At 45.4% G+C, this 264,452-nt stretch overlaps 6 protein-coding genes and 3 long non-coding RNA genes across 27 annotated transcripts in view; 6 read left to right on the forward strand and 3 right to left on the reverse strand.

The window, feature by feature from the left end:
- Positions 1 to 8,728: 8,728 nt before the first annotated feature.
- LOC134981331 (uncharacterized) lies at positions 8,729 to 9,419 on the reverse strand. The gene is made up of 3 exons (XR_010190538.1): positions 9,346 to 9,419; positions 9,007 to 9,084; positions 8,729 to 8,918 (listed from the first exon to the last, which is right to left on the reverse strand). It is a non-coding gene; the product is annotated as an uncharacterized LOC134981331 (long non-coding RNA).
- Positions 9,420 to 15,683: 6,264 nt separating this feature from the next.
- On the forward strand, positions 15,684 to 16,374 carry LOC134981327 (uncharacterized). The gene is made up of 3 exons (XR_010190537.1): positions 15,684 to 15,757; positions 16,019 to 16,096; positions 16,185 to 16,374. It is a non-coding gene; the product is annotated as an uncharacterized LOC134981327 (long non-coding RNA).
- A 3,602-nt stretch (positions 16,375 to 19,976) lies between these two features.
- LOC134980787 (angiopoietin-related protein 5-like) lies at positions 19,977 to 62,156 on the forward strand. Its single transcript, XM_063947754.1, has 7 exons — positions 19,977 to 20,039; positions 55,080 to 55,157; positions 55,550 to 55,574; positions 55,714 to 55,805; positions 60,670 to 60,790; positions 61,513 to 61,698; positions 61,844 to 62,156. Exons 1-7 carry the CDS (start codon positions 19,977 to 19,979, stop codon positions 62,143 to 62,145), a joined length of 867 nt encoding a protein of 288 aa, XP_063803824.1. The 3' UTR covers positions 62,146 to 62,156.
- Positions 62,157 to 65,185: 3,029 nt separating this feature from the next.
- On the forward strand, positions 65,186 to 76,924 carry LOC134980789 (angiopoietin-related protein 5-like). The gene is made up of 6 exons (XM_063947756.1): positions 65,186 to 65,285; positions 70,826 to 70,936; positions 72,955 to 73,052; positions 75,686 to 75,806; positions 76,292 to 76,477; positions 76,623 to 76,924. Exons 1-6 carry the CDS (start codon positions 65,186 to 65,188, stop codon positions 76,922 to 76,924), a joined length of 918 nt encoding a protein of 305 aa, XP_063803826.1.
- A 4,958-nt stretch (positions 76,925 to 81,882) lies between these two features.
- On the forward strand, positions 81,883 to 98,734 carry LOC134980211 (fibrinogen-like protein 1). 7 transcript variants are annotated; one of them, XR_010190352.1, is made up of 9 exons: positions 81,883 to 81,969; positions 89,727 to 89,842; positions 90,571 to 90,595; positions 92,015 to 92,106; positions 92,448 to 92,568; positions 92,803 to 92,988; positions 93,869 to 94,181; positions 98,040 to 98,122; positions 98,354 to 98,734. XR_010190352.1 is itself a non-coding variant. In XM_063946916.1 (8 exons), the coding sequence occupies exons 2-7, from the start codon at positions 89,774 to 89,776 to the stop codon at positions 94,168 to 94,170; spliced, it is 795 nt and encodes a 264-aa protein (XP_063802986.1). In that variant the 5' UTR covers positions 81,883 to 81,969; positions 89,727 to 89,773; the 3' UTR covers positions 94,171 to 94,181; positions 98,354 to 98,733. The 7 variants fall into 7 exon arrangements, 6 of the variants coding, with proteins under 6 accessions (XP_063802986.1, XP_063802985.1, XP_063802988.1 ...); XM_063946916.1 differs by lacking the exon at positions 98,040 to 98,122 and having other exon boundaries at positions 98,354 to 98,733; XM_063946915.1 differs by lacking the exons at positions 98,040 to 98,122; positions 98,354 to 98,734 and having other exon boundaries at positions 93,869 to 94,331.
- Positions 98,735 to 99,120: 386 nt separating this feature from the next.
- On the reverse strand, positions 99,121 to 147,303 carry LOC134980213 (uncharacterized). Of its 3 annotated transcripts, none has more exons than XM_063946922.1 (6): positions 146,607 to 147,298; positions 138,256 to 138,368; positions 131,518 to 131,844; positions 113,335 to 113,442; positions 102,394 to 102,483; positions 99,121 to 99,726 (listed from the first exon to the last, which is right to left on the reverse strand). In XM_063946922.1, exons 1-6 carry the CDS (start codon positions 146,666 to 146,668, stop codon positions 99,707 to 99,709), a joined length of 720 nt encoding a protein of 239 aa, XP_063802992.1. In that variant the 5' UTR covers positions 146,669 to 147,298; the 3' UTR covers positions 99,121 to 99,706. The 3 variants fall into 3 exon arrangements, with proteins under 3 accessions (XP_063802992.1, XP_063802991.1, XP_063802993.1); XM_063946921.1 differs by having other exon boundaries at positions 146,498 to 147,298; XM_063946923.1 differs by lacking the exon at positions 113,335 to 113,442 and having other exon boundaries at positions 146,498 to 147,303.
- Positions 146,572 to 195,103, forward strand: LOC134980214 (uncharacterized). 2 transcript variants are annotated; one of them, XR_010190353.1, is made up of 5 exons: positions 146,572 to 147,521; positions 169,832 to 169,875; positions 177,962 to 178,005; positions 191,514 to 191,579; positions 192,461 to 195,103. It is a non-coding gene; the product is annotated as an uncharacterized LOC134980214 (long non-coding RNA). The 2 variants fall into 2 exon arrangements; XR_010190354.1 differs by lacking the exon at positions 146,572 to 147,521 and adding an exon at positions 151,623 to 152,055.
- Positions 195,104 to 229,352: 34,249 nt separating this feature from the next.
- Positions 229,353 to 264,452, reverse strand: part of LOC134980219 (uncharacterized) — a 48,617-nt gene continuing 13,517 nt past the window's right edge. For 2 of the 7 annotated variants that reach the window (XM_063946932.1, XM_063946936.1), the window contains exons 2-5: positions 242,059 to 242,361; positions 234,314 to 234,376; positions 234,128 to 234,190; positions 229,353 to 229,550 (exon numbers count right to left, since the gene is read on the reverse strand). In XM_063946932.1, coding sequence (XP_063803002.1) covers positions 229,411 to 229,550; positions 234,128 to 234,190; positions 234,314 to 234,376; positions 242,059 to 242,361 — 569 coding nt within the window. In that variant the 3' untranslated portion in view covers positions 229,353 to 229,410. Of the gene's footprint in view, positions 229,551 to 234,126; positions 234,191 to 234,313; positions 234,394 to 242,058; positions 242,362 to 246,232; positions 246,302 to 251,916; positions 252,041 to 264,452 lie in introns of those variants that run through there. The other 5 variants (XM_063946934.1, XR_010190356.1, XM_063946937.1 and 2 more) reach the window with 5 other exon arrangements.
- Positions 251,801 to 264,452, forward strand: part of LOC134980217 (uncharacterized) — a 132,701-nt gene continuing 120,049 nt past the window's right edge. For 2 of the 4 annotated variants that reach the window (XM_063946926.1, XM_063946930.1), the window contains exon 1: positions 252,046 to 252,163. The gene's annotated coding sequence lies outside the window, so the exon portion shown is untranslated. Of the gene's footprint in view, positions 251,855 to 252,045; positions 252,164 to 264,452 lie in introns of those variants that run through there. The other 2 variants (XM_063946927.1, XM_063946931.1) reach the window with 2 other exon arrangements.

A 264,452-nucleotide genomic window follows, 5' to 3' on the forward strand; every position in this document is an offset into this window, starting at 1 on the left:
TAAATTTCTCCATCCAAACCGGAAAATCTTCAGTGATGTTGGCAATACCAAGGAATACAAAATTAAGGAATTTCTAAACTGCAACACCTCATCAGTCATATATCTATTGGAATGCAAATGTGGAAAGAAATATGTCCGCAAGACCAAAAGAACATTGGAACTAAGGATCCACAAGCATATATATGAAATAATCAAGAATAAAGTGGATAGTCATACCATTTCAAGGCACTCCACTGTGGAACACAACTCTAACCCAGAGGAACTGACCTACAAAGCTATAGAACTGGACACACTGGGGGGGGGAAAGAGGAGGAGACCTGGCAAATAAACTGTCACAATGTGAAATGTTTTGGATATTTCACATAAGAACAATGCAACCATTGAGCCTCAACGAGAATTACGAAATCGCCCCTTTTTTGTGAAGGTTTTGTTCCAACTCATTTTCACCACTTCTTTGTAATCTCACTTATAAAGGACTTCCTTCTGGTATAATTGCACTTATAATGAATAAATATAATATTGAAATTATTGCATCATATGTCGCGTGATAAGTAATTTCAGTCAAACCACACTAGAAATGCCCAATCTTGGCCGATCTTGGAAGCTAAGCAGTGTTGGGCCTGACCAGTACCAGGAAGGGTGACCACCTGGGTACTGAAAAATAAGTGACTGTGAGCATTTACCTTTAATTATAATAATATTGACTATAAAAATATTTATAGTAACATGATGTCTCTTTTATTCATCACACTTCATCACATTCACACCAGCACTGATATCTGTATATGTTCTCATATGTAAACACAGACATACTCAAATTATGTGATCATTTTAAGTGAACTTTAACACGGTTAAACACTTTGAATGCAAATATAGTTATCTAAGCACTTCGCACTTTAGATATGGTTTGTTTAGACTAGAAATTATCTATAGCCTTGCATGACAATTGACCTCTAAAAGATGTTAAAAACAACGCTGTTTGAAACCTTTAAAATCAGTTAAAAGCACCAAAACTGCATTTATTATATAAGTTATATAAAAGTATGAAATTTAAGAGTGATTTCTTAAACTTAATCCATTTATCTCAATTATGCACTGAGTTGCCGTCCAATGTGTCTGGGATGGATTGTTTACCGCTGCTTTCATGACAACCTGAAAACGAATGAGAGAGGAGACGCACCACAGATCACATGATGCGCTCCAATATGCGTTCCACACTTCAGAGTCTGGACGAACGTACCACGCCACTAAGGACTCTTGGAGGAAGGTCGGATTGCCTGCACAAGCGCAGAAGGAACCGTAGATACTGGAAGTGTGGTGGAAATACGCACAAAATCATTCTTGGACAATTATTTATGTAAAAAACACTTGGTTTTAATATAAATCATCTATAACAGAGATCGGCTTTCATTTTAATCATATTTTATTGTGTAATTGTGAATTCATGGAGAACCACATGCCCACAACAGGAAGCGATGTCACAATTAGTTACTAAAGTCTAAAGGACGAAACACGTTGGATTTTCCCCTGTGACCTCCTGCTAATTAAGATAAGATTCTCCTGTGCTTTAATATTGATTATTATTTTATATCTTGCTTTTTTTGTATTTATTGTGCTTTTTAAAAAAAAAAATTTAATCTGATGTAGACTCAGTTAAAACAAAAAAATCTCTCGATAAATTTTATTCTGACTACTCATATTCCTTAAAGTAGAATTTGTAAGGTATTCACCATCATCCCTCTGTTTTCAAATTCCGACGCCATTGGTTGCTTGAACCCTTATCCTCCAATCACTTTAATATATATATATATATATATATATATATATATACATACATACATATACACTCAGGGACTTATATGAAATTATATATATTCAGCAAAATTGTAACGCATAATGCGTTACCAAGGTTACAGTGGGGACATGCCCACTTTCCTTAGGGTGCTTATATATAGACAAAGCATGGAGAACTTACACAATAAATGCATCTGCCTTATAAAGGATAACAGTACTCACCATCACCAGGTATGTGCAATCCGGGAAGTCAAGGGCGCCATCTGTGGACATCACATTGGTGAGGTCACCCACTTGCCATCCCCCCAGGCTGGGACAATGCCTCCACGCATCACACTGGCAACCCTGCAAAGCCTCTCCAACACCTTCTGGCTACAATTACTGGAAACATGAACACAATGAGACACATGATAATAAATCACCAATATCATCAAGCTAATAAAAACATTACAAGTAATGCTGGTCATACACTTGTGCGATGCCCCACGACGCGACATCGCGGGGCATCGCACTGGCAGTACTGCCAAAGTGATTACCATGCGATCATGCAATAGATCGCACGGTAATCACGTGATAGGCACGTCACCGCCGAGTGGGAGCGGCCTCTGGCCGCTCCCGGCGGGTGCCCATCGCACATCGCTGTGCAATATATCTCATGTGGGCTTAAAACCACATGTGATCGCACTGCGATCCGAGAAATATTAAGTGCAGCACATAATATATTGAGACGCGATATTCGAACGGCGTGCCCGCACATCGCGTCTCAAGGTACTAAAATGTGCATACAATGCTTCCATTTCTCTCACAGATGTGATCGAAATCGAAGGATAGCACCGATAATCTCACAATTTTTTTTTTGAAACATGATAAAAAATATATAAAAAATTATGAACTTTTTCTTGTGCTAATTTAATCCAGAGTTCATGTAAAGCAAAGCCACGTGATGGCCTCATTTAGACCTCTGGGTGGGACGGGGACCACATCTAGCTTTATTATTCACAAAGTTTAATTTTAGAGAAATAATTTAGATTTGTCTCCTCCCCACGGTAATACTGATATATGATCAATTATTTTGTGCTGCAGTGAAACTAAATTGTGTAGGACTTGCTTAAAGTGCTTTGCTACACGTTAGAAACATAGAATTTGACGGCAGATAAGAACCACTTGGCCCATCTAGTCTGACCCTTTTTTTTATCCTTTAGGTAATCTCAACCCTTTTTGAGCCTTAATTCTTTGTAAGGATATTCCTATGCCTATCTCAAGCATGTGTAAATTGCTCTACAGTCTTAGCCTCTACCACCTCTGATGGGAGGCTATTCCACTTATCCACTACCCTTTAAGTGGAATAGCCTCCCATCAGAGGTGGTAGAGACGTTGGTCAAAAGATTTTCCTTCTATTGCAGCTCTTTGAATGGTCTAGTGGTTTTTACAAAATGGTACAGTCCGCAAGGGCATATACTATAAATAACAAATTTATATATATATATATATATATATCAAAACAGTTTGACCCGGCACTCACAGTTCCGTAGTAAAGTTTCCTTAGCTCATGGTGCCCTCCCACGGGCAAATACTCGATAGCACACGGGAACAAACGGGCGGCACTCAGAGCATGTCTTAAAAGTTAAAGTGCAGTGACTTTATTGTCAGTGGAGACATCTACGTTTCGGGGACGCAGCCCCGTCGTCAGCTGCATCGAGCCTGTCTGGGATTACACGAAGAGACAGAACGAATTGAGCAGCCTACATCCACAGAAGATCTGTGGTTAGTTCTCCAAGATGTTTGGAACAACCTCCCTGCTGAGTTCCTTCAAATACTGTGTGCAAGTGTACCTGTGTGGAAGAATTGACGCTGTTTTGAAGGCAAAGGGTGGTCACACCAAATATTGATTTGATTTAGATTTCTCTTGTGCTCATTCACTTTGCATCTTGTTAATTGATAAAAAAAACTATTAACACTTCTGTTTTTGAAAGCATTCTTACTTTGCAAAATTTTTTCCACACCTGCCTAAAACTTTTGCACAGTACTGTATATCTAGCTATCTATATATATATATATATAGCTATCTATATATATATATATATAGCTATATATATATATATATATATATATAGAGAGAGAGAGAGAGAGAGATAGAGGATACTAGAACCGGCACTCACCCTACAGGCATTATGCTCCGGTGCCCTCTGGAATCATAAGTATAGAACCAGGAGGAAACAAACAGCGGCACTCAGGAGACTCATTCAAAGTAGATAAAGTGCAGAAAATATTTAATCCATGATGGAATCAGGTGACCAACGTTTCGGGGCTGTGGTGCCCCTTTGTCAAGGTGATACCTTGACAAAGCGCCATGGCCCCGAAACATTGGTCACCTGATTCCATCATGGATTAAACATTTTCTGCACTTTATCTACTTTGAATGAGTCTCCTGAGTGCCGCTGTTTGTTTCCTCCTGGTTCTATATATATATATATATATATATGCACTAAAAGAGAGTGAAGGCGCACTCAATGAGCAAGTATAACAGGTAATTTATTACAATGATAAAAGCTCACATACATCTCGGATTAAAATAGCCGGCTCACGAACACATCCAAAGTGCCTCCGGATAGCAGCGTGTGAATTGTTCTCTGCCGCTCAATCATCAGATGGTCTCATCAGCGTGTATGCTTGTGGACTCCGCAACAAACTCCGATCATTCAGAGCCGTCCTTCCCGGCCACGCCCAACGCGAAGTCCGGCAGTGACGAAACGCGTTGGGCGTGGCCGGGAAGGACGGCTCTGAATGATCGGAGTTTGTTGCGGAGTCCACAAGCATACACGCTGATGAGACCATCTGATGATTGAGCGGCAGAGAACAATTCACACGCTGCTATCCGGAGGCACTTTGGATGTGTTCGTGAGCCGGCTATTTTAATCCGAGATGTATGTGAGCTTTTATCATTGTAATAAATTACCTGTTATACTTGCTCATTGAGTGCGCCTTCACTCTCTTTTAGTGCACATTGGAAAATTACAGCTGTGGTTACGCTGTCTTTTGGAGTGCCAGCACTTGCATCGTTTGAACTGTGGACGATCTAATCAGTGAATTTAAGGACATTGATAGCACAACCATCCCTGCATTCATATATATATATATATATATATATATATATATATAAGCAGAATGGACCGGCACTCCCACAGCTTAAGTTATGTGCCCCGGTGCCCTCTGATGCAAATGAGGTAGACTGGAAGCGATGAAGCATTCAGCGGCACTCAGGGTCTTTTTCAAAGAACAACTGTATTTAGAAAATCACGGCATAAAACCGTTTCGGGACTGGCACGTCCCTTTGTCAAGTGCCGCTGAATGCTTCATCGCTTCCAGTATATATATATATATATATATATATATATATATATAAAATCACGTCCGGAGATTATCTATAGGAAGTCCAAAAGTCTTAAGGATTTATTAGAACCCAGTATGCTAACAAACACAAGGTATAAAATTCATCCAATGCCAAAATGTGTAGGATCGTATAAATGCGGACGTAAATTTCTCCATCCAAACCGGAAAATCTTCAGTGATGTTGGCAATACCAAGGAATACAAAATTAAGGAATTTCTAAACTGCAACACCTCATCAGTCATATATCTATTGGAATGCAAATGTGGACAGAAATATGTCCGCAAGACCAAAAGAACATTGAAACTAAGGATCCACAAGCATATATATGAAATAATCAAGAATAAAGTGGATAGTCATACCATTTCAAGGCACTCCACTGTGGAACACAACTCTAACCCAGATGAACTGACCTACAAAGCTATAGAACTGGACACACTGGGGGGGAAAGAGGAGGAGACCTGGCAAATAAACTGTCACAATGTTAAATGTTTTGGATATTTCACATAAGAACAATGCAACCATTGAGCCTCAACGAGAATTACGAAATTGCCCCTTTTTTGTGAAGGTTTTGTTCCAACTCATTTTCACCACTTCTTTGTAATCTCACTTATAAAGGACTTTCTTCTGGTATAATTGCACTTATAATTAATAAATATAATATTGAAATTATTGCGTCATATGTCGCGTGATAAGTAATTTCAGTCAAACCACACTAGAAATGCCCAATCTTGGACAATCTTGGAAGCTAAGCAGTGTTGGGCCTGACCAGTACCAGGAAGGGTGACCACCTGGGTACTGAAAAATAAGTGACTGTGAGCTTTTACCTTTAATTATAATAATATTGACTATAAAAATATTTATAGTAACATGATGTCTCTTTTATTCATCACATTCACACCAGCACTGATATCTGTATATGTTCTCATATGCAAACACAGACATACTCAAATTATGTGATCATTTTAAGTGAACTTTAACACGGTTACTTTAAATTTGGGTTCACTTTTTTATCTGCATAGACACTTTGAATGCAAATATAGTTATCTAAGCACTTCGCACTTTAGATATGGTTTGTTTAGACTAGAAATTATCTATAGCCTTGCATGACAATTGACCTCTAAAAGATGTTAAAAACAACGCTGTTTGAAACCTTTAAAATCAGTAAAAAGCACCAAAACTGCATTTATTATATAAGTTATATAAAAGTATGAAATTTAAGAGTGATTTCTTAAACTTAATCCATTTATCTCAATTATGCACTGAGTTGCCGTCCAATGTGTCTGGGATGGATTGTTTACCGCTGCTTTCATGACAACCTGAAAACGAATGAGAGAGGAGACGCACCACAGATCACATGATGCGCTCCAATATGCGTTCCACACTTCAGAGTCTGGACGAACGTACCACGCCACTAAGGACTCTTGGAGGAAGGTCGGATTGCCTGCACAAGCGCAGAAGGAACCGCAGATACTGGAAGTGTGGTGGAAATACGCACAAAATCATTCTTGGACAATTATTTATGTAAAAAACACTTGGTTTTAATATAAATCATCTATTACAGAGATCGGCTTTCATTTTAATCATATTTTATTGTGTAATTGTGAATTCATGGAGAACCACATGCCCACAACAGGAAGCGATGTCACAATTAGTTACTAAAGTCTAAAGGACGAAACACGTTGGATTTTCCCCTGTGACCTCCTGCTAATTAAGATAAGATTCTCCTGTGCTTTAATATTGATTATTATTTTATATCTTGCTTTTTTTGTATTTATTGTGCTTTTTAAAAAAAAAAAATTAATCTGATGTACTCAGTTAAAACAAAAAAATCTCTCGTTAAATTTTATTCTGACTACTCATATTCCTTAAAGTAGAATTTGTAAGGTATTCACCATCATCCCTCTGTTTTCAAATTCCGACGCCATTGGTTGCTTGAACCCTTATCCTCCAATCACTTTAATATATATATATATATATATATATATATACATACATACATATACACTCAGGGACTTATATGAAATTATATATATTCAGCAAAATTGTAACGCATAATGCGTTACCAAGGTTACAGTGGGGACATGCCCACTTTCCTTAGGGTGCTTATATATAGACAAAGCATGGAGAACTTACACAATAAATGCATCTGCCTTATAAAGGATAACAGTACTCACCATCACCAGGTATGTGCAATCCGGGAAGTCAAGGGCGCCATCTGTGGACATCACATTGGTGAGGTCACCCACTTGCCATCCCCCCAGGCTGGGACAATGCCTCCACGCATCACACTGGCAACCCTGCAAAGCCTCTCCAACACCTTCTGGCTACAATTACTGGAAACATGAACACAATGAGACACATGATAATAAATCACCAATATCATCAAGCTAATAAAAACCGTACAAGTAATGCTGGTCATACACTTGTGCGATGCCCCACGACGCGACATCGCGGGGCATCGCACTGGCAGTACTGCCAAAGTGATTACCATGCGATCATGCGATAGATCGCACGGTAATCACGTGATAAGCATGTCACCGCTGAGTGGGAGCGGCCTCTGGCCGCTCCCGGCGGGTGCCCATCGCACATCGCTGTGCAATATATCTCATGTGGGCTTAAAACCACATGTGATCGCACTGCGATCCGAGAAATATTAAGTGCAGCACATAATATATTGAGACGCGATATTCGAACGGCGTGCCCGCACATCGCGTCTCAAGGTACTAAAATGTGCATACAATCCTTCCATTTCTCTCACAGATGTGATCGAAATCGAAGGATAGCACCGATAATCTCACACATTTTTTTTTGAAGCATGATAAAAAATATATAAAAAATTATGAACTTTTTCTTGTGCTAATTTAATCCAGAGTTCATGTAAAGCAAAGCCACGTGATGGCCTCATTTAGACCTCTGGGTGGGACGGGGACCACATCTAGCTTTATTATTCACAAAGTTTAATTTTAGAGAAATAATTTAGATTTGTCTCCTCCCCACGGTAATACTGATATATGATCAATTATTTTGTGCTGCAGTGAAACTAAATTGTGTAGGACTTGCTTAAAGTGCTTTGCTACACGTTAGAAACATAGAATTTGACGGCAGATAAGAACCACTTGGCCCATCTAGTCTGACCCTTTTTTTATCCTTTAGGTAATCTCAACCCTTTTTGAGCCTTAATTCTTTGTAAGGATATTCCTATGCCTATCTCAAGCATGTGTAAATTGCTCTACAGTCTTAGCCTCTACCACCTCTGATGGGAGGCTATTCCACTTATCCACTACCCTTTAAGTGGAATAGCCTCCCATCAGAGGTGGTAGAGACGTTGGTCAAAAGATTTTCCTTCTATTGCAGCTCTTTGAATGGTCTGGTGGTTTTTACAAAATAGTACAGTCCGCAAGGGCATATACTATAAATAACAAATTTATATATATATATATATATATATCTAAGAAATTCTCATGGGAGCTCGACCACTTCAGATTTCACATACAAATGTGTTTATTTTAAAATAATTCTTTAAACAGTAAAAACTGTACTCATATAAAAGTTTCAATAAAACATACACATGACTTTACATTACAAATGGACAGTATAGACAAATATTTATCTTGATGATTTTTGGTAATATCCACATCTACTTCTCAATGAAGCGTTCAGATGTATGTTCAAATCACAAATGCGTGAGTGCCCAACGCGTTTCGTCCTTACAGGACTTCATCAGGGGACGCAATCTGAGTGGTGGTTAGAAAGAGGGTGATATACCAAATGCTATTTACATTTATCACAGTCTTGCTACATTAAGATCATCTACTTACATACCAATGAGATCAAAGTTTGTAAGATATCACCTCCAACTTTTGCCGTGGGTGTATATAAAAATTCTCACAGATAAAGGATCTAGAAATGTCACCATTAGAATTGATATTAAATTACAGTGACCATATATATTCACAATAGAATTAGTAAACATAATCAAGGAGGAAGGAACAAACAAAATGGAGTAATGGAGGAATAGATGCAATATACTCTCTATCAATGGGTATGATAATTGCTCAATTAATCACAAATTGAGTGCAATTCTATGTTACTCATTATTCAAAAGCAGAATTGATGGTAATTATTCCATTATATCATAGACATTCAAACAAAGCTACTCACATTCCAATATTGGTGTCTATCATAAAAAAGTTCATCAATGTATAAACAGAAGAAAAATTGCTGTGACAGTAACCTATAAATTGGAAATATAGACAATAATATGTATGGATAGGTGAACTTTACCAGCATAAATTATAAGCTACAGATTGTTATTTACATTGTATATTGGAACCTAACTATACATAACATTCATTATGCGAATAGAGTTAATCCCTATTATTCTTATATATACAATGTCATTGCACTATTTGTGAGGGACCATGGTGAACCCAATCGCTGATCAATAATAATATCTTTATATGCCTAATTATTCATAATATCAATCTGCACTTTTATATATTATGAAAAGGCAGAGTTTTGACAGCCATTATAAGTTCAAACAATGCCTTAGTATATTAGATGAGGCAAAGCTTCACATCCATTATAGGTCCAAATAATATCTTAGCATATTCCCTTACAAATTAACAGCCCTGTTGTTTACTTCACGTTGTACTGCACATTATTATATAATAAATCCTAAATAGTGAAAGTGATTTAATTCATAGAAATTATTGCTATACAAAAATGAGGCTACAACCGAATAAATTTAATTAATTTATAATAGGAGGAACATCTTAGGCTCACCTTTTTAGTTGAAAATAGACCAATCCTATTTAAAATAAGAATATTGTAATAGACTCAAATGAGTCAATACCCTGAAAGAGAAATGTATCCATAAATATGGGTTCTTTCTCCAATATATCAAAAAATGTCTGTTAGTCATGATATTTACCTTAGTATTCTCTCAGGATTCTCATTCACAGCTAAAGTGCTAAATGGAGACTGGGGCTGATATTTATACCTCCTCCCCAATGACCTCATTTCCTGTTTGATATTTATCTTATTTAGTTTAATTTTTAGTGATTCTTTCTAGCATTCAATCTGTTAACAGTGATAGCATTACTGACCAGTGAGTCAGTCACTCGAGGATTTAAAAGACAACTGAAATGGACTTAGATATTTCTATTAAAATGATGTTGAACGCTTTTGCGTTCCATCGTCGGCGGCGGCGTGCGTTCCACCGCCGCTACTTCCGGTTCCGGCGTGCGTTCCATAGACGCTACTTCCGGTTTCCGGTATGCGTTCCACACATATTAAATCTATGCCGGCGTGCGTTCTACTGGCTGCTGCTTCAAATTAAAGTTGTCAAAACGGATAATCATAGCTTAATGGCGCCCAACTAGTCCATCATTAGCTACTCCATTATCATATTGATCTAATAACACATGCGATCTATTTACTTAGTGGATAATGGTTGATTGATAAATTTATTTAAAGTGTTTAACCATCTTGTTTTACTTAGTGATGAAGTAATTATATAGAGGGACTGATGCTACATGAAAATCCTTCATTAAAAATAAACATAAACAGTAATCAATATTGTGCTTCCAGTGATGGTAATTTAACAATTAATTATGTGATTTGTGATGTTTAATTATATTATTAATCTATATGATTTATTGATATGTTAATCTAATAATATTTTAATAATGTTATTATGATTTTAACCTCATTAATGTGCTCTGTGGTATATTCTAACTTTAACCTATAACATAATTATCTAACTGACTGTGCAGCCATAAATAGACTTATATATAAGAAAACGACAACAACAGCCATAAATAAAGCAGTTCAGATCAACATGGTCCCCCATTTACAATTGTTACAAGTTGGCAACTTAACATCTTAATGTATCATGCTTTAACCTTCAACCTATGATCTGATAACAAATCATAAAATCAGTTGTGATATAGAGTTGAGCCCCATTAAATATGGTCCATTAAATAGGGAGTGTTATACTAAAAACATGAAACATATTGGATATAGAATGTGGAGAATGGTGAATTAAGGACTTATAGGAAAGAGACAATATCCACGTCTTCATTAAGGCCATTGGGGGCTAATGTGTTGAGCGTATAAATCCAGTATGTTTCACGTTTAGATAATCTCAAATCCCTATTTCCACCTCTTGGGTCTACTGGTATATGTTCTAATACTGTAAATGAAAAGTTATCCCTCGTCACTATCGCACCATGCTTCTCGGCATAATGCCTTGGGAGGCTATGGGAAAGAAACCTGTTTTTCACATTTCTTATATGCTCTTGAATTCTTATTTTGGTTGGTCTTTTTGTCTTTCCTACATAGGTAAAACTACAACTACAAGAGATCTTGTATACAACATACTCTGTGTTGCAATTAACCAAGTGTTTCAATCTATAACATCCCCCTGACTCGAATTCCATACTAAATGATTTACGGTCCATAAATTTACAGCATATGCACCTAGAGCATGGGAAGCACCCTTTGGTGGGTATGATATCACTATTTTCCTTTCTAATACAAGAATGCAACCTTGACAACTTACTTGGTGCCACTATGCTTTTTAAATTCGTTGCTCTCCTAAATACCAGGTCTGGTTTTTTAGGGAGGGAAGGGCCCAAAACAGAGTCTTTTAAAAGTATACCCCAATGTCGATTTAGAATCTTTTTGATGGCTACGTTTTCTTGATTGAATTGTGTAATGAAAGGTCTACAAAACCTTTGATCTGTTTGGGTTTTATTTTTGGGACATAGCATTAAATCCCTTTTTTGCAAAGAAGCTTTAGACTTTGCTGCCTCAATAGAGTCTGGGTTATAACCCCTTTCTATAAACCTGTTTCCAATTAAAGTGGCCTGTTCCCAATAATCATCTATGTTGGTACAATTGCGCCTTATCCGTAAAAATTGCGCATATGGTACGTTATTCTTCCAAGCAGGGTAGTGACAACTGGTTTGGGGGATGTAACTATTGGCGTCAACATCCTTAAAGAAGGTCTTCGTTATTATTTTTTTACCTTCTACCCCTGTTAAGGTTAAATCCAAAAAATCAATACTTATTGGATTATGCTGAAAAGTAAATTTCAAATTGAAACCATTCGACTGTATAGATGTTATGAATCCATTAATACTATGTTCATCACCTTTCCAAATGAAAAGGAGATCGTCAATATATCTTTGGTAGAATATTATATTAACTTCAAAATCGGAATCATATATATAAATCTCCTCCCATGCTTTCATGAGCAAGTTGGCATACGATGGGGCAAATTTGGTCCCCATCGCCGTGCCCTGTTGTTGCAAAAAGAATTTGTTCTCAAATTCAAAAAAATTATGGTTCAAAATGAACATTATGCTATCCAATAGAAACCGTACTTCTTTTTGTTAATTAATGTTCATTTTGAACCATAATTTTTTTGAATTTGAGAACAAATTCTTTTTGCAACAACAGAGCACGGCGATGGGGACCAAATTTGTATTTATATATATGATTCCGATTTTGAAGTTAATATAATATTCTACCAAAGATATATTGACGATCTCCTTTTCATTTGGAAAGGTGATGAACATAGTATTAATGGATTCATAACATCTATACAGTCGAATGGTTTCAATTTGAAATTTACTTTTCAGCATAATCCAATAAGTATTGATTTTTTGGATTTAACCTTAACAGGGGTAGAAGGTAAAAAAATAATAACGAAGACCTTCTTTAAGGATGTTGACGCCAATAGTTACATCCCCCAAACCAGTTGTCACTACCCTGCTTGGAAGAATAACGTACCATATGCGCAATTTTTACGGATAAGGCGCAATTGTACCAACATAGATGATTATTGGGAACAGGCCACTTTAATTGGAAACAGGTTTATAGAAAGGGGTTATAACCCAGACTCTATTGAGGCAGCAAAGTCTAAAGCTTCTTTGCAAAAAAGGGATTTAATGCTATGTCCCAAAAATAAAACCCAAACAGATCAAAGGTTTTGTAGACCTTTCATTACACAATTCAATCAAGAAAACGTAGCCATCAAAAAGATTCTAAATCGACATTGGGGTATACTTTTAAAAGACTCTGTTTTGGGCCCTTCCCTCCCTAAAAAACCAGACCTGGTATTTAGGAGAGCAACGAATTTAAAAAGCATAGTGGCACCAAGTAAGTTGTCAAGGTTGCATTCTTGTATTAGAAAGGAAAATAGTGATATCATACCCACCAAAGGGTGCTTCCCATGCTCTAGGTGCATATGCTGTAAATTTATGGACCGTAAATCATTTAGTATGGAATTCGAGTCAGGGGGATGTTATAGATTGAAACACTTGGTTAATTGCAACACAGAGTATGTTGTATACAAGATCTCTTGTAGTTGTAGTTTTACCTATGTAGGAAAGACAAAAAGACCAACCAAAATAAGAATTCAAGAGCATATAAGAAATGTGAAAAACAGGTTTCTTTCCCATAGCCTCCCAAGGCATTATGCCGAGAAGCATGGTGCGATAGTGACGAGGGATAACTTTTCATTTACAGTATTAGAACATATACCAGTAGACCCAAGAGGTGGAAATAGGGATTTGAGATTATCTAAACGTGAAACATACTGGATTTATACGCTCAACACATTAGCCCCCAATGGCCTTAATGAAGACGTGGATATTGTCTCTTTCCTATAAGTCCTTAATTCACCATTCTCCACATTCTATATCCAATATGTTTCATGTTTTTAGTATAACACTCCCTATTTAATGGACCATATTTAATGGGGCTCAACTCTATATCACAACTGATTTTATGATTTGTTATCAGATCATAGGTTGAAGGTTAAAGCATGATACATTAAGATGTTAAGTTGCCAACTTGTAACAATTGTAAATGGGGGACCATGTTGATCTGAACTGCTTTATTTATGGCTGTTGTTGTCGTTTTCTTATATATAAGTCTATTTATGGCTGCACAGTCAGTTAGATAATTATGTTATAGGTTAAAGTTAGAATATACCACAGAGCACATTAATGAGGTTAAAATCATAATAACATTATTAAAATATTATTAGATTAACATATCAATAAATCATATAGATTAATAATATAATTAAACATCACAAATCACATAATTAATTGTTAAATTACCATCACTGGAAGCACAATATTGATTACTGTTTATGTTTATTTTTAATGAAGGATTTTCATGTAGCATCAGTCCCTCTATATAATTACTTCATCACTAAGTAAAACAAGATGGTTAAACACTTTAAATAAATTTATCAATCAACCATTATCCACTAAGTAAATAGATCGCATGTGTTATTAGATCAATATGATAATGGAGTAGCTAATGATGGACTAGTTGGGCGCCATTAAGCTATGATTATCCGTTTTGACAACTTTAATTTGAAGCAGCAGCCAGTAGAACGCACGCCGGCATAGATTTAATATGTGTGGAACGCATACCGGAAACCGGAAGTAGCGTCTATGGAACGCACGCCGGAACCGGAAGTAGCGGCGGTGGAACGCACGCCGCCGACGACGATGGAACGCAAAAGCGTTCAACATCATTTTAATAGAAATATCTAAGTCCATTTCAGTTGTCTTTTAAATCCTCGAGTGACTGACTCACTGGTCAGTAATGCTATCACTGTTAACAGATTGAATGCTAGAAAGAATCACTAAAAATTAAACTAAATAAGATAAATATCAAACAGGAAATGAGGTCATTGGGGAGGAGGTATAAATATCAGCCCCAGTCTCCATTTAGCACTTTAGCTGTGAATGAGAATCCTGAGAGAATACTAAGGTAAATATCATGACTAACAGACATTTTTTGATATATTGGAGAAAGAACCCATATTTATGGATAAATTTCTCTTTCAGGGTATTGACTCATTTGAGTCTATTACAATATTCTTATTTTAAATAGGATTGGTCTATTTTCAACTAAAAAGGTGAGCCTAAGATGTTCCTCCTATTATAAATTAATTAAATTTATTCGGTTGTAGCCTCATTTTTGTATAGCAATAATTTCTATGAATTAAATCACTTTCACTATTTAGGATTTATTATATAATAATGTGCAGTACAACGTGAAGTAAACAACAGGGCTGTTCATTTGTAAGGGAATATGCTAAGATATTGTTTGGACCTATAATGGATGTGAAGCTTTGCCTCATCTAATATACTAAGGCATTGTTTGAACTTATAATGGCTGTCAAAACTCTGCCTTTTCATAATATATAAAAGTGCAGATTGATATTATGAATAATTAGGCATATAAAGATATTATTATTGATCAGCGATTGGGTTCACCATGGTCCCTCACAAATAGTGCAATGACATTGTATATATAAGAATAATAGGGATTAACTCTATTCGCATAATGAATGTTATGTATAGTTAGGTTCCAATATACAATGTAAATAACAATCTGTAGCTTATAATTTATGCTGGTAAAGTTCACCTATCCATACATATTATTGTCTATATTTCCAATTTATAGGTTACTGTCACAGCAATTTTTCTTCTGTTTATACATTGATGAACTTTTTTATGATAGACACCAATATTGGAATGTGAGTAGCTTTGTTTGAATGTCTATGATATAATGGAATAATTACCATCAATTCTGCTTTTGAATAATGAGTAACATAGAATTGCACTCAATTTGTGATTAATTGAGCAATTATCATACCCATTGATAGAGAGTATATTGCATCTATTCCTCCATTACTCCATTTTGTTTGTTCCTTCCTCCTTGATTATGTTTACTAATTCTATTGTGAATATATATGGTCACTGTAATTTAATATCAATTCTAATGGTGACATTTCTAGATCCTTTATCTGTGAGAATTTTTATATACACCCACGGCAAAAGTTGGAGGTGATATCTTACAAACTTTGATCTCATTGGTATGTAAGTAGATGATCTTAATGTAGCAAGACTGTGATAAATGTAAATAGCATTTGGTATATCACCCTCTTTCTAACCACCACTCAGATTGCGTCCCCTGATGAAGTCCTGTAAGGACGAAACGCGTTGGGCACTCACGCATTTGTGATTTGAACATACATCTGAACGCTTCATTGAGAAGTAGATGTGGATATTACCAAAAATCATCAAGATAAATATTTGTCTATACTGTCCATTTGTAATGTAAAGTCATGTGTATGTTTTATTGAAACTTTTATATGAGTACAGTTTTTACTGTTTAAAGAATTATTTTAAAATAAACACATTTGTATGTGAAATCTGAAGTGGTCGAGCTCCCATGAGAATTTCTTAGATCTGTTCTCCATTCTTTGCCTTGTCTGACAGGAGGCACTTCTCAGTGGTGCGAGCTTTATAGTTTTTAGCGCAAAAAAGGGGTACTTTATTTCTTGGTTATATATATATATATATATATATATATATCAAAACAGTTTGACCCGGCACTCACAGTTCCGTAGTAAAGTTTCCTTAGCTCATGGTGCCCTCCCACGGGCAAATACTCGATAGCACACGGGAACAAACGGGCGGCACTCAGAGCATGTCTTAAAGGTTAAAGTGCAGTGACTTTATTGTCAGTGGAGACATCTACGTTTCGGGGACGCAGCCCCGTCGTCAGCTGCATCGAGCCTGTCTGGGATTACACGAAGAGACAGAACGAATTGAGCAGCCTACATCCACAGAAGATCTGTGGTTAGTTCTCCAAGATGTTTGGAACAACCTCCCTGCTGAGTTCCTTCAAATACTGTGTGCAAGTGTACCTGTGTGGAAGAATTGACGCTGTTTTGAAGGCAAAGGGTGGTCACACCAAATATTGATTTGATTTAGATTTCTCTTGTGCTCATTCACTTTGCATCTTGTTAATTGATAAAAAAAACTATTAACACTTCTGTTTTTGAAAGCATTCTTACTTTGCAACATTTTTTCCACACCTGCCTAAAACTTTTGCACAGTACTGTATATCTAGCTATCTATATATATATATATATATAGCTATCTATATATATATATATAGCTATATATATATATATATATATATATATATAGAGAGAGAGAGAGAGAGAGAGAGAGAGAGAGAGAGAGAGAGAGAGAGAGAGAGAGGATACTAGAACCGGCACTCACCCTACAGGCATTATGCTCCGGTGCCCTCTGGAATCATAAGTATAGAACCAGGAGGAAACAAACAGCGGCACTCAGGAGACTCATTCAAAGTAGATAAAGTGCAGAAAATATTTAATCCATGATGGAATCAGGTGACCAACGTTTCGGGGCTGTGGTGCCCCTTTGTCAAGGTGATACCTTGACAAAGCGCCATGGCCCCGAAACATTGGTCACCTGATTCCATCATGGATTAAACATTTTCTGCACTTTATCTACTTTGAATGAGTCTCCTGAGTGCCGCTGTTTGTTTCCTCCTGGTTATATATATATATATATATATATATATATATATATATAAGCAGAATGGACCGGCACTCCCACAGCTTAAGTTATGTGCCCCGGTGCCCTCTGATGCAAATGAGGTAGACTGGAAGCGATGAAGCATTCAGCGGCACTCAGGGTCTTTTTCAAAGAACAACTGTATTTAGAAAATCACGGCATAAAACCGTTTCGGGACTGGCACGTCCCTTTGTCAAGTGCCGCTGAATGCTTCATCGCTTCCAGTATATATATATATATATATATAAAATCACGTCCGGAGATTATCTATAGGAAGTCCAAAAGTCTTAAGGATTTATTAGAACCCAGTATGCTAACAAACACAAGGTATAAAATTCATCCAATGCCAAAATGTGTAGGATCGTATAAATGCGGACGTAAATTTCTCCATCCAAACCGGAAAATCTTCAGTGATGTTGGCAATACCAAGGAATACAAAATTAAGGAATTTCTAAACTGCAACACCTCATCAGTCATATATCTATTGGAATGCAAATGTGGAAAGAAATATGTCCGCAAGACCAAAAGAACATTGAAACTAAGGATCCACAAGCATATATATGAAATAATCAAGAATAAAGTGGATAGTCATACCATTTCAAGGCACTCCACTGTGGAACACAACTCTAACCCAGATGAACTGACCTACAAAGCTATAGAACTGGACACACTGGGGAGGAAAGAGGAGGAGACCTGGCAAATAAACTGTCACAATGTTAAATGTTTTGGATATTTCACATAAGAACAATGCAACCATTGAGCCTCAACGAGAATTACGAAATTGCCCCTTTTTTGTGAAGGTTTTGTTCCAACTCATTTTCACCACTTCTTTGTAATCTCACTTATAAAGGACTTTCTTCTGGTATAATTGCACTTATAATTAATAAATATAATATTGAAATTATTGCGTCATATGTCGCGTGATAAGTAATTTCAGTCAAACCACACTAGAAATGCCCAATCTTGGACAATCTTGGAAGCTAAGCAGTGTTGGGCCTGACCAGTACCAGGAAGGGTGACCACCTGGGTACTGAAAAATAAGTGACTGTGAGCTTTTACCTTTAATTATAATAATATTGACTATAAAAATATTTATAGTAACATGATGTCTCTTTTATTCATCACATTCACACCAGCACTGATATCTGTATATGTTCTCATATGCAAACACAGACATACTCAAATTATGTGATCATTTTAAGTGAACTTTAACACGGTTACTTTAAATTTGGGTTCACTTTTTTATCTGCATAGACACTTTGAATGCAAATATAGTTATCTAAGCACTTCGCACTTTAGATATGGTTTGTTTAGACTAGAAATTATCTATAGCCTTGCATGACAATTGACCTCTAAAAGATGTTAAAAACAACGCTGTTTGAAACCTTTAAAATCAGTAAAAAGCACCAAAACTGCATTTATTATATAAGTTATATAAAAGTATGAAATTTAAGAGTGATTTCTTAAACTTAATCCATTTATCTCAATTATGCACTGAGTTGCCGTCCAATGTGTCTGGGATGGATTGTTTACCGCTGCTTTCATGACAACCTGAAAACGAATGAGAGAGGAGACGCACCACAGATCACATGATGCGCTCCAATATGCGTTCCACACTTCAGAGTCTGGACGAACGTACCACGCCACTAAGGACTCTTGGAGGAAGGTCGGATTGCCTGCACAAGCGCAGAAGGAACCGCAGATACTGGAAGTGTGGTGGAAATACGCACAAAATCATTCTTGGACAATTATTTATGTAAAAAACACTTGGTTTTAATATAAATCATCTTTAACAGAGATCGGCTTTTAGTTTAATCATATTTTATTGTGTAATTGTGAATTCATGGAGAACCACATGCCCACAACAGGAAGCGATGTCACAATTAGTTACTAAAGTCTAAAGGACGAAACACGTTGGATTTTCCCCTGTGACCTCCTGCTAATTAAGATAAGATTCTCCTGTGCTTTAATATTGATTATTATTTTATATCTTGCTTTTTTTGTATTTATTGTGCTTTTTAAAAAAAAAATTTAATCTGATGTAGACTCAGTTAAAACAAAAAAATCTCTCGATAAATTTTATTCTGACTACTCATATTCCTTAAAGTAGAATTTGTAAGGTATTCACCATCATCCCTCTGTTTTCAAATTCCGACGCCATTGGTTGCTTGAACCCTTATCCTCCAATCACTTTAATATATATATATATATATATATATATATATATATGTACATACATACATATACACTCAGGGACTTATATGAAATTATATATATTCAGCAAAATTGTAACGCATAATGCGTTACCAAGGTTACAGTGGGGACATGCCCACTTTCCTTAGGGTGCTTATATATAGACAAAGCATGGAGAACTTACACAATAAATGCATCTGCCTTATAAAGGATAACAGTACTCACCATCACCAGGTATGTGCAATCCGGGAAGTCAAGGGCGCCATCTGTGGACATCACATTGGTGAGGTCACCCACTTGCCTTCCCCCCAGGCTGGGACAATGCCTCCACGCATCACACTGGCAACCCTGCAAAGCCTCTCCAACACCTTCTGGCTACAATTACTGGAAACATGAACACAATGAGACACATGATAATAAATCACCAATATCATCAAGCTAATAAAAACATTACAAGTAATGCTGGTCATACACTTGTGCGATGCCCCACGACGCGACATCGCGGGGCATCGCACTGGCAGTACTGCCAAAGTGATTACCATGCGATCATGCGATAGATCGCACGGTAATCACGTGATAGGCACGTCACCGCCGAGTGGGAGCGGCCTCTGGCCGCTCCCGGCGGGTGCCCATCGCACATCGCTGTGCAATATATCTCATGTGGGCTTAAAACCACATGTGATCGCACTGCGATCCGAGAAATATTAAGTGCAGCACATAATATATTGAGACGCGATATTCGAACGGCGTGCCCGCACATCGCGTCTCAAGGTACTAAAATGTGCATACAATCCTTCCATTTCTCTCACAGATGTGATCGAAATCGAAGGATAGCACCGATAATCTCACAATTTTTTTTTTGAAACATGATAAAAAATATATAAAAAATTATGAACTTTTTCTTGTGCTAATTTAATCCAGAGTTCATGTAAAGCAAAGCCACGTGATGGCCTCATTTAGACCTCTGGGTGGGACGGGGACCACATCTAGCTTTATTATTCACAAAGTTTCATTTTAGAGAAATAATTTAGATTTGTCTCCTCCCCACGGTAATACTGATATATGATCAATTATTTTGTGCTGCAGTGAAACTAAATTGTGTAGGACTTGCTTAAAGTGCTTTGCTACACGTTAGAAACATAGAATTTGACGGCAGATAAGAACCACTTGGCCCATCTAGTCTGACCCTTTTTTTATCCTTTAGGTAATCTCAACCCTTTTTGAGCCTTAATTCTTTGTAAGGATATTCCTATGCCTATCTCAAGCATGTGTAAATTGCTCTACAGTCTTAGCCTCTACCACCTCTGATGGGAGGCTATTCCACTTATCCACTACCCTTTAAGTGGAATAGCCTCCCATCAGAGGTGGTAGAGACGTTGGTCAAAAGATTTTCCTTCTATTGCAGCTCTTTGAATGGTCTGGTGGTTTTTACAAAATAGTACAGTCCGCAAGGGCATATACTATAAATAACAAATTTATATATATATATATATATATATATATATATATATATATATCAAAACAGTTTGACCCGGCACTCACAGTTCCGTAGTAAAGTTTCCTTAGCTCATGGTGCCCTCCCACGGGCAAATACTCGATAGCACACGGGAACAAACGGGCGGCACTCAGAGCATGTCTTAAAGGTTAAAGTGCAGTGACTTTATTGTCAGTGGAGACATCTACGTTTCGGGGACGCAGCCCCGTCGTCAGCTGCATCCCCGAAACGTAGATGTCTCCACTGACAATAAAGTCACTGCACTTTAACCTTTAAGACATGCTCTGAGTGCCGCCCGTTTGTTCCCATATATATATATATATAAATATATATATATATATAAAGTTGGATAGGTGTATGGTGCTCGTTCCAATAATTTACTGATTACAAATATGAGGACAAAGTATATACATAGCAATAAACAACAAATAAATCAGAGCGGGTCCAGTAATCTTTGTATGAAAAGAACACTCCCCTAAGTAAAGGGTGGCATGCTAGCGGATATGGACCATTGATGCAAAGGATCAATAAATATGTGCACCAAAATAAAACTGTGATTCAGCTTATCTGTGTGTCTTTTGGACTTCCTTTATTGGGAAAAAAACAAAACAAAAAAAAAATGGTTACTCCAATCCTCGAAAAGGGAGGTTAAGCATCATTATCGTTGGGGCACTGGCCACTGCTGTGTTCCTCATACAGGTTTATCAAGTACAGTGGCGCACACAGGGAGGGGTTTCAGAGTACCCAGAAAGCCCGCCTGATGGTCTAAGTTTTTTAATCATGTGAAGCCAGGACAATCAGCAATAACTATCTTCCGAGTCACCATCACTGCATGCTCCGCAGCCAGACTAACCCAGATTCTACCCTGCAAAGCTTCCGTGGCTGGTCCAATCCCCAGGACCAGCCACCAATTAGCTGTATTTTTTTCCTAACATTAATGCCCCTCCACCCTTCTCAACCTTTACCTCCTATCCTCGCCGCCAAGCCCAAAACCCCACTGGCACCCATCTGTAGATTGATATGATACAAGTACAGTGTCAGCAGGCAAGCGTCCCCACTTCTCCGCCTCCTCGCCCTTCTTCCTCCTCCCGCATGTCTGGTAGTTTTAATTAGTTTATTTATTTAAATCAGTAATTATGCAATTAACTCTGCATAATATAATCTGTTGATATTGTCAGGTCCGGGTGTTTTTGTGAATCCGTTAACCTGGAACCAACCACAGGGGTAGGTGCTGGGGTATGAAGAAAACAGGGAGGACGAAGGAAGTTCCGTTTCATATATTTATTAAAGTAACAATTCAGTAAGGAGTTAAATGACTAGTTGTTAATCATCATTATACTGAAGTATTGCAGGAATGACAGAAATAATATGCAAGAGAAAACTCAGAAATAAATAAAAGAAATGTTCATGGAAACATATGCAAAAACAAGCTGAAGAATAAATGTTGAATTGTCCAAATATAAACAGGCTTTGATGCTGAACTGCAGATTGTGTTTAACTGGTTAATGCAGACATGGAGAATTAACTGTAAGAATTTGCAATGGAGTTTTAAGAGTTAACTGAGAGACTGTGAAGAATTATCCTTGTAATGACAACATAGAAAAAGTACTGAATTGGGTTACTTGCGGGTTCCGGAGATCACTGTGAAACTGTAGTAGATGGCAAGGTGATGAATGGGTTAAATGCAGAGTTGAACAAACGAACAGCTGAGGGAATTGGAATCCTCCAGACTTTGTATGATAGGCAGACAGACAAGGTAACCTCATGCAGGACACTGGGAATTCAAGTATTTCCAATAGGTGTGCAATTGACTGATAGCACAATGGAGAGCCGGTAGATCTTTGGCAGTGAAGGCTGCAAAACGGACCTCTGAGAACGGAGGCGATATCTGGACCACGGGAATCACACAGGAATGCACGGAGAGAGTTCAGAGCTAGAGCACAGCTTTGATACAACAAAGCACTGGCCCAGAGTGACATAATCCCAGCCTACTTAAAGGCAGCACAAGCACGGGATTGGCTTACACCTGCCCACAGGTGTTTTCACAAGTGCTCAGTATTAGCTATTTGGTCTCCAACATGGCCACCTCCTATACAGCAGACACACCGCAGTGCCTTAGGCCATTTGGTCCCCGCACTCACAGTTCCCAGACTCTGCATTACCTGTGCCATTGATCACGCCATGTCCCCACACGGGCGCACAGCACCGCGAGCAACCGCACTGGCAACGGATGAACCCCAGAACCCGCAAAGGTGAGAGACCGGTTCGTGACAGTACCCCCTCTTCTACGGGTGGTCTCCGAACACCTTTGAACCTTGTCAGGATTTTTGGAGAAGTATTTCTGTACCAGTCTTGGAGCATGAACATCTTCAGAGAAAACCCAGGATCTCTCCTCCGGGCCGTAACCCTTCCAGTCGACCAGAAACTGTAAACGTCCATATCGGGAACGTGAGTCCACAATCTCTTTAACTTCAAATTCCTCATTCTGCAAAGAGTGAACTTTAGGAGATTTGGACTGGGTAGTACGGAACTTATTGAGAATCAAAGGCTTCAGTAAAGATGTATGAAAGGCGTTAGGAATTCTCAAAGACGGTGGCAGCTTGACTTTGTATGACACAGGGTTGAGTACCTTTACAATGGGAAATGGACCAATAAACCTGGGAGCAAATTTCTTAGAAGGAACTTTGAACTTGAGATTGCGCGTAGAAATCCAAACTTGGTCTCCCACTTTGTAATTCGGTACAGCTTTACGTTTTTTATCTGCAAAAGATTTATAACGAGCGGAAGTTTTGACCAAGGACTTACGTACACAACTCCAGATGCTAGATAGACGTTGAAGCTCTTGATCTGCCGCTGGGACCTCTAGGGCTGGCAATGGATGAAACTCTGGCACACGAGGATGAAAGCCGAAGTTAATATAAAAGGGCGTAGATTCTGAAGATGAATGGAAGAGATTATTATGAGCAAATTCTGCCAATGGAAGGTAGTCAACCCAGTCATCCTGTGAGGACGATATATATAGCCGGAGAAATGTTTCAAGGTCTTGGTTGACTCTCTCAGTTTGTCCATCTGTCTGAGGATGATATGCAGAAGAAAAGTTCAACTTGACATTTAAAGATGAACAAAGCGACCTCCAAAACTTGGCCACAAACTGTGTTCCCCGATCAGAAACAATTTCTCGAGGAAGGCCATGCAACTTGAAGATTTCAGAGATGAACAATCTGGCTAGTAAAGGGGCTGATGGTAACCCAGTTAATGGAATGAAATGGGCCATTTTCGAAAATCGATCCACTATCACCCAAATGGTATTTCGCCCTTTTGATGGAGGTAGATCGGTCACGAAATCCATTGAGATATGAGTCCATGGTTGTTTGGGTATGGATAGTGGATGTAACAAACCTGGTGGAGAACTTCTTGGACTCTTATGTTGGGCACATTTAGGACATGCTGCTATAAACTCTTGAACATCGGCTTTAAGACGTGGCCACCAATAAGACTGTTGAATAAACTTGAGAGTCTTTAGAACCCCAGGATGACCCATGAAGGAAGAGGAGTGAGCCCAGGTAAGCAGCCGTTTTCGAAGACTTGTGGCGACAAAGGTCTTGCCAGGCGGAGGAACTGGAGAGGTTCGAGTCATTAAAAAGGACCTAGGATTCACAATGGCTTGATTCGTGGTAGCATCATTTAATTCAGAAGAAGCAAAGGACCGGGAAAGGGCATCTGCCTTTTTGTTCTGAGACCCTGGACGATAGGTGAGTTTGAAATCAAATCGTGAGAAGAAAAGCGCCCATCGGGCTTGTCGTGGATTCAAACACTGAGCTGACTGCAGATACAGAAGATTCTTATGATCAGTATAAAGTGTAATGCGATGTTGAGCTCCTTCTAGAAGGTATCTCCACTCCTCAAATGCCAACTTGATGGCAAGTAACTCTTGCTCACCGATTGCATAATTACGTTCTGCCGGGAGGAACTTACGGGAGAAATATCCGCAGGGATGGACCTTTTTATCTTCAAAGACTTGTGACAACACAGCTCCTACTGCTTCTGTAGATGCATCCACCTCTAGTAGAAAGGGACGATTCAGATCAGGCTGTCGAAGAATGGGGGCTGACACAAAGGCTTGCTTTAAATCAGAGAAGGCTTTGATTGCTTCTGAAGACCAGTTTGTAGGATTTGCTCCCTTACAAGTTAGGGCTGTGATGGGAGCAGCTAACGTAGAATAATTCTTAATGAATCTCCTATAGAAATTAGCAAAGCCGAGAAATCGCTGAATCCCCTTGAGAGTTGTAGGAGTGGACCAATCTCGGATAGCTTGTACCTTACCGGGATCCATACATAGCTCTGATCCAGAAATGATGTAACCAAGGAACGGTATGGAAGATACTTCAAAAGTGCACTTCTCTAACTTACAATAAAGTTGATTTTTCCTCAGACGTGTCAGTACCTCTTTAACTTGGTGACGGTGAGACTTTATATCCCTAGAGAATATTAGGATATCATCCAGGTACACTACTAGACACTTGTAGAGAAGATCACGAAAAAGTTCATTCACATAGCTTTGAAAAACTGCAGGTGCATTACAAAGACCGAAAGGCATTACAAGGTATTCGTAATGCCCATCCCGGGTATTAAAAGCAGTCTTCCACTCGTCCCCTTCTCGGATGCGGATTAAATTGTAGGCCCCTCGGAGATCCAGTTTTGTAAACACAGTAGCTCCTTTTACCCGGTCAAATAATTCTGGAATTAAGGGTAATGGATACTTGTTTTTCACAGTGATCTCATTGAGTCCACGGTAATCTATGCATGGTCGTAACCCACCATCCTTCTTCTTAACGAAAAAGAATCCGGCTCCTGCAGGTGAAGAAGATGGTCTGATAAATCCTTTGGTTAGATTTTCTTGTATATAATCAGACATAGCTTGCGTCTCTGGGATGGATAGCGGATAAATTCGTCCCCTAGGAGGTGTTTTACCCGGAACCAGGACAATTGGGCAGTCCCATTCGCGATGAGGAGGTAGAGAGTCTGCTGCTTGTTTCCTGAAAACATCCGCAAAGGATTGATACACCGGAGGTAGGTCGGGAAGGCTGATTGACCGGAGAGGTACAATTGAGGCTAAACAGTTCTTGGTACAAGATTTACCCCATGAAAGGACTTCCATGGTTTGCCAATTAAGTTGAGGGTTATGTTTCTGCAGCCAAGGTAAACCAAGTATCACATCTTGAGAGGCTTTGGGAATCACGTAGAAGGAGAGGTATTCGGAATGGAGCACACCAACTTTCATCTTGAGACATACGGTTCGATGAGTAATTATACCATCTGGAATTCGACTTCCATCCACTGCTGTAACGGCAACTGCTGCTTCCAGAGGCATGGTTTGAACTTTAGACCGCATGACAAAGGCTGAGGAGATGAAGTTCTCGGCTGCCCCAGAATCTAGGAGAGCTGAAACTTTCACTGTAGAACTTGGCACTTCTAATTGAATAGACAAGGTCGGCTCTTTCCCAGAACGTGATTCTAGAGTAACTCCTAGCTTAACCTCTCTTGAATAAGCTAGGAGCGAGAGTTTCCCGGTCGGAGTTTGCAGAATTTAACTAAGTGTTCAGAGGACCCACAGTACATGCAGAGGTTACCCTGTCGACGACGAAGTCGTTCCTCTTCTGTGAGGCGAGAGCGCCCAATCTGCATAGGTTCGTCTGTCGTTACCGGAGACTGTGATGAAGAATCTTGTCGAGGCCTAGGATGATAACGTGGACTGGATCGCTCTGCCCTGGATTTCTCTAAACATCGCTCCCTGTAGCGTAGGTCAAGTTTGTTACAGAGAGAAATCAATTCATCCAGTTTAGTTGGCACATCCCGGATAGTTAAATCGTCCTTGATTCTCTCAGAAAGTCCATTCCAAAACGCGGCGATCAGGGCCTCCTCATTCCAGTTTAACTCTGAAGACAACGTGCGAAACTGAACAATATATTGATTGACAGGACGTAAACCTTGACGTAGACGGAGAATCTCCAAAGATCCTGAGGTGGTCCTGCCGGGTTCGTCAAAGATTCTCCGGAAAGAAGATACAAACTCTTTGTAATTAGAGAGGATAGGATCACCTCTCTCCCATAATGGTGATGCCCACTCCAGAGCCTGACCGGAGAGGAGGGCAATAATATATGCGACCTTAGAACGAGCTGATGGGAAACTGGCGGACATCAGTTCGAACTGGATCTCGCATTGATTCAGGAATCCCCTGCAAAGTTTTGGAGTTCCGTCAAACTTACTCGGAGAGGGTAACTGCAAGCGGGACGTAGGCAGCATCACAGGAGAAGCTGTAGTGGTAACTGGGACAACCGGAGTTGGAATCTGGACTTGAGACGTTTTAATTGCTGTATGAAGAGTCTCTAAACGGTCTGCCATAGTTTGCATAAACTGCACTATTTGTGTCTGTATAGACTCCTGGTTTTCCAGACGGGAAAGGATATTTGACGTAGCACCGCCTCCTGCGAATTGGTCACTTGACGGATCCATGTGGCCAGTGCTTACTGTCAGGTCCGGGTGTTTTTGTGAATCCGTTAACCTGGAACCAACCACAGGGGTAGGTGCTGGGGTATGAAGAAAACAGGGAGGACGAAGGAAGTTCCGTTTCATATATTTATTAAAGTAACAATTCAGTAAGGAGTTAAATGACTAGTTGTTAATCATCATTATACTGAAGTATTGCAGGAATGACAGAAATAATATGCAAGAGAAAACTCAGAAATAAATAAAAGAAATGTTCATGGAAACATATGCAAAAACAAGCTGAAGAATAAATGTTGAATTGTCCAAATATAAACAGGCTTTGATGCTGAACTGCAGATTGTGTTTAACTGGTTAATGCAGACATGGAGAATTAACTGTAAGAATTTGCAATGGAGTTTTAAGAGTTAACTGAGAGACTGTGAAGAATTATCCTTGTAATGACAACATAGAAAAAGTACTGAATTGGGTTACTTGCGGGTTCCGGAGATCACTGTGAAACTGTAGTAGATGGCAAGGTGATGAATGGGTTAAATGCAGAGTTGAACAAACGAACAGCTGAGGGAATTGGAATCCTCCAGACTTTGTATGATAGGCAGACAGACAAGGTAACCTCATGCAGGACACTGGGAATTCAAGTATTTCCAATAGGTGTGCAATTGACTGATAGCACAATGGAGAGCCGGTAGATCTTTGGCAGTGAAGGCTGCAAAACGGACCTCTGGGAACGGAGGCGATATCTGGACCACGGGAATCACACAGGAATGCACGGAGAGAGTTCAGAGCTAGAGCACAGCTTTGATACAACAAAGCACTGGCCCAGAGTGACATAATCCCAGCCTACTTAAAGGCAGCACAAGCACGGGATTGGCTTACACCTGCCCACAGGTGTTTTCACAAGTGCTCAGTATTAGCTATTTGGTCTCCAACATGGCCACCTCCTATACAGCAGACACACCGCAGTGCCTTAGGCCATTTGGTCCCCGCACTCACAGTTCCCAGACTCTGCATTACCTGTGCCATTGATCACGCCGTGTCCCCACACGGGCGCACAGCACCGCGAGCAACCGCACTGGCAACGGATGAACCCCAGAACCCGCAAAGGTGAGAGACCGGTTCGTGACAGATATAATTTAACATAATTTACTTGTTCACTTGAAATACTACATAGTTGTTGATTTTAAAGGTCAGGGTTAAATGTTCATTAATGCTAATTATGTGTAGATTAGAACACAATGCAGTATAGTGAGTTTGAAAGCCTATTTGACAAAAGGAATTGTGAGGGAAGATGTAATGACTGATCAGTACAATACAGTGCATTCGTGAATTTCAGTTTAGTATTGGATGACATTATTGTTTTTAACAGATGTGTGTTTGGGATCAGTACTAATTGCCGCCGGTCGGAATCCCGGCGGTCGAAATACGTCCGGCGGCATCCTGACCGCATCCCGTGTGTTTACTACTTGTTCCCAGGATTTAAAAAAAAAAAGGCCAAATTCTTTTTATTACAACACATTCTCTCATTTTGAATATGCATAATTTACTTGAAACTTTATTATTAATGTTCTATTGTTACTGGTAATAAAGTTAAGCACTGAACTTCAATTTTGGTACTTTTGAAATTGAACAGTTATTAGCATAATTCTTAAGAAAAAAATAAAATGTATCATTCCCTTGTACTGTAACAAACAAAAAAACAGCATTAAAAAAAATAATTATAAATGTTGGGCTGAAGTTTAGCAATGGGATCATACTCATACTTTGGCAATCTTTTTTTTTGTAACCAAAGAAAATATTCATATATATTATGGGCCTAAACCAGAGGTTCCCAAACTGTGTGCCGTGGCTCCCTGGGGTGCCTCAGGACACTTGCAGGAGTGCCCTGGGTTGGTGGTCCAGGACCAATTCAAATTATTCATGGTCAATATAATAGGCAAAACCAGTGCTGGTGGCTGCCAGTCATAAAATATGTGGTCAAACAGAAGAAAATGTTGTCCCTCACCATACAACTGACCCTAAGGATGACATATAAACGCCATCTACTTAATGTAATATTTCTTTCTACATTTCTCAATAAGAAATTTTTGGCCTAGGGGTGCCGTGAAAAAAATTCTGATATTTTAGGGCGCCGTGATTCAAAAAAGTTTGGAAACCACTGGCCTAAACTATACTTGCCTACCCTCCTAGAAACTGCATTAGATTCCAAATTTTTGGGGCAGTCCCATGCAGCCTCGGGAGAGTAGGCAACTCTCCCGTCTCCTGCCCGCTTCTGGGCAGGATGTTTTAAAAATCACCGGCAATCGTGGGTCCGCGTGAATGGGGTGGGACTAAATGACTGGAATCAGCCATTTAGCTCCGCCTCTCATGGCAGACTCACAAATCGTGGCTGTTTCCCTGAGTTAAAGGTGGCCCTTAAGCTCCACCCCTCACCATAGACCTGCAAATCGTGGGTGTTTCCAAGTGTTGGGGGCAGGGCCTAATGACATAGAAAATAAGAATTTACTTACCGATAATTCTATTTCTCGTAGTCCGTAGTGGATGCTGGGGACTCCATCAGGACCATGGGGAATAGCGGCTCCGCAGGAGACAGGGCACAAAAGTAAAAGCTTTAGGATCAGGTGGTGTGCACTGGCTCCTCCCCCTATGACCCTCCTCCAAGCCTCAGTTAGGATACTGTGCCCGGACGAGCGTACACAATAAGGAAGGATTTTGAATCCCGGGTAAGACTCATACCAGCCACACCAATCACACTGTACAACCTGTGATCTGAACCCAGTTAACAGCATGATAACAGCGGAGCCTCTGAAAAGATGGCTCACAACAATAATAACCCGATTTTTGTAACAATAACTATGTACAAGTATTGCAGACAATCCGCACTTGGGATGGGCGCCCAGCATCCACTACGGACTACGAGAAATAGAATTATCGGTAAGTAAATTCTTATTTTCTCTGACGTCCTAAGTGGATGCTGGGGACTCCGTCAGGACCATGGGGATTATACCAAAGCTCCCAAACGGGCGGGAGAGTGCGGATGACTCTGCAGCACCGAATGAGAGAACTCCAGGTCCTCCTCAGCCAGGGTGTGCCCCTGACCAAGTAGCAGCTCGGCAAAGTTGTAAAGCCGAGACCCCTCGGGCAGCCGCCCAAGATGAGCCCACCTTCCTTGTGGAATGGGCATTTACATATTTTGGCTGTGGCAGTCCTGCCACAGAATGTGCAAGCTGAATTGTACTACACATCCAACTAGCAATCGTCTGCTTAGAAGCAAGAGCACCCAGTTTTTTGGGTGCCTACAGGATAACAGCAAGTCAGTTTTCCTGACTCCAGCCGTCCTGGAAACCTATATTTTCAGGGCCCTGACAACATCTAGCAACTTGGAGTCCTCCAAGACCCTAGTAGCCGCAGGTACCACAATAAGCTGGTGCAGGTGAAACGCTGACACCACCTTAGGGAGAAACTGGGGACGAGTCCGCAGCTCTGCCCTGTCCGAATGGACAATCAGATATGGGCTTTGTGAGACAAAGCCGCCAATTCTGACACTCGCCTGGCCGAGGCCAGGGCCAACATCATGGTCACTTTCCATGTGAGATATTTCAAATCCACAGATTTGAGCGGTTTAAACCAATGTGATTTGAGGAATCCCAGAACTACGTTGAGATCCCACAGTGCCACTGGAGGCACAAAAGGGGGTTGTATATGCAGTACTCCCTTGACAAACTTCTGGACTTCAGGAACTGAAGCCAATTTTTTCTGGAAGAAAATTGACAGGGCCGAAATTTGAACCTTAATGGACCCCAATTTGAGGCCCATAGACACTCCTGTTTGCAGGAAATGCAGGCATCGACCGAGTTGAAATTTCTTCGTGGGGCCTTCCTGGCCTCACACCACGCAACATATTTTCGCCACATGTGGTGATAATGTTGTGCGGTCACCTCCTTCCTGGCTTTGACCAGGGTAGGAATGACCTCTTCCGGAATGCCTTTTTCCCTTAGGATCCGGCGTTCCACCGCCATGCCGTCAAACGCAGCCGCGGTAAGTCTTGGAACAGACATGGTACTTGCTGAAGCAAGTCCCTTCTTAGCGGCAGAGGCCATGAGTCCTCTGTGAGCATTTCTTGAAGTTCAAGGTACCAAGTCCTTCTTGGCCAATCCGGAGCCACGAGTATAGTTCTTACTCCTCTACGTCTTATAATTCTCAGTACCTTGGGTATGAGAAGCAGAGGAGGGAACACATACACCGACTGGTACACCCACGGTGTTACCAGAATGTCCACAGCTATTGCCTGAGGGTCTCTTGACCTGGCGCAATACCTGTCCAGTTTTTTGTTCAGGCGGGACGCCATCATGTCCACCTTTGGTCTTTCCCAACGGTTCACAATCATGTGGTAGACTTCCCGATGAAGTCCCCACTCTCCCGGGTGGAGGTCGTGCCTGCTGAGGAAGTCTGCTTCCCAGTTGTCCACTCCCGGAATGAACACTGCTGACAGTGTTATCACATGATTTTCCGCCCAGCGAAGAATCCTTGCAGTTTCTGCCATTGCCGTCCTGCTTCTTGTGCCGCCCTGTCTGTTTACGTGGGTGACTGCCGTGATGTTGTCCCACTGGATCAATACCGGCTGACCTTGAAGCAGAGGTCTTGCTAAGCTTAGAGCATTGTAAATTGCCCTTAGCTCCAGTATATTTATGTGGAGAGAAGTCTCCAGACTATATCACACTCCCTGGAAATTTTTTCCCTGTGTGACTGCTCCCCAGCCTCTCAGGCTGGCATCCGTGGTCACCAGGACCCAGTTCTGAATGCCGAATCTGCGGCCCTTTAATAGATGAGCACTCTGCAGCCACCGCAGAAGAAACACCCTTGTCCTTGGAGACAGGGTTATCCGCTGATGCATCTGAAGATGCGATCCGGACCATTTTTCCAGCAGATCCCACTGAAAAGTTCTTGCGTGAAATCTGCCGAATGGAATCGCTTCGTAAGAAGCCACCATTTTTCCCAGGACCCTTGTGCAATGATGCACTGACACTTTTCCTGGTTTTAGGAGGTTCCTGACTAGCTCGGATAACTCCCTGGCTTTCTTCTCCGGGAGAAACACCCTTTTCTGGACTGTGTCCAGAATCATCCCTAGGAACAGCAGACGTGTCGTCGGAAACAGCTGCGATTTTGGAATATTTAGAATCCACCCGTGCTGTCGTAGAACTACTTGAGATAGTGCTACTCCGACCTCCAACTGTTCTCTGGACCTTGCCCTTATCAGGAGATCGTCCATTTTCTTTGAAGAAGAATCATCATTTCGGCCATTACCTTGGTAAAGACCCGGGGTGCCGTGGACAATCCAAACGGCAGCGTCTGAAACTGATAGTGACAGTTCTGTACCACGAACCTGAGGTACCCTTGGTGAGAAGGGCAAATTTGGACATGGAGGTAAGCATCCCTGATGTCCAGGGACACCATATAGTCCCCTTCTTCCTGGTTCGCTATCACTGCTCTGAGTGACTCCATCTTGATTTGAACCTTTGTATGTAAGTGTTCAAATATTTCAGATTTAGAATAGGTCTCACCGAGCCGTCTGGCTTCAGTACCACAATATAGTGTGGAATAATACCCCTTTCCTTGTTGTAGGAAGGGTACTTTGATTATCACCTGCTGGGAATACAGCTTGTGAATTGTTTCCAATACTGCCTCCCTGTCGGAGGGAGACGTTGGTAAAGCAGACTTCAGGAACCTGCGAGGGGGAGACGTCTCGAATTTCCAATCTGTACCCCTGGGATACTACTTGTAGGCTCCAGGGGTCCACTTGCGAGTGAGCCCACTGCGTGCTGAAACTCTTGAGACGACCCCCCACCGCACCTGAGTCCGCTTGTACGGCCCCAGCGTCATGCTGAGGACTTGGTAGAAGCGGTGGAGGGCTTCTGTTCCTGGGAATGGGCTGCCTGCTGCAGTCTTCTTCCCTTTCCTCTATCCCTGGGCAGATATGACTGGCCTTTTGCCCGCTTGCCCTTATGGGGACGAAAGGACTGAGGCTGAAAAGACGGTGTCTTTTTCTGCTGAGATGTGACTTGGGGTAAAAAAGGTGGATTTTCCAGCTGTTGCCGTGGCCACCAGGTCCGATGGACCGACCCCAAATAACTCCTCCCCTTTATACGGCAATACTTCCATGTGCCGTTTGGAATCTGCATCACCTGACCACTGTCGTGTCCATAAACATCTTCTGGCAGATATGGACATCGCACTTACTCTTGATGCCAGAGTGCAAATATCCCTCTGTGCATCTCGCATATATAGAAATGCATCCTTTAAATGCTCTATAGTCAATAAAATACTGTCCCTGTCAAGGGTATCAATATTTTCAGTCAGGGAATCCGACCAAGCCACCCCAGCGCTGCACATCCAGGCTGAGGCGATCGCTGGTCGCAGTATAACACCAGTATGTGTGTATATACTTTTTAAGATATTTTCCAGCCTCCTATCAGCTGGCTCCTTGAGGGCGGCCGTATCTGGAGACGGTAACGCCACTTGTGATAAGCGTGTGAGCGCCTTATCCACCCTAAGGGGTGTTTCCCAACGCGCCCTAACTTCTGGCGGGAAAAGGTATACCGCCAATAATTTTCTATCGGGGGAAACCCACGCATCATCACACACTTCATTTAATTTATCTGATTCAGGAAAAACTACAGGTAGTTTTTTCACACCCCACATAATACCCTTTTTTGTGGTACTTGTAGTATCAGAAATATGTAACACCTCCTTCATTGCCCTTAACATGTAACGTGTGGCCCTAAAGGAAAATACGTTTGTTTCTTCACCGTCGACACTGGAGTCAGTGTCTGTGTCTGTGTCGACCGACTGAGGTAAATGGGCGTTTTAAAGCCCCTGACGGTGTTTGAGACGCCTGGACCGGTACTAATTGTTTGCCGGCCGTCTCATGTCGTCAACCGACCTTGCAGCGTGTTGACATTATCACGTAATTCCCTAAATAAGCCATCCATTCCGGTGTCGACTCCCTAGAGAGTGACATCACCATTACAGGCAATTGCTCCGCCTCCTCACCAACATCGTCCTCATACATGTCGACACACACGTACCGACACACAGCACACACACAGGGAATGCTCTGATAGAGGACAGGACCCCACTAGCCCTTTGGGGAGACAGAGGGAGAGTTTGCCAGCACACACCAAAACGCTATAATTATACAGGGACAACCTTTATATAAGTGTTTTCCCTTATAGCATCTTAATATATAATCATATCGCCAAATAAGTGCCCCCCCTCTCTGTTTTAACCCTGTTTCTGTAGTGCAGTGCAGGGGAGAGCCTGGGAGCCTTCCCACCAGCAGTTCTGTGAGGGAAAATGGCGCTGTGTGCTGAGGAGAATAGGCCCCGCCCCCTTTTCGGCGGGCTTCTTCTCCCGTTTTTCTGACAACCTGGCAGGGGTTAAATACATCCATATAGCCCCAGAGGCTATATGTGATGTATTTTTAGCCAGTATAGGTACTTTCATTGCTGCCCAGGGTGCCCCCCCCAGCGCCCTGCACCCTCAGTGACCCGTTGGTGTGAAGTGTGCTGAGAGCAATGGCGCATTGCTACCTCATGAAGACTGAGAAGTCTTCAGCCGCCGATTTCTGGACCTCTTCTCTCTTCAGCATCTGCAAGGGGGTCGGCGGCGCGGCTCCGGTGACCCATCCAGGATGTACCTGTGATCGTCCCTCTGGAGCTAGTGTCCAGTAGCCTAAGAAGCCAATCCATCCTGCACGCAGGTGAGTTCACTTCTTCTCCCCTAAGTCCCTCATTGCAGTGAGCCTGTTGCCAGCAGGACTCACTGAAAATAAAAAACCTAATAAAACTTTTACTCTAAGCAGCTCTTTAGGAGAGCCACCTAGATTGCACCCTTCTCCGCCGGGCACAAAAACCTAACTGAGGCTTGGAGGAGGGTCATAGGGGGAGGAGCCAGTGCACACCACCTGATCCTAAAGCTTTTACTTTTGTGCCCTGTCTCCTGCGGAGCCGCTATTCCCCATGGTCCTGACGGAGTCCCCAGCATCCACTTAGGACGTCAGAGAAACATAGAATTTGACGGCAGATAAGAACCACTTGGCCCATATAGTCTGCCCCATTTTTTTAAACCAGATTTTTATATCAAACCTTATTTGATTCTTATTTCTTTGTAAGGATATCCTTATGTCTATCCCATGCATGTTTAAATTGCTCTACTGTCTTAGCCTCTACCACCTCTGATGGGAGTCTATTCCACTTGTCCACTACCCTTTCTGTGAAGTAATTTTTCCGCAAATTTCCCTGAACATCCCCCCCTCCAGTCTCAGTGCATGTCCTCGTGTCCTATTGCTTCTCTTCATTTGGAGAATGTTTCCCTCCTGGACGTTGCTAAAACCCCTGATATATGTGAACGTTTCTATCATGTCCCCTTTCCCTTCTCAGCTCCAAACTATACATAGTGAGATTCCTTAGTCTTTCTGGGTATGTTGTGTGATGTGGGCCATGCACCATTTTAGTTGTCCTTCTTTGTACACTCTCTAATGTATTTATATCCTTTTGAAGACAAAAGGGTTAGGCACCGCCTCCCTATATGACATGCAGTGTCTGCTCAGCAATCATTGCACCAACTAATACATACATGTTTTGTAATAGTGCTCAAGAAAAAATATGAGCTTTTAAGTTTTATTTCTCCTAATAGGATTACATTTTTTAATGAAACTCCAAGCTCTTCTTTTTGTTGTAGAAGTATTTTGCAACCAATTTTAATTACATCTGCTCAAGTTCTGTGGAATATTTAGCAATGGCTCACCCCAAATGGGATGTTTATGGAATCACAGATTCACACATTATGCAATCTTTTATGGTTAATTCTGAAAAATTCTGAAAACTATTCTGTAAAGAAAAAACCTACAAAAAAAAAAATGAACATGTTATATATCTTGCGTTATATATCTGTAGACACAAAGTGAGAAATCTGCAGATTAATACAAAAATACTAGTATAATTTTATAGTCATTTTATTAGGTTGTATATACAGGATTTAGATGTAAAATACATATTTTGTTTATCTCCTTCGGAAGGAGTCCTTCCTTTAACCACTTTACAAGCCAGTCTATTTAAACTTTCAAATATAGCATAAGAGAACTCTAAACAATAGTATAATCTTTAATATATGTTTCTTCTTTTGAAGCATTTTTAGCTATTTTTGTATTTATTTTTTGGTGGACTTTATTATTCAATTATTTTGGCAGTTCTGGAAAACGCTCTAAGTTAAAAAAAGATCTGGATTATGTAACTATAAATGTGTGGTAATACTGTATTAGACCTAGCTTACACGTTGAAGTTCTGAAGAGAAATACTGGGGATCATTCTGACCCGATCGCACGCTGCAGTTTATCGCCAGATGGCTGAAGGCCGTCGGTCCGCTACGATCGCCTCTGCCTGATTGACAGGCAGAGGCGGTCACTGGGCGGGGGGAGGGGGGGGGGCGGCGGAAAGGCGGCATTTGGCTGCCGTATTGTGGGCATGGTCCGGCCAACGCAGGCATGTCCAGACCGAACGGGGGCGGGCCGCAGCGGCTGCGTGACGTCACACGCAGCCGCTGCGGGCCGGGGAGCGATGAGTAGCTCCCATCCAGCACGCTAAAGCTGCGCTGGTCAGGAGCTACTCTAGAAGTGCAAAGGCATCGCCGCTGTGTGATGCCTTTGCACTTCTGTGGGGGGACGGCACTGACATGCGGGGCGGACTAGCCCTGTGCTGGGCGTCCCCCCGCATGTCAGTGTGAATGATCGTAACTGTGCTAAATTTAGCACAGCTACGATCATCTCGGAATGAACCCCATTGAACGGAATGTTCAGTTATTGGACGGAATGTTACATACTGTAGATTGTGAATTGTCAGCAATGTGTTCATATGTTTTAGAATGTGTAAAACATAATTATAGTGTAGGTCACTTCTACAGACCTGCCTCGGTGGCCAATGATTCCTGTCAGATGGGTGACAAAGCTGACAGACTATTCCAGACTCACCTCTTTCTGCTTTGTGATGTTGTGTTTCATCTCCTTTGTTTTAATTAAGTACACATTCCCAACAATGACCTTCACTAATCCCTCTGTGTTCACTGTGTATTCAAAATGTTCTTAAACACAAGAACATACAGTATTTAGTTTTAGTAGAGTCTGACCTTCCTCAAAGTCATTCCACAACCATAAATACTCTGTTCTTTCTACAACCGCCATTATATGAATCTAAAAATAATTATTGATAATAAAAAATATAATTGTAACATTTCGCATTGATTACATTAGGACATTGGGCTGGATTCAGACCTGATCGGTCCTCTGTGAATTTGCAGAGGTCTACGATCAGATAGTCGCCGCCCAGATAGAGTGAAAACCCGCCCCGCCTTGCGAAAATCTCGTAGAGTGGCGGACAGCTGCAAATCCGTTCGCAACTCGCTCACCATCGGATGGTTTTTCCAGTGTGTGCAGTGTGTGCGTAGCCCAGGACTTACTCCTACAGTGCGATACAAACAGGCTGATCGGGGCTGGAGCGGATGGCACACACCCACCCTGAAAACGCTTGGGAACGCCTGTGTATTTCCAGACACTCCCAGAAAAAGTGCAGTTACCTCCCCCAAACGCCCTCTTCCTGTCAATCAATTTGCGTATTCCTAGTGATCAAAAAAGTTGCTGGATTTTATCTCTGTTTTCCCTCGTGCATGCGTATTATGATCCGTACACATGCGCAGTCCATTGATAATCGTCCGCCTTGTGAATTCACACAACAGCGATCAGGTCTGAATAGTTTGTATGTCCATTCAGTGTTTAGTTTTGTCCAGAGGCTCCAGTTTCCCCCTTGGTCCAAAGACATACAGTACAGAGTGAAGGGGGAGCAGGCTGAGAGGCACAGAGTGAAGGGGAAGCAGGCTGAGAGGCACAGAGTGAAGGGGAAGCAGGCTGAGAGGTACAGAGTGAAGGGGGAGCAGGCTGAGAAACACAGAGTGAAGGGGAAGCAGGCTGAGAGGCACAGAGTGAAGGGGGAGCAGGCTGAGAGGCACAGAGTGAAGGGGGAGCAGGCTGAGAGACACAAAGTGAAGGGGAAGCAGGCTGAGAGACACAGAGTGAAGGGGAAGCAGGCTGAGAAACACAGAGTGAAGGGGGAGCAGGCTGAGAGGCAAAGAGTGAAGGGGAAGCAGGCTGAGAGACACAGAGTGAAGGGGAAGCAGGCTGAGAGACACAAAGTGAAGGGGAAGCAGGCTGAGAGACACAGAGTGAAGGGGAAGCAGGCTGAGAGACACAGAGTGAAGGGGAAGCAGGCTGAGAGACACAGAGTGAAGGGGAAGCAGGCTGAGAGGCACAGAGTGAAGGGGGAGCAGGCTGAGAGGCACAGAGTGAAGGGGGAGCAGGCTGAGAGACACAAAGTGAAGGGGAAGCAGGCTGAGAGACACAGAGTGAAGGGGAAGCAGGCTGAGAGACACAGAGTGAAGGGGAAGCAGTCTGAGAGACACAGAATGAAGGGGAACTAGGCTGAGCGGAACAGCGTGAAGGGGAAGAAGGCTGAGAGGCACAGAATGAAGGGGAAGCAGGCTGAGAGACACAGAATTAAGGGGAACTAGGCTGAGCGGCACAGCGTGAAGGGGAAGAAGGCTGAGAGGCACAGAATGAAGGGGAAGCAGGCTGAGAGACACAGAATGAAGGGGAACTAGGCTGAGCGGCACAGCGTGAAGGGGAAGAAGGCTGAGAGGCACAGAATGAAGGGGAAGCAGGCTGAGAGACACAGAGTGAAGGGGAAGCAGGCTGAGAGGCACAGAGTGAAGGGAAAGCAGGCTGAGAGGCACAGAGTGAAGGGGGAGCAGGCTGAGAGGCACAGAGTGAAGGGGAAGCAGGCTGAGAGACACAGAGTGAAGGGGAAGCAGGCTGAGAGGCACAGAGGGAAGGGGGAGCAGGCTGAGAGGCACAGAATGAAGGGGAAGCAGGCTGAGAGGCACAGAGTGAAGGAGAAGTAGACTCAGAGGCACAGAGTGAAGGGGAAGCAGGCTGAGAGACACTGAGTGAAGGGGAAGAAGGCTGAGAGGCACAGAATGAAGGGGAAGCAGGCTGAGCAGCACAGAGTGAAGGGGAAGTAGGCTGAGAGACACAGAGTGAAGGGGAAGCAGGCTGAGAGGCACAGAATGAAGGGGAAGCAGGCTGAGAGGCACAGAGTGAAGGGGAAGCAGGCTGAGAGGCACAGAGTGAAGGGGGAGCAGGCTGAGAGACACAAAGTGAAGGGGAAGCAGGCTGAGAGACACAGAGTGAAGGGAAAGCAGGCTGAGAGACACAGAGTGAAGGGGGAGCAGGCTGAGAGGCAAAGAGTGAAGGGGAAGCAGGCTGAGAGACACAGAGTGAAGGGGAAGCAGGCTGAGAGGCACAGAGTGAAGGGGGAGCAGGCTGAGAGGCAAAGAGTGAAGGGGGAGCAGGCTGAGAGACACAAAGTGAAGGGGAAGCAGGCTGAGAGACACAGAGTGAAGGGGGAGCAGGCTGAGAGGCACAGAGTGAAGGGGGAGCAGGCTGAGAGACACAAAGTGAAGGGGAAGCAGGCTGAGAGACACAGAGTGAAGGGGAAGCAGGCTGAGAGACACAGAGTGAAGGGGAAGCAGGCTGAGAGACACAGAATGAAGGGGAAGCAGGCTGAGAGACACAGAATGAAGGGGAACTAGGCTGAGCGGCACAGCGTGAAGGGGAAGAAGGCTGAGAGGCACAGAATGAAGGGGAAGCAGGCTGAGAGACACAGAATGAAGGGGAACTAGGCTGAGCGGCACAGCGTGAAGGGGAAGAAGGCTGAGAGGCACAGAATGAAGGGGAAGCAGGCTGAGAGACACAGAGTGAAGGGGGAGCAGGCTGAGAGGCACAGAGTGAAGGGAAAGCAGGCTGAGAGGCACAGAGTGAAGGGGGAGCAGGCTGAGAGGCACAGAGTGAAGGGGAAGCAGGCTGAGAGACACAGAGTGAAGGGGAAGCAGGCTGAGAGGCACAGAGGGAAGGGGGAGCAGGCTGAGAGGCACAGAATGAAGGGGAAGCAGGCTGAGAGGCACAGAGTGAAGGAGAAGTAGACTCAGAGGCACAGAGTGAAGGGGAAGCAGGCTGAGAGACACTGAGTGAAGGGGAAGAAGGCTGAGAGGCACAGAATGAAGGGGAAGCAGGCTGAGCAGCACAGAGTGAAGGGGAAGTAGGCTGAGAGACACAGAGTGAAGGGGAAGCAGGCTGAGAGGCACAGAATGAAGGGGAAGCAGGCTGAGAGGCACAGAGTAAAGGGGGAGCAGGCTGAGAGACACAAAGTGAAGGGGAAGCAGGCTGAGAGACACAGAGTGAAGGGGAAGCAGGCTGAGAGACACAGAGTGAAGGGGAAGCAGTCTGAGAGACACAGAATGAAGGGGAACTAGGCTGAGCGGAACAGCGTGAAGGGGAAGAAGGCTGAGAGGCACAGAATGAAGGGGAAGCAGGCTGAGAGGCACAGAGTGAAGGGGGAGGCTGGCTTATTTCAGTGTATTTTATGTGGATCTGGATTGTTTCAGTGTTTCTCACCCCCAGTGTGACTAAAAATGGTGGCACATAGAAATGGGGTGTGACCTTGTGCCAATTAGGCCACGCCCCCCATAGCTTTTTTTTTTTTTTTTTTTTTGTGTGTGCAGGCGTGCGCATGATACCGGCTCTTGACTTGACTACAGATATTTTTGGGCTCTTTTCCAATGACTGGTTGGCCACCCCTGGTATAGCACCCAAATAAAATTATCTGATTATTCAGCTCTGTGCAATGTAGAACTTAGACACAACTGTTCATTATAAGGACAGTAACATCTCACATAATACTCGGACACGTTAATGCACTTATTTATTTTTTACACGTTAATACTAGTGATGAGCGGGTTCGGATCCTCGGAATCCGACCCGCCCGAACTTGACCTTTTTTTTACACGGGTCCGAGCGACTCGGATCCCCCGCCTTGCTCGGTTAACCCGAGCGCGCCCGAACGTCATCATCCCGCTGTCGGATTCTCGCAAGACTCGGATTCTATATAAGGAGCCGCGCGTCGCTGCCATTTTCACACGTGCATTGAGATTGATAGGGAGAGGACGTGGCTGGCGTCCTCTCCGTTATAGTAGAACACAGAGTGACTTAGTTATAATTGTGGGGAGGATTGCGGACGGGGAGCAGCTGTTAGGGAGTACAGTGCAGGGTTTTGATTATACCACCAGTGAGTTTAATCCTTTGTTTCTCTGCCTGAAAAAAACGCTCCGACCACCATATCTGTGCTCACTCAGTGTGCTGCACTGCTGCATGATATATCTGTGCTGAGTGCACTGCTCTGCTCACACTGCCTAATTGTGGGGACTGGGGAGCAGTTATAGCAGGAGTACAGTGCACAGTTTTGCTGACAGTGACCACCAGTCCAGTATACGTTTGTCTGCCTGAAAAACACTCCTGTGTTTTTTTTTTTCTTCATACTAGTTTAGCAGTCTGCTGACAGTGTCCACCAGGCCCGTTATACAGTATATTATATATATAAGCAGCAGTACGGTAGGCCACGGCTGTACCTACCTCTGTGTCGTCAGTGCACTCGTCGTCCATAAGTAATATAATACTATACTATCCATCCATCCATCTACATTGTATACCTGTGTTGTTGTTTTTTTCTTCATACTAGTTTAGCAGTCTGCTGACAGTGTCCACCAGGTCCGTTATACAGTATATTATATATATATAAGCAGCAGTACGGTAGGCCACGGCTGTACCTACCTCTGTGTCGTCAGTGCACTCGTCGTCCATAAGTAATATAATACTATACTATCCATCCATCTACATTGTATACCTGTGTTGTTGTTTTTCTCTTCATACTAGTTTAGCAGTCTGCTGACAGTGTCCACCAGGTCCGTTATACAGTATATTATATATATAAGCAGCAGTACGGTAGGCCACGGCTGTACCTACCTCTGTGTCGTCAGTGCACTCGTCGTCCATAAGTAATATAATACTATACTATCCATCCATCTACATTGTATACCTGTGGTGTTTTTTTTTTCTTCATACTAGTTTAGCAGTCTGCTGACAGTGTCCACCATGTCCGTTATACAGTATATTATATATATAAGCAGCAGTACGGTAGGCCACGGCTGTACCTACCTCTGTGTCGTCAGTGCACTCGTCGTCCATAAGTAATATAATACTATACTATCCATCCATCTACATTGTATACCTGTGGTGTTTTTTTTTCCTTCATACTAGTGTAGCAGTCTGCTGACAGTGTCCACCAGGTCCGTTATACAGTATATTATATATATATATAAGCAGCAGTACGGTAGGCCACGGCTGTACCTACCTCTGTGTCGTCAGTGCACTCGTCGTCCATAAGTAATATAATACTATACTATCCATCCATCTACATTGTATACCTGTGGTGTTTTTTTTTTCTTCATACTAGTTTAGCAGTCTGCTGACAGTGTCCACCAGGTCCGTTATACAGTATATTATATATATATATAAGCAGCAGTACGGTAGGCCACGGCTGTACCTACCTCTGTGTCGTCAGTGCACTCGTCGTCCATAAGTAATATAATACTATACTATCCATCCATCTACATTGTATACCTGTGGTGTTTTTTTTTTCTTCATACTAGTTTAGCAGTCTGCTGACAGTGTCCACCAGGTCCGTTATACAGTATATTATATATATATATATAAGCAGCAGTACGGTAGGCCACGGCTGTACCTACCTCTGTGTCGTCAGTGCACTCGTCGTCCATAAGTAATATAATACTATACTATCCATCCATCTACATTGTATACCTGTGGTGGTTTTTTTTTCTTCATACTAGTTTAGCAGCCTGCTGACAGTGTCCACCAGGTCCGTTATACAGTATATTATATATATAAGCAGCAGTACGGTAGGCCACGGCTGTACCTACCTCTGTGTCGTCAGTGCACTCGTCGTCCATAAGTAATATAATACTATACTATCCATCCATCTACATTGTATACCTGTGTTGTTGTTTTTTTCTTCATACTAGTTAAGCAGTCTGCTGACAGTGTCCACCAGGTACGTTATACAGTATATTATATATATAAGCAGCAGTACGGTAGGCCACGGCTGTACCTACCTCTGTGTCGTCAGTGCACTCGTCGTCCATAAGTAATATAATACTATACTATCCATCCATCTACATTGTATACCTGTGTTGTTGTTTTTTCTTCATACTAGTTTAGCAGTCTGCTGACAGTGTCCACCAGGTCCGTTATACAGTATATTATATATATATAAGCAGCAGTACGGTAGGCCACGGCTGTACCTACCTCTGTGTCGTCAGTGCATTTGTCGTCCATAAGTAATATAATACTATACTATCCATCCATCTACATTGTATACCTGTGGTGTTTTTTTTTTCTTCATACTAGTTTAGCAGTCTGCTGACAGTGTCCACCAGGTCCGTTATACAGTATATTATATATATAAGCAGCAGTACGGTAGGCCACGGCTGTACCTACCTCTGTGTCGTCAGTGCACTCGTCGTCCATAAGTAATATAATACTATACTATCCATCCATCTACATTGTATACCTGTGTTGTTGTTTTTTTCTTCATACTAGTTTAGCAGTCTGCTGACAGTGTCCACCAGGTCCGTTATACAGTATATTATATATATAAGCAGCAGTACGGTAGGCCACGGCTGTACCTACCTCTGTGTCGTCAGTGCACTCGTCGTCCATAAGTAATATAATACTATACTATCCATCCATCTACATTGTATACCTGTGGTGTTTTTTTTTCCTTCATACTAGTGTAGCAGTCTGCTGACAGTGTCCACCAGGTCCGTTATTATTATTCTGTATATATTATATATATAGCAGTACGGTAGGCCACGGCTGTACCTACCTCGTCGTCCATAAGTATAAGTAATAATAGTATACTATCCACCCATCTACATTGTATACCTGTGGTGGCTTTTAGTTGTGCGCAAAATATGGAGAACAAAAATGTGGAGGTAAAAAAAATAGGGAAAGATCAAGATCCACTTCCACCTCGTGCTGAAGCTGCTGCCACTAGTCATGGCCGAGACGATGAAATGCCATCAACGTCGTTTGCCAAGGCCGATGCCCAATGTCATAGTACAGAGCATGTAAAATCCAAAACACAAAAGATCAGTAAAAAAATTACCCAAAAATCAAAATTAAAAGCGTCTGAGGAGAAGCGTAAACTTGCCAATATGCCATTTACGACACGGAGTGGCAAGGAACGGCTGAGGCCCTGGCCTATGTTCATGGCTAGTGGTTCAGCTTCACATGAGGATGGAAGCACTCATCCTCTCGCTAGAAAAATTAAAAGACTTGCGGCAAAAGCACAGCAAAGAACTGTGCGTTCTTCGAAATCACAAATCCCAAAGGAGAGTCCAATTGTGTCGGTTGCGATGCCTGACCTTCCCAACACTGGACGGGAAGAGCTTGCGCCTTCCACCATTTGCACGCCCCCTGCAAGTGTTGAAAGGAGCACCCGCAGTCCAGTTCCTGATAGTGAAATTGAAGATGTCAGTGTTGAAGTACACCAGGATGAGGATATGGGTGTTGCTGGCGCTGGGGAGGAAATTGACAAGGAGGATTCTGATGGTGAGGTGGTTTGTTTAAGTCAGGCTCCCGGGGAGACACCTGTTGTCCGTGGGAGGAATATGGCCATTGACATGCCTGGTGAAAATACCAAAAAAATCAGCTCTTCAGTGTGGAAGTATTTCAACAGAAATGCGGACAACAGGTGTCAAGCCTTGTGTTGCCTTTGTCAAGCTGTAATAAGTAGGGGTAAGGACGTTAACCACCTCGGAACATCCTCCCTTATACGTCACCTGCAGCGCATTCATAATAAGTCAGTGACAAGTTCAAAAGCTTTGGGCGACAGCGGAAGCAGTCCACTGACCAGTAAATCCCTTCCTCTTGTAACCAAGCTTGCGCAAACCACACCACCAACTCCCTCAGTGTCAATTTCCTCCTTACCCAGGAAAGCCAATAGTCCTGCAGGCCATGTCACTGGCAAGTCTGACGAGTCCTCTCCTGCCTGGGATTCCTCCGATGCATCCTTGAGTGTAACGCCTACTGCTGCTGGCGCTGCTGTTGTTGCTGCTGGGAGTCGATCGTCATCCCAGAGGGGAAGTCGGAAGACCACTTGTACTACTTCCAGTAAGCAATTGACTGTCCAACAGTCCTTTGCGAGGAAGATGAAATATCACAGCAGTCATCCTGTTGCAAAGCGGATAACGGAGGCCTTGACAACTATGTTGGTGTTAGACGTGCGTCCAGTATCCGCCGTTAGTTCACGGGGAACTAGACAATTGCTTGAGGTAGTGTGCCCCCGTTACCAAATACCATCTAGGTTCCACTTCTCTAGGCAGGCGATACCGAGAATGTACACGGACGTCAGAAAAAGAGTCACCAGTGTCCTAAAAAATGCAGTTGTACCCAATGTCCACTTAACCACGGACATGTGGACAAGTGGAGCAGGGCAGACTCAGGACTACATGACTGTGACAGCCCACTGGGTAGATGTATTGCCTCCCGCTGCAAGAACAGCAGCGGCGGCACCAGTAGCAGCATCTCGCAAATGCCAACTCGTTCCTAGGCAGGCTACGCTTTGTATCACAGCTTTCCAGAATACGCACACAGCTGAAAACCTCTTACGGCAACTGAGGAAGATCATCGCAGAATGGCTTACCCCAATTGGACTCTCCTGGGGATTTGTGGCATCGGACAACACCAGCAATATTGTGCGTGCATTACATCTGGGCAAATTCCAGCACGTCCCATGATTTGCACATACCTTGAATTTGGTAGTGCAGAATTATTTAAAAAACGACAGGGGCGTTCAAGAGATGCTGTCGGTGGCCAGAAGAATTGCGGGCCACTTTCGGCGTACAGGCACCGCGTACAGAAGACTGGAGCACCACCAAAAACACCTGAACCTGCCCTGCCATCATCTGAAGCAAGAGGTGGTAACGAGGTGGAATTCAACCCTCTATATGCTTCAGAGGATGGAGGAGCAGCAAAAGGCCATTCAAGCCTATACATCTGGCCACGATATAGGCAAAGGAGGTGGAATGCACCTGTCTCAAGCGCAGTGGAGAATGATTTCAACGTTGTGCAAGGTTCTGCAACCTTTTGAACTTGCCACACGTGAAGTCAGTTCAGACACTGCCAGCCTGAGTCAGGTCATTCCCCTCATCAGGCTTTTGCAGAAGAAGCTGGAGGCATTGAAGGAGGAGCTAAAACAGAGCGATTCCGCTAGGCATATGGGACTTGTGGATGGAGCCCTTCATTCGCTTAACCAGGATTCACGGGTGGTCAATCTGTTGAAATCAGAGCACTACATTTTGGCCACCGTGCTCGATCCTAGATTTAAAACCTACGTTGGATCTCTCTTTCCGGCAGACACAAGTCTGCAGAGGTTCAAAGAACTGCTGGTGAGAAAATTGTCAAGTCAAGCGGAACGCGACCCGTCAACATCTCCTCCTTCACATTCTCCCGCAACTGGGGGTGCGAGAAAAAGGCTACGAATTCCGAGCCCACCCGCTGGCGGTGATGCAGGGCAGTCTGGAGCGACTGCTGATGCTGACATCTGGTCCGGACTGAAGGACCTGCCAACGATTACTGACATGTCGTCTACTGTCACTGCATATGATTCTCTCACCATTGAAAGAATGGTGGAGGATTATATGAGTGACCGCATCCAAGTAGGCACGTCAGACAGTCCGTACGTATACTGGCAGGAAAAAGAGGCAATTTGGAGGCCCTTGCACAAACTGGCTTTATTCTACCTAAGTTGCCCTCCCTCCAGTGTGTACTCCGAAAGAGTGTTTAGTGCCGCCGCTCACCTTGTCAGCAATCGGCGTACGAGGTTACTTCCAGAAAATGTGGAGAAGATGATGTTCATTAAAATGAATTATAATCAATTCCTCCTTGGAGACATTCACCAGCAGCAATTGCCTCCAGAAAGTACACGGGGACCTGAGATGGTGGATTCCAGTGGGGACGAATTAATAATCTGTGAGGAGGGGGATGTACACAGTGAAAGGGGTGATGAATCGGACGATGATGATGAGGTGGACATCTTGCCTCTGTAGAGCCAGTTTGTGCAAGGAGAGATGGATTGCTTCTTTTTTGGTGGGGGCCCAAACCAACCAGTCATTTCAGTCACAGTCGTGTGGCAGACCCTGTCGCTGAAATGATGGGTTCGTTAAAGTGTGCATGTCCTGTTTTTACAACATAAGGGTGGGTGGGAGGTCCCAAGGACAATTCCATCTTGCACCTCTTTTTTCTTTCTTTTTTCTTTGCGTCATGTGCTGTTTGGGGAGTATTTTTTGGAAGGGCCATCCTGCGTGACACTGCAGTGCCATTTCTAGATGGGCCAGGTGTTTGTGTCGGCCACTAGGGTCGCTTAGCTTAGTCGTCACACAGCTACCTCATTGCGCCTCTTTTTTTCTTTGCGTCATGTGCTGTTTGGGGAGTATTTTTTGGAAGGGCCATCCTGCGTGACACTGCAGTGCCACTCCTAGATGGGCCAGGTGTTTGTGTCGGCCACTAGGGTCGCTTAGCTTAGTCGTCACACAGCTACCTCATTGCGCCTCTTTTTTTCTTTGCGTCATGTGCTGTTTGGGGAGTATTTTTTGGAAGGGCCATCCTGCGTGACACTGCAGTGCCACTCCTAGATGGGCCAGGTGTTTGTGTCGGCCACTAGGGTCGCTTAGCTTAGTCGTCACACAGCTACCTCATTGCGCCTCTTTTTTTCTTTGCGTCATATGCTGTTTGGGGAGTATTTTTTGGAAGGGCCATCCTGCGTGACACTGCAGTGCCACTCCTAGATGGGCCAGGTGTTTGTGTCGGCCACTAGGGTCGCTTAGCTTAGTCGTCACACAGCTACCTCATTGCGCCTCTTTTTTTCTTTGCGTCATGTGCTGTTTGGGGAGTATTTTTTGGAAGGGCCATCCTGCGTGACACTGCAGTGCCACTCCTAGATGGGCCAGGTGTTTGTGTCGGCCACTTGGGTCGCTTAGCTTAGTCACACAACGACTTTGGTGCAGCTCTTTTTTTCTTTGCATCATGTGCTGTTTGGGGACTATTTTTTTAAGTGCCATCCTGTCTGACACTGCAGTGCCACTCCTAGATGGGCCAGGTGTTTGTGTCGGCCACTTGTGTCGCTTAGCTTAGTCACACAGCGACCTTGGTGCGCCTCTTTTTTTCTTTGCATCATGTGCTGTTTGGGGACTATTTTTTTGAAGTGCCATCCTGCCTGACACTGCAGTGCCACTCCTAGATGGGCCAGGTGTTTGTGTCGGCCACTTGTGTCACTTAGCTTAGCCATCCAGCGACCTCGGTGCAAATTTTAGGACTAAAAATAATATTGTGAGGTGTGAGGTGTTCAGAATAGACTGAAAATTAGTGGAAATTATGGTTATTGAGGTTAATAATACTATGGGATCAAAATGACCCCCAAATTCTATGATTTAAGCTGTTTTTTAGGGTTTTTTGTAAAAAACACCCGAATCCAAAACACACCCGAATCTGACAAAAAAAAATCGGTGAGGTTTTGCCAAAACGCGTTCGAACCCAAAACACGGCCACGGAACCGAACCCAAAACCAAAACACAAAACCCGAAAAATTACAGGTGCACATCACTAGTTAATACCTAGTGCAGTGTTTCTCAAACTGTGCGCTGCGGCACCCTGGTGTGCCGCAGCGCACTTACAGGGGTGCCGCGTCCATGAGGTCCAGTCCGGTCCGGTCCAAAATCACTGGATATTAGTCTGTGCCGCACGCTGCTTTAGTTAGATACAGCGTGCGACCATTTGTTTGCACTGAACAGATTCACTCTGGTATGCCGATCATCTCTGACCTTCCACCTTCATTGAACTTTTCGGCCAGCTACAGTACTTCCCCCTGTTCCCGTCCTCCACAGCACAGTTATAGTAGTAAATCTTATACTGGGGCAGAAGTATTAAGCCTGGAGAAGTGATAAACCAGTGATAAGTGCAAGGTGATAACACACCAGCCAATCAGCTCCAATATGTAAATTGACAGTTATGAGCTGATTGGCTGGTGCATTATCACCTTCCACTTATCACTACTTTATCCCTTCTCCAGGCTTAATACATCTGCCCCCCTGTGTGGTGTCGGGTCTCCTGTTCTCTTGTCCCCTCTCCAGGAGAATTTGCAGAATGACTGTGGCTGAACAGGGACAAGTGATCCCACAACAGGTCACCTAGAGTATATTCTGCACTGCAGCAGCCTTATACACCAGAAGCACTAGGTACACAATGTTCTGTTCTCTTGTACACCCTCCAGAAGAGATTGCGGAATGCTGGGTCTGACACTTCCAGTGGATGCCTAAAGGTGCTCCCCTGTGCCTGCCTTATTTAAAGCGCTTCATGTAGTTCAGGTATGTGGATTGTTTGTGTCCTGTGTCAGTTATACAGAAGGGTTAGCGATGTGCCGACGCGGGTTTAAAACCCTCCCGCATTTCATTACTGTTTGTGAAGTGAGAGATGAGAATTGTTATGGGATAGTGGCACAAAACTGGTGTGTGGGAAAAGTATGCAGATTCTCTTCGCATCCCCAAATCCCGAGGAGAAGGAGGAAGAGGATGTCGGCAATGAACCATGGAAAAACTCAGGAGCAAGAGGGTGACCTGGGTGTCCCCCTGTTGCTAATGCTATGTTCTAACAGCCAAATGCAGGAGATTTCACAGAAATCTCCTGCACAAGGCTAATCAATTGGGACTACAGTCTGACCCCTATATACTAAACTCCGAAAAGAATAGCTCTTTGGAGTGTGGACCCTGTTGGCACCTAGGGGTGCTGCGAAAAAAGTTGAACCAAGAAAGTTTGGGAACCACTGACCTAGTGGGAGACGTGAGCTATTAATTGCCCCATTAGTGCATCTAAATTGTTTTCATTTTAAGCCATACAATTATACAAACTTTTTGCTACATTCAAATCCTTACCCACATGATGTTAGAACAATGGACTCTCCATTCTCTGAAATATATCTGCTGTTTATACATGAGAAGCAATTCCCAAAATATATATATGCCAATCATGGGGCACCAAAAACAGACTTTATAACAACACTTAGGGGGATATTCAAATGTTTGAAAAGTCAGTTGGGTGTCTGTTTTTTCCTATCTAATAGACAGGACACCCAACCGACTTTTCAGACATTTGAATTCCCCCCTTAGGGTGCCAATCCATGGGCTGTGAAAGCTATCTGACTAATTATTAGTAGGATTTTGTCAAACGTGCAAGAATATTTAGTGAAATGTATGGTTGGCTGCCTGGTTATGGAGTATGGCATTTTATATATACAGATTATACGTTTTTCACCTGTTTCTAGCAGAAAAAAAGATAGAAATTCACTAAATATCACTTGTGGTTTATCCAACCTGACGATTTAGTTCAAGGGGACAGCTGAATTGTGGGAACCCTGTTGTGGGGTGATTAAACCAAAATGAATCTGTTGGAAATGCAAAGTGTGAAAAAAACACTATAAACTACTGTAACTATTCTATAAATCCTTGAAATCTCATTATACCCATTTATCTATATACATTTTAAACATTTAAAATTGGGAGGTTTTTTTCAGAAAAACCAAACACTTCAAGTAATAATACATTTGAGACTTTGAGCACCAGTCATTATTCAGCCCCATCAGTCCCCTTACCCCTTCCTTCCCATTAAATAGGTATCAAGATCTGTGTGAGTTGGGGTAGAGGATACGAAAGTATCAGAGCAGTCCAGTGTTGCTCTGGTTGTGGTACATTTGCGCTTACACTAATACAGATGGAGCCTTGGTCATCTAGCCTTCTCTGCTGCGCCATGGTGCACCAAGGCTTAGCTATTGTTCTCAGCTGCAATACAATACAGAAAGAACAATACAGCAGGGGATTAAATCATTACAGCAGGGTATTAAGTCCGACAGCACTGGCTCCATTAATCCTATTAGAGGGATAGATGAGCAGGGCTCCATCTGTACTTTCACCGCAAATAACTAGTGGCAAAAGTTTACACAGTCAGGTGTGTAATTGCACTTGCAGGATCTGAGTTGATGTATGTGCATAGAGAGGGCCAGAGGAAGCAAACGGATACCTCTTTGCTCTCTGGAACTTTTTTAATAGGAATGAGTGGGCCTGCAGGGACTAACCAAGTGGAGAAGGCATCAGTTCATGCAATAAAACTCCAAAAACATTAACTTTTCAGAGTCACACAGCTACCACAGAAGGCCACTGTTTAAAATACCGTATATACTCGAGTATAAGCCGACTTTTTCAGCACTTTTCTTTGTGCTGAAAAAGCCCCCTCAGCTTATACTCGAGTCAGTGCAGTGGCAGTGCAGTGGGAAGGAGGGACACGGAGGGCACAGCGCGCCTCGCCTGTGTCCCTCCTGCATCTCCGGCGGTAGCGGCGGGTCTATTAAAGGAAGTACCCATTTGTGAGCTCTGAACCGGCACTTCATTTAACAGACCAGCCGCGGCCGCCGGAGACGCAGGAGGGACACAGGAGAGGCGCGTGCTGTGCCCTCCATGTCCCTCCTTCACAAGACAACGCGGGAGCGGCGGAGGGTAAGTTATACCAGGCACTGGGGGAGCATATTTGGCACTTGGGGGGGGGGGGCATATGTGGCACTGAGGGGGCATGCATATCTGGCAGTATGAGGGCATATCTGGCACTGTGGAGGTATATCTGGCAGTATGAGGGCATATCTGGCACTGTGGGGGCATATCTGGCAGTATGAGGGCATATCTGGCACTTTGGGGGCATATCTGGCACTATGAGGGCATATCTGGCACTGTGGGGGCATATCTGACAGTATGAGGGCATATCTGGCACTGTGGGGGCATATCTGGCAGTATGAGGGCATATCTGGCACTATGAGGGCATATCTGGCACTGTGGGGGCATATCTGGCAGTATGAGGGCATATCTGGCAGTATGAGGGCTGTGTATGGCTAGAGCTGCATTTCCCACCCTAGGCTTATACTCGAGTCAATAAGTTTTCCCAGGTTTTTGTGGCAAAATTAGGTGCCTCGGCTTATATTCGGGTCAACTTATACTCAAGTATATACAGGTATGTGGAAATTTGTTTTTCCAAATGTGTAATGGGCCTTTATTAATATATTCAAACCCTACTGTTTCTCATTTTAGCCTTTCACTGTTGAGATAACGAGGGGGAGCAATGTATAAAATGCCCCAAACAATTATGAAGATAGCAAGATAATCAAACTGCTAATGCGAGTGATGGGAGCAAAGGAGTCCAAACTAAGAAGATGAGGATCACCAGGTAACCTCATATAGTGGGTCCCTGGACTTGAACCTTAGTGCTAGGGACTCACCAGATGAGGTCACCTGGTCATAGTTCGGGAGCCCATATTTTTTGTCCATAATTATGCTAAGCACCTTAATTTACTGTTATGTTGCACAGTGTATTATAATTATTCTGATTAGCAGTTTTAGTACTTAAAGTGTGCACCTGCATGTTTTATTTTTTTCTGTGAGGATGAAAGTATGAAGAATTACAGTTCTGGAAGCAATAAGATGAAGTTTTTTGGAAATATAAGATGTAGCATTTGTGGAATAAGGTTTTATTGATGTACTTTAAATATTGTTCAATTTATTTGTTAATAGCGATTATTTGGGTTTGATTCTGAATAATTCAGCACTAGTATAAGACAAAAAAGTAAATGACAAAACAAACAGACTAAAATGGGCTTACCTCAACACTTCTGGTTAAGAAAGCAATATATTTCCGCCGTTTCCAGTTTGGTTGTTTTCTTTGGTGGTTACTGCAATATAATTACCTCCAAATCGTAACCCTCCATATAAATCTGTCTTATTTTATTTTTTTAAATTATGTTTTTAGAATGAACTCTTACAAAATTGTATAATTTATGGAAAATGTAAAAAAAATTAAGAGTACTCTCATCTTTACTGGTATGCTTATTAAAAGCTTGTTACTCTACATTATAAATTAATTTAAAAAAAAATCAAAAATGTAGTGAAAATTCTGGAGAATATCACTGTAATTTTGATTAATGAAATTATTTTGGCAGTGCTGGAAAAAGCTCTAAATTAACCTAGATATAGGTTACATCTATAAATGTGTGGTCATATTGTATTAAAATATGTTTTAGTTTACACATTGAAGTTCTGAAGATAAGTAAATCATGTCTTATACACAGAATTATTGAACGGAATGTTACATAGATTGTGAATTGTTAACAATGTGTTGATTTGTTTTAGAATTTGAAAAATATAATTATAGTGTACTAAAAACTTGCATCAATTTTCAATGATACCTGTCAGATGGGTGACAAAGCTGACAGACTATTCCAAACTTGCGTCTTTCTGCTTAGTAATGTTGTTTTTCAACTCCTTTGTTTTAATTAAACACACGTTCCCAACAATTGCCTTCACTAATCCCTTTGTATTCACTGTGTATCCCAGATGTCTTAAAACACAAGAACATAATAGGTTTTGGCAAAGTCTGACCTTCCAAAAATGGCTGTATATGGTAGTAAAATATTGTTATACACTTTATGTAACATGGGTATCATGATTTTGTTATCAATGTAAAGATAAGGTAGGGTGACAAGATACTGCACCTTTTGTTAAGTTAAAACTGCAAACGATTAGATTATAGGTTTGTGATTGAGGTATGCCTGAGGCATACTGTTATCTAAGTGGCTTTAGTCTCCACCCCATAACATTGTGCTACTACAGTATATATAATGGCATAGCACTAATGGCTTGTATCTTCTACTGAAGCCAAGCTACTTAGAGTATTGAAGATATTGAGTAAGTAATATTTGTGTTGTCTGATCATTTATTTCTCTCTAGAACATGTACATAATATGTCAATATATTGTTCTGTCAAATTATATTTAATAAACAGAATTTAAAATGGTAATATATATTTAAACTGCATGACATGTGGTAGAACAGTTTCAATGACAATTGATGATGATGATGACTTGAATACAACTACTACTTTTTTAAGTATGTTAATGTTTTATTTAAAGAGTTCAGTATATAGAATATTTATTTATTTTATTATTTATTTATTTATTAAGTTTCTTATATAGCGCAGCAAATAAAGTTTCAAAATCTTATACTGACCAAATGTGTGCTTAAAAGATTTAAAAAATCTATAATACATTTTAAAATTAAAAATAATTTCTAAACATTTCCAACATTGATAAATGTTTTTTTTCTGTTTTGTTTTTTAGGTATATAAAATGTCAAACATCAACCTATACAGAAGTATTTTACTGCTAGCTCTATGTTACCTGCAAATTATGTATCAGGTAAGTAAAGATGTTTTCAGAATCCATTCCCCGTTTTGTTAAAACACGGGACACAATTATACTATATTATACAGTTTATGGATACAGAGCATTTACTATTTGTTTTTATCTAATCAAAGAAATCTAGATTGACCAACAACAACACCTACTTTTTTAATTTTCTTTGCCTTTATTAAATAATATTTGATTAACTTTTAAAATGAATTATTTAAAAAAAAATCTGCTTTAGCAAAATATATTTACTAGAAATCATTTTAACAGTTTATGGTCCATTTTAATATTATTATGCACAAGATAAAAGATACATTTATATAATGTCTGAATTTCTGTTATATAATAGCTAGGTGAGAGTTACGGAACTAGAATAATGTAAACTGTTTTTCAATCAACAGGCTGAAGGTGTACATCCACCAAAAGGTAAGAATTATATATGCTTGTCTGTCTATAATTTAGAAGCTGCTGCATTTTCTATAATGCTAAACATTAGTTACACAGCTATGGCCTCGCACACCGGAATAGAATTGAATTTGGGATATTAATGTACCTTGTTCCATAGAATATGACTGTTCAGAGATCTGGAAAAAAGACAAAACTGCAGTGAGTGGAATCTACACAATACAACCAAAAGGTGCTAACGTTACTTTTCAGGTGAGACAAGTCTGTGTGAGAATCCTAAAAGTGATGTATAGGGAAATTGCTACAGTAATTTGATTCAAATAGTAAATACTTTTAAGCACCATAGATAATATATACTAAATTCCATTTATGAGCTGTTTATTCTCACCCTGTCCTAAGCATTTCCAAATTCAGTAAGGTATTTAGTCATGGTGCACTAAGCAGGGGGGGGGGGGGGGGGGTTAAGTACCAAGAACACCTCCCCCGTCCTTCCTAAATGGACCCATGTATCTAAATTGGCATCGGCCTGAAATTGGAGACAGAGCTCTCAATGTTCAATGTACAGCATATAAAAGGTGACCAAAAAGTTTATATATATATATATATATATATATACACACACATATATGGCACTCCCTTGACAAAATATCTATCTGTGGCACCCTCCTAGCCAGCTGACCTCACAAGAGCCTCCATGTCTGTCCGTTGCTGCCCTCACCTGACATCATTCATTGCCCCACTACCTTATGCTGCAGCAACTGCGAGTGGGGGTCTGGAATTTGTAGTATCAGGAGTATAGGAGTGTAGCAGGGGTGAAGGTGGTGTTGGGGCCACAGTTGGGGAGTGTCCCCGAGTGAAGGAGTGTAGTTGAATGTAATCACGCACTCATGTGATATTTATCACCCTTGAATAATTATCTATCCAAGTATCTGAGAGCTTGTGTGTGTGTGTGTGTGTGTGTGTGTGTGTGTGTGTGTGTGTGTGTAAAAAAATTGCACACACTCAATAAACTTCCCCATGTGCAAGATCACAAAAGTGATACAACAACATCCATCTTCAAAGTATCCACCTGGGACTCCAGTAACGAGGAGGATGTATGTATATATGTACATATATATATATATATATATGTATATAGACAAAGAAATTAGGTGGCACTCACAGGCTTGTAATAAACGTGAAAACTCCGTGAGGAGATTTATTGTGCAAAAACAGTAACGTTTCGGGGACGTGTCCCCTTCCTCAGACAATTGAATCGTAACACATGCAATGTATAAATAGTGTACAGTGACCCCACTTACCCCCTTCATCATGACTCCCAGCTGCGTGGACCACGGCTTGCCTCGGCGCCTCCCGACCCGCACTTCCGGTTTCGGCGTCACCGCCCAGCCGGAAGTGACGCATGCGGGCTTCGCCGGTCACCATGGAGACGCGCCGGGAGCCCTGTCAATGCAGAAACAAAAACAAAACAAGACACAATTAATTACAGTGAGAAAATGACACATAATAAAACAGCGCTCGGTCAGAGCTAGAGTGTCAGAAAAACCAATAACAAATGAAAACACTATTAAAACACAAACATCTAAAAACAGGAATAGTGTTAAAAAAATGTTTAAAAGTGACCAGTGAGTCAGGTGCTGTGTAAAAAATTACTCTTTTCTTCTAATAAATAGACCTGGGTGGCAAAGAGCCCGAATGGCTCCTAATCTGCAGGGCAGTATACATGTGTCGGTGGTATAGGTTAACCCTCAACTGTGAAATCTGTCACTAAAAGGCCCTACTCATTCTCAGAAGTAGTTCTTGGGTCGGCGTACTTAATACCCCAAAATTGATAGCCACAGACTTTGGACTCATGCCGATCTGGAATGATTCATAGAAAATTGATTAGTCCAAGGGACTCATTTAACCCTTTAGGGGCTAGGCAATCCAGGCGGTAGATCCACCTGGATTCCAACTGCAACAATTTTTTTCCCCTATCGCCACCCCTTAGAGATGCTGGTACATGGTCAATGGCCCTATATCTCAGACTAGCCAAGGTATGGTGCTTTGTGGCAAAGTGTCTAGCAACCGGTTGGTCACTAGTCCCTGCTGCCAATGCTGCTCGTATGGCTGACCTATGTTGAGTAAGTCTGACTTTTAATTGGCACTCCGTTTTGCCCACATAATAGAGCCCACACGGGCACACTATTATGTAGATGACAAAACGGGACGTGCAGGTAAGTGGCCACCCTATCTTCAATCTCTGGCCGGTATGTGGATGGGGAAAGGAATCTCCCACTAAGAAAAATGAACACGTCGTGCAACCCAGGCATTTGAAGCATCCGTTTTTCTTGCTCAAAAAATGCCTGGGTGCATTCTTGGCGTCAAAACCTGTGATATCGGTCTTGACCACCAAGTCTTTCAGATTTTTGCCCCTGGAAAAACTTGTCAACAGTTTACTGTTTTGAAAGCATTTTAACTCTGGGTCCGTGGTGACCATCCGCCACATGCTCTTAACTTGTTTAACCAAGTTCGGGCTGTTGGCATTATACTCGGTTACCCATGGAATGGTTTCTCTGGGCAGGGTTTTATGGCGCTGTTTGGCCTGTTTTTGAAAATTGGTCAGTGCCCTGTCTCGTGCTTTCTTAAGTTCAGCCATGGCGTAACCTCTCTCACTAAATTTTATTACCATCTCCTCTAGCTGCATCTCACGTGTGTTGGGATCTGTATTATTTCTGCAAACTCTGAGGAGTTGTGAGTAGGGTAAGCTGCGGATCATCGCTTTAGGATGAGAGCTTTCGGCCCGAAGCACTGTGTTCCGGTCCGTGGGTTTTTTGTATAAAGATGTCACAACCTTTCCTTCAACCAGCTGGATCCGGACATCCAGATAACAGATGTCTATCTTACTTGATGTCCAAGTTAATTTGGAATTGAAGTTTTACAGGCAACTTCAGGGCTGTTCGATGGGGTCCCCGGTGGCCCCAGCGTTTGCCAATAGTTTCATGTGGGAGGTGGAACGGGACCTTTTTTTCATAGATACAAATATCTCAAGTAAGATCTCACTTTACTTCCGCTACATTGACGACCTTCTGGTCTTGTGGAACGATGATATACAAAAACTTATCGACATCATTTTGAAACATAATGACACGAATAGTCCCATTAAATTAACTTGGACATCAAGTAAGATAGACATCTGTTATCTGGATGTCCGGATCCAGCTGGTTGAAGGAAAGGTTGTGACATCTTTATACAAAAAACCCACGGACCGGAACACAGTGCTTCGGGCCGAAAGCTCTCATCCTAAAGCGATGATCCGCAGCTTACCCTACTCACAACTCCTCAGAGTTTGCAGAAATAATACAGATCCCAACACACGTGAGATGCAGCTAGAGGAGATGGTAATAAAATTTAGTGAGAGAGGTTACGCCATGGCTGAACTTAAGAAAGCACGAGACAGGGCACTGACCAATTTTCAAAAACAGGCCAAACAGCGCCATAAAACCCTGCCCAGAGAAACCATTCCATGGGTAACCGAGTATAATGCCAACAGCCCGAACTTGGTTAAACAAGTTAAGAGCATGTGGCGGATGGTCACCACGGACCCAGAGTTAAAATGCTTTCAAAACAGTAAACTGTTGACAAGTTTTTCCAGGGGCAAAAATCTGAAAGACTTGGTGGTCAAGACCGATATCACAGGTTTTGACGCCAAGAATGCACCCAGGCATTTTTTGAGCAAGAAAAACGGATGCTTCAAATGCCTGGGTTGCACGACGTGTTCATTTTTCTTAGTGGGAGATTCCTTTCCCCATCCACATACCGGCCAGAGATTGAAGATAGGGTGGCCACTTACCTGCACGTCCCGTTTTGTCATTTACATAATAGTGTGCCCGTGTGGGCTCTATTATGTGGGCAAAACGGAGTGCCAATTAAAAGTCAGACTTACTCAACATAGGTCAGCCATACGAGCAGCATTGGCAGCAGGGACTAGTGACCAACCGGTTGCTAGACACTTTGCCACAAAGCACCATACCTTGGCTAGTCTGAGATATAGGGCCATTGACCATGTACCAGCATCTCTAAGGGGTGGCGATAGGGGAAAAAAATTGTTGCAGTTGGAATCCAGGTGGATCTACCGCCTGGATTGCCTAGCCCCTAAAGGGTTAAATGAGTCCCTTGGACTAATCAATTTTCTATGAATCATTCCAGATCGGCATGAGTCCAAAGTCTGTGGCTATCAATTTTGGGGTATTAAGTACGCCGACCCAAGAACTACTTCTGAGAATGAGTAGGGCCTTTTAGTGACAGATTTCACAGTTGAGGGTTAACCTATACCACCGACACATGTATACTGCCCTGCAGATTAGGAGCCATTCGGGCTCTTTGCCACCCAGGTCTATTTATTAGAAGAAAAGAGTAATTTTTTACACAGCACCTGACTCACTGGTCACTTTTAAACATTTTTTTAACACTATTCCTGTTTTTAGATGTTTGTGTTTTAATAGTGTTTTCATTTGTTATTGGTTTTTCTGACACTCTAGCTCTGACCGAGCGCTGTTTTATTATGTGTCATTTTCTCACTGTAATTAATTGTGTCTTGTTTTGTTTTTGTTTCTGCATTGACAGGGCTCCCGGCGCGTCTCCATGGTGACCGGCGAAGCCCGCATGCGTCACTTCCGGCTGGGCGGTGACGCCGAAACCGGAAGTGCGGGTCGGGAGGCGCCGAGGCAAGCCGTGGTCCACGCAGCTGGGAGTCATGATGAAGGGGGTAAGTGGGGTCACTGTACACTATTTATACATTGCATGTGTTACGATTCAATTGTCTGAGGAAGGGGACACGTCCCCGAAACGTTACTGTTTTTGCACAATAAATCTCCTCACGGAGTTTTCACGTTTATTACAAGCCTGTGAGTGCCACCTAATTTCTTTGTCTACATACCGGTGGGCCTGCTGGTTCACAAGGAAGGGCACCACAGCCAGCTACTTTAGAGGAGTGACGGGGCAAGTTTTTGGAATATATATGTATATATATATATATATATATATACACAATATCAGTGCCAACTATTAATATGTGAGGTGCTGGTTGAAACAATTAACATTAAAATTACGTAATTCTGCCCCGCCTCACTTGCAGGTGTCCTGTGAAATGTCAGCGGCCGGTGGTTGGACCCTTATGCAGAACCACAATGGAGAGGATGGGTTGTCTTTCAACCAAGTGTGGGCTGACTTTGAAAATGGATTTGGAAGACTTGATGGTAAATGGCTGCAATGGAGCCACAGAGCTGGCAGTCATATTGTTAACACCAAAATGTTGACATGGTCTGTATGTCAACATTCACGTTATATCAACAGTCAAAATGTCAACAGGCCATGTTAGAGTTTTTGTTGGGGTGCGGTTGGGGTTTAAATGAATAGAAATCCCTATGTTGACATTCCGATTATCATCATTATGTCAGTGATGACAATGTGTATGACAATATTTCACGCTGTAATGCTACCTTTAGATAACATCATTGCTTTCAATGTAACATGTTATCCCATACTTGCCTACCTGACCCTCTCCATGAAGGAGAAAATGCTCTGTTCCTGGACTTTCCTGGTAATGTATAATTGCCATCACCTGTGGTGAAACACCTTTCTTATCAATTACCTAGCTCACCACAGGTGATGGCAATCATACATTACCAGGAAAGTCCAGGAACAGAGCATTTTCTCCTCATGGAGAGGGTCAGGTAGGCAAGTATGTGTTATCCATGCAGCACATTGTCATTGGTTTAGTGTAACAGGAGGAGCACACAGCATAATATGTGACAGTTCTATTTATACACCTGTGGGACAGTCATAAACATTGTCCTACAGGTAATTGTGGATAAGAAGGCATGACCCGTCAGACAATTGTGTGGAGAACAGCTTTTTATACATTTGCACGAAATTGTTTGATAAACTTAATCATGTATTTGATTGATGTTTGTTAAAGGTGAACACTGGCTGGGGCTCAAATACATTTTTCTCTTGACAAGTCAACATTCTAAACCTAGCAAGCTGCGAATCAGCATTGGGGACTTTGCAGGCAACATAGCTTATGCCCAGTACACTGCCTTCAGCGTTGGGAATGCAGGACTCTTCTACAAGCTCTCATTAGGAAAATACTCGGGCACAGCAGGTGAGTGGCCAAAGAGCAACTATACTTCCTGTTTAATACTGGCAGAATATGTGGAAAGGGTAAAATTATGGGACAAGAGGACCCTAATGCTTTAAATAAATTATTATACACTCACAAATGTCTTGTTATATTCCTCACATTGCAGGAGATGCCTTCCATGGGGATATCGGCAATACTGCAACCAATCAGGACGGCAGCTATTTCAGCACTCAGGACCAACCCAATGACAACTGTACCCCAATGTGCTCCAGTGGTGACATCTTGTATCCGAGCTGCAGTTACTATCAGCAAGCTGGATGGTGGTTTAATGCCTGTGGGTTAGCAAACCTGAATGGGGATTGGCACAGTTCAGATGATATTTATAACTGGATATCTTCAGTGTCGTGGCCAACATGGAGGGCCAACCAGTCCCTGAAATTCAGCAAGATGTATGTGATTTTCGATTAGCAGGAAAAAGTATGGGGACAAATATTTAGTTACGCATCATAATATGTTGCGGTCATAGTGGGATATTAGATAGAGGTGGTGGTTTGGGAAATGTAGGTGGTCGGTAGTTGATTTGTTTGAAAGTAATTTTTTATCTTCTTCTCAACGTCACCCCCCAAAGACCCAACTGTATCTCACCCAACTCTATGTCTACTTATTCCTTTCTGTGCTGTTTCTGGAGTCTCATAGTATTCTATCAGAACATACACAGTATAACCTCCTTGGGAACTAATACTGGGAGACACATCACCAATTCTAAAAAAAACAAAACTCCCACCTTAGTAAATTTACCCTATAGGATATAATATCCGTTTCAGTCTAGAATATCTTTTGCAAGTGATATCAGTCATATATTTAGAAAGGCTAAATAGAGACTTATCAAATTGTATCCAACCCCGTATCTTATTACATGTCCTTATTCTGGGTCATTGACAGCATCAGAGAATATCTGCACTACATTATGAATAATGGGGGTCATTACGAGTTGATCGTAGGTGTGCTAAATTTACGATCAATCACACTGACATGCGGGGGGACGCCCAGCACAGGGTTATCCCGCCCCGCATGTCAGTGCCGCCCCTCCCCCCCCCCAGAAGTGCAAAGGCATCGCACAGCAGCGATGCCTTTGCACTTCAAGAGTAGCTCCCGACCAGCGCAGCTTTAGCGTGCTGGCCGGGAGCTACTCATCGCTCCCCGGCCTGCCGCGGCTGCGTGTGACGTCACGCAGCTGCTGTGGCCCGGCGCCCGTTCGGTACGGCCACACCTGCGTTGGCTGGACCACTTCCACGAAACGGCGGGCAAACGGTAGGGACCCGATCGCTAGGCTGCGACAAAAAGCAGCAAGCGAACGGGTCAGAATGACCCCCATTGAGTGGGTTGGGGTGGTGAGGAGCTGTCTGGAATACCTTGGGGGGTACTACAGATCTGATCGCTGTTGTGCGTTCTCACACAGCGGGCAATCAGGGGCAAACTGCGCATCCATATGCACCGCAATGTCAGGGGCGTCGGACAACAACAACAAGCATCGCAGGCCAGCAACAGGATGGTGCGAGAAAGCCGATTGCACGGGCGTTCGCAAGGTGATTGAAAGGATGAGGCCATTTGTGGGTGGTAACTGAGCGTTTACAGGTAGTCTCCAGATAAACGCAGGCGTTCTCAAGTGTTTTCAGGGAGGGTGTCTGACGTCAGCTCCGGCCCCGATCAGCCTTTTCTGATCGCACTGGAGGAGTAAGTCCTGGGTTGCGCACAGACTGCACAAAGTGAATTTTCACAGCTCGGCATACAGATGCGATCGCACACTTGCATGGCGAATTTGCACTCCCCCTGGAGGCGGCGACTATCTGATCGCAGGACGGAAAAATTAGCAGCCCAGCGATCAGGTCTGACTTACCCCCATGGGTAGAGGGGCATTTATTTGAATTAAAATCCTTTATATTTTCCAAACAAAATGAATGATTTAATTAGCCTACGGGTCTTCAGTTTGTGAGATTTAGCTATAAACAAGAGTGGAATTGTAATGTAATAGTTGTGTTAAGAAATGAAAGCATGAATATGAATACAAATAAATTGTTCGGGCTATTCTAGCAAATTAAAGTTTGTTAAACACATTCATTGTTTCTTTATTTCTTCCAATAATTGAGCTATATAAGTTGTTCCTGGTTATCCTCCAGAGACCGTATATATTCTATGGGGTCTATTCAATTGAAGTCTGAATTGCCGTCAAGTCAGAAAGACGTCAGTTTCCGACTTTTTTAGGTCAGATCAGGATGCGACCTATTCAAATAAGTTGCCATTTTCTGACTTGTCGGAAAACAGGTGGAACGGCGGATTAGCCGAGGATACACGTATTTTGTCGTATTTGCGCCCATTTCTGACAGGTATTTGCCTTGTTTTCGACAATGTTGATTTGACTTTAAAAAAAAGTCGGATTAGCATTGTCGTAAACGGTCAAAACCTGTTGCAAATGCCCAGAAATTGAATATTGAACTGTTAGATCCTCTCCGACGGAGAGGATCCGACAGGCATTGAATAGACCTATATATCTGTCTGTCCTATGCCCCAAGGCTTTTTATTAAGGTGGTAAATGTACTTAGGGCCTAATTCAGACCTGATCTCAGCAGCAAATTTGTTAGCTAATGGGCAAAACCATGTGCACTGCAGGTGGGGCAGATGTAACATGTGCAGAGAGAGTTAGTTTTGGGTGGGGGGTGTTCAAACTGAAATCTAAATTGCAGTGTGAAAATAAAGCAGCCAGTATTTACCCTGCACAGAAACAATATAACCCACCCAAATCTAACTCTCTCTGCACATGTTACATCTGCCCCACCTGCACTGCACATGGTTTTGCCCATTAGTTAACAAATGTTCTGCTGCAATCAACTCTGAATTAGGCCCTGAGACTCTTGTGGTCCGCATCTTCGCTCTCCTCATACATTTTGAGTGTGTTTTAAATGATCAATCTCCTGGTTGCTTTAAAAAGGCAGATTGTTTTGGCTTTAATTGTAACTTACTTTTGAATTCTGATTTACAACCAATTCACAGATAACATTTCCATCAATTACATCATAGGAAATATTCTCCCATCTCAAAATACCATGTGACATCAACCCATTTCATCATAAGAACTTCCCGTGGGGCAGATATACCAAACCATATAAAGCGGAGTTGTTGCCAACAGCAACCAGAGTCTAGCTACCATTCAATAGAATGTTGGAGATTATTGACAGCTAGAACGGATTGGCTACTATGGCAACACCTCTGCTTTAGAAGGTTTGATAAATTGCCCCCATATCGCAGCGCATTGCTATAAAGAGGTTATAGGGGGAATTCAATTAATTGTAAAAATTACTCAGTCAGGTGGGAAAAATGGAAAATAAAGTCTCTAAAAGAAAGACGCAGTCACTGAGGTTCCTACCTGTAGTAAAAGTTCCTTCCATGATGCAAAAAAAGAATTGCGCCAGAGTAGCTTCATATTTTTGGTCGCAGTGTATCCTCTACCATCATGGTTCCCAATCAAGGAATTATATGTGGAAATGACAAACAAACAGAGTGGGATTCCAAAGATGGAATGAATGAAAATGAGTTCCTTACACAGAAGATCAGTACACCTTGCATCCAAAATTGCTCTCCTGATTACACCGTGTCCACATACACATACATGGCATGACATAAAAACAATAAGCGTCAGGATGGGGAATTATCCTTTGTAGAATATGGGTCATTTATTTCACAAACACATAGATCTTAAAATGATCCCTGGCTGGGCCAAAACGAGGAGATGATGGCAGACAGCATGGATGTAGAAATACACAAGAACAACCTAACACAAAACCACTCTGGTATCTGCTAAGTGATAAAAGAGAAACCTATCAATACTGACGCATTTCACTTTCAACCCCCAAGGAGTCTTTGTCAAGGCTGATGAGCTGTGTGGCCTGGGCCCGTTTATAAAGGCATCAAGTCCAGGAAATGCGTCATGGTGTGGGTGTGTCCAAGCCATGAATATAATCAGCAATACAGACAATGTATATAACAGGATATACAAATAGGCATTTCTATCAAGATATCCTAACCTGTGACATAACAAACTTCATTCACAATACACATATTTAAATAGACATTGCTTGCTGTCAAATGGAAAGCTCCATCCTCTCCACCCTCTTTAAGAGTCTTATAGTCTAAGTCACAGTGTATGTAACGATCACTTTATTTACCATAGTTGACGGTTATATGTAGGATATTGGGGGTCATTCCGAGTTGATCGCTAACTGCCGTTGTTTGCAGCACAGCGATCAGGCTAAAAATCAGCATTTCTGCGCATGTGTAGGCATGACCTCCTCCGGAATACCCTTCTCAGCTAGGATCCGGCGTTCAACCGCCATGCCGTCAAACGCAACCGCGGTAAGTCTTGGAACATGCAGGGCCCCTGCTGCAACAGGTCCTCCCTTAGAGGAAGAGGCCAGGGATCTTCTGTGAGCATCTCCTGAAGATCTGAGTACCAGGCCCTTCGAGGCCAGTCCGGAACAATGAGTATTGTCTGTACTCTTTTTTGCCTTATGATCCTCAACACCTTTGTGATGAGAGGAAGAGGAGGAAACACGTAGACCGATTGGAACACCCATGGCGTTACCAGAGTGTCTACTGCTATTGCCTGAGGGTCCCGGGACCAGGCACAATACCTCTGAAGCTTCTTGTTGAGGTGTGACGCCATCATGTCTATTTGAGGAACTCCCCAGAGACCCGTTATCTCTGCAAAGACTTCTTGATGAAGTCCCCACTCTCCTGGATGGAGATCGTGTCTGCTGAGGAAGTCTGCTTCCCAGTGTTCCACTCCCGGAATGAAGACAGCTGACAGAGCGCTTACATGATTTTCCGCCCAGCGAAGAGTCCTGGAGGCTTCCGCCATCACGACTCTGCTTCTTGTCCCGCCTTGGCGGTTCACATGAGCCACTGCTGTGACATTGTCTGATTGAATCAGAACCGGTAGGTTGCGAAGAAAACTCTCCGCTTGTCGAAGGCCGTTGTATATGGCCCTTAATTCCAACACGTTGATGTGCAGGCAGGACTCCTGGCTTGACCATAGTCCTTGAAAATTTCTTCCTTGGGTGACTGCTCCCCATCCTCGGAGGCTCGCGTCCGTGGTTACCAGAACCCAGTCCTGAATGCCGAATCTGCGACCTTCTAGAAGGTGAGCACTTTGCAGCCACCATAGAAGAGACACCCTGGCCCTGGGGGACAGTGTTATCTTTTGATGTAATTGTAGATGGGACCCGGACCACTTGTCCAGAAGGTCCCATTGAAATGTCCTCGCATGGAACCTGCCGAAGGGAATGGCCTCGTAGGCTGCCACCATCTTTCCCAGAACCCGAGTGCATTGATGAACTGACACTCTTTTTGGCTTTAGCAGGTCTCTGACCATGCTTTGGAGGTCCTGTGCTTTCTCCAACGGGAGAAAAACCTTCATTTGTTCCGTGTCCAGTATCATACCGAGGAACACAAGTCGAGTTGTTGGAACCAACTGTGACTTTGGTAGATTGAGAATCCACCCGTGTTGCTGGAGCACTCTCAGAGAGAGTGACACGTTTTTCAGTAATTGATCTTTTGAACTCGCCTTTATCAGGAGATCGTCCAAGTATGGGATAATTGTGACTCCTTGCTTGCGCAGGACCACCATCATTTCCGCCATTATCTTGGTGAAAATCCTCGGGGCCGTGGAAAGCCCAAACGGCAATGTCTGAAACTGGTAATGACAATCCTGTACAGCGAATCTCAGGTATTCCTGATGAGAGGAATATATAGGGACATGAAGGTAAGCATCCTTTATGTCCAGTGACACCATAAAATCCGCCCCCCCCCCTCTAGGCTGGCTATCACCGCTCAGAGTGATTCCATCTTGAATTTGAATCTTTTCAAGTACAGGTTTAGGGATTTTAGATTTAAAATGGGCCTGACCGAACCATCCGGCTTCGGGACCACAAACAGGGTCGAATAGTACCCTTTTCCCTGTTGGTTCAGGGGAACCCTGATAATTACCTGCTGTTGACACAGCATTTGAATTGCAGCTAACACCACATCCCGCTCCGGGGTGGAAGCTGGTAAGGCCGACTTGAAGAATCGGCGTGGGGGCACCTCTTCGAATTCCAGCTTGTAGCCTTGAGAAACTATTTCCATCGCCCAAGAGTCCACGTCTGACTGAACCCAGACTTGGCTGAAGATTTGAAGGCGTGCCCCCACCGGTGCGGACTCGCGCAGGGGAGCCCCAGCGTCATGTGGTGGACTTAGCGGAAGCCGGGGAGGACTTCTGCTCTTGGGAACTAGCCGAAGCAGGTGTTCTCTTGCCTCTACCCTTACCTCTGGCGAGGAAAGAGGAGCCCCGACCTCTTCTGGACTTATGCGACCGAAAGGACTGCATCTGATAATGTGGAGGTTTCTTTTGCTGTTGGGGAACAAAAGGTAAAAAGGTAGACTTACCCGCGGTAGCTGTGGAAACCAGGTCCGCGAGACCGTCCCCAAACAATACATCACCCTTGTAAGGTAAAACCTCCATATGCTTTTTTGAGTCCGCATCACCCGTCCATTGGCGGATCCATAAGGCTCTTCTCGCCGCAATAGTCATAGCATTGGCTCTTGAACCCAGTAATCCAATGTCTCTTTGAGCGTCCCTCATATATAAGACTGCGTCCTTAATATGAGCTAATGTTAACAAAATGGTATCCCTATCTAGGGTATCAAGGTCAGCTGACAGGGTATCTGTCCAAGCTGCGACTGCACTACATACCCACGCCGACGCAATTGCCGGTCTAAGTAAAGTACCAGTATGTGTGTAAATAGACTTTAATGTAGTCTCCTGCCTGCGGTCCGCAGGATCCTTGAGGGCCGCTGTGTCTGGAGACGGCAGCGCCACCTTCTTGGACAGGCGTGTTAAAGCCTTGTCTACTGTGGGAGAGGATTCCCAATGCACCCTGTCCTGTGTAGGGAAAGGGTATGCCATAAAAATCCTTTTGGGAATCTGTAGCTTCTTATTTGGAGTTTCCCAAGCCTTTTCACATAAGTCGTTAAGTTCATGGGATGGAGGAAAGTTTACCACAGGTTTCTTTTCCTTATACATGCGCACCCTCGTGTCGGGCACCGAGGGCTCATCAGTTATATGCAAAACATCTTTTATTGCAATAATCATGTACTGAATACTTTTTGTCACCCTAGGGTGCAATCTTGCTTCATCATAGTCGACACTGGAATCAGAGTCCGTGTCGGTATCTGGGTCCACTATTTGTGAGAAGGGACGTTTCTGCGACCCCGACGGGTCCTGTGTGTCGGTGCAATCCGTAGATTGACCTCCTGTCGACACCCTGGACTCTGCTTTGTCCAGCCTCTTATGTAGTGAAGCTACACTTGCATTTAACATATGCCACATATCCATCCAATCCTGAGTCGGCACCACCTACTGGGACACACCACTCATCTGTTCCACCTCCTCTTTGGATAAGCCTTCCGCTTCAGACATGCCGACACACACGTACCGACACCCCACACACACAGGGATATAGCTATAAGGGGACAATTCCCTAAAGAAGGCCCTTTGGAGAGACAGAGAGAGAGTATGCCAGCACACACCCAGCGCCAAACTGACACTGGAACACACCCTGATAGCGCTTTATATGAAAATATATTGATTTTCCCACTCACTGCTCCTGTTATGTGCCCCCCTCCTCTTTTTCCAGCCCTCTAAACTCGTTCAGCAGGGGAGCCAGCGTTCTCTGCAGCTGCTGTGGAGAAAATGGCGCTGGTTAGTGCTGAGGGATCAAGCTCCGCCCCCTCCAGTGGCGGGCTTCAGTCCCGCTTCTATAATCAAATAATGGCGGGGGATCGTTTATTTACTGCCTCCGCAGCCTAACAAACTTATTCTGTGCCAGTAATGAGGTTTATTGCTGCCCAGGGCGCGCCCCCTGCGCCATGCACCCATCAGTGCCATGTTTGTGTGTGTTGTGTGGGAGCAATGGCGCGCAGCTTACTGCTGCACGTTTACCTCAGGAAGATCTGAAGTCTTCTGCCGCCTTTGAAGTCTTCTTTCTTCTTATACTCACCCGGCTTCTTTTTTCCGGCTCTGTGAGGAGGAAGGCGGCGCGGCTCCGGGACGAACCCCAGGATGAGACCTGTGTTCCGACTCCCTCTGGAGCTAATGGTGTCCAGTAGCCTAAGAAGCAGAGCCCTTGAACTCTTAAGAAGTAGGTCTGCTTCTCTCCCCTCAGTCCCACGATGCAGGGAGCCTGTTGCCAGCAGAGCTCCCTGAAAATAAAAAACCTAACAAAATTCTTTAACAGAAAACTCAGGAGAGCTCCCTGTAATGCACCCTATCTCCTCTGGGCACAGGATCTAACTGAGGTCTGGAGGAGGGGCATAGAGGGAGAAGCCAGTGCACACCTATACTAAAAGTTCGTTATAGGTGCCCATGTCTCCTGCGGAGCCCGTCTATACCCCATGGTCCTTACGGAGTTCCCAGCATCCTCTAGGACGTAAGAGAAATCTTTTTTAGTTAATTTTTTAAATTATGTTTTTAGAATGAACTCTTAGTAAATTGCATAATTTATGGAAAATGTGAATTTATAGTACTGTCATCTTTACTGGTATGCTTATTAAAAACTTGTTACTCTACAGTGGTGTAACTCGCAGAGGCAATGGCAACACCTGACTCCAGGCTCTAAGTCCTGAAGGGGCACCTGCATAAAAGATCTTAACATGTATAGTTTGGAGCAGAGAAGGGAATGGGGGGACATGATACAAACTTTCAAATATACCAAGGGTCTTAACAAAGTTCAGGAGGGAAACATTCTTCAAAGGAAAAGAAGTATTAGAACTCGAGGACATACACTGAGACTGGAGGGGGGGAGGTTCAGGGGAAATTTAAGGAAAAATTACTTCACAGAAAGGGTAGTGGATAAGTGGAATAGCCTCCCATCAGAGGTGGTAGAGGCTAAGACTGTAGAATAATTTAAACATGCTTGGGATAAGCATATGAACATCCTTACAAAGAATTAAGGTTCAAAAAGGGTTGAGATTACCTAAAGGATAAAAAAAGGGGCAGACTAGATGGGCCAAGTGGTTCTTATCTGCCGTCAAATTCTATGTGTCTATGCATGTACAGCACCACTTGTGTGGTTCACAGCAGGATCCAAGTGTGACCAGTGGTCTTCCAATGGAGCTCTGCGGAGCACCCACTGCTGCTGCATAGTTAATCAGCTGTTTCCCAGGAGCCAATTCACTAATGGGGGGGGGGGGGGGCAGGCACCAAACTATAACTTGCCTCAGGGCGACTGGGATGAACATACGTCCCTGTTACTCTATACTTTAAATTAATAACATATTTTAGAAAATGTAGTGAAAATTCTGGCACTTTACAACTGCTAGACTATATTATATAATGTAACTTACATATTTATTTTTTGGTGCACCTTGGAGAATATGGTCTGTAATTTTGATTAATGAAATTATTTTGGCAGTGCTGGAGAACCTCTAAATTAACCTAGATCTGGGTTACATCTATAAATGTGTGGTCATATTGTATTAAAATATGTTTTAGTTTACACATTGAAGTTCTGAAGATAAGTAAATCATGTCTTATACACAGAATTATTGAACACAATGTTACATAGATTGTAAATGGTCAGCAATGTTTACATTTGCTTTAGAATTTGAAAAATATAATTATAGTGTACTTAAAAACCTGCATCAATTGTCAATGATTCCTGTCAGATGGGTGACAAAGCTGACAGACTATTCCAAACGTGCGTCTTTCTGCTTAGTAATGTTGTTTTTCAACTCCTTTGTTTTAATTAAACACACGTTCCCAACAATTGCTTTCACTAATCCCTTTGTATTCACTGTGTATCCCAGATGTTCTTAAAACACAAAAACATAATAGGTTTTGGCAGAGTCTGACCTTAGACAAACGGCTGTATATGGTAGTAAAATATTGTTATACACTTTATGTAACATGGGTATCATGATTTTGATAGTAACGTAAAGATAAGATACTGCACCTTTTGTTAAGTTAAAACTGAAAACTATTAGATTATAGGTTTGTGATTGAGGTATGCCTGAGGCACACTGTTATGTAACTAAGTGACTTTAGTCTCCACCCCATTACATGGTGCTACTGTAGTATATATAATGGCATAGCACTGATGGCTTGTATATTTTACTGAAGCAAAGCTACTTAGAGTATTGAAGATATTGAGTAAGTCATATTTGTGTTGTCTGATCATTTCTTTCTCTCTAGAACATGTACATAATATGTCAAGATATTATTCTGTTACATTATATTTAAGAAACAGGATTTAAATGGAAATATATATATTTAAAATGCATGACAGGTGGTAGAACAGTTTCAAAGACAATTGATGATGATGACTTGAATACAACTACTTTTTTAAAGTATGTTAATGTTTTATTTAAAGAGTTCAGTATATAGAGTAAAGTAAATAAAGTTTCAAAATCTTATACTGACCAAATGTGTGCTTAAAGCTAAAAAAAAAATCTAGAATATATTATAAAATTAAAATTAATTTCTAAACATTTCAAAGTAACATCGATAATTGTTTTTTTATTTTTGACAATTTTTTTTTAGGTATATAAAATGACAAACATCAACCCATACAGAAGTATTTTACTGCTAGCTCTATGTTACCTGCAAATGATATCTCAGGTAAGTAAAGATGTTTTTGGAGTCAATTCCCTGTATTGTTAAAACACGGGACACAATTATTCTGTATTATACAGTTTATGGATACAGAGCATTCACTATTTGTTTTTTCTAATCAAAGAAATCTACATTGACCAACAACAACATTAAAACTTACTTTTTATTTTCTGTTTGCCTTTATTAAATAATAATTTATTAACTTTTAACATATATATATTGTTTTTAAAAAGTCTGCTTTAGCAAAATATATTTACTAGAAGTCATTTTAACACTTTATGGTCTGTTTTAATATTATTATGCACAAGATAAAAGATACATTTATATAATGTCTGAATTTCTGTTATATAATAGCCAGGTGAGAGTTACAAAACTAGAATAATGTAAACTGTTTTTCAATCAACAGGCTGAAGGTGTAAGTACAGCACAAGGTAAGAATTATATATACTTGTCTGTCTAATTTAGAAGCTGCTGCATTTTCTATAATGCTAAACATTAGTTTCACAATCAATAGTCACAGCTATGACCCCGCACACCGGAATAAAATTGAATTTGGGATCTTAATGTACCTTGTTCCATAGGATATGACTGTTCAGATATCTGGAAAAGAAACAAAACTGCTAAGAGTGGAATCTACACAATACAACCAGAAGGTGCTAACGTTAATTTCCAGGTGAGACAAGTCTGTGTGAGAATCCTAAAAGTGATGTATAGGGAAATTGCTACAGTATTTGGATTCAAAATAATAAATAATTTTGAGCACCATAGATAATATAAACTAAATTCCATTTATGAGCTGTTTATTCCCACCCTGTCCTAAGCATTTCCAACATCAGTAAGTTATTTAATCATGATTCTTATCAGTGGTGCACTCGGGGGGGATCTGAATACCAGGAACTCTTCTCCCATCCTTCCTAAATGGACCCATGTTTTTAAATTGGCCTTGGCCTGCAGCACATAAAAGATGGCCAAGAAGTAGGCACACATATTATATATATATATATATATATATATATATATATATATATATATATATATATATTCGAAAATAGAAACGGGGGCGCTCAGATATCACAGTGCACTACCAATAATAAATATAAATGTAAAATCAAGTGTGTACAGTACGTGACACTTCCTCTAGAGTGAGAGTGGCTGCAACCTTCAGCAATAAATATGTGCTTGGAAAACACGTAAAAAAGATTTTCAGAAAGTGAAGAAAAGGGCGCCTATTAGTGTCTAATAAAATTATATAAAAAATAGAGCTGGTGTGATTGAGAACAGGATCCCCATGATGAAGTCTAATTAAGGACGAAACGCGTTGGGACTGATGCACCTGAACTTCCCTTATGGGCAGATAAGCTGTTTTAATATTTATTTTTTGTACGTTTGAATTTTTACTATTTATCTTGGATGTTTACGAAAAATCTGATGTATCCCATTCCTAATATGGACAGATAAGCTTGTCATTCATTTTTATCTTGTACGCTCGCATTACTTCTACCTTTTATGTTTTATGTGTTGTATTAAATATTGTGAAAAACTTTTAAAAAGTCCCTGGCTGTGGATTTAAAATTTTGGGATTTGCCTATACCCAGAAAGTTTTTTAACACATAATTGGTTCATTTAAATCTGAAAATTGTGTATCTTGTACTTCTACCTTTATGCTTTATGTGTGTTTTATTATTGTGAAAAACTTTTAAAAAAATCCCTGGCTGTGGATTTTAAATTTTGGGATTTACCGTTACCCAGAAAGTTTTTTATAACACACATTTGGTTCATATGATCTGTAGATTGTGATTGCGTAAAAACAGTACGCGCTATGTTATTTTGTTCTTCTTTTTTCATGTACCTATACGGGTCCTATGACTGAAGCAAAAGTCTGTTTATGCCAGATAAGTAGTATCCTGTTCTCAATCACACCAGCTCTATTTTTTATATAATTTTATTAGACACTAATAGGCGCCCTTTTCTTCACTTTCTGAAAAAAAAAAAAAAAATATATATATATATATATATATATAAAGTCATCAAAATGCTGTGGTGCTCTCCTAGCCAGCTGACCTCACAAAAGCCTCCATGTCTGTCCACTGCTTCCCTCCCCTGTCATCATTCATTGCCCCACTACCTTATGCTACAGCAACTGCGAGTGGGGGTCTGGAATTTGTAGTATCAGGTGTATAGGAGTGTAGCAGGGGTGAAGGTGGTGTTGGGGCCACAGTTGGGGAGTGTCCCTGAGTGAAGGAGTGTAGTTGAATGCAATCACGAACTCATGTGATGACATTTATCACCCTTGAATAATTATCTATCCAAGTATCTGAGTGTGTGTGTGTGTGTGTGTGTGTGTGTGTGTGTGTGTGTGTGTGTATTTGTAAAAAAAAAATGCACACACTCAATAAACTTCTCTGTGTGCAAGGTCACAAAAGTTATATAACAACATCCATCCTCAAAGTATCCACCAGGGACTCTAATAAGGAGGATGTATGTATGTATGTATGTATGTATGTATGTATGTATGTATGTGTATTACTGTTTTACTGCTATCTACGTCTGTCTGAGTGCCGCCTTCTTTACCAATCCATATTCAGAGGTCTTCGCCTCCAGGAGGGCACCGCAGCACCTACTATCTTAAGAGAGAGTGCCGAGTACACAGTATTCTATATATATATATATATATATATATATATATAAAACCATAAGCCTGGCACTCCGTTTCAGGGTATTTTAAGTATTTGCTGTGGTGCCCTCCATAGGTCAAAGTCATGGACCAATATAGAACTGGAATATAGCGGCACTCCACAGGCTTGAAATAAAGTTAAAAGATCATACTTTGTTGGTCCAACGGCGTTTCGGGGTCTAGCACCATCGTCAGGGACAAGCGTTCAGCATACAAATAAACTACATACAGACATTTATACCAACTGTAATTGCCTTGTACCATATGGTATAAATGTCTGTATGTATTTTATTTGTATGTGGAACGCTTGTCCCTGACAATGGGGCTAGACCCTGAAACGCCGCTGGACCAATAAAGTATGATCTTTTAACTTTATTTCAAGCCTGTGGAAAGCCGCTATATTCTAGTTTTATATATATATATATATATATATATACATACATATATGTATATATATATATATATATATATATATATATACATATACACATACATATATACACACACACACACACAATATCAGTGCCAACTGTTAATATGTGAAGTGCTGGTTCAAACAATTAAGAGGAATAAAACATTTTTTACATTATGTCATTCTGCCGCCCCCCCCCCCCCCCCCTTCCCCCATGCAGGTGTCCTGTGAAATGTCAGCGACCGGTGGTTGGACCCTTATGCAGAATCACAATGGAGAGGATGGGTTGTCCTTCAACCAAGTGTGGGCTGACTTTGAAAATGGATTTGGAAGACTTGATGGTAAATGGCTGCATTGGAGCCACAGAGCTGGCAGTCAGATTGTTAACACCTCGACATTCATGCTATATCAACAGTCAAAATGTCAACAGGCCATGTTAGGGTTATTGTTGGGGTGCGGTTGGGGTTTAAATGACCATAAATCCCTATGTTGACATTCCGATTATCATCATTATGTCAACGATGACAATGTGTATGACAATATTTCACACTGTAATGCTACCTTTAGATGACATCATTGCTTTCAATGTAACATGTCATCCATGCAACACATTGTGATTGGTTTAGTGTAACAGGAGGAGCACGCAGCATTATATGTGACAGTTCTATTTATACACCTGTGGGACAGTCATGAACATTGTCCTACAGGTGATTGTGGATAAGAAGGCATGACCTGTCAGACAATTATCTGGAGAACAGCTTTTTATACATTTGCACGAAGATGTTTGATGAACTTAATCATGTATTTGATTGATGTGTTGTTAAAGGTGAACACTGGCTGGGGCTCAAATACATTTTTCTCCTGACGCATCAAAATTCTAGACCTAGCAAGCTGCGAATCAGCATTGGGGACTTTGCAGGCAACTTAGCTTATGCCCAGTACACTGCCTTCAGCGTTGGGAATGCAGGACTCTTCTACAAGCTCTCAGTAGGAAGTTACTCGGGCACAGCAGGTGAGTGGCCAGAGAGCAATTATACTTCCTGTTTAATACCGGCAGAATATGTGGAAAGGGTAAAATTATGGGACAAGAGGACATTAATGCTTTAAATAAATTATAATACACTCACAAATGTCTTGTTATATTCCTCACATTGCAGGAGACGCCTTCCGTGGGGATATCGGCAATACTGCAACCAATCAGGACGGCAGCTATTTCAGCACTCAGGACAAACCCAATGACAACTGTACCCCAATGTGCTCCACTGGTGACATCTTGTATCCGAGCTGCAGTTACTATCAGCAAGCTGGATGGTGGTTTAATGCCTGTGGGTTAGCAAACCTGAATGGGGATTGGCACAGTTCAGATGATAATTCTTACTGGATATCTTCAGTGTCGTGGCCAACATGGAGGGCCAACCAGTCCCTGAAATTCAGCAAGATGTATGTGATTTTCGATTAGCAGGAAAAAGTATGGGGACAAATATTTAGTTACGCATCATAATATGTTGCGGTCATAGTGGGATATTAGATAGAGGTGATGGTTTGGGAAATGTAGGTGGTCGGTAGTTGATTTGTTTGAAAGTAATTTTTTATCCTCTTCTCAACGTCACCCCCCAAAGACCCAACTGTATCTTACCCAACTCTATGTCTACTTATTCCTTTCTGTGCTGTTTCTGGAGTCTCATAGTATTCTATCAGAACATACACAGTATAACCTCCTTGGGAACTAATACTGGGAGACACAACACTAAGACGTGGCTCATTGTCTAGTAACCTTTGTAGTATTACAGCTAGATTCTGAATAATGTGTGCCCCTAATAACGGGATGACTCTAATTAGTAAAACCCACACAAATGCACACACTAGGGGGCCAATTTACTAAGGTGGGACATTTTCCACATAGGATATATCCGTTTCAGTCTAGAATATCTTATGCAATTCGTATCACTCACATATTTAGAAAGGCAGAATAGAGACTTATCAAATTGTATCCAACCCCGTCTCTTATTACATGTCCTTATTCTGGGTCATTAACAGCATCAGAGAATATCTGCACTACATTATGAATATTGAGTGGGTTGGGATGGTGAGGAGCTGTCTGGAATACCTTGGGGGGTAATTCAGATCCGATCGCTGTTGTGCGTTTTTGCACAGTGGGTAATCAGGTCTAAACTCCGAATGCGTATGACCGCAATGTGCAGGGGCGTCAGACAACAACAGAGGTCATCACTGGTCAGCGATGGGATGGTTAAAAAAATCCATTTACACGGGCGTTCGCAACGTGATTGACAGAAGGAGGCAGTTTGTGGGTGGTAACTGAGCGTTTACAGGGAGTGTCCAGATAAACGCAGGCATTCTCAAGTGTTTTCAGGGAGGGTGTCTGACGTCAGCTCCGGCCCCGATCAGCCTCTTTTGATCGTACTGTAGGGGTAAGTCCTGGGCTACGCACATACTGCACAAAGTGAATTTTTGCAGCTCGGCGTACACATAGGATCGCGCACTTGCATGGCGAATTTACACTCCCCCTGGAGGCGGCGACTATCTGATCGCAGGACAGCAAAATTAGCAGCCCAGCGATCAGATCTGACTTACCCTCATGGTTTACAGATAATAGTTTTTCTGCGGGGGGCATTTGGACAACAACTTAGATCTAGAGGGGCATTTATTTGAATTCAAATCTCTTATATTTTCCAGACAAAATTAATGATTTAATTAGCCTACGGGTCTTCAGTTTGTGAGCTATATCTATAAACAAGAGTGGAATTGTAATGTAATAGTTGTGTTACGAAATGAAAGCATGAATATGAATACAAATAAATTGTTCAGGCTATTCTAGCAAATTAAAGTTTGTTAAACGCATTCATTCATTGTTTGTTTATTTTCTCCAATAATTGAGCTATACTAGTTACTAGTCATTTTGAGTGTGTTTTAAATTATCAATCTCCTGGTTGCTTTAAAAAGGCAGATTGTTTTGGCTTTAATTGTAACTTACTTTTGAATTCTGATTTACAACCAATTCACAGATAACATTTCCATCAATCACATCATAGGAAATATTCTCCCATCTCAAAATACCATGTGATATCAACCCATTTCATCATAAGAACTTCCCGTGGGGCAGATATACCAAACCATATAAAGATGACAAGCGGAGTTGTTGCCAACAGCAACCAGAGTCTAGCTACCATTCAATAGAATGTTGGAGATTATTGACAGCTAGAACGGATTGGCTACTATGGCAACACCTCTGCTTTAGAAGGTTTGATAAATTGCCCCCATATCACAATGCATTGCTATGAAGAGATTATAGGGGGAATTCAATTAGTTGTGAAAATTTCTCAGTCAGGTGGGAAAATTGGAAAAGAAAGTCTCTAAAAGAAAGACGCAGTCACTGAGGTTCCTACCTGTAGTGAAAGTTCCTTCCATGATGTAAAAAAAAGATTTGCGCCAGAATAGCTTCATATTTTATGTCGCAGTGTATCCTCTACCATCATGGCTTCCAGACAAGGAATAATATGTGGAGACGACAAATAAATCCTAGTATATTACCCTCTATATGATAAGTGGAAAATATGGAGAGGGGTAACAATAATTATACAGGTGGGGGACAGAGTGGGATTCCAAAGATGGAATGAATGAAAATGAGTTCCTTACAAAGAAGATCAGTACACCTTGCATCCAAAATTGCTCTCCTGATTACACCGTGTCCACATACATGGCATGACATAAAAACAATAAGTGGCAGGATGGGGAATTATCCTTTGTAGAATATGGGTCATTTATTTCACAAAAACATAGATCTTAAAATGATCCCTGGCTGGGGCAAAACGAGGAGATGATGGCAGACAGCATGGATGTAGAAATACACAAAAAGTCCTGGAACAACCTAACACAAACCCACTGTGGAATGGAAATAACCATTAAGTAATAAAAGAGAAAACATTCCAGCTGACGCGTTTCACTTTCAACACACAAGGAGTCTTTGTCAAGGATGATGAGCTGTGTGGCCTGGAGCCATTTATAAAGGCCTCAAGTCTAGGCAATGCGTCATGCTGTGGGCATTTCCAACCTATGAATATAATCAGCAATACAGAAAATGTATATAACAGGATATACAAATAGGCATTCTATCAAAATATCCTAACCTGTGACACAACAAACTTCAGTCAAAGGGTTAGGGCGCCCTTGCTACTCCGGGGGTAGTGAGCTGAAATTATTATACCACGCCCATCAGCAGAAACAGAACGGGTGTGGGATGGGGTGAAAAGAATTGAATACCGCCCTTATAGTCTAAGTTACAGTGTATGTAACGCTCACTTTATTTACCATAGTTGACGGTTAGATGTAGGATATTGTGAAGCATAACAAGTCTTACCTGAATACTGCTATAAAACAAAGTGGGGATGAACTGCAGAAGATGACACTTCCTCTGGTGCACGTACACTTGTACATCACACATAATGCACATTGCAAGGTACACAAGGGGTGTGTCAGTTCCTTATTGGCTGCTGTGTTACATATAGGATGGGTGCTCAAATGTAAACACTAATGGAAAGATATCCCGGCTGGAGTTACCACCTGTCCAGGCTTCCTCCAGAGTCCAGACAGTCTGGGAATCACATGATTTGTCCGAAGTCTGGAGGCTTGGAAATCCTGGATGTGTAGTATGAGTACATCATGTCCCCTCTGCTGATTTGCTTCCTCTGCCCCACTGCCTACCCCCCCTGCCCCACTGCCTGCCTCCTCTGACTGTTCTGAGGGCAAAAGTAGATGGCAAACAGGGGCCACCACACATACACACAATACTGTAATAGTATACAACAATCTGTGTTCTGTTACGCCACCAACCACATGAACGCGAGCCCCGCAATGGCTTCCAGAGCAGTGGTGGGACAGATTACTCAGAGAGCAGGACCAGGAACAGGGGTGAGTAGAGTAGGCATGTGCCAGGACACGGCAAGGTGAGGTGACATATAGGCTGGGTCCATTTACTAGTGTAATTATAGAGCACACTAAGTCACACAGTGGCTTCTGGTTTGTGTGTCAAGGCAGGGGGAGCAGGGATGGCATATAAAGATTAAAGTGGCATGACTTGAGTGGCTCTGGGCTGACACGAGGGCATCATGACATATGATGAGCTCTCTCTGATTCGATGGCATATAAGGGGGCTCTAGAATATATAGGAGCATTGAGGGTGTCTTTGGGCGTATGAGAGAGATTTGGTGCCACAGGGCCTGAAGGGGCGCTGCAACACAAAGGCATATGCCTGGAATGTTATACACATGGTCATGGGGGGATGGGTCTGTGTGAGAAGCGGAGATCTCTATGATGGGGGGATCTGACTGAAGGGGAGAGATGTGTAAGAGGGAGAGAGCTGTGTTGGGGGGTCTGAGTATGGGGGCGAGGCAGAGAAGTGTGCGTGGGGGGATGGGTCTGTGTGAGACCTGCCAATCTAGCAGGTCACTCATTTCACCCACTGGGTGAAAAGAGCGACCCGTCTCCCACCGCACGCTCAGCACACATCGCGCTGTGCTGAGCGGTGGGAGAGATGTGTGCTGAGCGGTTCGCTCAGCACACATCTCTCCCACATCGGCCCGTGAATACGAGCCTTTACAGTGTACGTCTTGTAAAACACAATACACATACAAATCCTGAAAAATATCAGTGTCTTTTCTTCAACCAGTACAGTGTGTCTTACAAATTTAGGTGATCATTGACATTTGGATATATGTCATTTTTATGCCACGCCTCTCAGATGTAGCAGTTCACGCCCGCGCTGATAGGTGTTACTTTCACATAGGGATGGGCATGGTGGGTTACCCATCGATGGTGTGAAACCATCTGCAAGGGAACCATCAATGGTTTCACCCACTGATGATTGAATCCATGCTTGAGTTCAGACGGTTGAATCAAATTGACTGAGGTACTAATTAAGTCACCTGTGCTTAACCACTGATATCCTTAAAACATGGACTGTAATAGGAAACTCTGACCTAAAGTGCTTCTCAGACTTATAGTAAATGACAATCTCTGGGTGGGATAAAGAGTCACGCCAATCACAAGGCTAAGATAAAGCATTATTCCGTTCACATGAAGAAATGTGTGAGGTGGAGTGTAAAACATATATTAGATGTAAATATACGATTCTAAGATAAAAGGTAAAGCATCTACTACAAATATATAATTATAATATATTCCTAAATCATATATCAATATACATATCATGGAAAGGCATATATAGACAATTGTACCGGCCTGTCCTGATTCCCTGCAGTATTCGTTCCCCTGCTGCTCCTCTGAGCCTGTTCTCCGGCCAGGTGTCAGGTAATTGCCATCTCGTTACCAGCATGGAGCACACCTGACACCTGCCTATTTAAGCCTGTCTGATGCAGTTCTCATTGATTGTCATTTGTCTCTGGATACTGGTATTGCTGTGTGCCCCTGTGCTGTGTGTTCCTGCCAGACTACTCTCAGATCCCAGAGGAGCTACTGACTACTCATCAGGTTGCTGTCCTCATGTATTAATATGGAACATGTATGATATCCTGGTGACTGGGGTGCTGGCTGTCAAAATACTGACCGTGGTATCCCGGAGGTGAAAATCCTGACCGTTCCTCAAAAGATGTACTAAACCCCCCCCCTCCACCACCTTTCACGCAGCCTGACCCTAACTCTCTCCCTGCAGTCTAAACATAAAGTATCAACCAATCAGCTCCTTAACTATCATTTTTCAAACACAGCCTGTTACATGGCAGTTAGGAAGCTGATTGGCTGTTCATTTATCACTCTTTGGTGCAGATGAATTAAGCCTGGAGAAAAGATAAAGCAGTGGAAGGTGATAACGCACCAGCCAATCAGCTCTTAACTGTAAATGTACATATTGGAGCTGATTGGCTGGTGCGTTATCACCCTGCACTTATCACTGGTTTATCACTTATCCAGGCTTACTACATCTGCCCCTTCATTAGTCTCCACTTTATCACTTTTTAATGCTTAATACAGGTGGACCATGGGTTGTGATTGCCTCTAATTGGATTTTCCATATAACAGCCACGGCCAAGACTCTCCAGTCATGTCTTATGCTGCACTCAGCGGAGACCATCCAAGTGTCTATGTGGAATATAAGTGCTGTTACTGTGTCCAGCTAAGGGGCTGTGCTGCTGTCACTGTGTCCAGCTAAGGGGCTGTGCTGCTGTCAGTGTCCAGCTAAGGGGCTGTGCTGCTGTCAGTGTCCAGCTAAGGGGCTGTGCTGCTGCCACTGTGTCCAGCTAAGGGGCTGTGCTGCTGTCACTGTGTCCAGCTAAGGGGCTGTGCTGCTGTCACTGTGTCCAGCTAAGGGGCTGTGCTGCTGTCACTGTGTCCAGCTAAGGGGCTGTGCTGCTGCCACTGTGTCCAGCTAAGGGGCTGTGCTGCTGTCACTGTGTCCAGCTAAGGGGCTGTGCTGCTGTCACTGTGTCCAGCTAAGGGGCTGTGCTGCTGTCACTGTGTCCAGCTAAGGGGCTGTGCTGCTGTCACTGTGTCCAGCTAAAGGGCTGTGCTGCTGTCACTGTGTCCAGCTAAAGGGCTGTGCTGCTGCCACTGTGTCCAGCTAAAGGGCTGTGCTGCTGCCACTGTGTCCATCTAAGGGGCTGTGCTGCTGCCACTGTGTCCAGCTAAGGGGCTGTGCTGCTGCCACTGTGTCCAGCTAAGGGGCTGTGCTGCTGCCACTGTGTCCAGCTAAAGGGCTGTGCTGCTGCCACTGTGTCCAGCTAAGGGGCTGTGCTGCTGCCACTGTGTCCAGCTAAGGGGCTGTGCTGCTGCCACTGTGTCCAGCTAAGGGGCTGTGCTGCTGCCACTGTGTCCAGCTAAGGGGCTGTGCTGCTGCCACTGTGTCCAGCTAAGGGGCTGTGCTGCTGCCACTGTGTCCAGCTAAGGGGCTGTGCTGCTGCCACTGTGTCCAGCTAAGGGGCTGTGCTGCTGTCACTGTGTCCAGCTAAGGGGCTGTGCTGCTGTCACTGTGTCCAGCTAAGGGGCTGTGCTGCTGTCACTGTGTCCAGCTAAAGGGCTGTGCTGCTGTCACTGTGTCCAGCTAAAGGGCTGTGCTGCTGCCACTGTGTCCAGCTAAGGGGCTGTGCTGCTGCCACTGTGTCCAGCTAAGGGGCTGTGCTGCTGCCACTGTGTCCAGCTAAAGGGCTGTGCTGCTGCCACTGTGTCCAGCTAAGGGGCTGTGCTGCTGCCACTGTGTCCAGCTAAGGGGCTGTGCTGCTGCCACTGTGTCCAGCTAAGGGGCTGTGCTGCTGCCACTGTGTCCAGCTAAGGGGCTGTGCTGCTGCCACTGTGTCCAGCTAAGGGGCTGTGCTGCTGCCACTGTGTCCAGCTAAGGGGCTGTGCTGCTGCCACTGTGTCCAGCTAAGGGGCTGTGCTGCTGCCACTGTGTCCAGCTAAGGGGCTGTGCTGCTGCCACTGTGTCCAGCTAAGGGGCTGTGCTGCTGCCACTGTGTCCAGCTAAAGGGCTGTGCTGCTGCCACTGTGTCCAGCTAAGGGGCTGTGCTGCTGCCACTGTGTCCAGCTAAGGGGCTGTGCTGCTGCCACTGTGTCCAGCTAAGGGGCTGTGCTGCTGCCACTGTGTCCAGCTAAGGGGCTGTGCTGCTGCCACTGTGTCCAGCTAAGGGGCTGTGCTGCTGCCACTGTGTCCAGCTAAGGGGCTGTGCTGCTGCCACTGTGTCCAGCTAAGGGGCTGTGCTGCTGCCACTGTGTCCAGCTAAGGGGCTGTGCTGCTGCCACTGTGTCCAGCTAAGGGGCTGTGCTGCTGCCACTGTGTCCAGCTAAGGGGCTGTGCTGCTGCCACTGTGTCCAGCTAAGGGGCTGTGCTGCTGCCACTGTGTCCAGCTAAGGGGCTGTGCTGCTGCCACTGTGTCCAGCTAAGGGGCTGTGCTGCTGCCACTGTGTCCAGCTAAGGGGCTGTGCTGCTGCCACTGTGTCCAGCTAAGGGGCTGTGCTGCTGCCACTGTGTCCAGCTAAGGGGCTGTGCTGCTGCCACTGTGTCCAGCTAAGGGGCTGTGCTGCTGTCACTGTGTCCAGCTAAGGGGCTGTGCTGCTGCCACTGTGTCCAGCTAAGGGGCTGTGCTGCTGTCACTGTGTCCAGTCCCCTTTGTCTAATTCTATCACAGTGATGCTGCACTGACTTCGCAGGCTCCACCCAATGTGTTCAGTGTAACTTCGTATTTGTCAGCTAAAAATGTATGAAGGTTCTTTATACTGTGCACCTCACCCCAGTACACTGTAGTACCCCAGTGTGTGTGCGTAAAAGTGGTCTGACTCTGCAGTGAGAGCAGAGCAGCTAGTTTATAAAACTAAACCTATATATAGATATAATATACTCAGTATATATATTTGCTGTGTGGCAATGTTTCTTAGATGTACTATAATAAACTGCCGGGTGTTTGTGCTGCTGCTCTGTCGCTTAGTAACCAGTCAGCTCGCTGCAGCCTTTGGCCTAAAGCGTTTAAAAACAATATTGTGGTCAGAATAGACTGGAAATTAATGTTATTGAGGTTAATAATACCGTAGGAACAAAAAAGCTCGTGTGTACTGCTGTCTGACAGGCGACATCAATGTTACTTTACTGCATACATGTCGGCTCAGCAGGGGAGCGGGGCAGGACAGTGACGTGCATCGGGGGGGTGGTGGAATGGGGGCAGGGTTATCGCGGCACGTCATTTAAGCCACACACCCTGCTCTGTAATGCCACGTTAGCTGTGACTCAATTCAGCAAGAATCGTGTCATTGACTGCCTGGACCGCCCACTTTACTCACTAAGTGGGCGGCCGGGGAGGGGGGGGACTTTAAAAATCGTGAGACTTGCCTTCTGTTGCGGGGGACCGGGAGGGTCACCTGATTTTCGGGAGCCTTCCGCCCATTCCGGGAGAGTAGGCAAGTATGCTTTACTGTCCATATTAGTTCACGGCTAGATAATGTGGGTAAGGAGTAAATATGAAAGCAGGCTGTACCAAGTACATAAGCTTTGTAAACCGTGCACACTTGTCACTGTAAAAAATAAATGAAAATACATTCTGCCATGGTCACAGTCAGCACAGACGGACAATAAATCTTCCCTTTAGCCCGTGAACCAACTAATGTCAAGTGACTGTGTATATGCAACACACTACAATTTTCTAGGATATTAAATGACACTCCCTAACTTTCTCCCTCCCACCAGGTTTGTGCGTTTCATTGCACCCCCTGTACTGCAGCATTCCCTGTGATGGAGCGCGCATCGCCCCGCTATAATGAAGAGCAGTCAAGTACAGCTCGCGCTTTCCTCTGCGTAGGTGGCAAGAGGCCATTACTGTTCTGCGACTGCATGTTACGTATACTTGCTGACATTCTGGGGGTAGCCTGGTCTCCACAGCGAGAGTGTGTGATGGGGGAACGTGATGCTGAATAGGGGGCGACACTGTGGGTGTGTCTGTGTTGCTCCCTGACGAAGCTGCCATAGGTGCAGTGAAACACGCGTGTAGGGCACAGCGTGTCCACGCGTTTTCAGTGTTTAAAGCTATGATGCATATATAAATTAACATGAGATGTTAGCTGGTAGTTTAGTGATAAGGAAAATGAGCTACAATAGATTAGATGAATAGATATCCTTGTAAACCATTTGAACTGAGCAGAGCTACATATGCTGATGTCTGTATGTTATATTCAAACTTGTCTATACAGACTGTTCTGATTGAAGACAGTCAGTCTTAGTACAGACCTCAGAGTATATATGTGTAGCTTCACATACTAAATCACTGTGAATATCAAGGTGCCTTCATACCACTGCAACATATACAGATAATAGTGAGGCTACAATACAAATAGCACTAATTATTATACTGCAACAATTGATAACATCCAGTAGCATAGTGGCTGCATGCTCTGAATAAGACATATTAAGGGTCATACTTTGTATCAAAGAAGTCAGTCACACTTAAAGTCAACAGATAAACACAGGTTCTAATAGTAACCTGTAGCAATTACTGGCAAAGCAATCTGTCACTCTAGATTCTGCACTTGCAGCTGTACATATTAAAGTACTGTGAATATTAAAACACTTTCACACCATTGCAATATATATAGCCAACAGTGTGGCTGTAACTGGAATTATATCAATTGTTGCATTGCAACAATTGGTAACATTCAGAAGCATAGCAGCTGCATGCTCTGAATAAGACACATTAAGTGCCACATATTGTAGCAAAAAAGTCTGTCATATCAACAGACAGACACAGTAACTTGAAGTAACTACTGTTGAAGCAGTGTGTGAGAAGCTCACAAATCCTATCAATGTATATTAAATTTACTATGATACAATAACTACCAGCAATAACAGATACCTTAGATTCTGGGGAATATTGTAAACTTGAATATATAATTCCATCCAATAATAAATAATTGCAATAAAATACACATTACTCTGAGTCCAATAAATTTGGGTCTATTGAACATATATATGGGTTACTCGGCATCAAGATAAAAAAATTTCTTTTTCTATTTTTTGACCCATATGGGTGAATAGGATCTATCCCCTACTGCTACTTGAGAGTACTATGCATGTAGATCACCTTTATTTAAAAATTGAGACTACTATACAGCATAAACAGCACTATTAGCCAACTAAATAAGGAATTTGTTACGATATATGGAAGCCTGTGCTGCAAAGGAATCCACAGCATAGGTGAACCTACTCCTGTGCCACAGATAGGAAATAAACTATGGCAACTGGTATGCACAATAACTGACGCACAAGAAATAAACCGTATTTATAAACGGTCTGCTTTGGAAGTATAACTGGGGTTGCAACGCCCCTAATATAAGCAGTTTTTTTCGAAATCTGTGCAACACAGTTGGATGTCACATAATTAAATAACATTACTGTATAAGACAGTTGCTTTCTATGCAAGGAGGGATTGCTATACCCCTCAAAGCAACGCGTCCCCATGCACAAATAAATAAACCGCATTTATAAACGGTCTGCTTTTTGAAGTATAACTGGGGTTGCTACACCCCTAATATAAGCAGTACCTCCGAAATTTGTGCAACACAGTTGGATATCACATAATTAAATAACATTACTGTATAAGATAGTTGCTTTTTATGCAAGGAGGGATTGCTATACCCCCCAAAGCAACGTGTCCCCATGCACAAATAGATACTCCAATAACATTGATAGCCAGTATGAGAGGCTCTCAGTATATGAGGAATTAACTTTTTAGGGGGTATTAGATCTGTGAACACACTTCTAGAGGACTCATAGTTACCGTAATTGTTAATAAAACAGAGTAACCTGTATTTGGAAGTTTCATACCATATATGATCCCTAAGTACCTGAACTCAGAGTAGCGGATATCGACACTATAGATACTGATAGTGGTCGACATTATATGTATGTACCGACTCTATAGATACTGATAGTAGTCGAATAATATTGGATGGATATAGAAATACAGATGGTATTCATACCAATACAGTAACCCCGAATATAAGGATTCACTCCTAATCACACGTGGACACGCTTTTTAAAATCTTTATTCACAACTTTTCAATCTTTTGTCTAGATTCACTTACCTGTTTGTCCGTGATTTTAATTCTATGTTTCACTGTAGTTTGGGAAAATGAATTAATCATATTCATATTTTAATACATATCAAATAAGTTATAATTTAGAATTAGTTTCTTCCAGTGCGTCGACAATACAGAATTCCTTCTTTTTCCTTCAAACATTCTAGTTCTGACATACTGTAGTTGACTGCACCCCCTAATTAAATCAACATTGTGCATAATACTGAATAGGGGCCATGTGAGTGAATGTATGGTGATGAATCACATACATTCACCCAGATTCTTACAATATTGATTTTTTGAGTGTGCAGATATCCAGTCTCTTGTCTGTGTGGCCACATCATTGCTGCCCCGCCCCCTCTACACAATGCTGAGGTTACTAGAGATGTGAGGCAGGGGGCGGGGCCATGATGCAATTCAGAATGAATCACATCATGTCCTGAAGATGGCTCACAGCATGGCGGAAAGAGGGCCCCAAGCGTCTGGCCTGTATCTAGCATATTCTCTTTATGGCACAGGGCACCAAAAACTCTTGTTACAGCTCTGACATTCTATGTACTCTTCAGTGACCATATAACAGTTGTTGTTGTTGTGTGTTCATGTTGTGACTTGTTAGAGATTGGCTTGTGAATGAGGTATACTGTTATATAACTGGTCTCAGTCTCTACCCTGCGTGGTGCTATTGTATATAACGGGATATCCCTGAGGGGTTGCGTCTTGTGCCGGAGTGAACCTGTCCACGGTATTGGAACTGCTCAGTAGGAAATTTTCAATTTCTTATATTAATGCTGCAAACTATTACACAAGATGTCTGAGAGTGAGGTATGCCTGAGACATAATGTTATATAACTAGCTGCCTTTAGGCGGCACCTACTGAATCCTTTAGCATAATCCTATATAATGGGATTGTGGGTAAGTATTGTATGTTATACATAAGTGACTGGGTTATTGAAGCTACTCGGTCAGTAATTTTGTTGCACCTCGCTCTCGAGAAAAAATATATATAGATATATGATATATAGGAGATAAAGGGGATATATAGGAGAGATTATAAAAATGGACGTGTGTATATATATGTGTATATATATATATATATATATATATATGTGTATATATATGTATATATATATATATATATATATATATATATATAAAAAAAAATTTCTAGCATTACTCTACTCTGGAATGCCTGGAGCACTTTACACCAACCTTGGTACATATGATTTACAATCTGGAAAAAAGTACTGCGGGGGTGGGAAGGGGGTGACATGTAAAGATCCATAATTCTCGGGTCGCTGAGATGAATAGTCACACTGTCGATGCCGTTTTGGCTTGCGGAGGGGGTGATCCCGGGAGGTTCCCAGCAGCGGGCGTCCCCTCCGGGTGCTGCTAGCTGCTGCCCTGCTGGGGGATGGGTGATCTTAGCTTACCAGGAAGTCCTTCAAAATGACCGTTGTACACACAGAAATATTGAAATTCCATAGCAAAGCACAGGTGTTCAGCTAGTGTATACTTAAAATACAGATAATGTATAACAGGGTTAATATAACAGCTTTTACATGTATGGAAATGCTTATTATATATATTTTCGTTTTTTTTTGTTTTTTTCGTTTTAAAATCTCATTGTCCAAATTTCTTCTTCGACATGAAAACATCACATTGAATTTGACTGCACTAAGATATAAAAAGGAAACAACAAGCCTATTTGATTTCAGGTGTATAAAAAATGACACACCTCAACCTATACAGCTGGATGTTGCTGCTAAGTCTATACTGGCTTCAAGCTACGTCACAGGTAAGTAATGCAGAGGTTCCCAAACGCGGTCCTCAAGGCACCCCAACAGGCCAGGTTTTAGGTATATCCGTGGCTCAGCACAGATGGTTAAATCAAATTGACAAAGGTGCTAATTAAGTCACTTGTGGCTAAACATGTATATATTTAAAACCAGGAACATTGGGGTGCCTTGAGGTCCGCGTTTGGGACCCATTCTAACTGGATGACGATGCAAAATGTAATTATATTCTGTTATATAGCCTTTGACACTTGTTACAATTCTCAACACTATTTGTATTTTTCAGTCGGAGCAAATCTAGCTGGAAATGTTTTATTCTCTTTACTAGTCTTCAGTAAATTTATTTTAAAATTTACAACTATTTGCTATTGGCAAAATTTGCTAGAAATCAATTTTCAAGTTGCGTAAAAGTTCCGTTCAGGTTTAACGCACAGTACATATATGCAAAATAAAAAGGATTTATATTATGGTGGAATCTTGTAACTGTATATTATAGGTTATCTAGATCAGGGATGGGGAACCTTTGGACCTCCAGCTGTTGTTGAACTACACATACCAGCATGCCCTGCAACAGTTTTGCAATTTGGCCATGGTAATACTGTTGCAGGGCATGCTGGGATGTGTAGTTCAGCAACAGCTGGAGTGCCAAAGGTTTCCCCATCTCTGATCTAGATAGAGATGACGGACGTGTAATTAGAGATAACAATGTATACTGTTTTTCAATCAACAGACTCTGGGAAAACAGAAGGTGCAAGGTAACACAATCCTTTTAATAGTAATCTCTTTGTTGTTGTCTTGTAAACAGAATAGACTCTAATTCCAGTGTCTATCAAAACGGACACTCGAACAAATGAACTAGGGTTGCGGCCAAAGGGTTGGGGAGAGGGGAGACTGTGGGCGATCCTATTGGGATCACCCGTTAGTCTGGGTGCCCATGAAGGGGGAGCTGCCTGCGGCCGCTATCTGCGGGTAATCCAGCTGGCAGCTGAGGGCTGGCTAGATGGGCTTAGTCCAGTGGCTGCTGAAGCGTCAGCATCCAGCACCTACTGACATGGGGGGTAATTCAGACCTGATCACAGCAGCAAATTTGTTTGCAAATGAGCAAAACCATGTGCACTGCAGGTGGGGCAGATGTAACATGTGCAGAGAGAGTTAGATTTGGGTGGGGTGTGTTCAAACTGAAATCTAAATTGCAGTGTAAAAATAAAGCAGCCAGTATTTACCCTGCACAGAAACAATATAACCCACCCAAATCTAACTTTCTGCACGTTATATCTGCCCCCCCCCCCCCCCTGCAGTGCACATGGGTGGTCATTCCGAGTTGATTGCAGCCAGCAACTTTTTGCTGCTGCTGCGATCAACTAGTCCACGCCTATGGGGGAGTGTATTTTAGCTTAGCAGGGCTGCGATCGCTTGTGCAGCCCTGCTAAGCTAAAAAATTTCAAACAAAAGTAGACTAGGCCTGGATATATTTACCCTGTGCGACGATCCCTGCAATGCTGGAGCCGGCTCTGACGTCAGACATCCACCCTCTGTTCTCCTGGACACGCCTGCGTTTTCTTCACCACTCCTTGAAAATGGCTCCAAACGGTCTGACGCCCAGGAACGCCTTCTTTCTGTTAATCTTCTTGCGGTCGGCTCCGTGACCGCTTTCTTCCTTGACCGCGACGGAACCTGGCGAACCCTGTCATCGGGCAACAACACGCATGCGCAGTGCGGCTGCCGCGCATGTGCATTCTAGACCCGTTCGCACCGCAGCGTCAAACCGCTGCGTGCGAATGGGTTAAAATGACCCCCATGGTAGCATCAGATGCAACAGTGTTGGGGAAAACCCAGCCTGGCATATGTTTTTTTTTCTCTAATCCATAGCACTCGTACATCCGCGGTGCCAGTGGTATTGTGACCACACTATTTAAATGATAAAAACCTTACAAATTTAGCACTTTCCTAAGAACACTGTAATCTGAATTCAAGGATTGTTCCAAAACATTGTAATATTCACAGCTATTCCCTATATAAGCGTTATTAGGTGATTGCTGAATTTGTATGATATATTTTATACTGATCTGTCATTTAAATGTACATCCATGAATTTCAATATTGAAACACACGGCTATGGCCCCGTACCAGAATGGAATAATTGCACAATTGGCATAAGTTACCTTGTTCCATAGGATCTGATTGTTCTGATATCTGGAAAAGAGACCTAAACTCACCCAGTGGAATCTACACCATAAAACCAGTTGGAGCATATGCCTCTTTTCAGGTGAGACAATCCACAGAGCCTGTGACCTAACAAAACAGTGATGTATAGTAAACTGTTACACACTACATGGTTCAGAATCGACTGTATACACACATACACACAGTACATAAAGGATCAAGTAAGTGGAAAGCCATTAAATTTAGTGGATTAAGATTTTCTCCTATAATCTGAAGCATGCATAAATATGCAAAATTACATCTGCATGCTACGCCTATATATGGGCACTCGCTGCACCTTAAACTTCTTTACATCTAGCCCACTACCTGTGTGTTTTAAAATATAGGGAGTTGCTTCGCATAATTGCAAAGCATTAAACTAAAAATATTCTGCTCCCCCTGCAGGTGTTCTGTGAAATGACAGCGACCGGTGGTTGGACCATGATACAAAAACACAATGGAGAGGACGGGTTGTCTTTTGACCAAACGTGGGCTAACTATGAAAAGGGATTTGGAAGTCTTGGAGGTTAGTGGCTCGTACTGTAATGCCACCCTTATGACCGTATTGATTTCAGTGTTATCCATGCCACAAATTCTGATTGTTTTAGTGTAACAAGAAGAAAACACATTGACTGTTCTATCTATTTATGAACCTGAGGGACCGTTCTGATCACTGGTTGAAGGTGTGACCTGACAGTCACTGTTTTTTTTCCATACATGTTCTCCATCATACTTGATTCCATCTCTTGTGGTGTTGAAGGTGAGCACTGGCTGGGTCTCGGTTACATTTATCGCCTGACCCAACAAAAACGCAGACCCTGCACGCTGCACATCAGCCTTGGGGACTTTGCCGGTAATGAAGCATACGCAGAGTATGGACCCTTCAGTGTTGGGGATGGCAAAGACTTCTACAAGCTCTCAGCAGGAACCTATTCAGGCACAGCGGGTGAGTGGCCACAGAGTAACTGTTTTCTGGGTGCTACCAACAGAATGTGGAAAGGGTCTTGACTACAGCAACCTTCTCTGCACTGGATAGTCCCCTCTAATCTATTCTCCATGCTGCATCTAGGGTCCTCTTCCACTACACCACAGCCACCTCTCTCCTCAGCCAAGCCCTGCACTGGTTCCCCTTCCCCCTACAGTATCCTCTTCAAACTCCTCACCCTCGCATATAAGGCCCTCTAACTCCTCTACTTCCTGCATCTCCGTACATACTTCCTCCTGCCCACTATGGTTGGCCAATGACAATTGTCTCTCCTCCACAGTTTACTGCATCTCCTTCCTGAATACAAGATTTCTCCTGTGCCACCCCCTACACTGGAACAAGCTCCCCTATTCTCTAACTCTCCCCCACCTTACATAGCTTCAAACCTGTGCTGAAAACCCACCTGCTCATCAAAGCATACCCTTCCACCACATGACTGTCACATCAATTACTCCACCCTTCAGCTTCAGCCATGTCTTCCTCTCACTTCCTGCCCTCAGGTCCCCATACTCTAGCTCGCTCCTTACACTATTGGTTTGTCTCCGCCTTCACCGTAGAGTGTGAACTCCTAGAAGGGTCCTACTTGTTCTTGCAGCCCTCTTCTCTTGCACACCAATTACAGTATACCACCTCAGCTGAACACGCTTTCCAGTTGTATTGTGTACGGAGAATTGTGGTGTTGCTTATTTTACTGCAATATTATGGTTACTGCTGTGCTTGCTTATTTGGTGCTGCAAACCACTTGTTGCACCCTATAAAGTATAATAAAGGACTGGACAATTGCCCTAATGCTACAAATTAGTAGCGACTCATGGGTCTCATTATATTCCTCACACTGCAGGCGATGGCTTCCGTGGGGACATCGGAACGAAAGCAACCAATCAGCACGGCAGCTATTTCAGCAGTTGGGACCAGCCTCATGACGGATGTCACCCAGTGTGTTCCATCGGAAGCCTCTTGTATCAGAGCTGCAGTTCCTATCAGAATTCTGGATGGTGGTTTAATGCCTGTGGAACAACAAACCTGAATGGTGACTGGCACAGTCCACCGAACAATATGTACTGGATGTCTTCATTGTCCTGGTCAACCTGGAGACCCTACGAGTCCCTGAAATTCAGCAAGATGTATCTGATTTACAATTAGTGGGAAAACGTGTGGGTATCTACGCATTATGTATTTTCATTGCATCCGTATCTTTATTTTTGTTCATTTCTATATTTGAGATACTGTTTTTGGTTCTGTGTAAAGTATCATTCTTTACAAAAAGAAAGTTGTTTCCCACTTAATACTGTGGTTTGTGGGGGTGGGGTGGGGGTGGGGGGTTGATTTGTAAGATGGATGGGGGATAGGGAAGTGTTAGAGTATTATAATATGTGAATGCCAAATTATAAACTGGGAATTATTTTCAATGTAATGGCCATTACCTTTTGTACTTTATAAATGATTTAACGGTTCAGATTTATATCCATATACGTCTAAAGACCAGAACCTAGAGCAAGATAATTCTATAAGTAGCGTGTGGGTATCTATTGGTGATGGAAGGCATGATATCATGTAGGGGCGGATTGGGACGTTTAAAGTGGCCGTAGAAATACTTGTGTGGTAGGTGCAGACACGTTTTTAGGAGGCTGGTTCCAATCCACGGGAAATGTGCCACCAGTGTGGGTGCTGCTAGGCAGATGAATGTGTGTAACCAGTACGCAACAGGTCTGACTCAGCTGCGTCTGTGTATCTTTTATAGCTACATTCATGCCAATAGCAGTACCAGCCCTTCCCTTGTGTAAAGCTGTATGATTGTGCAAGCACTGAGCATCTTCAGAGGCAGAAATCCCACTTAGTGCATCTTTAGACGCAACCAGCAGTCGCACAATTATGACTTGGACCAGTCTCATGCTTACTGTAGACTCAGTTAGTTTACCCTCCAATGTAAGTTATTATACATCTGAGTTTGCGTCGCTTCCGGAACATGCCCATTAGATAGATATCCATCAGTCAAGAATACCTAAAAACGGCACTCACTGTAGTAAACGCACTTTAACAATAAATAATAGGGTTTTAGTTCACAAACTGATCAAAGCATTTAAACTTGATGCCCAACAAGATCCAAAACCCCATTATTAATGTATTAAAGTGAGTGCTGGTGTTATATATATATATATATATATATATATATATATATATATATATATATATATATTATACACACACACACACCAATCTAAAAGGCAAAACCAATCTTTGGCACTTTGGAGTGTAAGTGATGCAAAATTGTGCAGTGTGCTTTATCTGGGTACACGGCCTAAAGATTTTTGTCTGGAAAACCGATAAAAACAATTGTTTATACAAATTGGTTAAATCTTTTTGATTTAACAAGTTGTACCGACAATTTATCAGTTTTCCAGCGTTTCGGAGTAAATGGTTGATACTCTTTTGCTCCCATACATTACCAGATTTTTGTTTCCACTAGAAAGAAATCTTCAGGTTTACATCAAATGGGCCTCGTATACAATGAGTGCGATTTCCAGAAAGCCTCAAACTGGGCAACAGAATACTAAATAGGGAATATAGATTCTTCTGATCATAGTAATCCTAATAGCCACACTTGCATTCGATCCAATGCTTTCTGTCCAAAGGATGCGTTAGTCAAGTCATAGTAGTGTGCTCAAAATGGAGGCTGTAATACTGTGTGGTGGGACTACTTCCTGTATGGCTCGTTCAAACAGGAAGTAATGCTTTTAATACACCTGGGTCCATATTGTGCATGCTGAAACAACTTTTAACATTTGTAAACATGGAACTTTAATAAGCAGTAGCGATCTAAAATCCTCTCTAGAACATAATGAATCAACAGGACAGGTGCCAGGACTTTAAGTACTAATTCCCAACTAGTGCATCATTTCCTGTAGAGATTTGGTATAGGGCACATTCCTTGTGGCCCTGTTTACTTGTGGTCTGTGTGGCTTTATTACCATAGAGAGCAGCATGTCCGTTGGTACAGGACCGTAAAAAACAATGTAGAAAAAACATTGATCACCTTTGTAGCAGCAAAATAAATAGTAAATTATCTCCAATATCATTATTAAAATCAAACCCTCTCCTCCCTCCTGAGGAATCACAGGAGTTCAATATAAAACTAAATGGTAAGAAGCAATGAAAAGAGTGAAGTGTGCAATGGTAGCCAATCAGCCACTACAGATATTATAGAATGCACTTAACATATTACTTCAAAGCTGATGGGTTGCAATGGACAATGAAGCTATCAACAAATCCGTGTTTGCAGATCTCCCACAACTGTGATTAATGAATAGCAATCAACCAAACGTATGCTAACAGCATGGTGTGACAGAACACAGAGGTCTGTCCTAGCCCATGCTGGCTCTATAGCCGTGCATTGTCTGGGAGTCTCTTACCGCCTACATTCATGGATATTGTTGCTGGCCCAGAAGCCGGCCAGAGAATGCTTCCTGGCTCCTCCGGTTATTTTATAACACAATTGGAACGGCCAGAGAGCATGTTCTGCCTGCATCCCAGCAAGTACATGCAGAGCAATGATGGGGGCTGTCCCAAATTGTACAATGCCAGCTCAGTCCATCCTTCCCTTGCACAATAGATTATTTACAAGAGGCGGCATCCATTTTATAAGGAGAGCATCCGTACAAGTATAACCAGCTGTTCAGCTATCCCAAACATTACTCCAGGATTGTGGCAGTAGATTAACTCTACCCATAAATAAACATAATAAAAAAAAACAAATATATTAAAATTGTTTTCTTTTCACTATTTTTCTTTTTAGATAATTTTTTTTTTTTAAATTTGGTAATGGTAGCCCAAGTCCAGCCTTGTGTGTGTGAGAGACCTGGAAAAGCTGAGTTGCCCATGTGTAAAGTGGACCAGTATTGCCCAGAGACGTTGTTAGTCTCCTATTAACGGTGCCACAGTAACATCGGGTAACTGAGCAGTGATATAAAAATTTTCATTACATTAATCCGCTATACAAAGGCTTTACTATTCGACCTGTGTCCCCTTTGTGAGTGTTGACATTTTAACTGTAAAACTTAACGCTACATATCGCACTACATAAGCGATATATGGGAAAGAGGAGAGGTGTGATATGGTCTCTGAAGGGGTAGTATATAGATAAATGGCACAGATTAAACCTATTTAATGAAATGGAATAAGAATGCTGATGAACGTATATTTTGTTAATGTTTCATTTGTGAGTAGGAAAGTTAGAAGAATGTAATGCAGCTAGTGCAGGGTAGTTTGGGGACAAGAGACCAGGGTGTGAGTGGGAGTAGAGAAGATTTAGATTAGGGACGCTTGTGGAACTCACAACACGGTCCTATGGTCAACATCAATGTTGTGGCCTTCTGTGATGAGGTTAAGATTGTGGTACATCTTGCTTCTTTCTATTGATATTTGGTTCACAGAGTCCCATCCTCTCCATGACATCGACTTGCTCAATGTCAATAAGACCACTCTAACAGGCCATGGTCACTAACTCCCCCCTCCCTTATCACTGCCTAATCTTAACCCACCCCCAACCATAACCCCTAGCGGTGGTGCCTAAACCTGGCACCCCTGCTATACTTACCTATTCCAGCGTCTGGGGTTGACCTGTTCGGGATTCCGGCGTGTGTTCTGATGGGGGTTGAGATTCCGCCATCAATATTCTGACGGCTGGGATGCAGATAGCAAACCCTTGAAACCTGGTGCTTTCTTGTACATGGTTCAGGTTTATTTTAACAATGGAGTCTTTTTTTTTTTTTCTTCATGCAAAATGTGCTAGCGTTTTCTGGAAATTATTTTCTGTATGGTGAATTGGGTGAGCAAAAGTTATCTAATTTCTGTTAAGTTCTTTGTTTCTCGCAAGGTATTTCTGTGAGACAGTTTTAACAATATACTTACCCGTGTTAGAGATATATTCTATTATTGTTATTTGGAGTTATTATTAATGCTAGCAACGTTATCTGCTGTACTTCACTATTTGGGGTTTTGGCTATTCAAAGCAGTAGCCATGGCTACGGACGCTGACAACCTACGCACACAATCCGGATGTGATGCAGTATCCGCAAGTGGACCTGCCGTGCGTGAGGTGAGGATCTTATGATAGCTGTATTATACAGGTAGGCTTATTTGCAGTTTATGTTTTATATATTCTTCCTGCTAAAGGATTGCATTCAGAAATGTTGTTCGTGTCATTCTTCATGTCCGCTTGAGTGTCACTAATTTTGCCAAGTGTATATATAATAAATACCACGTACAAATGATCGGACACTGACAGCAAATAGATCAACAAGATTTTAATAATGTCACTACTTTGTAGGGCCACCACATGAGGTGATGACTGCAGACTCCCTTCTCGGAAAACTGGCCACAAGTTCCTGGACAACAGCAGGCGGTATGTTTTGCCACTCTGCCTTAAGTATAGTGACCAACTGCGACACTGAAGATCGAATCATCCTAGAACACACTTGTCGATCCAATTCGTCCCAGAGACTCAGTGGGGTTAAGATCTGGACTCTAATCGTCGCCCTGGAAACTTGACATTGCGCAGCCTACAATGATCCCCCATTCAAACTCTGCTAGCTCCTTCCAGCAGGCCATTTCGTTAGCATACGATCCAATCGGTGCTCCTCTACCTGTTTCATACCTTCACGAACACGTCTGCTGGTGCATGCGCGGCTGGGGGGGGAAGGTGGAGGGGTGTTGGGGTTGGTGTCCAATGACTTTAGTCTACATAATGTACGCGTTCAATAATGTGTAGACAAGACAAATAAAAAGCAGATCTCTATAATGAGGACCTGTACCTAAAATTATTTGTGTAAGGCTTATCTGATAACGAGAAAATACTATTATTCCTCACGAAGTCCCGGCAGTATTTTAATCAAGAATCCAACATGCACACGACACATAGACATAAAAAAAACAAATGTACATCGTCTAATCCTAAATTATTTACATGCAGGGCCGTAACTAGTTATGTGCGTAGAGTCGGGAGCGCTGCTGGCAGCACTTGTCAACTGAAAAAAGGGGAAAAGGTTTAGCGCATGTCTGACTTGTTAGTATGAAAATAAATCAATATATAATTAATTTGATGATAATATTCATGTGTTTATTTGTAAAAATTTTCATTTTAAATAATACTCCAAATGAATCACAATTAATATATACAAAAAATATAACATTACAGGTATACAATAAATATCAAACAACATAAAAGTCAAAGGAGAGACTCCCACTAAAGAACCATTACATGCACGAAACGCATTTGGGACAGAGCATAAGGAGACCAGTGGTTACAAAGCAGCTGCACGGAGCAGACTTTCTGAACCTGCGGTGACGTCAACAGCAGTCGGCGGCTAGACGCACCCGGCGATAACAGAAGGAAAAATCACAGACAGGGTAAGGTAGGGTCAGTTTACCTGGACTATCACTAAACCTAAATACACCAATTCTCCCCAATTCTTTTTCCCTGCTGGTGTCACTAATAACATTTATTTTCCCCCCTGCTTATACATGTTCAGTAACATTAGTTTTCAGCGCCCATATCTATTTTACATATATTAATCTTAATAATTGGGCTGCTTAGGAAAAAAACAGCGCAGAGCAAACATCCTATAGCAGCTTTAAGTCCCACTGGATAGATGGTGTCACCAAACACCATAAGATAAACAGATCAAGACGTTGAGCTTGAACCTAAAATATATATATATAAAAAAAAAAAGAACATTAAAATATGTAAACAGACAATTCATAAGCATCTTTAGGGGATAACAACCATCTAGGGCAGTGGTTCCCAACTCCAGTCCACAAGTACCCCCCACAACAGGTCATGTTTTAAGGATTTCTGTTTGGAAGCAGGTGGAGTAATTACTGACACGGCAAAATGGATTTACTCACCTGTGCATGATTAAAGAAATCCACAAAACATGGCCTGTTGGGGTTACTTGGAATGGAGTTGGGAAACACAAGGGGGGGGGGGGATTCAATTGTGGGTGAAGAGTACAAATTGCTATGACATTTAAACGCCGGCAATGGCACAGCATCTATCACTTTTCGCCCGCTTGGCTGAATCCCAAAATAACTCAAAAGTGCTCGCTATCTTATGGCGCAGCAAGCAGTTTTTTTGTGAGTTGGGCCACTGTAATGTGCGCTTGATGTCACGCTGATTTGTCTGGGAGGATGTCTTCGCCCGTAGTGGAATTCCTCCCCTAGAGTTTAGTTTGTGCATAATGAAGAGCACAGAGAAAGCGAGTAAACACACAAAATGTATTAAATAACCATTAAAAGGAAAATAAGTAGTTTTTTCTGTCCAGTAGGGTCCCCCCAAAAAATATAGTGAACTATTAAAATTGGAAGTGGACCATTCGACTGTCACATACGAGACAGTCAAAAAAGTTTTAACACTAACTAGACTTATTTTTTTGGCAGAATTTTTTTTTTTATCCTTCTCTCCGTTACACCCAAAACAGTATTGCAAAATGTAGATGTCACATAGGAAAAAAGCCAAGTACACTACCGTTTTGGAAAATAAACTTGTCGATAATTCCCCTTAGCTCCAAATAAAGAGGCTGTGTAATGTATTTATATTTTAAAGAAAACATGTCTCAGGGACAGGGGACTCATTGAGATTGGCTGCACTGTCAGACTTGTATAGTAGATTTCAAAACTTTGCTATGGGGTCCACACTTTTCCAGTTATGCCCCTGGTGGAGATGGTTAATTTTTAGGAGTGTTCATTCATGTGCAAAAGGGATTAAAATTTGGGCCAGCTCTGAGCTGGGACATCATCTTATACATCTAATGGAACGTGTGTTGTGTCTTCCAGGTGCACTTTGATGGGGAAGTGCTTTTCTGGACACACTTTTCCAAAAGTTAACACGAAAGAAAAAACATTTCAAGTATTTTAGGAGAGAAATATTGTTTTTGGTGATGGAAGATTGGACTTTTGGGGGTACATTCAATTAGGTCGGATCCATTCCGGCATGCATTTGTCGGCATGGATCAGACAATCTCATTTCAATTCAACTTTTAAAAAGTCGAATTGAGATGAGGGACCCAGGAGGGGGAGCCGCGGGCAGATGGAGGAGAGCAGCGGGACCTCACTTGCTGGAACCGGGTGGACGCTGCAGTGAGCAATCCTGCTGCAGTGCTGCTCTCCCCTGTATACCCGCGGTTGTGCCACGTCCCCCCCCCTCTCCTCTGGGTCCCACATCTCATTCCAACATTTTTTTATGTCGGACTGAGATGGTCGGAAACGGGGCCAAATCCTGTCAAATTTGACCCCGTTTCACTCAAAAGTACGTCAATCGGCAGCTATACCGCCGATTCACGTACTATTCGACAAGTCCAATTCCACGACTTGTCGAATAAAAACTGATGGGATTGAATAGGTCGAATCACTATTTGACCTTTAAAAGTCGAAAACTGCCATCTTTTCGAAAGACGGCAGTTTTTGACCCTAATTGAATATACCCCTTGGTGTGAGATTTATACTTGTGCACAGTCACAGTGCAGATGAATGAGGAGCTCCTAACTAGTAAAGCGAAAGTATACATACAGCTTGAGTGAGCTGATTGGACCATTCCAATGCACTTATAAATTAAGTAGTATAAATTAATCTCAAAATATCTCCCTACCCGACCTCTCCGCTCTGCACAAGATCTGCGTCTCTCATCCACACGCATTACTTGTTCACACTCAAAATTACAGGACTTTATCCGGGCTTCACCCACTCTGTAGAATGCCCTCCCACGCACAATAAGACTCGCCTCTAGTCTCCAAACCTATAAATGTTCCCTGAAAACTCACCTCTTCAGACAAGCCTATCAAATTCCAGACCCACCCACATAACCTTCAGTGCTTCCCTATCTAATCACATCCTCTGTAGAGTATTCATAACATCACATATCTTGTCTTTCTTTACACATCCTCCTGACACTTGGCCAACATTACTGGGTGATCGTATCATACAACCCATTAAGATCCTTGCAATCTGGTGGACCATTATGCAATAGGTAACATCTATCCTTGAGTATCAAAGCCTATTTCCCTACAGATTGTAAGCTTGCGAGCAGGGCTCTCCTACCTCTGTCTGTTTGTTTTTACCCAGTTTTGTTCTATTACTGTTGTTCTAATTGTAAAGCGCAACGGAATATGCTGCGCTATATAAGAAACTGTTAATAAATAAAATAATAAATAAATAGCTTTCTGCTGCACATGCAGCATTTCCTAAATGAGACCCAGTGTCTATACAATTATACACCCCCTGTGCATTACATCATTTTTACAGCTCACAAGAAAAAAACAAAACCACACTGACACTGAAATAAATGAACGCAACAGATTTGAGATTAATACATACATTCTTTCTGATGTCCAATGTATACTACCAGCACACCCATCGACACTACCACCACAGGTATAAGGAGAACGATCCGGACTCTATTGCCATCTGAAATAAAAGAATGAAGAACATAAAAACGTTTATTACCAAACCATGGGGGAGCGTCAAATAAACAGATGTATCCACAGTGCTGTAAATAGGGAATTCCCGGTAGGACAACCAAAACAAGATTCTATTCAACACTCAGCTCTCAATTATTATGTAACAGATTGTAAAAAGACCCAGAATACGTCCGAACTATTATAAGACTGCGGATGATTGAGGCTGTGCAGATAAGCAGTAGCGTCAAGCTAGGGAGGAGGCTGATAGGAAGTGACATTGCTGCACACGATGACGCCACTTTCATTGAGATAAAAAAAAAATCTGAAAGAACTGCAGGTGATAATGGGAAAAACTGTGTCTCCTAATAGAAATGTGGGCCCCTCTTATTATATATGTCTAAAACCAAAGCACCAGGCATTAACTCCTGCAATACAGAAAAATATAAAAGTTCAGAGATATGGGTGAGGGAGGGGGGGATGGAGAGAGGTCTCCCTAAGCTAGGCTTCCAATAATTAAGGGGCACCCACATTTTTTTTTTAAATTCAATAAGTTTTTATTGGTTTTTACAATGTTTTAACATTTAAACATTGCCTAGGGCAAACATAACATACATACATCAACTAGATTGAAACACTTGAACAAGTAACAACAACATGCTTACGGTATATCATAGAGAGCATAGTGTGATGTGGTATTAACTATCCCATTCAGCGTCTTAAATAGCAATAGAGCAGTGGTGACCCAGATTTCCTATATATTAAGCACACATTGTGTTATCCTTTGTCACGATATTATCATGTCTTTTAGTCCGGCCGACCACGGGCCGCTTACCCCAGAGATCCCACACATAGACCACTCATATCGGGCAGTAAAATAAATCTAGGGTTCAGCAGTATTCATCCTTGAAGCGAAATAGCGAGAGCTCATCCACTTTCCCTATATAGCAATAAACTTTTTTTCCGCATTCCTGGCCAGATATACGAATTTTTCATGTGCAACAGTTGTATTAACCAGAGCAATCCAGGATTGTGGCGCTGGGGCTTCATTAGCCATCCATAGTCTGGCTATGCAAACCTTGGCCAGAGCACTGAGGTTTATAACATAGCGTCGACTGGGCGGGTCTAGAGTTTCCTCATCTATAGTTGCCAATATGCAAGAGATAGGTGTAAGTACGGTAGAGGGGATACCCGTAACAACTATGGCACGTATAACCTCCTCCCAAAAAGTCGACACCAGAGGGCATATCCATATCATATGCCAAAAGTCTGCTCCCATACTGCCACATTTGGGACATTTTGAGCTGTGGGATCCCCCTATATGTGACAATCGCAGAGGTGACATATATACCCTGTGCAGCACGAACAACTAAATTTGTTGATATCGGACAGATGCTGTTGAAAGCCGGCACGATCCCAGGGCACCCTCCCATATCTCATCCGACACTGGACCTAGATCAGATTCCCACTTGGTCTTGAGGGAGCTAAGGGGGTCTATATGATGCATTTGAAGTAACCGGCCATATATTTTGGATACTAAGTGACCGGATCCCACCGTCTGCAACAGCAATTTGACCGGGGAATCAGTAAACGCCGGCGGGCCATCAGGGAATTGGGCAGACACCGCATGTCTCAATTGAAGGAAGCGATAAAAATACGCAGAGGGGACGTTAAATTCCTGTTGAATCTGCTGGAAGGATCTAAAAAACCCATCAGTGTATAAGTGTCCCAGTGAGGTTACTCCCCATGGTTCCCACACCTCCCTGACTTGAAGCTGATACAACTCTGGCAATCCATATTTATTGTCCAGCGGAGTGTCAGGGTCAATGCCCTGTCCTTGCAGTATCCGGTGCGCCAGTCTCCAAACAGTAATATATTGTTTAATGAGTGGTAGTGCCGACACTTTGACGCTTCCACAGAGAAGCAGTCTCAGTGGGGAACCACCTGGATATTCCTGCCAAACCAGCTGTGAGTGCAAACTTGAAGTGTCAGAATCATTAACCCATTCCCATAAATGTGCTAATTGTGCTGCAAAATAATAAAGACGAAAGTTGGGAAGAGCCAGCCCCCCTGAGGTTTTGGGCCTAGTCAGAGTATTAAGTTTCAACCGTGCCCGTTTACTAGCCCAAACCAAAGAGGACATCAAGCCATCTATCTGTTTGAAAGTTTTCTGGGGGATGTATATTGGGGATTGTTGAAGTATGTACAGGAGTTTGGGCTGAAAAACCATTTTCACCAGGTTAACCCTCCCTGTAACTGTCAAGGGCAATTTCCCCCAGACCTTCACTTTATTGCGAAGATAAGATACTTGCGGTGTAATATTAAGGGAAGTAAATTTATGAGGGTCGTTGGATACCCAAATGCCCAGATACTTAAAGGAATTCACCCATCTTAGCGGTAGAACAACCAATGGGGAGGCAGGGACCTCACCCTGAAACGGGATAATGGAGGATTTCTCCCAATTGATCAGAAGCCCAGAGTAACCTCCGAACTTATTAATAATATCTAAAATCTTAGGCATAGACTCAGCATAGCGATCCACAAATAGCAGGATATCATCGGCATATAGAGCTATTTTCTCCTCCCTGGTGCCCACGGTGTATCCAGTAATCTCAGGGTTCGCTCGCAGAAGACATGCAAGGGGTTCAATGGCTATAGCAAACAGGGTAGGGGACAATGGGCATCCCTGACGAGTGCCTCTGGACAACGGAAAGGAATGTGACACAAAGCCATTCACCGTCACTCTAGCCAGGGGAGAGGAATACAGCAGGCGGACAAATTTGATAAAGCTGGGGCCTATACCAAACTTGCGCATGACCCTCCACAAGTACTCCCACTCCACGGAGTCAAAGGCCTTAGCGGCGTCCAATGATACTACTATGGATGAGGGTGCCTCACGGGGGACCTGGAGATGGGTAAATAGTCGTCTGAGATTTATGGATGTTGATTTATTGGGCATAAATCCCGTCTGATCTGGGTGTATAATCTGCGTAATTACCTTATTTAATCTACTTGCCAGGATTTTGGCCAGAATTTTAACATCGGTCGGTAGAAGGGAGATAGGTCTATAAGAATCAACCTTCCTGTGGTCCTTATCGGGTTTCGGTAGGACAATAATCAATGCCTCCGCCATAGATAATGGGAGGGATTCCTGTGTGAATATTTGACTATATAGCTCAAGCAATTGGGGGACAAAAAAGTCTAAATGACGTTTATATAGCTCAGACGGTATGCCATCGAGCCCTGAAGCCTTCCCATTGGGGGCAGCACTGATCGCATCTACAATCTCCTCTGGTGAAATAGGTGCCTCGAGGAAGTCATGCGCCTCACCAGTCAGCAAGGGGAGCTGTATAGTCTGTAAATATTCGTCTAATTGCATCGGGGTACAGTCTAGTTTAGAGCTATATAATCGCCTATAGTACGACACGAATTCCGACGCAATCTGTGGGGTCTGCACTACAGTGGTACCGTCTGAGGCCTCTATTTCCACCACGGTATTAGCGGATCTCTCACCTCGTGCCAAGGAGGCTAAATATGATCCCGGCCTATCCCCGGAGGCGTAAAAGGTGTGAGAGGAGAAGAGGAGTCTATGCTGAGTCTTTTCCATTAGACACTCCCTCCAATCCCCCTGAGCTGTCAACCATACAGATTTGGAACTATCCAAGCAATCCTGTAAATATTGTGCCTCTGCGGCAACACTTAGGGTCTCTAGCTCGGTCTCCCGGTGCCTGAAAAAGGATTTTAAATTAGCCACTCGTTTAATTAGGGTTCCCCGCAAAAAGGCCTTGAACGCATCCCATAAATTAGAGATAGGTTGCCCAGCCTTGTTTATCTCAAAAAATTCCCGCCACGCAGTCACCAAATCGGAGCCATCTCCCATATGTACAAGCCAAAACGGGTTAAACTTCCACACTGCCTGTCCTCTAGAGCAACCAAAGTCCAGGGTCAATGTTAAAGGGGAGTGATCCGATATACCCCTAGTCTCATATTTGCTATCCCGGACCCTAGGAATCAGATCGCTCGAGAGAAGGGCCAGGTCAATCCTAGAGAACGAGGAGTGAGAGTGTGAGAAGCATGAATATTGTTTAACAGATGGATGTCTCAGTCTCCAAGGATCAACCAGGCCCAGTCCCGACACAACCTCAGCAAAATCATTTCTACCAGAATGTGGACCAGAAGGATTGGTGGAGAATCTATCCATCGCTTTATCCAATACATTGTTGAAATCCCCCACACAAACCACGGGCATACCCGGTGACAAGGCCATAAACCCGGCAACCCTTTTCAGGACATCGGAGGAGTACGGGGGAGGCACATATACGGACAGCAAAAGCAGAGGGGTACAATGGATTTTACACTTTAAAAACACATATCTTCCCCATGGGTCCGTCTGTACTGACTCCAGCGCAAAGGGAACTGTCTTCTTTACAAGGATAGAGACCCCCCGAGAGGCAGAAGTGTGTGTGGAATGGAATGCCCACCCTACCCAGGGTCTCTTAAGGGCTAGGGTCTTGCTGCCCACCAGGTGGGTCTCCATAAGACATATCACATCAGCGGCATATTGCTTAATTTGTCTAAGCACAAGGGATCTCTTGATCTTGTCATTGAGTCCCCGCACATTCCATGACACCAACCTAAGTCCAACCATGAGGGGTCGTTTTGATAATAAGAGAGGCTACAGCCCGCAGCCAGCCAGACCCATCTTCTCTGCATACAAGAGCAGGGCACCACCGCTCAATGAATAGATTCTTAAGCCATACACACTCAAATCTCGACCATCCATACCAGAAACAACCGTAGCCTGTAACTTCCCCCCTCCCCCCACCCTGTACACCACTCCCAACCTGCAGCATACTTGGATCCCTGAACCTAACACCGGCTCAAGCCCAGAGCACACAACTTGTTATACCCTGGGTGGAGCCAAAAATTATAATGGCCCTAAGAAAGAGAAAACAAAACACAAACAAAACAAAACTTCCCCAGCCTGTAGGCTAAATCGCCCCCATAGGATAGAAAAAGGAGCGAAATATACAAAGTCACCCCCTGGGACTAAAGAGCAAAATATAATCGGGTATATTCAGATCACAGATATATCCCTCCTCTCCCCCAGCCCTCCACCCGACATATCCTAGCATTATTAATATAGTAATTGCCTGTATAAGAAGGATAACAAGACAGAAAATCAGGTAAGTAATTAGCCCCCCCACCACCCTCACCTCCTCAGGGAGCAGCATAGATAATTAAACATTTTCCACAACCTGCATCCCCCCAGTAGATATGCAGATAATCTTATCCTGTACATAAATTCTTTTGCAACCACAGTCACAGGGATTAATCACGAATCAGCAAGAGCCCGTCTAGCCGGGAAGCGTCTATCCAGCCATATCATCGCCTCTCGAGGAGCTTCAAAAAATTTGGTCTCACCATCAGCTACCACTCGTAATCGTGATGGAAAGAGCATGGCGTATGGCAATTCAAGTTCCCGGAGTCTCCTCTTAACAGGCAGAAATTGGGCTCTATCTTTCTGCACCTCCACCGCGAAGTCTGGGAAGACCGATATTGGCGACCCGTTCCATTTAAGGGGGCCTTTCGTGCGAGCAAGTTTCAGAACAGTGTCCCGGTCGCGGAAGTGAAGGAACTTGGCGATGAAGGTACGAGGCGGGGCCCCCGGAGGCAACGGGCGCATCGGAACTCTATGAGCTCGTTCTATGGTGAAATGAGGCGAGAATTCATCGGGTCCAAATGCCTTCCGAAGCCACGCCTCTAGAAATTCCTCAGGAGATGAGCCCTCCTCCTTCTCGGGCAGACCGATGAAACGGACATTGTTGCGACGTAAGCGTCCCTCCATATCCGTTAGTTTTTTGCGCACATCAGTCATTTGAGACTCCAAAGTGTCAGTACGCCGCCCCAGCGGGGTGACAGTATCCTCGAGATTGGAGATACGGGTTTCGGCCTCACCCACCCTCTCTCTCACCCGTTGTAGGTCCTGGTGTATAATGGAGAGATCAGACTGCACCTGCCCAATTTTATCAGCCAGGCGAGCCTCACTTGCTGTCACGGCATCCAACACTCTTTGTAACGCAGCATCAGGTGGTTCTGTTGAGACAGAGCTGCATGCAGGAGAAGGGGGCGAGGACTCATCTTGTGTAGTTTCCCTCCGCTGTTGTTGGGGACCGGGGTTGCGGACAAACTTTTCCATTGCGCCTGCCGCCGCATTTTGTTGGCGGCCTTTCACCATTTTGGATAACACAATGCCACCGTATTCGACCAATTATATGTCAAAGCAGTGCAGGCAGAGAGAGGGGGCGCAGGCACCAACTCACTATGTGCGGGCCAAGAAACGCAGGACGAATATATATATATAAAAGGACCAGTGTACCTGACAGTGTGGCTGTGTGTCGGCACTATAGATTTGGAAGCTGTGGTCAGAATCAGGGGGTCAAGCAACTTCCCACCTGCACAAACAGCACCCCCCCGAGGCAGAGCAATGCAGGTCTTCTTTAGTATTATTTACCAGCCTCCAGTCTGGTCTAGCTGCCCAGGCTGCATATAATAGACACTTCCAGCAGGAGAGGTGTGGACTGGAGCAGAGCTGATCCCGTTGCCAACCCCAAGATGGCGCCCGGAAAATCCCACAGTCAGCCCAGCATTATGTTATAGACTTCATGGGACAAAGGCTACTATAGCAGGCAGCGGGGGTATCCCCTGCTCGGCTCACAGGCCGCTCCGGGTTTAGTACAGGGCTGTCAGGGGCGGGTGGCGGAGCTCCGTGTGTGCGGCCCGCCAACCGCAAGATGGCGCCCGGCAGTTGCGGCCCGCCAACCGCAAGATGGCGCCCGGCAGTTTCCCGTACTCTGCACGGCCGCGACAAGTGCCCTGGCCGTCCAGCGGAGAAGTGGAGCAGAGTGATGTGCTGTGCAGGTGGCGGGGCCCCGGCGGTATCCACTCGCCGGCCGCAGGGCACGTCAGGAGAGCCGGGTGGGAGACGAGTGGCACAGCTCCCCTGCAGCTCAATCCAAGATGGCGCCGGCCTCGTGCAGGTCAGGAGCAGCTCAGCCCTTCTAATGTTCCTGGCAGGCACACTGGACACAGGATCCACTTGAGATGAGGCACAGATCAGGCAGCAGATATTCAGGTAGCCGCAGATAGACTTATGCAGTCACACAGGGGGTGTCAGGATGTCTTTTAGGATGTTGTCGGCTGGGGAGCTAGGATTACACGTCCTACTCCATTACTCGTCAGGCCACGCCCTCAAGGGGCACCCACATTTGAACGAGATGAGTTCTGTCTTTAAAATGGTGTGTCCTCTTAGCAACTATTGTCTGGTGATCACATGGCACTGTTACCCTGCTCTACGGAAAATCCATATATAGAGGGGAGGGCACAACTTACCCTACTACCCCCTAACTACAAATGATGTGGTACTTAAACACTATTGCCTGGTGAAAGAACTTCCTAAGCTACGGAAAAAAATTATTTCCATAGATGGGGAGGGCACATTGTGCCCTCTAACCCTCATTCTGTCCCGTACATAAGGGGCAATTATGTTAAAAAAAAAAAGAAAGAGTCGAAATGTAGGCAAGGAGGTTCTCATGTCTGGTAACAGAACATCGTCACTATCCTAGTCGACGTCCTGTCCACCAGAAGTTGGAAGAACTCGCCTGGGTGAAGAACCTGAGCAGAAGAGGGAAGAAAAATTCCCTTATCCCTTATTGCCAGGGTGGTGATCTGGTCCAGATTTGGATGTTATATAACATTACACCAATAGCCAGGGCCTACAAGGCGCATTTTCCATTAGAATCTGTAATTACGAACACGACCCGATCACTGGAGAAGCCGGTATCTACGGCCACACCCAGACATTTGGAACCAGAGATACAAACTCAGCCTGAGGTTTGCCTATCATTTTTACTACAATAATAGCCCAACAGAAAGTAGGATTGGCAAAAGAAGTCTCCCCTTCAAGTGGGAGAATATTTTTCAAGGTGGCCCCAACTTTGTCTTCTTGGAAGGACAAGAAATTCCCAACAAGAAGAGATTCCCAGTAGGACTGTCCACTGAATGGAGAGACTGCAAGAAAGGCGAGTCGGATCACCATGTGTTTCCTTTACCATTCAATGAGTGAGGCACTTTAGCCTCTTTAACCTGGATGTGCAGCACCTGTGCATGGATTAAAGCCTCGAACCCCTGCACATAATCTGTATCTTCCTTCAAGTGACCGTTCTAGGTCAGTGTCCTGCGGAAATCCCCCACCCATTTGTGAATTCCATGTAGGCCCTTCTTAGGAATGAGGAACCCAACTCCTGGACACTAAAAGTTTGAAGACCAAGAGAAGCAAATCATAAACTTGATGGGTACAGAAATCCATCTCATCTCTACTGGGACTAAATCCTCCCCCTCCGCACGGGAGAGAACCTGCACATAATCCTGTTAGCGGCCTAATTAGTGGGACACTCTTGAGCTAGTGTCGCTTCAATATGAATACAATAGAATTCCTGGGAAGGACCTGCTAATGTTTACTGACAGAAAAGAAGGGAATGGGCGCTAGAGACCGAGCCTGGGAAGTTAGGTGGGCAACGACTTATCTCAGACTGATCTCTTGCCCCCCCGGGAACTCCGCTATAGCACTGGCCCTTGCTGCACCTTGCAGACTAAGGGGGTCATTCAGACCCGATCGCACGCTAGCTTTTTTTTGCAGTGGTGCGATCGGTTCTGAAGTGCGCCTGCACCGCAATGCGCAGGCGCGACGGGGATCGCCGGACAGCAACGGATTTAACGAAGAAAACGATTGCACCGGCGATCATAAGAAGATTGACAGGAAGAGGCCGTTAGTGGTTGTCAACTGACCGTTTCTGGGGAGTGTCCGGAAAAACACAGGCGTGCCCAGCCGCTTGGAGGGAAGATTCCTAACGTCAGCTCCAGGCCGGATCATCGCAGCGGCTGAGTAAGTCCTGAGCTCTGCAGAGACTGCACAAACTTTTGTTTGTGCAGCTCTCTACACAGGCGTTCGCATCGCCTCCCCCTGTAGGCGGCGACTACCTAATCGCAGCACTGCAAAATAACGCCTGCGTCCAATCAGGTCTGAATCACCCCCTAAGCTCCCTTGACAGTCCCTTCCAAACATGTGCGGATTGTGGTCCTAGACCTCATCAGCCGCATCCTGGGATTATGGTTCTGTGAGACGACTGGATGTAGAACAAGTAGATTAGTAATTAGGGACAGATCCTTTCATTATAAAAGACTGCACACGATGGCAGAAAACAGAGCAAACCAACAGAGGCCAGAACCTGGATAATGTCTATTAGGAAAGGACAGATAATGCCCCATCAGCTTAAACAGTGTCGGACTGGCCCACAGGGGAAACCACGGGTTGGCCCCACTGACCCTCCTCTCTAGGGATCAGGTTCCAGACTGAGAACTTGCTTATACACTATACATAGGTCACCTTATACTGCACAGGACTATGGTGTATACACTACAGTACATTGCTATTATTAATGTAGTACATTATCATGTATTCACTGGCAGTATTTACTATATATATTTATCAAGGGGCCCAAACCATACATCAATGGTTTGCCAAGTCTCTAAACATGGGCCCCTACCATTGCATTTCCCCGGTGGGCCCTTAATGCCCCAGTCCGACACTGTATATACTACATATATGGTACAGCAGATATTTAAGCCCCTGAATTATATTTATGAGGAGATTACATATGTAACATGCTGCTCCTAGTAGTAAGTGGTCAGTTCCTCTGCAGCCAAGGAACATGGCGGCCAACATTTGAGGAGCAAGGTTCTGGTGGCTTTTACCTCAGGAGGTGGTGTCGTGCAGGGATGGGGGTTACCGCTGAGAAAGCCGCAATTGGCCCATCCCCGCTTTAGTCTATAGACACTAACCTGCAATGGCTGTGGTGGGTCCCTGCAGTGGAGGCAGATTCCTGTAGCTGGGCTTGCCAAAGTAGCACCCTTGGGGGTAAATTTACATAAGATCGATGTTAACGGATTTGAAATCGATTAACATATAAACTGAGGGCTGATGGGGCATAGAGGGGGAGGAACCTTCACACTTCTTGATAAATTTAAAGTGCCAGCTCCCCATAGCCACCAATCTATACCCCAGTGTCAACTTGTACTCCAGTGTCCCCTAGTGGATGAAAGATAAATAAAAAAAATTAAAGAATAGGCTGTCGGCAGGCTGACACACAGCACCCGGCTCCATCTTTTATTTTACACATGTATGCCCTTAGTTCACTTTATTGAAATTTCAGTAAAAAATAAATATAAGTTTTGTGCCTATTTTGGTTAAAAACTGTTCAATGTGTTAAAATATGAGACTAATGGTATTTTCTGGAAGTGCAATGCGTCCAAGGTGTTCTACTAACCCTAACACAGATATGACTATTTCCCCTAGAATAGCGCCTCATCATTATCTGTCCTGCAGGATTCCTCTGGGGCACAGTGGCTGCACTCAGTGTAATAGGCCCTACACACATGCCGATTTTCTGAAAGATATGAACGATCTCGTTCATAAATGAACGAGAACTCGTTCATATCTTTCAGTGTGGAGACTCCAGCGATGAACGATGCGCGGCCCCGCGCTCGTTCATCGCTGGTCTCCCGTCGGCTGTGCATGCAGACCAATATGGACGATCTCCTCCATATTTGCCTGCACTTCAATGCAGCCGCGTGACGGGGGGAGTGAAGAAACTTCACTCCCCCCGTCACTGCCCCCCCGCCGCCGGGTCGCTCGTCGGCCGTATCGGCCGTCGGGCACCTCGGTGGCGCATCGTTTAATGTGTAGGGCCCATAACACAGGTACAGATCCCCGAGTCATGTATATACGTTATATCATACTTACTGGCTGTACCACTCTTGGGAGTCACTGCTACATTTGTTGTACAGGACACACAGGGATCCTGAGTAGAGTCTTCAACGTGACCGACAACATTTTTATCTGCTGTGTTCTCTGAATAGAACCAAATAAAAACAAAAAAGAAAACACATTCATAAAAGGATTGCAATGAATCATTTGCTAAGTTCTGTAGCTGCTTGCCATGAGATTAAGCTCCTGTGGGAGGTGAAGTCGACAGGGGAAGTTGAGAACTGTCCACTTTGGGTAAGATATTTAAAAACAGGTGGTGCAGTTCAAATGATGTGGAGTAATGTAACTATTAGAAGGGAATAACCATAAATATAACGGCCCCCCAAAAGAGTAATTGAGGACAGGAATTGAGGATAAATAGGAGCCTATAGGCCAGTTTTGCTAAGAAGTGTCTGTTACATTTGGTTCCTTTAATAACGAACGCTTAGGGGTCTATTCATGAAGCGGTGAATAGCGTGGAGAAGTGAGCCAGTGGAAAAGTTGCCCATGGCGGCCAATCAGCAATGAAGTAACATTTATCATTTGCATACTGTAAAGTTATATTATATATATATATATATATATATATATATAGCCTCAATGTAGTCCACACTCTAGCCTCAATAATAACTGCTGGGGTAGCATCCACATATGGATAAAGTCACCAAGACCAATCCACTCCAACGTAGAACCAGTGTTGCTAGGAGCACTCACCAGACTTCATAAGCCTTTTTATTGTCATTAAATCAGACCATCAGCACACAGGTGTCACCGTTTCGATCCCATATGGGACCTTTTTCAAGATCACAAACCAGTGCAGATAGCTCACATATATACCTATAGCCCTCCCCACAATTAGCAAACAAGAGACGCCCGATCCCATTCTAAAATTATACAAAAGTCGATTGTAATATACACAGACACACAACATATAAGACAACATACAAACACATATCAGTATCCAATACTGTAAAATTCACAGCGGATTACATGTGAAGTAACTGAGATGCGGCGGGCGTTCCACTGCGCGCCGTACTTCCGTATTTGGAACGCAAGTTCCGATCATCTGACCGGAAGTGCACGTTCTATTACAGATACATCACTGCCAGTGCCCATACTAGTAACTGCTATCAGATAGTGTAATATTCATACTACTTAGAGCACAATGACTGATCAAAGATCAATGTCAAATGCGTTCCACTAATCCAGAGAGACCAGAACAAAATTAAGAATGATATACGATGCCCATTGCAGCATCCCATATCCTATAATGTACACTGGCTATGATGTCACCTGTATATTCTACTCAGATACCAATCAATATTCATAGATATACAAAATCCTGAACACAATAATCCGCTGCGGATTTGCACAAGTCAGAGTAAACTATATCGGACACACAGTTTGTGTACCAAAACACAATCATGAAAAAGAACAATAATTTGTTGGGTAAGTTTATATACCGTTTTTCAGACCACAGACCAAAAAAAAAAAAAAGTCCAATGATCTCCCAAAGGAAGATCTTGATTTTTCAATCCAAAAAAATACCACAATGAATGCCTTCATTCATGCCCCGAGGGCGTACAGTGTCCAATATGTGAAACCACAATGCTTCTCGACGGAGCAATAGCTTTACCCTATCACCACCTCTTTTTAAAGGAACAATACAATCAATTATCATACATTTTAGTGACACCAGAGTATGTCGCGCCTCGTAGAAGTGCCTGGCTACAGGTTTATCAGAATATCCATCAATCAGAGCTGTTCTAATAGACAGAGGAGGATTCGCCATTCTTTCACGGAATGAACGAATAGTCTTGTCCACATACACCAGAGAGCATGGGCACGTAAGTGTGTATACTACAAAGTTAGAGGTGCAGCTCAATCGTTGGCGGATCTTAATTTTTTTTGTCCGGTATGTGGATGGTAGAAGTATTCATCTGAGGTCATACTTCTACAGGTGGTGCAATTCGCACATCGGTAACATCCTATGTTCTGTGGCATCAACCACGACTCAGGTCCCAATTTTGGTGACCTGCCCGACTGCATTAGGATGTCCTTTAGATTATATTCACGTTTAAAGCTGATCAAAGGCTTAACTGGTAAATGTTTAGAGAGAACTGGATCGCTTTTCACCACCGGCCAGAGATACCTAACTGCTTGTCGTATGATAGGACCAGCAGTGTCAAATGTCATTGTCACAACAAATGGGTTTTGTACCTTTTGTTTCTTTTTCAAATTGCCTTCGGTGAAAATATTCAAGGCTTTATGTACTGTAGACAATTGTTAATGGTCTGTTCATTATAGCCCGTGTAGAGAATCTCATCTTCATTTCCTCCAGTTGTATATAAGCCTTCTCGGCCTCAGAATTATTCAGGAGAACCCGTAGAAACTGCGAGACCGGCAGGTTTTGTTTGAGGGAGCCCGGATGGTGGCTCCCAAAATGTATTAATGTGTTACGGTACCCATCACTGTCCCCGCTGTCTGGAGATAGTATCGTCCGCCATATTGAAAGTAATTGCACGTCAAGATGAGTTCTAGTAATTCAATCAAAACTCAATTGGAGGAGAAGCAGTATGTAAGCGAGACAACACTCGTCGAACCACAGCCAGACCATCATTGTGTGGTATCACGGTATATAGGGACATGACGTCCATTGTTATCAAGATCCTATGTTCAGAGGCAGGAAGAGTATGGATTAGTCTTAAAAAATCATTAGTATCCTGTAAATAACTTGGTGTTCTTAACACATATCTGTAAAAAACGGTCTAAATATTGTGTCACAGATGAAAACAACGAATTACGAGCTGATATAATCGGACGACCTGGTGGTTTAACAAGGCCTTATGTATTTTGGGCAACAAATATAGTATAGGACAGATAGGAAAATCAGTCCTGAGAAAAGCCAATAACTCTTCATCGATCCAATTATTTGTTAATCCAATATTCAAAATTGTATCTAGACGATTCTTAAATGATACAATTGGGTCACCACTTAGCAGCCTATAGGTGTCCGTGTCTGCTAGTTGTCTTAATGCCTCTTCATCATAATCCTTAGTATCAAGCACCACCACTGCGCACCCCCCTTATCGGCAGGGCGTATGGTAAGTAAAGGATTATTTTTTAAATCCTTGAGTGCTTAATTCTCAAGGGGCTTCAAATTATATCTAGTATGTTTCTGTTTCATCAGCGATTCCTGGATATTATGGTCCAATAACCTAGTGAAGGTTTTAATACTAGGATTTTGTGAGAGAGGGTAATAACTACTTTTCTTCTTAAATGATGCAGTGGTATAATACATTTTTTGCGTGTTTTGAAATCTCTCAGTAAGTCTAAGCTTCCTGCAAAGTTTGAATTTATCAATTGACCAGCGAAACTTATCAAATTTAGGAGTAGGTATAAAACTCAATCCCTTTGAAAGTAAGCTCTTTTCTGACTCAGTGAGTTTATATGATGATAGATTAATCACTGATTCTTCTGTGTTTTTGGTTGTTTTTTCTTTTCTTTTGAATTTGCCCGGCCGAAGGTGGGTCCTTCTGCCGTCTTAGGGGTATATGCAATTAGCGTCGAATTCCCGAAATTGTCGAAAAACTGCACTTTCTCTTTCATCCACTAGGGGACACTGGAGTTCCATTTAGACATTAGGGGTGTGAAGCCTGTGAACCGGAGGTGTGGCACAATCTTCAAAAATTTGCATTGTCTGCACAGCCGGTTCCTCCCCCTTCACGCCCCTCATGCCTCAGTTTCGAATTTTGTGCTGGAGGAGTAGCACGTGAGAGCACATAGCTCCTGAAATAGCATAAATTTAGAGGCTGCGTCAACCTAAAAAAAGGGAGACAAAAGCCCAGTTAAAGGTGAGAGACTAAGATCCCTTTTGAAGGGACCGGCATCTCTCACTGGGAGATCCTCTATTACGCAGTGAGTACTGGTAGTGTCATAAGGGCCCTAGTATAGGTGAGGACAGTTAGGCAGTCAGGGTTACACTGTAGTCATAGTAGATCCAGACTAGTCTTTATCCCCTTGAGCAGAGAAGCGCGCGCAGGCAGAGCTGCACAGACTTTCGGGCGGCCAGCGGCAGGGGAGACAAGCCGCACTGTCAGTGAGGGATCAGCGTAGCTGTGCGGCCAGCGGCAGGGGAGACACGCGCGCTGTACGGGTGAGTGCCAAGCTAGCCCGCGCGTCAGTCCTTCGTCGCACACCCGCCGGAGCGCATCTAATTACCGCTGTGTTAAGAAGGATCACAACGGGGGACGCACGCTGAGGGGAAAGAGGTGACACTAAGTTTTCTTTACCGCGGCTGGAAAGAGCAGCCGCGGAGTCTGATAAACCCCCTCATCCCTTCTTAGAATATAGATGTGACTATAAAATTTCAGTGGCGGCCATCTATATTTTGTTAAATAGGCGCCAAACTGAGGGGCAGGGATCAGTTTTTCACCTCTCGTTGCTCGTCCAATAAGAAAACAGCAGGGACCATTAGGTACAGTTAGGGCTCCCTCTGCTGGTGGTTAGGTAAACTATAGGTTTTGTAAAGAATGAGGATCTCCTGAAAATTAATACTGTATTATTATATGTATTTTCAAGGACTTCTTCTCCAAAAGATCCTGAAGGAAATACTGAATGTCACGGGACGACCTTATATCGCTGATGATTGACAGCTGGGTCTGTGAAGTTTACAAAACCGGCTGGTGTTAAAAAAAAAAATATTTTTTTATTTTTTTTATTTTTTAATTTATTTGTTTCCTGCCTTGTCCTCTGGTATATTTACTTTGAGGAAGTTGTACAGCCGGTTCCAACCACTTCACGCCCGTCATTACTACAGTCTTTCTCTTCCTAGTGTAAAGGGGGAAAGAATTACATACTTGTCAAGTAAACGAAAAATCATGTCTAAGACAGCAACCAAGACGTCTAAGACCTATTATGTGTGTACGAAGTGTAACAAGAAGAGCACGAGGGTTGGCAGCTCCGGGGTGTGCGACTCCTGCTTAGACAGGGATGCACAACCTGGGAGTAGTGCTCCGGCAAGGTCATGGGAGGATATTCTTACGGATAGAATTTCCAAAGAAATGGCGGAATCACGCAAACAACAATCAGAGTGGGCTGCGGGATTCTCTAAGACGATGGAAGAATTCCTCATCAAAATGACGCCGCCCGCACAACCTGACGTAAATGTGCGCAAGGCAGTTAAAAGACCCCTTCCAGTTGTTTAGGTAACGGAGGATGAGGATGGTCTTATGGACATGGAGGAAGGTGAGTTAATTGATTCTACCCTGGACGCCGTCTCTACGGAAGAAGACTCAGCGATCTCAGGTATTGATTCTTTAATTGATGCAGTTAAGGAAATACTGGAGTTTAAAGAAGAAGAGGTTAAAGAACCTGAGGAATTCGATTTATTCGAATCCCATAAACCACGCTCAGCGGTGTTTCCAGTCCCCAAATCCCTCCAGAATCAAATGGAGGAGGCCTGGAAACAGCCTGATAAACGCTTCCAATTCCCAAAGAGGTTTCAGGTAACGTATCCTTTGCCTAAGGGGATAATGGATAAATGGGAAAATCCACCGGTAGTGGATGCATCCCTAGGTAGGTTATCAAAAAAGACTATTTTACCGATCACAAATGTAACGACTTTAAGGGATGTTTCAGATCGTAAGGTTGACACGGCCTTAAAGTCGATTTTTGTAGCAGCAGGTGCAGCGCAGAGACCTACTCTCATCTGTGCTTGGGTGAACAAGGCCATGGGAGCATGGGCCAGCCGTATTTTACAAGCTATTGAAGAGGAAAATAGCTTGGAAGAAATTACATATCTGGCAGAACACATTCGAGAATCAGCTGCATACTTATGTCAGGCATCTAAGGAAGCCAGTAGAATTGCATCACGCATCTCCGCATCGGCCATATCAGCAAGAAGAATCTTATGGCTTAGAGAATGGCAAGGAGATTCTGACACTAAGAAGGCTGTGGAAGCTATTCCCTTTGCTGGTGACACGCTTTTCGGTCCAGAATTAGACAAGTGGATTTCCCAAGCTACAGCTGGGAAGTCTACATTCCTACCTACTCCTTATACAAGAAATACTCCACAGGTTAAGAGAGGTTATTCGGGACCAACGTTTCATTCCTTCAGGTCTCAGTCCTTTCGAGGCCGAGGAAGAGGTTTTGGTGGGCCGGCACGTGGGGGCAGAGGTAGAGGCCGTTCACAGGCAACGACCAGAAAGCAGGATAAACCTGCTGAAAAAAACGTGGCATGACGGTCTCCCAACTCACCTAGGGTCTCCCCTGGTGGGCGCACGACTGGAGGGGTTTCAGAACACATGGGCCAACACCTCGCCAGAGAGCTGGATAAACAACATAATCTCTCAGGGGTACAAGATGGAATTTCGAGAGAGACCTCACAGTCAGTTTTTCACAACAGGTTTACCTCAGTGTCCTACAAAAGCAAAAGCTGTACTCTCAGCAATTCAAAAATTGCTACAGTCAGGAGTCATTGTTCCAGTCCCTACCCCTCAGAGAGGAACGGGATTTTATTCCAGTCTTTTTGTCGTGCCAAAGCCAGACGGAACAGTCAGACCGATTTTAAATTTAAAGGTTTTAAACAAATTTCTAAGAATTTACAGATTCAAGATGGAATCAATACAGTCGGTCATTGCGGGTCTAGAACACAAGGAGTTCATGATATCCATGGACATAAAAGATGCCTACCTACATATCCCAATTTGGTCCCCACACCATGCGTACCTACGGTTCGCACTGCTGAAAGATCATTATCAATTCAAGGCACTTCCGTTCGGTCTATCCTCAGCTCCGAGGATCTTCACAAAGGTCATGGCGGTCATGGTGGCAGAATTGAGATTAAGAGGAGTCAATATAATACCCTATCTCGACGATCTCCTAATCAAAGCCTCTTCTCAGGAGCAGCTTATAAAGGACGCTCACACATCGCTTCAATTTCTGATTCAACACGGATGGATAGTGAACTTCAAGAAATCCAACCTCATTCCAACACAACGGATTCAGTTCCTAGGTCTTATATTGGACACGGTAAAATTGAGAATTTTCCTGCCAGAGTCCAAGATTCAGGACATACGGAAGCTGGTGGCTCAGGTGCTGGAGACACCAAGGGTGTCGCTACATCTCTGTGTACAACTTTTAGGAAAAATGGTAGCGTCGTTCGAAGCTCTCCAATACGGAAGGCTTCATTCTCGACCCTTTCAGATGAATCTCCTTGCACAAGGAGCAGGGTCACATTGGCTGCTTCATCGGAGAATCAGCCTTCAACCTCAAGTACGAATCTCCCTGACATGGTGGTTGGTGCACAAGAATCTCGCAGCAGGAAAGAGGTTCGGTATTTGGGAATGGAAGATTTTGACAACGGACGCCAGTCTCAGAGGTTGGGGTGCTGTCCTGGAAGACCAGCAATTTCAGGGAAGGTGGACGCCTCAAGAGAGCAGACTACCCATAAACATTCTGGAGCTAAGAGCGGTATACAATGCTCTGCTATTGGCCGAAGACCTGGTCATAGGCCAGTGTGTAAGGATACAGTCGGACAATGTCACGACGACGGCTTACTTAAACCGTCAAGGAGGAACAAAGAGCAAGATGGCATGCAGGAATCAACAAAGATTCTGTTATGGGCGGAGAGGCGAGACATCATACTCTCGGCAATATTTATTCCAGGAGTAGAGAACTGGGAAGCAGATTACCTCAGTCGACAAGACATGCATCCGGGAGAGTGGTGTCTTCATCCGCGGATTTTCAGAATGTTAGTAAGAAAATGGGGTCTTCCGCAGCTCGATCTCATGGCTTCGAGACAGAACCACCAGCTGCCCAGATATGTGTCCAGGACAAGAGATGCAGCAGCAGAAGGAGTGGATGCGTTGACACTTCCTTGGGATTACGAAAGGGTGTACATATTTCCACCTTTTCCTCTTATACCAAGGATACTGAAACGGTTGAAACGAGAACGCGTATGGGCAATTCTAATCGCACCAGATTGGCCACGCAGGAGTTGGTACTCGGACCTTCAGGGATTAATGTCGGAAGATCCGTGGAGGTTACCGCAAAGAGAGGACCTACTATCTCAAGGACCGTTTCTTCATCCAGACCTGAACAGGCTGCGTTTGACGGCGTGGCTGTTGAAACCAGGATCTTAAGAAACAGAGGAATACCAAGATTGGCTATCCCTACAATGATTGCGGCAAGAAAGCCGGTTACAGCGGGGCATTACTACAGAATTTGGAAGAAAATAAGAATTTACTTACCGATAATTCTATTTCTCGGAGTCCGTAGTGGATGCTGGGGTTCCTGAAAGGACCATGGGGAATAGCGGCTCCGCAGGAGACAGGGCACAAAAAAGTAAAGCTTTTACCAGATCAGGTGGTGTGCACTGGCTCCTCCCCCCATGACCCTCCTCCAGACTCCAGTTAGGTACTGTGCCCGGACGAGCGTACACAATAAGGGAGGCAATTTGAATCCCGGGTAAGACTCATACCAGCCACACCAATCACACCGTACAACTTGTGATCTAAACCCAGTTAACAGTATGATAACAGAAAGAGCCTCTTAAAGATGGCTCCTTAACAATATAACCCGAATTTGTTAACAATAACTATGTACAGTATTGCAGATAATCCGCACTTGGGATGGGCGCCCAGCATCCACTACGGACTCCGAGAAATAGAATTATCGGTAAGTAAATTCTTATTTTCTCTATCGTCCTAAGTGGATGCTGGGGTTCCTGAAAGGACCATGGGGATTATACCCAAGCTCCCAAACGGGCGGGAGAGTGCGGATGACTCTGCAGCACCGAATGAGAGAATTCCAAGTCCTCTTTTGCCAGGGTATCAAATTTGTAGAATTTTACAAACGTGTTTTCCCCCGACCACGTAGCTGCTCGGCAGAATTGTAATGCCGAGACCCCTCGGGCAGCCGCCCAAGATGAGCCCACCTTCCTTGTGGAATGGGCCTTAACAGATTTAGGCTGTGGCAGGCCTGCCACAGAATGAGCAAGTTGAATTGTGTTACAAATCCAACGAGCAATCGTCTGCTTAGAAGCAGGGGCACCCAACTTGTTGGGTGCATATAGTATCAACAGCGAGTCAGATTTTCTGACTTCAGCCGTCCTTGAAATGTATATTTTTAAGGCTCTGACAACGTCCAACAACTTGGAGTCCTCCAAGTCGCCAGTGGCCGCAGGCACCACAATAGGTTGGTTCAGGTGAAACGCTGATACCACCTTAGGGAGAAAATGCGGACGAGTCCTCAGTTCTGCCCTATCCGAATGGAAGATTAGATAAGGGCTTTTATAAGATAAAGCCGCCAATTCAGATACTTTCCTGGCGGAAGCCAGGGTCAGTAACATAGTCACTTTCCATGTGAGATATTTAAAATCCACCTTTTTCAATGGTTCAAACCAATGGGATTTGAGGAAATCTAAAACTACATTTAGATCCCACGGTGCCACCGGAGGCACCACAGGAGGCTGTATATGCAGTACTCCTTTAACAAAAGTCTGTACCTCAGGAACTGAGGCCAATTCTTTTTGGAAGAATATTGACAGGGCCGAAATTTGAACCTTAATAGATCTCAATTTGAGACCCATAGACAATCCTGATTGTAGGAAATGTAGGAAACGACCCAGTTGAAATTCCTCCGTCGGAACACTCCGATCCTCGCACCACGCGACATATTTTCGCCAAATGCGGTGATAATGTTTCGCGGTGACTTCCTTCCTTGCCTTAATCAAGGTAGGAATGACTTCTTCTGGAATGCCTTTCCCTTTTAGGATCTGGCGTTCAACCGCCATGCCGTCAAACGCAGCCGCGGTAAGTCTTGAAAGAGACAGGGACCCTGTTGTAGCAGGTCCCTTCTCAGAAGTAGAGGGCACGGGTCGTCCGTGACCAACTCTTGAAGTTCCGGGTACCAAGTCCTTCTTGGCCAATCCGGAGCCACTAGTATTGTTCTTACTCCTCTTCACCGTATAATCTTCAATACCTTTGGTATGAGAGGCAGAGGAGGAAACACATATACTGATTTGTACACCCAAGGTGTTACCAGTGCGTCCACAGCTATTGCCTGTGGATCTCTTGACCTGGCGCAATACTTGTCCAGTTTCTTGTTGAGGCGAGACGCCATCATGTCTACCATTGGTCTTTCCCAACAGTTTATTAGCATGTGGAAGACTTCTGGATGAAGACCCCCCTCTCCCGGGTGAATATCGTGTCTGCTGAGGAAGTCTGCTTCCCAGTTGTCCACGCCCGGGAAGAACACTGCTGACAGTGCTATTACGTGATTCTCCGCCCAGCGAAGAATCTTGGCAGCTTCTGCCATTGCACTCCTGCTTCTTGTGCCGCCCTGTCTGTTTACATGGGCGACCGCCGTGATGTTGTCCGACTGAATCAACACCGGTTTTCCTTGCAGGAGTGGTTCCGCCTGGCTTAGAGCATTTTAGATTGCTCTTAGTACCAGAATGTTTATGTGAAGAGACTTTTCCAGGTTCGTCCATACCCCCTGGAAGTTTCTTCCTTGTGTGACTGCTCCCCAACCTCTCAGGCTGGCGTCCGTGGTCACCAGGATCAAATCCTGTATGCCGAATCTGCGGCCCTCCAATAGATGAGCCTTTTGCAACCACCACAGAAGATATACCCTTGTCCTTGGCGACAGGGTTATTCGCAGGTGCATCTGAGGATGCGACCCTGACCATTTGTCCAACAGATCCCTTTGGAAAATTCTTGCATGGAATCTGCCGAATGGAATTGCTTCGTAAAAAGCCACCATTTTTCCCAGGACTCTTGTGCATTGATGTACAGACACCTTTCCTGGTTTTAGGAGGTTCCTGACAGGTCGGATAACTCCTTGGCTTTTTCCTCGGGAAGAAAAACCTTTTTCTGAACCGTGTCCAGAATCATCCCTAGGAACAGCAGACGTCGGAAAACAGCTGCGATTCTTGGAATATTTAGAATCCAGTCGTGCCGTCGAAGAACTACTTTAGATAGTGCTCTTCCGACCTCCAACTGTTCTCTGGAACTTGCCCTTTTTAGGTCGTGCAAGTAAGGGATAATTTAGATGCCTTTTTTCTTTGAAGAAACATCTTTTCGGCCATTACCTTGTAAAAAAGGCCCGGGGTGCCGTGGATAATTCAAACGGCATCGTCTGAAACTGATATTGACAGTTCTGTACCACGAACCAGAGGTACCCTTGATGAGAAGGACAAAATTTGGACATGGAGGTAATCCTTGATGTCCAGGGACACCATATAGTCCCCTTTTTTCCGGTTCGCTATCACTGCTCTGAGTGACTTTATCTCGATTTGAACCTTTTATGTAAGTGTTCAAACCATTTTAGATTTAGACTATGTGTCACCAAGCCGTCTGGCTTCAGTACCACAATATAGTGTGGAAAAATAATACCCTTTTCCTTGTCGTAGGAGGGGTACTTTGATTATCACCTGCTGGATATACAGCTTGTGAATTGTTTCCAATGCTGCCTCCCTGTCGGAGGGAGCCGTTGGTAAAGCAGACTTCAGGAACCTGCGAGGAGAAGATGTCTCGACTCTCCAATCTTTACCCCTGGGATAATACTCGTACGATCTAGGGGTCAACTTGCGAGTGATCCCACTGCGCCCTGAGACTCTTGAGACTACCCCCCCACCTTGAGTCCGCTTGCACGGCCCCAGCGTCATGCTGAGGACTTGGCAGACGCGGTGGAGGGCTTCTTTTCCTGGGAAAGGGCTGCCTGCTGCAGTCTACTTCCCTTACCTCTATGTCTGGGCAGATATGACTGGCCTTTTGCCTGCATGCCCTCATGGGAAAGGAAAGATTGAGGCTGAAAAGACGGTGTCTTTTTTAGCTGAGATGTAACTTGGGGTAAAAAAGGTTGGATTTCCCAGCTGTTGCTGTGGTCCCCAGGTCCGATGGACCGACCCCCAAATAACTCCTTCCCTTTATACAGCAATACTTCCATCTGCCGTATGGGATCTGTATCACCTGACCACTGTCGTGTCCCTGACATCTTCTGGGAGATATGGACAACGCACTTATCTTGATGCCAGAGAGCAAATATCCCTCTGTGCATCTCACATACATATATATAGAATGCATCCTATTAAATGCTCTACATGAATAAAATATTTTCAGTCAGGGAATCCGACCAAGCCAACCCAGCACTGCATCTCCAGGCTGATGGCGATCGCTGGTCGCAGTATAACCACCGTATGTGTGTATATACTTTTTAGGATATTTTTCCAGCTTCCTATCAGCTGGCTCCTTGAGGGCGGCCGTATCTGGAGACGGTAACGCCACTTGATAAGCGTGTGATCGCCTTATCACCCTAAGGGGTGTTTCCCAACGTACCCTAATTTCTGGCGGGAAAGGGTATAACGCCAATATTTGCTATCGGGGTAACCCTACGCATCATCACACACTTCATTTTATTTTATCTGATTCAGGAAAAACTACAGGTAGTTTTTTCACTCCCACATAATACCCTTTCTTGTGGTACTTGTAGTATCAGAAACACGTAACACCTCCTTCATTGCCCTTAACGTGTGGCCCTAATGAGAAATACGTTTGTTTATTCACCGTCGACACTGTATTCAGTGTCCGTGTCTGTGTCTGTGTCGACCGACTGAGGTAAATGGGCGTTTTTAAAACCCCTGACGGTGTTTCTGAGACGCCTGGACCGGTCCTAATAGATTGTCGGCCGTCTCATGTCGTCAACCGACCTTGCAGCGTGTTGACATTCTCACGTAATTCTCTAAATAAGCCATCCATTCCGGTGTCGACTCCCTAGAGAGTGACATCACCATTACAGGCAATTTCTCCGCCTCCTCACCAACATCGTCCTCATACATGTCGACACACACGTACCGACACACAGCACACACACCGGGAATGCTCTGACAGAGGACAGGACCCACTAGCCCTTTGGGGAGACAGAGGGAGAGTCTGCCAGCACACACCAAAAACGCTATAATTATATAGGGACAACCTTATATAAGTGTTTCTCCCTTATAGCATCTTTTATATATATACAATATCGCCAAAATCAGTGCCCCCCCTCTCTGTTTTAACCCTGTTTCTGTAGTGCAGTGCAGGGGAGAGCCTGGGAGCCTTCTCTCCAGCTTTTCTGTGAGAGAAAATGGCGCTGTGTGCTGAGGAGATAGGCCCCGCCCCTTTTCCGGCGGGCTCGTCTCCCGCTATTTTTGAAGTTAGGCAGGGGTTAAATATCTCCATATAGCCTCTGTGGGCTATATGTGAGGTATTTTTTGCCTCTAATAAGGTTTTTATTTGCCTCTCAGAGCGCCCCCCCCAGCGCTCTGCACCCTCAGTGACTGTTGTGTGAAGTGTGCTGAGAGGAAAATGGCGCACAGCTGCAGTGCTGTGCGCTACCTTTATGAAGACTCAGGAGTCTTCAGCCGCCGATTTTGGACCTCTTCTCTCTTCAGCGTCTGCAAGGGGGCCGGCGGCGCGGCTCCGGTGACCATCCAGGCTGTACCTGTGATCGTCCCTCTGGAGCTAGTGTCCAGTAGCCAAGCAGCAAATCCACTCTGCACGCAGGTGAGTTCACTACTTCTCCCCTAAGTCCCTCGTTGCAGTGATCCTGTTGCCAGCAGGACTCACTGTAAAGTAAAAAACCTAAGCTAAACTTTCTCTAAGCAGCTCTTTAGGAGAGCCACCTAGATTGCACCCTTCTCGTTCGGGCACAAAATCTAACTGGAGTCTGGAGGAGGGTCATGGGGGGAGGAGCCAGTGCACACCACCTGATCTGGTAAAAGCTTTACTTTTTTGTGCCCTGTCTCCTGCGGAGCCGCTATTCCCCATGGTCCTTTCAGGAACCCCAGCATCCACTTAGGACGATAGAGAAATATATAGACTGGTGTCAGGATCGTGGATGGGATTCCCAGACTTTCCACTTATCCAGACTTTTACGGTTTCTTCAGTCAGGCCTGACATTAGGCCTGCGACTGGGATCTCTGAAGGTTCAGGTGTCGGCTCTTTCTATTCTTTTTCAACAAAGATTGGCAGGCTTGCCAGAGGTTCAAACGTTTTTACAGGGGGTCCTAAGGATACAACCTCCTTTTCGTACTCCTAAGGCTCCTTGGGACCTGAAATTGGTATTAGAATTTTTAAAATCACCTTTGTTTGAACCGTTATTACGGACGGACCTAAGATATCTGTCTTGGAAGGTAACATTGTTGCTAGCCTTGGCATCGGCTAGACGGGTCTCTGAGTTGGGGGCTTTGTCGTGTAAAAGTCCCTTTTTAATTTTTCATGCAGATCGGGCGGAACTCCGTACAAGAGCAGATTTCCTCCCTAAGGTTGTTTCGGGGTTTAATGTAAACCAACCAATTGTGGTCCCATCTTTCCAGAGTCTAGCAGATGGGGATGAGACATTGGATGTGGTACGAGCTTTAAGGGTGTACGTACAAGTTACCTTGTCCTTTCGGAAGTCAGATCATTTGTTCGTTCTTTATGATGGACCAAGAAAGGGTTGGCCAGCTTCTAAACAGACTCTGGCGCGATGGATTAGACTTGCTATTAGGCAAGCGTATATTTCCAGTGGTAAACAGGTCCCAGTGCGTACAAGTGCGCATACCACTAGATCAGTGGGTGCCTCCTGGGCAGCTGCCAGAGGAGTCTCCACTACTCAGCTTTGCAGAGCGGCGACGTGGTCCTCAGCCCACACGTTCGCAAAATTTTATAAGTTTGATACTTTTGCGTCCGAGGATTCTAACTTTGGACGTGTGGTTTTGCAGGCAACAGACAGCACTCCCTCTCTGGGGGATAACTTTGGGACGTCCCCTAATGTCTAAATGGAACTCCAGTGTCCCCTAGTGGATGAAAGAGAAAAGAGGATTTTGGTACTTACCGATAAATCCATTTCTCTGAATCCTCTAGGGGACACTGGACGCCCGCCTCGGTGCTGTCAATCCTGCGGTGTTCATAGTTCTTGTTCATACAGTTCGTACAAGCAGCGTTGGTTTTTGTTTAATGATGTTCTTGGATGCTGTTTGGCATGTGGCACGGTTCGGTTCCTCGCCATAGGCTCGCACACGTGTACTCGTCTCTCAGTCAAATTTCGAAACTGAGGCATGAGGGGCGTGAAGGGGGAGGAACCGGCTGTGCAGACAATGCAAATTTTTGAAGATTGTGCCACACCTCCGGTTCACAGGCTTCACACCCCTAATGTCTAAATGGAACTCCAGTGTCCCCTAGAGGATTCAGAGAAATGGATTTATCGGTAAGTACCAAAATCCTCTTTTTTCGCCCCAAAAAAAAATTCGACAATGCAATTCAGTACTTTCCGACAAAAAACGGACTTTCAAAATTCGACTTTTTGAAATTCGACTTTTGACAAATTCGACATTTTGCAATGTTAAAATGCTGCAATTCGACCAAAGTCTATTCAATTGAAGTTTGGAAATTCGACAGCAGTGCTTTTAGTCAGTAAATTCTTCATTTTCAATCCGCCACACTTTGGAGTGTGAAACCAATAAAAAAAATTTTTTTTGGTAAAAGCATATCTATTTATATTATAAGGGATTAGGTACTTGGTTTGTCTTTTTAGGAGGCACAAGTATTATTTATATATTTTTAAAAATATATATTTTTTTTTTTCTTAGCTGGAATGGTAAAATCACGAAAAAAAATTGCGTGGGGTCCCCCCTCCAAAGCATAACCAGCCTCGGGCTCTTCGAGCTGGTCCTGGTTCTAAAAATGCAGGGAAAAATTTGACAGGGGATTCCCCGTATTTTTAAAACCAGCACCGGGCTCTGCGCCTGGTGCTGGTGCAAAAAATACGGGGGACAAAAAGAGTTGGGGTCCCCCGTATTTTTACACCAGCATCGGGCTCCACTAGCTGGACAGATAATGCCACAGCCGGGGGTCACTTTTATACAGTGCCCTGCGGCCGTGGCATTAAATATCCAACTAGTCACCCCTGGCCGGGGTACCCTGGGGAAGTGGGGACCCCTTCAATCAAGGGGTCCACCCCCCCAGCCACCCAAGGGCCAGGGGTGAAGCCCGAGGCTGTCCCCCCTATCCAAAGGCTGCGGATGGGAGGCTGATAGCCTTGAGTAAAATGTCCGAATATTGTTTTTTCCAGTAGTACTACAAGTCCCAGCAAACCTCCCCCGCAAGCTGGTACTTGGAGAACCATAAGTATCAGCATGCGGGAGAAAAACGGGCCCGCTGGTACCTGTATTTCTACTGGGGAAAAAATACCCAAATAAAAACAGGGCACACACACCGTGAAAGTAAAACTTTATTTCATACGTCGACACATACATACTTACCTATGTTCACACGCCGACATCGGTCCTCTTCTCCAAGTAGAATCCAGGGGAACCTGTAAATAAAAGATAAATATACTCACCTCATCCATGGTCCAGAGATAAATCCACGTACTTGGCAAAAAAACAAACCGGACATCCGTACCACACGGACTGAAAGGGGTCCCATGTTGACACATGGGACCCCTTTCCCCGAATGCAGAGAGACCTCTCCGTGACAGCTGCCACAGAAAGGTCTCTTAAGCAAATCAGGAAGCGCTACTTCGTTGCGCTCACCTGATTGGCTATGCGCTGTCTGAACTCAGACAGCGCATCGAACAGCTCCGTCCATTACTTGCAATGGTGGGAACTTTGCCGTCTGCGGGGGGTTACCGGCGGTCAGCCGCTGACCGCGGGTGACCTCACCGCTAGCCGCAAAGTTCCCACCATTGAAAGTAATGGAGAGGCTTTGCGATGCGCTGTCTGACAGCTCAGACAGCGCACAGCCAATCAGGTGAGCGCCACGGAAGTAGCGCTTCCTGATTGGCTGAAGGGACCTCAGTGACAGGAGTCACGTGGTGTCCCGGCATTCGGGGAAAGGGGTCTGATGTGTAAACATGGGAACCCTTTCAGTCCGGCATGGTACGGCTGTTCGTTTTTTTTTTTAACAAGTACGTGGATTATCTCCCGGACACTGGATTGAGGTGAGTATCATTTTTTTCACAGGTACCCTCGGATCGTCGGAGACTGTGGCAGTCGGCGTGTCAACATAGGTAAGTATGTGTGTGTCGGTAGTGTGTAATAAAGTTTTACTTGTCACGGTGTGTGTGTCCTGTTTTTATTTGGGTATTTTTTCCCCCAGTAGTACTACAGGTACCAGCGGGCCCATTTTTCTTCCGCATGCTGGTACTTGTGGTTCTCCAAGTACCAGCTTGCGGGGGAGGCTTGCTGGGACTTGTAGTACTCCTGGAAAAAACAATATTCGTTCAAAATTCTCAAGGCTATCAGCCTCTCATCCGCAGCCCTTGGATGGGGGGGGACAGCCTCGGTCTTCACCCCTGGCCCTTGGGTGGCTGGGGGGGGGGACCCCTTGATTGTAGGGGTCCCCACTCCCCCAGGGTACCCCGGCCAGGGGTGACTAGTTGGATATTTAATGCCACGGCCGCAGGGCACTGTATAAAAGTGACCCCCGGCTGTGGCATTATCTGTCCAGCTAGTGGAGCCCGATGCTGGTGTTAAAAATACGGGGGACCCCTACTCTTTTTGTCCCCCGTATTTTTGGCACCAGCCCCAGGCGTAGAGCCCGGTGCTCGAAGAGCCCGAGGCTGGTTATGCTTTGGAGGGGGGACCCCACGCCATTTTTTCCCCCCGTTTTTTTCCCGTTTTTTTAAATCGCGGCAAAATCCGGCAAATCGGCCGTTTTTCGCCCGCGGGACTGTCGAATCCGTTTTTCATTGAATATGGTGAATTCTGGCAGCCACCTGCCGGAATTCACCTGTGGAATTGTGTCGAATTAAAAAACGGCGATAATTTGCCGCAATTCGCCGTGAATTGCATATACCCCTTAAAGACAAATCGTTTTTCTTGGACAGAGTATTGGCCCTAGGTAAAAGGGGGAGGGCTATATGGGTATATATGTGAGATATCTGCACTGGTTTGTGATCTTGACTAAGGTGCCATATGGGACCGAAATGTTTATACCTCTGTGCTGATGGTCTGACTTAATGACAATAAAAAGGCTTGTGAAGATTGGTGAGTGCTCCTGACAATACTGATTCTACACATAATAGGTAGATAGACTCGGATCTATTGCACTCTTAACTAGAAATGATCAGACTTTTACGGCCAGAAATCTTAATTTTATGGTGTTTGTCGGCATAATGGTTCTTGATAACGGAGTATAGTGACAAACAGCTCACCTGAAACGCGGATATTATACATTATGCCATAGGAATCCTCTTTCAATGGGCATACACTCGCTCTGTAGAGTCCTTGGTCTTCCACTGTTACATGACTTATGATTAATGAAGCATCATCAGAACCATGCAGTTTTCCTATATAACGATCATCTCGAATCAAAACACTTCCATTTGGTGCTGTCGTAGCGAAGTGATTCCCACCAGCGGTGACCCAGGTGATGTCCAGAATTCTTTGTTCTCCTCTGTCGGGCACACGCAGCGTCACATTCCCTCCCGCTGTAGCAGATACATCTATTCTCTCTTCTGAGGATGTTACAGGTAACACACCTATAAATGTGAACATGTCATTACTGATTAAAATAACATTCCTTATGTCTGGGGTGATATTTTTAGCTACTTTTTTGACGCCATTTTGTTCATGTATAACTTTATTGCTTTATGTATGTACTTTTTATTAGGATACGTGCTTTTGCAGACATATAGGCACCAGTCAGAAATACAGCTCCACAGCTGTCTTTCACCTTTGACCTAGTGCGCAAGACACAGTGAGTGGGGAGTGTACACAGCTTTTAGGCTGGCTGATTATAATAAATATATGTTCCTATTATTAGTATCTCAGATGGAAACTGTCTAATAAAATTTTGGGGTATTGTGTTCATAAGTGGGTGAAAGGGGAAACCTGTCAGGTCTAAGATAAATGATCTTATGTGAAGGACTACTGCACCCAGCTTCACAGACACGGAATGTAATATCTGTTAAGACAATGGGGGTAATTCAGATCTAATCGCAGTAGCAAATTTTGTTCTCTAATGGGCAGAACCATGTGCACTGCAGGTGGGGCAGATGTAACATGTGCAGAGAGAGTTAGATTTGGGTGGGTTATATTGTTTCTGTGCAGGGTAAATATTGGCTGCTTCAATTTTACACTGCAATTTAGATTTCAGTTTGAACACACCCCACCCAAATCTAAATCTCTCTGCACATGTTACATCTGCCCCCCCCCCCCCCCCCCCCCGCCCTCCTGCAGTGCACATGGTTTTGCCCAACTGCTAAAAAAATTCTGCTGCAATCAGATCTGAATAAGGACCAATGTTAGAGTATACCTGCAGGAGGGCTATAAAGCTTACAGACTTACACATAGCATATCAGTTTCGACCAAAGCTGGTTCTGTCTGCATCGGATCCAGTCTTCTACAAACCCCCTTCAGTTTAATAATTTAGTTATTTAAGAGAGCCCCTGAAGATGACTAGACATCATTATTTAAACTACTTAAACGATGACCATCATCTGGGACAGATCTTAAAACATTTGAGATAAGAGCCGAGTATTCTAATTTGTTTGTGCTATTATTGTAACAAAGTATTACTTACACGTTTTCATTGTTGTAACTTCGATAAATATGAATGTCCTGTGTTAGTCTTCAAATTTAACACATGGGGGGTATTCAATTGTTTGAAAAGTCAGCTGGGTGTCTGTTTTTTCCTATCTAATAGACAGACTCCCAACTGACTTTTCAAACAATTGAATTCCCCGCATTGTATCCCAGAACCTGGTCGCTTGAGTTTTTCAACCGCACCTTGCCATGAGTTCTAGATATAATGCACCATTGTCACCATAACGTACTGTATTTAATTGCATGTACAGTGTACATTTTGCATGCAATGTGTAAAATCCAAACATTGTACGGAACATGTGTATTTTCACAGCGGGATTCGGTTAGCATACTGGCGGTCAGGATGGCGGCAGTCGGAATCCTGACATCGCTCACAATGCTGGTGCCGGAATCCCAACTGTTGCAATCCCGTTCGTTCGTGTGCTTGGGAGGGCTAGGTGCTAGAGGGAGGTTTAGGGTTAAGTTGTGCGAGGGAGGGGAGGTTAGGTATAGGATGCGGGGGCGGGGGGTTAGGTTTTGGATGTGGGGGGGGGGGTTAGCGGTAGGCTGCGGGTGGGAGGGTTAGGCACTAATCGGGGAGTGTTAGGGATAGGCTATGGGGGGTAGGTTTGGCCACTACTTTGTGAGGGTTAGGCTGCAGGTAGGGAGAGTTAAGGTTAGGAGGGAAGGGTTAGCATACATACCTAAAAGGTGCCGGGATGATGACCATTGGGATGCCACTGTCTGGCTTCTGACCACTGGCATCCCAATACCATCCCCATACAGCAATCATCATTCACAAGTGTCAGTGATACATTTTTAGTTTGCTTTGGTATTTACTCATAACAGAATATAAAAGCCTATTGGTGCCATTAACAAACTAGAAATATGTTCACAGGCAATGCATTTCAATTATTCCAAACGTAAATACTTTCCATACTGCGCACCTTTAGGAGACCCCACTCCACCCCTCTGATGTATAACTCTACAGACACGCCGCAGTACATTTGGTTATTGTTAGTCCTGCACCCTGAGTGCACATCTACACACAGTTCCAGTCTACTGTCACACTTGGACCTCCAGCTCACATCGAAAATGCTGCTCGTCGGACCCAGAGTTATGTATTTAATACCCAGTGAGTGTAAGGAGGCATTGGGGAAGCCTCTCACTTGTAGCGATGTAAAGTGTTGACACTACATTTTGTACAAGTTGCAGGATAATTAGTCAGTCAAAAATAATAAGTAAGCTAGAAAAGGATAGAATCTCTAGAATATGGGGGTAATCCGTTTTTGGTGTGTTGGTGGCTAGCGTTCCACCTACAGAGAGGATACTGCCACCACTAAACCAAAGAGCTGTCAGCCACCCAACCAAGATAAGGGGATGCAGTCATTGTGTTGACATTTACAGTGTCTACAGTTATGTCAATACTGTTGAAATGTTGACGTGGAACATCTGCAGTGTCAACATGTTCACAACGTCGACATGAGAACCGCTGACTCTCTCAGAATGCCGACAGTAAGGGATATGGTTGCAGCATGGCAAGTTAGGGTTAGGCTGCGGGACAGGACTTTTATGGGCAGCGTTACTCACGGTTACTGGTCTGCAGGACCCAGAAGACATGCTGGAGCCGTTGAACAAAGCAAGTTACCGCTGGACCCCCAGGAATAAATGCAGACGTGGTCAATTACAAACATGCTGCACCAAACCCAAGATAAGACCCCAGCAATTACTACACTTTTAAAGGGAAAATGTTTATCAGGCCGTAGGGTGAGAATGAGAGAAGGGTTATTCTCAGGTTTGAATAAAGATCTCAGTCCTACCCAGGATCCATTAAAACTAGTAGCAAGGCACATCATCACCACTGTGTTATTTGTTCTTCCAACTACAGGTTATACACTGACCCCTGCAAGCGCCCTCCCCGTAGCATTAGCCCAGAGGGTGGCCTTTGCTGCATGTTTCATTAAAGCCAGCCTGATGCAGCCATTTCTGTACTGAGAAGGCTGGTCCAAAATCTAGTCTGCCCTCACTATTTATTATCCCAGGGAGGGAAGGGGGGGGGGGGGATAATTTTAGCTGGGTCCTCTTGCCTGTTTTTTTATTTTTATTTCAATATTTATATTTGAATAAATTGTTTTGATTCTTTTCTTTTTATTCTGGATCTCTCAATACATGTGTACTATACATCTGGACCGTGGGGGAGTGCTCCTGGAATTCTTGTTCATCTTGCTAAATTCTCAATTACAAGCGGAACGCTGTGAGTGCTCTGTGTGGGTAAAACCCCATAACGCTCGCTACAGCTACTCCGATTGTTACCACGGTAGTCAGTGGTGGTGGTCTGAAAGTTCCTAAGGCGAAGCTGTCGTTCAGTTGATTTTTTTTTATTGCAGCTGCACGGATGAGGCTGCTACTGACAAGCCCTCACCGTGCAGTTGTGAATGATCTCAGCAGTGGACTGTAGCCGGCACTAGGACCCAGAGCGGCTCTGCACTATACCTCCGCCCCTGCGCGGCTTCCCACGCGGTGATCATTTTCCGCGTACTGGGCTGGCCACTCACTGCCGTGAAGTGGACCGTGGCCAGGTGTTGGAAAGTTGGTGAAGGTGTGTGTGTGTAGGGTGACGGGGAGGCTGACACAGGAACGCTGAGAGACAAAGAAGGGGACTCAGAGATACAGGGGAGCTGACACAGAAGGCTGAAAGACACAGGGGGAGGCTGAGAGATACAGGGGAGCTGACACAGAAGATGGCTGAGAGATATAGGGGGAGACCGAGATACAGGGGAGCTGACACAGAAGGCTGAAAGACACAGGGGAGCTGATACAGAAGACTGAAAGACACAGGGGAGCTGACACAGAAGACTGAAAGACACAGGGGAGCTGACACAGAAGGCTGAAAGACACAGGGGAGCTGACACAGAAGGCTGAAAGACACAGGGGGAGGCTGAGAGATACAGGGGAGCTGACACAGAAGAAGGCTGAGAGATATAGGGGGAGACTGAGATACAGGGGAGCTGACACAGAAGGCTGAAAGACACAGGGGAGCTGATACAGAAGACTGAAAGACACAGGGGAGCTGACACAGAAGGCTGAAAGACACAGGGGAGCTGACAAAGAAGAAGGCTGAAAGACACAGGGGGAGGGTGAGAGACAGAGGGGCTACTGAGAGATGACAGCGGAGACGACATAGAAAGGGAGCCTTACCCTCTCCCTACCACCAGCACTACCTGCCACTAGCCCCCTTCTCCTCCCAGCACTGTCCCAACTGCAGCCTACACTTACCCCTAGCACTGCCTGCACTTACCCCCCTCTACCCCAACTTCACACTGCCTATACCCCCAGTACTACCGCAACTGCTGCTTGCCCTTAACCCTCTTTACCCAAATGCTACCTGCCCCCAGCACTGTCCCAACTGCTGCCTGTCCTCATCCCCCATAATATATGATGGGACCCAGAAACAATGGCGTGGGACCCCCATTTTTTTTTTTTTTTTAAAGTGAGGGGTCTCAATTATTTTCGCTCAGCAAAATATAAACACAATATGACAATGGACAAATCCCACATAAACATATATAATTAAAATGCACCAAGTAAGAAAAACTCCCATTACAGATAAACAACATTCAATAAAATCCAAATAGTAAACTGTTGCAGAGTGCCGGTAACGTGCAGCTGGGAGAAGGCTACAAGCACACGTACACAAACACCACTGCTGCTCTATATGCTTTCGGTGCTTATTGTCATTTAAAAAAAAATATTTTTGTTTCTTCCACTTGCAGTCTACAACGTGCCAGACAGAAAGAAGAAGCCAAACTGGTCAGACCAAGCGGCTAGAGCCAGGACGTCTGTTACTGTAGAGCGTCTCCGTGATTTGGACAGTGCAATGCAGGTCCAGGAGGATGCTGGCATGGAGAGGTTTCTGGAGGCAGAGAAGCAAGCGCAGCAGTCATTTATGTCGCAGTTAATGGCTATGTAGGACAAATGGCCTTTTTTAAAAGATTTTTTACTTACTAATAGTGGCGGGGTCTTTTTGGGGTGCGATGTCTCGACTACCTCGCCTATCGTGGCATTGATGCCGTCTGTATTGATTGAGGGATCCAGACCACTGTAGCGTCATCGGACAGTAGGAGGGGTGATGGTGGGCAGCATTGCGAGGGAAAATGGGTAGCTTGGGTAGTGGCCGGTGTCTCCCGACTCTTCTCCATCTGGCTGGAGCAGGATGATGCAATTGAGGACTATGGGATTTTGTCAGTGCTGTAGTCCCAAAAACGCTGGAGCACAAATCATAATACACCCATTCCAGTAGTGCTGCGCCACTTATCTTTCAGTTCTGATCGTGCACTTTACTTGACTGCTTACACAAGGCCTTTAATTTATTGACAACTTGCTGCTCTGACAGGTGCGACGCCAGCATCTGAGAAATATTCTGGTAAACAACCGCATCTTTAATGGTGCCCATCATCTGGCATATAGCTCCTTCCTCCCGCTGATGAGCAGTAGTTCTCTAATCTCGGCCTCGTTCCAGTTGACATGCCGCTGTGGGTCAGGTTGCGGATCAGGCTGCAATTCAGGGTGACAGGCTGCATTACTGGCTGCAGTTCAGGGTGAGGCTGCAGATCAGGCTGCAGGTGGTTAGGCAGGCTGTCTCTGTTGTTTACCAACGATGGCCGCATGTGCTCTCTCTCTCTGCGGGGCACGGAGAGATGACATCATCTGCCAGCGCCCCAGAAACTCCAATCACAGTCTTTCTGCGTTACCCAGGTCTAAACCCGGGTCCTGTCCATTTACACCACTACCGGACCCGAGACCTACCCGTGTTAAACCCTGGTAGATTCCTGGGTCACAGGACCGGGTTATGTTTTTCTTAGGACCCGTTTGCACTAAGTCCCAACCCGGATCAACCTGGCAATAACCCGGGTTATGCTATCGGTGTAAAAGGGGTATTAGCAGGGAATTCAATTGTTTTTGGACGCCCATCCGTACAAGTGGGTTATATGCAATTTTTTTTACCAGTGGGCTCAAGTGCGCAGGTGCCAATATTACACGGGAAAAGCCTCGTTATGGGGCCAATCCTGATGCATTTGAGTGTGACATGCGCGATAATTAATCATCGCACATCAGCAAATCAACTGAATATCGCCCATCTGGCACCCAAAAACAATCGAATCCCCCCCCTCTTAAATGACAATTGCATCTCAACTTTCCATTAGGTTTTAAACACCATTAAAGGAAGATAAATCTATAATTGCTGAAAAGTGCTCCGGCCACAAAGGGAAACGTTACGGTAACCCATGGCACTATTACATAATGGGACCCATACAAAAGGACACAGTACAGAGATGTTGATTTTTGTACAGTATTATGAAACTCACGGCTTTGGAGATAAAGTACTGCGACGAAGCTGAAAATAGTCGACATGTCCCTCCAGCATTGGCAAAGTCTCGCAATCCAGAGGTGTCCATCCCCCAACACTCGCATCAGCTGACTGGAAAACACAAAACATATTCAGGCATATGTACACAAAGAAACAGAAAAATAACATGTTGTTATATAAAACAACAAAGGTGGGGAGTCAGGACAGTGGGCTGGTCACATTCTGTGAAGGGGCCCATACATCAGCAACCAACTGGGACAATCTGACGTTTTGTAGATGCTTGTGTCATTAAATCTGCAATGTACGTGTTCACAGATCGCAGATTTCGGCTACAAATCGATTGGGATTGTTAAAATAGGATTTTCATACCTACTGGTAAATCCTTTTCTCCTAGTCCGTAGAGGATACTGGGGTCCACTTCATGACCATGGGGTATAGACAGTTCCGCAGGAGCCATGGGCACTCTTAAGACTTTTCAATGGGTGTGAACTGGCTCCTCCCTCTATGCCCCTCTTCCAGACCTCAGTTATAGGAACTGTGCCCAGGGAGACGGACTTTTTGAGGAAAGGATTTACTTTAATACTAGCGGTGAGATACATACCAGCTCACACCTCAACCATGCCGCACAACATGGCATTCAACATAACACATGCCAACAGGCATGAACCAATTACAGCAACATGCTGAAACTAACATAACACAACATGTGTAATTCTAATGAACAAAAAACTGCAGGTAAAATATGCACCAGGTCGGGCGCCCAGCATCCTCTACGGACTAGGAGAAAAGGATATACCGGTAGGTATCAAAATCCTATTTTCTCATACGTCCTAGAGGATGCTGGGGTCCACTTCATGACCATGGGGTTTATACCAAAGCTCCAGTATGGGCGGGAGAGTGCGGATGACCCTGCAGCACAGATTGACTGAACTTGAGGTCTTCACCGGCCAAGGTGTCAAACTTGTAGAATTTAGCAAATGTGTTTGACCATGACCAAGTAGCTGCTCGGCAAAGTTGTAATGCCGAGACCTCCCGGGCAGCCACCCAGGATGAGTCCACCTTCCTAGTAGAATGGGCCTTCACCGAAGAAGGTAATGGCAATCCAGCCATAGAATGAGCGTGCTGAATCGTACCTCTGATCCAGTGCGCAATAGTCTGCTTGGAAGCAGGACACCCAATCTTGTTGGGAGAATACAGGACAAACAGGGCCTCTGTTTTCCAAATCCTAGCTGTTCTAGTGACATAAATCTTCAAAGCTCTAACCACATCTAGAGACTTTGACTCAGTGAACATGTTAGTAATCACTGGCACCACAATAGGTTGGTTTATGTGGAAAGATAAAACCACCTTTGGAAGAAAATGTTGGCGAGTTCTCAACTCTGCCTTATCTTCACGGAAGACCAGGTAAGGGCACTTGTGAGACAAGGTCCCCAATTCAGACACCCACCTTGCGGATGCCAATGCCAAAAGCATCACCACTTTCCAAGTGAGAAACTTTAACTCTATCTCTTGTAGAGGCTCAAACCAATCCGATTGATGGAACTGCAACACCACATTAAGGTCCCATGGTGCCACTGGAGGCACAAATGGATGTGTAGAACCCCTTTCATGAAGATCTGAACCATTGGAAGAGCGGGCAATTATTTTTGGAAGAAAATTGACAAGGCCGAAATCTGGACCTTGATTGACCCCAATCGAAGGCCCGCCTCCACACCAGCCTGCAGAAAATGGAGAAAACGTCCCAACTGAAACTCTTCCGTAGGAGCCCTCTTGGATTCACACCAAGACACATATTTTCTCCAAATATGGTGGTAATGTTTCTACGTTACTCCTTTCCTGGCCTGAATAAGTGTGGGAATTACTTTCTTTGGAATACCCTTTCGGGCTAGGATCCGGCGCTCCACAGCCATGCCGTCAAACGTAGCCGCGGTAATTCTTGATACACGCACGGCCCCTGCTGTAGCAGGTCCTCGCGAAGAGGAAGAGGCCGAGGATCTTTTATGAGCAACTCGTGAAGATCTGGGTACCAAGCCCTCCTTGGCAAGTCTGGGGCAACGAAGATTGCTCGAACACTTGTTCTTCTTATGATCCTGAGAACTTTGGGGATCAGCGGAAGTGGAGGGATGACATATAGTGACCGGAATACCCACTGGGTCACTAGAGCATCCACTGCTATTGCTTGAGGGTCTCTCGACCTGGAACAATATTTCTGAAGCTTCTTGTTGAGACGAGATGCTATCATGTCTACTTGAGGAATTCCCCAAAGATTTGTCACCTCTGCAAAGACTTCTTGGTGGAGGCCCCACTCTCCTGGATGGAGATCGTTTCTGCTGAGGAAGTCTGCTTCCAAGTTGTCTACTCCCGGAATTAAAATTGCCGACAGAGCCTTTACATGCCTTTCTGCCCAGAGGAGGATCTTCGTCACCTCTGCCATTGCCGCTCTGCTTTTCGTTCCGCCCTGCCTTTTTATGTACGCGACTGCTGTTACATTGTCCAAGTGGATCTGCACGGGATGATCTTGAAGATGTACCGCTTGTTGAAGGCCTTTGCAAATGGCTCTCTATTCCAGCACATTTATGTGAAGGCAGGCTTCCTGACTTGACCATTTTCCTTGGAAGCTTTCCCCCTGAGTTACAGCTGCCCAGCCTCGGAGACTTGCATCCGTGGTTACCGGGACCCAGTCCTGAATCCCGAACCTGCGTCCCTCTAGTAGGTGCGAACTGTGTAGCCACCACAGGAAGGAAATCCTGGCTTTTGAAAACAGGACTATCTTTCGGTGCATGTGTAGGTGGGATCCTGACCACTTGTCCAACAGGTCCCACTGGAATACTCTGGCATGGAACCTGCCAAACTGTATGGCCTCGTAGGCCGCCACCATTTTCCCCAACAACCGAATGCACTGATGGATCGACACACTTGATGGTTTCAATATCTGTTTTACCATTTTCTGGATTTCCAGAGCATTTTCCACCGGATGAAATACTCTCTGAACTTCTGTGTCCAGAATCATCCCGAGGAAAGACAATCTTGTCGTCGGTTCCAACTGTGACTTTGGAAAATTTATGATCCGTGTTATTGGAGTATGGACAGGGAGAGTGTGATGTTCTGTAGCAACTGCTCCCTGGATCTCGCCTTTATCAGAAGATCGTCCAGATAAGGAATTATATTGACTCCTTTTTGACAAAGGAGGACCATCATCTCCGCCATCACCTTGGTGAATACCCTCGGCGCCGTGGATAGACCAAAAGGCAACGTCTGGAACTAGTAATGGCAAACCTGAACCGCGAATCTGAGATAAGCCTGGTGAAGAGGATACATGGGAACATGCAGGTAAGCATCGTTTATGTCTACTGACACCATGTAATTCCCCTTCTCCAGACTGGAAATCATTGCCCTGAGTGATTCCATCTTGAACTTTAACCGTTTCAAGTAGAGATTCAGATTTTTTACGTTTAGGATCGGACTGACCGAGCCGTCCGGCTTCAGAACTACAAAGAGGCTTGAATAAAAACCCCTTCCCTTGTTGTGACAAAGGTACCAGGACTACGACCTGATCCCGACATCATTTTTGAATTGCCGCTGTTACTGCCTGTCGTTCTGGAAGAGAAGCTGGCATGGTCGATCTGAAAAAATCGGCATGGGGGAACGTCTTGAAACTCCAGCTTGTACCCCCATGGATACTATCTGCAAAGCCCAGGGGTCCAAGCCAGACTGAATCCAACCTTGGCTTAACAGTTTGAGACGTGCCCCCACCCGAGCGGTCTCCCGCAAGGGAGCCCCAGCGTCATGCTGTAGATTTGGCAGAAGTAGGGGTTCACTTCTGCTCCTGGGATCCTGAAGCCGCTGTGGACTTCTTTCCCCTACCTGCAAAGAAGGGGGAACCTTTTGCCTTTTTGGATTTATTGGGCGGAAAGGACTGTATGTGGGAGTGATATGTCTTTTTTGCCGGTGCAGGAGCAGAAGGGGGCCATTAGCACAATTACGAGGGACAACTGAATTTCGCCCTGTGATCTTCTGTCAATTTAAACGGGAGATCGGGCACGATTAAACAACTGAATCAACCCCCAAAAAAATGACCACCTATCCCCTTCTGAATCCCGCTCTGGAAAATCAGGTAGCAGAGGGTGATCTCCTGTGACCTTTCTACCAATACACACACAGGCTGACATGCTTTTTTGCACAGGCGCGAATGCCGTTTCTGTGCATGAGTTGCATGTGCAGATGCCTATGACCCTACTACCTCGAGTTGGACGCACATCTATCTTTCTCTGAGAAATAGGGCGTTATCTGTGCGGTGGCAGTGTAACTGCCCTGACATATGGGAGTGCCCAGGGTGTGCATGGAAACCTCTGTGCGATTCTGAGGCCTGTGTACAGAGAAGGGAAGCCTGTGAGTAACTTATCTCTTTTGCGTGGCGATACAAATGACGGTTACAGCGACTAGCGTAAATATCAATGGGTGGCACGGCTTTCTGCTTGCTTATACGCAAGTACCTGCATTAGCTGAATGGATACTCACATTAACAGACATACATATAGTCCAACGTTGTTGCATAAACAGTATTATATCAGGGTATGAAATAAAACAACTGAATTCTTACCGGAACTCTAAACGAAACCTTCATGAAGGATAGAGTGGTGCTGTGTCATGTTTAATCCCAATCCTGCCAGCACTGCAGCGATTGTGGCTGAATAGACAAAGCAGAACCGAGCACACAGAAAAGCAGAACATAGGCAACACGGATAGGTGTGGGGGAAATGAACAAACATATCAGCACAGTCATAAATAGGGTTATGCTATAAAGGCAAATGTATGCTAATATAATGCACAAGAAAGGCAACCAAACACAGATAAATGCCTCTGGCTGGCCGGCTATTCTGTAATCACATCCCTTCAGCTCTCTTTCTATGCATATTCCTAGCCTTGTGCATTATATCTGCATACATTTGCTTTTAGAACAGGTTTTTGTGTGTGCACTGATGTTTATTTTTCCCCTTTACATGTTCCCTGAGTTCTACTTTTTTCGTAGCAACTTTTTGTCCTCCATTTCTTGTTGCGTCTATTTGCAGCAATAACTAATTATATACAGCCTGAATGCTTCAGTGGGTTGGGATTGAAAAGCCCCCAATGGCCCCCTAGGATCCGGTCTCTAGGTCGACACTATCAAGGTCGACCACCATTGGTCGACAGGGTTTCTAGATCGACAGGTCAAAAGGTCGATATTATTTTATTTATTTTTTTCAACTTCTTTTTTTTACTTTTTCATACTTAACGATCCATGCGGACTACGATTGGGAAGAGTAACCTGAACAGCACAGCGCGCGAGCCATGTGAGGGGACACGGTGCACTAATTGGGGTTCCCAGTCACTGGGGGTCATTCCGAGTTGTTAGCTCGTTGCCGATTTTCGCTATACTGCGATTAGCCGCTAACTGCGCATGCGCAAGGTACCCAGAGCGCATGCACTTATTTATTTTACTAAAAACTTAGCTGTTTTGCTGTGGCGCTTTTCAGTCAAACTGGTGTTCGGTAAATCATTGACTGGAAAGGGGAATTTCTGGGCGGTAACTCAGCGTTTTCCCGGCGTTGGCTAAAAAACGCAGGCGTGTCAGGGAAAGAAGCGGGAGTGAATGGAGAAACAGGGGAGTGGCTGGCCGAACGCAGGGCGTTTTGTGATGTCAAACCAGGAACGAAACTGACTGAGCTGATCGCAGTGTAGGACGAAGTCTCGAGCTACTCAGAAACTGCTAAGAAATTTTTATTCGCAATTCTGCTAATCTTTCGTTCGCAATTCTGCTATGCTAAGATACACTAACAGAGGGCGCCGGCTTAGCGTGTGCAATGCTGCTAAAAGCAGCTAGCGAGCGAACAACTCGGAATGAGGGCCTCTGTACGGAGAAAGCTACACCCAAAAAACATAAGACTCGTGTCGACCTTTTGATCCGTCGACCGAGAAACCCTGTCAACCTAGCATCCCTTTTGACCAAGTGGTCAACCTAGACACTGTCGACCTAGTTACTATCTGAGTAGTGTCGGTATTCCGACCGGATCCCGTTTCAATCTACACATGTAGGGACAGGGGCTCTGAAATGAGCCCGCCTCTGCAGTGTGCTAGTAGTGAAATGATCAGTGGCCAAACTATCCAGGAAGATACACAGTAAACAGGTTGTCAAAAAGCCGACACCACATGGTCGACAGGACCAAAAGGTTGACAGAATTACAAAAATAGGGCGACAAGTGTTTTTTCATGATTTTTAGGGTTAGGAAAAAGGTTAAAATAACATAAAATACATGTGTCAACCTTTTTTTTCGCGTCAACCATTTGCATATGTCGACCCCCTTCTGGCAAGTTTTCCAAAATGTAACCCATAGGATACAGCGGCAAATGCTGATGGCGTTAGCTGTCAGGGTTAAAGCCCAGAATCCTTTGCATTTTGGTGCTTGGCTAATCTGACGGTTTTGCGGCCCCTATAGAAACCGTAAGGACTACGACAGCTGCTGTAAGTGTTGGGACGGCAGCACATATGGAGATATCTGCTCCTCCTTACATTCGAGGGAGATTCAATATTTGCCGGTATCCCCATAAATGAGTGTTTGCCGGTGATATGCTGCAAATATTCAATGATAAATAGGCCCCTCAGTTTTGCTTTTCCATCTTTTTGTCACGATGGATGCAGCGCTTGCAGCAAGGTCTTAGCATCGCATCGCTGTCACATCCACGCAGGATATTGTGCAGATTGCGTTACCTCAGCCTCTCCTTAGGAGACATCATAAAAGAACGCTAAATAATTTTATTATGAAGGGATTTTGGATTATATTGCACATTATATTCTTATCCACTGTACATTTGGGCGGTCACAGGGACACCAGTGTCTCTCTGTAAAGGCTGCCTGGTTACTACGGTGACATGGTCACCAGGAAGTGGCGACTGAGCTGTGCTCCTCTTGACCTTGCTCCCTTATGGTGGTTAGGAGTTTCATCTCTTGTGATTCTTCTTTTTTGTAATACACCCCCTACCCTAGGACAGGAGCTATTTAACTGTTTGCGACACTGGGCGTGATCGACGCATTCTTGCACTCAAATGCACAGGGATTAGCCGCATTAAGTGGGAGATTCAAATGTTTGAAAAGTCAGTTGGGAGTCTGTATTTTCCTGTCTAATAGACAGACTCCCAACCGACTTTTCAAACATTTGAATCTCCCCCTAAGCGTCTCTACACATGAAAACCGGTAGTGCTCACTGTGGTCACCGACCTTAGATGGATTTCTGCTCACACCTCAGGAGGGTTCAAGCTGGAATCTGCAAAGAGTGATTGGCGTCTAAAAAAAAATAAAAAAAATGGAATAGCCCCAAGAGACAGACAGACAGACACAGACACAGACACACACACACACACACACACACACACACACACACACACACACACACACACACACACAGAGAGAGAGATAGAGAGAGAGAAAGAGATCAGTGATAAGTGAATGTTATAAACACACTATTCCCAGGAAGGTGTATAGGGGTCTGTTCATGTAGCAGCGAATATACCTGTTTTGCATTAAACATGGCTTTTCTCTGCCTAGTGCTATTCATAGGGCGGGTTACCATGGAGAGTTTCTGACTTCTCTAGCGGCAACCCCGCTCCATACCTGTATCTCATCACTATACTGCAGCATGGCGAGAGAAACAACCGACTAGCTCCGAGAGAAGGCCATTCGTATAGACGCCCATCAGGGGGCACATGCCACAACTGAATTGCCCCCATAGATCGTTATGGGTTCAGTATGGTTTGCCAATGGCTTGGATCCCGGCAGTCAGCGTACAGATGCCAGGATCCCGGCAGCTACAATGCCAACGAGGGGGAACGAAACTGCGCTCACCACAGGTTCTGTTCCCACTCTATGGGTGTCTGCACATCCACGAGTGGGAATAGTCCCTGTTAGTCGGCATGCTAACTGTCCGCATTTGTAGCGGTCGGGATTCCGGCGTCTGTAAAGTGACCGGCTGGATCCCGACCGCCGATCCACATGATTACATTCCCTTACAGTACCACTCTTAAATAATATATGTGTTACTGTATTTTAATTAAAAACGTTTCAGGCACCTTAAATTTTAGTATTATTTCTTAACAATGTGTAATGTATGAAACTCCATGTCCTCAATACAACTTAACAGTTCAGGTTTTAAGGATATTCATGTTTGAGCTTAGATAATAAAAACAAACTGCGGTACTAATTAAGTTACCTGTGCTGAAGCATGGATATCCTTAAAACCTGCACTGCTACGGTGCCTTGAGGACAGAGGGTTCTATGTACTAAGTCTTGGAGAGAGAAACTGGATGGAGAGAAAGTACCAGACAAGATGACTTTCGATTCTGGGTGCCGCATGGAAGGCAGCTGAGAAGAGCTTCGTCATTTCCCCCGCTCATTTGTGTCATTTCCACGGCTATTAGCCTCCCGCATTCGGACCACTGGGTCCCTACAGTGCCGGTGACAGCTCCCGGTATATGGAGCGCTTCCTAACCCCCGTGTCTCTCCACCGCTGACAACACAGCACAAATTACCCTCTACCTCTCACACTCTCTCAGAGGCACAATGAGGGAAACAATGAGACCGCTTTTAAAAGGAGCAGACAGCGAATATTAATAAGCAACTGGCCCAATTATCTCAGAGGCTTACAAGCACAGAATGGGGGAATGCTTTGCTGATCTGGCCAATCTCAAAAAGGCTGCGACTATGAACACTAAAGCTTGTTATCAACTCCTTAATAAGACTGATGAACTGGAAAACAGAGCCAGAAGGCATGGTCTACGGGTTATAGGATTACCCGAATCTGTGAAAGGTCCAGGCCTATTGCGTTTTGTTCGTAATACCCCCCCCCCCCTAGTTGTGTTAAATGTTCAGAATGAATGTGCTGATATCATAATTGAGAGAGCTCTGTCTTGGCCCGTTTCGGCCACATGAGGGCAGCAGACCACGTGTTGTCATTTTCAAAGTCCTGAATTTCCCTCACAAGGAGACACTCTGGAATGCTTCTCGCAAACACCGTAATATATCCTGGGATGGACATAATTTTCTGATATTTCAAGATTACTCTGCAGAACTGACAAAAGCCAGGAAGGAATTCTCCCCGCTTTGTTCCAGATTGATCCAGGAGCACCAGAAGTTTGCGCTGTTGTACCCTGCAAGATTACGCATATATAGAGATAATTCTTTCAAGGACTTTCTCCCCGTACACAACGCGGAAGGCTTTCTTCAGATGCAGTCGAGTGAGTTTCTGGAATGATTCCATTTCTTAATTCAGGCATTGTGGTATACCTTTATTTTCCTGCTAGGCTGTATTGATATATTGCTCACGTTGTTCACGGTGTCTGGAGCTTTAAGGGCCATCTCATTAGGATACCTATAATGTTCTTTTTTTCCTAGGATTTGTTATTCTATGTTGCAGAGTAGTACATTGGAAATCTGCGTGACATGTCAATGTATATTTCCGTATTTCGGGACCATGAGACTCCCATTTCAGGGCTACTGTATACGGTAACTTCCACCTATATCTAGCGTGCTATACCAATTGGATGCTGCTCTGTTTAACTATGCTTCCCTTACAGACCACGTTTTGTTAAATGGGGTTATCAGGCTGCAGTCAATATCCTCTGCTAAGTAACTCTTCCAGGCTGCTGGTCACTGGGCTGCTACTATTAGGGGAGGTTGATGGGATATTCTGTGTAAGTTGATGTGTAGACGTGATAGTTTGGTTACTTTACCAGAATGGCGCTTTGCGACATATGCTTTTTCTAATGTTTTCATAGTTATTTACGTATGTTTTCTCTGTATTTGTCCCTCCCCACTTTTTCCCTATGGCGAGACTTTTAAGTTTTACTGTACCCTCCCCTTTGGCGATCGAGAGTTCCTTATTAATACTGATGCATACCCCCTTTTTCTTTTCTGGCTAGATGTCCATCCTTAAAATAGGTAGTTGGAATGTGGGAGTCATCAATTCCCCACAGAAAAGTAAAACAATATTTATATATAGGTTGAGTATCCCTTATCCAAAATGCTTGGGACCAGAGGTATTTTGGATATGGGATTTTTCCGTATTTTGGAATAATTAGATACCATAATGAGATATCATGGTGATGGGAACTAAATCTAAGCACAGAATGCATTTATGTTACATATACACCTTATACACACAGCCTGAAGGTCATTTTAGCCAATATTTTTTATAACTTTGTGTGTTAAACAAAGTTTGTGTACATTGAGCCATCAAAAAACAAAGGTTTCATAGTCTCACTCTCACTCAAAAAAGTCCGTATTTCGGAATATTTGGATATGGCATACTCAACCTGTATTTGAAAAAAACTACATTTAGATTTGGAATTTTTGCAAGAATCTATTGCCTCCTGAAATTCAGAAGCTAAACATTTTAGGCTGGAAGGTTTTAGCATCTGCTTCATTCTCTAAGAAGGCCAGAGGGGTAGTAATTTTGGCTAAACAACAATTGCTTATCGACATTAGTTCTATTTCTGCGGACGCAGAAGGTAGATAAGATGGATTAGGTGCCAAATCACATATAACAAACAGGTCTATACATTATAAAATATCTATGCTCCAAATGTCTACAGCAAACTTTTTTTTACAGTCCATTCTCACTATGCTTATGCCGCTAGCGGACTCTCCACTTATTCTATGTGGAGATTGGAATATTATATCCTCCAAATATTTAGATAATCAATTTCCAAAAGAACATGGAGGTAACCCACCTAAACTGGTGGTACCTTCTTTGGCTAGAAGATTACGGCTGTTAGACATTTGTAGAGTTATACACTCGACTGTCACGTATAGCTTATATTCTTTTATCTGAATTCATGTTGTCCAAAACTATCCACTCTGAGATTGAATCTATATCCTTATCACACCACGCAGTGACCTGGGGGGGGGGTGAGCTCCAAATTGCACCTATGAAGAGCAATTTTATCTCTTGGCGCTGTCCCCCTACGCTTGCCACGTCTCCTAATTTACAACAGAAGGTCCATATTATTGTCCACTCAACGGCAACCAAGAAATCTTTATTAAAAGATTATATTGAGGCACAACAATCCCTTACTAGCACATTTAACAATTTTAAGCATTCACCCTCCCCGGTTATTAAATTGGAATATACCACTGCAAAAATATTATTTGATGCGTTATTTGTCAAACTCGGGGCTAACTACTCCTTTAGGAAAGAACGTAGATTCTATAAATTTGGCAATAAGTCGGGTAAGCTCTCACCAAATCTTTTAAAGGGACAACGTCCCTCATCCATTATTCATCCACTGAAAATGGCGGATGGGTCTCTGTCTTCAAATAATGTGCAAACGGCCTCAGTCTTAAACGGAGTATGGGGCCCTTTACATTGAAGAATATTGGGGAGCTGTATGCAATTTTCCAGAAATTTATATGGAAGTCAAAAAAGTAAAATGATTTCCAGGTTGCTAGAAACGAGTATTAGCAATCCTGCATACGGCCAAAGTGAATTTACCTTCAGGGATTTACTCGAACCCATTTTTTAAAGACACATAGGGCGGGATTCAAATCCTTTATTATTATCCTTTATTTATATGGCGCCACAAGGGTTCCGCAGCGCCCAATTACAGAGTACATAAATAATCAAACAGGAAAACATTTATCGCCCCTGATCTCCCGTCTAAAGTTTCTTCACTCCCCCCGTCACCCGGCTCCACTGAAGTGCAGGCAAATATGGACGAGATCGTCCATATTGGCCTGCATGTACAGCCGACGGGACACCAGCGATGAACGAGCGCGAGGCCTCGCATCTTTCATCGCTGGAGCCTCCACACTCAAAGATATTAACGTTATCTTGTTCATATCTTTGAGGAACATCGCCCAGTGTGTAGAGCCTATTACAGAAATACATAACCTGTTGCAGAAATTGATGTATTTTGAAAGATACGCCTTTCTACTAAATGTTCAGTTGGGAGCCAAGAAATTATTTTACAAATGAAGACCTTATATTACCACACAATTACAGATTACAAAAATGTTTTACCAAAATTAACTTATAGTTCTTTTCCTCTTTCCATTACCCACTAGATTTAGCAAATATCTTTGACGTTGCAGATTCTCTACATTGTTATGATGACTTGGTGCTATATGTATATGCCAGTTTTTGTGTGCAGGAATCACTATCTGAAAGTCACGCCATCCATCCTCTCCCTCTCCTTCACCTGTGTTCCTTATTGTATTTGACATATTATAGATATATATTGCGGTGTGATGGTTTCTTTTTGTTCCTCTATTTCATCAACTTCTAATACTGGTTCTTCCATTGTAGAACAACCACAGACGACGATTACTGAGACTATGGGGGTCATTCCGAGTTGATCGCTAGCTGCATTAGTTCGCTGCGCATAGATGAGGCTAAAAATCGCCACTTCTGCGCATGCGTACGGACCGCAATGCGCACGTGCAACGTACTTTTACAACGAACTATGTAGTTTTGCACAGGGTCTAGCAATACTTTTCAGTCACACTGGCTGTGATTGACAGGAAGTGGGTGTTTCTGGGTGCCAACTGACCGTCTTCAGGGAGTGTTCGAAAAAACACACGCGTATCAGGAAAAACGCAGGCGTGGCTGGGTGAACACAGGGCGGGTGTGTGACGTCACACCTGGATCTGAATGGTCTGAAGTGGTCGCAAGCGCTGAGTAGGTTTTGAGCTACTGTAAAACCGCACAATTTTTTTGGGTAGCCACTCTGCGATGAAAGCGTTCGCACTTCTAAGCTAATATATACACGCCCAGAGGGCAGCGGCTTAGCGTTTGCACGGCAGCGAAAATCTGCTAGCGAGCAACTCGGAATGACCCCCCATGTGAGTTTCATGTCAATATGATGTAGGGACTTCTTTAATTCATCAGACTTTTCCCTTCTAAAATCGGATTTACATTTTTTCTACAAGACACTTTTGTTACTGGATACCTGTGCTCTCACTCTTGTATACGATTCGGTGCATTTGGTACTGCTCACACTGATATTGAAACCATTGAGTTCTGTCGTATGTATCATTATATCTCTCAATGTCTGTATGTCTTATTGAAAATTCCAATAAAAATATGTTACAAAAAAGAAAAAAAAAGCACTAATCAGCTCCTTGTTGGCACGTTACAAGCCGTTTATTAAAAAATGACAGGAGCTGGTTGGCTGTTACTTTATCTCTCTCTCCAAGCCTTCATACATAGGTCCCAGAAATCAATGCCCTATATAGTTAATCAATTAACACTTGTTATGCTGTACTGTGTCTGGCAGGATAGGGGTTAATAAAACAACGATACGTCACTGACTCCCGACTCTCCACCTACATAAGAACAGGAAGGACAGCCCACAGACAGCAGGGATCCTGTTTTAGATTGAAACGCATTGTCATGTTTAATGGCCACCAGCAAACACTGCATCCTGATCTGTGTGACCGTGACCGGCGATCTTCACTGCGATAACAGCGACACAAGTAAAGATCGACCCGCACAAAGAGAGGAACCTGTATACAAGTAGCGTGGTTCAGAATTAACGCACAGTGACAAAATGAACTACATCCCCCACGGCGGCAGCTGAGACCTCTCCCGGATGAGAAGACGTTTCACGATTGCACTGGCACCATCGGACGAGATCACCTAATATTCCGGAGTCATCACACGGCGCTTCCTGCACATGCCGCTCTTTCTACTGGAGCAATATAACACGAGATATTTACTTGGCCTCACTCTAGGGATACTGTCATCTCAGCTGGTTATTCTCCCAGCAAATGGTAACGGATAATGCAGCAACATTTCATATACATGGTTATGTGAAAGGATCCCTACCTCTCTTTGATTACCTCGATGTGATGGCCACTGACGTCAGTGAGAGCAATTCTTAACATACAATATATTGAGTCTGACACCCAGTAGTTAAGATTCACTCTGCTTTATTGAATGTTTTAACATTGGTATAAAAAGAGAACACATAAGGGTGTAACTGATAAGTGTAACAGGGCTCATTGGCTTAGGGGTGGTGCCCTAGTGGGGTACGTAGGGGTGGTTAATACTTGACATAACATAATTGGATATAGCAGTTGCTAGGCAGATGTTATATACGTTGCATCAGACGGAACTTAACACAAGATCTTTTAGTAACACACAGAAGTAGAAAAAGCAGGTTTCATCTAGTATAGAGCTGACCTTGGATGCCAGACCCACACAAGCCTGGTATCTGTATGAGAGACAAAGGCATCTAACACAGGGCAGCACGCATCCATTGCAAACACATAAGAGTTCATAAAGCATGTTTTAACCCTTCAATCCCCTCTTAGAATCATGATTATTATATGACATGATTCTTGAGTGAGGCTCCTTTCTTGTTTCTCCAGTTCTTGAGATATTGGACATAATCGTCGGGTCCCTCACTATCAGAGGAGGTGACAGGACTGGTGGTTATGTCATAATACATCAGGGCCTTATCAATGCCTTTGGAGGTAAGTTTCTTTCCACAGGGAATTACACAATAAACTATAATGCCTAAAAGAATTAAAGTTATGAGTATAAATATGCTTATTTGCACAAGAGCCTGTTTCCAATTTTCAAACCACCCAAAATATTGGCTCCATGGGTTATCAATACCTGAATTTTTCTTAAGTTCTATGGATAAGGTTTCTAACTTGTTTATGGCTAAAGTAACCTTACCATTGGGACCAGTGTTGTCAGGAATATATGTACAACAGCCTTCCACCTTACTAATGTAAACACATGTACCGCCTTTTTCTGCTAGAATCATGTCAAGGGCCATTCTATTTTGAAATGTCATTTGGGAAGTGGCTTCTAGCTGTTCAGCTATACCTTTAAGAGCATCTTTGGTATCATTAACAAATCTTTGTTGATTATAATATATATAATTAATCCAGGCTACGTTTTTATTTACAGTTACTATAGGAAACAATGATTCAAAACCCGCAGCCACTTCATCTCTAGCTTTGAACTCATTTGGAACACCTCTTGGGACCCCTATAGTATCAATGTATACGTGGGGGTCAAAGCTACCTCCTGGGAGTGCTCTTTTCTTTCGATTAGCAGGAGTATTAGAGGGAGGAGTGGGGTCATCGGTGATCATTAGGAGTGGCATTATGACTTTGGCCAGGGCACACTCACCATACCATGGTGTGTCTAATTTACTTCTAAGTTTCATATCCCCACATATGTAATAAATGTCGCCTAATGATCTAGTTTGGTTGACTAAAACAGTTGTTCTTTTATTTGCACAATACCCTGGTGGGAAGGTTTTTAAATTTCTCCCTGTGGTGATGTTAGATGTATAACAGGTATAGTTTCCAGGATATATGGTTATGGTATTTCCTGGGTTGGGATTTTTTGACAATATGGGATATTCCCTTTTCCACATTTCGCACTGACTGTCATTTGTTTTGGTGTCATTAAAAAGGCTGAAAAAACAATTTTCCTGTTCTAGGGGTATATTAAGGGGCACTGTACCTAGGTGGGGCCTAGATTTGCCACAGACATAACAGTTACTTTTATTATGTTTGCTAGCACTATACTTCATCCATTCTAACCAGAAATTGATGTCAGAGAAACCAGTTTCAATAGCTAGGGTGTCTTTAAAGGTGGGATTGTTAACGGCCATCATATCCTTGAGGGTGGTTATATGAGGTTTCAAGAGGTTGGGGCGTGGTTTAGAGGGCTTGAGCTGGGCATACCTTTCATTGTTAGACATATCCTGTAACAAGAATGGTGTAAGGGATGGGTTTAAAAAAAAGGATTCACCTAGGACATAGGTGCCTGCATCAGTAGACTGGGGATGTTTTATGCTTAATATGAATTTACTATCACATCTGTTTTGTCTATGAAGGGTAAGACGGGTAAGCAGGGACTCACCATATTTGTCTTTACTTGAGAGAGCCTCTTTGGGCTGGTATCCATAACTATGGCCAGAATTCCATCCCACTGATCCCCAATACGCACATTTATTTCCCCAATATTTACTAGTAACACAAATATAGGCTTCAGTGGGGGTATTACGTGTACCATACTGATCACATTGCCAGGCATAATATTTGTTAAGACAGGGAGCAATGGTACAGAAATCTATTTTGTAGGTGGCAACCTCAGTATTGGAGGAGTTATACCAAAATGTGTAGGTGCCGGATTTTTGTGTAATGTCTACTTCAGCTGTAGCTTGGCAAGTGAGGACCATTAGGATTATCAACATAGTCCCCAGGATAGAGGTAGGGGACAGGTTCCTCATCTTCCTCTGTTCTTCTGTCTTCGCTAGGTGGGAGGTCAGGGCTGTCTGCCCCCGTTCGTACCTCGCTGGAATCACTTGCTTCCCTCTCTAGGTCTGGTCTAGGAATCTTTTTCACTCGGGATGCATGGATCCAGGTGGGGCTTTCCTCTGTCAGGACTGCTGTTCTGGTTACTGCTACGACCTCTGTCTCTGGACCGTAGGTAAAGTCTCCTGGGCTCTTGTTCCTGGGGAGCACCTTCACCACGACTCTGTCTCCGACTTTAAAGGGGTGTGTAGGTTCCTGTGGATTCAAAGGGTTTTTACAAACAACCTCATGTTCAATTTCATTCAGTTTTATTATCAGGGACCTGACATACTCTTCTCTGATAAGTTCTAGATCTCCCTCCTGTATTACTAATGGTTTCTTAGCCCAAGGTGTAGGGAAGGGCCTACCCATTAATATTTCAAAGGGGGAGTAACCCAAAGTCTTTTGTGGTGTCATTCTAATTTCTGCCAAGATAATGGGAAGGACTTGCTTCCATTTGTGGAAGGTGCCTCCTGTGGCCTTCCTAAGCTTGTCTTTGAGGGTCCTATTCATGCGTTCTACGACCCCTGAACTCTGCGGGTGATACGGGATGTGGAACTTCCATTCCACCTGCAGGGCCTTTACCAAGGCCTGTGTAATTTTTGCTGTAAAGGCGGAGCCTTTATCACTATTGATTTGCAATGGGCACCCCCATCTGGGGATGATTTCCTGAGTTAGGATCCTAGCAACTGTCTTTGCATCCTCAGATTTAGTGGGGAATACCTCTGGCCATCGAGAGAACATGTCTACAATGACCAGGGCATATTCCTGTTTACCAGTACCTGGGATATGGGTGAAGTCAATTTGCAGGTGTGTAAAGGGTGTGGTGGGGTATTCAAGATGCTGATGTTTTGCCTTGTCAGGGTTGTTGGGGTTGTTTCGCAGGCAAGTGATGCATCTACTGACATACTGATCTACTAATGACTTGGCATCCGTGACATAGAAATCATTACGTAAGAGTAAGGTAGTTGTTGCCTTACTGTGGTGTCCTATGCCATGGTAGTGGGCAATAAACAAGGGTGCACTGGACTGGGGTATACAAGGTTTCCCCTCTTTGCAGATTAATCCTGTTTTAGGATTCTTCTGCAAAACTGGGTAAGTCCAGTCAGCTAGGTCGGCATTGGAGGCTGAGGCCTGTAACTGGGTGATCAGGTAATGGTTGTCGAGAGCTGGGGGGGTCATGATGGTCATGTGGGCCTGAGTGATGGGCTGTGAGGCTGCATGTTTGGCAGAAGAGTCAGCAAGGGCATTTCCAAGGGAGACTGCATCCTTCCCCCCCGTGTGTGCCCTGCAATGGAGGATTGCAATGTCAGAGGGTAGGGTTATGGCATGCAGAAGGTCAGAGATGAGTTGGGCATGTGATATGCCTTTTCCATCAGCTCCAAGGAACCCACGGCGTTGCCAAATGACCCCGTGGTCATGGACAACGCCATACGCGTATTTGGAGTCAGTGTAGATGGTGACTGGTTTATTCTGGTAAAGGTGACAAGCCCTTGTGAGAGCAATGAGCTCTGCAGCCTGTGCTGACTGGTAAGGAATGGGCTGTGCTTCCAAAATAATGTCAGGGAGAGTGACAATAGCATAACCCGCTTGGTACGTGGTGTCATTGGGTCTGCTACAGGAACCATCTACAAAAATGACATCCGCGTCGGGGACAGGGACAGGGGACATGTCCAGTCTGGGGGATGTTTCTGACTCAATGGAAGCTGAGCAGTCATGGGGTTCAGGAGGGTGGTCTTCAGGACCTTTGAGCCCCAGTAGAGCGTTGAGAATGGGTGCAGGACCTGAAGAGTTGGTGGCATACTTAATGGTGAGGGAGGGGTTGTTTAAAAGGAGAACCTCATATCCACTGAGGCGCTGAGCTGACATGTGTTGTGTGTGTAACCCTTTTAAAATGGTTAGAACATCATGAGTGGTGTGGAGTATTGTTGTGTGGCCTAGGGTGAGTGTGGTGGCCATTTCAGTTACCATTGCACAGGCTGCAAGTGCCCTGAGGCAAGCAGGCATACCTTGCACTGTGACAGGCATTACTTTGGAAAAAAATGCCACTGGGCGCAACTTTCCTCCATGAAACTGTGTGAGCACCCCCGCCATGGTTTTACAATTGTCCCTTGCAAACAAATGAAAAGGTAGTACATAGTTGGGGAGGCCAAGTGCCGGACTTTTCATTAACATACACTTTAAGCTTTCATATGCAGTTAACATTTCTTGTGACCATTGTACAATATTAGGTTTGTCTTTCAGTGTGGCTTGTCTCAAAATGTTATCATAATAGGAACAATCAGATATCCACTGTCTGCAGTAATTTACCATACCCAGAAAAGACAGCAGTTCTTTCTGGGTAGTTGGGGTGACCAGGCCCAATACAGACTGAATGCGCTGTGGACTGACTTTCCTTTCCCCCTGAGTGAGCACAAAACCTAAGTAATCCACATGCTTCTTACACCATTGCATTTTTGTTTTGGACACCTTGTGTCCACATTCACAGAGCCAGTTTAACAGTGATATACCATCCTCCCGGCAGGCCTCCTCAGTTTGACTACAGAGCAGCAGATCATCTGCATACTGTAGCAGGACTGAACCATGGTGAGGTTGCCAGGGCCCCAATGTGGCCTGGAGTACAATGCTATACACAACAGGTGCGTCAATGTAGCCCTGGGGTAAACGACACCAGGTGAGTTGCTTGCCCTCAAAAGAAAATGCAAAAAGTAACTGTGTCTGTGCATCCACTGGAATGCTAAAAAATGCATTTTTTAAATCAATCACAGAAAAAAATGCAGCATCTGCAGGGATAGCTGAAATGAGTGAGTTAATGTCAGGTACAATGGGTGCTATAGGCACAATGAGTTGGTTAATTGCCCTAAGGTCTTGTACAAACCTTACACTGCCATCTGACTTAGCAACTGGGTTGACTGGTGTGCAGTAAGGTGAGATTACGTGTCTGAGAATGCCTTGTTGGAGAAACTGTTGTATCATTGGTCTAAGACCTTCAATCTTCTCTTGTGACAAGGGGTATTGCTTTTGATAGACAGGTTGTGTGTCAGGTTTCAGGGTTGCTCTATATGGTGTGCAAGGAATGAGGCCAGTGTCATAGGGACCCTCCGACCATAGAGCAGGGTTTACTTTGTCAAAATCAGGTGTAATGTCTGTTGCTTCCCACACCGGTAGGTGTGGGGACTCGACCTCCAGGCCGCTGCTAGTGGGTGAAGGGAGAATGGAGATTTCGAGTTTGCTAAGAAGATCCCTTCCCAGAAGATTAATTGGACATTCAGGTATTACAGTGAAATTGTGTTTACCCATATACGTGCCTCCCGTGGTTCTGACACTAAGGGCATCTGTCAGGTAAGCATCTGTGGGTATCCCATTGATTCCCATTGAAGGAGCAGTCTTTACCAAATGACCATCGTACAGGTCGACACACAAAACACTAGTAGTTGCCCCGCTATCTACCAGGAAAGGGATTGCTCTCTTTCCTATAATCAAGGTTAGTAGCGGTGGGTCCTTCCAGTGTCTGGTGAGCTGGGCAAAGGCTGGGATACCCTCCTCCGGGCCCCGTCAGTGGGAGGGATCCTGCCAGTCAACCCGGAATCGGACATGATCCTGAAAGGGGTTGTTGTGTGACTGTCGGGGATGATCCCGGGAGGGAGCCGGAGCTTGGGGCTGTCGGTGGTTTTGTGAGGGACAAGGGCAATCCCTTGCCCAGTGATCGTCCCTTCCACAGTTGAAGCAGGAGGTTTGTTTCCTGCTGGCAGAGTCAGGGGGTTGGGGTGGCCTGGCTTGTGGGTTTTGATATCGGGCTTGTGGGTTTTGATATCGGGCTGGATTGCGGGGTGGGCCAGTAAAGTGCTGCTGGCGTCTATCTCCCCGGTTTCTCTGATTTTGGTAATTATGAGTTGGGGCATTCTGCAAGGGTTTTTTAACATCAAAGCATCCTGCAGCTTCCTTTTCATATAAATGTTTTTCAAACTCCTTAATGTCGTCAGAGGTCCAAGATGAGACACTCTGTTTGACAGGGACCATGATAGATGGCAATAAGTTATTTACAAAGGTGGAAATAAGTAAATGGTCTGTTTCTACAAGGGTGAGACCTGCATCTTCAGACCAGCACTTTTTAAACCTCTTCCAAAACTCAGTGACAGTTTCAGTAGGTTTTTGCTTGCATGCTACAGCAATGGGAAGGGAGGCACGGGTCTTAAAGATTTCTTTCATATGTTCACCAATTTCCTTCCACATTTGCTTTACACCTTTCTCGGTATTGAGGGGGTAATCAGTGGCATTGTTTAGGACTGCAGGAGTGTTGATAGAGGGAATCTGTTTCCAATCCCACCCGTTGTAGTGGTCTATAACCCCATCTATGATCAGCTTCATATCTTCTTGAGTATAGCTGCGTCCTGTGCAAGCCTTTTTCAAGTAAGCTATGCAGCCGTCAGGTGCAACAGTGGGTTTGGGGCAGTTCTTAACAATTCTGTCCAAATCCTCTATTTCAATGGGTTTCTTTAACAACTGATCCCCTACTGTCATAAAGGGCAGGTGTGTAGCGACACCGCTGGCACCAGCACTGTTTTCAAGGAAACCAGTGCCGGATCGCGTTATGGAGGGGGTAAGAGGGTGGTTAATGACAACAGTTGAGTCAGCATTACGGCGGGAGGTGATTTGTTTGCTAGGAGTCTGGACTGTAGTTTCAAGCTGGGTTACATATATTTGATCATGGCCCGAGCGGCCACCACCTTCAATAGGAATGTCAGAGTCGCCACCCACAATAGCTGCGTCAGGGGCACTAGGGGCGGGGGTGGTTATGCCTGTGTGGAGGGTACTGTCAGGGGGGGCTGTTCCCCCTTCAGAGCCTCCTTCCCCTCCTCCTCCTCCCCCTCCCCCTTGCATCGGCATTCGTGACAAAGCAACTGCAGCTAAAAGATCTGTGTCTTTTAAGGAGGGATATAGGGGAGTGTAGGGCGAGGGAGAAGAGTTTTTTAGAAACTTGTTGCTTCTAAATTCCTCAGCTTTATGTAGTCTGGAAGTTACAGTTTTTATTCTACGCTGTTTCTGCTTGATATTCTTGTCATACCAATGAGGTGCTATCGTGAGCCATTGCTCTCCTCCAGCACGCATATATGTCATGTCCCATTGTGGGTCATGATCATACCACGGCCAGGCTTCCTTGTCTTCCAGACAAAGACCTTTGACCATGTCCATATAAAATGGATAATTAATACCATCACGGGGGAATGGACTGGGGCTGCCAACTTTCTCTGTCCATCCTGCTAAGTTATCCACCCAAGGGTTAACTAAATAATAATCTGTGGTGGAGTTACGAGCAACATACTCCTTACATGTCTCCCCTGGTAAAGGTGGAGGATAAATGACTGTCTTACTCTGACCCCCTCCCATAGTAAAAATGCAATCTACACCAGCTTTCTATGCAATATCACAACAAAAATGCAGTTTACAAAAAAAACCTTCTATGCAATTTCACAACAAAAAAACTTTCTATGAAATTTTCACAACAAAAAAAATGCAATTTACAAAAACTTTCTATGCATGCATTAGCTAACACCAGTTAATTAGTCATTGACAATATCACAATATTATCTGTATAATGAGAACATGAAATCTTTTGACGGGTACGCTTACCTTCGTACAAGATGTCAGAAAAATACAGCGTTTTAAACAGGAAGCAAGAAAAGTGTTTGAGTAAAGATATCTGGCAGACGAAAACTTACCAGCCGTCTGAACCAAATATAAGAACTTATCTCACTACAACATACAAGAATATATATATAGACGATCAGATCGAGGTATAATCTACGTTATGTATAGACCCCAGGTCTATATATTTTTTTAAGTATCCCAGATACTAACGTCTTTGGAGAATTGCGCTTGGACTCCTGGTCCTTTCTCAGACGTATCTTTAAGTCCCAGACATTAAAGATTCTATGGTATCCCTGATACCTGTTTTATGCTTTTACATAAAACTTCGTAATATTAAGTCCCGGACTTAAATATTACCTTGTCACGTGTTCCCGGAACACTGACACGGATTCAGCTTCAGTGTATGACCGCAATCCTGTATGGCAAAGACAGACAATAAATTCTCTATTTTTACCATTCAGGGACGATCACTGAATTCCGGACATAGAGCCCCCAGCTGAAAGGATCCCTACCTCTCTTTGATTACCTCGATGTGATGGCCACTGACGTCAGTGAGAGCAATTCTTAACATACAATATATTGAGTCTGACACCCAGTAGTTAAGATTCACTCTGCTTTATTGAATGTTTTAACATTGGTATAAAAAGAGAACACATAAGGGTGTAACTGATAAGTGTAACAGGGCTCATTGGCTTAGGGGTGGTGCCCTAGTGGGGTACGTAGGGGTGGTTAATACTTGACATAACATAATTGGATATAGCAGTTGCTAGGCAGATGTTATATACGTTGCATCAGACGGAACTTAACACAAGATCTTTTAGTAACACACAGAAGTAGAAAAAGCAGGTTTCATCTAGTATAGAGCTGACCTTGGATGCCAGACCCACACAAGCCTGGTATCTGTATGAGAGACAAAGGCATCTAACACAGGGCAGCACGCATCCATTGCAAACACATAAGAGTTCATAAAGCATGTTTTAACCCTTCATTATGTGGCGTACGCATTAGCTGTAACTGATATCATTTGAATACAAGTAGTTTTATGTTTTCATTGCACGATGAGCCATCTAGCAAAGTGTTATCTATGTAAATGTAGCTGTTACGCCACCAATCCATATCAGCACTGGGGATCAACCTATGTTTCTTGCGCACAGTGATAATGTCATAGATATGCTGCAAGTATCACTCATTGTATTCTTATATGTAACTGTACACTATAACCAGTAGGCGGGCACAGGAGGACAGTGGAGTGGGCACAGGAGGTCAGTGCGGGGAGAGTGGAGTGGGCACAGGAGGATAATATAAGCTGTGGGATGGCACAGGAGGACAGAGGGTTAAAGCAGAGTGGACACGGGACGACAGTATAAGCTGTGGGATGGTGCAGTGGACACAGGAAGACAGTGGGGGAGAGTGGAGTGGGCACAGGAGGACAGTATAAGCTGTGGAATGGTGCAGAGGGCACAGGAGAACAGTGTGGGGGGATGGGGGGCACAGGCGGACATGTGCTCAGTACCAGGGTTGCAGGATATGAGAACAAACAAAAGGACTTTTACTGTATGATTGCCATCACCTGCGCTGAACAGGCTAATGCAGAGGTTCCCAAACGCAGTCCTAAAGGCACCCCAACAGGCCAGGTTTTAGGTATATCCATGGCTCAGCACAGATGGTGACTAAGGAGCTAATTAAGTCTCCTGTGGCCAAGCATGGATACATTTCATACCAGGACCATTGGGGTGCCTTAGGGATCGCGTTCGGGAATCTCTGGGCTAATGGATAAGAAAGATGTTTCAGCACAGCGTAAGGTGACCATATTATCCCTTCACATGGGACACTCAGGAATTACACAGGTTCTGTGGCTGAGTAAATCCAGGTGTATGCAGTCAGCAGCCCCAGAACCTGTGTACTTTATGAGTGTCCCAGGTAACAGGCATAATATGGTCACCCTGCCACAGGTGCTCATACAGTAAGAGGGAAGACCAGGAGCAGAGCACTGTCCTCCTGGAGAGGGGTGTGAGGACACAGCAGCACTCACCTGCAGGAGGTCACCTGACCCTATAGTGCTATTCCCCAGACGCCGGACTCTTCCCCAGTTACTTTCCCGCCATTTGGTAGCCCCGCCCCCATCCCTGTGTGTGTGTCTGTGTCCCATGTCTGCACAGGAGCAGGCCGCCGGCACTCACAGGGTTACCCTGGATGCTCCTCCCCCTCTATCCCCGCCCCCAGTGGGAGTGGCGGTGACGGCGGCGGGGAGTGTTACCACTATATACGGCATTGTCCCCTTTATGAAGCTGCCGATTGCATACAACGCGTTACCAGGGGCGGGGGCGTCACCTGAGCCTGCGGCAGCGCGTGCTGATGATGACGATGATGATGATGACGTAGTCGCTGCTGCTGGTCACACTGTCACCCGCGCGGCAGATCCGCTGCGTCTCTCCTCAGCGAAGGCGCCACCTGCCATTATCCCCGCCTGCTATTGGCTGTCTCACATCAGCAGCTGGGAGGCTGTGGCTGTGATGAGCCTTCCCCTCAAACTTGTCACACGCCATCTAACAGAATTATCCCTGGGGCAGTGTCCTGTTCAAAGCAGTGTCGGCATTATGCCCATGTCAGCATTAGGCTGCAGCATATCCTCCAACTGCACCTTTTTTTATGGCTTGTACCGATTTTTGACTCTCCAAACTTCCATTGAAAGCATAGGGAAAGGGGCGTGGCAACCCCAATTCCCCCCCCCCCCTTAGCCATCACTACGCCCCCTTTTTTATATTTTGTACCAATTTTTAAGTGTAAAACGTTGGAGGGTAGGCCGCAGTTCGGACCAGAATAGCATTGTTGACATATTGGACATACAGACATTCTGCATACCTCCCAGCATGACCCCGTCCAGGTGGACACAATGCTCTGCCGCTGCACTAGATGAGGCTGGGGCCACACACAGCGGCCAAGCGGGACCCGCTCAACAGGACCCGGTTGACCGGTAGGGGGGGGTTCAGTGTGCGCATGGATCCTGTTATGCGTTATGCTGCAGAACAGGATCCGGCCACGGGATTTTAATGGTTAATTCTATATCGGAGTGGGAGAAGGGACTTTCTGACGTACCTAGGGGAGGAGACACGTCACCAGGAGGAGGAGCTATGGCCGAACAAGGTACCTGAAAAGTACCCTCGCCGGCTCGTTTCGCTCGCCACTCTTTCGGGCTCGCTCCGCTTCGCTTGCCACCTAATTACTAAAGTTAATAGTTGGTGGCGTGGATACTAGAGCAACTGTCCCGCTGGTGTAGCTCCTCCACCGTGAGTTGCGGCTTCTCCACCTGACTGAAAAGGTCCCTTAGGCCACTTGGATCTAGCCTCAACCGGATTTTAATGGAACACATATGTTGAAATGTATGTGTTCTCGTTGAAATCCCATCGTCCTGTCATCCGGCCTGAGCGCAGCATGCTGCGGTTGGATCTGGCGGCGGGACTGCCGCACATGTGCAGTCTCCTTCCGGCCAAGTCAGCGGGACCCGCTTGTCTGCTATGTGTTGCCCTTCCCTAATGGATAAGAAAGGCGTTACACCACAGGTGATGGCAATCATACATCAGAGGGAAGAGCATGGTGGGAGGTATGATATGTCGGTGTTGACAGTGAATCCCGGGGGTCTGATTCAGATGTGGTTGGAATGAGAATCGGCGATGCAGAGGGAGGCGTATGATATTAGACGCCTCCTGCTTGCATTAGTGATCTGAGCTGCCATCGGATCACATGTGGCACCATCGGCCAGCTGCGTGACCCTTGGGGTCGCGCGCAAGGGGTCTGGGACTCAGGATCGACAGCAAAAAGGTCGACAAACATTTGGTCGACGCACCTTGTGTCGACATGGACAAAATGTCGGCATGGACAAAATGTCGACAGGAACAAGGTTGACATGGAAAAAGGTCGACGTGTTTTTTTTGGGGGGGGTTCGTTTTCTTCGTAGAGTGACCGGGAACCCCAATTAGTGCACCGCGTCCCCTTGCTTCGGGCATGGTGCCTTCACTCCGCTACTGTTTCGCTCGGCACAGATTACCGTTCCAATCGTAGTCCACGTGGATCGTTTAGTATGAAAAGGTTCCAAAAAATAAAAAAATCGTGGAAAAACTCATGTCGACCTTTTTCCTGACGACCTTTTGTCCATGTCGACCAATTTGCGTCGACCTAAGGTTTGTCAACCTTTTTGCTGTCGATCTGGAGTCCAGATACCGCGCGCAAGCAAGCTGCTGCAGTTCCTACAATGAGGCCGGATAGTCTTTGGTGGAAGATGGAGACGCTGTACTCGTCACTCTCCCGAAACAGATCTGATGCCCCAATTACTTTGCAGCAGCAGTGCGTCCGGCGAGAGCCCAGGCTACACATGCGCTGTATGGGTCCCACACAGTATTAAACATCCGTACCTAGCGCTATGCTCCACAATACTTTCACAACGTCAACATTCATACCATAAAACACTTGCTGACCCTTGTGCTGCCTCCTCTAGGAGCCGTGTCGGCACTGTAGGGGGCATGTAGCACCCCTGAGACTTGTGGTAAGTATTGACGTGATTTCAGGAGCAAATATACCCCTAAAATTCGGTGGGTTCTGTAGACTCTCAGAAGCGCTGCTACTAGGCCTTCCCCTTCTGCAGTCTGGCCCAACTACAAGATCCCCTTCCTTCAGGTTCGGTATGTAAAGTCAACACTATAATATTGACATGAGAGTGTCAACACAGCACAAGTGTTGACGGACATGTCGACATGTCCAGCAAGCTCACATGCAGCATGTCGACATGGCAAGTTTAAAGGTAATATGTCGACATTTTAACCGTCAGCATCATTTGATCATCTGATGAATGCATACTTTTTATTCATGTAATCATTTAAGTTCCATGGATATAGAGTCAGTCTCCTCCCCCCCCCCCCCCCCCCTTCTCTCTCCTCTAATACCCCATTTAGACTGCCAGCTTTGAACACAGGTTATTGCACATGAGTGTGCATAACCCGTGTTGTGCGGTCTGAAAGGGCCAATTTGCAATAATCCAGGTCGAGCAACCCGTTATTCCAACTCGGGTAGTTTGCAGGGTTGAACACATGTTCAACTCGGCTCTCTGTGCTGTGTGAATGGAAGGCCGGGTCGCATCGGCCCGTTTCCCGTTCACTCTGTGTGGACGGGCGGTGCTTGGAGTTCATGTGACGAGCCGGGTCGCACCCGTGTCAGGCTCCCAGGTGTGACCTACCTCAGGAGGACTAAAAGGGATATAAATGGGGATTATTCAGAGGTGTTAGCAAACCAAAAAAAGTTAGCAATTGGGCAAAACCATGGGGGGTAATTCCAAATTGATCGCAGCAGGATTTTTGATAGTAATTGGGCTAAACCATGTGCACTGCAGGGGAGGGCAGATGTAACATGTGCAGACAGAGTTAGATTTGGGTGGGTTATTTTGTTTCTGTGCAGGGTAAATACTGGCTACTTTATTTTGACACTGCAATTTAAATTTCAGTTTGAACACACCCCACCCAAATCTACTCTCTCTGCACATGTTACATCTGCCTCCCCTGCAGTGCACATGGTTTTGCCCAATTACTAACAAAAATCCTAATGCGATTAGCTTGGAATTACCCACCATGTGCAGTACAGGTGTCGCAGATGTAACATGTGCAGGGAGAGTTAGATTTGGGTGGGTTATATTGTTTCTGTGCGGGGTAAATACTGGCTGCTTAATTGTTACAGTGCAATTTAGATTTCAGTTTGAACACACCCCACCCAAATCTACTCTCACTGCACATGTTACATCTGCCCCACCTGCAGTGCACATGGTTTTGCCCAATTGCTAACTTTTTGGGTTTGCTAGCAAACCTGAATAACCCTCTATGTTTGCAGTTCTGTGTGCCTGCTGGCAGTGTGCAGACTGTTATGCTTACACGGTTATTGAAGGAAGTAATGTAATAGTTAAAGGGGCAGGGCTAAGTATAAAGCAGGCGCCACCCATCGGCAGCAACATGAAGACAACAACACTGGTGTTAGCAAGCTGTGGGTAGCTGTCAGCCATTTCCTGGCCACAGCTGAGACAATAAATGGGTGTTTCGCAGTTTGTGAAGCAGCACTGTAACTAAAGCAAAGATATGGCACTGTGTTGTTTTTCTAAATAAACAATATCGTGTAGCTCAGACATACATGGAAAATAGTCACATTTAGTAGCCTGGATTTATCTAAGGGTGTGTACACACGGTGAGATCCTTGCTATACCCCATTTTTACTTGCGATTTCCCTTGAACTCCCCGGAGCCCAGATAGAACAAATTTTGACTAACTTTTCTTGAGATATGGACAATGGGGGTAATTCCAAGTTGATCGCAGCAGGAATTTTGTTAGCAGTTGGGCAAAACTATGTGCACTGCAGGGGAGGCAGATGTAACATGTGCAGAGAGAGTTAGATGAGGGTGGGGTGTGTTCAGTCTGCAATCTAATTTGCAGTGTAAAAATAAAGCAGCCAGTATTTACCCTGCACAGAAATAAAATAACCCACCCAAATCTAACTCTCTCTGCACATGTTATATCTGCCTCCCCTGCAGTGCACATGGTTTTGCCCAACTGCTAACAAAATTCCTGCTGCGATCAACTTGGAATTACCCCCTATGTGTGCTTACGATTTTGGCTTATGTGAGATGTCATTGACATGTGAGATGAACTAGATCAGTGGTTCTCAAACTCGGTCCTCATTACCCCACACAGTGCATGTTTTGCAGGTAACCCAGCAGGTGCACAGGTGTATTAATTAATCACTGACACATTTTAAAAGGTCCACAGGTGGAGCTAATTATTTCACTTGTGATTCTGTGAGGAGACCTGCAAAATATGCAGTGTGTGGGGTCCTGAGGACCGAGTTTGAGAACCTGTGAACTAGATAGTACACCGATCTAGCAAGGGTTGACTTGCCTGCACAGTCTATCTTTTCTTGCGATGCCGACCTGGCGGGACCGCGCATCGGGATCGCAAGGTGATTTTCACTTTGAGATCTGCACTAACTTTTCTTGCGATTTGCATGGGAAGAGCCGCCCTGAAATGTTAAGACGCCCACCGATGCGATTCAACCCTGCGTACACACTGCAGCGATCGGGTCTGAACTGCGCATGTGCCGCTGCATGCCAGACAGCCGACTGCTTTGTCTTTAGAATAGCGATCGCCTCTGCCTGTCTGACAGGCAGAGGCTGTCGCTGGGCGGGATGGCGGCATTAAGCCGACGTTTAAGCGGCGTGGTCTGGCAAACGGGGCAGGGACTGACATGCGGGGCGGGCTAGCCCTGTGCTGGGCGTCCCCCCCCCCACATGTCTGAGTGCCTGATTGTAGCTGTGCTAAATTTAGCACAGCTACGATCAACTCTGAATCGCCCCCTAAGTCCGACTGCCCTGGTCAATCCTATTAAGGGCAAAGATGAAGAGAGCACCATCTGTATATATATTGATATCACGCATGCGCGACTATTAGGACAGACAGTTCTGTGCATTCCCACGAGAACCCAGAATTCTTGCGCACACGTGGAAACAAGTTCCGGATGCTGGTAATTGAAAACCTAATTAGAAACTTAGCTCATAACTCACTGACCCTTAAGGAAGTCCCAAACGTAAGAAGGGATGAAACGCGTGGGACACCTACCACTACTCCATCTGTAACGTACAAAAAATAGATAAGCTTTTATTTACTGTAAAAATTGTACGAGTCCATTCTCATTGTGTGTTTTTGTCATGTATTCTAAATAAACCCGATAAAACGTTATTACACTATCGTAGTCTTTCTCCCTGCTGGGAGCTTTTGGCTTTTCAGGTACGCTGTCTGGACGCAGAGGCATCGCCGTGTGTGTTGACACCCAGTGCGCACTCCTGATCCCCCGGTGCGCTCATGCCAAAAAGGGGGTGGAAGCTTTTATACAGAGGCGGAGCCTCACAGGGATCCCGGTATCGTCACTCTGGGGGTGTGCCCAGCATCTCTGGAGATGCCAGGCTGCCCTCGGAGACAGTCTACCAGCGCTGTCAGCTCCTCTGCTATGACAGAAGCCGGGTGCTGTAAGAGACTTTCACACTGCAGCACCTGGCTCCTGTCACTGCGGAGGAGCTGACATTTGGTGACACCCCCCTCCAGGTGTCACACCCACCTTGTGGCTCCAATGTCTGGACCATCTTTGAGGAATCCACATAGATATAAACACCCTATACAAAGTGAGTTGCCTTGCTAGGGTATTATTACCCATATTATCACAAGGGTGATTATTTGGTAAAATCGGTATTGAACCACAAGGTGGCATAGGAGTTCTTTTCATTGCAAAAAGACACGAAGCACTTGGCACGTTTTATATATTTAAGCGCAGTCACTTTACAATGAAAAAAGTGCACTTTATTTACAAATCCTCCCCAGTCTCCACTCATGCGAAAAATCTTCCGACAAGCATATTTGCCGCTGAGAATGTAGAACATGAGGAACCGATTGGGTGAAAGATATCACTACAAGCCGATATCGGTCATATGTCTGGTACGCACACATAAAGTCATGTTTAAAGGATATTCACGGAAATTATACTTCGAACACTGAAGGCGCAGGAGTTTTATTATTGATGACTATATATATATATATATATATATATATGAGAGAGAAAAAGATTCAGAGGGGGCACTCTCCAGACTTTTTTTCATAAGCAACTGTTCATTTATTGATAATATACTTTACATGATCAGCATTTCCTCAAGCGCTTTCGGCCCAAAGCAAGGGCCTTCCTCAGGAGGTACTGTACAAAATCCACAACTTCCACCAACCGTGAACAAACGATCCAAACATCCAGCAATAACACTGGTCCTGCCTGACTGGCCCTAAATACCCTAGCCACTTGAAAAACGGCGCCAAAAACAATGTGATGTCATCAAGGAGAGACAAAGCTTCTCCGCAATAAATAACCTCTTGTTGTAAGAAAAACGGGATAATAACATAGCCAACTCACCCCCACCAGGGAGCATAGGTAGTGAAGCTCATAACCAACGAGCCGGGGACAACAGAGCCACACCAACAGCCCGCTGAGTCCCGGAGCGGGGCACTTCCGGTCCGTGGAACGCAAACGTCACGCGGCCGGAAGTGCCCATCCGGAACGCAAACAGGAAGTCAGGGACCTTTACTTTAAACGCATTCGAGCTATATCATAGATGGGCAAGCTGTCAGTCCGGATTTAGCCAATATGCATAATTCCACCCATGTTGGGACATATTAAAATAACTACAAGTGGTCAAATGCATGTAACATGCATAGACAAGGGTACCAGAGCCAGGCAGAGCAGTATTGGGATTTCCCCACAACAAAAATACACCTCCCACAAACAAAAATATATATATTGGCTAGATCCCCACGGTGCAGCGGTCAGGCAAATGTAACCCAATTTCACCTCACGGGGTTACTTAATACATATGACGAAGTGCCTCCACCCAAGCAGTGATTGTTCCAACCCAGGCTTGCTTGGGAAAGCTGTTTAAAGTAGTGTTATATTTACTGTCTTGTGTGGGTTGGTTAAGATGTATAATTTACCTGTTGTGTCTTTGTTTGTTTTTCAGATTTCGGATGTTCAGATGAATGAGATGACTGGTCCCAGTAAACGGTAAGTATTTATTAATAGTACTTTAATAACTTCTCATGTTCTTTTCTTCACAAAATAAACACTTCCTAACTTTAGGTTATAGATACCTTACCAATTCATATAGGCAATTGAAATCATTACCCGTAAAATAAGGATATCATTTACCAACATATATTCCTATACATAAAGTATTATCTGTTATACTCTACAACCACGTAGTTTACTTAGGTTTATCAGATAAATTATCAATACAATTACTATAATCTTATCAGTCACACTGCAGTCTCAATTTTATGTGTTGGGTATACCCGTTGGTTATCGTTGGTGCACTGTTGGGCCCAGTTTTACCTTTTGTACTCCTGATGTATTCTTCACTTAATGATGACTGTACTTGTGATTATGGTACCTTAATAGTAGAGTTACAAATAGTTACTCCCGGTTTTGTACCTTTTCCAGGATAGTATTTTCAGGGTTATACTAGGATACTGTGCGGGGAGTAACCAGGGCCTATTAGGAGCCCAAGGATTATTTCTCGGCAATTTGAGAGTTCAATTACAGGCGTCCCTAAAGTTTCATAAATAGGTACATCTAGAATAACCCTCTTTATCGCAGTGAAGTGTAGTTTTGTTGTTTTTCCCACCTTCCTTATGGTAGTCAGTGTAATTAACTCGAAAATCCTCTGCTCTTTATTCCACTCTGGTCAACTCCACTTATGAATGGGAATTTATCAATAGATATCGATATCCGGAGGGTTATACAGATTACATCTAGGATCGATCTCCCCCAACTCCTTACTTCAGGGATAGCCACGGAGGATCCTTCCACCTAGATTATCATCCGATCCTTTGTCCGAATCGGGAATATTTAATTAGTAGGATTTAATGCCCATACCATATAGTCAAGGTGGTATGGTAGAGCCACCTGTAAACATGCACAGTGACTCATATAATCAGGGTTATCTTATGTAAGGCAAAGTCTAGGCACATTTGTCCCTGGGGTTACCCATTACTTGGTCTATATCTGTGAAGTCCACCCCTCTCACGTCCCTTTACACCAATGTCCAGTGCTTGTGTCACTCCTAAATGATTAAAACTAGGAGTAGGAGTTTGTGCCTTGTTTTACTCCTGCAATTCCTTTCCCTCAGGTCGCCCTGTTATTCACTTGCCGTTTTCATCTTATTATAATGGCAGTAATGTGTAATTATAGCTTGAAAGGTTTGCAGCCTTTATTTATAATTTATTAAACAAGTCAGTTACTTTCTTCTAGCGGCCACTTCATTCTCTGTACAATTAGAGATTATGGTTTCTTTCCTTAAAGGATAGCCACTTTTAATTAGTACTGGGCATATATCCCTGAGAGAAGAGGTGCTTACAAGTTGCTGAGATAAAATCCCTTCACTGCCGTAGACTTTACTGTGTGTAATCCCCTTCAGTGGGTGGCCCTTTCTGTGACTTAGTTTATGCAGGACCAGCCCTCTCCTTCTCTGTAATGGCTGAAACCGCCTCCTACCCTCCCTTGTCCAGTCACTCACGGTTTATGAGTCACCTATGCCCTGATCGGGTTGGTGGAGCCACTGTTAGCCGGGCCCTAGGGGTGTGTGTGGGGAAAAGCTTTCTGCTCTGCCCCTTTGGAGTTCTCCTTACCGCCGCTGTCACTGATGCATTCACTCCTCTGTTGCCGGGTCATCTGCTGCCCGCAATCCCCTCCGTGCACACGGCTCCCCTTAGACGATTACCGCGGGTAAGTCTAAGTACTCTTTCTCTTTTAGCTTGAAGGGACACACCGGAGGTTGTCGTGGCCTGACGATTCAGTGAATCCGTTTCTCCACCTCAGCCTCACAGCTCTCTCTGTCCGTTTTCTCCTCTAACAGCCGCATCTCTCTCTCTTTGTCTCGGGGGACGCACCGGAGGGCTCTGTAGCCGGAATACACCGCGCCTGAGGTACACCGCCTCTGCTTCACTGGGATCTCCTCAGAATGCCCTTGTCCACGCGACCCCCTCTCCCGCTTCTCCCTCGCGCTGCCCTTCACTGATCTCTCCATCCGGGCACCCCATAGTCGGCACGAGGGCTTCTGGAAAAGTCTCTTTAGCCCTGCTCGTGCCAATGGGCCCCATTATCCAGAACCATATATACTATTTACAGTACACATTCCCACCAGAAACTCTCTACTTAGTACCAGTATGATATTAAACAGCTGGACTATATTTCATATATTTACACAGACATTTACACAGCTGGAACATATTTTATATATTTACACATGCATTAAATACCTATTATATATTGGTACCTATATATATATATAGTTAATGTATTCTTCAGATAACAGTTACCATTTTGTATCTCCCTCTGCGCCTTCATTTATTTACAGGGCTACACTCTCCCCCTGGTGAGTACATTTACACTATGTTAAAGTTAATTGTATTTCACCACATACATATACATTCCAATGTTCTTACTAAGTATTACCGATTACACTCCATCCAAAATATGGCCATGTCATCACCATATGAGGTTGCAATACCAAAGGAATTTCAGTTGGGGTTCCTAACTGGTCATAGGTGAGTATTCTCGGGGCCCTCTTAACCCTTTGAGGCCTAGGTGACATAGGTGGTTGTTCGGGAATAACTCCTTCTCCCATATTATCCCCATGGATTTGGTCAGGAACTTCTGTTATTTCACATAGCGATTCCCTTCCATTATCATCATGGCTTCCAACACTCTCCTGTTCTGCCCTGTTACATGAAGAGGGTATTTTTTCTTGTCCCCCTGCATATGAATCCAATACATGGGTTTCGGATCCCCACGGTTCACTATCCCAATAGTAATATCCGGCATTAGAGTCATCTTCAATCTCCTCAGCTTCTTTTCTCTGACTCCGAAGGTTAACTTCCTGGGGGCCAATGCTTTCAACTTCGGTATCTTCCATAGGACACGATACAGTATTTTCCCATCTAACGTCCTGAGCAATAGGGAGTAAATGTTTTCTATGGTAAGTGACCATATTTCCCTGTCCATTTGCTGGGGCTAGTTGGTATACCGGAATGTTAGGGAGCTGTTTCAATACGATATAAGGAGTGGATTTCCATTTATACTGTAACTTTTGCTTTCGTGATAACCCCAGAGCTCTAATCAGCACTCTGTCTCCAGGCTTTAAGATGTGTTCCTTAATATGTCGATCGAAATATTCTTTATTTCTGTCACACATTTTCCGGGCAGCACTTTCAGCGAGTTGATAGGCTTCTCGCAATTGTTGACGAAGTTGTCTAACATATTGGCTGTGAGATATCTTTGAACTAGAAGTATTGCGAGTTGCTAAACAAATATCTATGGGCAATCTGGCCTCTCGACCGAACATGAGGTAATATGGGGTGTATCCTGTAGTGTCGTTCCGAGTGCAATTATATGCATGCACTAAAGGAGCAATATATTTCCGCCAGTTGGATTTTCTTTTAGAGTCTAATGTACCCAACATGTTTAGTAAAGTTCTGTTAAATCGCTCAGGCTGAGGGTCTCCTTGGGGATGATATGGGGTAGTGCGTGATTTGGTTATACCACAGCAATGACACAATTCTCGAATTACTTTACTCTCAAATTCTCGACCTTGATCGGAATGAATCCTTGCTGGCAACCCGTAATGTACAAAGAATTTCTCCCACAAGGTTCTTGCAACAGTTATGGCAGTCTGGTTCACCGTTACGTAGGCTTGGGCATACCTTGTAAAATGGTCAGTTACTACAAGAATATGACAGTCTGATCTGCCAGGGCCATCTAGGGTGAGGAAATCGATGCATACTAACTCCATAGGTCCCGTGCTGGTGATATTAACTAATGGAACGTTAGATATAGGTAGTGTTTTCCGGAGAATGCAATTCCCGCATGTTCTACAGAATCGTTCTATATCCTGATTCATATAAGCCCAGAAAAAACGATCGGACACCAACCCCTGGGTTTTCTCATATCCCAGGTGACCATGTTGATCATGCAATGCTTCTAGCACCATCTGTTTATACTTTGTTGGTAATACTATCTGCATGTTAGAACCGCCGTCCTTCTTAATTACTTTCCGAAATAATACCCCATTCAGAATAGTTAACTTCCTGTACTGTCGCATCAATACTTGTGCCTTCCTTGGTAATTGAGAGCGATGTAACTGATAAGTATGATCTTCGATACTCCGAACAATAGGAAGAATATTGGGGTCATTTCGTTGTTCTTGAGCTAGTTGGTCGGAGGTTATTATCCCTAACCCCTGCAGTTCAACCCTTCCTAATCTACAATAGGAAGGTGGAATAGCTATTTCAGAAGCTCCTATATCATATACAGCAGCCACATCTTGATTTCTTGTGATACTAATATGTTGGCACAGTCCTTTCACTACTCCAGCGGGTACTTCAATCCAATCAGAGTCACCTCCTGGAGCTTCCGTATGAGGCATTCTAGATAGAGCATCCGCATCCTGGTTATTAATACCTGGCCTATATTTGATGGTGAAGTCATAGTTGGTAAGGGCTGCAAGCCATCGGTGTCCAGTGGCATCAAGTTTAGCGGAGGTCTGTACATAAGTAAGTGGATTGTTATCCGTCTGTACAATGAATTTAGCTCCATACAGATAGTCGTGCAATTTTTCGCTAACCACCCATTTTAATGCGAGAAATTCCAACTTGTGGACTGGATAATTTCTTTCACTACTGGAAATTCCTCGACTAACATAGGCAATGGGTCTCAATAGTTGCGCTTGTGTTTGGTACAATACTCCTCCAAGCCCGTCTAATGAGGCATCTATGTGTACTTCGTAAGGCAAATCAGGTATAGCATATGCCAACACAGGAGATTTAGTGAGGCGATCTTTCAGAGTAACAAATGCTTCCTCACACTGGTCCGTCCACCTGTTTCCAAACAATTCTCTGGGCTTATGGTAAGGCATGTCTACCTCTGATTTCTTCCTTCGGTCTTTATTGACTGGTGGATATCCTCTTGTTAAATCTGTCAATGGTTTAGCTATTTTGGAATAGTGCTCTACAAATTTCCTGTAGTAGCCGCAGAAACCCAAAAAAGACCTCAATTCTTTAAGGTTGGTGGGTCGGGGCCATTTCTTCACCGTGGCCACTTTCTCTGGGTCTGTGGCTATCCCGTTCCGACTCACCACATGTCCCAAGTATTTAACTGACGATCTACACAATTTACATTTTTCGGCTGACAATTTTAACCCTCTGGCTCGTAGACGATCTAACACTTTCAGTAACCGGGCATTGTGTTCATCTAGATCTTTCCCAAACACGATGATATCGTCTAAGTACACTAATACTTCCCGGTAACACATGTCACCTACAGTTTGTTCCATGGTTCGTTGGAAAGTAGCCGGTGCTCCCTTGATTCCTTGGGGCATCTTTAAGAACTCATAGAACCCAATAGGGCAGATGAAAGCGGTTTTGGCCCTATCCTCCTTATTCATGGGAATCTGATAGTACCCACATCGTAGATCAAGAACGGAGAACCACTGGCTCCCTTGAAGGCAATCCAAGGCCTCATCTACTTTAGGTACGGTGTACTGATCAGGCACGGTTCTATTGTTCAGAGTACGATAGTCTATACATAGACGAATTTCTCCAGTCTTTTTCCGAGCAACCACAATAGGTGAAGCATATTGACTCTCGGAATCAGAGATGACATTATTTTCCAACAAATTCCGAAGGTGGCTCCTGACGTCTTCAAAATCAGCCGGAGCCAATCTCCTGGATCTCTCTCGGAATGGAGTATTATTTGTCAATTTGATATGATGTTCAACATCCGTGGCAGTCCCTAGGTCCCAATCACTTTTGGAAAACACATCTTCCCTTAACATGAGCTGTTCCATTAGCAGGTCTTTTCGTGTCTGATCAATATCACTCCCATGAAAACACTCTTCCAGATTCAATTGGTTGTAATTTCCTGGAGACCCAGTAGACAAAGGGGTAACCATTCGATCGGGATGACTTTCCAAGAAGTTACAGTGAACTGTTTCTGGTTCTACCGATGGTCTCATCCCTTCATTATTTCCTCGGTCTTGTTTATCACACCATTGCTTTAAATTTCTAAACATATTGGTATTAGTACCCACTATAGCGGACAAGTGGCCATTATCCCCAGGGGAATCAGGGCAAATCAGGGCAACCAATGGAATAGACTCATTAGGGGTAATTAATCCAGGTTCCAACGTAAGTTGTGTAACTATGTACCCCAAATACGGGTACTTCTGTTCACTGAGGCCCCATACTGTAAGACCGCTAAGAGCTTGAATGGGAACAGTTGACAGATTCTCCCGGTACCATGTTTCAAATACAATGGACACTTGTGACCCACTGTCCAACAACACCATACATTCCTGTCCATTTATCAAGGCCTTCATTAATGGTGCATGTCCCATGAGACTGTCTGGAATAGCATCAGACCACTGGGCACTCCCCATAGCATGAACATTTATTGTTGGGGAGCCTGTGAGGGGTTCACAGTACTCCCGTTGGGGTTTTCCATCTGCTCATCTCTGGACCGGTGGTAAAACGGCATTCTTCCATTCCTCTCCATACCACTCACTGGGCATTCAAAGGATCTATGCCCTGGTTGTCCACAATTATAACAAAGTATATTCCCACGACTACCACTTCCCCTTGTCCTTCCTCTGTTTGAGTCCGATGACCAGTATGGCCTTGATGCAGCTGTACTCTGTAACGCAATCAATTGGTCTATTTTTTTATTTTGATCTTCCAACAACTTAATCAATCGATCATCCATAACAGTGGAGGTGGGGGCAGGGATAGCAGGTATAATAGCTCTGACTCTCTTAATAGTCTTGTCTCGATTCTCGATTTGTACCTCTTCTAACTTGACCTCCTTCACAAGTTCGGTGAGACTTGGTGCTGATCCTGACCGCCGGGTACACCGTAGTCTTTGTGCAACTGGATTCAGAGTGAGAGCTCCTTTCAGAACCTGTCGCATCCTGTTTTCATCTACCGCCTCCTTTTCTATCCCCCCTTTCTCTACAATTTGATAAATCAATCTATCCACTCTATAAATATATTGAGTTAAAGTCTCCCCCGGTTCTTGATAGGTGCGATGTAATCTTGACATTAAATCCCCTACATCCTCCATGGTGCCATAGGAAAAATCCAAAGCCTCTAGATAATCCTTCAGAGTAGCTGTAGATTTACTCCTCCTTGTGGCTTGAATCACCCTCATAGCGGGTCCCCGGAGACTTTCCACTATACGTTGTCTTTTGATATGCTCGGGACATTGCCACTCTTCAGAGTGTTGAATGGCTGCCTCTCTCCAAGTATCGTAGGTTTCTTCACCTGCAGGCACAGGGGAAATACCCGAGAAAATCCTGAGTCTTCTATATCCCCCTTCATAATGTAATCTCTCCATCTGACTAACCATTTTATTCATCATTGTTTCCACTCCTTTCCCAGTAGATTCGTCCACATTCTCTGTCAGATCCTCCCCACTATTGATATGAAAACAGTCTCCTGCAGCCGTGGTATCATTTCCCATCTCGTCTCCTGGGGTGGCTGCTTCTTCCATACTTTCAGGCCATACTATTTGAACTTTTCGCCCAGGGACATCTTCAACCACCACCATACTGGGTAGTAATGTGTTATCCAACGGAAGTCTATTACTAAGTAAAATGGCGAAAGTTTATCCCTCTTGTCCTTTCCATCGATCAACAGTACATGGTTGACTAATCCCATATAGTTGCACCACAGCCCGAATGACTGCATCATCACTGGCTAATGAAAGTTTTCCAACTAGCCCAAAGCTGCATAAGGGTTCCACGCCCTTTTCTTTACACCACCGATAGATATCGGCGTTGGTAATTTCTTCCATGATGTATAGTTTCGGTATCAACCACTGAATCTCTGATATTGTAGGATCTCAGCAGTGCCTCCAAATGTAACCCAATTTCACCTCACGGGGTTACTTAATACATATGACGAAGTGCCTCCACCCAAGCAGTGATTGTTCCAACCCAGGCTTGCTTGGGAAAGCTGTTTAAAGTAGTGTTATATTTACTGTCTTGTGTGGGTTGGTTAAGATGTATAATTTACCTGTTGTGTCTTTGTTTGTTTTTCAGATTTCGGATGTTCAGATGAATGAGATGACTGGTCCCAGTAAACGGTAAGTATTTATTAATAGTACTTTAATAACTTCTCATGTTCTTTTCTTCACAAAATAAACACTTCCTAACTTTAGGTTATAGATACCTTACCAATTCATATAGGCAATTGAAATCATTACCCGTAAAATAAGGATATCATTTACCAACATATATTCCTATACATAAAGTATTATCTGTTATACTCTACAACCACGTAGTTTACTTAGGTTTATCAGATAAATTATCAATACAATTACTATAATCTTATCAGTCACACTGCAGTCTCAATTTTATGTGTTGGGTATACCCGTTGGTTATCGTTGGTGCACTGTTGGGGCCCAGTTTTACCTTTTGTACTCCTGATGTATTCTTCACTTAATGATGACTGTACTTGTGATTATGGTACCTTAATAGTAGAGTTACAAATAGTTACTCCCGGTTTTGTACCTTTTCCAGGATAGTATTTTCAGGGTTATACTAGGATACTGTGCGGGGAGTAACCAGGGCCTATTAGGAGCCCAAGGATTATGTCTCGGCAATTTGAGAGTTCAATTACAGGCGTCCCTAAAGTTTTATAAATAGGTACATCTAGAATAACCCTCTTTATCGCAGTGAAGTGTAGTTTTGTTGTTTTTCCCACCTTCCTTATGGTAGTCAGTGTAATTAACTCGAAAATCCTCTGCTCTTTATTCCACTCTGGTCAACTCCACTTATGAATGGGAATTTATCAATAGATATCGATATCCGGAGGGTTATACAGATTACATCTAGGATCGATCTCCCCCAACTCCTTACTTCAGGGATAGCCACGGAGGATCCTTCCACCTAGATTATCATCCGATCCTTTGTCCGAATCGGGAATATTTAATTAGTAGGATTTAATGCCCATACCATATAGTCAAGGTGGTATGGTAGAGCCACCTGTTAACATGCACAGTGACTCATATAATCAGGGTTATCTTATGTAAGGCAAAGTCTAGGCACATTTGTCCCTGGGGTTACCCATTACTTGGTCTATATCTGTGAAGTCCACCCCTCTCACGTCCCTTTACACCAATGTCCAGTGCTTGTGTCACTCCTAAATGATTAAAACTAGGAGTAGGAGTTTGTGCCTTGTTTTACTCCTGCAATTCCTTTCCCTCAGGTCGCCCTGTTATTCACTTGCCGTTTTCATCTTATTATAATGGCAGTAATGTGTAATTATAGCTTGAAAGGTTTGCAGCCTTTATTTATAATTTATTAAACAAGTCAGTTACTTTCTTCTAGCGGCCACTTCATTCTCTGTACAATTAGAGATTATGGTTTCTTTCCTTAAAGGATAGCCACTTTTAATTAGTACTGGGCATATATCCCTGAGAGAAGAGGTGCTTACAAGTTGCTGAGATAAAATCCCTTCACTGCCGTAGACTTTACTGTGTGTAATCCCCTTCAGTGGGTGGCCCTTTCTGTGACTTAGTTTATGCAGGACCAGCCCTCTCCTTCTCTGTAATGGCTGAAACCGCCTCCTACCCTCCCTTGTCCAGTCACTCACGGTTTATGAGTCACCTATGCCCTGATCGGGTTGGTGGAGCCACTGTTAGCCGGGCCCTAGGGGTGTGTGTGGGGAAAAGCTTTCTGCTCTGCCCCTTTGGAGTTCTCCTTACCGCCGCTGTCACTGATGCATTCACTCCTCTGTTGCCGGGTCATCTGCTGCCCGCAATCCCCTCCGTGCACACGGCTCCCCTTAGACGATTACCGCGGGTAAGTCTAAGTACTCTTTCTCTTTTAGCTTGAAGGGAAACACCGGAGGTTGTCGTGGCCTGACGATTCAGTGAATCCGTTTCTCCACCTCAGCCTCACAGCTCTCTCTGTCCGTTTTCTCCTCTAACAGCCGCATCTCTCTCTCTTTGTCTCGGGGGACGCACCGGAGGGCTCCGTAGCCGGAATACACCGCGCCTGAGGTACACCGCCTCTGCTTCACTGGGATCTCCTCAGAATGCCCTTGTCCACGCGACCCCCTCTCCCGCTTCTCCCTCGCGCTGCCCTTCACTGATCTCTCCATCCGGGCACCCCATAGTCGGCACGAGGGCTTCTGGAAAAGTCTCTTTAGCCCTGCTCGTGCCAATGGGCCCCATTATCCAGAACCATATATACTATTTACAGTACACATTCCCACCAGAAACTCTCTACTTAGTACCAGTATGATATTAAACAGCTGGACTATATTTCATATATTTACACAGACATTTACACAGCTGGAACATATTTTATATATTTACACATGCATTAAATACCTATTATATATTGGTACCTATATATATATATAGTTAATGTATTCTTCAGATAACAGTTACCATTTTGTATCTCCCTCTGCGCCTTCATTTATTTACAGGGCTACACAAAGGACAACTATTGTTAATCATTACATATCACCCAATTCTAAAAAATTTACTACTATCTATTTGGGTCAATTAAACGCATCCCACTGCACCCTGGGGATCAAGGCCAAACACACATTATTTGAATTAAAAAATATATAATAATACCTAGTGCAAGAGCATTAGTTATAATAGAAAAAATGTGTGTAGAACACTTAAAAAACATTAAAAACGTGCATCGGGCAAGAAAAAACTCATATGCAGGTTTAACGTAAGAATACGTTAAGCGGGTTCGACTCATTCAGGCCATTAGGTGTCACAGAGCCTAATCTATATATCCATCTTGCTTCTAATTTTTTCAGAAGAAGAGAACGATCACCTCCTCTGTTAGGAACAGGGACCCAATCAATGATTCTGCACTTCAAAGATGCCACTTGGTGTCCTTCCTTCAAGAAGTGTTGGGCCACCGGTTTGTCGGTACGACCTGTTTGTAGCGCTTGATGAATTGAGCTGCGATGGTTTGCCATTCGCTCTCTGAACGAACAGGTGGTCATCCCCACATATGGAAGTCCACAAGGGCATAATAGCATATAGATGACATGATCCATCCGGCAGTGTAGTCGATATCGAATGGTGATTGGTTTCCCACTCAGTGGATGTGGAAACTTCTCCCCGACCAACATTGAGCGACATGTCACACAGCCCAAGCATTTGACACAGCCTTTCCTTGTTTTATGCAACCAGTTGTTTTCTGAACCACCCATTTGTCTCGTAGGGTGCATCAACAATTGTTTCAAATTTCACCCACATCTAAAGGCTAACATGGGTGGATGTTCCAAAGATTTTTTGAATTTCGGATCTGAATTCAAGATAGGCCAGTCTTATTGATGTTCTGATGGTGGGCGATTTGGCATCAAATTGTGTGACATATATCATCCGCGATTCTTTGGTCGGTTTCACTTCACCTATTCGTGATCGTGCTTTTTCCAAACATTTGTTGATGGTATCTTTGCTGTACCCCCTCTGAGAAAAGCGAGCCTTCATCTCCACGATCTGATTTTCGGCAATCATTGGATTTGTATTGTTTCTCAGAACTCGCATAAATTGTGAGATCGGCAAGCTAGATCTCAAAGCTGGCGGATGGTTACTTGTGGCGTGCAAAATCGTATTGCGATCCGTTTCTTTTCTGAACAGAGTAGTCCCCAATTTAGTACCGGCCCGTAAAATGGTCAAGTCCAGAAAGTTAATAGACTTCTTGTCTGAGTGTCCCGTACAGTAGAGTCCAAGTTGTTCAAATAGTCTAACATCTCATTAAACTCTAGTTCGGTACCGTCCCATAACAAAAAAACATCATCTATGAAACGCCTATAATATATTATCTTATTGCTATATTTAGGCATAATATTCAACGTTTCATACTCATGCATAAATAAGCCTGCGTAGATAGGAGCCACATTCGAACCCATGGCTGTCCCTGAGCACTGCATATAATACTCTCCTTGATACATAAAGTGATTGTTGGTCAGAATCATCTCTAAAAATTCCAAGATGCAGTCAATAGGAATCGTGCAAAAGTCTGTTGAGGTAAGTAAATTCCTCACCGCCTCCAAACCTAACCTATGTGGAATAATTGTATATAAGGACGATACATCTAGTGTTGCAAGCAACACATCCTCCTTGATCTCCCCAAGGTCCATAATCCTGTCCAAAAAGTCACCAGTATCCCTAAGGTAACTCGGTATGTGTGGTATTAGTTCCTGTAGAAAACCATCCACAAACATGGCTAACGGTTGTAAAAGAGACCACCTGGCAGAGATAATAGGTCTGCCCGGAGGGTTAACCATAGATTTATGGACCTTAGGGAGTGTATAGAGCATAGGGCAAATTGGAAAATCCACCTTTAGGTAGGTCGACATCTGCTCAGTCAACCAGCCCAGGTTTACTGATCTATCAATCAATGCATCAACCTTTCTTTTCACAAGGGGCATGGGATTGTGCATACATTTAGAGTAGGTCACAGGATCCGCGAGTTGGCGCCTGACCTCGGTATCATAGTTAACAAAATTCTGAACCACCACGGCTCCGCCTTTATCAGCGGGCCGGATCACAATTTTATTGTTGTTTCTTAAAGATCTCAGCGCTGTACGTTGGTCAGGTGTCAAATTTGCGAATCCCTTAGAGGTATTGTTTCTAAAATCATTTTCAGTCATCCTTAAAAAAGTACGAATACTGGGACTAGATGAGGGGGGATCGAACAAGCTAGGTTTCTTAAGTATTTTGGGATCAATCAAATCCCCACCATCCTTCATAATTTTATCCCCAAAAAATTCACGTAGTCTCAATTTTCGTCCGAATTTATAATGATCAACCGCTAGGTTGAAATCATCATGTCTGGAGGTGGGTACAAAAGATAGACCTAATGACAGAAGTGAAATCTCCCCTTTAGTCAGAACGTGGTCCGATAGGTTAAATATACTATCTAATCCTTCTTCCTCCTCGCTCTTCTTTTTGAAGCTACCTCTTATTGGGTGGGGTCTTCTAGACCTACTGGGTCTCTTACAGGGGGTGTTCGCGTACCCCTCCCTAAAAAACCACTCGGTGGTCGGGCACCTCTAGCTTCAGAGTCTGAGGCTGACTGTGATGTTGAAGAGTCACTATTTTTTTGAGATCTATTGTAATAAGGCCTATTTTGTCTAAAACGTCTGGTCACACCTGCTCCACCTGTTAACCACCTATACACTTGATGGGTGGTATAGTCCTGGTTGACAGTTTGCAATTTCTTCCTCTTAAAGGTCACCAATTGATCCTTAAAGGCATCTAATTGGGATTGCAATTTGTCACACCAGGAATCCGATTTATCAGATTTCAGGGTTTGTAGGTAGTTTTTTTCAAAGCTCTCGATTTCTTCCCTAATTTTGACCAATTCTATCCCCACCTCCTCAATAACTAAAAGGATTAAATCGAGTGAGCATTTATTTAAAACGCCACACCATTTGCTGCAAAATGCTGCATTGGTTCTACCGATGGTGGGAGTATTGCTCACTCGAAATCCATGTGCTATACGTTTTGTTCGGTGGTATTCGGATAGAAATTGGCCGTGAAGTGTTAGTTCAACCTCTCTACGTTTTAAGCGTAGTACCTTATGAAATAAATCAATTGGTTTTTCTGCTGGTAAACTAGTAAACTCAAAATGATGGAAATATACTTTCTCAGCATCATCGTCTGTTAATGATACCAGCTGATTTTCTGCCGCAAACAACAACCCCTCATCAAAACCTACTGAGCCAGACTGGGACATTTCACAAAGTGATCATTACAATCCAAAGATTGGTATTTATTCAATCTATCATAAGAAAAATAATGTTATCACATAAGCCACACAGAAAAAACTAATGAGACGGTACCAGCCCTAGTATGCCCGATGCACGAAAATTCTTTTTTTTTTAAATTATATATAAGATAAAAAAGGTATTCAGGAGGGAATACCAACTGCATGGGACCAGCAGTTACTGTCCCCAGATGTCCAGAGAATCTTATTGACCAAAATACAGTTCCAAATGCAATGAGCGATGGGTGACTAACCAGGAAACGGTTCCTATTCAAAAACCAGTTCCTTAAATATATCCAACAGGTGGTTGCACTCACATCTTCAAATTATGTAACCGCTGGGGTGTCCACTCGAATACCGAGGTATCCAAATGTAGAGAAAAAGATTCAGAGGGGGCACTCTCCAGACTTTTTTTCATAAGCAACTGTTCATTTATTGATAATATACTTTACATGATCAGCATTTCCTCAAGCGCTTTCGGCCCAAAGCAAGGGCCTGCCTCAGGAGGTACTGTACAAAATCCACAACTTCCACCAACCGTGAACAAACGATCCAAACATCCAGCAATAACACTGGTCCTGCCTGACTGGCCCTAAATACCCTAGCCACTTGAAAAACGGCGCCAAAAACAATGTGATGTCATCAAGGAGAGACAAAGCTTCTCCGCAATAAATAACCTCTTGTTGTAAGAAAAACGGGATAATAACATAGCCAACTCACCCCCACCAGGGAGCACAGGTAGTGAAGCTCATAACCAACGAGCCGGGGACAACGGAGCCACACCAACAGCCCACTGAGAACCGCCGAGTCCCATACACACACAGTGGGGCAAAAAAGTATTTGGACAGCCACCGATTGTGCAAGTTGACCCACTTAAAAGATGAGAGGTGTGTAATTTCTATCATAGGTACACTTCAACTGTGAATCTGAAGGGGAAAAAAAACAGGAAATCACATTGTATGATTTTTAAACAATTTACTTGTATATTCTTGTGGAAACTAAATATCCGGACACCTACCAAGCAGCAAGATTTCTGGCTCTCACAGACCTGTTACTTCTTATTTAAGAAGCTCTTCTATCCTCTACTCGTTACCGGTATTAATGGCACCTGTTTGAACTGGTTATCTGTAATAGACACCTGTCCACACCCTCAAACAGTCAGACTGCTACCTCTCCACCATGGCCAAGACCAGAGAGCTGTCTAAGGACACCAGGGACAAAATTGTAGAGCTGCACAAGGCTGGGATGAGCTAGTCGACAATAGGCAAGCAGCTTGGTGAGAAGAGATCAACTGTTGGCGCAATTATTAAAAAATGGAAGAAATACAAGATCACTGACCATCTCCCTCGACCTGGGGCTCCATGCAAGATCTCACCTCGTGGGGTACCAATGATCTTGAGAACGGTGAGGAATCAGCCCAGAACTACACGGGGGGACCTGGTCAATGACCTCAAGAGAGCTGGGACCACAGTCACAAAGGTTACCATTAGTAACACACTACGTCGTCATGGATTGAAATCCTGCAGTGCCCGAAAGGTGCCCCTGCTTAAGCCAGCACATGTCCAGGCCAGTGACCATCTGGATGATCCAGAGGAGGATTGGGAGAATGTAATGCGGTCAGATGAGAGCAAAATCAAACTTTTTGGTATAAACTCCACTATGTTGAGGGAGTAGAATGATGAACGGCATCCCAAGAACACCATACCCACTGTGCAGCATGGAGGTGGAAACATCATGCTTTGGGGCTGTTTTTCTGCGGTGTCTGTGTCATTAAGTGTGTGTGTCAGTGTTCCTATCTAAGATGTGTCTGTCAGTAAGTGGTATTTGTGTCACTAAGAGGTGTCTGTGTCAGTAAGGCAGTGTGTGTGCATGTGTGTGTGTGCAGCTAGGGGGGCAGTGTGTTTGTGTGTCTGTGACCATGGGGACAGTATGTGTGTATTGTTATGGGGGCAATGTGTGAGTGTGTGTAACACTGCAAGCTGTTGGGGAAGGGGGGACCAAAACTGATGGTCTAAATCTGGCTCTGGATGTGGGTACAGGGAATTGCTGTTGCAGGCTGAGGAGGCACACACATCAGACATAACCAGGAGGATGGTCCTGACAAGAGGGCCCCCCTATCTGATGTACCCCAGGCCCCCTGAAGGCTTAATCCGGTCCTGCACACATTGAAGGTCATTCCGAGTTGTTCGCTCGCAAGGCGATTTTAGCAGAGTTGCACACGCTAAGCCGCCGCCTACTGGGAGTGAATCTTAGCATCTTAAAATTGCGAACGATGTATTCGCAATATTGCGATTACATACCTCTTAGCAGTTTCAGAGTAGCTTCAGACTTACTCGGCATCTGCGATCAGTTCAGTGCTTGTCGTTGCTGGTTTGACGTCACATTTACACATATGTTGTACATTAGTAATGCATTTTTACATGACACACATAATGTTCCTTACACATATTCTGAACACTACTGCACAACAACCCACTCACATGCACACAGCACTCACACTTCCACTAACACTGTGACCTCTGCCTCTGCTTGGATACAGATGTGTCCTCATAAATCTTGCCTCACTGCTAACGTCGGACACCTTTTTTTATGAAAATGCATCTTATTTGCATTGCTATGTGACTAGGATGCACAAGCAGCTTCTGCTGATTAAAATGATATGCAGCATGCCAATATACTGTGTGAGACTGTGGCTGTATCTGTATACGAAATGCTACACACAGAATATAGACATGCCGCATATCATTTTAATCAGCAAAAGCTGCTGATGCCCCTAGGCATATCAAATGCCCTAGGCATTTGCCTGGTTTGCCTATGCCTATGGCCGGCTCTGCACGGATGTATATGCAGGCCAATAGAAAGTTATGGGTATGCGCAGTCCTGTCCGTGCCTACAATACTGCTTAGATGAGACCAGATCCCCCCCACTAGGCCCCTTTGTACACCCCCCATGTAATGACCACCTTGGTTCCCCTTAGCTGTATACAAAGCATGAGGCATGGTTGCATCATTGCAGGAGGAGTCGTGGTTACTCTACAGCGGTCCAGGTAATTGTGTTCTCACCCCACGTCTCAGCGCCCCGGTATATCCAGGTGTCTTTTTGGAGGGTCCATATGATATGATATAATTGTTGGAAATGCGCTGCAGCCTCTATATATTGTGATTCAAAGATTAAATAAAATAAACCCTTTATTAGCACCAGGACGTGGCAGACGGGAGACACTAGTAGCAGATACAGTACATTGGCCCTCATTCCGAGTTGTTCGCTCGTTAGCTGCTTTTAGCAGCATTGCACACGCTAAGCCGCCGCCTACTGAGAGTGAATCTTAGCTTAGCAGAATTGCGAATGAAAGATTAGCAGAATTGCGAATAGAAATTTCTTAGCAGTTTCTGAGTAGCTCGGGACTTACTCTGCCACTGCGATCAGTTCAGTCAGTTTCGTTCCTGGTTTGACGTCACAAACACACCCAGCGTTCGCCCAGACACTCCCCCGTTTCTTTAGACACTCCCGCGTTTTTCCCAGAAACGCCAGCGGTTTTTCGCACACGCCCAGAAAACGGCCAGTTTCCACCCAGAAACACCCACTTCCTGTCAATCACACTACGATCACCAGAACGATGAAAAGAACTCGTTATGCCGTTAGTAAAATACCTAACTTTTGTGTAAAATAACTAAGCGCATGCGCTCTGCGAACCTTGCGCATGCGCAGTAAGCTACTAATCGCAATATAGCGAAAATCGGCAACGAGCGAACAACTCGGAATGACCCCCATTGAGTAGCACTTTGAATTCATGCCAGGTACCGTAAAAGAGGCAGATGGTAAGAGCGGACGTGGTGGCAGGATATGGAAACTAGTTTGTTCACAGAAGGTTCATATGAGAAAGTAACAGAAGCTGAAACAACTACAGTAATAGTCACATTTATATAAAGGAGGTAATGGAATGATGAAATTATAATACATATGTAGTGGTCCTGGCCTGTGAAGTGTAGGCTTTGTTACAATAACCTTTTACAATGTATAGTGTATTTAATTTTCCCTTGTACAGTAGTGTATGTCATTTTTCCTTGTACAGTTACAGTATATAGTGTATCATTTTTCCTTGTATAGTATATAATGTATATATACGGATGAGTCACATTATGACCACCTCCTACATGTGACGTTGGCAGTGCGTAGCACATACATCACGTGACCTGTGCTGGCTTGGTGGGTATATAAGGTGTGTGATAGACCGTCTGCACACATATCACTTGTTGCTGTCATGGGTAAAAGGGGCGATTTATCCAAGTGTCATACAGGGATGATTATCGGCTTTTGGCCAAGGACGGCAGTATTTCTGACACAGCGCAGTCTGTGGACTGTCCGCGTGCTGCTGCGGTGAAGGTGTATCGTGACTGGCCAAATGGCACCATTGCGAATAACTGATGTGGAAACTGCGAGGCACCAAGTGCCATTGATGTAAGAGGTGAACGTCCGCTACAGCGGAGCAGCTCACCATCATAATGAACCTGGGGGCTACCAGACGTGTGTCTAAAACGACAGTTCAGCCCGTCTAGCTGCTGTCTGTGCTGCACATGGCGGTTACTCTGGCTGTTAGCCGGTGCTCATAATAAATAATGTGACTCGACTGTGTCATTTTCTCTTGTACAGTATATAGTGTATGTCATTTTCTCTTGTACAGTATATAGTGTATGTCATTTTCTCTTGTACAGTATATAGTGTATGTCATTTTCTCTTGTACAGTATATAGTGTATATAATTTTCCCTATAACAGTATATAGTGTATATAATTTTCCCTTGTACAGTATAATGTGTATATAAGTTTCCCTTGTACAGTATATATTGTATATAAGTTTCCCTTGTACAGTATATAGTGTATATAAGTTTCCCTTGTAGAGTATATAGTGTATATAAGTTTCCCTTGTAGAGTATATAGTGTATATAAGTTTCCCTTGTACAGTATATAGTGTATATAAGTTTCCCTTGTACAGTATATAGTGTATATAAGTTTCCCTTGTAGAGTATATAGTGTATATAAGTTTCCCTTGTACAGTATATAGTGTATATAATTTTCCCTTGTACAGTATATAGTGTATATAAGTTTCCCTTGTACAGTATATAGTGTATATGTTTCCCTTGTACAGTATATAGTGTATATAAGTTTCCCTTGTAGAGTATATAGTGTATATAAGTTTCCCTTGTACAGTATATAGTTTATGTAAGTTTCCCTTGTACAGTATATAGTGTATATAATTTTCCCTTGTACAGTATAATGTGTATCTAAGTTTCCCTTGTACAGTATATATTGTATATAAGTTTCCCTTGTACAGTATATAGTGTATATAAGTTTCCCTTGTAGAGTATATAGTGTATATAAGTTTCCCTTGTAGAGTATATAGTGTATATAAGTTTCCCTTGTAGAGTATATAGTGTATATAAGTTTCCCTTGTACAGTATATAGTGTATATAAGTTTCCCTTGTAGAGTATATAGTGTATATAAGTTTCCCTTGTACAGTATATAGTGTATATAAGTTTCCCTTGTACAGTATATAGTGTATATAATTTTCCCTTGTACAGTATATAGTGTATATAAGTTTCCCTTGTAGAGTATATAGTGTATATAAGTTTCCCTTGTAGAGTATATAGTGTATATAAGTTTCCCTTGTAGAGTATATAGTGTATATAAGTTTCCCTTGTAGAGTATATAGTGTATATAAGTTTCCCTTGTAGAGTATATAGTGTATATAAGTTTCCCTTGTACAGTATATAGTGTATATAAGTTTCCCTTGTACAGTATATAGTGTATATAATTTTCCCTTGTACAGTATATAGTGTATATAAGTTTCCCTTGTAGAGTATATAGTGTATATAAGTTTCCCTTGTAGAGTATATAGTGTATATAAGTTTCCCTTGTAGAGTATATAGTGTATATAAGTTTCCCTTGTAGAGTATATAGTGTATATAAGTTTCCCTTGTAGAGTATATAGTGTATATAAGTTTCCCTTGTACAGTATATAGTGTATATAAGTTTCCCTTGTAGAGTATATAGTGTATATAAGTTTCCCTTGTACAGTATATAGTGTATATAAGTTTCCCTTGTAGAGTATATAGTGTATATAAGTTTCCCTTGTACAGTATATAGTGTATATAAGTTTCCCTTGTAGAGTATATAGTGTATATAAGTTTCCCTTGTACAGTATATAGTGTATATAAGTTTCCCTTGTAGAGTATATAGTGTATATAAGTTTCCCTTGTAGAGTATATAGTGTATATAAGTTTCCCTTGTACAGTATATAGTGTATATAAGTTTCCCTTGTACAGTATATAGTGTATATAATTTTCCCTTGTACAGTATATAGTGTATATAAGTTTCCCTTGTAGAGTATATAGTGTATATAAGTTTCCCTTGTAGAGTATATAGTGTATATAAGTTTCCCTTGTAGAGTATATAGTGTATATAAGTTTCCCTTGTAGAGTATATAGTGTATATAAGTTTCCCTTGTAGAGTATATAGTGTATATAAGTTTCCCTTGTACAGTATATAGTGTATATAAGTTTCCCTTGTACAGTATATAGTGTATATAATTTTCCCTTGTACAGTATATAGTGTATATAAGTTTCCCTTGTAGAGTATATAGTGTATATAAGTTTCCCTTGTAGAGTATATAGTGTATATAAGTTTCCCTTGTAGAGTATATAGTGTATATAAGTTTCCCTTGTAGAGTATATAGTGTATATAAGTTTCCCTTGTAGAGTATATAGTGTATATAAGTTTCCCTTGTACAGTATATAGTGTATATAAGTTTCCCTTGTAGAGTATATAGTGTATATAAGTTTCCCTTGTACAGTATATAGTGTATATAAGTTTCCCTTGTAGAGTATATAGTGTATATAAGTTTCCCTTGTACAGTATATAGTGTATATAAGTTTCCCTTGTAGAGTATATAGTGTATATAAGTTTCCCTTGTACAGTATATAGTGTATATAAGTTTCCCTTGTAGAGTATATAGTGTATATAAGTTTCCCTTGTAGAGTATATAGTGTATATAAGTTTCCCTTGTACAGTATATAGTGTATATAAGTTTCCCTTGTAGAGTATATAGTGTATATAAGTTTCCCTTGTAGAGTATATAGTGTATATAAGTTTCCCTTGTACAGTATATAGTGTATATAAGTTTCCCTTGTACAGTATATAGTGTATATAAGTTTCCCTTGTAGAGTATATAGTGTATATAAGTTTCCCTTGTAGAGTATATAGTGTATATAAGTTTCCCTTGTACAGTATATAGTGTATATAAGTTTCCCTTGTAGAGTATATAGTGTATATAAGTTTCCCTTGTAGAGTATATAGTGTATATAAGTTTCCCTTGTAGAGTATATAGTGTATATAAGTTTCCCTTGTAGAGTATATAGTGTATATAAGTTTCCCTTGTAGAGTATATAGTGTATATAAGTTTCCCTTGTACAGTATATAGTGTATATAAGTTTCCCTTGTAGAGTATATAGTGTATATAAGTTTCCCTTGTACAGTATACAGTGTATGTAAGTTTCCCTTGTACAGTATACAGTGTATGTAAGTTTCCCTTGTACAGTATATAGTGTATATAAGTTTCCCTTGTACAGTATATAGTGTATATGTTTCCCTTGTACAGTATATAGTGTATATAAGTTTCCCTTGTACAGTATATAGTGTATATAAGTTTCCCTTGTACAGTATATAGTGTATATAATTTTCCCTTGTACAGTATATAGTGTATATAAGTTTCCCTTGTACAGTATATAGTGTATATAATTTTCCCTTGTACAGTCTATAGTGTATATAATTTTCTCTTGTCTCAGCAGACAGCAGTGCAGAGGCGGTGTGGAAAGACAATGTGGTGTATTCATACATGGATATCAGACAGAAAGGTTAGTATTGCTCATTACAGTCATGTGTGTTACGTGTATCTGTAGCAGCCCGTACTTATTACCCAGGAGAGACATATATAACGAACAATTTGTGTAGAGCAATTCTTTGAATAAACTACCATTTACAAAGGTTAACAACGGTACACCAGTTAGGGTGTAGGAACACAGAATCCCTTCACTATAATAATGCGGCGAGACCATTCATATAACTTGTCTTATTTACAGTCTCACAGCTACAGTCTTGTATTCCAGACACCACTATCATGTAGTACCAAAGAGAGAAGAATTAACTCCTTTCCCACAGGAATTCTAGGTTGAGATTAGAGATGTGCGCCAACCCATTTTTTCCGGTTTTCGTTCTAATTCGTTGGAGGGTTTTGGTTTTGCCAAAACCACATCACTGGTTTTTGTTTTGGATCCGGATTTTTAAAAAAAATTGATAAAAACATCTAAAATTATGTTATTATTGCAATCCAAATCGAATCTAAAACCGGAAATTCAGATTTAAGATCCAAACCGCGGGAAGATTCGAACTGGGACTCGGTTTAGTTCAGATCTTCTCTGGAGATCTGGACCAGGTTTTGGTTCAGTTGTGATCCACAAAATTCGGATGGGTTCGGATTTCTGGAGAACCGAACCGCACATCTCTAGTTGAGATATGCAAATTGCTCCCTAATTGTCTGTTTGGCCAATGCATTACCCAGACCTGGCGGCTTACCGGGATGGATACCGCCAGAGATGAAGATCTATCATCTATACACAGCAGACAGCCTGCTTCTATCTTATTAGCTCTATTGCACTAAATATAGTAAAAACGCTGACGTGTTGGTATATACAGTATGTAATGTCAACTAATTATTATCTGATTTTTTTTTTTTCAGTTTCTTCATCACCTGCCCTGGAATAGGTTGCGGTTTGAACATTGAGGAGACGATATGAATATAGGCTTTTTTTAATACAAAAAGAACAAATTACAGAGGATGAATCCATATATATTATGAAATAAATGTATTAATGAGTTTCTTTAATTTATATGGTACACGTGACAACATATATACTTTGTTTTGTCCATTTGACACTGCCTGTTAGTGTAGCGATTTCGGGAGTAAGTGGGTCACAAACTCAGGGAGAAAAATCACAAATCAATTAATGAGAAGTCAGAAATATGTTAACACTAAGAGGTAGATTTAGTAAGAATTTGTTTTGCCGTCTATTGCAATCCATTGGACATCGATGTTGGATTGCTGTAAAAATATTAGATTGGATTTGAGTGTCAATAGAAGTTAGGGTTGATCTACCTCTTCATTTACTTTGGTGCCCACCAATCTGGATCTCTTTCCGTCCTTCTCCTCTCTTAGAATTTCTATATCCGAATCTCCTCTTCTTTCTTTTTTCTACAGTCTGCCATGCCGTCATCTCTCTAAACTCCTCACTCCCCTCCTCCACCTTTTAACTATAAAACAGGTTACTATACTGTGATTGACTGATACCGGTTGTGTTTCCAACTATCATTGTTTTGGGGGTTTTATTTGTTTTTCCTGAAATACGAACATACCCGAATTTAGGGGTTCCGAGGCGAATCAAGTCACAGTTCGGAATCACTTTGGGGGTCTGAGTGGAGCAGATTCCTGGCTCAGGTTTGTTGTGAGTTTGGAACTCGGATTTAAAAACCCACTAGGGTTTTGGATTACATGAAAATGGGTCCAAATAAATTATTTTGGCTGTTTTCTTGATTTTTCTTGATGTTTATTGATTTTTATAATTCTTTTAAATTCTTTTAAATCAATTTTAAAGGAATCCAAAACCAAACCAACAAACAAATCCGAATAAAAACTTTTGAAGGTGGTTTTGCCAAAGCCAAAACCATAACATGGGGGTCCATGCACATTTCTAATTGTAACCTTACAAGAAAAAGGGTATTTATGGAAGAAAAAAAAAAATTCAAGGATGTCCAGCATATATTTTATTTAAAACCCAGTAGGATTTCCCATTCCCGCAGTGAGATAGAAGTTTAAATCATATGGGAACCTACGAAGACTTACTCAGCTTCTGCCTCCTGGGCCCGTCAGCCAGCGGGTGTAGTGCTGCGTATCTTAGGTAAGTGGGGAGCACATGAAATCCTGCTGCTGAATTTCCTACAGCCTCATTGCTGCAGGTGCTTCTGTGCAGGATGACGCTTAGACAAATAGAATCTCTTTTTTTACATACAAAAGCGTTGCTCAATGAGAAGTCTATTTTTGTTTTCACATTTTCTGTGGGTTCTGTTTATTTTTAGAAGCAACGATGGTTAGTAAATCTGTGGTTAAGCATTCAGTTAGCTTACTAGCTGGAACATGCAGCAGAAAAAGAGATGAAAAGCCAAGAGGCAGTAAATAAAACCACCAAACCAACGAAATCAGCATTAATAAATCAATGTACGCCTTTTTGAATTAAAATAACAATGTTGAACAATTGTCTTTGTTTTCATTGTACTCAAGGACATAGGCAAAGAATAGAGATATGACATAACTTATTCTGCGAATTATGAAAAGGTATTTGATCAATTGATGTAAACTAGTACTGTGCATAGATGGGAGTAGTGTGCATCATTTAGGGAGTAGGCCACTTTGTAGAAGCACGTCATTCCTTAGCAAGTTTACGCCATTGCATCATTGACCACATCCCTCCCCTTAAACAAGGTGGCGATCGTGGTCTGCTATTACTTAAGAGGGAATCGAGGTTGATCTTTTCATTAGATACACTCTTCCCTCGCGGCCTCAATGAACAACTACTGTAGGTCTGTCGTGCTTTTTGTAATCAGTGTATTTAAGTACAGTAGTTAGTCAGTGTGATATAATTTTGTCATATTTGGAAATATCTATTGTTAACTTCATTCCACTATTTAACTTCCTATAATTAGGAAATATGTTTATTATTGACAACATTGTTATAGTTTGTCAGATTAACATGGGCCTTTAATTGTTAACTTTAATCTTGTGACTAGCAGAGTTTTTTTTCCGGACTGGATCTGTTTATGATTATCTAATCCACATAGATTTTTACCAGATTTTATGCTGTGTATAATTAATTCCAATAAGCGTGTTTTCTCATTTGGTCTTCAATGTGTCTAGTTATACAGGCTGGGATCGTGCAGTGATCTTTTCTTATAACTCCGCTTGTTACATTAGTTGGGTTATCTCTATGTACTCTATTAGAGGCTGTGTTATATATATTGTTGTTGTTTTTTAACGTGCATTATGCTTTATGCGGTGTTTGAGTCACTGTGTCTGTTCTTAAATTAATTGTAGCTACTTGTAACTATGTGCTCCGGTCCTGTTGCCATGACACCGGCGCCCGAAGATGACGTCATCCCTGACAGAGTGGGACGCGGCGGGCAAATGGCGCCATGGACGGACAGACGAGCTTATTTATTTCAGTGTTTTTGTATGTGGTGGTTGTCCTGATGAAAATGTTTGACTAAACATTGAAACGTTGATAAAACAGACCCTAATGCTGTGGTTTCTTTCATGCCGTGAGTGCAGCCGACTACCAGCGTTTATATATATATATATATATATATATATATAATAAGAATTTACTTACCGATAATTCTATTTCTCGTAGTCCGTAGTGGATGCTGGGGACTCCGTCAGGACCATGGGGAATAGCGGCTCCGCAGGAGACAGGGCACAAAAGTAAAAGCTTTAGGATCAGGTGGTGTGCACTGGCTCCTCCCCCTATGACCCTCCTCCAAGCCTCAGTTAGGATACTGTGCCCGGACGAGCGTACACAATAAGGAAGGATTTTGAATCCCGGGTAAGACTCATACCAGCCACACCAATCACACTGTACAACCTGTGATCTGAACCCAGTTAACAGCATGATAACAGCGGAGCCTCTGAAAAGATGGCTCACAACAATAATAACCCGATTTTTGTAACAATAACTATGTACAAGTATTGCAGACAATCCGCACTTGGGATGGGCGCCCAGCATCCACTACGGACTACGAGAAATAGAATTATCGGTAAGTAAATTCTTATTTTCTCTGACGTCCTAAGTGGATGCTGGGGACTCCGTCAGGACCATGGGGATTATACCAAAGCTCCCAAACGGGCGGGAGAGTGCGGATGACTCTGCAGCACCGAGTGAGAGAACTCCAGGTCCTCCTCAGCCAGGGTGTGCCCCTGACCAAGTAGCAGCTCGGCAAAGTTGTAAAGCCGAGACCCCTCGGGCAGCCGCCCAAGATGAGCCCACCTTCCTTGTGGAATGGGCATTTACATATTTTGGCTGTGGCAGGCCTGCCACAGAATGTGCAAGCTGAATTGTACTACACATCCAACTAGCAATCGTCTGCTTAGAAGCAAGAGCACCCAGTTTGTTGGGTGCATACAGGATAACAGCAAGTCAGTTTTCCTGACTCCAGCCGTCCTGTAAACCTATATTTTCAGGGCCCTGACAACATCTAGCAACTTGGAGTCCTCCAAGTCCCTAGTAGCCGCAGGTACCACAATAAGCTGGTTCAGGTGAAACGCTGACACCACCTTAGGGAGAAACTGGGGACGAGTCCGCAGCTCTGCCCTGTCCGAATGGACAATCAGATATGGGCTTTTGTGAGACAAAGCCGCCAATTCTGACACTCGCCTGGCCGAGGCCAGGGCCAACATCATGGTCACTTTCCATGTGAGATATTTCAAATCCACAGATTTGAGCGGTTTAAACCAATGTGATTTGAGGAATCCCAGAACTACGTTGAGATCCCACAGTGCCACTGGAGGCACTAAAGGGGGTTGTATATGCAGTACTCCCTTGACAAACTTCTGGACTTCAGGAACTGAAGCCAATTCTTTCTGGAAGAAAATCGACAGGGCCGAAATTTGAACCTTAATGGACCCCAATTTGAGGCCCATAGACACTCCTGTTTGCAGGAAATGCAGGAATCGACCGAGTTGAAATTTCTTCGTGGGGCCTTCCTGGCCTCACACCACGCAACATATTTTCGCCACATGTGGTGATAATGTTGTGCGGTCACCTCCTTCCTGGCTTTGACCAGGGTAGGAATGACCTCTTCCGGAATGCCTTTTTCCCTTAGGATCCGGCGTTCAACCGCCATGCCGTCAAACGCAGCCGCGGTAAGTCTTGGAACAGACATGGTACTTGCTGAAGCAAGTCCCTTCTTAGCGGCAGAGGCCATGAGTCCTGTGAGCATCTCTTGAAGTTCCGGGTACCAAGTCCTTCTTGGCCAATCCGGAGCCACGAGTATAGTTCTTACTCCTCTACGTCTTATAATTCTCAGTACCTTAGGTATGAGAAGCAGAGGAGGGAACACATACACCGACTGGTACACCCACGGTGTTACCAGAACGTCCACAGCTATTGCCTGAGGGTCTCTTGACCTGGCGCAATACCTGTCCAGTTTTTTGTTCAGGCGGGACGCCATCATGTCCACCTTTGGTCTTTCCCAACGGTTCACAATCATGTGGAAGACTTCCCGATGAAGTCCCCACTCTCCCGGGTGGAGGTCGTGCTGAGGAAGTCTGCTTCCCAGTTGTCCACTCCCGGAATGAACACTGCTGACAGTGCTATCACATGATTTTCCGCCCAGCGAAGAATCCTTGCAGTTTCTGCCATTGCCCTCCTGCTTCTTGTGCCGCCCTGTCTGTTTACGTGGGCGACTGCCGTGATGTTGTCCCACTGGATCAATACCGGCTGACCTTGAAGCAGAGGTCTTGCTAAGCTTAGAGCATTGTAAATTGCTCTTAGCTCCAGTATATTTATGTGGAGAGAAGTCTCCAGACTTGATCACACTCCCTGGAAATTTTTTTCCTTGTGTGACTGCTCCCCAGCCTTTCAGGCTGGCATCCGTGGTCACCAGGACCCAGTCCTGAATGCCGAATCTGTGGCCCTTTAGTAGATGAGCACTCTGCAGCCACCACAGAAGAGACACCCTTGTCCTTGGAGACAGGGTTATCCGCTGATGCATCTGAAGATGCGATCCGGACCATTTTTCCAGCAGATCCCACTGAAAAGTTCTTGCGTGAAATCTGCCGAATGGAATCGCTTCGTAAGAAGCCACCATTTTTCCCAGGACCCTTGTGCAATGATGCACTGACACTTTTCCTGGTTTTAGGAGGTTCCTGACTAGCTCGGATAACTCCCTGGCTTTCTCCTCCGGGAGAAACACCTTTTTCTGGACTGTGTCCAGAATCATCCCTAGGAACAGCAGACGTGTCGTCGGAGACAGCTGCGATTTTGGAATATTTAGAATCCACCCGTGCTGTCGTAGAACTACTTGAGATAGTGCTACTCCGACCTCCAACTGTTCTCTGGACCTTGCCCTTATCAGGAGATCGTCCAAGTAAGGGATAATTAAGACGCCTTTTCTTTGAAGAAGAATCATCATTTCGGCCATTACCTTGGTAAAGACCCGGGGTGCCGTGGACAATCCAAACGGCAGCGTCTGAAACTGATAGTGACAGTTTTGTACCACGAACCTGAGGTACCCTTGGTGAGAAGGGCAAATTGGGACATGGAGGTAAGCATCCTTGATGTCCAGGGACACCATATAGTCCCCTTCTTCCTGGTTCGCTATCACTGCTCTGAGTGACTCCATCTTGATTTGAACCTTTGTATGTAAGTGTTCAAATATTTCAGATTTAGAATAGGTCTCACCGAGCCGTCTGGCTTCAGTACCACAATATAGTGTGGAATAATACCCCTTTCCTTGTTGTAGGAGGGGTACTTTGATTATCACCTGCTGGGAATACAGCTTGTGAATTGTTTCCAATACTGCCTCCCTATCGGAGGGAGACGTTGGTAAAGCAGACTTCAGGAACCTGCGAGGGGGAGACGTCTCGAATTTCCAATCTGTACCCCTGGGATACTACTTGTAGGATCCAGGGGTCCACTTGCGAGTGAGCCCACTGCGCGCTGAAACTCTTGAGACGACCCCCCACCGCACCTGAGTCCGCTTGTACGGCCCCAGCGTCATGCTGAGGACTTGGCAAAAGCGGTGGAGGGCTTCTGTTCCTGGGAATGGGCTGCCTGCTGCAGTCTTCTTCCCTTTCCTCTATCCCTGGGCAGATATGACTGGCCTTTTGCCTGCTTGCCCTTATGGGGACGAAAGGACTGAGGCTGAAAAGACGGTGTCTTTTTCTGCTGAGATGTGACTTGGGGTAAAAAAGGTGGATTTTCCAGCTGTTGCCGTGGCCACCAGGTCCGATGGACCGACCCCAAATAACTCCTCCCCTTTATACGGCAATACTTCCATGTGCCGTTTGGAATCTGCATCACCTGACCACTGTCGTGTCCATAAACATCTTCTGGCAGATATGGACATCGCACTTACTCTTGATGCCAGAGTGCAAATATCCCTCTGTGCATCTCGCATATATAGAAATGCATCCTTTAAATGCTCTATAGTCAATAAAATACTGTCCCTGTCAAGGGTATCAATATTTTCAGTCAGGGAATCCGACCAAGCCACCCCAGCGCTGCACATCCAGGCTGAGGCGATCGCTGGTCGCAGTATAACACCAGTATGTGTGTATATACTTTTTAGGATATTTTCCAGCCTCCTATCAGCTGGTCCTTGAGGGCGGCCGTATCTGGAGACGGTAACGCCACTTGTTTTGATAAGCGTGTGAGCGCCTTATCCACCCTAAGGGGTGTTTCCCAACGCGCCCTAACTTCTGGCGGGAAAGGGTATAACGCCAATAATTTTCTATCGGGGGAAACCCACGCATCATCACACACTTCATTTAATTTATCTGATTCAGGAAAAACTACAGGTAGTTTTTTCACACCCCACATAATACCCTCTTTTGTGGTACTTGTAGTATCAGAAATATGTAACACCTCCTTCATTGCCCTTAACATGTAACGTGTGGCCCAAATGGAAAATACGTTTGTTTCTTCACCGTCGACACTGGAGTCAGTGTCCGTGTCTGTGTCTGTGTCGACCGACTGAGGTAAATGGGCGTTTTAAAGCCCCTGACGGTGTTTGAGACGCCTGGACAGGTACTAATTGGTTTGCCGGCCGTCTCATGTCGTCAACCGACCTTGCAGCGTGTTGACATTATCACGTAATTCCCTAAATAAGCCATCCATTCCGGTGTCGACTCCCTAGAGAGTGACATCACCATTACAGGCAATTGCTCCGCCTCCTCACCAACATCGTCCTCATACATGTCGACACACACGTACCAACACACAGCACACACACAGGGAATGCTCTGATAGAGGACAGGACCCCACTAGCCCTTTGGGGAGACAGAGGGAGAGTTTGCCAGCACACACCAAAACGCTATATTATACAGGGACAACCTTATATAAGTGTTTTCCCTTATAGCATCTTAATATATAATAATAACGCCAAATAAGTGCCCCCCCTCTCTGTTTTTAACCCTGTTTCTGTAGTGCAGTGCAGGGGAGAGCCTTCCTAGCAGCGGAGCTGTGTAGGAAAATGGCGCTGTGTGCTGAGGAGAATTGGCCCCGCCCCCTTTTCGGCGGGCTTCTTCTCCCGTTTTTCTGACAACCTGGCAGGGGTTAAATACATCCATATAGCCCCAGGGGCTATATGTGATGTATTTTTAGCCAGCATAGGTACTTTCATTGCTGCCCAGGGCGCCCCCCCCAAGCGCCCTGCACCCTCAGTGACCGTTGGTGTGAAGTGTGCTGAGAGCAATGGCGCACAGCTGCAGTGCTGTGCGCTACCTCATGAAGACTGAGAAGTCTTCAGCCGCCGATTTCTGGACCTCTTCTCTCTTCAGCATCTGCAAGGGGGTCGGCGGCGCGGCTCCGGTGACCCATCCAGGCTGTACCTGTGATCGTCCCTCTGGAGCTAGTGTCCAGTAGCCTAAGAAGCCAATCCATCCTGCACGCAGGTGAGTTCACTTCTTCTCCCCTAAGTCCCTCGTTGCAGTGAGCCTGTTGCCAGCAGGACTCACTGAAAATAAAAAACCTAATAAAACTTTTACTCTAAGCAGCTCTTTAGGAGAGCCACCTAGATTGCACCCTTCTCGGACGGGCACAAAAACCTAACTGAGGCTTGGAGGAGGGTCATAGGGGGAGGAGCCAGTGCACACCACCTGATCCTAAAGCTTTTACTTTTGTGCCCTGTCTCCTGCGGAGCCGCTATTCCCCATGGTCCTGACGGAGTCCCCAGCATCCACTTAGGACGTCAGAGAAATATATATATATATATATAACAAAACAATGCCTCTAATTTTTGCTAGGATCAAGAAAGCTGCACCCAGAGCCGGCCCTAACCAATATGATGCCCTAGGCAAGATTTTGGCTGGTGCCCCCTAGCACCACCGCTAGTTCCACCTCTGACCCTGCACCCCTTTCCCAGCACCATTACCCCCCACCCATAGCAGTCCTTTTTTTTTCCTACCCCCTGTAATTTAAATAAGAACAGTGTGCACATTCAGTGCACAGCCCAAAAAGGTATGTGTTAAACATAATGCTTCTTACACATTATGCCAACCCTTATTAATGCCCTTATACACATCATTTCCCTTACACATATGCCACACATTGTTAATGCCCTTATACACATAATGACACACATAATGTCCCTTACACATATGCCGCACATTATTAGTGCCCTTATACACATGACACACACGGTGCCCCTTACACATATGTTACACATTATTAATGCCCTTATACACATAATGACACATATAGTTGGCATGTCATCTGGCAGCTCTGCTAACGTCGGGTGCCTATTTTTTATAAAAATGCATCTTATTTGCATTGCTATATGGCTAGGATGCACAAGCAGCTACTGCTGATTAAAATGATATGTAGCATGCCTATATACTGTGTGCGACTGTGGCTGTATCTGCATACGAAATGCTACACACAGAATATAGGCATGCCACATATCATTTTAATCACCAGAAGCTGCTTGTGCCCCTAGGCATACCAGATGCCCTAGGCAATTGCCTAGTTTGCCTATGCCTAGGGCCGGCTCTGGCTGCACCTCTCGATGAACCCTCTGTTAGTCAGAGTCCAGTGGTCCAGTGATTTCATCCACTTTTTTCTACTCGATTTTTACTTTGTGATTACTCCATACTGATTCTCCAACTATTGAATGTCCATCACCATGCAAAATGATGTTATGAATGTTCTATAAAATATTTCTATGTGTACATTCACCTTCCTGCTGATTTAACCTCTGATGAAGTCTGTTGCAACGAAACGCGTTGGTTTGGAAAGTCAACATTCACATTACAATTCGATATCATCTATCCACGGAGTTATTCCACTCTAATAATATATTGGAATCAGTATTAAATTATGAAAATGTTTCATCATATGTATTGCTTTATGTGGATGTAATACAGTTTTATGTATTTTATGGTGAATTAAAAATATTAGCATTTTGAATACTATATTTTTAATTGTTCTGAGTGGTAATGTATTGTGAATTCAATAGGCAATATAGCCAGTTACCAACACACCTATGGATGTGTTTAATAGGGTTAATTTCTAATGGGCCCATTTGTGATCATAGCTCTCTCATGCACCCCTTTCTAGGCTCATTTACTTTAAACCTGTATCAGCTGCTCCTTTGGTATGCTGGTGACTGTCTCACTTTGAAAGCCATAAGTTTGTTGGCAGGTGAGCTTTGAACCAGGTAAGCACATTTTCTCCTATGAGATAGCAGTTTCCAGGTTTCCAAAAAAATCTATGTGAAAATGTATGTGATAGAGTAGGACTTGCAGTGAAATGGGGTCCCTTGATGTAGGCTGCAAGCTTAAATGCATTGTACAATACATGAACTAGAACCCCATTATTTATCCAGTTATGTATTAAAGTATTAAGGTGAATTAAATTACTAAGGAGAGCATGGTGTTCTAGGTATATGTATATTTGAGCTGATGGTCACGGCCCACTGCACCCCAACCTGGGGGTGGGGAGTACATGAGTGCGCCCCTTTCCTGGGAATGGTGAGTGCGGTGGATTACTGTATGTGTGTGTGTGTGTATATATATATATATATATATATATATATATATATATATAGGAAAAGCTGCGGCACTCTCAGGACTTCTTAATCCAGTAAATTCACTGGCTGACATTGTCAGCAAGACTTTCTGCAGCTTGTCAACGTTTAGTTTTATTTTATAACATTTTATCAGGACATAAATATATAGTGTCTTACCTTATATAGCAGAGAAATGTAGAGACCCCATTGAGGTCTACTAACGTCACAATCCGGCGGCGTGCACCTCCCGGAAAAACCTGCATAGCATGTGTTACAGCACTAACAGAAACACCATAAAAGAATGTGCATAATCATATATAACCACAAGGTGGCAACAGAGCAGATTACCAATACGTTTATAACAAGTCAAAGAAAAATAAATATAATCGGAAGTTGAGATACAGGTCTAGCTTTTAACAGGGGATCATAGCTGAACCAAGTTCCCTAAATATTTTTACATAATTGAGGAGAGTGCCCTGATTGCCCCCCCCCCACCCCAACCCCTGATGTTGCTGGGGACGTGATCGATTATCTTATGTCGCATAGTTGCAAGCAAATGTTTAGAATCCATAAAGTGGCAAGCCACTGGTTGTTCTTGGAATTTTCCCTTCAGAGCTGTTTTGAAGGCCTGGCGATGGAGTGCCATACTTTCCCGGTATTGCCTGATGGTCTTGCCAACATGTCAAAGGCCGCATGGGCAGTGTATATAGTAGATGACATAGGAACTAAGGCAGGACAATACTTGCTTAATCTTAACCTTTGTGCCTGAGTGGGGGGGGGGGGGGGGGGGGGGGTGCAAAAGTAGGACCAAATTCTGTGTTTTGGCATGTGGTACAGCCAAGACATTTGTAGCAGCCTGGTTGCTGGGATAAAATTTAGAAGGACATATGGTATCAAGTCCAGAGATGTCATTGCGGACCAGGATGTCCTGTACTGTCGGTTTTTATACCTCTTTCTTAGAGCTCCTATGTCCGCTATGGGGGGGAGGGGAGGGGGGGGGGGAGCGGGGGTTGTTAACCCCTGGATGCCTACATGGACCGAAAAGAACTAATCTACACTGGATTAGGTGAGTATAATTTTTATTTATTTACAGGTATCCATGGATTCTAATAGACAAGGGGACTGAGGGGCTCCATAGGACACTAGGTAAGTATGTGTGAGTGTGTAAGTGTGCATGTATGTTTCATTAAAAATGTACTTTCACGGTGTGTGTGTCCTGTTTTTTCTTTTATAGTTCTTTTACTGTTGAACTAGAGGTATCAGCGGGCCCTTTAATGCCCTGCATACTGGCTCTTGTGGTTCTCCAAATACCGGCATGCAAGGTTGCTTGCTGGGACTTGTAGTTCCAGAGCAAAAGACAATATTGTTTTTTTAACACATGACCTATCAGCCCACTATACACAGCTCACAGATGTTAGGGACAGCCCGGGTTTCATCCCTGCCACTTGGGTGCCTGGGAGTGGGGGGGGGGTTTATTAGGGGGTGACTAGTTGGGGGGGTAATGCCATGGCCACAGGGACCAGTATAAATGTGTCCCCCGGCTGTGGCATTATCTCCTTGACTAGTGGAGCCCGGTGCTGGTTTAAAAAATACGGGGGACCTCTATGTCCTTGTCCCCCATATTTTTGGAACCAGGACCAGCCCTAGAGCCCGGTGCTGTTTGTTAAAATATGGAGAACCCCTACATAATTTTTCCCCGGTATTTAAACAACCAGGACCAGCTCACAGAGCCCGGGGCTGGTTATGCTTAGGAGGGGGCACCCCACACAATTTTTTTATTCATTTTAACTATTTAAATACTGTACACAATGAAGCCCTGCACGGATCTCACTGACCGGGCTTCATTGTGTCAAAAAGTTGCAATCTCAAACGGCCGATTTCAGCCGAGATTAATATTGACTGAAATCGGCTGCAACGTGAATATAATTAAATTTACCCCAAAATAACAAACTGCAAATATTTTTTACAGTATCAATGACACAAACTGTAATGCATTGAACATATTTTTTTTATAACCATTAGTAACTATTTTGCTCCCTCTTCCCTCCTGTTCTCACAGTCCTCTTCTCTCACACTTCAACTACAGCCCTCACCTACTCAGTGACTGTCTATAGATGCATCTCCTCTCGCTCGTTACTGTCTATCTCTTCCACCGGCTGACCGCCCCAGTACTACTCATAATAATAATAATAATAATTAGTATTATACTGAATAAAATAAGATTTTACTTACCGATAAATCTATTTCTCGTAGTCCGTAGTGGATGCTGGGGACTCCGTCAGGACCATGGGGAATAGCGGCTCCGCAGGAGACAGGGCACAAAAGTAAAGCTTTAGGATCAGGTGGTGTGCACTGGCTCCTCCCCCTATGACCCTCCTCCAAGCCTCAGTTAGGATACTGTGCCCGGACGAGCGTACACAATAAGGAAGGATATTGAATCCCGGGTAAGACTCATACCAGCCACACCAATCACACCGTACAACTTGTGATCTGAACCCAGTTAACAGTATGACAAACGTAGGAGCCTCTGAACAGACGGCTCACAACAATAACAACCCGATTTTTTTGTAACAATAACTATGTACAAGTATTGCAGACAATCCGCACTTGGGATGGGCGCCCAGCATCCACTACGGACTACGAGAAATAGATTTATCGGTAAGTAAAATCTTATTTTCTCTGACGTCCTAAGTGGATGCTGGGGACTCCGTCAGGACCATGGGGATTATACCAAAGCTCCCAAACGGGCGGGAGAGTGCGGATGACTCTGCAGCACCGAATGAGAGAACTCCAGGTCCTCTTTAGCCAGGGTATCAAATTTGTAGAATTTTACAAACGTGTTCTCCCCCGACCACGTAGCTGCTCGGCAGAGTTGTAATGCCGAGACCCCCCGGGCAGCCGCCCAGGATGAGCCCACTTTCCTTGTGGAATGGGCCTTGACAGATTTTGGTTGTGGCAAGCCTGCCACAGAATGTGCAAGTTGAATTGTGCTACAAATCCAACGAGCAATCGTCTGCTTAGAAGCAGGAGCACCCAGCTTGTTGGGTGCATACAATATAAACAGCGAGTCAGACTTTCTGACTCCAGCCGTTCTTGAAATATATATTTTCAATGCCCGGACCACGTCCAACAACTTGGAATCCTCCAAATCGTTAGTAGCCGCAGGCACCACAATAGGCTGGTTCAGGTGAAACGCTGATACCACCTTAGGCAGAAAATGAGGATGCGTCCGCAGTTCTGCCCTGTCCGAATGGAAAATCAGATATGGGCTCTTATATGATAAAGCCGCTAATTCTGATACTCTCCTGGCTGAAGCCAGGGCCAGTAGCATGGTTACTTTCCATGTAAGATATTTCAACTCCATCGATTTGAGTGGCTCAAACCAATGGGATTTGAGAAAATCCAAAACTACATTAAGATCCCACGGTGCCACTGGGGGCACAAACGGGGGCTGTATATGTAGTACTCCTTTTACAAAAGTCTGGACTTCAGGAACTGAAGCCAATTCTTTCTGGAAGAAAATCGACAGGGCCGAAATTTGAACCTTAATGGACCCCAATTTGAGGCCCATAGACAATCCTGTTTGCAGGAAATGTAGGAATCGACCCAGTTGAAATTCCTCCGTGGGGGCCTTCCTGGCCTCACACCACGCAACATATTTTCTCCAAATGCGGTGATAATGTTGTGCAGTCACCTCCTTCCTGGCTTTTACCAGTGTAGGAATGACCTCTTCCGGAATGCCTTTTTCCCTTAGAATTCGGCGTTCAACCGCCATGCCGTCAAACGCAGCCGCGGTAAGTCTTGGAATAGACACGGTCCCTGCTGAAGCAGGTCCCGTCTTAGAGGTAGAGGCCACGGATCCTCCGTGAGCATCTCTTGAAGTTCCGGGTACCAAGTTCTTCTTGGCCAATCCGGAGCCACGAGTATCGTTCTTACTCCCCTTTGCCGTATAATTCTCAGTACTTTTGGTATGAGAGGCAGAGGAGGGAACACATACACTGACTGGAACACCCACGGTGTTACCAGAGCGTCCACAGCTATTGCCTGAGGGTCTCTTGACCTGGCGCAATACCTGTCCAGTTTTTTGTTGAGGCGGGACGCCATCATATCCACCTTTGGTTTTTCCCAACGGTTCACAATCATGTGGAAGACTTCTGGATGAAGTCCCCACTCTCCCGGGTGTAGATCGTGTCTGCTGAGGAAGTCTGCTTCCCAGTTGTCCACTCCCGGAATGAACACTGCTGACAGTGCTATCACATGATCTTCCGCCCAGCGAAGAATCCTTGCAGCTTCTGCCATTGCTGTCCTGCTTCTTGTGCCGCCCTGTCTGTTTACGTGGGCGACTGCCGTGATGTTGTCCGACTGGATCAACACCGGCTGACCCTGAAGCAGGGGTTTTGCCAGACTTAAGAGCATTGTAAATCGCTCTTAGCTCCAGTATATTTATGTGAAAAGACATCTCCAGGCTTGACCATACTCCCTGGAAGTTTCTTCCCTGTGTGACCGCTCCCCAGCCTCTCAGACTGGCATCCGTGGTCACCAGGACCCAGTCCTGTATGCCGAATCTGCGGCCCTCTAACAGATGAGCACTCTGCAACCACCACAGAAGAGACACCCTTGTCCGTTGTGTTAAGGTTATCCGCTGGTGCATCTGCAGATGCGATCCGGACCATTTGTCCAACAGATCCCACTGAAAAGTTTGTGCGTGGAATCTGCCGAATGGAATCGCTTCGTAAGAAGCCACCATCTTTCCCAGGACTCTTGTGCATTGATGCACAGACACTTTTCCTGGTTTTAGGAGGTTCCTGACAAGTTTGGATAACTCCTTGGCTTTCTCCTCCGGAAGAAACACCTTTTTCTGAACCGTGTCCAGAATCATACCCAGGAACAGCAGACGTGTTGTCGGTGTCAACTAAGATTTTGGAAAATTCAGAATCCACCCGTGTTGTTGCAGCACTAATTGGGTTAGTGCTACTCCGTCCTCCAGCTGTTCTCTGGACCTTGCCCTTATCAGGAGATCGTCCAAGTAAGGGATAATTAATACGCCTCTTCTTCGAAGAAGAATCATCATTTCGGCCATTACCTTGGTAAAGACCCGAGGTGCCGTGGACAATCCAAACGGCAGCGTCTGAAACTGATAATGACAGTTTTGCACCACGAACCTGAGGTACCCTTGATGTGAAGGGCAAATTGGGACATGCAGGTAAGCATCCTTTATGTCCAGGGACACCATAAAGTCCCCTTCTTCCAGATTCGCTATCACTGCTCTGAGTGACTCCATCTTGAATTTGAATTTCTGTATGTACAGGTTCAAAGATTTCAGATTTAGAATAGGTCTTACCGAGCCGTCCGGCTTCGGTACCACAAATAGCGTGGAGTAATACCCTTTTCTCTATCGTCCTAGTGGATGCTGGGGTTCCTGAAAGGACCATGGGGAATAGCGGCTCCGCAGGAGACAGGGCACAAAAGTAAAGCTTTCCGATCAGGTGGTGTGCACTGGCTCCTCCCCCTATGACCCTCCTCCAAGCCAGTTAGATTTTTGTGCCCGGCCGAGAAGGGTGCAATCTAGGTGGCTCTCCTAAAGAGCTGCTTAGAAAAGTTTAGCTTAGGTTTTTTATTTTACAGTGAGTCCTGCTGGCAACAGGATCACTGCAACGAGGGACTTAGGGGAGAAGAAGTGAACTCACCTGCGTGCAGGATGGATTGGCTTCTTGGCTACTGGACATCAGCTCCAGAGGGACGATCACAGGTACAGCCTGGATGGTCACCGGAGCCTTGCCGCCGGCCCCCTTGCAGATGCTGAAGTAAGAAGAGGTCCAGAATCGGCGGCAGAAGACTCCTCAGTCTTCTAAAGGTAGCGCACAGCACTGCAGCTGTGCGCCATTTTCCTCTCAGCACACTTCACACGGCAGTCACTGAGGGTGCAGGGCGCTGGGAGGGGGGCGCCCTGGGAGGCAAATGAATACCTATTTTGGCTAAAAATACCTCACATATAGCCTCCGGAGGCTATATGGAGATATTTAACCCCTGCCAGAATCCGTTAAGAGCGGGAGACGAGGCCGCCGAAAAAGGGGCGGGGCCTATCTCCTCAGCACACAGCGCCATTTTCCCTCACAGAAAGGCTGGAGGGAAGGCTCCCAGGCTCTCCCCTGCACTGCACTACAGAAACAGGGTTAAAACAGAGAGGGGGGCACTAATTTGGCGTTAGAAATATATAAAAAAGATGCTATAAGGGAAAACACTTATATAAGGTTGTCCCTATATAATTATAGCGTTTTTGGTGTGTGCTGGTAAACTCTCCCTCTGTCTCTCCAAAGGGCTAGTGGGTCCTGTCCTCTATCAGAGCATTCCCTGTGTGTGTGCTGTGTGTCGGTACGTGTGTGTCGACATGTATGAGGACGATGTTGGTGAGGAGGCGGAGCAATTGCCTGTAATGGTGATGTCACTCTCTAGGGAGTCGACACCGGAATGGATGGCTTATTTAGGGAATTACGTGATAATGTCAACACGCTGCAAGGTCGGTTGACGACATGAGACGGCCGACAAACAATTAGTACCGGTCCAGACGTCTCAAAAACACCGTCAGGGGTTTTAAAACGCCCGTTTACTTTAGTCGGTCGACACAGACACAGACAGGGACACTGAATCCAGTGTCGACGGTGAATAAACAAACGTATTCCTTATTAGGGCCACACGTTAAAGGCAATGAAGGAGGTGTTTCATATTTCTGATACTACAAGTACCACAAAAGAGGGTATTATGTGGGATGTGAAAAAACTACCGTAGTTTTTCCTGAATCAGATAAATTAAATAAAGTGTGTGATGATGCGTGGGTTCCCCCCGATAGAAAATTATGGGCGGTATACCCTTTCCCGCCAGAAGTTAGGGCGCGTTGGGAAACACCCCTTAGGGTGGATAAGGCGCTCACACGCTTATCAAAACAAGTGGCGGTACCGTCTATAGATAGGGCCGTCCTCAAGGACCAGCTGACAGGAGGCTGGAAAATATCATAAAAAGTATATACACACATACTGGTGTTATACTGCGACCAGCGATCGCCTCAGCCTGGATGTGCAGAGCTGGGGTGGCTTGGTCGGATTCCCTGACTAAAAATATTGATACCCTTGACAGGGACAGTATTTTATTGACTATAGAGCATTTAAAGGATGCATTTCTGTATATGCGAGATGCACAGAGGGATATTTGCACTCTGGCATCAAGAGTAAATGCGATGTCCATATCTGCCAGAAGATGTTATGGACACGACAGTGGTCAGGTGATGCAGATTCCAAACGGCACAAAGGTGTATTGCCGTATAAAGGAAGAGGAGTTATTTGGGGTCGGTCCATCGGACCTGGTGGCCACGGCAACTGCTGGAAAATCCGCCGTTTTTACCCTAAGTCACATCTCTGCAGAAAAAGACACCGTCTTTTCAGCCTCAGTCCTTTCGTCCCTATAAGATCATATCTGCCCAGGGATAGAGGAAAGGGAAGAAGACTGCAGCAGGCAGCCCATTCCCAGGAACAGAAGCGTTCCACCGCTTCTGACAAGTTCTCAGCATGGCGCTGAGACCGTACAGGACCCCTGGATCCTACAAGTAGTATCCCAGGGGTACAGATGGGAATGTCGAGACGTTTCCCCTTCGCAGGCTCCTGAAGTCTGCTTTACCAAGGTCTCCCTCCGACAAGGAGGCAGTATGGGAAAAAATTCACAAGCTGTATTCCCAGCAGGTGATAATTAAATTACCCCTCCTACTACAAGAAAAGGGGTATTATTCCACACTATATTGTGGTACTGAAGCCAGAAGGCTAGGTGAGACTTATTCTAAAAAAATTTTTGAACACTTACAAAGGTTCAAATCAAGATGGAGTCACTCAGAGCAGTGATAACGAACCAGGAAGAAGGGGACTATATAGTGTCCCGGGACATCAGGGATGCTTACCTCTATGTCCCAAATTTGCCCTTCTCACTAAGGGTACCTCAGGTTCGTGGTGCAGAACTGTCACTATCAGTTTCAGACGCTGCCGTTTGGATTGTCCACGGCACCCCGGGTCTTTACCAAGGTAATGGCCGAAATGATGATTCTTCTTCGAAGAAAAGGCGTCTTAATTATCCCTTACTTGGACGATCTCCTGATAAGGGCATAGTCCAGGGAACAGTTGGAGGTCGGAGTAGCACTATCTCGGATACTGCTACAACAGCACGGGTGGATTCTAAATATTCCAAAATCGCAGCTGATCCCGACGACACGTCTGCTGTGCCTAGGGATGATTCTGGACACAGTCCAGAAAAAGGTGTTTCTCCCGGAAGAGAAAGCCAGGGAGTTATCCGAGCTAGTCAGGAACCTCCTAAAAACAGTGCATCATTGCACAAGGGTCCTGGTAAAAATGGTGGCTTCCTACGAAGCAATACCATTCGGCAGATTTCACGCAAGAACTTTTCAGTGGGATCTGCTGGACAAATGGTCCGGATCGCATCTTCAGATGCATCAGCGGATAACCCTATATCCAAGGACAAGGGTGTCTCTCCTGTGGTGGTTATAGAGTGCTCATCTTCTAGAGGGCCGCAGATTCAGCATTCAGGATTGGATGCTGGTGACCACGGAGCCCAGCCCGAGAGGCTGGGGAGCAGTCACACAAGGAAAAAATTTCCAGGGAGTGTGATCAAGTCTGGAGACTTTTCTCCACATAAATATACTGGAGCTAAGGGTAAATTTATAATGCTCTAAGCTTAGCAAGACCTCTGCTTCAAGGTCAGCCGGTATTGATCCAGTGGGAAAAACATCACGGCAGTCGCCCACGTAAACAGACAGGGCGACACAAGAAGCAGGAGGGCAATGGCAAAAACTGCAAGGACTTTTCGCTGGGCGGAAAATCATGTGATAGCACTGTCAGCAGTGTTTCATCCCGGGAATGGAAACTGGGAAGCAGACTTCCTCAGCAGGCACGACCTCCACCCGGGAGAGTGGAAGTTTTTTCCACATGATTGTAAACCGTTGGGAAATACCAAAGGTGGACATGATGGCGTCCCGTCTGAACAAAAAACGGGACAGGTATTGCGCCAGGTCAAGAGACCCTCAGGCAATAGCTGTGGACGTTCTGGTAACACCGTGGGTGTACCAGTCGGTGTATGTGTTCCCTCCTCTGCTTCTCATACCTAAGGTGCTGAGAATTATAAGACGTAGAGGAGTAAGAACTATACTCATGGCTCCGGATTGGCCAAGAAGGACTTGGTACCCGGAACTTCAAGAGATGCTTACAGAGGTCTTATGGCCTCTGCCGCTAAGAAGGGACTTGCTTCAGCAAGTACCATGTCTGTTCCAAGACTTACCGCAGCTGCGTTTGTCGGCATGGCGGTGGAAAGCCGGATCCTAAGGGAAAAAGGCATTCCGGAAGAGGTCATTCCTACCCTGGTCAAAGCCAGAAAGGAGGTGACCGCACAACATTATCACCACATGTGGCGAAAATATGTTGCGTGGTGTGAGGCCAGGAAGGCCCCACAAAGAAATTTCAACTCGGTCGTTTCCTGCATTTCCTGCAAACAGGAGTGTCTATGGGCCTCAAATTGGGGTCCATTAAGGTTCAAATTTCGGCCCTGTCGATTTTCTTCCAGAAAGAATTGGCTTCAGTTCCTGAAGTCCAGAAGTTTGTCAAGGGAGTATTGCATATACAACCCCCTTTTGTGCCTCCAGTGGCACTGTGGGATCTCAACGTGGTTCTGGGATTCCTCAAATCACATTGGTTTAAAACCAGTCAAATCTGTGGATTTGAAGCATCTCACATGAAAAGTGACCATGCTCTTGGCCCTGGCCTGGACCAGGCGAGTGTCAAATTGGTGTTTTTTTCTCAAAAAAGCCCATATCTGTTTGTCCATTCGGACAGGGCAGAGCTGCGGACTCGTCCCCAGTTCTCTCCCTAAGGTGGTGTCAGTGTTTCACCTGAACCAGCTTATTGTGGTGCCTTGCACCTACTAGGGACTTGGAGGACTCCAAGTTGCTAGATGTTGTCAGGGCCCTGAAAATATGTTCCAGGACGGCTGGAGTCAGGAAAACTGACTTGCTGTTATCCTGTATGCACCCAACAAACTGGGTGCTCTTGCTTCTAAGCAGACTATTGCTAGTTGGATGTGTAATACAATTCAGCTTGCACATTCTGTGGCAGGCCTGCCACAGCCAAAATATGTAAATGCCCATTCCACAAGGAAGGTGGGCTCATCTTGGGCGGCTGCCCGAGGGGTCTCGGCTTTACAACTTTGCCGAGCAGCTACTTGGTCAGGGGCAAACACGTTTGCTAAATTCTACAAATTTGATACCCTGGCTAAGGAGGACCTGGAGTTCTCTCATTCGGTGCTGCAGAGTCATCCGCACTCTCCCGCCCGTTTGGGAGCTTTGGTATAATCCCCATGGTCCTTTCAGGAACCCCAGCATCCACTAGGACGATAGAGAAAATAAGAATTTACTTACCGATAATTCTATTTCTCGGAGTCCGTAGTGGATGCTGGGCGCCCATCCCAAGTGCGGATTATCTGCAATACTTGTACATAGTTACAAAAATCGGGTTATTATTGTTGTGAGCCATCTTTTCAGAGGCTCCGCTGTTATCATACTGTTAACTGGGTTTAGATCACAAGTTGTACGGTGTGATTGGTGTGGCTGGTATGAGTCTTACCCGGGATTCAAAATTCCTCCCTTATTGTGTACGCTCGTCCGGGCACAGTACCTAACTGGCTTGGAGGAGGGTCATAGGGGGAGGAGCCAGTGCACACCACCTGATCGGAAAGCTTTACTTTTGTGCCCTGTCTCCTGCGGAGCCGCTATTCCCCATGGTCCTTTCAGGAACCCCAGCATCCACTACGGACTCCGAGAAATAGAATTATCGGTAAGTAAATTCTTATTTTCCTTGTTGTAGGAGGGGTACCTTGACTATCACCTGCTGAGAAAACAGCTTGTGAATGGCTTCCAATACCGTCGCCCTGTCTGAGGGAGACGTTGGCAAAGCCGACTTAGGAACCGGCGAGGGGGAGACTTCTCGAATTCCAACCTGTAACCCTGAGATACTACCTGCAGGATCCAGGGGTCCACCTGTGAGCAAGCCCACTGTGCGCTGAAATTCTTGAGTCGACCCCCCACCGCTCCTGAGTCCGCTTGTAAAGCCCCAGCGTCATGCTGAGGGCTTTGCAGAACCCTGGGAGGGCTTCTGTTCCTGGGCAGGGGCTGCTTGCTGTCCTCTCTTACCCCTTCCTCTGCCCCGGGGCAGATATGACTGTCCTTTTGCCCGCTTGTTCTTATAGGACCGAAAGGACTGCGGCTGAAAAGACGGTGTCTTTTTCTGTTGGGAGGGGGTCTGAGGTAAAAAGGTGGATTTTCCGGCAGTTGCCGTGGCCACCAGATCCGATAGACCGACGCCAAATAATTCCTCCCCTTTATACGGCAATACTTCCATATGTCGTTTAGAATCCGCATCACCTGACCACTGTCGCGTCCATAAACTTCTTCTGGCAGATATGGACATCGCATTTACTCTCGATGCCAGAGTGCAAATATCCCTCTGAGCATCTCGCATATAAAGAAAAGCATCCTTTAATTGCTCTATAGTCAATAAAATACTGTCCCTATCCAGGGTATCAATATTTTCAGTCAGGGAATCCGACCAGACCACCCCAGCACTGCACATCCAGGCTGAGGCGATGGCTGGTCGCAGTATAACACCAGTATGTGTGTATATACTTTTTAGGGTAGTTTCCAGCCTCCTATCAGCTGGATCCTTGAGGGCGGCCGTATCAGGAGACGGTAACGCCACTTGTTTTGATAAGCGTGTGAGCGCCTTATCCACCCTAAGGGGTGTTTCCCAGCGCGCCCTAACCTCTGGCGGGAAAGGGTATAATGCCAATAACTTTTTTGAAATTAGCACTTTTCTATCTGGGTTAACCCACGCTTCATCACATACATCATTCAATTCCTCTGATTCAGGAAAAACTACAGGTAGTTTTTTCACCCCCCACATAATACCCCTTTTTGTGGTACTTGCAGTATCAGAGATATGCAAAGCCTCCTTCATTGCCGTGATCATATAACGTGTGGCCCTACTTGAAAATACGTTTGTTTCTTCACCGTCGACACTAGATTCAGTGTCCGTGTCTGGGTCTGTGTCGACCGACTGAGGTAAAGGGCGTTTTACAGCCCCTGACGGTGTCTGAGACGCCTGGGCAGGTACCAACTGGTTTTCCGGCCGTCTCATGTCGTCAACTGATTTTTGTAATGTGCTGACATTATCACGTAATTCCATAAATAAAGCCATCCATTCCGGTGTCGACTCCCTGGGGGGTGACATCACCATTATCGGCAATTGCTCTGCCTCCACACCAACATCGTCCTCATACATGTCGACACACACGTACCGACCCACAGCAGACACACAGGGAATGCTCTTATCGAAGACAGGACCCCACTAGCCCTTTGGGGAGACAGAGGGAGAGTTTGCCAGCACACACCCAAGCGCTATAATATATATGGGAACAACCTTATATAAGTGTTGTATCCTTATAGCAGCTTAAATATATAAAATATCGCCAAAAAAGGTGCCCCCCCTCTCTGTTTTACCCTGTTTCTGTAGTGCAGTGCAGGGGAGAGTCCTGGGAGCCTTCCTCACAGCGGAGCTGAGCAGGAAAATGGCGCTGTGTGCTGAGGAGAATAAGCCCCGCCCCCTATTCCGGCGGGCTTTTCTCCCGGAGTTTGAGATATCTGGCATGGGTTTAATACATCCATATAGCCTCAAGGGCTATATGTGATGTATTTTTTAGCCATAAAAGGTATTATACATTGCTGCCCAGGGCGCCCCCAGCAGCGCCCTGCACCCTCCGTGACCTATGGTGTGAAGTGTGTGACAACAATGGCGCACAGCTGCAGTGCTGTGCGCTACCTTCATGAAGACTGAAAAGCCTTCTGCCGCCGGTTTCTGGACCTTCAATCTTCAGCATCTGCAAGGGGGGTCGGCGGCGCGGCTCCGGGACGAACCCCAGGGTGAGACCTGTGTTCCGACTCCCTCTGGAGCTAATGGTGTCCAGTAGCCTAAGAAGCCAATCCATCCTGCACGCAAGTGAGTTGAACTTCTCTCCCCTAAGTCCCTCGATGCAGTGAGCCTGTTGCCAGCAGGACTCACTGAACATAAAAAACCTAAAAACTTTTTCTAAGCAGCTCCTTAAGAGAGCCACCTAGATTGCACCCTGCTCGGACGGGCACAAAAACCTAACTGAGGCTTGGAGGAGGGTCATAGGGGGAGGAGCCAGTGCACACCACCTGATCCTAAAGCTTTACTTTTGTGCCCTGTCTCCTGCGGAGCCGCTATTCCCCATGGTCCTGACGGAGTCCCCAGCATCCACTTAGGACGTCAGAGAAATATTGTCAACTATTACTAACTCAATCAGGCAATACAACTGAATAAAGGCTTCTGTATTGTTTTCTGGAGCTGCTATGTTACTATCTGGGGCTGTTTTTCCTTTATGTTTCATTTACACCCAGTGCCATCTCCTAGTAGCAGAAACAAGAACACAGCACCGCCTTCAGGATATAAGTTTGAGCTATTAAATGGGTGGAAAAAACACCAGCTCAGTGTGTATGTCAACTGCACGGACCTGTGGATTTTTTACAACTCTCCCATATTGCTCACTATTAATTTGGATTGCCAGCGTGGGCACAAAATATGTAAATTCAATCCGTTTTGGTTGACACTTATGGGGGTAGGATCATATTTGGAGGCTGCATGGTGAGAATTCTTTGAATTTAATGCTCAGGGTGTCTGTGTCAACTTTATGGGATTCCTTAAAATCCTTTCTCGGGGGAACTCTATTTAAAAGGGTTGCCCCAAAAGTGCCTCCGATCCCCCAGACCCATGTTGAATCCGGATCCGGCAGGGATCAGCGGTTCCCCCCCCTCCCCCACCTAGCCCCGTCCCTAACCATTTGAAGCAACGGGCACTGGGATATCTACGAGGTGGAGTGATAGGAGAACAGGCCAGGCAAGGAGAGCTCTGGCAGGAAGATTGAGCATGGAGGTGGCTGGAGAAGTAGTGTCTGGTCCCAAGGTGAGTGTGTGGTTCTACCCACAGCGTGTGTATGTGTGTGCATAGTATGGAATTGGCCCCTGTGTAACTGTAGGCTGGCAATTATCCATGTATGTGTGTGTAGGGTGTCCGTGACCCGTGTGTGTGTGTGTAGGGTGGCGATGGTGTGCTGAGTGACGACACAGGGGGTAGTTGATGGTGTGCTGAGTGACGACGCAGGGGGAGGTGATGTTGTGCTGAGTGACGACACAGGGGGTAGTTGATGGTGTGCTGAGTGACGACGCAGGGGGAGGTGATGTTGTGCTGAGTGACGACACAGGATAGGTGATGGTGTGCTGAGTGACGACGCAGGGGGAGGTGATGTTGTGCTGAGTGACGACACAGGATAGGTGATGGTGTGCTGAGTGACGACACAGGATAGGTGATGTTGTGCTGAGTGACGACACAGGATAGGTGATGTTGTGCTGAGTGATGACACAGGATAGGTGATGGTGTGCTGAATGACGACGCAGGGGGAGGTGATGTTGTGCTGAGTGACGACACAGGATAGGTGATGTTGTGCTGAGTGACAACACAGGATAGGTGATGGTGTGCTGAGTGACGACACAGGATAGGTGATGTTGTGCTGAGTGACGACACAGGATAGGTGATGGTGTGCTGAATGACGACGCAGGGGGAGGTGATGTTGTGCTGAGTGACGACACAGGATAGGTGATGTTGTGCTGAGTGACGACACAGGATAGGTGATGTTGTGCTGAGTGACGACACAGGATAGGTGATGGTGTGCTGAGTGACGACACAGGATAGGTGATGTTGTGCTGAGTGACGACACAGGATAGGTGATGGTGTGCTGAATGACGACGCAGGGGGAGGTGATGTTGTGCTGAGTGACGACACAGGATAGGTGATGGTGTGCTGAATGACGACGCAGGGGGAGGTGATGTTGTGCTGAGTGACGACACAGGATAGGTGATGTTGTGCTGAGTGACGACACAGGATAGGTGATGTTGTGCTGAGTGACGACACAGGATAGGTGATGGTGTGCTGAGTGACGACGCAGGGGAGGTGATGTTGTGCTGAGTGACGACACGGGATAGGTGATGGTGTGCTGAGTGACGACATGGGATAGGTGATGATGTGCTGAGTGACGACACGGGATAGTCGATGGTGTGCTGAGTGACGACACGGGATAGGTGATGGTGTGCTGAGTGAAGACACGGGGGATAGGTGATGGTGTGCTGAGTGACGACACAGAATAGGTGATGGTGTGCTGACAGACGACAATGGGGTAAGGGGATGGTGTGCTAAGTGACGACACAGGGGGTAGTTGATGGTGTGCTGAGTGACGATGCAGGGGGAAGTGATGGTGTACTGAGTGACGACACAGGATAGGTGATGGTGTGCTGAGTGACGACACGGGATAGGTGATGGTGTGCTGAGAGACGACAATGGGGTAAGGGGATGGTGTGCTGAGTGACGACACAGGGGATAGTTGATGGTGTGCTGAGTGACGATGCAGGGGGAAGTGATGTTGTGCTGAGTGACGACACAGGATAGGTGATGGTGTGCTGAGTGACGACACGGGATAGGTGATGATGTGCTGAGTGACGACACAGGATAGGTGATAATGTGCTGAGTGACGACACGGGATAGGTGATAATGTGCTGAGTGACGACACGGGATAGGTGATGGTGTGCTGAGTGACGACACAGAATAGGTGATGGTGTGCTGAGAGACGACAATGGGGTAAGGGGATGGTGTGCTGAGTGACGACACAGGGGGTAGTTGATGGTGTGCTGAGTGACGATGCAGGGGGAAGTGATGTTGTGCTGAGTGACGACACAGGATAGGTGATGGTGTGCTGAGTGACGACACGAGGTAGGTGATGGTGTGCTGAGTGACGACACGGGATAGGTGATGATGTGCTGAGTGACGACACGGGATAGGTGATGATGTGCTGAGTGACGACACGGGATAGGTGATGGTGTGCTGAGTGACGACACGGGATAGGTGATGGTGTGCTGAGTGACGACACGAGGTAGGTGATGATGTGCTGAGTGATGACACGGGATAGGTGATGATGTGCTGAGTGACGACACGAGGTAGGTGATGGTGTGCTGAGTGATGACATGGGATAGGTGATGGTGTGCTGAGAGACGACAATGGGGTAAGGGGATGGTGTGCTGAGTGACGACACAGGGGATAGTTGATGGTGTGCTGAGTGACGATGCAGGGGGAAGTGATGTTGTGCTGAGTGACGACACAGGATAGGTGATGGTGTGCTGAGTGACGACACGGGATAGGTGATGATGTGCTGAGTGACGACACGGGATAGGTGATAATGTGCTGAGTGACGACACGGGATAGGTGATAATGTGCTGAGTGACGACACGGGATAGGTGATGGTGTGCTGAGTGACGACACAGAATAGGTGATGGTGTGCTGAGAGACGACAATGGGGTAAGGGGATGGTGTGCTGAGTGACGACACAGGGGGTAGTTGATGGTGTGCTGAGTGACGATGCAGGGGGAAGTGATGTTGTGCTGAGTGACGACACAGGATAGGTGATGGTGTGCTGAGTGACGACACGAGGTAGGTGATGGTGTGCTGAGTGACGACACGGGATAGGTGATGATGTGCTGAGTGACGACACGGGATAGGTGATGGTGTGCTGAGTGACGACACAGAATAGGTGATGGTGTGCTGAGTGACGACACAGAATAGGTGATGGTGTGCTGAGAGACGACAATGGGGTAAGGGGATGGTGTGCTGAGTGACGACACAGGGGGTAGTTGATGGTGTGCTGAGTGACGATGCAGGGGGAAGTAATGTTGTGCTGAGTGACGACACAGGATAGGTGATGGTGTGCTGAGTGACGACACGAGGTAGGTGATGGTGTGCTGAGTGACGACACGGGATAGGTGATGATGTGCTGAGTGACGACACGGGATAGGTGATGGTGTGCTGAGTGACGACACAGAATAGGTGATGGTGTGCTGAGAGACGACAATGGGGTAAGGGGATGGTGACGACGCAGGGGGAGGTGATGTTGTGCTGAGTGACGACACAGGATAGGTGATGGTGTGCTGAGTGACGACACAGGATAGGTGATGTTGTGCTGAGTGACGACACAGGATAGGTGATGTTGTGCTGAGTGATGACACAGGATAGGTGATGGTGTGCTGAATGACGACGCAGGGGGAGGTGATGTTGTGCTGAGTGACGACACAGGATAGGTGATGTTGTGCTGAGTGACAACACAGGATAGGTGATGGTGTGCTGAGTGACGACACAGGATAGGTGATGTTGTGCTGAGTGACGACACAGGATAGGTGATGGTGTGCTGAATGACGACGCAGGGGGAGGTGATGTTGTGCTGAGTGACGACACAGGATAGGTGATGTTGTGCTGAGTGACGACACAGGATAGGTGATGTTGTGCTGAGTGACGACACAGGATAGGTGATGGTGTGCTGAGTGACGACACAGGATAGGTGATGTTGTGCTGAGTGACGACACAGGATAGGTGATGGTGTGCTGAATGACGACGCAGGGGGAGGTGATGTTGTGCTGAGTGACGACACAGGATAGGTGATGGTGTGCTGAATGACGACGCAGGGGGAGGTGATGTTGTGCTGAGTGACGACACAGGATAGGTGATGTTGTGCTGAGTGACGACACAGGATAGGTGATGTTGTGCTGAGTGACGACACAGGATAGGTGATGGTGTGCTGAGTGACGACGCAGGGGAGGTGATGTTGTGCTGAGTGACGACACGGGATAGGTGATGGTGTGCTGAGTGACGACATGGGATAGGTGATGATGTGCTGAGTGACGACACGGGATAGTCGATGGTGTGCTGAGTGACGACACGGGATAGGTGATGGTGTGCTGAGTGAAGACACGGGGGATAGGTGATGGTGTGCTGAGTGACGACACAGAATAGGTGATGGTGTGCTGACAGACGACAATGGGGTAAGGGGATGGTGTGCTAAGTGACGACACAGGGGGTAGTTGATGGTGTGCTGAGTGACGATGCAGGGGGAAGTGATGGTGTACTGAGTGACGACACAGGATAGGTGATGGTGTGCTGAGTGACGACACGGGATAGGTGATGGTGTGCTGAGAGACGACAATGGGGTAAGGGGATGGTGTGCTGAGTGACGACACAGGGGATAGTTGATGGTGTGCTGAGTGACGATGCAGGGGGAAGTGATGTTGTGCTGAGTGACGACACAGGATAGGTGATGGTGTGCTGAGTGACGACACGGGATAGGTGATGATGTGCTGAGTGACGACACAGGATAGGTGATAATGTGCTGAGTGACGACACGGGATAGGTGATAATGTGCTGAGTGACGACACGGGATAGGTGATGGTGTGCTGAGTGACGACACAGAATAGGTGATGGTGTGCTGAGAGACGACAATGGGGTAAGGGGATGGTGTGCTGAGTGACGACACAGGGGGTAGTTGATGGTGTGCTGAGTGACGATGCAGGGGGAAGTGATGTTGTGCTGAGTGACGACACAGGATAGGTGATGGTGTGCTGAGTGACGACACGAGGTAGGTGATGGTGTGCTGAGTGACGACACGGGATAGGTGATGATGTGCTGAGTGACGACACGGGATAGGTGATGATGTGCTGAGTGACGACACGGGATAGGTGATGGTGTGCTGAGTGACGACACGGGATAGGTGATGGTGTGCTGAGTGACGACACGAGGTAGGTGATGATGTGCTGAGTGATGACACGGGATAGGTGATGATGTGCTGAGTGACGACACGAGGTAGGTGATGGTGTGCTGAGTGATGACATGGGATAGGTGATGGTGTGCTGAGAGACGACAATGGGGTAAGGGGATGGTGTGCTGAGTGACGACACAGGGGATAGTTGATGGTGTGCTGAGTGACGATGCAGGGGGAAGTGATGTTGTGCTGAGTGACGACACAGGATAGGTGATGGTGTGCTGAGTGACGACACGGGATAGGTGATGATGTGCTGAGTGACGACACGGGATAGGTGATAATGTGCTGAGTGACGACACGGGATAGGTGATAATGTGCTGAGTGACGACACGGGATAGGTGATGGTGTGCTGAGTGACGACACAGAATAGGTGATGGTGTGCTGAGAGACGACAATGGGGTAAGGGGATGGTGTGCTGAGTGACGACACAGGGGGTAGTTGATGGTGTGCTGAGTGACGATGCAGGGGGAAGTGATGTTGTGCTGAGTGACGACACAGGATAGGTGATGGTGTGCTGAGTGACGACACGAGGTAGGTGATGGTGTGCTGAGTGACGACACGGGATAGGTGATGATGTGCTGAGTGACGACACGGGATAGGTGATGGTGTGCTGAGTGACGACACAGAATAGGTGATGGTGTGCTGAGTGACGACACAGAATAGGTGATGGTGTGCTGAGAGACGACAATGGGGTAAGGGGATGGTGTGCTGAGTGACGACACAGGGGGTAGTTGATGGTGTGCTGAGTGACGATGCAGGGGGAAGTAATGTTGTGCTGAGTGACGACACAGGATAGGTGATGGTGTGCTGAGTGACGACACGAGGTAGGTGATGGTGTGCTGAGTGACGACACGGGATAGGTGATGATGTGCTGAGTGACGACACGGGATAGGTGATGGTGTGCTGAGTGACGACACAGAATAGGTGATGGTGTGCTGAGAGACGACAATGGGGTAAGGGGATGGTGTGCTGAGTGACGACACAGGGGGTAGTTGATGGTGTGCTGAGTGACGATGCAGGGGGAAGTGATGTTGTGCTGAGTGACGACACAGGATAGGTGATGGTGTGCTGAGTGACGACACGAGGTAGGTGATGGTGTGCTGAGTGACGACACGGGATAGGTGATGATGTGCTGAGTGACGACACGGGATAGGTGATGATGTTCTGAGTGACGACACGGGATAGGTGATGGTGTGCTGAGTGACGACACGGGATAGGTGATGGTGTGCTGAGTGACGACACGAGGTAGGTGATGATGTGCTGAGTGATGACACGGGATAGGTGATGATGTGCTGAGTGACGACACGAGGTAGGTGATGGTGTGCTGAGTGATGACATGGGATAGGTGATGGTGTGCTGAGTGATGACACGGGATAGGTGATGGTGTGCTGAGTGATGACACGGGATAGGTGATGGTGTGCTGAGTGACGACACAGGGGGTAGTTGATGGTGTGCTGAGTGACGATGCAGGGGGAAGTGATGGTGTGCTGAGTGACGACACAGGATAGGTGATGGTGTGCTGAGTGACGACACGGGATAGGTGATGGTGTGCTGAGAGACGACAATGGGGTAAGGGGATGGTGTGCTGAGTGACGACACAGGGGATAGTTGATGGTGTGCTGAGTGACGATGCAGGGGGAAGTGATGTTGTGCTGAGTGACGACACAGGATAGGTGATGGTGTGCTGAGTGACGACACGGGATAAGTGATGATGTGCTGAGTGACGACACGGGATAGGTGATAATGTGCTGAGTGACGACACGGGATAGGTGATAATGTGCTGAGTGACGACACGGGATAGGTGATGGTGTGCTGAGTGACGACACAGAATAGGTGATGGTGTGCTGAGAGACGACAATGGGGTAAGGGGATGGTGTGCTGAGTGACGACACAGGGGGTAGTTGATGGTGTGCTGAGTGACGATGCAGGGGGAAGTGATGTTGTGCTGAGTGACGACACAGGATAGGTGATGGTGTGCTGAGTGACGACACGAGGTAGGTGATGGTGTGCTGAGTGACGACACGGGATAGGTGATGATGTGCTGAGTGACGACACGGGATAGGTGATGATGTGCTGAGTGACGACACGGGATAGGTGATGGTGTGCTGAGTGACGACACGGGATAGGTGATGGTGTGCTGAGTGATGACACGGGATAGGTGATGATGTGCTGAGTGATGACACGGGATAGGTGATGATGTGCTGAGTGACGACACGAGGTAGGTGATGGTGTGCTGAGTGATGACATGGGATAGGTGATGGTGTGCTGAGTGATGACACGGGATAGGTGATGGTGTGCTGAGTGATGACACGGGATAGGTGATGATGTGCTGAGTGACGACACGGGATAGGTGATGATGTGCTGAGTGACGACACGGGATAGGTGATTGTGTGCTGAGTGATGACACGGGATAGGTGATGATGTGCTGAGTGATGACACGAGGTAGGTAATGGTGTGCTGAGTGATGACACAGGATAGGTGATGATGTGCTGAGTGACGACACGAGGTAGGTGATGGTGTGCTGAGTGACGACACGAGGTAGGTGATGGTGTGCTGAGTGATGACAGGGGATAGGTGATGGTGTGCTGAGTGAAGACACGGGGTAGGTGATAGTGTGCTGAGAGACGACAATGGGGTAAGGGGATGGTGTGCTGAGTGACGACACGGGGTAGGTGATAGTGTGCTGAGTGATGACACAGGGGATTGGTGATTGTGTGGCTGAGAGACACAGGGGGCAGGATGTGACACAGGGGGCAGGATGTGAGTCTTGTTGAACCGCTGTTGTATGATGGTGACCGTGTTAATATTCCTACACAAACAGGCATCTTCTGGACGATGGGATCTCCTACATGAATAGTGATCACCAGTGCCGTAACTAGGCATTTTAGCGCTGTGTGCAAGAAACGATAGTGGCGCCCCCCCCAATGTAAGATAGGGGCAGTGCGCGCCGTAGGCGCGCAAAAATTTTATAGGGGCGTGGCTTAATGGGGAAGGGACGTGGCCTCAAAATAATAGCAATTCATACTACGGTGCACAGTAGTCTACATTATTCAAATTACGCTGCACAGTAGCGCCCCTTTTATACATTACAATAGACAGCGTCCCCCTTTTTACACATTACAGCAGCCAGTCCCCCTTTTTACACATTGCGGCAGCTAGTCCCCCTTTTTACACATTGCGGCAGCCAGGCCCCCTTTTTACACATTGCGGCATCCAGGCCCCCTTTTTACACATTACGGCAGCCAGTCCACCTTTTTACACATTGCAGCATCCAGGCCCCCTTTTTACACATTACGGCAGCCAGCACCCCTTTTTACACATTGCGGCAGCCAGTCCCCCTTTTTACACATTGCGGCATCCAGGCCCCCTTTTTACACATTACGGCAGCCAGTCCCCCTTTTTACACATTGCGGCAGCTAGTCCCCCTTTTTACACATTGCGGCAGCCAGGCCCCCTTTTTACACATTGCGGCATCCAGGCCCCCTTTTTCCACATTACGGCAGCCAGTCCCCCTTTTTACACATTGCGGCATCCAGGACCCCTTTTTACACATTGCGGCAGACGGGACCCCATTTTACACATTGCGGCAGCCGGGACCCCTTTTTACACATTGCGGCAGCCGGGACCCCATTTTACACATTGCGGCAGACGAGACCCCATTTTACACATTGCGGCAGCCGGGACCCCATTTTACACATTGCGGCAGACGAGACCCCATTTTACACATTGCGGCAGACGGTGTCCCAGAGAGAGAGAGAGAGAGAGAGAGAGAGAGATGGGGGGGATATACTTACCTTCTCCCCGCTGACAGGCTCCTCGTGCAGCTTCCTCTCGGTGCAGGCTGTGTGAGGTGAGAAGGAGGGAGGGGGAGCAGGGAGCCGCAGCAGCGCTATTTGATTGGTAGTAAGCGCCGCTGCAGCATCCCCCTCTCCTCCTGTATTGGTTACCTGGCGCTGCTGTGGATGCTGGGGAACCGCATCCCAGCATCCTTAGCAGCGCCGGGCAGCCAATACAGGAGGAGAGGGGGATGCTGCAGCGGCGCTTACTACCAATCAAATAGCGCTGCTGCGGCTCCCTGCTCCCCCTCCCTCCTCCTCCTTCTCTCCGCTGCCCGGCGCTGGTCCTCTTCTCCCTACACAGCGGGGCGCATGGCGCAGACTTCGGCGGCATGTAATGAGTCAATTTGACTCATTACATGCCGCTGGCCGTTGCGCCCTCAGGGCAACTGCGCTGTGTGCCAAGCCCCCTTGGCACACACGTAGTTACGGCCCTGGTGATCACCGACTGAAGACGCCGTCTGCCTCAGAGGATACAGTTCTTCAGAGGGTCCACATTGTGAGAAACCATCATACAGGTAAGGTGCGTGTGCAATTGAAAAGAATGTTTCCATTTGTGATGCGAAACAGGTGGCGTGTCATGTCAGCATGCACCATTTTCAGTGGCCACGCCCCCTCTGGTGCGTGACCACGCCCATTTTCGGCACCCCTCTGCGGCCCGCGCACATTGTTTGGTTTATCAAGCTTTTTTTTTTTTGTTGGGGGGGGGGGGGGGGTTGCGCCATTCATGATCTTGCCCTGGGCCCTAAATACCCTTGTTACGCCTCTGCTGATAACATGCTAATTGGATAAAAAGTATTTCACTTTTCTGTATATGAATAGAGCCCTGTGTTATCTGGTTATAGGGTGATGCTGTGTGACATTGGGGCTGTGCCTCACACTTCTGTATGCTCCCCACCACATAAAGCCCCCTTGTGTGACCACAGCACCGGTGGCAGGGGCAGACTGTGGGGATAACAGTCCCACACGGCGGAGGATGCGGCTCACTCCCGGCTGCACAGAGCACACAGGGGCAGGGAGAGAAGACGCTGGCCACTGATCGGGAGCCATGTATGGCACAGTGCACAGTGTCAGTGTGATACTCACCTCTTCTTCCCCGGGCTGAGCAGCGAGGTGGGGATACGCATGGGAAGGGGCGAGAGGGCCACAGCTCGGGCTCACGGCGAATGTGAATTTGGGGCGTTTAAAAAAAAAAGTGTCAGAAATGACAGGGGAGGACAGGCCGCCAGTGCAGGGGACAGATCATTCGTTTGTTGGGGAAGCCCTTTCCGCCCTGGTTGAAGGTGCTGCTCCCAGACTCTTACTTGGGCTCCAGCAGCTCCGTGGCCTCCTCACGCGGTTTGTGGTCCCGGCGGATGGAGCGGATCTTCTACACAGCTGTTGAGTCAGTCGGGCAGGGAGAGTACCGCAGGAGAGAGAGGTGGGAACAGCCCCTGACATGAGACTCCTATCCGACAGCAGGTAAGCAGGGAGCGGGTGCCTCACAACCCTCATGGCTTGCGCAGAGCACAGTCACTTCCTTTATGTATTTAATTTTCCACACAGCGCCACTATACAAGTGCTGCTGCCCTTAGGCAGCTGCCTAGTGGTGACACCAGCACTGGATAGAAGTCCTCAAGGTAAATTCCGGGGTGACATAATGGACAATGAGGCAGATGTATTAACATCGCCTTACCGCCCCTTATAAGCACTGTCACTTCACTTGTTTTTCGCAGTGATCTGCCTGCGCAGATGACCTGAATGTATGTCCCGCTGGGCAGCCGTCATAGCGATGCGCTATGACGCCCTGCGGCGATGTCTTCCTGGTTCGTTGGGTCACTTCAGTGTGGGTGCACGCATGCGCTATCCCCCGCTGGGTCGTTTGCCCATGCGCACTTGAATGGACCAATCAATAAAGTTTATTCAAACTCTTAAAAAAAAAAAAACAGGATAGGCAGAAAGAACAAGGAAATGCCTACAACGCCAGGTCGGAGGAGGCGAAGAGTGCAGGGAGACATAACGTGGGGAATAACGCAGTGTCCCCCTTCATACATTAGGTATGGCTCATCTTCCTATGCACACAGCGCAGGATACGTTACAGTCCTGAGCAGAGCTGAGCATTTAGAGACATCCTGTATACTGGGCACGCATTCCATACTGATGCATTCTTATTGTTCTATGTGTTTTGCTTTGGGTTTTTGTTTAGTTGAGCAGTTTATGTTATTTATATATCACAACTATTATAAAAATATATCAAAGTAAAAATGTAAATTCTTAAAATGAACAGAAAGTGTAACTGCACCTCTGCTTCTTTTTCTTGCAGATATCGAAACGATTGTCAGAGGAACTGAATACCACTCAGGGGCTTATTCTACGGACGAATCTCCCTCTAATTCATCTTAATCTGTAGATCTTTTATACTGCAGGGTTTTGAGGATGCGGGAAATGTTTTCCATACAGAACTAAATTGTAATTGCACCTATGTGTTTTTAACAAAAGAATGAATAATTATGAAATGTGGGATTTCCTGTTTTGTTTTATATATAGTTATGTGAACAAAAATTATATAACACAGTAATATACTGTGTATTTTATTCATTTCCAGTGCACTCTTTTTCATTTTCGTTTATATATATGAACTTTACAGGTCATTATATTTCTATACATTACTATTTAACTTCTACATTTCACCTAATAGTATATATTTCGATATAGTAAACACCAGGTGCACTGAGTGGGGGGGGGGTTGTGATAACCCAGGACTAGATATCATGCAGAGAGGCGTAGCCACGCCCCACTATGACAGATTTATTCCCCATAGAGCATACAAGGTGGCCACGCCTCCTGTGGACATGCCCCCTACCATTAAGAAATTGTGTGCTTTCCTGGGCTATGCTTTGCTGGATTACCATATTATTAGTCGGTTGGAGTATGTAAAAAGCTAATCGACCAAGATGCAAATAGAATTTTTTGTAAAAGTCAACACACATGGGCAGACTTCCCTTCCCAAACAGAGCAGGGAACACGTGTTATTTTTTTTATATGTAAATAAGTTTTCAGTACAATGTACTCTTGCTTTTAAATAGCAGTCACAGCATTTTAATGTTATTTGCATTAATGGGTGTGTCTTAGACACATTCAACCAATCAGAGGCAGGCCATGCTATGGCTTCCATTATAATTTCTCAGCATGTACCAAGATGGTTGTGTCTATGTTCCCTTCGTAATTAGGACCAGGAAGTGACAGCAGGATAGGGCAGTAGATAACTTCCGCCCTGACAGCACCTAAATGTTTTATCCGTTCTCCATTCGTTTGAGGTTATTTTGTTTTTTCTATGCACCATTGGACCCTCGCTGGCTCGCTTCGCTCGCCACAGTTTACTATTCCAAATAGTTTGTGACATGGACTTAGGGGCTTATGGGAAAGGTCCTCTCCACGAAGGGTAACTAGATGCTACCGTACCAGGTTTTGAGTACCAGTTAGCTAGAACTCACCAAAGTGATACATATGTGCCTGTTTGCATGCCATCTTGGGCATGTCACCCCCAATGCACCCACAACATGCCCTTACGGTATTTTGCCAACGTCTACCTGCCCCTCCAACCTGTGTCGCGGGTTCACTTGTCATAAGGGGTGTAGTACTGGTGACCAGCTGTCTCCTGACCGCCGGTCACCTTACCGACGCCGGGATCCCGGCAGCATACCGACGCCGGGATCCCGGCGGGGAGGGGCGAGTGCAGCGAGCCCCTTGCGGGCTTGCTGCGCTCGCCACGCTGCGGGCTCGGTGGCGACCTGCGGTCGCCACGGGTTCTGTTCCCACTCCATGGGTGTCGTGGACACCCACGAGTGGAAATAGTCCCTGTTGGTCGGCATGCCGACCATCGGGATTGTGAGCCGTCGGGCTCACGGAGGAGGTCATGTGACTGTCGGTCAGCTGACCGGCGTTCACATGAATACCACCCATCATAAGATAGTTGCAAGTCCAACTTGCCTGGGAAAAAAAGCGTGTCAAAAAGAGACATGAGCACAATAAAATGAAAAGAGCAATGTGTGGCACAAAATAAGCAAGAGACAAATTCTGATCTACACCCACTAGACAAGGATTCCTATAATGAGGGATCCAGGTCTCGGTAGAACTGGGTAAATACAGAGATGTCACTTAAAAAATACAGATATAGAAGTTTTACATGTTATTTCATATTTATTATCCCGGCCCTCCCAGTAATGTGGGAACTTCAGCCGCTGTCAGGGGAGCGGTTTATCCTGTCACTGATCACGTGATGAAGGAACGCACAGCAGGTGAGACAGAACACGCAGGCAGAGAACGTCAGCCGTATAATAATCATTCTTCTATAATCTTTCTTCTGGTTTCTTCCTGGAATCGAAGGAAATAATATAAAAAAAAGTTATGAAATGTCATATTTGAAAAAAATAAAAATTAACATAAAATAAATCAGGCTGCCTTTGGTGTACCCTAAAAATAATATTTTATAATTAATGGACCACATCTTGGTGCAGTTGTCTGCAAAATAACCTCATCTGCCTGTCCTAATACATGTACAGAATTTATGTTTTTAAAGGCATCTCCAGGTGGTTGGGTTGTACAAGTCAGAGGTCAGGATACAATTTAACTCAGATGATGGAACATCAGAGAATACCCCTGGAGAGGAAGATAGAACAGCAGACAGAAAATCAGGAGCAGAGTCGCAACAGCAGACAGACTCTCAGGCGAGGAGACAGAACAGCAGACAGAACCTCTGGAGAGGATTCAGAACAGCAAACAGAACCTCAGGAGAGGAGGGCAGAACAGCAGACAGAACCTCAGGAGAGGAGGGCAGAATAGCAGACAGAACCTCAGGAGAGGAGGGCAGAATAGCAGACAGAACCTCAGGAGAAGAGTCAGAGTAGCAGACAGAACCTCAGGAGAGGAGGGCAGAATAGCAGACAGAACCTCAGGAGAGGAGGGCAGAATAGCAGACTGAACCTCAGGAGAGGAGGGCAGAATAGCAGACTGAACCTCAGGAGAGGAGGGCAGAATAGCAGACAGAACCTCAGGAGAGGAGGGCAGAATAGCAGACAGAACCTCAGGAGAAGAGTCAGAGCAGCATACAGAACCTCAGGAGAGGAGGGCAGAATAGCAGACAGAACCTCAGGAGAGGAGGGCAGAATAGCAGACTGAACCTCAGGAGAGGAGGGCAGAATAGCAGACTGAACCTCAGGAGAGGAGGGCAGAATAGCAGACAAAACCTCAGGAGAGGAGGGCAAAACAGCAGACAGAACCTCAGGAGAGGAGTCAGCGCAGCAGACAGAACCTCACGACAGGGGGGCAGAACAGCAGACAGAACCTCAGGAGAGGAGTCAGAGCAGCAGACAGAACCTCAGGAGAGGAGGGCAGAACAGCAGACAGAACCTCAGGAGAGGAGTCAGAGCAGCAGACAGAACCTCAGGAGAGGAGGGCAGAATAGCAGACAGAACCTCAGGAGAGAAGGGCAAAACAGCAGACAGAACCTCAGGAGAGGAGGGCAGAATAGCAGACTGAACCTCAGGAGAGGAGGGCAGAATAGCAGACTGAACCTCAGGAGAGGAGGGCAGAATAGCAGACTGAACCTCAGGAGAGGAGGGCAGAATAGCAGACTGAACCTCAGGAGAGGAGGGCAGAATAGCAGACTGAACCTCAGGAGAGGAGGGCAGAATAGCAGACTGAACCTTAGGAGAGGAGTCAGAGCAGCAGACAGAACCTCTGGAGAGGAGTCAGAGCAGCAGACAGAACCTCTGGAGAGGAGTCAGAGCAGCAAACAGAACCTCAGGAGAGGAGGGCAGAATAGCAGACTGAACCTCAGGAGAGGAGGGCAAAACAGCAGACAGAACCTCAGGAGAGGAGGGCAGAATAGCAGACTGAACCTCAGGAGAGGAGGGCAGAACAGCAGACAGAACATCTGGAGAGGAGTCAGAGCAGCAGACAGAACCTCTGGAGAGGAGTCAGAGCAGCAGACAGAACCTCAGGAGAGGAGGGCAGAATAGCAGACTGAACCTCAGGAGAGGAGTCAGAACAGCAGACAGAACCTCTTCTGGAGAGGAGGAAAAAACAGTAGACAGAACCTACAGTACATACCCAGAGGCATATCTAGGGTAGGGCGAGTGGGGCACGTGCCCTGGGCGCCTTGGCAGGCCCAGGAGAGGGGGGCGCCGCCGGCGGGCAGGGCATCATGTCCCACTCGCCCCCGTCACGCCGAAAGCAGAAATGTGAGGGGAGTAGAGCGCACCGTCTCTCCCTCACCTCACCGCCGCTGAAAGCCATAGCAGCGCTGCTGTGCCCGGCCTCCGGCGGCGTCAGCCAATCAGAGCTTGCGGACCGGCTCCTGATTGGCTGCCGGTTCGCGAGCTCTGATTGGCTAGCGAACTGGTGCCACACAGCCGCCGGAGACCTGTCCGGGAGCGGTGAGAGGCGCTCTCCTCCCCTCACATAGAACACGCCGGTGACTCGGTAAGTGACCGGGGGGGGGGGGGGGGAGAGCACAGTGGGGCATGTAACTGGCATAGTGGGGCATGTATCTGGCACAGTGAGGCATTGTATCTAGCACAGTGAGGCATTGTATCTGGCACAGTGAGGCATTGTATCTGGCACTGCGGGACAATGTAACTGGCACTGTGGGTCATGTATCTGGCACTGTGGGGCATTGTATCTGGCATTGTGGGTCAATGTAACTGGCACTGTGGGGCATGTATCCGGCACTGTGGGGAATTGTATCTGGCACTGGGGGGCAATGCAATTGGCACTGTGGGGCAGGTATCCGGCACTGTGGGGTAATGTAACTGGCACTGTGGGGCATGTATCCGGCACTGTGGGGCATTGTAGCTGGCACTGTGGGGCAATGTAACTGGCACTGTAGGGCATGTATCTGGCACTGTGGGGCAATGTAACTGGCACTGTGGGGCAATGTATCTGGTACTGTGGGGCATTGTATCTGGCACTGGGGGGCATTGTATCTGGCACTGGGGGGCAATGCAATTGGCACTGTGGGGCAATGTAACTGGCACTGTGGGGCATTGTATCTGGCACTGGGGGGCAATGTAACTGGCACTGTGGGCCATTTTCAGTGGCCACACCCCTTCTGGTGTGTGGCCACACCTCCTCTGGTGTGTGGCCACGCCCATTTTTTCGACGCACGCGCATGTTTCTTTTGCTATGTTTTTGGTTTGCTTTGGGGGGAGGGGGGCGCCATTTTACATTTTGCCCTTGGCTCCAAAAACCCTAGTTACGCCTCTGTACATACCTCACATCATGTAACAAATTTTTCTGCTTTTTATAACATGAACAATGGCAGCTTTTCCTATTTAAATACATCTACATTAATAGTCAATTGGAGGGTGTCCCAGGGGCATTTGTCAAATGTGTTAAAATAAGGATTACTCCCTGCTATCACTTACTCTGGAGGTATGAAATAAAAGATTATGGGGATAATTCAGACCCGATCGTTAGGGTGCATTTTTTGCATCCCTGCGATCAGGTAATCGCCGCCTACAGGGGAGCGGGAATTCGCAGTGGAGGGGTTCGATCGCATGTGCAGGAGAGACTGCACAAACTAATTTTGTGCCGTCCCTGCACAGCCCAGGACTTACTCTTCCAGTGCGATGATCAGGGCCGGAGCGGACGTCAGAAACCCTCCCTCCAAACGCCTGGTCCCTCTTGCGTTTTTCCGGACACTCCTCAAAAACGGTCAGTTGCCACCCACAGACGCCCTCATCCTGTTAATCACCTTGCGTTAGCCGGTGCGATGGGAGTTTTAGCACCATCCCCTTGCTTCCCGGCACTCCCCGTCGCTGTTCACCGGCGCGTTTGTGCATTGCGCTGCATGTGCAGTTCAGACCTAATCACCGGCTGTGCGAAAACGCACAGCAGCGATCAGGTCTAAATTACCCCCTATATTTTGTCCATTGAAACCTACATTAACATGACATGATTGTAACTGAACAGCAGTGACACACCCGTCGTGCATTGAGATCACGTCACCATGGTCATCACCTCATGAAGCATCGAGACCACTCGGGAAGTGAGCGGCATCCGGGAAGCTGACCTGCTCTTCCCAGAGTTCAGCAGAGCCATCTGAAATATGGGAACCTCCCCGGTATTGCAGGAAAGCAGGCATGACCAATTATCATCACCTGTCCACCATTTACAGCTAGGAAGCCATTAACAAACACAGCTGTGCTGCCGCACAACATGGAAAACATGCACTGTTAGGCCTCCCTGAAGACAGGACACAGTAGCAAAATGGGCAAAAAAACAATTGCCCCCAACCCCTTCCCAAATGTTGCATAGAGGAGATCTCTGCATGTATGTGTATCTGAAAACTCCTTTCACAGTATTAGTTACCACATCCAACATTGGGGGTCATTCCGACTTGATCGCTCGCTAGCAACTTTTTGCAGCGCTGCAATCAGGTTAATTGTCGGCAAAACTGCACCTGCGTATGCACAACAATGCGCACGTGCGTCGTACGGGTACAAAGCGGATCAATGCTGGGCGATGGATTTAACGAAGAATCCATTCGCACAGCCGATCCCAAGGTGATTGACAGGAAGAGGGCGTTTGTGGGTGTCAACTGACCATTTTCTGGGAGTGTTTGGAAAAACGCAGGCGTGTCCAAGCGTTTGCAGGGTGGGTGTCTGACGTCAATTCCGGGACCAAAAAGACTGAAGTGATCGCAGCGGCTGAGTAAGTCCTGGGCTACTCAAAAACTGCAAAAACATTTTTTGTGCCGCTCGGCTGCAAAAGCGTTCGCACACTTGCAAAGCGAAAATACCCTCCCCTGTGGGCGGCGACTATCTGATCGCAACGCTGCAAAAAGTTGCTAGTGAGCGATTAACTCGGAATGACCCCCATGATACAGTACTGAATTGCTGATGTTCTGTAACTGATTTATAAATGCAACATTACTTTCTTACACTCACCGGCTCCAATTCCAGTGGGGACCAGACTCATGGTAGGTGGGGGGCTTGATCTTCTAGTGGATTCTGCAGGTTGTTTTACTATTATTATTATTATCATCATCATCATTAGTAGTAATAGTAGTAGTATTTTTTAAAGAAAAATATAGTATGTAAAAAATGATGATTATTTTGTAAGGTTGCACTCACCAGTGTGAGTACCAGCGGTGGTCTGACTGGTGGAAGGCCGGGGGCTGGTCCTCCTTGGCGGCTCTGTGGATTATTGCACACTAATTTGTTTGTAAATAACATATTCATTGAACATGCACGCTTTACATTTCTGTGTCTTAAAGTGCGAGCGGTGCACTTCTACTGTATGTTGTGTTGTTGGTATAGCTTTTGCGTTTCTGTTTTTTTCAATTTAATGCAGGTAGCCGATACTTGGGGCCAGATTCAAATGCGTATTCCCCCCTCCCAGCAGCGATCGCGCCCGCCGGGGGTATTCTAATGTTACTGCCAACAGGCGCAAAAAAAGATAATTTCAGCTCGCTACCCCCGAAAAGGCACATGCCTATAGACAAGGGGCGTAGCTTTGTGGGAGTGCCGCGATTGTGAGCCACGCCCCTGTATTTCGGCATTGAGGGGGCATGCCCAGCGCTCTGTGACCTGCTGGCATGCCCCCTCTCCCTCTGTCTTCTGTGAATAGATGCTGTGCGCATGTCTCTCAACTGCCCCCCACCACGGGACACTATGGCCCACAGGTGGGACAGCGAGACAGTCCCAAATCAACAGGGGCTGTCCCATGAAAATTGGGACAGTTCGGAGGTATGCTACATAGTTATATTATATTTTTATATATATATATATATATATATATATATATATTCCCTCCAGCCATTCTGTGGGGCATCACACCCACAGATCCCACACCCGCAGCACCAAAAATACCCCCCCACCCCTCATGGTAGCCCCTCACCTATTTGTAGAGCGCAGCAGAGCATAGGAAACTGGGGGACTGATCATCAGTCCCCTCTGCTGCAGCTGATCCTCTGCACACGCAGTAATCAGCATCATTGTGCTGTCCCCCTCCTCACACATTAACGGGTCTGTTCATGAAGCAATGAAAAATAAGAATTTACTTACCGATAATTCTATTTCTCGGAGTCCGTAGTGGATGCTGGGGTTCCTGAAAGGACCATGGGGAATAGCGGCTCCGCAGGAGACAGGGCACAAAAGTAAAGCTTTTACAGGTCAGGTGGTGTGTACTGGCTCCTCCCCCCATGACCCTCCTCCAGACTCCAGTTAGGTACTGTGCCCGGACGAGCGTACACAATAAGGGAGGATTTTGAATCCCGGGTAAGACTCATACCAGCCACACCAATCACACCGTACAACTTGTGATCTAAACCCAGTTAACAGTATGATAACAGAGGAGCCTCTGAAAGATGGCTTCCTAAACAATAACCCGAATTAGTTAACAATAACTATGTACAAGTATTGCAGATAATCCGCACTTGGGATGGGCGCCCAGCATCCACTACGGACTCCGAGAAATAGAATTATCGGTAAGTAAATTCTTATTTTCTCTATCGTCCTAAGTGGATGCTGGGGTTCCTGAAAGGACCATGGGGATTATACCAAAGCTCCCAAACGGGCGGGAGAGTGCGGATGACTCTGCAGCACCGAATGAGAGAACTCCAGGTCCTCCTTTGCCAGGGTATCAAATTTGTAAAAATTTACAAACGTGTTCTCCCCTGACCACGTAGCTGCTCGGCAGAGTTGTAATGCCGAGACCCCTCGGGCAGCCGCCCAAGATGAGCCCACCTTCCTTCCGGAATGGGCCTTAACAGATTTAGGCTGTGGCAGGCCTGCCACAGAATGTACAAGTTGAATTTTGTTACAAATCCAACGAGCAATCGACTGCTTAGAAGCAGGTGCACCCAACTTGTTGGGTGCATACAGTATAAACAGCGAGTCAGATTTTCTGACTCCAGCCGTCCTTTAAATGTATATTTTTAAGGCTCTGACAACGTCCAACAACTTGGGAGTCCTTCAAGTCGTCTGTAGCCGCAGGCACTACAATAGGCTGGTTCAGGTGAAACGCTGATACCACCTTAGGGAGAAAATGCGGACGCGTCCGCAGCTCTGCCCTATGTCGAATGGAAAATTAAATAAGGGCTTTTATAAAACAAAGCCGCCAGTTCAGATACTCTCCCGGCCGAAGCCAGGGCCAGTAACATAGTCACTTTCCATGTGAGATATTTCAAATCCACATTCTTTAGTGGTTCAAACCAATTGGATTTGAGGAAATCTAAAACTACATTTAGATCCCACGGTGCCACCTTAGGCACCACAGGAGGCTGTATATGCAGTACTCCTTTGATAAAAATCTGGACCTCAGGGACTGAGGCCAATTCTTTTTGGAAGAATATTGATAGGGCCGAAATTTGAACCTTAATAGATCCCAATTTGAGACCCATAGACAATCCTGATTGCAGGAAATGTAGGAAAACGACCCAGTTGAAATTCCTCCATCGGAGCACTCCGCTGCTCGCACCACGCAACATATTTTCGCCAAATACGGCGATAATGCTTCGCGGTGACTTCCTTCCTTGCCTTTATCAAGGTAGGAATGACTTCTTCTGGAATGCCTTTTCCTTTTAGGATCTGGCATTCAAACGCCATGCCGTCAAACGCAGCCGCGGTAAGTCTTGAAAAAGACAAGGACCCTGCTGAAGCAGGTCCCTTCTCAGAAGTAGAGGCCACGGATCGTCCGTGACCATCTCTTGAAGTTCCGGGTACCAAGTCCTTCTTGGCCAATCCGGAGCCACTAGTCTTACTCCTCTTTGCCGTATAATCCTCAATACCTTTGGTATGAGAGGCAGAGGAGGAAACACATATACGGACTGGTACACCCAAGGTGTTACCAACGCGTCCACAGCTATTGCCTGCGGATCTCTTGACCTGGCGCAATAACTGTCCAGTGTCTTGTTGAGGCGAGACGCCATCATGTCCACCATTGGTTTTACCCGACGGTTTAATAGCATGTGGAAAACTTCTGGATGAAGTACCCACTCTCCCGGGTGAAGGTCGTGTCTGCTGAGGAAGTCTGCTTCCCAGTTGTCCACGCCCGGGATGAATACTGCTGACAGTGCTATCACGTGATTCTCCGCCCAGCGAAGGATCCTGGCAGCTTCTGCCATTCTGTTTCTTGTGCCGCCCTGTCTGTTTACATGGGCGACTGCCGTGATGTTGTCCGACTGGATCAACACCGGTCTTCCTTGAAGCAGAGGTTCCGCCTGGCTTAGAGCATTGTAGATTGCTCTTAGTTCCAGAATGCTTATGTGAAGAGACTTTTTCAGGCTCGACCACACTCCCTGGAAATTTCTTCCCTGTGTGACTGCTCCCCAGCCTCTCAGGCTGGCATCCGTGGTCACCAGGATCCAATCCTGCATGCCGAATCTGCGGCCCTCCAATAGATGAGCCTCCTGCAACCACCACAGAAGGGATACCCTTGTCCTCGGCGACAGGGTTATCCGCAGGTGCATCTGAAGATGCGACCCTGACCATTTGTCCAACAGATCCCTTTGCATGGAATCTGCCGAAAGGGATTGCTTCGTAAGAAGCTACCATTTTTTCCCAGGACTCTTGTGCATTGATGTACAGACACCTTTCCTGGTTTTAGGAGGTTCCTGACCAGGTCAGATAACTCCTTGGCTTTTTCTTCGGGAAGAAAAACCTTTTTCTGAACTGTGTCCAGAATCATCCCCAGGAACAGCAGACGAGTTGTCGGCATTAATTTGGATTTTGGAATATTCAGAATCCATCCGTGCTGCTTTAGCACCTCTTGAGATAGTGCTAAACCCATCTCTAGCTGTTCTCTGGACCTTGTCCTTATTAGGAGATCGTCCAAATATGGGATAATTAATACGCCTTTTCTTCGAAGAAGAAATATTATCTCGGCCATTACCTTTGTAAAGACCCGAGGTGCCGTGGACAAACCAAACGGCAGCGTCTGAAACTGATAGTGACAGTTTTGTACAACGAACCTGAGGTACCCCTGGTGTGAGGGGTAATTGGAACGTGGAGATACGCATCCTTGATGTCCAAGGATACCATAAAGTCCCCTTCTTCCAGGTTCGCTATCACTGCTCTGAGTGACTCCATCTTGAACTTGAACTTCTTTATGTACAGGTTCAAGGACTTCAGATTTAGAATAGGCCTTACCGAGCCATCCGGCTTCGGTACCACAAAAAGAGTGGAATAATACCCCTTCCCTTGTTGTAGAAGAGGTACCTTGACTATCACCTGCTGAGAATACAGCTTGTGAATGGCTTCCAAAACCGTCTCCCTTTCTGAGGGGGACGTTGGTAAAGCCGACTTCAGGAAACGGCGAGGTGGCTCTGTCTCTAATTTCAACCTGTACCCCTGAGATATTATCTGCAGGATCCAGGGATTTACCTGCGAGTGAGCCCACTGCGCGCTGTAATTTTTGAGACGACCGCCTACCGCCCCCAAGTCCGCTTGCGAAGCCCCAGCGTCATGCTGAGGCTTTTGTAGAAGCCGGGGAGGGCTTCTGTTCCTGGGAAGGAGCTGCCTGTTGCTGTCTCTTCCCTCGTCCTCTGCCTCGTGGCAGATATGAATAGCCCTTTGCTCTCTTATTTTTAAAGGAACGAAAAGGCTGCGGTTGAAAAGTCGGTGCCTTTTTCTGTTGGGGAGTGACTTGAGGTAGAAAGGTGGATTTCCCGGCCGTAGCCGTGGCCACCAAATCCGATAGACCGACCCCAAATAACTCCTCTACGCATCGCCTGTCCACTGTCGTGTCCATAAAGCTCTTCTGGCCGAAATGGACATAGCACTTACCCGTGATGCCAGTGTGCAGATATCTCTCTGTGCATCACGCATATAAAGAAATGCATCCTTTATTTGTTCTAACGACAGTAAAATATTGTCCCCGTCCAGGGTATCAATATTTTTGATCAGGGACTCTGACCAAACTACCCCAGCACTGCACATCCAGGCAGTCGCAATAGCTGGTCGTAGTATAACACCTGCATGTGTGTATATACCTTTTTGGATATTTTCCATCCTCCTATCTGATGGATCTTTAAGTGCGGCCGTCTCAGGAGAGGGTAACGCCACTTGTTTTGATAAGCGTGTTAGCGCTTTGTCCACCCTAGGAGGTGTTTCCCAGCGCTCCCTAACCTCTGGCGGGAAAGGGTATAAAGCCAATAACTTCTTTGAAATTAGCAGTTTTTTATCGGGGCACCCCACGCTTCATCACACACGTCATTTAATTCTTCTGATTCGGTAAAAACTACTGGTAGTTTTTTCACACCCCACATAATACCCTGTTTAGTGGTACCTGTAGTATCAGCTAAATGTAACATCTCCTTTATTGCCAAAATCATATAACGTGTGGCCCTACTGGAAAATACGGTTGATTCGTCACCTTCACCACCGGAATCAGTGCCTGTGTCTGGGTCTGTGTCGACCGACTGAGGCAAGGGGCGTTTTACAGCCCCTGACGGTGTTTGAGGCGCCTGGACAGGCACTAATTGAGTGTCCGGCCGCCTCATGTCGGCAAACGACTGCTTAAGCGAGTTGACGCTATCCCGTAATTCCACAAATAAAGGCATCCATTCTGGTGTCGACCCCCTAGGAGGTGACATCCTCATATTTGGCAATTGCTCCGCCTCCACACCAATAACGTCCTCATACATGTCGACACACACGTACCGACACACAGCAGACACACAGGGAATGCTCTATACGAAGACAGGACCCACTAGCCCTTTGGGGAGACAGAGGGAGAGTCTGCCAGCACACACCAAAAAGCGCTATATATGACAGGGATAGCCTTATGATTAAGTGCTCCCTTATAGCTGCTTTTATATTGATATATTGCCATTTATTTTGCCCCCCCTCTCTGTTATACCCTGTTTCTGTAGTGCAGTGCAGGGGAGAGACCTGGGAGCCTTCCTGACCAGCGGAGCTGTGACAGAAAATGGCGCCGTGTGCTGAGGAGATAGGCCCCGCCCCTTTTCCGGCGGGCTCGTCTCCCGCTATTTAGTACATTTAGGCAGGGGTAAATATCTCCATATAGCCTCTGGGGCTATATGTGAGGTATTTTTAGCCTTTTTAAAGGTTTTCATTTGCCTCCCAGGGCGCCCCCCTCCCAGCGCCCTGCACCCTCAGTGACTGCCGTGTGAAGTGTGCTGAGAGGAAAATGGCGCACAGCTGCAGTGCTGTGCGCTACCTTAAGAAGACTGCAGGAGTCTTCAGCCGCCGATTCTGGACCTCTTCTTGCTTCAGCATCTGTGAGGGGGCCGGCGGCGTGGCTCCGGTGACCATCCAGGCTGTACCTGTGATCGTCCCTCTGGAGCTTCATGTCCAGTAGCCAAGAAGCCAATCCATCCTGCACGCAGGTGAGTTCACTTCTTCTCCCCTCTGTCCCTCGTTGCAGTGATCCTGTTGCCAGCAGGAATCACTGTAAAATAAAAAACCTAAGCTAAACTCTCTAAGCAGCTCTTTATGAGAGCCACCTAGAATTGCACCCTTCTCGGCCGGGCACAAAAATCTAACTGGAGTCTGGAGGAGGGTCATGGGGGGAGGAGCCAGTACACACCACCTGACCTGTAAAAGCTTTACTTTTGTGCCCTGTCTCCTGCGGAGCCGCTATTCCCCATGGTCCTTTCAGGAACCCCAGCATCCACTTAGGACGATAGAGAAATAGTGGAGAAGTTGCCCATAGCAACCAATCAGCACTGACGTAGCATTTATAATTTGCATACTATACAGTTGTATGGAGCAGCTGATTGGTTGCCATGGGCAACTTCTCCACAGGCTCAGTTCTCCACTCTTTTCATTGCTTCATGAATAAACCCCTTAGTTCTGGTGCATTCACCCTTGAATGCCATTCTTAAGGTATTCTGGGGGGCGATTTCTGGAGTGGTGTCGGCGGTCAGAGCGCCACATCACTCCCAGGAGGCCGTTGCAGCAGGAGGAAGTCCGTTCTGAAATTGTGCAGTACATATTTCCATACAGAGGGGAACACAGCGGGGCAGCACAATCGTATATGACACGTCCAAGCCAGGTAACAGACTCCTGGCTGCGGTGGTATCACATAGGATTATGCCAGGAAAGTGGTTAAGGGCCCCAGAGCATTTTCTGAATCACAGACACTTGATGTGACAGCTGATCAGTCCACTCCTCTGGACTGCCCATACATGCCGACTTCCTGGCAGCCCCCTGCCAGGTGGGCGGTGTGTGATGGGCAGTGCAGTGGCGTGACGCAGCAAAATGGGTGGTGCTAGCACCTTGCCCCGTGTCTGCATCATCTAGGCTCCGCCCTCCACTATACGAAGCCATGATTCCTGGGCTTGTAAAAGGGGTTGGACAGAGCATTGGTTACGTGATTTGGTGCAGTTCACATCAACGAGCCAACCAGACCACCTACTTCACTTTGGGAAGGGAGAGAGTGCGGCCAGTGGAGCACAGATCCTGGGATTCATCCCTAATCCTCATAGTCTGGGAGAGTCACCCCATATTCTGGAGTCTAACGAACTTTGCGGGACAGTAGGCAAGTATGTGGCTGCCTGATTCCCCAATATAAATTCCTAGTCGGGACGATGGCAGACAGCAGCACCTAATTCTCATCATGGGGCAGATGTACTAAACCTTGGAGAGTGATAACGTGGAGAGAGATAAACTACCAACCAATCAGCTCCTGTCATTTTTCAAACATGGCCTGTAACCTGGCAGTTAGGAGCTTACCGGCTAGTACTTTATCTCTCTACTCTTTATCACTCTCCAAGGATTGATGCATCTCCCCCAGATAGCCACTGCTATATTACTGATGAGCATCACAAGATTTCCCATTATTAAGATATATGAAAGATTTGATAAGGAAATGGATGAATACACTGTAAGAAGACTGAGTGACAATAACTTACCATATACTCTGAGATCATATATCTGTGTACACTGTCCTGATAGCTGTCTCCGGATATTAGCGGTATAGATCCTCTGGTCCTCTCTGGACAGATTAGCTATTATTAATGATCCATTGGATGTGACGCTCAGTCGTCCATTATGAACCACAACAGGTTTACCCCACTTTGTTTTAACAATGAGTCTCATATCAGCCACCCAGGAGATGTCTCTGATCCCAGTCTCACCCACAGGTAGCGTCACATCTCCTCCCTCTAAGCCGGACACTTCTATTCTCTCCCCGCAGGACGTTTCACCTAATACACCTGAAAGAGAATTAATACAATAACATCCGTGGTTCCCTCCAGCGTCATTCTTCCAGACAAATATTCTCACATAACAGCAACATTTAAGTCTTTAAACATATACCGGGGGTAATTCAGACCTCATCGCTAGGCTGCGTTTTCTCACAGCCTGCGATTAGGTCTAAACTGCGCATGCGTATGCACCGCAATGCACAGGCGCTTTGCACGGGTACAAAGCGGATCGCCGCTCATCGATGGGTTTGAGCGAAGGATACATTTGCATGGGCGTTCGCAAGGCGGCCGACAGGAAGAAGGCGTTTGTGGGTGGCAACTGACCATTTCAGGGAGTGTCTGGAAAAACAAGGCGTTCCCAAGCGTTTGCAGGGCGGGTGTCTGACGTCAATTCCAGGACTGGACAGGCTGAAGTGATCGCAGCGGCTGAGTAAGTTCTGGGCTACTCAGAGATTGCACAAAATCTGTTTGTACAGCTCGGCTGCACATGCGATCACACACTTGCACAGCTAAAACACACACCCCTGTAGGCGGCGACTGATCGCAGCAATGCAAAAATCGCCTGCAAGTGATTAGGTCTGAATTAGGCTCACAGTTAACAGAAGCGTCATCTAACAGGCAGACCAACAATTGGCCATTTTATCTCCTAATTACTGGCCTGCAATTATTTTTTGAACCAGTGGTGTAAAGCTGGGATACTGGTGCAGTAGAGTACAACATTAAAAGCTTAAGGGGTATATTCAATTGGTGTCGAATCCCTTGTCTTGTCGGAAAATGGGGATTTTTTAACAAAAAAAACCCTGTCGAATTGCATTCAACAATTCAATACGCCAGTTTTCGGAAAAAAAACATGTTGGATCCGTTTTTTTTAACTTTTGATGTTTCGATAGTCGAGTGTCTGTAATGTTAAAAACCTGACAAAAGTATATTCAATTGAAGTTTGTCGAATCGGTATCAGTGGTATTTGGTGTGACTTTTTACGTTTTACATTGCGACAAGTTTTTCTGTCGTGAGCTGACAAGAAATTTTAAATACTTTCATTTTTTTAAAGCTTTTTTTATTTCTACTATCTATATTTAAAAAAATTATATAATTGTTTTTTGTATTTATGAGCCACATTATTATATTTAGATTTTTTTTTCCGAATATTTTTTACTTTACTGGACTGAGGGAAGGAATGTACCCATGATTCCACATTTTTACCCAGGTTACACTTCACCAAAGCCACTCCTATGCTTGAGACTTCAGGGAGAAGAGCGGCCATTACACAGTCAGCTATCTTATGGAATCGTTTTTTTAGGGCAATCTGCGTTTTTTGTATGTATGTATGTATATATATATATATATATATATATATATATATATATATATATATCACATTTTTTTTACACTGACTACAATAATGGAGCCTTTTTCTGACCAGATTGTGATGTTCATGAGGTCGAATCCCTGCCGCCCACAATCCGAGCATTGGTCACTTTTCCGACAGGAGGCGCGTCGAATCCATTTCAAATTGAATATTTCGAATTCAGTGACCGGGAAGAAGGGATTCGACAGTCGAATGGTGTTGAATCGGACCACTGTCGAATCCACTGCGGGATTCGACACCAATTGAATATACCCCTAAGTATGCTAAATTTTGGGGGGAAAAAAAGTAAAAAAGAAAGTATGTATACTCGTATATATTAAGGAGGTCTTTAAAAATAAATGTCCAAAGATCTAAAGTCTGACCCCCTGGATGTGATGTATATATGGTAGTAATACCCTATGTAAAGTTTCATAAGGGTTGCAAAGGTTTTAGTGGTGTTACATGGAGATTGATATTTTAGCTGGCTTGTTGGTGAACAACTTGAAGTAATGACAGGAAAAAAGCTGCCGTCTAATGGTGATGTTCTTCGACGTTTATTCTTTCTCATCAGGACAAAGGACAACACAGTCAAGGAAGCCTCACTAATTGTCCTGGATGGGTTGAACTTGAAACCTTTCTGGGAGAAAGCCAGAATTCCTATTTTAGCAGACTACAATGCAGTCTCGAAGATTGAGAAGTCATACAATGCAAATAGTGTTCTTCTGAAAGGCAGATCACACAGATCCTATCCACAGATCCGCAAGGAAAATGTTTTTAAGGAGAAGTTGGGGGTGATTCCGAGTTGTTCGCTTGCTAGCTGCTTTTAGCAGCATTGCACACGCTAGGCCGCCACCGTCTGGGAGTGTATCTTAGCTTAGCAGAATTGCAAACGAAAGATTAGCAGAATTGCGAATAGAAATTTCTTAGCAGTTTCTGAGTAGCTCCACACTTACTCAGCCATTGCGAGCAGCTCAGCCCGTTTTGTTCCTAGTTTGACGTCACAAACACACCCAGCGTTCGCCCAGGAACTCCCCCGTTTCTCCAGCCACTCCTGCGTTTTGCAACTCGAACGCCTGCGTTTTTCCGCACACTCCCATAAAACGGCCAGTTTCCGCCCAGAAACACCCACTTCCAGTCAATCACATTACGATCAGCACAGCGATGAAAAAGCTTTGTTATGCCGTGAGTAAAATACCTAACGTTTGTGTAAAATAACTAAGCGCATGCGCTCTGCGAACCTTGCGCATGTGCAGTAAGTGACTAATCGCAGTATAGTGAAAATCGTCAACGAGCGAACAACTCGGAATCACCCCCCATTACAAGATCTTTTTGACCTTGGTCATGTCAGTGCCCTTCAGATAATGACCATAGAAAAGGACATGTCACTCTTGCTAGCCAGCGAGAAAAAGGTAGACGAGGATACATGAGTGGTATAGACAAAGAACCGGCACAGAAAAAGAATGGAAACAGAGGACGTTAGCAGCAAACGAAAACCTGAGAGAAAAAGATCAGCAAGACCGAAAGAAATCGTTCACCACAGCAGAGGTGTAGCTCTTATGCAGACATCCAACAACATTTTAGCAAGGAATGAAGACCAAGAGCAGTATATTCTGCAGGTTGTGGAGGAACATAGGGGGTAATTCAGACCTGATCGCTGCTGTGCGTTTTCGCACAACGGGCGATCAGATATGAACTGAGCATACGTATGCATCGCAATGCACAGGCGCAATGGACCGCAGCATCGGCGCCTAATGACAGGATGGTGTGAAAAAGCAATCGCACGGGCGATCCCGGGGTGATTGACAGGAAGACGCTGTTTGTGGGTGGCGTTTGCGGGATCAGGCGTTTTCAGGGAGGGTGTCTGACGTCAGCTCCAGCCCCGATCAGCAGGGAACAATCGCAGCAGCTGAGTAAGTCCTGGGCTGAGCACAGACTACACAAAATCAGTTTGTACAGCCCTGCTACACATGTGCTCGCACACTTGCACATCGAAAATACACTCCCCCTTGTGGTGGCGAATAGCTGACGCACATATAGATTGCGGAGTGTTTTTTACATTATATATGTGTGTGTCTGAATTATTTTTTACTGCCAGATAATATTTAGGCATTATTTTACTCACAAGTGGTGCAATATTTTTCATTTTATATATATATATATATATATATATATATACACACATACATATATATATATATATATATATATATATATATATATATATATATGTGTACATTGTGATAAGAATCAGGCAGAAAATGTTTGCTCGTATAAGGGACATCTATACAACTGGTGCAGAGAGGGTACTGAAAAATGTTACTGTATCCCACAGCAACTAGATCACCTTTGTCTTCAGTTTTGAGCACACAAGTAAAATTACAATTAGGTGGTTTCTTATTGCTGCACAGTTATCTTTAGTACAAATGTTACATATCTATGCACCACTGCCTTTGGGAAAAGCACAATATTGCTTTGTCTGACAGTGGAGATGTTCAGCGCTTCATACTCCAGTGGTCTCCTGGGAATACTTACCAGCTAAAATCTTTCTATTTCTGTGATGGTGCAGTCCGGCACCCATGGACACTGGTGAAACTTACATACCTAAGAAGAGACGCTAGCTGAGCCACAGAGTTCTGTAAGAACACTCTCACAGACAATCACTTGTACATCTCTTTACATTAGATCAGAATTATTTCCAACAGGAGAATATCATTTTAAATTCTGCTGCTGCCCTGAGGCTACACTTATACACTGATAGGCTTTGTGCACCACGTAACTCCATATTCTCTGAGGTTACACAAAGGAAGGGCATTTATATAAACCTAATCAGTTCTAAGCTTTTTTAATCAACTTGTCGGTATTGGATTTATTTATTATCTTATTTATAGATGTTTTACTTTTAATAACATTCTCATTTGCAGTACATTAGAGATATTTATTTAAGCAAAGGTTTCTAATTTATATCTATAACCACCCCAGATGTCTCTGGTGACCTGTCGTCTCCAGTACCAACACCGCACACTACAGCGTTATTACTGGTGCATGTGACTTACCGCTGCGCAGGTAGAGGAACACTAAGCCGTATAAGAGGGGAGATTCCATGTCTGTGTGTGAGATGTATGGCTACATGTAACACATTACTAAGAACACAGTAACTGCATTACACCAGCTACAGTAGGATGTGGTTCTGGACAGATTTCCTCCTGCCGTCCCCTTCTCTGAGCGCTGAGACCACTGGTCACCATCTACTGTCTGCAGGGAGAGGAAGTCACCAGGTGGGTTGGTGATTCTAGATACAGTTTTGTTGTTAAAACCTCACAGGATAATGGTTTCATTTCTTTGTTTTTACCAACCCTTCCTTCCAGAAGAGGTGTTAGGGCATAGACTATAACAGAATGGTCTGATTGCTATAACCAGCCTTCTGCAATGCCACAGATCAGTATATACTGTCTGCACCCATGACCAATCACAGCTCCTCAATCCAGTTATCAGAGTGAGAGAGGCAGCCACAGATAACACGTTTTCCAATTTCTCCTGGTTGTGTGTTAGTGCCCATTGGGTTACCCTCTTCCTTTTTAGTCTTGCACATAGTTTAGAATTGGTGTAGACACCAGGTAAGTCCCAAAGGTTGCTTCTCACACACCAGCAGTGCCCAAGAAGTGTTTACCTTTTATCTCGCAGCACTAGGACCCACTAGCGGGCATATTCATACGTGAGCTGCTGTCAGCACCTAGCATTTTCTGTCCATTATGCAGGCTGATTCTGCTAGCACCTCCATGGTACTTACCAATTACTGCCTTTGGGCCGACACTCCAAGTCTTGAGACCAGACTGTCGGCAACAGCTAGCACTTAGAAAAGAAATAAACAAATCACCATCAACACGTGAGTCCTATACACCCACTGGAGGACACAACACCACGTCACGGGTGACCGCAGTTTTCACCGGTTAGGTGAAAATCATCATGGACCCCAAGGCCCCAGCCACACAATCGTCACCTATCAGCACTGACACACTGAGGTGAAAGTTGGACCTCACAAGGCCGTGTGAGGTCCACTAAACCGGCACTCAATAAGAGGAAGAACAGACACGGAGTACTACTTACACCGCTACACTTGTCACTTTGCTCCTATATAGAAAAGGCAACAACCTATCTATTCTACTCTCAGGCTACACTGAACTCAGAAGGGCCAGACAACTAAACTATGCCTGAACTTTTTGCCTGCTAACTCTGAATAGATAGTATAATAATCGACACCTAGGACATCCTCTTCACTCTATTCTCATCAAAAACATCAATCACAGTAATTAACACAACACAGAATAATAGCAAATAACGAGGGCAATTATAACAGTTGTAATGTGAGCACCCTGTGAATACACTTGTGATAGATTTGAGGAAATCTAAAAAAACTAGCATCTGCCTGTTGATACTGAACGATGAGGAGGTGGATAGGGTCACCGATGTGAAATTTTTGGGGATTAAATTTACAGAGGATTTATCATGGTCCTTGCATATCACGTCTGTGGTCGGGAAGGCTCAGCAGCGTCTTTTCTTCTTACGGAAGCTCCGAGCAGCAGGTCTGCAGCAATCAACTCTTGTTAATTTTTACCGATGCGTGATTGAGAGCTTGCTGACCTACACGATCACGGTGTGGTATGGTAATGCCAAGTGTTCTGATCTTGTTGCCCTGGAGAGAGTGATCAAATCTGCGGAGAGGATCATTTTGCCAATCCCTGCCTAGGTTGGCGGATGTACTCACTGCAAGGAGTCTGTCGAATGCAATTAAAATGTTTTAAGATAGGGGTCACCCATGTAATGTGTTTTTTTCCCTTTTGCCATCGGGGAGACGTTATAGGTGTTCAAGATGTCGTACCGGTAGGTTAAGGAATTGTTTCCTCCCTTCTGTGATTGTTAGTCTGAATTCTCAACTTTTTTTTTTTGCTAAATTTATGTGATATATTTTATCTGGTGTATATGACATGAGAACTGTATGTACCGTATATACTCGATTATAAGCAGACTTTTTCAGCACGTTTTTTTGTGCTGAAAAAGCCACCTCGGCTTATAATCGAGTTAGCGTTAGGAGGGACACGGAGAGCGCAGCGCGCGGCTCTCCTGTGTCCCTCCTGCGTCTCCGGCGGTGTGTGTGTTAAAGGAAGTGCACGAACCGGCACTTCCTTTAACACACACCGCTGCAGAAGACAGCGTGGGAGCGACGGAGGGTAAGTATCTAGCACTGCGGGGCACATCTGGCACTGTGGGGCATATCTGGCACTGTGGGGCATATCTGGCACTGTGGGGCATATCTGGCACTGTGGGGCATATCAGGCACATCTGGTACTGTAGGGTATATCTGGCACTGTGGGGCATATCAGGAACATCTGGCACTGTGGGGCATATCTGGCACTGTGGGGCATATCAGGCACATCTGGCACTGTGGGGTATATCTGGCACTGTGGGGCATATCTGGCACCATGGGGCATATCTGGCACTGTGGGGCATATCAGGCACATCTGGCACTGTGGGGCATATCTGGCACTGTGGGGCATATCTGGCACTGTGGGGCATAGCAGGCATATCTGGCACCGTGGGGCATATCTGGTACTGTGGGGCATATCAAGCACATCTGGCACTGTGGGGCATATCTGGCACATCTGGCACTGTGGGGCATATTGGCACTGTGGGGCATATCAGGCACTGTGGGGCATATCTGGCACATCTGGCACCGTGGGGCATACCTGGCACTGTGGGGCATATCAGGCACATCTGGCACTGTGGGGCATATCAGGCACATCTGGCACTGTGGGGCATACCTGGCACTGTGGGGCATATCAGGCACATCTGGCACTGCGGGGCATATCTGGCACTGTGGGCATATCTGGCACTGTGGGGCATATCTGGCACTGTGGGGCATATCTGGCACTGTGGGGCATATCTGGCACATCTGGCACTGTGGGGCATATCTGGCACTGTGGGGCATATCTGGCACTGTGGGCATATCTGGCACTGTGGGGCATATCAGGCACATCTGGCACTGTGGGGCATATCAGGCACATCTGGCACTGTGGGGCATATCTGGCACTGTGGGGCATATCTGGCACTGTGGGGCATATCTGGCACCTCTGGCACTGTGGGCATATCTGGCACTGTGGGGCATATCTGGCACTGTGGGGCATATCAGGCACATCTGGCACTGTGGGGCATATCTGGCACTGTGGGGGCATATCTGGCACTGAGGGCTGTGTACGGCTAGAGCTGCATTTCCCACCCTAGGCTTATACTCGAGTCAATAAGTTTTCCCAGGTTTTTGGGGTAAAATTAGGTGCCTCGGCTTATATTCGGGTCGACTTATACTCGAGTATATACGGTAATTTCACTATACATGTCCATGTTATAGTGACAATAAATTATTATTAAGGATTCCAGCAGCGGGTCTCCCCCTTATCTAGCCCCTGTACCGTGTGTTTGTGGTGTAAGGTGTCTCCCAGGAGGAGCTGATAGTATCTGAAGCGTCCTTCTTGTCAGATAATGGTGCCAGACTTTGCTGGTCCTGCTCTGTGCAAAGCTCCACCTCCTGTAATGGCGCTGGAGCTCTATGTATATTTATATTGGCATTCTCTCCAAAAGTGTAAAAAGACAGGATAAATCCCTTTTTCCACCTAATGCTTCCAGTGTGTGAGGGCATGAGAACTCCCTAGTGAGAGACTGTATGCTCGTCCGTGCCGTGCCACACAAAGAGAGGGTAACACTCACCAATCTTCGTTTCATCAGGCTTAGGGGGTGTACGGCATGTTGCGGGATGTGTTCGCCGAAGCGCAATGCCTTGCGGTACTCCATCACTTCCAGTACAAGTTCTGTCAGCTGCGATCCGGTTCTGCACCCTCTGGGGAGGGGCGGGGGGCAGTCCCCCTTCCCCAATGTTCCCACGATGCAGGTAACTCTTGCCCAAACAGTTCCCTAATAAAACTAAGTTTAAATTAAACTGAAGCAAAAAACTCTCTGGAGCAGTGCATCCGGCCCTGAGGGCACATTTTTGTAAACTGAGCAGGAGGAGGGGAGGAGCCAGCACACCCTGTTTGAAGTTTTTATAGTGCCATGGCTCCTTTGGACCCCATCTATACCCCATCATACTAAGCATCCCCAGTATCCCTTATGGACATTAGAGAAATCAAACATTTGGAAACCCCCCTCCAGAAATCCTCTTATTTGCCCCTGAGAATAGATAGCATGCACTTGGAAAATGTTGTAAAATAAACTGTTAGTGGTTGTTGCCCATTAATGGGTAATGCCATTAGTATTTCTTACAGCTGACCAGGTTGGCAAGTAGTTACGTGAGATCAAATGAAACTACCCAATGACTGAGGAGGAGAAACCGGTTAGGTGACATACGAAGTAAAGTACCACATTCTTCCTATACGTTTTTCTTCACTGTAACCACAGATCAAGCTGCTACATGGCGCTGCTACTAGCTCTACCCTCTCAGTTCAGCTTTATGTTATTTCCAATACAACTGCATACCGGTTCCGGTATGAATGGTCGACCAGGTTATGGTCAACAGTCATTACGTCGACCACTATTGGTCGACATTTACATGGTCGACACATGAAAATGGTCGACACATTAAAAGGTCGACATAAGTTTTTTTACTTTTTTTGGTGTCGTTTTTTGCGTAAAGTGACCGGGAACCCCAATTAGTGCACCGCCTTCGCTCGCCATGCTTCGGGCATGGTGCCTTCTCTCCGCTACCACTTCGCTCGGCACAGATTACCGTTCCAATCGTAGTCCATGTGGATCGTAAAGTATGGAAAAGTTCCCCAAAAGATAAAAAAGTAAAAAAACTCATGTCGACCTTTTCATGTGTCGACCTTTCATGTGTTGACCATGTGTCCATGTCGACCAATAGTGGTCGACCTAATGACTGTCGACCATAACATGGTCGACCATGTGAATGGATACCCTGCATACCTCCACACATGACCCTCTCCAGGAGGGACACAATGCTCTGCTCCTGGACTTTCCTCTTACTGTATGATTTCTGGCACCTGTGCTGAAACACCTTTCTTATCCACTAACCTGTTCAACACATTTGATGGCAATCATAAGTCCAGATGCAGAGCATTGTGTCCATCCTGGAGAGTGTCATTTTGGGAGGTATGCAACTCAGTGGCGGAACTGTGGGAGGCAGTGGAGTCGGCTGCAACTGGGCTCCTGACCTCAAGAAGGGACATCTCCTCCACTGTCTCCTGCTGCCTGACGATCGCTCGCTGCAACTTTTTTTTAAATCATTCTTGCAGACGGAGGGCCTGTGTCCGTGACACGGAAGCTGCCTCCTGTATATACAGAGAGCTGGCACTGGCTGCAGCTAGGAGGAGCTCCAGAGCACAGCTCCCCTCCGGCCCTTCCAGTTAAGCAAGCTGAGTAAAGCTCTCTGTTCCTCCGTCCGGCTGATGATAGCCAAAGGTAGGCAGGCAATGGCAGAACTTGCCTTAAGCTGCACTATGTGGGGTGGGGGTGTAGTTGGGGGTGCTTTAATGAATCCTGGAAGCACTGTGTTTTGTGTGTACATGTTTTAAGTGAGGTGTGTGTAAGTGAGAGGTGTATAAGTGAAGTGTGTGTGTGTGAGGTGTATAAGTGAGAGGTGTGTGTGTGTAAGTGAGAGGTGTATGTGTGTAAGTGAGAGGTGTATGTGTGTAAGTGAAAGGTGTATGTGTGAGAGGTGTATGTGTGTAAGTGAGAGGTGTATGTAAGTGAGAGGTGTATGTGTGTAAGTGAGAGGTGTATGTAAGTGAGAGGTGTATGTGTGTAAGTGAGAGGTGTATGTGTGTAAGTGAGAGGTGTGTATGTGAGAGGTGTATAAGTGAGAGGTGTATGTGTGTAAGTGAGAGGTGTATGTGTGTAAGTGAGAGGTGTATAAGTGAGAGGTGTATGTGTGTAAGTGAGAGGTGTATAAGTGAGAGGTGTATGTGTGTAAGTGAGAGGTGTATGTGTGTAAGTGAGAGGTGTATAAGTGAGAGGTGTATGTGTGTAAGTGAGAGGTGTATGTGTGTAAGTGAGAGGTGTATAAGTGAGAGGTGTATGTGTGTAAGTGAGAGGTGTATGTGTGTAAGTGAGAGGTGTATAAGTGAGAGGTGTATGTGTGTAAGTGAGAGGTGTATAAGTGAGGTGTATGTGTAAGTGAGAGATGTATAAGTGAGAGGTGTATGTGTGTAAGTGAGAGGTGTATAAGTGAGAGGTGTATAAGTGAGAGGTGTATGTGTGTAAGTGAGAGGTGTATGTGTGTAAGTGAGAGGTGTATAAGTGAGAGGTGTAAGTGAGAGGTGTATAAGTGAGAGGTGTATGTGTGTAAGTGAGAGGTGTATAAGTGAGAGGTGTATGTGTGTAAGTGAGAGGTGTATAAGTGAGAGGTGTATGTGTGTAAGTGAGAGGTGTATAAGTGAGAGGTGTATAAGTGAGAGGTGTATGTGTGTAAGTGAGAGGTGTATGTGTGTAAGTGAGAGGTGTATAAGTGAGAGGTGTAAGTGAGAGGTGTATAAGTGAGAGGTGTATGTGTGTAAGTGAGAGGTGTATAAGTGAGAGGTGTATGTGTGTAAGTGAGAGGTGTATAAGTGAGAGGTGTATGTGTAAGTGAGAGGTGTATAAGTGAGAGGTGTATGTGTGTAAGTGAGAGGTGTATGTGTGCAAGTGAGAGGTGTATGTGTGTAAGTGAGAGGTGTATAAGTGAGAGGTTTATGTGTGTAAGTGAGAGGTGTATAAGTGAGAGGTGTATGTGTGTAAGTGAGAGGTGTATAAGTGAGAGGTGTATGTGTGTAAGTGAGAGGTGTATAAGTGAGAGGTGTATGTGTAAGTGAGAGATGTATAAGTGAGAGGTGTATGTGTGTAAGGGAGAGGTGTATAAGTGAGAGGTGTATGTGTGTAAGTGAGAGGTGTATAAGTGAGAGGTGTATGTGTAAGTGAGAGATGTAGAAGTGAGAGGTGTATGTGTGTAAGTGAGAGGTGTATAAGTGAGAGGTGTATGTGTGTAAGTGAGAGGTGTATAAGTGAGAGGTGTATGTGTGTAAGTGAGAGGTGTATGTGTGTAAGTGAGAGGTGTATAAGTGAGAGGTGTATGTGTGTAAGTGAGAGGTGTATAAGTGAGAGGTGTATGTGTGTGAGTGAGAGGTGTATAAGTGAGAGGTGTATGTGTGTAAGTGAGAGGTGTATAAGTGAGAGGTGTATGTGTGTAAGTGAGAGATGTATAAGTGAGAGGTGTATGTGTGTAAGTGAGAGGTGTATGTGTGTAAGTGAGAGGTGTATAAGTGAGAGGTGTATGTGTGTGAGAGGTGTATGTGTGTAAGTGAGAGGTGTATGTGTCTAAGTGAAAGGTGTATAAGTGAGAGGTGTATGTGTGTAAGTGAGAGGTGTGTGAGAGGTGTATGTGTGTTAGTGAGAGGTGTATAAGTGAGAGGTGTATGTGTGTAAAGGTGGGTACACACTAGAAGATATATCTGCAGATCAATTGATCTGCAGATATATCTATGTACGGATCGGGCAGTGTGTTCAGCATACACACTGCCCGATCTGTCGGGGGACTGACGTTATGAACTGGGCGGGCGGGCAGGCGCCCGCCCAGTTCACCTGTCAATCACCGCCGGCCGCCGCAGCATGTGTACGGGCGGTCGGACGACCGCCCCGTACACACACAGCGACGCGCAAATATATCGGTAGATATATTGACCGTCGGCTGTGCTGCACGGCCGACGCGATACGTCTGTGAACGACGGAGTTCACAGACGTATCGCCCGTACACACTGGCCGACGGACCCGCGATGTATTGGCCGTTCAAGAGAACGTCCGATACATCGACCAGTGTGTACGGGCCTTAAGTGAGAGGTGTATAAGTGAGAGGTGTATGTGTGTAAGTGAGAGGTGTATAAGTGAGAGGTGTATGTGTGTAAGTGAGAGGTGTATAAGTGAGAGGTGTATAAGTGAGAGGTGTATGTGAGTAAGTGAGAGGTGTATAAGCGAGAGGTGTATGTGTGTAAGTAAGAGGTGTATAAGTGAGAGGTGTATGTGTGTAAGTGAGAGGTGTGTAAGTGAGGTGTGTGTGTGTAAGTGAGAGGTGTATAAGTGAGAGGTGTGTGTGTGTGTGTGTGTTAGTGAGAGGTGTATAAGTGAGAGGTGTGTGTGTGTGTGTAAGTAAGAGGGGTATAAGTGAGACGTGTGTGTGTGAGAGGTGTATAAGTGAGAGGTGTAAGTGAGGTGTATAAGTAAAAGGTGTGTGTGTGTGTAAGTGAGAGGTGTATAAGTGAGAGGTGTATAAGTAAAAGGTGTGTGTGTGTGTGTGTGTGTGTGTGTGTGTGTAAGTGAGAGGTGTATAAGTGAGAGGTGTATAAGTGAGAGGTGTATAAGTGAGAGGTGTATAAGTGAGAGGTGTATAAGTGAGAGGTGTATAAGTGAGAGGTGTATAAGTGAGAGGTGTATGTGTGTAAGTGAGAGGTGTATAAGCGAGAGGTGTATGTGTGTAAGTAAGAGGTGTATAAGTGAGAGGTGTATGTGTGTAAGTGAGAGGTGTGTAAGTGAGGTGTGTGTGTGTAAGTGAGAGGTGTATAAGTGAGAGGTGTGTGTGTGTGTGTGCTAGTGAGAGGTGTATAAGTGAGAGGTGTGTGTGTGTGTGTGTAAGTAAGAGGGGTATAAGTGAGACGTGTGTGTGTGAGAGGTGTATAAGTGAGGTGTATAAGTGAGAGGTGTATAAGTAAAAGGTGTGTGTGTGTGTGTGTGTGTAAGTGAGAGGTGTATAAGTGAGAGGTGTATAAGTAAAAGGTGTGTGTGTGTGTGTGTGTGTGTGTGTAAGTGAGAGGTGTATAAGTGAGAGGTGTATAAGTGAGAGGTGTGTGTGTAAGTGAGAGCTGTATAAGTGAGAGCTGTATAAGTGAGAGCTGTATAAGTGAGAGGTGTATAAGTGAGAGGTGTGTGTGTAAGTGAGAGGTGTATAAGTGAGAGGTATATAAGTGAGAGGTGTGTGTGTAAGTGAGAGGTGTATAAGTGAGAGATGTGTGTGTGAGAGGCAAGGATTAAAGGAGGCATTTGAGCATTTCTACAGTACTATGGGGGTCATTCCAAGTTGATCGCTCGCTAGCTGTTTTTAGCAGTCGTGCAAACACCATGCTGCCGCCCACTGGGAGTGTATTTTAGCTTAGCAGAAGTGCGAATGAAAGGATCGCAGAGCGGCTACAAAAAAAAATTATTCAGAGTAGCTCTAGACCTACTCAGCGCTTGCGACCACTTAAAACTGTTCCGTTCCGGATTTGACGTCACAAAAACGCCCTACGTTCTCCAAGCCACGCCTACGTTTTTCCTGGCATGTCTGCGTTTTTTCGAACACTCCCTGAAAACGGACAGTTGACACCCAGAAACGCCCCCTTCATGTCAATCACTCTGTGGCAGCCATTACTACTGAAAAGCTTTGCTAGAACTTGTGTAAAAATACTTAGTCTGTTGTGAAAGTACGTTGCGCGTGCGCACTGCCCGTATGTTCCTCTCTGCCCCCAGCATCTCCCTCCTGTTCCTCTCTGCCCCCAGCATCTCCCTCTCCTGTTCCTCTCTGCCCCCAGCATCTCCCTCCTGTTCCTCTCTGCCCCCAGCATCTCCCTCCTGTTCCTCTCTGCCCCCAGCATCTCCCTCTCCTGTTCCTCTCTGCCCCCAGCATCTCCCTCCTGTTCCTCTCTGCCCCCAGCATCTCCCTCTCCTGTTCCTCTCTGCCCCCAGCATCTCCCTCTCCTGTTCCTCTCTGCCCCCAGCATCTCCCTCCTGTTCCTCTCTGCCCCCAGCATCTCCCTCTCCTGTTCCTCTCTGCCCCCAGCATCTCCCTCTCCTGTTCCTCTCTGCCCCCAGCATCTCCCTCTCCTGTTCCTCTCTGCCCCAGCATCTCCCTCTCCTGTTCCTCTCTGCCCCCAGCATCTCCCTCTCCTGTTCCTCTCTGCCCCCAGCATCTCCCTCTCCTGTTCCTCTCTGCCCCAGCATCTCCCTCTCCTGTTCCTCTCTGCCCCCAGCATCTCCCTCTCCTGTTCCTCTCTGCCCCCAGCATCTCCCTCTCCTGTTCCTCTCTGCCCCCAGCATCTCCCTCTCCTGTTCCTCTCTGCCCCCAGCATCTTCCTCCTGTTCCTCTCTGCCCCCAGCATCTCCCTCTCCTGTTCCTCTCTGCCCCCAGCATCTCCCTCTCCTGTTCCTCTCTGCCCCCAGCATCTCCCTCTCCTGTTCCTCTCTGCCCCCAGCATCTTCCTCCTGTTCCTCTCTGCCCCCAGCATCTCCCTCTCCTGTTCCTCTCTGCCCCCAGCATCTCCCTCCTGTTCCTCTCTGCCCCCAGCATCTCCCTCTCCTGTTCCTCTCTGCCCCCAGCATCTCCCTCTCCTGTTCCTCTCTGCCCCCAGCATCTCCCTCTCCTGTTCCTCTCTGCCCCCAGCATCTCCCTCTCCTGTTCCTCTCTGCCCCCAGCATCTCCCTCTCCTGTTCCTCTCTGTCCCCAGCATCTACCTCTCCTGTTCCTCTCTGCCCCCAGCATCTTCCTCCTGTTCCTCTCTGCCCCCAGCATCTCCCTCTCCTGTTCCTCTCTGCCCCCAGCATCTCCCTCTCCTGTTCCTCTCTGCCCCCAGCATCTCCCTCTCCTGTTCCTCTCTGCCCCCAGCATCTCCCTCCTGTTCCTCTCTGCCCCAGCATCTCCCTCTCCTGTTCCTCTCTGCCCCCAGCATCTCCCTCTCCTGTTCCTCTCTGCCCCAGCATATTCCTCTCCTGTTCCTCTCTGCCCCCAGCATCTCCCTCTCCTGTTCCTCTCTGCCCCCAGCATCTCCCTCTCCTGTTCCTCTCTGCCCCCAGCATCTCCCTCTCCTGTTCCTCTCTGCCCCCAGCATCTCCCTCCTGTTCCTCTCTGCCCCCAGCATCTCCCTCTCCTGATCCTCTCTGCCCCCAGTATCTCCCTCTCCTGTTCCTCTCTGCCCCCAGCATCTCCCTCCTGTTCCTCTCTGCCCCCAGCATCTCCCTCTCCTGTTCCTCTCTGCCCCCAGCATCTCCCTCTCCTGTTCCTCTCTGCCCCCAGCATCTCCCTCCTGTTCCTCTCTGCCCCCAGCATCTCCCTCCTGTTCCTCTCTGCCCCCAGCATCTCCCTCCTGTTCCTCTCTGCCCCCAGCATCTCCCTCTCCTGTTCCTCTCTGCCCCCAGCATCTCCCTCCTGTTCCTCTCTGCCCCCAGCATCTCCCTCTCCTGTTCCTCTCTGCCCCCAGCATCTCCCTCCTGTTCCTCTCTGCCCCCAGCATCTCCCTCTCCTGTTCCTCTCTGCCCCCAGCATCTCCCTCTCCTGTTCCTCTCTGCCCCCAGCATCTCCCTCTCCTGTTCCTCTCTGCCCCCAGCATCTCCCTCTCCTGTTCCTCTCTGCCCCCAGCATCTCCCTCCTGTTCCTCTCTGCCACCAGCATCTCCCTCCTGTTCCTCTCTGCCCCCAGCATCTCCCTCTCCTGTTCCTCTCTGCCCCCAGCATCTCCCTCCTGTTCCTCTCTGCCCCCAGCATCTCCCTCTCCTGTTCCTCTCTGCCCCAGCATCTCCCTCTCCTGTTCCTCTCTGCCCCCAGCATCTCCCTCTCCTGTTCCTCTCTGCCCCCAGCATCTCCCTCTCCTGTTCCTCTCTGCCCCCAGCATCTACCTCTCCTGTTCCTCTCTGCCCCCAGCATCTCCCTCTCCTGTTCCTCTCTGCCCCCAGCATCTCCCTCTCCTGTTCCTCTCTGCCCCCAGCATCTCCCTCTCCTGTTCCTCTCTGCCCCCAGCATCTCCCTCCTGTTCCTCTCTGCCCCCAGCATCTCCCTCCTGTTCCTCTCTGCCCCCAGCATCTCCCTCCTGTTCCTCTCTGCCACCAGCATCTCCCTCCTGTTCCTCTCTGCCCCCAGCATCTACCTCTCCTGTTCCTCTCTGCCCCCCAGCATCTCCCTCTCCTGTTCCTCTCTGCCCCCAGCATCTCCCTCTCCTGTTCCTCTCTGCCCCCAGCATCTCCCTCTCCTGTTCCTCTCTGCCCCCAGCATCTCCCTCTCCTGTTCCTCTCTGCCCCCAGCATCTCCCTCCTGTTCCTCTCTGCCCCCAGCATCTCCCTCCTGTTCCTCTCTGCCCCAGCATCTCCCTCCTGTTCCTCTCTGCCCCCAGCATCTCCCTCCTGTTCCTCTCTGCCCCCAGCATCTCCCTCCTGTTCCTCTCTGTCCCCAGCATCTCCCTCTCCTGTTCCTCTCTGCCCCCAGCATCTCCCTCTCCTGTTCCTCTCTGCCCCCAGCATCTCCCTCTCCTGTTCCTCTCTGCCCCCAGCATCTCCCTCTCCTGTTCCTCTCTGCCCCCAGCATCTCCCTCTCCTGTTCCTCTCTGTCCCCAGCATCTACCTCTCCTGTTCCTCTCTGCCCCCAGCATCTTCCTCCTGTTCCTCTCTGCCCCCAGCATCTCCCTCTCCTGTTCCTCTCTGCCCCCAGCATCTCCCTCTCCTGTTCCTCTCTGCCCCAGCATCTCCCTCTCCTGTTCCTCTCTGCCCCCAGCATCTCCCTCTCCTGTTCCTCTCTGCCCCCAGCATCTCCCTCTCCTGTTCCTCTCTGCCCCCAGCATCTACCTCTCCTGTTCCTCTCTGCCCCCAGCATCTCCCTCTCCTGTTCCTATCTGCCCCCAGCATCTCCCTCTCCTGTTCCTATCTGCCCCCAGCATCTCCCTCTCCTGTTCCTCTCTGCCCCCAGCATCTCCCTCCTGTTCCTCTCTGCCCCCAGCATCTCCCTCCTGTTCCTCTCTGCCCCCAGCATCTCCCTCCTGTTCCTCTCTGCCCCCAGCATCTCCCTCCTGTTCCTCTCTGCCCCCAGCATCTACCTCTCCTGTTCCTCTCTGCCCCCAGCATCTCCCTCTCCTGTTCCTCTCTGCCCCCAGCATCTCCCTCTCCTGTTCCTCTCTGCCCCCAGCATCTCCCTCTCCTGTTCCTCTCTGCCCCCAGCATCTCCCTCTCCTGTTCCTCTCTGCCCCCAGCATCTCCCTCTCCTGTTCCTCTCTGCCCCCAGCATCTCCCTCTCCTGTTCCTCTCTGCCCCCAGCATCTCCCTCCTGTTCCTCTCTGCCCCCAGCATCTCCCTCCTGTTCCTCTCTGCCCCCAGCATCTCCCTCCTGTTCCTCTCTGCCCCCAGCATCTCCCTCCTGTTCCTCTCTGTCCCCAGCATCTCCCTCTCCTGTTCCTCTCTGCCCCCAGCATCTCCCTCTCCTGTTCCTCTCTGCCCCCAGCATCTCCCTCTCCTGTTCCTCTCTGCCCCCAGCATCTCCCTCTCCTGTTCCTCTCTGCCCCCAGCATCTCCCTCTCCTGTTCCTCTCTGTCCCCAGCATCTACCTCTCCTGTTCCTCTCTGCCCCCAGCATCTTCCTCCTGTTCCTCTCTGCCCCCAGCATCTCCCTCTCCTGTTCCTCTCTGCCCCCAGCATCTCCCTCTCCTGTTCCTCTCTGCCCCCAGCATCTCCCTCCTGTTCCTCTCTGCCCCAGCATCTCCCTCTCCTGTTCCTCTCTGCCCCCAGCATCTCCCTCTCCTGTTCCTCTCTGCCCCAGCATATTCCTCTCCTGTTCCTCTCTGCCCCCAGCATCTCCCTCTCCTGTTCCTCTCTGCCCCCAGCATCTCCCTCCTGTTCCTCTCTGCCCCCAGCATCTCCCTCTCCTGTTCCTCTCTGCCCCCAGCATCTCCCTCTCCTGTTCCTCTCTGCCCCCAGCATCTCCCTCTCCTGTTCCTCTCGGCCCCCAGCATCTCCCTCCTGTTCCTCTCTGCCCCCAGCATCTCCCTCTCCTGTTCCTCTCTGCCCCCAGCATCTCCCTCCTGTTCCTCTCTGCCCCCAGCATCTCCCTCCTGTTCCTCTCTGCCCCCAGCATCTCCCTCTCCTGTTCCTCTCTGCCCCCAGCATCTCCCTCTCCTGTTCCTCTCTGCCCCCAGCATCTCCCTCTCCTGTTCCTCTCTGCCCCCGGCATCTTCCTCCTGTTCCTCTCTGCCCCCGGCATCTCCCTCTCCTGTTCCTCTCTGCCCCCAGCATCTCCCTCTCCTGTTCCTCTCTGCCCCCAGCATCTCCCTCTCCTGTTCCTCTCTGCCCCCAGCATCTCCCTCTCCTGTTCCTCTCTGCCCCCAGCATCTCCCTCCTGTTCCTCTCTGCCCCCAGCATCTCCCTCTCCTGTTCCTCTCTGCTCCCAGCATCTCCCTCCTGTTCCTCTCTGCCCCCAGCATCTTCCTCCTGTTCCTCTCTGCCCCCAGCATCTCCCTCCTGTTCCTCTCTGCCCCCAGCATCTCCCTCCTGTTCCTCTCTGCCACCAGCATCTCCCTCCTGTTCCTCTCTGCCCCCAGCATCTACCTCCTGTTCCTCTCTGCCCCCAGCATCTCCCTCTCCTGTTCCTCTCTGCCCCCAGCATCTCCCTCTCCTGTTCCTATCTGCCCCCAGCATCTCCCTCTCCTGTTCCTCTCTGCCCCCAGCATCTCCCTCCTGTTCCTCTCTGCCCCCAGCATCTCCCTCCTGTTCCTCTCTGCCCCCAGCATCTCCCTCCTGTTCCTCTCTGCCACCAGCATCTCCCTCCTGTTCCTCTCTGCCCCCAGCATCTACCTCTCCTGTTCCTCTCTGCCCCCAGCATCTCCCTCTCCTGTTCCTCTCTGCCCCCAGCATCTCCCTCTCCTGTTCCTCTCTGCCCCCAGCATCTCCCTCTCCTGTTCCTCTCTGCCCCCAGCATCTCCCTCTCCTGTTCCTCTCTGCCCCCAGCATCTCCCTCCTGTTCCTCTCTGCCCCCAGCATCTCCCTCCTGTTCCTCTCTGCCCCCAGCATCTCCCTCCTGTTCCTCTCTGTCCCCAGCATCTCCCTCTCCTGTTCCTCTCTGCCCCCAGCATCTCCCTCTCCTGTTCCTCTCTGCCCCCAGCATCTCCCTCTCCTGTTCCTCTCTGCCCCCAGCATCTCCCTCTCCTGTTCCTCTCTGCCCCCAGCATCTCCCTCTCCTGTTCCTCTCTGTCCCCAGCATCTACCTCTCCTGTTCCTCTCTGCCCCCAGCATCTTCCTCCTGTTCCTCTCTGCCCCCAGCATCTCCCTCTCCTGTTCCTCTCTGCCCCCAGCATCTCCCTCTCCTGTTCCTCTCTGCCCCCAGCATCTCCCTCTCCTGTTCCTCTCTGCCCCCAGCTTCTCCCTCCTGTTCCTCTCTGCCCCAGCATCTCCCTCTCCTGTTCCTCTCTGCCCCCAGCATCTCCCTCTCCTGTTCCTCTCTGCCCCAGCATATTCCTCTCCTGTTCCTCTCTGCCCCCAGCATCTCCCTCTCCTGTTCCTCTCTGCCCCCAGCATCTCCCTCTCCTGTTCCTCTCTGCCCCCAGCATCTCCCTCCTGTTCCTCTCTGCCACCAGCATCTCCCTCCTGTTCCTCTCTGCCCCCAGCATCTCCCTCTCCTGTTCCTCTCTGCCCCCAGCATCTCCCTCCTGTTCCTCTCTGCCCCAGCATCTCCCTCTCCTGTTCCTCTCTGCCCCAGCATCTCCCACTCCTGTTCCTCTCTGCCCCCAGCATCTCCCTCTCCTGTTCCTCTCTGCCCCCAGCATCTACCTCTCCTGTTCCTCTCTGCCACCAGCATCTCCCTCCTGTTCCTCTCTGCCACCAGCATCTCCCTCCTGTTCCTCTCTGCCCCCAGCATCTACCTCCTGTTCCTCTCTGCCACCAGCATCTCCCTCCTGTTCCTCTCTGCCCCCAGCATCTCCCTCCTGTTCCTCTCTGCCCCCAGCATCTCCCTCTCCTGTTCCTCTCTGCCCCCAGCATCTCCCTCTCCTGTTCCTCTCTGCCCCAGCATCTCCCTCTCCTGTTCCTCTCTGCCCCCAGCATCTCCCTCTCCTGTTCCTCTCTGCCCCCAGCATCTCCCTCCTGTTCCTCTCTGCCACCAGAATCTCCCTCCTGTTCCTCTCTGCCCCCAGCATCTCCCTCTCCTGTTCCTCTCTGCCCCCAACATCTCCCTCTCCTGTTCCTCTCTGCCACCAGCATCTCCCTCCTGTTCCTCTCTGCCACCAGCATCTCCCTCCTGTTCCTCTCTGCCCCAGCATCTCCCTCCTGTTCCTCTCTGCCACCAGCATCTCCCTCCTGTTCCTCTCTGCCACCAGCATCTCCCTCCTGTTCCTCTCTGCCCCCAGCATCTCCCTCTCCTGTTCCTCTCTGCCCCCAGCATCTCCCTCTCCTGTTCCTCTCTGCCCCCAGCATCTCCCTCCTGTTCCTCTCTGCCCCCAGCATCTCCCTCCTGTTCCTCTCTGCCCCCAGCATCTCCCTCTCCTGTTCCTCTCTGCCCCCAGCATCTCCCTCTCCTGTTCCTCTCTGCCCCCAGCATCTCCCTCCTGTTCCTCTCTGCCCCCATCATCTCCCTCCTGTTCCTCTCTGCCCCCATCATCTCCCTCCTGTTCCTCTCTGCCCCCAGCATCTCCCTCTCCTGTTCCTCTCTGCCCCCAGCATCTCCCTCCTGTTCCTCTCTGCCCCCAGCATCTCCCTCTCCTGTTCCTCTCTGCCCCAGCATCTCCCTCCTGTTCCTCTCTGCCCCCAGCATCTCCCTCCTGTTCCTCTCTGCCCCAGCATCTCCCTCTCCTGTTCCTCTCTGCCCCCAGCATCTCCCTCCTGTTCCTCTCTGCCCCCAGCATCTCCCTCCTGTTCCTCTCTGCCCCAGCATCTCCCTCTCCTGTTCCTCTCTGCCCCCAGCATCTCCCTCTCCTGTTCCTCTCTGCCCCAGCATCTCCCTCTCCTGTTCCTCTCTGCCCCCGGCATCTTCCTCCTGTTCCTCTCTGCCCCCAGCATCTCCCTCTCCTGTTCCTCTCTGCCCCCAGCATCTCCCTCTCCTGTTCCTCTCTGCACCCAGCATCTCCTCTCCTGTTCCTCTCTGCCCCAGCATCTCCCTCCTGTTCCTCTCTGCCCCCAGCATCTCCCTCTCCTGTTCCTCCTCTCTGCCCCCAGCATCTCCCTCCTGTTCCTCTCTGCCCCCAGCATCTTCCTCCTGTTCCTCTCTGCCCCAGCATCTCCCTCCTGTTCCTCTCTGCCCCCAGCATCTCCCTCCTGTTCCTCTCTGCCACCAGCATCTCCCTCCTGTTCCTCTCTGCCCCCAGCATCTACCTCTCCTGTTCCTCTCTGCCCCCAGCATCTCCTCTCCTGTTCCTCTCTGCCCCCAGCATCTCCCTCTCCTGTTCCTCTCTGCCCCCAGCATCTCCCTCTCCTCGTTCCTCTCTGCCCCAGCATCTCCCTCTCCTGTTCCTCTCTGCCCCAGCATCTCCCTCTCCTGTTCCTCTCTGCCCCCAGCATCTCCCTCCTGTTCCTCTCTGCCCCCAGCATCTCCCTCTCCTGTTCCTCTCTGCCCCAGCATCTCCTCTCCTGTTCCTCTCTGCCCCCAGCATCTCCCTCTCCTGTTCCTCTCTGCCCCAGCATCTCCCTCTCCTGTTCCTCTCTGCCCCAGCATCTCCCTCCTGTTCCTCTCTGCCCCAGCATCTCCCTCTCCTGTTCCTCTCTGCCCCCAGCATCTCCCTCCTGTTCCTCTCTGCCCCCAGCATCTCCCTCTCCTGTTCCTCTCTGCCCCCAGCATCTCCCTCTCCTGTTCCTCTCTGCCCCCAGCATCTCCCTCTCCTGTTCCTCTCTGCCCCCAGCATCTCCCTCTCCTGTTCCTCTCTGCCCCAGCATCTTCCTCTCCTGTTCCTCTCTGCCCCCAGCATCCTTCCTCTCCTGTTCCTCTCTGCCCCCAGCATCTCCCTCTCCTGTTCCTCT

Source organism: Pseudophryne corroboree, chromosome 12, assembly GCF_028390025.1.
Source record: "Pseudophryne corroboree isolate aPseCor3 chromosome 12, aPseCor3.hap2, whole genome shotgun sequence".
Taxonomy (NCBI): Eukaryota; Metazoa; Chordata; class Amphibia; order Anura; family Myobatrachidae; genus Pseudophryne; species Pseudophryne corroboree.

Coding starts and splice junctions, on each gene's coding strand:
- LOC134980789 (XM_063947756.1), top strand. CDS start 65,186: ATGGTTCCCAATCAAGGAATTATATGTGGAAATGACAAACAAACAGAG. Junction 75,807..76,291: donor TGGATTTGGAAGACTTGATG/GTAAATGGCTGC, acceptor GTGTTGTTAAAG/GTGAACACTGGCTGGGGCTC. Junction 76,478..76,622: donor AAGTTACTCGGGCACAGCAG/GTGAGTGGCCAG, acceptor CTCACATTGCAG/GAGACGCCTTCCGTGGGGAT.
- LOC134980211 (XM_063946916.1), top strand. CDS start 89,774: ATGACACACCTCAACCTATACAGCTGGATGTTGCTGCTAAGTCTATAC. Junction 92,569..92,802: donor GGGATTTGGAAGTCTTGGAG/GTTAGTGGCTCG, acceptor GTGGTGTTGAAG/GTGAGCACTGGCTGGGTCTC. Junction 92,989..93,868: donor AACCTATTCAGGCACAGCGG/GTGAGTGGCCAC, acceptor CTCACACTGCAG/GCGATGGCTTCCGTGGGGAC.
- LOC134980213 (XM_063946921.1), bottom strand. CDS start 146,640: ATGCGGCACCCAGAATCGAAAGTCATCTTGTCTGGTACTTTCTCTCCA. Junction 113,443..131,517: donor GTATAATATCCGCGTTTCAG/GTGAGCTGTTTG, acceptor GGTTCTATTCAG/AGAACACAGCAGATAAAAAT. Junction 99,727..102,393: donor CATTGGACATCAGAAAGAAT/GTATGTATTAAT, acceptor TATATATTTTAG/GTTCAAGCTCAACGTCTTGA.
- LOC134980787 (XM_063947754.1), top strand. CDS start 19,977: ATGGAGAACTTACACAATAAATGCATCTGCCTTATAAAGGATAACAGT. Junction 55,575..55,713: donor AGGTGTACATCCACCAAAAG/GTAAGAATTATA, acceptor CTTGTTCCATAG/AATATGACTGTTCAGAGATC. Junction 55,806..60,669: donor GTGCTAACGTTACTTTTCAG/GTGAGACAAGTC, acceptor CCTCACTTGCAG/GTGTCCTGTGAAATGTCAGC.